Source organism: Pelophylax lessonae (assembly GCF_965119305.1).
Source record: "Pelophylax lessonae genome assembly, chromosome: 3".
Classification (NCBI taxonomy): Eukaryota; Metazoa; Chordata; class Amphibia; order Anura; family Ranidae; genus Pelophylax; species Pelophylax lessonae.
This window is the reverse complement of record NC_138770.1, coordinates 580222966-580511323: the sequence shown is the minus strand read 5'-3', so window position 1 is coordinate 580511323 and position 288358 is coordinate 580222966. Positions and strand designations below refer to the sequence as shown.

At 43.0% G+C, this 288358-nt stretch overlaps 1 protein-coding gene across 5 annotated transcripts; it reads left to right on the top strand.

Moving 5' to 3' along the window:
• Positions 1–69883: 69883 nt before the first annotated feature.
• Positions 69884–196112, top strand: SERTAD2 (SERTA domain containing 2). 5 transcript variants are annotated; one of them, XR_014225016.1, is made up of 3 exons: positions 69884–70205; positions 124556–124653; positions 124841–124936. XR_014225016.1 is itself a non-coding variant. In XM_082249580.1 (3 exons), the coding sequence occupies exons 2-3, from the start codon at positions 193805–193807 to the stop codon at positions 195355–195357; spliced, it is 957 nt and encodes a 318-aa protein (XP_082105706.1). In that variant the 5' UTR covers positions 69884–70205; positions 193735–193804; the 3' UTR covers positions 195358–196112. The 5 variants fall into 5 exon arrangements, 4 of the variants coding, with proteins under 4 accessions (XP_082105706.1, XP_082105708.1, XP_082105707.1 ...); XM_082249580.1 differs by lacking the exons at positions 124556–124653; positions 124841–124936 and adding exons at positions 193735–193815; positions 194412–196112; XM_082249582.1 differs by lacking the exon at positions 124841–124936 and adding an exon at positions 194412–196112.
• Positions 196113–288358: the final 92246 nt, after the last annotated feature.

Below are 288358 nucleotides of genomic sequence, written 5' to 3'. Positions count from 1 at the left end.
TCTCTTCTCAGTAACAATACCTCCTGCTGCGCTGAAGGTCCTTTCTGACAGCACACTTGAAGCGGGGCAGGCCAGAAGTTCAATGGCAAACTGGGATAGCTCAGGCCACAGGTCAAGCCTGCACACCCAGTAGTCAAGGGGTTCATCGCTCCTCAGAGTGTCGATATCTGCAGTTAAGGCAAGGTAGTCTGCTACCTGTCGGTCGAGTCGTTCTCTGAGGGTGGACCCCGAAGGGCTGTGGCGATGCATAGGACTAAAAAAGCTCCGCATGTCCTCCATCAACAAGACGTCTGTAAAGCGTCCTGTCCTTGCCGGCGTGGTTGTGGTGGTAGGAGGAGGATTACTTTCACCTCTTCCCCTGTTGGATTCCCGTTGTGCTGTGACATCACCCTTATACGCTGTGTAGAGCATAGTTTTTAACTTATTTTGTAGCTGCTGCATCCTTTGCGACTGCCGGTAATTGGGTAACATGTCACAGACTTTCTGCTTATACCGGGGGTCTAGTAGCGTGGCCACCCAGTACAGGTCGTTCTCCTTCAGCCTTTTTATACGAGGGTCTCTCAACAGGCATGACAGCATGAAAGACCCCATTTGCACAAGGTTGGATGCCGAGCTACTCATGTCCAATTCCTCGTCCTCACTGATGTCATTGAAGGTGTGTTCTTCCCCCCAGCCACGTACAACACCACGGGTACCAGATAGGTGACAACGAGCACCCTGGGATGCCTGCTGTGGTTGGTGTTCCTCCTCCTCAAAGCCACATTCCTCCTCTGACTCCTCTTCCTCACACTCCTCTTCCAGTGTTGCCGCAGGTCCAGCAATCGATGGTAAGGCTGTTTCTGGTGGTGGTGATGGTGACCACAACTCTTCCTCTTCCTCTTCACGCTCATCTACGGCCTGATCCAGCACTCTTCGCAGGGCACGCTCCAGGAAAAAAACATATGGGATGATGTCGCTGATGGTGCCTTCAGTGCGACTCACTAGGTTTGTCACCTCCTCAAAAGGACGCATGAGCCTACAGGCATTGCGCATGAGCGTCCAGTAGCGTGGCAAAAAAATACCCAGCTCCGCAGAGGCTGTCCTAGCACCCCGGTCATACAAATACTCGTTGACCGCTTTTTCTTGTTGGAGCAGGCGGTCGAACATTAGCAGTGTTGAATTCCAACGTGTCGGGCTGTCGCAAATCAAGCGCCTCACTGGCATGTTGTTTCGCCGCTGAATATCTGCAAAGTGCGCCATGGCCGTGTAGGAACGCCTGAAATGGCCACACACCTTCCTGGCCTGCTTGAGGACGTCCTGTAAGCCTGGGTACTTCTGCACAAAACGTTGCACAATCAGATTCAACACATGTGCCATGCACGGCACATGTGTCAACTTGCCCAAATTCAATGCCGCCAACAAATTGCTCCCGTTGTCACACACCACTTTGCCGATCTCCAGTTGGTGCGGGGTCAGCCACTGATCCACCTGTGCATTCAGGGCGGACAGTAGTGCTGGTCCGGTGTGACTCTCTGCTTTCAGGCAAGTCAACCCCAAGACAGCGTGACACTGTCGTATCCGGCATGTGGAATAGCCCCTGGGGAGCTGGGGGGGTGCAGTTGGTGTGGAGCAAGACGCAACAGCAGAAGAGGACTCAGCCGAGGAGGTTAGCAAAGAGGATGGAGTAGGAGGAGTAGAGGAGGTGGCAGCAGGCCTGCCTGCAAGTCGTGGCGGTGTCACCAACTCCTCTGCAGCAGAGCCACGCATTCCATGCTTGGCAGCCGCCAGCAGGTTTACCCAATGCGCAGTGTACGTTATATACCTGCCCTGACCGTGCTTTGCAGACCAGCTATCAGTGGTCAGATGGACCCTTGCCCCAACACTGTGTGCCAGACGTGACATGATTTCCTTTTCCACAATAGAGTACAGGTTGGGGATTGCCTTTTGTGAAAAATAATTTCGGCCGGGTACCTTCCACTGCGGTGTCCCAATAGCGACAAATTTTTTGAAGGCCTCAGACTCCACCAGCTTGTATGGTAAAAGCTGGCGGGCTAAGAGTTCCGACAAGCCAGCTGTCAGACGCCGGGCAAGGGGGTGACTCTGCGAGATTGGCTTTTTGCGCTCAAACATTTCCTTCACAGACACCTGACTGTGGGCAGGTGACGAGCAGGAACTGCTGAAGGTGAGAGGCGGAGGGGCGGGTTGTTGATAGGGGGCATGGAGGACAGCAGTGGTTGACGTGGCTGAAGATGCTGGACCAGGAGGAGGATGGTGGCTTTCAGTTTGTGTGCTGCTTTTACTCATGTGTTGATCCCATAGGCGTTTGTGATGTGAGATCATGTGCCTTCGCAAAGCAGTTGTACCTAGGTGGGTGTTGGACTTCCCACGACTCAGTTTCTTTTGGCACAGGTTACAAATGGCATCGCTGATATCAGAGGCAGACACACAAAAAAAATGCCACACTGCTGAGCTTTGCAAGGACGGCATTCTGGTGGTGGCAACAGCTTGCGTTGATTGGCGTGCTGTCTGGCTGACCCCGGGTGCCGAATCTACATGCTGTCTGACTGCGCCACTAGCTCCTTGCGATGACCTCCTCCCCCTGCTTCCAACTCGTCTCCTCCTCCTCTCTGTCTCCCCATCTGAACTTTCCCCCTCTTCTTCTGCTCTTCGAGCAGGCACCCAGGTGACATCCACAGACACATCGTCATCATCAGCCGCTTCACTTGACAACTCAGCAAAGGCAGCAGCAGCAGGTACAACATCATCATCATCACAATGTACGTCCATGTGTATAATGCTGCCTGACTGAGACATATCCCCGTTATCTACATCCTCTGGCACTAATAGTTGCGCATCACTTATTTCTTCCAACTGATGTGAAAATAACTCCTCTGACGGATCAAGTGAAGCGGCTGTGGTGCTAGTGTTGGTGGTGGTGCCGGCGGGCTGGCGAGTGGTAAATTGAGAGGTGCCCGAAGCTGAGCTGGAGGAGGATGGTGCATTAAGGTTCCGAGCGGAAGCTGTAGACGATTGGGTGTCCTGTGTAAGCCAGTCAACTATGGCCTCAGAATTTTTTGAGTTCAGGGTCTGTGGTGGCCTCTGAACACTGGGCATTATTCTAGGGCCTAAGGAAATCACAGCACCACGACCACGACGGCCCTTGCGGGGTGGCCTGCCTCTGCCTGTCATTTTTTTTTTAATGTGTTGTTACTGTTGTACTATGAGTGCAAGCTGCTGTGCCACCTTATATATCAGTGGTGGGTGGGCAGTGGCACAGTACACTCTCTGTGGACCTGACAGCAGTCACTGGCACCCAGGCAACTGCAATTTAAAAAATATATATATTTTATTTTACTTTGCAAGCTGCTGTGCCACCTTATATATCAGTGGTGGGTGGGCAGTGGCACAGTACACTCTCTGTGGACCTGACAGCAGTCACTGGCACCCAGACAACTGCAATTTAAAAAATATATATATATTTTTTTACTTTGCAAGCTGCTGTGCCACCTTATATATCAGTGGTGGGTGTGCAGTGGCACAGTACACTCTCTGTGGACCTGACAGCAGTCACTGGCACCCAGGCAACTGCAATTTAAAAAAATATATATATATTTTTTACTTTGCAAGCTGCTGTGCCACCTTATATATCAGTGGTGGGTGGGCAGTGGCACAGTACACTCTCTGTGGACCTGACAGCAGTCACTGGCACCCAGGCAACTGCAATTTAAAAAAATATATATATTTTTTTTACTTTGCAAGCTGCTGTGCCACCTTATATATCAGTGGTGGGTGGGCAGTGGCACAGTACACTCTCTGTGGACCTGACAGCAGTCACTGGCACCCAGGCAACTGCAATTTAAAAAAATATATATTTTTTTTTACTTTGCAAGCTGCCGTGCCACCTTATATATCAGTGGTGGGTGGGCACACAGTGGCACTGCAGTGGGCACAGTACACTCTGTGGACCTGACAGTCACTGGCAGCCCAGGCAACTGCAATAATAAAAAATATTTTTTTTTTCAATTTATTGCAACAAGATGCTGTGCCAACGTATATATATCAGTGGTGGGCAGTGCACTGCAGTGGGTACAGTGCACTCTGTGGACCTGACACAGCACTCACTGCAATTATGACAGAGGAAAAAAAAATATTTTTTAAAATGCCAGGTACTGTGCCTGTGCCACCCGAAATGAGTGTGGTGTGCACACAGTACAGTCTGTGGTAGGTCTGTGGCCTCTCACACACAGCGGGCAGGCAACTGCAGTGTACAATAGATATATATATATATATATATATATATATATATATATATATAAAGAAAAAAATCTATTACCTTACCAGCCCTTGAAAGGGCTTTTGGGGACACTATATATATATATATATGTATATATATAAATAAAAAAATCCTCAATTACCAGCCCTTAAAAGGGCTTTTGGGGACACTAGATAGATATATATATATATGAAGAAACAACTCAATTACCAGCCCTTAAAAGGGCTTTTGGGGACGCTAGGTATATATATATATATATATATATATATATAAAAAAAAAAAAAACACAAATACCAGCCCTTAGAAGGGCTTTTTGGGGTGCTGATATTACAGCAGTAGTGGACCAAGAACACTGCAAGACCAGGAACACTGACTAACTGTCCCTAGCTTAACAGCAGCAGCAGCAGCAGCAGCTCTCCCTACTCTCACTACACACACTGCTTCAGAATGATCTAAGATGGATGCTGCCCTTGCTTATTTATAGGAGGTGGGAGGGTGTGGGAGGGAGGTACGCTGATTGGCTGGAAATGTGTCTGCTGACTGTAAAGTTCAGGGTCAAAGTTTGCCTCAATGATGTCTTATGGGGGGCGGACCGAACATCGCATATGTTCGCCGGCAGCGGCGAACGCGAACATGCTAAGTTCGCCGGCGAACAGTTCTATACATCTCTAAAGCTCAGCCCAGCTTGGCCGTTTGGGCTCCGCCTAGATCAGCCTAGCTCGGGCTCGGGTGGGGGGCACATGCACACAGTGGCAGTGTGGGGTTCTGGGGAGACCAGCCGCACCGGGCGCAAAATCATGGGGGGGCGCATCCCACGGCGTGTCAGCGTTACTGTCCCCCTGCCGGCCCGACACTCTCCTGCGGCACTTTAGATTTAAAAATGGCACCGCCCAGCGCCAACATGTCACCGCGCATGCGCCGCCGGCGGAAATAGCTGAACGTATACGAGCTTTCCTGAAAGGTGGCGGCGAATGCGCAATTTTGTAATTATAAAAAAACCCAGAGCAATAAAGATAAGGAAATCTACAAGATTAGGCAGAAAGAGGCCAAGCAAGTTATAAGAACTTCTAAAGCGCAGGCAGAAGAAAAACTAGCTCAGTCTATGAAAAAGGGGGATAAGACATTCTTCAGATATATAAATGAAAAAAGGAAATTAAAACAAGGAATAACTAAATTAAAAACAAAGGACGGAAGGTATGTAGAAGAGAATAAAGGGCTAGCCGACTGCCTTAATGAATACTTCTGTTCAGTTTTTACAGAAGAAAAAGAAGGAGAAGGACCTCCACTTGAAAGGATGACTAATGAATCGTTTGATGCATGTGTCTTTACAGAGGAAGACGTTCTAAGATTGCTGTCTAAAGTGAAGACAAATAAGTCACAGGGTCCTGATGAGATACACCCAAAATTATTAAAAGAGCTTAGTGGTGAGCTGGCAAAACCATTAACAGATTTATTTAACCAATCATTAGCAACAGGAGTCGTCCCGGAAGATTGGAAATTGGCAAATGTCGTGCCCATTCACAAGAAAGGTAGTAGGGAGGAATCGAGCAACTATAGACCAGTGAGTCTGACATCAATAGTAGGCAAATTAATGGAAACCCTATTAAAGGATAGGATTGTGGAACATCTTAAATCCCATGGATTGCAAGATGAAAAACAACATGGGTTTACTTCAGGGAGATCATGTCAAACAAATCTTATAGACTTTTTTGACTGGGTGACTAAAATAATAGACGGTGGAGGTGCAGTAGACATTGCATATCTAGATTTTAGTAAGGCTTTTGACACTGTCCCACATAGAAGACTTATCAATAAACTGCAGTCATTGAGCATGGACTCCCATATTGTTGAGTGGATTAGGCAGTGGCTGAGTGACAGACAACAGAGGGTTGTAGTCAATGGAGAACATTCAGAACAAGGTCATGTTACCAGTGGGGTACCTCAGGGATCTGTACTGGGACCAATTTTGTTTAATATCTTCATAAGTGATATTGCAAAAGGCCTCGATGGTAAGGTTTGTCTTTTTGCTGATGACACAAAGATATGTAACAGGGTTGATGTTCCTGGAGGGAAACGCCAAATGGAAAAGGATTTAGGAAAACTAGAAAAATGGTCAGAACTCTGGCAACTGAAATTTAATGTGGATAAGTGCAAGATAATGCACCTGGGACGTAAAAACCCAAGGGCAGAATATAGAATATTTGACACAGTCCTGACCTCAGTATCTGAGGAAAGGGATTTAGGAGTAATTATTTCAGAAGACTTAAAGGTGGGAAGACAATGTAATAGAGCAGCACGAAATGCCAGCAGAATGCTTGGATGTATAGGGAGAGGTATAAGCAGTAGAAAGAGAGAAGTGCTTATGCCGCTGTACAGAACACTGGTGAGACCTCACTTGGAGTATTGTGCGCAGTACTGGAGGCCATATCTCCAGAAGGATATAGATACTCTAGAGAGAGTTCAGAGAAGAGCTACTAAACTAGTACATGGATTGCAGGAAAAAACTTATCAGGAAAGGTTAAAGGACCTTAACATGTATAGCTTGGAAGAAAGAAGAGACAGAGGGGATATGATAGAAACTTTTAAATACATAAAGGGAATCAACTCGGTAAAGGAGGAGAGCATATTTAAAAGAAGAAAAACTACCACAAGAGGACACAGTTTTAAATTAGAGGGGCAAGGGTTTAAAAGTAATATGAGGAAGTATTACTTTACTGAGAGAGTAGTGGATGCATGGAATAACCTTCCTGCAGAAGTGGTAGCTGCAAATACAGTGAAGGAGTTTAAGCATGCATGGGATAGGCATAAGGCTATCCTTCATATAAGATAGGGCCAGGGACTATTCATAGGATTCAGATATATTGGGCAGACTAGATGGGCCAAATGGTTCTTATCTGCCGACACATTCTATGTTTCTATGTTTCTATGACGCGTTGGCACCATTTTTAAATCTAAGGTGCCTCACGAACAGGTAAGTGAGACTCCCCCCACAGTAGGACAGAGGGTGATGTAGGGGAAATCAGTGTAGGGGGAGTCAGTGTAGGGGTGTCAGTGTGGGGGGGGGGTCAGTGTAGGGGTTTCAGTGTGGGTGGGGGTCAGTGTAGGGGTGTCAGTGTGTGTGGGGGGGGGTCAGTGTAGGGGGGTCAGTGTAGGTGTCAGTGTAGGGGGGTCAGTGTAGGTGTCAGTGTGGGGGTTCAGTGTAGGGGAGTCAGTGTAGGTGTCAGTGTGGGGGGGGGTCAGTGTAGGGGGGGTCAGTGTAGGTGTCAGTGTGGGGGGGTCAGTGTAGGTATCAGTGTGGGGGGGGGGTCAGTGTAGGTGTCAATGTGGGGGGGTCAGCGTAGGTGTCAGTGTGAGGGGGTCAGTGTAGGTGTCAATGAATGGGGGTCAGTGTAGGGGGCGTCAGTGTAGGTGTCAGTGTAGGAGGGGCCAGTGAAGGGAGGTCAGTATAGGTGTCAGTGTATGAGGTGTCAGTGTAGGGGGGTCAATGTAGGTGTCAATGAAGGGGGGTCAGTGTAGGTGTTAGTGTAGGGGGGTCAGTGTAGGTGTTAGTGTAGGGGGTCAGTGTAGGAGGTGTCAGTTTAGGGGGGTCAGTGTAGGGGTCAGTGTAGGGGGGTTAGTGTAGGTTTCAGTGAAGGGGTCAGTGTAGGTGTCAATGAAGGGGGGTCAGTGTAGGTGTCAGTGAAGGGGGGTCAGTGAATGGGGGTCAGTGTAGGTGTCAGGGAAGGTGTCAATGTGGGGGTGATCAGTGTAGGTGTCAGTGAAGGGGTCAGTGTAGGGGGGTCAGTGTAGGTGTCAATGTGAGGGGAGGTCAGTGGAGGGGGTCAGTGTAGGTGTCAATGTAGGGGGGTCAGTGTAAGGGTTCAATGAAGGGAGGTCAGTGTGGGGGGGTAGTGTAGGTGTCAATGAAGGGGTCAGTGTAGGTGTCAGTGAAGGGGGATCAATGTAGGTGTCAGTAAAGGGGTCAGTGTAGGTGTCAATGTGGGGGGGGGGTCAGTGTAGGGGGATCAGTGTATGGGTGTCGATGTAGGGGGGTCAGTGTAAGGGTTCAGTGAAGGGGGGGCAGTGTAGGTGTCAGTGTAGAGGGGTCATTGTAGGGGGGGTCAGTGTAGGTGTCAATGTGAGGGGGGGGTCAGTGTAGGTGTCAGTGAAGGGGTCAATGTAGGGGGGGTCAATGTATGGGGGGTCATTGTAGGAGTCAATGTGTAGGGGGGGTCAGTGAAGGGGTCAGTGAAGGGGTCAGTATAGGTGTCAGTGTAGGGGGGTCAGTGTAAGTGTCAGTGTAGGGGGAGTCAGTGTACATAGTTACAGTTAGTGAGGTTGAAAAAAGACATCAGTGTAGGGGGGTCAATGTAGGGGGGGGGGCCAGTCTAGGGGTCAGTGTAGAGGTCAGTGAAGGTGTCGGTGTAGGGGTCAGTGTGGTGTCAGTGAAGGGGGGTCAGTGAAGGAGGGGCAGGGAAGAAGGGTCACTGTATGGGGGGCCAGTGTATGTGTCACTGTAGAGGGGTCAGCATAGGTGTCAGTGAAGGGGTCAGTCTAGGGGGTTCAGTCTAGGGGGGTCAGTGAAGGGGGGTCAGTGAAGGAGAGGCAGGGATAAAGGGTCAGTGAAGGGGGGCCAGTGTAGGTGTCACTGTAGGGGGGTCAGTGTAGGTGTCAGTGAAGGGGTCAGTGTAGGTGTCAATGAAGGGGTCAGTGTAGGGGGGGTCAGTGAAGGTGTCAGGTAGGTCAGTGTAGGAATCAGGAATGTCAGTGTAGTGGTCAGTGTAGTAATAAGGTAAGTCAGTGTAGTGATCAGGTCGGTTAGTGCAGGAATCCGGTAGGTCAGTGTAGTGGTCAGGTAGGTCTATGTAGTGGTGAGGTAGGTGTCAGTACAGTAATCAGGTAGGTTAGTGTAGGAATCAGGTAGGTCTCTGTAGTGGTCAGATAGGTCTCTGTAGGTGTCAGTATAGTGATCAGGTAGGTTAGTGCAGAAAACAGGTAGGTCTGTGTTGTGGTCAGTGTAATTGTCAGGTAGGTTTGTACAGTGGTTAGGTAGGTCTGTGTAGTGGTCAGGTAGGTCTGTGTAGGTGTCAGTATAGAAATTAGGTAGGTCAGTGTAGTGATCAGGTTGGTTAGTGGAGGAATAAGGTAGGTCATTGTAGGAATAAGATAGGTCAGTGTAGGTGTCTGTGTAGTGGTCAGGTAGGTCTGTGTAGTGGTCAGGTAGGTCTGTGTAGGTTTCAGTATAGTAATCAGGTAGGTCAGTGTAGGAGTAGGGTAGGTCTGTGTAGTGGGCAGCTAGGTCAGTGTAGGTGTCAGTGTAGTGGTCTGTGTAGTGGTCTAGTAGATTTGTGTAGGGGGAGCAAATTACTTACCTTGCCCCAGGCGCTGACAACCCACGCTACGCCACTGCATGCACATGACATCATGGTGCCATCCTGAATGCAGTGGGCACGCCCCCCAGAGACACAGGTGAACAGTGCGGCTAAACTGTGAGCGGAGAAGTGCAGGGATCTACCAGGACGGGACACAACAGGACTGAAGGTGATTATCACCCCCATCTTCTCTGTACACAAGTCCTCCTCATCGCTCTGTGCTGTCAGCTGTGTCCTCAATCTCTGACCATCTCTATTATGTCCACAATCTCTGACCCCATCCAGTGCCATCTTAACCACTTAAGCCCCGGAGGATTTGGCTGCTCAAAGACCAGGGCCTATTTTGCGATTCGGCACTGCGTGACTTTAACGGACAATTGCGCGGTCGTTCGATGCTGTACCCAAATTAAATTGACATAATTCTTTTTCCCACAAACAGAGCTTTCTTTTGGTGGTATTTGATCACCTGTTCAATTTTTACTTTTTGCGCTATAAACAAAAAAAGAGCGACAATTTTGAAAAAAAAGCCGCCTGTCACTCGCGCTGGGATGGCAGTGAACAAGCGGGGGTGGGAGCGCTCGCCCCCTATTGGCTCGTGGGCGAGTGACGTACCCATACGTCACTTTGCCCAGGGGGCTGACCGCCGCAGTATATGTACTTGCGGCGGTCGGCAAGTGGTTAAGAGCATTAAGGGGCCCCGGGCAATGCAGTGCACTGGGGCCCCACCTACACAATCACCCAAGAGGAAAAAAAATAGAAATGATCGATAAGGCGATGTTTATTGATACAACAGTGCCAGGCTAATGACAGCTTCCAAGTTGGGCGGCTGGGTCTGGTGAACACACACACACGGATGGGAGTCAGACTCGACTTTCCTGTGTTCCTGTGGAGGCGGACAGGCATTCCTGCAGTTGTGGGCTCCCCCTCCACGGCCCAAGTGGCCTGACAGCAGCATAGGGCCGACAGGAGTTTGCCACCCGCTAAGTTCGGTGGCGGGATGCACACAGGAATCGGGACTAATGCTTGGTTGGGGCTGGGTCCCTGGAAAGGTGGGGCCCCCCGAGCAAGTGGGGCCCCTGGGCAACTTCCCAGGGTGCCCATTCGGTAAGATGGCCCTGACCCCATCCCTTATGGTACATCTGCAGTCTCCTGTACTATGTCCGCACAGTCTCTGACCATCTCTTGTACCATGTCCGCACAGTCTCTGACTGTCTCTAGTACCATTTCTTCACATTCACTGACCGCCTCTTGTACCATTTCCGCACACTCTCTGACCGTCTCCTGTACCATGTTCACACAGACTCCGACTGTCTCTTGTACCATGTCCTGCTATCCGCTCCACATTTTTATACTCCAGCTAGGCCATGCCTACCAATGAATGCCCCACCCCTAATTAAAAAATACTACGCCTACAGACAAAAAAGTGTCCCTAAAGGTTTTTTGAGAATGTTGGCAACTATGCAATAAAAATATAACTACTGCAATCAAACTGACTGCTATGATGATATCTCCACATTACTTGTTATACAACCTTGCCCATTGTACTTTATGCCATGGCTGGAAAAATACACTCAGGTTTTGGGATTCAGTAACTTTAAGGGAGATATAAAAAAAAAAACATTTTCTACCATTGACATCAGCTGCAAATTGGAAACAATGTAAAATACTAATTAAAATTTAGAGTGAAACTTCATCCAAAAGGGGAAGTTCTACCTATTCACCTCATCTCCCTTCTCCTCTGCCACATTTGGCACTTAGTTTTTTTGGGGCGATTGGGTACCTGGGTACTTCTGCCAAGATCGCTGTTGAATGGAAGTTCACCCCCCCCCCCCCCCCCTTTGACCACAGCCTTCTGGGACATATCACATTTCGTACAAGACTGTGGGACCATTCACAGTGTGGCTCGCGCATGCACAGTGGGAAGCTGGCTGTTAAGCTAAGATGCCGACGCCTGGACCCGAAGCCCAATGAAGAATCAGTTTGGGTGAGGACAGCGCAGGATCCCTGCCAGGTAAGTGTCCTTATATTTAAAGTCAGTAGCTACAGTATTTGCAGCTGCTGACTTTTAATTTTTGGGCGGAGACTGAAGCTCCTTTAAGTGTTTTGATTCTGAATCCTGATTGAAGGGTCTGTCTCCCTAAAGTTGGCCAAACAATGATAGTTTATTTTTCATTCAGCCTGAAGGCTACAGATTCCTTCATCCACGCTGACAAATTCCCCCTGCCAAGCTATTGTATTCTGACCACCAGGGGTGGCTTTCAGAATACCAAACAACAGCTGTATCTGATTAGATGCAATTTTCTGCCCAGCTCCTTTGATTTTTCAATTGAAGGATGTTGGCTGGGAGGGGGCCTACAATGCCACCCACTAAATTAATTGTGGCCCGTTCTTGAAGAATTTTAACGGTGTATAGTTGGCTAAAGAGTTACAATTAGGAGGGTTCTTCCAACATAGGCATCTGTTCCCTTATTTGGATGATATTCTTGCCCACTTTGGGGATATTTCCACTTTTACTCTTGCAATATCCATATTTGAACCCAATCTATAATTTAAAACATTGTTGTTGATTTGCTAAAAGCAAATAATGAAATAAAATCCTGAAATAATATCAATCTATCTATTTCAACAAAAACAATGTGCAGTAAAAAAAAATAAAACATACATGCAGCAGAGAAAGTGTACCAACATACAATACTGCTGGTAAAGTCCAAATGATAAATGTCTATTTGGGAAATTGTCTTCATACATCAAACAATATATTAAAGTGCTTCAAAAAATCTTCTTATGGTTCTCCATATACAAAAGTGCTTCAATGCAATTCCTATGTGCATATATAAAGTGCCTCCGTGCAGTTTATCAGCTTTCCGTGTTTCATACATCACTCTGTGTCTTGAAACACTCACCAGATCTCTTAAGGCCAGTACAAACAATAGGAACATTGGAAGTTGTTGGAAGTGGTGCATCTGTAGCATCTGGAAGTGGTGCATCTGCAGCAATACTGACATTTCTAAGTCCCGGTTCACATTTGTGCGATGCGGGAATACATGCATTACAATATTATCTAACCAGGATTGGTATTCGGTCGTTTCATCTGAAACTGTACAAACTTTGTCTGCAAGATATAGATCATTGATCCTTGATGCCTATCCTGATAACATCATCGATCATGACCTATATATGTTCCTTAACCGCTTCCATACAGAGCAGTTAGACCCCCTTCCTGCCCAGACCAATTTTCAGCTTTCAGCACTCTCACACTTTGAATGACAATTGCTCAGTCATGCTACACTGTAACCAAACAAAATTTTTATCATTTTTTTCACACAAATAGAGCTTTCTTTTGGTGGTATTTGATCACAACTGGGGTTTTTTTTCGTGATATAAGCAAAAAAAGAGCAAAAATTTTGGAAAAAAAACACTTTTTTTTAGTTTCTATTATAAAATGTTGCAAAAAATTATTTTTTCTTCATACATTTGGGCCAAAATTTATACTTCTACATATCTCTGGTAAAATTAACCCAAATTAGTGTATATTATTTAGTCTGTGTGAAAGTTATTGAGTCTAGAAGCTATGGTACCAATTAAAAAAAATGAAAATTGATCACACCAGATGTACTGATGGCCTATCTCCTTTCTTGAGGCCCTGAAATGTCAGGATAGTACAAATACCCCCCAAATGACCCATTTTTGTAAAGTAGACAGTCCAAGGTATTTAGTAAGAGGCATGGTGAGTTTTTTGAAGTTATAATTTTTTCCCACAATTCTTGGAAAAATGAAGAAAAAATTATTTTTTTCTTTTTTTTCCAAAAACGTTGTCAATTTATAAGCTATTTCTAACACATAGCATGTACACAGCAAAAATGACACCCCAAAATGCATTCTGCTACTCCTTCTGAATATGCTGATACCACATGTGTGAGACTTTTACATAGCCTGGCCACAAAAAGAGACTCCACTCCTTAACCGCTTCCATACAGAGCAGTTAGACCCCCTTCCTGCCCAGACCAATTTTCAGCTTTCAGCACTCTCACACTTTGAATGACAATTGCTCAGTCATGCTACACTGTAACCAAACAAAATTTTTATCATTTTTTTCACACAAATAGAGCTTTCTTTTGGTGGTATTTGATCACAACTGGGGTTTTTTTTCATGATATAAGCAAAAAAAGAGCAAAAATTTTGGAAAAAAAACACTTTTTTTTAGTTTCTATTATAAAATGTTGCAAAAAATTATTTTTTCTTCATACATTTGGGCCAAAATTTATACTTCTACATATCTCTGGTAAAATTAACCCAAATTAGTGTATATTATTTAGTCTGTGTGAAAGTTATTGAGTCTAGAAGCTATGGTACCAATTAAAAAAAATGAAAATTGATCACACCAGATGTACTGATGGCCTATCTCCTTTCTTGAGGCCCTGAAATGTCAGGATAGTACAAATACCCCCCAAATGACCCCTTTTTGTAAAGTAGACAGTCCAAGGTATTTAGTAAGAGGCATGGTGAGTTTTTTGAAGTTATAATTTTTTCCCACAATTCTTGGAAAAATGAAGAAAAAATTTTTTTTTTCTTTTTTTTCCAAAAACGTTGTCAATTTATAAGCTATTTCTAACACATAGCATGTACACAGCAAAAATGACACCCCAAAATGCATTCTGCTACTCCTTCTGAATATGCTGATACCACATGTGTGAGACTTTTACATAGCCTGGCCACAAAAAGAGACTCCACGTCCAAGTAGCACCATAAGGCGTTTTAGGAGCATAAATACACATAAAACTTTCTCACTACCTATCACACTTTTCAAGGCCCTAGAGCACCAATACAATGGAAAAGTCCACAAAATGACCCCATTTTGGAAAGCAAACACTCCAACGTATATTCTATGAGGCATTATGAGTCCTTTGAACATGTCATTTTTTTCCACAAGTTTTTGGAAAATGTGGGAAAAAAATAAAAACTTTTTTTTTTACACAAAGTTGTCAATTTATAGGATATTCCTAACACATAGCATGTACATAGCAAAAATGACACCCCAAAATACATTCTGCCACTCCTCCTGAGTATGGCAATACCACATGTGTGAGACTTTTTCACAGCCTAGCCATATAGAGGGGCCCAACATCCAAGGAGCATCATCATGCCTCCTAGCCACTTGCCTAGGCCTATTTTTGACATTTGGTGTTTACAAGCTAAAATCAGTTGTTTTGCTAGAAAACTACTTAAAACCCCAAAACATTATATATTTTTTTTAGCAGAGACCCTAGAGAATAAAATGGAGATTATTGCAATATTTTTTATCACACCGTATTTGCGCAGCGGTCTTCCAAACGCAATTTTTTTGGAAAAAATTCACTTTTTTGAATAGAAAAATAAGAAACCAGTAAAGTTAGCCCAATTTTTTTCCATAATGTGAAAGATAATGTTACGCCGAGTAAATAGATGCCCAACATGTCATGCTTCAAAATTGCGCACGCTCACAGAATGGTGACAAACTTTGGTACTTAAAGATCCCCATAGGCGACACTTTAAAAGTTTCTACAGGTTGCTATCTTAGAGTTACAGAGGAGGTCTAGGGCTCAAATTATTGCTCTTGCTCTAACGATCGTGACGATACCTCACATGTGTAGTTTGAACACTGTTTACATATGTGGGCGGGGTTTCCGTATGTGTTCGCTTCTGCGCGTGAGCTCACGGGGACAGGGCGCTTTAATTTTTTTTTTTTTTACTTTTTATTTTATTTATTATTTTTTATTTTTACACTGTTTTTTTAAAAAAAATTGATCATTTTTATTTCTATTACAAGAAATGTAAACATTACTTGTAATAGAAAAAGGCGCGACAGGACCTCTTTTTTGTGAGATCTGGGGTCAAAAAGTCATGAAAAAAAAAAAAGGGACCTTTAAACTGGTTGCTAGGAAACGACGTTTGCCGTAGCTCCGGTCCTCCAAGACCATAGAGTCGAGTGAGGGCAAGCTTGCCCTCACTCGACATCCTGTCTGTGAGGATCCGGGACCGGATAGTTTTCCCCGCTGCCGGCGGGTCCGGTAAGCGGGGAAAAGGACCAGAATGCGGCGGGAGGGGGGGCACCTCTTCCGCCACCCCGGAAGGGTCATCCCGCGGCGAATCCGCCGCTGGGACCACCCTTATCGGAAAGCCAACCGTCCACCGTTTAAAAAAATACCAGGGTTATGGCAGCTATCTGCTGCCATAACACCGGTATTTAGGTTTAAACAGAGGACGTATATAAACCTTTTTGGACTTAGACATGGTGGCTGTATGAAGGGTGACAGGTACTCGGGTACTTTGCTGGGCAGGTGACAGGTACTCTGATACTGATGAGCAAGTGGCAGGTACTCGAGTACTCCGATAGGCAGGTGACAGGTACTCGGGTACTCTTATGGGCAGGTGACAGGCAGGTGATAGGTACTGATGAGTAGTACTGATACTGATAGGTGATACTGATACCGTACTGATGGGTACGGATGATCAGTACTGATACTGATAGGTGATAGGTACTGATGGGTACTGATGAGTACTGATGATTAGTGATGGGTACTGATGAGCAGGTGGCAAGTACTCGGGTACTTCAGGTGTCAGGTACTCTGATGAGCAGGTGGAAGGTACTCGGGTACTCTGATGGGTAGGTGACAGGTACTCGGGTACTCTGATGGGTAGGTGACAGGTACTCGGGTACTCCGATGATGGGTACTCGGGTACTCCGGTGATGGGTACTCAAAGTACCAGAGTACCTGTCATCAGAGTACCCGAGTACCTGTCATCAGAGTACCCGAGTACACGTCATCTGAGTACCCGAGTACCTGTCATCAGAGTACCCGAGTACCTGTCATCAGAGTACCCCAGTACCTGTCATCAGAGTACCCGAGTACCCATCATCAGAGTACCTGTCATCAGAGTACCCGAGTACCTGTCATCAGAGTACCCGAGTACCTGTCACCGGCCCATCAGAGTACCCGAGTACCTGTCATCAGAGTACCCGAGTACCTGTCATCAGAGTACCCGAGTACCTGTCACCAGCCCATCAGAGTACCCGAGTACCTGTCATCGGCCCATCAGAGTACCCGAGTACCTGTCATCAGAGTACCTGATGGGCTGCTGACAGGTACTCGGGTACTTTGATGGGCTAGTGACAGGTACTTTGATGGGCTAGTGACAGGTGCTTTTTATTGGGGGGGGGCAATCAGTGTGGTTGGGGTGCACTGTACTTGGTAACTAGCTGTTACCACAATCTCCTCCTCACACAGGATCAGTGTGTGAGGAGGAGAACACGGTGACAGCTAGTTACCTGTTCTCTGTTGACATTTGTGACCGGCTGTGATTGGACACAGCCGGTCACGTGGTAAAGAGCCAATTTTATTGGCTCTTTACCTAGATCGGGGATGGGCTCTGTCCTAGGGACGAGCCTCGTCCCCGATCGCCGCGCTGCGCGCTCCCGGGGGCGCGCAGTAGCGGCGAGACCGGGCGGACGTCATATGACGGCCTCCCGGATCGAGAAAGGATTCCTGCCGATGTCATTTTATAATGGCGCGGTAGGGAAGGGGTTAAAGTCAAATGACCTGTCATCCCTACGTTTTACGCACTCCCTAAAGTGCATAAGAGCTTAAACCCCCCCTGGGCACCCGATTGTCTCTGGCGATGGCACTAAGCCAGCTAGTAGATATGTCGACAGCCATCTCAAGCCATTGGTCCTTGGCTTACCCTTGTATCTTAAAGATACTTTGGAGCTGCTACGGTTAGTGGTGCCCACCGATGCCCTCTTGGTGGCCATTGACATAGAGGCCTTGTATTCTAGCATACCCCAAGCAAAAGGGATTGAAGTGGTGTCTATGTTCTTACATGAACAGGAGCGATCCAAATGGCCTCTAGCCGATTTTTTGATCCTCTTATTGCTTATTGGACCACATTTTGCGGTCCAATGTGTTTATATTCAAGGATACTACCTACCTCCAGGTACAGGGCATGGTCATGGGGACATGCTGTGCTCCGTCATATGCGACCCTGTACCTGGGGGGATGGGAAAGATCCCTGTTTAATTATGATGCCTTGTCAACGTACCTGCGCCACATTCTCCTTTTGCGCAGGTGCATTGACGATGTATTCATCATTTGGACTGGTAGCGACATTGAACTACACCAGTTTATGGATGTATTGGCGGTTAACACTTTTAACCTCAAGTTTACTATGCAGTACAACACCAAGAGTCTTCCCTTTCTTGATACGAAATTATTTTTGGGCCCAGACTGCATTCTCCATACTACGTTATATAGTAAAGAGACTGCGGGAAATACCATCTTACACTACACTAGTAGTCACCCTCGCACTCTCGTACAAAGTATTCCCTATAGCCAATACCTCAGGATTAGGAGGAATTGTGCTAGACAGGAAGACTTTGAGGCAAAGGCAGCTGCCCTGAGGGACAGGCTAATGATTAGGGGATATAGCAAAAACATCTTGAAGAAGGCCTATCAGACGGCCAAGGCACGTATGAGAGATGAGTTGATTTTTAATTTTAACAAGAAGGGGAAACAGGCCGATAAGATGGTCACCACTTTCAATACCCACCATCAGCAAGTTAGGTCTATTCTGTTAAGTAACTGGCATTTTCTTACCTATGATCGGACGGTGTCCAAATACGTCCATCATCGGCCGGAGATTGTCTATAAGAAATCAAAATCTATAAGGGATCTTGTGGTACAGAGTCACTATCAGTGGCATGATGGGAGGGAAATCCAGGCACCATGGGGGACCTACCATTGCGGACATTGTGATCAATGCCCCTGGGTCCGTGAGGGAGCAACCCTTTTGCTTCCGGGTGGAATGACTCACAGACTCAGGGGGTATGCTGATTGCCAAACTGTAGGGTTTGTGTACATTGCCCTATGCATATGTGGCTCCTTTTACGTGGGCAAAACGAAAAGGACATTCTCACGTCGCATTAAGGATCATTTATATTACATCAAGGCTTGATCTTCACTCCAATTTGTAAACATGTAGGGGCTTGCCATAGCTATGATACAAATGTTATTGGATTTTCTGTGCTAGAAGTCATCCCCCAGAGTCCACGTGGAGGGGATTTTAACAACAAGATATTAAGACAGGAGGTTAAATGGATTTATAACCTACAAGCCACCTCCCCACCAGGCCTAAACTCGACGATCTCTTACCAACCTTATCTTACTTAACCTATCCATATAATTAGTGGGAATATTATATTATTTATATATTTAATTTATTTTTATTTTTTTTGTGATTTAGCAATTGTAGTAAATCTGTGCAATATATGCAAATAAGAAAATGACTCTATGTAATTGTAGATATTTTGATAAAAAGATGATCTGTAGAAAAGGTTATGTTGTAGGCATATCATTGGTCTATACAGTATGCTTATATGTTGATACTCTATACAGGGTCTGTGTGTGGGGATGTACGTTGGGTACTGTTGTGGAGATCCTTTGTGATCTTTGCAATATGGGTGGTGTTTGGGCGCCCAGCCGGGAGTGTTTGTTTCCTTTTTCCTCTCCCGACCCAGCCCCTAGACCAGGGTTTGGGGTGGACGGAGGTGAGATATGCATGTCGCGCTGGCTGTGGCACAGGCTCCGTCTCATGGCGCTCGCGCCAGAAGTGACGGACGGGAAGTTCTCAATCCGTCCCTTCCGGTGGAGTCCTATATATGATGGAGGCGGCTGCCTTCTGTTCGATGAAGTACCATCTTTTGGGTCAAAAGGAATGTCTATATGTTGAGGTGAGTCGAGCCGCAAGCTGATTATTGGCATACATCCTTAAACATTTGCAAACTCCTTTGGTATTTGGTGGAAGTCTGGCTTTTAGGAACAAATGGAGCTGGTTTATCTTCTCCCTGATCTTCCATTTCCTCTGAAATCAGTTGGGATTTTGGTTTATAATATCTGTCTCCTTATCCTTGGTGGTGGTGGCTTTCTTACACCGTATCCTATACTATGTATGAAGGGTAACTCAGCCATTTCAGATGCCCCCTCCCACCCTCCCCTTTTTCTTTTTTTCTTTTTCTCTTCCTCCTTTTTCTTTACACCAAAGGGTTTTCCATTTGATCTCAGGCACCAAATTTTAGATTGTATGTTTGGAACTTGCGTACTTATATGCATTTTATGAACTTTTTATATACATTAATATCATATATTTTCTACATCCTGCCATCATATTGCTTGGTCTCCATAACTGGTGGTTTTCTCCCCCCCCCCCCCTTTCTGGCTGAACCAAAACTCTTTCACCTGGAATTATATGACTCAGCACCTTCCAGGAGAGGTACCTCAGGACTGGGTGCTGGAGAATTCTTTTTCAAGTTGCCACCATTGGCAGCATACCTATAGGGCGCCTTACATCCTGACCCTTTATGCATATTGTTCCTTATACCTGTGGTGAGCATTAACATGTATTAGTTTGAAAACAATCAATTGAATTTATATGTGGAAATGTTGATGTATTATAATTGTTTCTCCTTTTTTATAAAGTCTGCCAGGGATTTAAAGGGTCTCTGAGGAAGCACTTTTGAACATTTAGTCCAGCGAAACGCGTCAAACCCATGCCATCCTGGCTGTGACTACTAACAGGCCATTTTCTTCTATGGGCCAGAAACTTCTCTCTTGGTAGATATGATCAGTGGTTGTCATATTTATGTATTCAAAGCTGTGCTATGATTTAATGAATTATTAATAAAATTAATTTTTTATATATTATTTATTTTCTTGGCTACTAATGCTTGCCATTGCACTATCCACACCCCTTAAAATCCCACATTTTTATTAGGTGGGGTGAGGCCCTTTTAGTCTGATTGACTTTGGGATCAGCCCACACTTGTGTTTTTTTAGTGCTCTCTGTTCCTGGGATGTGGGTGTGGCTTAGTGAAATCCTTCCTCAACACCCAATTTATTTATTTTCTATATATTTTCGGTAGAGTTACTATTTAACCTTCCAGTAAGATTTAAAACTGTTGTATATAACCTGATGTGTTCTACAAATTTGTTATTAAATAAATGCACTAAGGCCCTTTTCACATGTTTGCATGTGCGTTTGCTTGTGCACCTCGCAGGTGGAGCCGCCTATTCATTTCAAAGGGCTGCCCTACCCACAAGAAACACAGGGAAAGAAGTCCCCAAACTGTTTTTGAAATCACGCCATGGTTAACAATGCACCGGGTGCCATTAAAAATGAATGGCACCCCGAACGTCTGCTAAAGCACAGCGCATTTCTCTGCGGGTCAGGAACGTGTGTTTTTTCGCATGCTTTCCCTACCCGCACAGATTTGAACCTAGCCTAATATCTCTACATGAATCTAATAGCAAGTGGGATTTTTCAGTGTATAGCATATATGATAATAATCAAAATGAATAGGCAAATCGTTTTTAAACACAGGGTCACTGTTTCCATCAGGATGAACAACCTACAGTGGTATAGATGGAGAGGGATCACAATATAGTAGTAAATTGCAACTGTTGCTCTTTGCTTAGAGATGGTTAGAATGTGAAAGAATAAATGTGTTTTTATGTATTGGTATAGGGGGCAACCTAAATTCCTTCTCTATAAATATTAGAGTTGATATATTTCATTTTTGATTATCATATTGTATGGACATAAAAATCACACTTTTCCAAATTTCTGTTTAACTTTTCCTGAACTCTAAGTTCTCTAAAAAATGAGGATTTCCTCTCATTTGGATCTCCGTGATTAAAATATGAAGATTTTCTAGTGCATTGACTCTGAGTTTAAACTCCCTGTTAAATTGTTTATTTCTGCTCCTCAAAGTTACTAAAGACATTCTTAAAAATATAGTTTCCATATTTGCCAAGGTCCATAAAGACATGGATGAGCCTAGTCCAACATCAGTGCCTGACCTCACAAATGCACCTCTGGAAGAATGGCCATTCCCATTGACATGCTCCTAAACCTTGTGGACAGCTTTCCCAGAAGAGTTGAAGCTGTTATAGCTGCACAGGGTGGGCCAACTCAATATTGAACCCTATGGACTAAGACTGGGATGCCATTAAAGTTCATGTGCGTGTAAAGGCAGGCGTCCCTATACTTTTGGTAATATAGTGTAAATGCATAACCTCTTTCTAGAAACAGCCCGCTGCTTGCATCAGAACTTAATACTCTTGGGACAAAGTGCTGTGATGTTTATAGGAAGCTATGTACAGCACTCTGCTGGCCCCTCACCCCAAACATGATCTGCCTGCCAGTCCACTGACACATTTCACGGCTCGGCTGGCCCCCTCTGTCTGCTCATTGGCTCAATGGCTGTGATTGACAGCAACGGAAGCCAATGGCTCCTGCTGCTGCCTCAGCCAATGAGGAGTGAGAGTCCCCAGAGAGCCGAGTGCTGGATCGCGATGGGACTCAGGTAAGTATTGGGGGAGGGGGGCTGGAGGGCTGCTGCACAGAGAAGGTTTTTTTTTTACCTTCATGCATAAAATTAATGAAGTTAAAAAAAAAACCTTAACCCTTTAGAACCACTTTAAAGTTGGTAGTACAGCAGCAGCTATTTTTCACATTTGGCTGAATCTTTGTAAAAATGTTTTGGGAAAATCTTGTTTATGTTGAAAATTTGTGAAACTTTTTTTTTTAATTTTCCAGTGAGAACACTATTTCTAGTGACCTTGGGGACAACCAGGGGTTTTTTTCATTTTTTATATCATACATGAGGAATGTATTAACCTATACTACTCTTTGGTCAGTATGGATATACCTATGTACTATGTAAAATGTGCATAGCCCTGTACCTATGGCATATGCCAATGTGCTAATGCCAATTAGTTTGTTTATTGTTCTTTACATTTCTTTCTCTGTAGACTTGTTTTTATGATTGTGAACAAGCTTTCTGAACATTCAAAACCTTTGCTGATCCTGAAGAAGCGGCATATTCGCGAATCGCATAGACCTTATTTGAAGGACACAGATTGCTTGTCTCTGTGATGTATCTAACGATAGTAATGGTTTCTATATGGTTTTAAATTGTATTTAATAACATTTTGTTTTGTTTTTTTTAATCAACTTGTATGTTTTATGTAATCACAAATAAGTGACATTAGGAGGTATATTTAAGTCCCAAAGCTTCCCTTACCTTCCCTTTACCAAACCTTAGGTTTCGTTTACACCTGTGAAAAGCAATCCACTGTGAAATGCTTTTTCAGACAGCTCTACAGGTGTGGCTGAAAGGCATTCAGGACATATTGCCAGCTCCTGAATTTTTTGACACTGTGCTGTAACTGAGAGTCTAACATTTGGCTTCTGGCTGTGGCATAGCCCCATTAACTTAACAGGGGATATCATTTTTGCCGTTTTTATTAGGTCGATTTCAATGAACAAACCTCCATTACTTAGAAATCAGAGCAGTTTGCAACTGTGTGGGTGAAACATTACACTTACAGTATTTTGTAGCGCTCTCCTAACTAGGTGCTAGGTTAGATAAATATAATTACCAGCTAACTGTGATTATATTGGTCTGTTTTGTGTTTCACTGGCTGGAGAGTTGACTGTTTCCACCTGTCTGTCTGGAATGGTTCTGGAAGATAGTGGGCTGGTAGAGTCAAATCAGCAGGTGAACATTTATGTAGCCGTGGTCAATTCCTGGGTACAGGTGCCCGGATGGTGGCTGGGAGGGAGCGTAAATACTCTGAGACTGAGAGCAGAGGAGGTGATCCTGGCCTGAAGGGCTGCTGCCCTCCTGTCAGGGTGCCAGGAAACCAGACCACACAAAGATAAAGTAAAATAAAGTGATTTATTTATGCAACAATAATAATCACACAGCAAGAGAGAGGAGAAAAATCAAGAACAGCCGGGGTCAAGTTCAGAAGCGGGTAGTCATCCAAGCCGGGATCGAGTCCAGGAACAGGTAGTCATCCAAGCCAAGATAGAGTCCAGAAGCGGGAAGTTTGCCGAAGCCGGGTCATTGTCTGATGCGGTGTTGTCTGATGATGCGGAATCCAGAGCCAAGTCATGCACGCAGAAACCACAGAGACCAGAGGACTGCTAGAAGTGATGCACCTTGGAGCACAAACGCAAGGGCAAGGTCTGAAAGCCATCAGGTGATATATATAGTCAGGTATGCAACATCATCACTGAGCTATGCCCAGGCAGCAGACACATGATGATGCAAACAGAGTTTATAAAAGACAGCAGTCTGCACGTGTTCAATATGGCTGCCAACAGGAAGGCAAGGTAAGACCTTGACACCTCCCAAGCAAGCCTGCCATGTATCACCAAGGCTAGTTGGGGGACCTGTTCTGTTGAAAGCTCCTGGAACTAACTAATGGACTTTCGTCTAAAGGATCTGGTCTGGTATCACTGGAGAGGTGTCTGCAAGATATTGGAAGATGGTGTCCAATTATCCAAGGACATTAGTGAGTACAGCCTGGACTGGGAGATCCCTGAGACTGTGAGCTGCTGTTATCCCTTGGGTGCAAAAGTAAGTTTGATGAAAGGGGACACTTTGCCTGGTGTCCTGGCATAGCTAAGTTCACTATTGGCTTGTGATAGGACTCTGCTCAGAATAATATGAAGAAGATTAGTGTCCTCAGTTTGCTACTTACTGCTTAGTTACTGGAGTATCCCACAGTTACCCTATTATCCAAGTTCAGAATTCTCCAATAAAGCATCAGAAAAGCATGACCCTAGACTGTTCATTGAGCCAAAGGAGTGACTGTGATTGTGGGATTGATTTACTATAGCTAGAGAGTGCAAAATCTGGTGCAGCTGTGCATGATAGCCAATCAGGTTCTAACTTCAGCTTGTTCAATTAAAGCGGTAGTATCCCGCTTTTTGACACTTTTACCTACAGGTAAGCCTATAATAAGGCTTACCTGCAGGTACAATTAATATCTCCTAAACTGGCACGGTTTAGGAGATATTTGCAGTGCATGCAGCCGCTCATTCGAGCGGCGCATGCGCTCTGAAGGTCCGGGGGACCTTCAGTTTTCCTAGCCGGCAGCTTGCCGGAAAATCGCATGCGCGCGGGAGTGACATCATCACGGCTCCGGCCAATCACGGCGCCGGAGCCGCCGAACCCGGAAGAGACGCCGAGGGATCATGGCAGCGCCCGCAGCAATGTCCGAGGGTCCGTGTCGGGGCTTCGTTCTAAGGTAAGTAATGCATAATGAGCTAGTATGCGATGCATACTAGCTCATTATGGCTTTGTCTTGCAGGTTTTTTTTTTTTTTTTTTTTTTTCGGGTTTACAACCGCTTTAAGCTCAAAAAAAAAAAAAAACTGGAAACTGATTGGTTTCTATGCAGAGCTGCACCAGATTTTGCACTCTCCAGTTTTAGTAAATCAACCCCTGTGTGCCTGGTTGCGGGTTCAACAATGGGAAAATACCCTAAGGACCTTAAACTGCGGGGCTGAGTGCTACAATTATAACAAAATACTGTACTTTACATTTGGCAAATGTTTTGCTTACAGCGGGCTGCTACCTATTTTCTGCGTCAGATTGTTGAACCATTTTTCCACATGTACTGACAGAATGTACGCAAAAATATTGAATTTCACTTGGAATCCTCAAAACTATGCATTGCATCTATATAAAAAAAAAAATGTTGTATTGTTAGTTTTGTATGTCCTGTGAAAGATGTGAAAAACTTTATATAAATATTATTTTTTAAAAATACAATAAAATCCTTATTAATACATTCAAAAAATATGTCTAAATGTAAAATGAAAGAAAAAAAAAACTCAAAGAAAAACAAAAGATACACAAACATGTAAACAAGTAACATTTTATTAAAACTTTTTCTAAATTACTCATGTAGCATTATACTATACTGATGCCTCTTGTGGGTACGGAAACCAGGACCGGGACATGGGAATGTAGGCTACACACTTGACCCCTTCTAATATACCCATGAAAAAATACCAACACAAGAAATGGTAATACAATGGCTGCGGCACCTTTATTGGTATGTAAATAATTCATCAATACATTTTTTATTAAAATCAAAAATAAACAGATATTAAAATCTAAATATACATATCTCTCACTCAGTCATAGAACTTGAGCGAATATCCTCCAATAAATCGATTCATCCAAGTCCCCCCTTGATTCAAGGGTGACATAACCACATAACAGGTGCTGCAACAGGGTGGGGGGGAGGAGAGCTCGCCAAGCCGTTCCAGGTCAACTGTGAAGGGAGCTTTCACGCAACTCTTTATATAGCCCTTCTTCCAAGTGCAGGGAACCTTCCAGAGAGGCACGTGTTTCCCGCCCAACTTAAACGCACGTGTTTCCCGCCTCACTTCATGTGACAAGCCTCTAAAGCTTAAAGCTACAGTAACCTATAAATTAAATTTTTTTAAATTGAAAACAGACTGTGGCCGCCACAATCCCATGTAGTGGGCCCTTATCTATGTAGTGAGTGGAGAGGTAAATTGGCGCTGCCAGATGTAATGTCACAATCAGTAAAATTAGTAAATCAGGTGCGGTATGTCATATAAAAATTGAATACAATAAAGCAATGGCTAAAACCAGTATATGGTGCAATGTAAAAATACACAGTAATAAATATTGATAAATAAACCGGACCTGGTGACATTGTTCCTTAGGGTTCTAGGTCCGGTTGGGTGGGACTCTCATTCCCATACTACATCTAAACACGGATATATACATCATCTTTATTATACTAAGTTGTGCCACCTTCCTACCATATGACATACCGTTGTATAAAGGAGATACAATAAGACACGTGGCCACTCACTAAAACTTGAGGAAAGGCGGTTCAACCTTAAAGTGCGTAAGGGGTTCTTCACTGTAAGAACGGTAAGGATGTGGAATTCTCTTCCACAAGCAGTGGTATCAGCAGGGAGCATTGATAGTTTCAAAAAACTATTAGATGGACACCTTAAAGACCACAACATACAGGGGTATACAATGTACGGTTAAAAGCAAACACACACACACATCATAGGTTGAACTGGATGGACTGATGTCTTTTTTCAACCTCACTAACTATGTAACTATGTAACTATGTAACTATGTAACTATGTAACCTGTGATGCTTAGAACACTTCCTGAATCTCCTGATAATTCTTATTGTCTGTCTGTTATTGTCCGATTCATCTGTTGCTCTTACTATATGATTGTGTACTTGCATTGGTACCTGTTGAATTTTTTCAATTTTCTGTTTTACCTGTTTTGTCTATATTTTTTTCATGCAAAACTCAATAAAAATGTATTGAATGAAAAAAAAAATATTGATAAATAAACAAATGCACAGTAATAATATGGTGAATAAGTGCAAAATAGTGACAGTGACCGTATAAATTATGAATAAAGTCTAATATATAATATAAAATATAGTATAAGGTGACCATATAAATATATAGGTGAGTATTATATAAAGATCAAGCGGTAAAAATATAATTAGAAATATTGTGACCAGAAATAAACGTGAAAACACTAGCCAATTTGCCAGGTGTAGCCAATTTGAATCGGCAGGAATTTAAATAATTGTAACGTGATCTGAGAGGAGAAAATTAAAGCGGAGTTCCACCCAAAAGTGTAACTTCCGCTTTAGGGAGTCCTGACCCCCCGACATGCCACATTTGGCATGTAATTTTTTGGGGGGGGGAGCGGGTACCTAGTTATGACAGGTACCCGCTCCCACTTCCGCTCGGAGCGCCGCGGCGCCCTGAGCGGAAGTTCTCCTCTCCCCCTCCCTCCCTGCAATCTTCTGGGACACGTCAGAGGTCCCAGAAGATTGCCGGCCAATCACGGCGCGCAGCGCGACTCGCGCATGCGCAGTGGGTACCCGGCTGTGAAGCCGCAAACTGTAACAGCCGGGTGCCCACAGCAGTGATGCCGGCGCCGAGGGAGAGGATCGAGGCTTCCGGCGGCCGCATCGCTGGACCGTTGGACAGGTGAGTAAATGGCTGGAACTCCGCTTTAAATCTCAGATATACTAAATCTGTGTAATAAGTGAATGAGTGAAAAAATAGTGAGCTAAATATTATATATAACATGTAGTATATATAATTTAAATAAGAATAATGCCATAAAAAAGTTCATGAAAAATAGTAAATGTAAAAAACATCCTATTAAAATTGTGAAAGTTCATAAACGGGTGAATAAAACGTCAGGGGGATTGAAAAAGGTGAATCCCGAGGTGGTCCAAAGAACGCGGGTGCTGAGTGAGGAAACCAGTGCTCCCCTCTTTATAACGTCCCGCACTCACCAGAGGGCGGCACCCCTGCAGGGGTAACCAGCATATAAGGTATTAGAATAGGCCCCTCAGCCAGGCAGGTCCCGCACTCCACTCTCGTCAAGGTTAAACACGATTACACTCTCCCATAGGTGTATACATATATTGTGGACGATATATCCTCATATACATAGTGCATCCATCAACAGTATGGGCAGATTCCAGACAATGCAAGGAAGGAAAACTCCATATAGTGAAGTACTGTATATTTGTTTATTAATAAAAATTCAATGTACAAAACAAAGTAAAAAAACAAAGTACTCACATTTTAAATCAATGGACTGTGCATAGCCCTTAGCTATGCCCACTCGCCAAGGGGTGGGCAGGAGGGGGTGGCTGCCCTGGGCGCATCAATTTTTCTGGGGGTAGCATCCCCTAAGCTTGCACATAATGAAGGCGGATGGGGGCGCAGTTTGACTTCTTTGCCCTGGGCGCTGGATGACCTTGTCCCAGGACTGATGGAAATCAAAGGATATGGGTATGAAACGGGACCTTTGAATAAAGAGTTTTCTGCATTAGTGAAACTGAAATCAATTTGATGCCTCAGATGACTTGCAAGTTTCATTTTTAGTAACTTGACTTCAGATCAATGTTTTGACCATACAAAACAACAGCAGAAATCTGACTAGTTGTAGCTAGCTTGTGTATTGGTGATTTGCCATTTTTATATAAATAAATGTGATAAAATCTTTTTAAATGTCTTTAATTGTTTTATCTAGCTATCTATATGTAAGGTAAAACCAAGCTACTGAAAAAAGATCAAGTCATAGTAATACCTAATAGGACTGGTGATGGTGAGGATTATGACGGACTGGTGATGGTGAGGATTACGATGGACTGGTGATGGTGAGGATTATGACGGACTGGTGATGGTGAGGATTACGATGGACTGGTGATGGTGAGGGTCTGGGGACAATTTAGGCAACTTGTTGGGGGTCTTTAATCGTAAAATGATTAAGAAGTCCTTCAGCTTTGACATGTGTGGGGTAACCTAATGTTTTACAGGATAGTGCAATGATGTATGCAAGTAGTGGATATGTGTATTATCTGTCTAAAGATGTGTTATTTGTGTGTTTATTTGTTTTTTTTTTGTTTGTTTTTTTTAAATTACATTTTGTTATTGCTACAAGAAGACTGACAGGACTCATATGATGGTACACAGATGGGGACAGGTCTCATGTGGGAGGTTGGACTACAGAATAGTGGAGCCCACTTTAACTCCAGAAGATTTTACCTCCTTCACGACTAAACCATTTTGTGCTATTTAGCACAATGCTAATTTAACCATTTACCGACCACCCCACGACAATTTACGTCGGCAGTCAGCCCCTCACAGGCAAAGCGACGTAGGGCTACGTCGCTAGCATGTGAGGGTCTAGGGAGCGAGCGTGCGCCGCCGGAGGTGCGCTCCTGCTCATTCACGGACCCCCCCGCGCGTGTGACTTGCGATCTTCCGTTACACCGGAAGAAAGGCAGGCGGCTAATGTAAACAAAGCCGCCTGTCATTCTTCCCTGTGCAAGAATGGAGATCAAATGGTTCTGCTATGTAGGATCATTGATCTCTGTTCTTACACTTGTAGCCACAGCCAATCACAGTTAGAAACACGCCCCTAGGGACACACTTAACCCCTCCCTCTCCAATAAAGTTAACTCCTTCACTGCCAGTGTCATTTTTACAGTAACAGTGCATATGTATAGCACTGATTACTGCAGTAATGTCACTGGTAACCCCAAAAGTGTCAAAAATGTCAGTCAAGGGTCCGATCTGTCCGCCGCAATGTCGCAGTCCCGCAAAAAAAATCGCAGATCACCGCCATTACTCGTTGAAAAAAAACCAACAAAAATGACAAAAATCTTTCCCTTAGTAAACGCAATAACTTTTGCGCAAACCAATCAAAATACGCTTTTTGCAATTTTTTTTACCAAACATAGGTAGCATAAAACAAATTGGCCTAGAATGTTAAAAAATTTAGATTTTTACATTTTTTTGGGGGGGAATTTCATATAAAAAAATGTGAAAAATATTGTTATTTTTGCAAAATTTACGCTATTTTTTTGTTTATAGCGCATGATCAAAAAATCGCACAGGTGATTAAATACCACCAAAAGAAAGCTCTGTTTGTGGGAAAAAAAGGATGTCAAATTTGTTTAGGTACAGCGTCGCACGACCGCGCAATTGTCCATTAAAATCACGCAGTGCCGAATCGCAAAATAGGCCCTGGTCAGGAAGGGGGTAAAATCTTCTGGGGCTTAAGTGGTTAAAGATGAAGTCAACTTTGCCTCTTATTTTTTTATTTTTCCTGTCCTGCAAAGTAAAGGCATAATGTGCTAGTATGCACCACATACTAGCATATTATGTGAAGCTTACCTGCAAAGGAAGCCCTCATTGTCACCGCTGGAGGCCACATCCATCTGCGCACATCTTCCTTCTGGACGGCAGAGTCCGGCTGTGTGACTGGCCAGGGCCGCGTGATGTCGCGCACACGCATGCGCTCGGGAGCTGCCGGTCACGGCACAGGGCTTTGAAGAAATGACACGGGTGGCCGTTTCTTCAGAGCGCATGTGCCGATTATGTCATCGGCAGCATATAAAGCAAAAATCTTCTAAGCGGTGCACGTTTAGGAGATATTTACAGTTCCTATAGGTAAGCCTTATTATAGACTTACCTATAGGTACAAACAATTCATGGAAGTTTACTTCCTCTTTAACTGCAAATTGCTCGGTCATGCAACACTGTACTCAAATTAAATTTATATAGTTTTTTTTTTACAGAAATACAGCTTTCTTTAGGTGGTATTTGATCACCAATGGATTTTTTATTTTTTTATTATATAAACTAAAAAAGACCAAACATTTTGAAAAACAAAACAATATTTTCTACTTTCTGTTATAAAACATATCCAATAAAATCAAATTTCCTCATAAATCTGGTCAGAATGTATCTTGCTACATGTCTTTGGTTAAAGACACTATACTATTGGGGACTCTAGTATAGCTCTGCCCGTGACCAGGATACTGATCCAGACAGACACTATACTAGTAAGGCTCCATTTACACGGGACGCTAAAAAAGTCCCTTGAAATGCTGGAATTTTTAAGACGTTTAAAACGTCCGTTGTGTCGCGTTTGCACCCGCGTTTAGTGGGCATTTGCGGGCGTTTGCGTTTAAAACCGTTCCTAGAGGTAAAAAAAATCATTCCCCTTTAAAATGGAAAAACGCGAGCGATAAACGCGGGTCATCGCGTTCGGTCGCGTTTTTGCGTTTGAAACGCCGGGTTACACACTTTCAAACGCAAATAATTGCTTTCCAAAAAACGTCCCTGAACTCAACTGCCTGCAAATGACTGTAAACGACCCAGTGTACATGGACAGATAAGATAACATAGAGGTGGGTTCAGGGGCTTCTGAACAAAACGCCCAACTGCTCCTAAACGGTTGTTTACAAGTTGCAGTGTACATGGACCCTAACGGTGGTGAAAGTGTGGCAGACAATCAGAGACTGGCAATAACTGAGACTAGGCTGGAAGGGACATTAACTGAATTTAAAGCGGAACTTCCCTCTGTCAATCAACATTGATTATTTTTAATCCTCATGCTGCTAACATTAGTAAATCGATAGGAAAGTATATCACATTTACTTCTTTTAAACTTTTTATTTTACATTTCTTCAGTTACATCCTGGTTTCTGGCCTAGGCAAATGTTATTATTGAAGAAGTCACGTGAGCGATCGTGACGTAACGCGTAGGGCATAGCACCGGAAGTGACGTTACGGGACACGGAAGTAAGTCCCGCAGCATATTACAAAACGGCTAAGAACGGCAATTTTAAATGTGAGTTTATTACTATTGTTTTTCTGAATAAATTTGGATGAAAAAATACTACACTATATTGGCCCCTTATTTTGAGATCTGAGGCATTACCAGAGGGCCCCCGGCTTGATCCAGCTAAAGAGGAGTGTACCAGCATTTAACCCACCATACACATCCAGAGAAGGAGAGGTGGAGAGATCGGATCTTCTATAGATCTAAAGGCGTATTACTTGATAATTTGAGGTGAGCATTTAGCACACCCATAGGTGAAGAGCACCAAAGAGCACTTTTTGTAACCACATGGTGTAAAGGTGGAAGAATTGTCATTGTGACACCTAGAAGAGGAAGATCAGCGTTCCCTGTTTCCTCTGTTGTTTTGGGACACTTGAGCACTTCATGATATAATTTGGCACCTTATCTTATATTGTGAATACACTGAGAGAATACCTTGGTTTATATCTGCACATAACACTTTTATTGGCACATATCATCTTTTGTAATATATTGAACACATTAATATTGTACACATTAAGCACCTTGATATGTAAACATTTTATATATATATACCTTTTATATAATTTTTTTATTGATTTATGCACATGAATTTTATCAACACCTATTTATTTATTAATATTGTACACAATTTATGTACCTATTAGAACACTTATATGCTTATAATCATATGAAATAAGTTTTATCTGGTTTATAAAGATACACAGCATATCCTACATCATCATATATTAGTAACTGGTTTATTTATTGAGTTCAGATTTTGATAATACACATGGAAGATTAACACCATTATTCATTGCACATTTATTTTATATAACATTTTTTTACTCAATGATTATCACATAGGTAAATGTACATTTTTTAGACACCCCCTGAAGTGCGGTTCTTCTCCCCAAATACGGTAAATAGCGTTTTTGATTGTTGGTACTCAGATACAGTGAAGATCTGCTTTAACTGACACTGTCTGACATCACTATTGACCCTAATACAGTGATCATAATTCTGTACGCTGTCACTGTACTAATTACACGGGCTGGGTGACAAGTGATCAGGATGGCAATCAAGGGGTTAACTGTGTGCCTAACAAGTGCATCTGTGCCGATTTTACTCACAGACTGGCTGTTTTTTTTTTTTTATTTCAGCTCTGAACGGTGAGTGAAATCAGAGAGAAGAACCAGCCAGATGTGTGTTCTGTGTTTACAAACACACACAAATCCCTGTGATGTGGTTGGCCACAGCCATCAGCAAGTACACAGCCAAAATAATTGGCTGCAAGCCTGCTGTCAAACTCATGCTGTGTCCAACCACAGCACGAGAAATAGAAAGAGGCACACGCGTGACAGTAAACTACAATGTTTGATGCGGAGGAACAACAAAGCCATCAGCCAGCAGTATATGTTAAACTGCTGGTCGGCAAGTGGTTTAGGTTTTAGAGATTATGAATGACTTCTGCAGTTTTAACAGAAAAAACCCTATCATTGTCATCATAACATATATGCCATTCCACTGGCTACCAAGGACACTGGCCTGTCAAATTGTTAAAAATGTAAAATAAAATTGTAAATTGAGAGGCAACTTCCCTGTGTAAGATTTCTTATTTTGATGGACAAAATGTTACATAAAGCTTTAGGTCTTGACCTAGAAGTAAACTTGTCTTAGTAGTCATGACATAATCCAGCCTATTCACAGTATGTGACTTGATTCACCAGTGATTGCTTCCCCTTTGTTGGCAGGTGCAGTTAGCTTGCCTGACACTAGAGGGCTCTGTACTCATTATAGTATGGCAAGTGGAAAGTTGTAATTAGGTGTTAGCTTCCCTTTAGAGAAATCCCTCCTCTAATGATGTAATGGGTGGAGTTAGTGCCACTGCTCATATAAGTGGCAATGGTGGGTGGAGTTCAGGGTAGATGAAGCATGGGAGCTCTCAAGATATAGTCTCCATCAGTACTAATCTAACAGATACCTTGCAGGGCTAAATTCCCCTAATCCTCTTCTGCATGTAATGCAGAGTGGTGCTTAAGACCTTGGAGGCCTGGACAGAGTCCTCTGATGTCAGTAATGGTGAATCCTGGAAATATGCATGCTATATGGGTGCATGCCCGGCTGGGCAGAGCTCAAGAAGGGACATTGGGAATAGAATGGTGTACTAAAGAAAACACTTTTATCCCCCCTGACCCTCATCTGTGGGTCCTGTGACTTAGTGATGGAAGCTTAATACTGTGGAATTAGTATACTTGGGGAGGTGGTCCCAATTCCGCGGTGCTCCCAAGGAGAGGATTGGGGGAGTAGAGGTAATATGGCTTAAAAGTTGTGTACTGTGATAACTGCTACAGAATGTATAACCTTGCATGTGGCATTCCATGCCAAAGATTATGTTAATATGTAGATGTGCCATGTCCCAAAGAATTACAGTTAAGTATGGAAAATGCATTTGTTTGTGGACATTTCTTTTTTTCTCAGATATTAAAATTTTGCTTAATCTACAACAGTAAAATCAGTCTGCAAATGAAGTAAAGCATGCTTGTTATACTCACGGTGGAACCTAAGGAGTTAATCCTCTGCATTGTGTAAAAAGGCTGTTTGATCCTGTCTTCTCTGATGCTCCTCTTCTTCCACAGTCCCCAATCCATCTCTTGATAAAACAGAGCCTTTGGAGTCACTCTGCACATGCTCAGTTTGGTGTGTATTGCGTGAGAGTTTTTTTTTTTTCTTGGGAAGGTGCATGTGGTCAGCACAGGGCCAATCAGCACTGTCCAGACAGAGGGTCAGCTGTAACCTGCAGCCTCATAGGACAATCGGAGTAGAATTAAAACTTCTCCTACAAGCTTAAACCAGTGTTCAGCTGGACACTGATAGAAGTCACAAGACTGTTATATACTGCTAATGAGAAAAGTATTTAGTAGTTTATATTTACTAAAATAATTGCATTTTGATGCTCTGTGTACTGTGGGAGACCTGGTACAGTGAATGCAGGGTCCTGGGTTTATTTTACAAAGAAAGGGATCTATAATTTTTATTATAGGTGTATTTAAAATCATAGAGACAGAATATCAACCAAAAATCCAGAAAAAACACATGATACAAATGTTATAAATTGAGTTGCAGTTCAGTGGGTAAAATAAGTATTTGATCCCCAAGCAAAAAATGACTTAGTACTTGGTGGAGAAACCCATGTTGGCAAGCACAGAGGTAAGACATTTCTTGTAGTTGGTGACCAGGTTTGCACACATCTCAGAAGGGATTTTGGTCCAATCTTCTTTACAGGTCTTCTATAAATCCTGTTGCTTGGCAACTCTAAGTTTCAGCTCTCTCCATACATTTTCTATAGGAATAAGGTCTGTAGACTGGCTAGGCCCCTCCATGACCTCAATGTGCTTCTTCTTGAGCCGCTCCTTTGTTGCCTTGGCAGTATGTTTTGGGTCATTGTCATGCTGGAGGACCCATCCACGACCCATCTTCAGTGTTCTGACTGATCTTACAATACATGGCCCCATCGATTGCCCCTCAATGCGGCAAAGTCAGCCTTTACCTTTAGCAGAGAAACAGCCCCAAAGCATAATGTTTCCACCTCCATATTTGTCTGTAGGGATGGTGTTTTTGGGGTCATATTCAGCATTTTTCTTCCTCAAAACACGGAGAGTCGAGTTAATGCCAAAGAGCTCAATTTTGGTCTCATTTCGACCACAGCACTTTCTCCTAATACTTTAAAAAAAAGTATTTTCCCCATTGTAAGACATTAGAGCATGTATTGGCAGCTGTACTCATCAGCTGAACTGTACACATTTGCATGACTCAATTTGCACAAGCAGACAGGTACAGTTTACTGGAGTAGAGCCACAACTGTGACAGATGCTGTAGTTATGGCACTGACAATGTTAAGGAATGCACATAACTGTAAAAACTGGTACACATAAAGTAATAGATGTTTTTCACAAACTGTGAACAAACACAGAAGAAAGGCGTCATTAACATTTATGTCGTTTTCTACGGCATGTTAAGGCACATCAAAGGACACAGAAATGAATTTCTTTCATTATTTTATTACTTTTATCACTTCACTACCTTAGGAGCAAAATGGTGCTGGCTTCTGCACCCCTGTAAAATTTCAAGTACGTTCACAGGGTCAGTAGTGGACGTGCTCGGTGACCCATCCCTTGTATTTAACAGTGTAAATGTGCTGTCCCCTCAAAATAACTCAACACACAGCCATTAATGTCTAAACCGCTGGCAACATAAGTGAGTATACTCCTAAGTGACAATGTCCAAATTGGACCCAATTAGCCATTTTCCCTCCCCGGTGTCATGTAACTTGCCACTGTTACAAGATCTCAGGTATGAATGGGGAGCAGGTGTGTTAAATTTGGGGTTATCGCTCTCACTCTCTCATACTGGTCACTGGAAGTTCAACATGGCATCTTATGGCAACTCTCTGAGGATCTGAAAAAATAATTGTTGCTATACATTAAGATGGCCTAGGCTATAAGAAGATTGCCAAGACCCTGAAACTGAGCTGCAGCACGGTAGCCAAGACCATACAGCGATTTAACAGGACAGGTTCCACTCAGAACAGGCCTCGCCATGGTCGACCAAAGGAGTTGAGTGCACTTGCTCAGCAAGATATCCAGAGGTTGTCTTTGGGAAATAGACACATGAGTGCTGCATTCCAATAGACTTGCATAGGTATGGAAATCCTACTTGAAGCAAGCAAAAGCTCAACTGCTGCGTTGGTGAAGTCTAAAGAGGAAGGTATGTGGTTTGCGGATGACAGGGGGGGTCTTAAGCAGGAGGGGTGTGGCCCTGGCAGGAAGGGGTGGGTCATGTTTAAATTAGGGGGGTGCACGAGTTTAGTCAGGCCTAGGACAGCACAAAACCTAAATACACCACTGGCTGCCAGCATCGCTCTGGAGAGGTTGAAGGGGTGGGGTGTCAGCCTGTCAGTGCTCAGACCATAGACCACACACTACATCAAATTTGTCTTCATGGCTGTCGTCCCAGAAGGAAGCCTCTTCTAAAGATGATGCACAAGAAAGCCTGCAAACAGTTTGCTGAAGACAAGCAGACTAAGGACATGGATTACTGGAACCATATCCTGTGGTCTGATGAAACCAAGAAAAATGTATTTGGTTCAGATGGTGTCAAGCGTGTGTGAAGGTAACCAGGTGAGGAGTACAAAGACAAGTGTGTCTTGCCTACAGTCAAGCATGGTGGTAGGAGTGTCATGGTCTGGGGCTGAATAAGTACTGCCGGCACTGGGAAGCTACAGTTCATTGAGGGAACCATGAATGCCAACATGTACTGTGACATACTGAATCAAAGCATGATCCCCTCCCTTCAGAGACTGGGCCGCAGGGAAGTATTCCAACATTTATGTTTTTTGGTGATTCACCATATTTTTATGCCAATCACAACCATTTTGCTCTGTTCTTTTATTATCACGTTTAAGAATCTTTTTGATTTTTGCACAGCAGCACTTTGAGTTGCACTTTAGCACCTACCATAGCGCAGCACCAATTTCCATATCACATACTGAAGCAGAGCATGATCCTCTCCCTTCAGAGACTGGGCTGCAGGGCAGTTTTCAAACATGATAACGACCTCAAACACACCTCCAAGACAACCACTGTATTGCTAAAGAAGCTGAGGGTAAAGGTGATGGACTGGCCAAACATGTCTCCAGACCTAAACCCTATTGGGCATCTGTGGGGCATCCTCAAACTGAAGGTGGAGAAGCGCAATGTCTCTAACATCCACCAGCTCCGTCATGTCCTCATGGAGAAGTCAAGGAGGACTCCAGTGGCAACCTGTGAAGCTCTGGTGAACTCCATGCCCAAGAGGGTTAGGGCAGTGCTGGAAATGTACACTGTTATACAAGCTGTCTCACTACTTTACATTGTAGAAAAGTGTAATTTCTTCAGTGTTGTCACATGAAAAGATATAATAAAATATTTACAAAAATGTGAGGGGTGTACTCACTTTTGTAAGATACTTTATATATATATATACTGTATATATAAATAATTAGTCAAATTAGTAAAAATAGCTCCCATGGTACAACAAATTCCAAATAAAACCATCGTCTCCCTTGGAGAGCTCTCCTAAATATGGTCGCACAGTGCTACCACCAAAGGCAGGATTTCATTTTTTTTGTTGTCTATTACAAAGTCAGGCCCATTTATCAGGACAGCTTAAAAAGAGGGATAACATGAAGTTCTGAGCCACAGTTCTTTATTGTGAGGCCTAAGAGTAATTACTGGTATAAGCACCTTGATAACTGAGAGGTATGAAGGATTATTATATGCTGAAGGCACAGCTTGTATCTAGACTTAACATTACATGCTAGTCAACCTATTTATTTTCTATAATTCTTTGGATGTAGAGATCCTGCTATACTGGGGTGTGCACCTTTGCCTTTTCTTGTCCTTAGCGGAGGATGTCTGTCCCTCTAGAATTCTAGGCTGACATCACCTGGGACACTGTTGCTGGTGAAACAGCAAGTTTAGCTGGCTTGGTCACCAAATACCTTAGAACACTGAATGCAGGCTACAGTTAGGTACAGATGTATGAAATATACATTATAGGACGCAGGCTTTTCCCAGTTCACTAGGTTGTATGTTCAATTCATCTATACTGTAGCATGTATCAGTCATCATAGACATATGTAGTGTCTAACCCATTGTGAATGTTAATCAACCATAATGTTAATACAAACCCAACCACTAAACTAGAAAACATTTTTGATTGTTAGCCTGTATGTAGCTTCCTAAAGATACTAAATAAATATTGCTATGTTTGCTAAGATATTATATGATAATAATTTAATCCTAGGGGGTGATCTAATCTTCTCTTTGTGGTTGAGGAGGAATTTGTTTCTTCTATGTGGATAAAAGTTGATGCAAAGGTTCTGTCTCCCGTTCTTCTCAACCAAAACTATTTATTATATACAGAGTTGTATAAAGTACTTAAAACCCATACTTGAGTAAAAGTACAAGTGCTCAATCAAAAAGTGACTTGAGTAGAAGTGGAAGTGCTCGATCAAAAAGTGACTTGAGTAGAAGTACTAAAGTATTCAACATTTTTTGTACTTAAGAATTGCAAGTAGTTTTTTAAAAAAAAATGTGCTACTCAAGTACTGAAAGTAAAAGTACAAGTAGTTTTAAATAAAAAATTGCTACTTAAGTACTGAAAGTAAAAGTACAAGTACTGTGTTATGTAGTTATTAAAGAAAGAAGTCAAACGTTTGAACATCATATTGTTTTTTATTATTTCAAATGCAGCTTTTATTTATACATACATTAGCATTTATTTTCGTATGCGCTGATAATACACATGTTTTGAGCTTCATGAAACCTGCTATCTACTGTTCTGGCAGTGGTAATTTTTATAATTGTAACGAGTAACTATGCAGCACAAAAAAAAAAATATTGGAGTAGAAGTATTGAAATCATTGAAAAAATGTAGTGAAGTAAAAGTGGAAGTAGGAGAAAAAATTCTACTCTAGGAAAGTACAGATACCGCCTTTCAGTACTTAAGTACAGTAGTGAAGTAGTTCTACTCAGTTACTATACATCTCTGATTATATAGGCCTTCTCATGACTTAAAGTGTATGTTACTCTAAATATTTTTTTTTCCTATGTGTGTGCTCACATACACAATATTACCAGAAGAATTGGGATGCCTGCCTTTACACACACGTAAACTTTATTGGCATCCCAGTCTTAGTTCATAGGGTTCAATATTGAGTTGGCCCACCCTTTGCAGCTATAACAGCTTCAACTCTTCTGGGAAGGCTGCCCACAAGGTTTAGGAGTGTGTCTATGGGAATGTTTGACCATTCTTCCAGAAGCGCATTTGTGAGGTCAAGCACTGATGTGGATGAGAAGGCCTGGCTCGCAGTCTCCGCTCAAATTCATCCCAAATGTGTTCTATCGGGTTGAGGACAGGCCAGTCAAGTTCCTCCACCCCAAACTTGCTCACCCATGTCTTTATGGACCTTGCTTTGTGCACTGGTTATGTTGGAACAGGATGGGGCTATCCCCATACTGTTCCCACAAAGTTGGGAGCCTGAAATTGTCCAAAATGTCTTGGTATGCTGACGCCTTAAGCGTTCCCTTCACTGTGGGGTTGTTTTTCAGGGGTGAAAAACAACCCCACACCATAATCCCACCTCTACCAAATGATTTGGACCAGTGCGCAAAGCAAGGTCTATAAAGAGTTGAAGCTCTTATAGCTGCAAAGGGTGGGCCAACTCAATATTGAACCCTACGGACTAAGACTGGGATGCCATTAAAGTTAATGTGCGTGTTAAAGCAGGCAACCCAAAACTTTTTGGTAATATAGTGTATATGTATTTTAAAAATCATAGCCTCTATTATTTTCATGTACTGTTCATGTACTTCTTTCATCTAAAGTACCTGCTTGATTCTGCCAGTCACCTTTCTACCTTGTTCCAAACTGACCACACAAAGCACAGTAGTTGATCTGTGTTAGCATGGTCAGTTTTAATCCTTTCGCTGGGCACTCCGAGAAACAAGGCACTGTGCCGACACACAGCATGCCTGTATCGAATAGTTAGTTCAGCCTCCACATCCCCTGGCCAATCACAGCCTGCCTTTGGCACAAAACACCTCCCAATCACAGCTTGGCTTATGAACACAGCCCCTGCAATTTGCATCTTGCCTCAGGCTGAACACTCTGAGGAATACAGGCTCATTGCCATATACCTGGTTTTAGAACCTGTCATAATAAGAGAGGCCTTTCTTACAGCACTTGATCAGGGACCACTGGTAGTGAGACGTTGGCCGCAAGAGCGCGTTGAGGTATGAGTTCCTGTACGATGTCCATCAGACTGTGCAGGTAAATGGCTGGTACTTTGCCTGGAACTGATTAAATGGCCAGAACAGTAGGTGGCAGCAGGTGCAGCAAACCCCGAACTTTGCAGGCTAGCAATTACTCGGCTGGCAGGTGACCATCTGCAGGTGCAGGACAGGCTGGTGGGCACCAGCTGGCAGATAACAGGAAGCGACCAAGTATGAAGAGTGCTGGTCAGGTGATGCTGAGCAGACAGATAAGACAAGGTGTGGGGTCAGGTGAGCCGGGTTGGTAACAGAGAGTCATGGACAGCAGGCAGGGGAATGGTCAAGGCACAGGCCAAGGTCAGTATCACTAGATTTGGCAGATGAGCAGAAGAGCAGAGCATGGTTCAAAGACAAGCCGAGGTCAGGGCAGGAGGCGTTGAAGCATGGCCAAGACATGCCGGGTCAATCACAGAAGTCAAGTACAGGAACTGGCACATGAACACATGAAACATTGTAGATCAGACAGCAACGGATTAGTACAGCTGCTGCACCTAAATAGTCCATTAATAGTCCAGTATTAGCAGTGGGTGTGCAGGCGCATGCGCATGTGTGAGTACAAATGCGCACGGCTGTGCCTAGAAAAACAAGTACCTGCACGCTTGCGCATCTGTATGCTCCTCGTAACTTCATTTGTTCTATGGCTAGTATTTCCCTGACACACACTGTGGGGTTGATTTACTAAAACTGGAGAGTGCAACATTTGGTGTAGCTGTGCATTGTAGCCAATCAGCTTCTAACTTCAGCTTGTTCAGTTAAGCTTTGACAAAAATTCTGGAAGATGATTGGGGTTTCCTGAAGAGCTGCATCAGATTTTACACTCTCCAGTTTTAGCAAGTTCACCCCTATATGTCTGCCAGCGTCCCGTAATTCTGCCTCCATCAGGAAGAAGAGATGCATAATCACATGACAGAATTTTTTAACCTTGCAAAAAATGTATAAAAAAAAAATTTCTAGGACTAAGCAAAATCAGTTATGGTGCCTGCATAATTTTTGTATTAGAAAGTGTTTCTAACATTCACAACTATTTTTACCACTTCCTGCCTAGCCAAGGTACATATACGGCCGGGCGGGTGCTCTCCAGTGTCAAGAAGACGTCCAGTGGCATGATCCTGTGCTCAGTACTGGTTCGCTGTGATTGGCCCAGGCACCATGTGATCGCTGTGATTGGTCACAGCGAGCACATGCTAACAGGTAAACACAACTGTGATGAATAGTTTTCAATCATGACAGATTTCTATTGTGATCAATGTGATTGGCCAGAGTGATCACATAGTACAGAGCCATTCACAGCAGCCCTGTACCATGTGATAGCTGTAGCCATTCACAGCAATCACAATAGTAAGCAAGTTGTCATGAATGAAAGCCATTCAAAGGAGTTAAAACTATTGCTTTTACAGTGATCATCACTAGTATAAAAAAAAATCCAGATCACCTTTCAAGAGTAGTACAGTGTCACTATGGTGACACTGTACTACTCTTGTGACAGTGTTTTTTTGTTTTTTTTTAGCACGGTCACCAGTCAGTGTCCCTAATCACAGCCACCCACTCACAGTGTCCCTAATCACTGCCACACCAGTCGCAGTGTCTTTGACTACCGCTATACCATTCATATTGTCCCTAATCACCACCACACAAATGACAGTATCCCTGATCACTGTAAAAGCAATTACAGTGTCCCTGATTACTACTACTGCAGTTACAGTGTCATTGATCACCGCCACACCTGTTAGAATATGGCTGATCACCATTTGCCTGTTTATTGGCCACATTTCTGCCTGTTGCCTGGACCGATCCTTTGTCCTAATGCTGACCATGTCTCTGCCTGCATCTAAACTGACCCATCTGCATGTCCAACTGACTATGTTCCTGCAAGACACCAGTCCCTGCAATCTCCTGTGGGCAACTGCACTCCTGAAACTTAATGTACTCTTTTGTTCTTCCTTTCTTTAGCCTCCTATGCTTCTTGGACAGTGAACGTGATATTCCTGGGGGCAGCCACATATCAGTAGGCTACGCTTGCTTGGCCTATAGAAACTTGGACTGCTATAGGTGATGGTACATTAAGCTATATTCCCTAACCACTCACATAGAGGCAACCATTAAAGTACATTGGTTTTGATACAGTTGGTTGATTTGTGTAATACACAAGATATTGTAACTCTACTGTCTTCCCTCATGTTGTAAAGCATTACGCAAACTGTTTGCGCCGTATAAATGCTGTATAATAATAATAATAATATAATGTTTGGTACATAATCAGTCCAGGCACTGAAAAAATGTCACAAGTGTTATATCACCATACTCATTAGCAACTCAACTCATTGGGTTGTAATTTGTAATGTAATAAGTATGCCCACACTGTATGTGATAAATAGATTATTAAATTGACAGCTTTGTATAAAAAAAAAATAATTTCACTTTTATACAGCATTTTCCAAAAACTTGTAAAGAAAAAAGTCTTCAAAAGACTCACCATGCCTATTAGAAAATACCTTGGGGTGTTTGCTTTCCAAAACAGTTTCCACTGTCCTGGTGAGGCCTTTAAACTGTGATAGGAAGTCCGGAAATTAGATGCATAAATTAAGGGCATTATAAATTTTCCTTGAATTTTGGGCCCCTCTCTGTGGTTCATCTGTGAAAAGTCTCACACATGTGAAATCCCCATACTCGGAGGTGTAGCATAATACGTTTTGGTGTGTAATTCAAAGTATGCCTGTGATGTGTGTTAAAAATATCTTACGAATTGAGGGGCGTGGCCAGAAAGTGATTGAGGACAGACGTGCGGGACCTCAGCTCCGATCCTGCCGACATCCTGCAACACCATCTGGGCTCCTTTTCTAGCCCTTTTTTGGCTATACACTCTGTGCTGAATTCCCCGAGGCAGAATCCTTCATCCCCAGGGCTTCGGATGTCTCAGAGTTCCCAAACTACTGCTCCCTGCCCCTCTCCTCCCGCAGCCATCTTGGACAAAAGGCCTCTGACCATGTCGGATGCGACACAGACACCTTCCTCGTGATCCGGCAGTTGCTGGTCCCACAGGTGCAGAAATCCTGCAGGCAGCAATCAATGCCTCTAAGGAAGAACTCATGGCCAAAATAGATGTGCTGGCCACAGATGTCAGCCTGATTCGACATGACCTCAACAAATTCAGCTCCCGCATCTCTTAAGCAGAGGATCGTATTGTACTGAACTTCATGCCCTACAGCTTCAGGTGAGAGTCCTTCAAGAAAAGGCTGTTGACATCAAAAACCACTTCCGCCGCAACAATGTGCGGATCCTGGGCCTCCCTGAGCGTGCGCAGGGTTTGTGGCCGGCTGAGTTTGCAGAAGCTTTCCTTACAAAAATTCTTGACCTGCGTGATCTTCCACCTACTTTTTACTTTGGCTGCTGAACTATCGAGACCACACCAGAGTCCAGGTGGCTGCAAGAAATAAACTGGATCTCCAATTTGAGAATTCCAAGATTCTCCTCTTCTCTGATTATTCCCCAGAAAACCAGCAGTGCCAAAGATTGTTTACAGATGTTCGTAGATGCCTCGGGGAGAAAAGCATCAGATTCAGCCTGTTATACCCTAGTAAGCTTCGAGTCGTGGATGGTGAACGTGTGCGGTTCTTTGAGTCACCTGAAGCTGCTTCCACTTGGCTAGATACTCATTGAGCCTTGAATTGCCTACATTGTTTTGTGATGTCCTGATGACACTTTAACTGCTCCTGCCTTAAGTTTACTAGCTGCCTAATATTACCTCTTTTTTTTTAAGGAGCATACCCTTCTGTTGCCCTGTGAGGGGCATCCTCAGAGGCTTATGATTCCTGATTCTCTCTTGCATGTGTTCAATTATGAGGGCCCAAACCTTGTTCATCCATATCCTGACATGAAGAGAGCCTCCTCATCGGAGCTTGGCAAAGTACCACCTAGCAAACTACCGTAATATTTTATCTCCCATTTTTCATCGTCTGAGACAGTGCAGACGTTTCCCCTGTTTATCTCTGATCAACGGATTTGGTTGCTTGCGCCTTGGCCCTTCTTCCACCTCCCCCACTGGACATAGTGTATTTATTATAACCAGTAAATTACCTGTCTTAGTTATGGGAATAAGGTCTCTACCTGTCTTCTTCTCATTGGAAGACGCTCAGGTATGGACAGGGTTGGCGCTAGAGTGCCAAAATTGTTCTGGGTTTTTCGTTGTTTTTCTTTTTATTAATTTTTTTTCTCTTTGAACATTGCCCTTATATTGATATGTCAGTAGCTCACATCTATCTTGCTGCCTTTCAGATGCTCTCCAGTCCCTAGTACACCGGTTCCTCCCATAAATTATTACCTAATTTATCATGGCCCCACACACCTTGAAGAAGTTAAAATTATACAGTAGAATGTTAGAGGCTTAAACTCAAAATTCAAAAGGGCACTGCTATTTTAATATGTTAAACTCCAAGCCCCCCATGTAATCCTACTTCAGGAAACGCATCTTACAGACAGCAAAATTATGGCCTTGAAGAGACCCTCAATTCAGAGGGCCTTCCACGCTGCGATTTCAAATTACGCTAGAGGGGTTTCAGTCCTTATTAATAAAACACTACCATGTATTATTGAACAGGTATACACAGATCTCTATGGGAAATATGTAAGTGTAGTGATGCCATTATGGCAACAAAAATATGTGATAATTACTTTATATATTCTCCCTCCTTTTTCGTCTAAACTTCTATATATCGTTCTGGAGAGGATTTTCCCCATTGTCCAGCTAAAATATTATTTATGGGTGATTTCAATTCCACTCTATCCCCTGCTCGAGTCAGACCCACCCCAGTTAAGCATTTCTCAAGGGACCTGTCCAACTGGGAGCTGGCAGCTGGCCTAACTGAAGCATGGAGGTGGAAATACCCCACAGATAGAGCATACTCCTGCTTCTCTTCATCACTCAAAACTTCTTCCTGTATTGATTTGGCCTTTGCCAATCCTTCCCTCTTGGCAGATGGTATGGAAACAAATTATCTCGAGATATAGAATGGGGTGCTTTTAAGACCTTCACGAGAGGCTATTCCATTTCTTCCATAGCTGCTGTCAAACAGGACCAAGCCTCAGAGGTGAGATCCATACAGGACAAGGTGCTTGAATGAACATGCTTTTATAATGCTAACCCTACCACTGACAACTCTGGAATCGGCAAAAAGAGAGCTGCACTTACATCTGGCTAAAGTAACCAAATTAAATCTTTTTAAATGTAAGCAAACATTGTTTGAGCAGGGGGACAAAAATGGATGCTTTTTAGCACTTTAGTCTCAGCAGGACACACTCTCTACTCTGATTCCAGAGATTAAATCCCATTCTGGTAGTGTGCTCACCTCACCAGAGGACATCTTAGAAGAATTCAGACTGTACTATGCTAAATTGTATTCCTCCTCCCTGTCTACTATAGTTGACCAATCTGGAATGTCGCTTCTATTGGGAAATGTTGCCCTTGGTTGGCTTTCTGATGAGGAGCGATCCATTTTATGGCACCCAATCTACCTGGACTAGGTTCAGGCGGTTATACAGTCCTTCTCAAATGGTAAGGCACCTGGACCTGATGGTCTACCAGTAGAGTCCTTTAAGGCCAATGGGGATCTCCTTGCTCCACTTTTGGCGTCCCTTTTTACACAATGTCTAGCTGAGGATAACCCCCCCCCCCCCCCATCTATGAGTGAAGCCCAGGTGGTTCTTATTTATAAACCTCCTAAGAATCCCACAGCTTACGCCTCCTAGAGGCCGATAGCCATACTAAATTGTGACCTCAAAATTCTTACCAAGTTGCTCACTTGTAGGTTGAACACTCTCCTACATTCGGTAATAGACACAGACAAAGCTGGGTTTATGGCACATAGGGCCACAGATGTCAATTTAAGGATGTTGTTTACGAATATCCCAGCACCTCACTCAAACCTGGGCTCTAGGGTGGTTGCCTCTCTAGACATAAAAAAGGCTTTCGACACCGTTGAGTGGCTCCATTTGTGGGAGGTGTTGAGGAGGATGGGGTTCCCCATGCTTTTTATTCGCCGGTTACAAACGATTTATCAAAGCCTTAAAGCCGTAATTAGGTTGGGTAGAGACCTGTCAGCTAAATTTGCATTGTACAGAGGTACCCAGCAGGGCTGCTCTCTCTTGCCTGCCCTTTTTTCAATCGCAATGGAGCCAGTGGCTGAGGCCCTACCGGTATCTCCACTTATTTGCGGTTTGAAGATTGCATGGCTGGAGGAGAGGCTGGCTCTGTACGTGGATGATTTGCTACTGTTTCTAAACGATGCAGGTCCATCCTTGGAGGGGGCGCTTCAGACTCTGGAAGCATTCTCTTCCACTACTGGATTGAAAGGTAATTGGTCTAAATCCTTGCTCTTTCCGACCCGGAAAATCTGTTCCTCCGACTTTGCAGCTGCAGTGGGTAGAGGAATTTAAATATTTGGGTTTGGTAGTATCTAGGTGTGCTGCAGAATATGTTAGGCTCAATCTTCTCCCAGTATACCAGGATACAAAAGTTCAGTTGAAAGCATGGGAAAATTTACCCTTGTCCCTCCTGGGGCATGTAAACTTGTTAAAATGAAGATACTCCCCAAATTCAATTACCTGTTTAGACACTCGCCCCAATGGATTCCAAAATCTTTTTTTATGCAGCTAAGCCAACTCTTCTCTTCCTTCTTGTGGGGATCCCGCCCACCACGATATAAATTGACGGCTTTGATGAGACCGACCTCCGGGGGGGCTTAGCATGTCAAATTGCTATAGATATTATTTGGCATCTGTCATGGTCTTACCTTCTTGCTGTTCTCCTTCGTTTGACATGTGCTGGCGGCCATCTTGGTTTCTGGGTTTCTTGTAGCCTCCCACCCTGCTGCTCCTCCTTCCCACTGGGAGGAGCTGGATACCTAGCTCATATATATAGGAGGTCTGTGGCTTCAGTTCCCTGCTTGGTCCTCCTGTGTTCACATGCTACTAAGACTGCTGCTACTTCTGGTTCCTGTTCCTGGCTTCGTCTGACTACCCTGCTGGTTCCTGATCCTGGCTTCGTCTGACTACCCTGCTGGTTCCTGATCCTGGCTTCGTCTGACTACCCTGCTGGTTCCTGATCCTGGCTTCGTCTGACTACCCTGCTGGTTCCTGACCCCTGGCTTCGCTAAGACTCTGCATCGGTTTCGCCATCCGTTTGGACTTTTGCTTTATAGCTTGTTTTTCAATAAAGCTTTCTTATTTTCACTTATCTGTTGTTGTACGTCTGGTTCATGGTTCCGTAACATTAGGACCAAGCCATGAATTCTGACGGTACAGGGCCATCCTCGCTACCCACGCTGGTTGCCAGACTTGATCAGCAGGATCACCTGTTGGGTCGGTTCGCCGTGGCGTTGCAAACCCTGCTTGAACGCACGGTACCACAGGCCACGAATTCTGATGGTGCAGGGCCATCCTCACTACCCACGCTGGTTGCCAGACTTGATCAGCAGGATCACCTGTTGGGTCAGTTCGCCGTGGCGTTGCAAACCCTGCTTGAACGCACGGTTCATTTCGCTCCCGTTGCCGATGGGTCGGTTGTCGCTCCTGGGTCCGCTCCTACTGCCGCTCCGGTTGTTGCGCCAGAGTCTACCCCGACACCTGTTGTTGCGCCTGCGGTGTTTCGGGGTATGTCCGGTTCTGCCCCCCTTCCACAGCGCTTTGGGGGAGAGCCAACTCAGTGCCGAGGTTTCCTTAACCAGGTGGGCATTTATTTCGAGTTGCTGCCACATGCCTTTCCTACTGAGAGATCAAAGGTGGGCTTCTTAATCTCGCTGCTCTCGGACAAGGCCTTGGCCTGGGCCAGCCCTTTATGGGAGAACAACAATCCGGTGGTTGCCGAGTTTTCCGGTTTTGTTGCTTCTCTTCGGAAGGTATTCGATGTGCCGGCTCGTGCTGCCTCTGCTGCGAAGCTCCTTATGTCCATCAGACAGGGTTCACGATCCGTAGCTAAATACGCCATTGAGTTTCGTACCCTGGCAGCAGAGGTGGGCTGGAATAATGAGGCTCTGGTCGCTGCTTTCTCTCATGGTCTCTCGGATGCCTTGAAGGATGAGGTTGCAGCTAAGGACCTACCAGTGGAGTTCGAGTCTCTTATTTCTTTCCTGATTTTGATTGACACCAGACTCAGGGAGAGACCTTCCTTTAAGGAGAGTCTGCGGAGGCCTCCTAACAGATTGGCGCCTACCTTTGTTGTCCCACCCGTGCCTCCCTCTCCTCCCACGCCTCCTGGGGATGACTTGTCTGGGGGTGAACCCATGCAGCTGGGGTTTGCTCGCCTGTCCGAGGGGGAGAGGGTACTCCGGAGACGCGAGGGCCGATGCATGTACTGTGGTCTCGGTGGGCATTTTCGGTTGGCATGTCCGAACCGTCCAGGGAAACGCTCGCACCTGAGATCCTGTCAGGGGCAGATCTTGGGTGGAGTCTCCTCGTCCCCGGTTTCCCGTGTTGACAAACCACTGATCACTGTTGTCCTTTCCTGGGTCGGGGGCTCGGTGACGACCCAGGCGTTGGTGGACTCTGGTGCTGGTGGTTTGTTCATTGATAGTGTGTTCGCTGCCGCCAATTCCATTCCTCTGCAGGCTCGAGGTTCTCCTCTGGCTCTTGAGGCGATAGACGGCAGACCCCTTCTGCCGCCACACGTGACTCATGAGACCCTTCCAGTGGGGTTAGCCATTGGTGCCGTCCACAGAGAGTCGGTCTGCTTCCAGGTTATTTCGTCTCCACACTACTCGGTGGTCTTGGGGTACCCCTGGCTCCAGAAGCATAATCCGATTTTCGATTGGAGATCGGCCGAGATCCTCTCGTGGTCACCGCAGTGTGGGGCTAGTTGCATCCATGGGCCTGTCAAGTTGCTGTGTACTTCCTCGGACTCTCTGTTGCCCCCTGAATACGAGGAGTACCGGGATGTATTCGATAAGGTGCGCGCGGTTGCCCTACCTCCGCACCGCCCATACGATTGTGCCATCGAGTTACAATCGGGTGCCGTTCCTCCTCGTGGCAAAGTCTATCCACTGTCGGTAGCAGAGAATGAGGCCATGGAGGAGTACGTGAGGGAGGCGCTTTCACGTGGACACATTCGCAAATCCTCGTCCCCGGCAGGGGCTGGATTTTTCTTTGTGAAAAAGAAGGGCGGTGAGTTGAGGCCTTGCATCGATTACAGGGGTCTCAATCGCATCACGATCAAGAACGCTTACCCGATACCCTTGATTTCCGAGCTGTTCGATCGCCTTAAAGGGGCCACGGTCTTTACCAAACTCAACCTGAGGACGGCATATAACCTCGTAAGGATCAAGGCGGGCGATGAGTGGAAGACCGCGTTTAACACCAGGACCGGTCATTATGAATCCTTGGTTATGCCCTTTGGGCTGTGCAATGCGCCCGCAGTCTTTCAGGAATTCATCAACGATGTTTTCCGTGACCTGTTGCAGCAGCGTGTGGTGGTCTACCTGGATGACATCTTGGTATATTCTGAGTCCATGGAGACCCACATTCTGGATGTCAAACGAGTGTTGCAACGGTTACGAGAGAACAAGCTGTTCGGTAAGCTTGAGAAATGCGAATTTCACCGATCCCAGGTAACCTTCTTAGGTTACATCATTTCCGCTGAGGGGTTCTCCATGGATCCTGAGAAGGTTTCGGCTGTCTTACAGTGACCCCAGCCCAGTGGTCTTCGCTCCCTGCAGCGCTTTTTGGGCTTCGCCAATTATTATCGGAAGTTCATCAGGGACTTTTCCATGCTAGCCAAGCCTCTCACGGATCTGACCAGGAAGGGCAGTAATTCCCAGGTCTGGCCGCCCGAGGCCATCCGAGCTTTTGAGGCTCTAAAGTCCGCCTTTGTGTCGGCTCCGATTCTGTCGCATCCCAACCCTGGGTTGCCCTTTGTCCTCGAGGTGGACGCGTCTGAGACGGGAGTAGGCGCCCTTCTGTCTCAGCGTAGAACACCAGAGGGTCCTCTGCTTCCTTGTGGGTTTTACTCCCGGAAACTGTCTTCCGCGGAGTGCAACTACCAGATTGGTGACAGGGGGTTATTGGCCATCGTGCAGGCTCTGAAAGAATAGAGGCACTTGCTCGAGGGTTCGGTGGTTCCGGTCCTCATCCTGACGGACCACAAGAATCTGACCTACCTCTCTGAGGCCAAGAGATTGACACCACGTCAGGCCAGATGGGCTCTGTTCTTGTCACATTTTAATTACGTGGTCTCCTACCTACCCGGTTCCAAGAACATCAGGGCTGATGCCTTATCACGGCAGTACTCCGACCTGTCCAGGGAGGAGTCGATTCCGACTTCGGTCATACCTCCGAATCAGATCCTGGCTGCCATTCGCACCAGCCTGACCTCTCCCCTGGGTGAGCAGATTTTGGCGGCTCAATCTGGTGCTCCCTCTGGGAGACCCAACGGCAGATGTTTTGTGCCTGAGGAGTTGCGCACTCGGTTGTTGCGAACCTACCATAACTCCAAGACCGCGGGGCATCCTGGAAAGAATCAGCTGTCCTGGGCTGTTTCACGTCTGTTCTGGTGGCCTTCCCTACGTTCCGACATCGCCGCATATGTAGCGGCATGCTCCGTTTGTGCCCAGAGTAAGTCCCCTCGGCACCTTCCGTTGGGCCTTCTGCAACCCTTAGCCACCGGGGAGCGCCCATGGTCACACCTGGGGATGGATTTCATTGTGGACCTCCCTGCATCCCGAGGCCATACGGTCATTCTCATGATTGTGGATCGGTTTTCCAAAATGTGTCACTGTGTTCCTCTCAAGAAGTTACCCTCTGCACAGGAGTTGGCCACGATTTTTGCCAGGGAGGTCTTCCGGTTGCACGGTTTGCCCAAGGAGATTGTGTCGGATCGGGGGAGTCAGTTTGTGTCCAGGTTCTGGCACGCCTTTTGCTCCCAGTTGGGGATTCATCTCTCCTTCTCCTTGGCCTACCACCCTCAGTCCAATGGGGCCGCAGAACGTTCCAATCAGGCCTTGGAGCAATTCCTTCGTTGCTATGTCTCCGATCACCAAGACAATTGGGTTGACCTCCTGCCTTGGGCTGAGTTTGCCAGGAACACGGCGGTGAACTCTTCCTCTGGGACGTCTCCCTTCATGGCCAACTATGGGTTCCAACCTGCCGTGTTACCGGAGGTATTCTCTCCCCAGGATATTCCGGCTGTGGAGGATCACCTTTCCGTCCTACGTGCTTCTTGGGTACAGATCCAGAAGTCCCTTGAGGTCTCTGCGCAGCGCCAGAGACTCCAGGCTGATCGCAGACGAGCGCCTGCTCCTTCCTACCAGGCCGGAGACCGTGTATGGTTGTCCACCCGCAACCTCAACCTTCGAGTGCCCACTCCCAAGCTGGCGCCTCGCTTTGTTGGTCCCTTCCGAGTGCTTCGCAGGGTAAACCCGGTAGCCTATGCCCTTGCGCTTCCTCCTGGCATGCGGATCTCCAACGTGTTTCATGTCTCCCTGTTGAAGCCTCTGGTGTGTAATCGTTTCACTTCCTCGGTTCCTCGGCCTCGTCCGGTCCGAGTGGGCAATCGTGAGGAGTATGAGGTGAGCAATATCCTGGACTCACGCCTGGTCCGCGGTCGGGTGCAGTTTTTGGTTCATTGGCGTGGTTATGGTCCAGAGGAGCGTTCCTGGGTTCCCTCCGCAGATGTTCATGCTCCTGCCTTGCTCCGAGCCTTCCACGCACGCTTCCCTCAGAAACCGTTCTTTACTCCGCGGAGGAGGGGCCCTTGAGGGGGAGGTACTGTCATGGTCTTACCTTCTTGCTGTTCTCCTTCGTTTGACATGTGCTGGCGGCCATCTTGGTTTCTGGGTTTCTTGTAGCCTCCCACCCTGCGGCTCCTCCTTCCCACTGGGAGGAGCTGGATACCTAGCTCATATATATAGGAGGTCTGTGGCTTCAGTTCCCTGCTTGGTCCTCCTGTGTTCACATGCTACTAAGACTGCTGCTACTTCTGGTTCCTGTTCCTGGCTTCGTCTGACTACCCTGCTGGTTCCTGATCCTGGCTTCGTCTGACTACCCTGCTGGTTCCTGATCCTGGCTTCGTCTGACTACCCTGCTGGTTCCTGACCCCTGGCTTCGCTAAGACTCTGCATCGGTTTCGCCATCCGTTTGGACTTTTGCTTTATAGCTTGTTTTTCAATAAAGCTTTCTTATTTTCACTTATCTGTTGTTGTACGTCTGGTTCATGGTTCCGTGACAGCATCACAGCTGGTGACTAGGAATGAACATAAGTTTGACTCGAACATCAGCTGTTCGTGTGTTCGCAGCACTCGGCGGGAAATTCGCCCACCGATGAGCACCCCATAATACACTGCGCTGTTGCAGTGCATTGATTGCTGATGATTGGCTGAATCATGCACCTGACCTGTATGCTTTGGCCAATCACAGCACAATGTCCTCTCAGAGCCATGATTGGTCAAAGGCAGGGTGCCTTTAGCAAATCATGGCTCAGGGGCTAAGTCCACGCCCCACAATATATAAGGCTACGTATAGTGTGTGACAATAGAGATTAGGCAGGTAGTTAGCGGATAGTGTGTTGAGTTAGTTTAGTGCAGTCAGGGTAGTGTACAGGCATACTCCACTTTTAAAATTTAAAGATATGTTGTAGTCCTGGGTCCCCTCTCGGTGCTCCCCAATTTTGTGTCCCTGTCACTTATAGGAGCAGTGCCATGTCAAGCAGACCAAGATTTCCTATAGACGCCAATGTTAAAGACAGGGAGCAGTGCTATGCCAAGCTGACCAATATTTCCCATAGATGTCAATGAGCACTGGAAGCTGAAAATTGGTCTAGGCAGGAAGGGGGTGAAAGTGCCCTGTATTTAAGTGGCTAAGCGGAACCCTATGACAGAATACAAAAAAAAAGCATCGCCCCCCCCCCCCCAATCTATACCAGACCCTTTGGGTCTGGTATATATTTTAAGGGGAAATCCATACCAAAACTTAAAGAAAAAAATGGCGTGGGGTCCCCCTTAAAATCTATACCAGACCCTTATCCGAGCATTCAGCCTGGCAGGACAGGATAGGGGGGGACGAGTGAGCACCCCCCTCCTGAACCATACCAGGCCACATACCAGGGAGGGTGCTTTGGGGTGCCCCCTAAAACACCTTGTCCCCATGTTGAAGGGGACAAGGGCCTCTTCCCGACAACCCTGGGCTGTGGTTGTGGGGGACTGCGGGTAGGGGGCTTATCGGAATCTGGAAGCCCCCTTTAACAAGGGGGCCCCTAGATCCCGGCCGCCTCCCCCCCATGTGAATGGGTATCGGAGGATAAATAGTACCCCTACCCATTCACCAAAAAAGTGTAAAAAAATAGTAAAAACCACAGAACACAGTTTTTGGCAAGTCCTTTATTAAAAAAAAAAGTGTCGTCAGAAGGGGCGGTGCCACCGCGTGACGTCACCGGGTGGCCCCATACCTTGCCTATAAAAGAGCTGTCAAAGCTGAAGAGCATGCATACGGTGGGTAGCCTCTGAGCCTCTGAGCATCTGAGGCAAATCGTTTATTCATTTTTTCTATTTTTCAGGTGCGGCGTGCGTCGTGATTGACGAAGGATTTATATTGAGGGACACAATTTTGTTTTCTTTTTAATAAAGGACTTGTCAAAAACTATGATTTGTGGTTTTTATTTTTTTACAATTTTTGATGAATGGGTAGGGGTACGATGTACCCGGGCCGATACGGATTCACATGGGGGGGGCAGGATATGGGGTCCCTCTTGTTAAAGGGGGCTTCCAGATTCTGATAAGCCCCCAACCACAGCCCAGGGTTGTCTGGAAGAGGCCCTTGTCCCCATCAACATGGCGGGTGAAAAAAAAAAGGGGAGGGGGGGTGGAATAGAAAAGGGAAAAGACAGGAAAAGGAGGTTAAAGAGTCCTCTAACAGTATGTGTTAAAAACAGGAGTTGCAGGTAACAGGGTGCCTTGCCGGGGCCTGCAGCTTATGCATGTATTTGCAAATGTGTGCAACTAAACCCCTGTTTTTAACGCATAATTCGGTTGGTCGCAGGCTGACTGGTAAGTTGTGACTGGAAATTCTCTGGCTTTTTTGACATGCGTTTGCCCTTCCAGTGCTCCTTGCTGTTAAGACCAGTAATAGGTGGAGGAGGTGACCGCTGTTTGGTACTTTCCAAAAGAGATAATTTGGGGAGGATTTGTCATTTTAGTGCCTGAAGAAATGAGTTTAATCAATTTTCAAATACATATGCCATAGTTTGTACACTCTATAACTTTCCCACAGACTAAATAATATACACTGATTTGGGTTATTTTTACCAGAAAAATGTAGCAAAATATATTTTGGCCAAAACAAAGTAAAAAAAAAAGCTAGTGGTGATTAAATATCCCCAAATGAAAGCTCTACCTGTCTCAAAAAAATAATAAATGAAATGTCATTTGTGTACAGTGTTGTATCACTGAGTAATTGTCATTTAAAATATGACAGCGCTGAAAACTTAAAAATGGCCTGGGCAGGAAGGGGGGGGAAAGTGTCTGGTATTGAGGTCATCAAAAGTCAAGTTCACTAACAATTTAACTCAAAACTTTCTAACATAATATGGGAAATATAGTTTCCCGCACTGAAGCTGTAGTGCTTTGTAGCTCTTCAAATATCTGATTTAACCCTTTTGCTGCCAGCGTCGTTTTTGCATTTTTTACACGCATGTTTGACAAAATTTAGGCTTAAAATAAGCTGGAATGATATGCAGAATCCTGAGATTTTATTTTTTGATGGGTAAGGACTGGAAGCCCTGTGGTTATTTTAAGATATATGTCTTGATTACTATCTTGTTACATGGATGACCCTTTTGTGGTGGAATACTACAGTTGTACTATTTTGGTTTTAATCCCTCTTCGTTGACACTGGGCTTACATGTCTTTTGGACTGCTTTTTGGCCATATGGATTGCCTTACCTGAGAGGAGGTGGCTCCATCCTGTTTTCTTCAGATGCATCCTCATGGAAAATACATTTTATGTTGTAAATTCCAGTAAATTATACCATTTGGTGCCTTTCTACAAAGACCATGTGTGGGTTCCAATGTACTGATTCCCTCCCTGGTCCTGAGAAGGGTTCACGAAATGCGTTGAGTCTACATGTGAATTATATTTGGAATCTATACATGTTGTGAACCCCTAAGGGGAGAGTATTTTAATATGGTCTGTAAATGTTTTGAATGGAAATAAATAAAAATGTTTTTATAATACTTAGTTGTTCTATATATATATATATATATATGTATGTCCACAGAAAATCCATGACTACAGATTTTTCTTTTTGTATTTATAGGCCTAAAGATTACTTAAAACCCTACAAACATTATGTATTTTCTGAAGGCAGAGATGAAGGAGAACAAAATGGTGGTATTTAACATTTTTTATGTCACGCAACATTAATGCAGCAGTGTATCAAACTTAAAATTTTAGTAAAAAAAGACACAACAGCTAATTTTAAGGTACACAGATGCTCTATATTACCCAATTTTTATTTTTATTTTTTTTGGAAAAAAAATCAAAGATGAGGTTGCGCCAAGTGAAGAGGTACCCAATATATCAAACCTTAAAATTGTGTGCGCCTAAAAAATGGAGACAAACTTCGGTACCTTTCATTTTTAATAGGTGATGCTTTTAAAGCCCCTATGGGTCATTTAGTGTTATCTATAAATAATAACCCTTGAAACATTACTATAACTCCAGCATGTGCAGCGATATATAATATTTGTGACGCAATTAATGTTTTTGTAATTTGGCACCCTGGGGGAAGAGACTGTTCCCAGGGTATGTTGGTTTGTAAGATTTACATACACTCTCACCTGCTGTAGCAGCCAGGGCTGTGTGTAACCCCAAAAGAGGTAAACAGTAACTCCACGTTTATTCAGAATAAAGCAATCCCCTCTGGGTGATCATCATACATTACAGGGATTTTAACAAGCTTTATAACAAATTCCTACCTTTTTTTTTTCTCTGAAGGAATAAATGTTTGTTTCATCATGTCCTTGGCGACTAAATCTGAATGGGAGGGCCTGGTTAATTATAATCACCTGGTGCACTCTAAGTGTTTTAAAAAGAAACGCTGCAGTGTCTCTATTCCTTTAGAAGTATTTACCCTTGGGGGATATCTCACCAAAACTGAAATTCCTTTTGCATGGGGTTCCTAAAATTTCACTGGTATCTAAGTGCAAATTTCTAGGAAAATCAGTAAGCCAATCACACAAGTCAAAAATGATATATCTCTGGGGTTGTTCTATACACCAACAAAATCTCTGTGGCGCAAATCCGCTTCCGAAGCTATGGAAGACAGACCACTGGCGGAAGGAGTGCTGACAACACCTCCACCTATAACAGGTACATGGTACCAACAGGCTGCTGTAAAACTTCCGCTACCCCAGGTAACCACTTGTGTCTTCACACCACTCCAATTCCACACCAATGCCTTCATACCCCAATGTGTTTAAGACCCTCTCGGTAGACTATATGTGTGCCAGGCATTTATACCCCTTTCAGTACCTTCAAACCAGACAAGGACAATGTTTCACAAAGCTTTCCTTGGAAAAGTGCAAAAAAAACAATTACAAAGTCCAACGTTCCAAGACATATTTCTTCCCTACTTCTCTAATCCTAACTTCAAGCTGTATGCTTCCCTGGCATACCTGCAAAGGTAGTGTCCGTGTAATACAAAGTCCATCACATGCATTCTTCCAGTGGCTGGTGTCTTTGGGATGTACCCAAGGTTCTGATGACTTTACATCCAGGTAGTGATGATCTACTCGCAGGTGTTGTTCTCCATCTCACTCTGTTACGAGCATCAGCCTGCTCTACTAGGGCCCCTCCTTAGGTTTTCACTAGGCCTCTTTCGGGACACTTGTACAGGAATACTGACCCATATTTACATCACATAATTGGTGGGCTGGGCCCAGAGAAGAACCTGACAAAAGATCAAAGAACCAGGAAAGGCATCAACTCATTCCCTCCCATCCAGGACAGCAACTGACTGGCTATTATCAGTGCGCTTACAAGCATTTTTCGAAGTGACCATCACACTAATGTATCATGAGATTTAGCTAGAGCATACCTTCCAACTTTTTGAGATGGGAACGAGGGACACCTATTAGCAAAAGTATGTAGGCATAAGACACACCCCCACCATTCCCCCTTAAAGGAGAATTATACACAAAAAAGAAGTGGTTAAACCCACAAGTGCTTTTTTTATCACTACTATTCCTTTTTCTTGGCTTCTGACATTTACAAATGCAGCAGTTTTAGAAATTGGATGAAAGGTTCCGCACTGGGAAACAAGTTTTGAAAGATAGAAATGTCAATTTTTTATACAACTATATAGATTGGACCAAATGGAGGAACACGCGTGGAGGAAAGAGGGACAGAGGGAATTTGTTCCAAATCAGGGACAGTCCCTTGAAATCAGGGGCAGTTGGGAGCTATGCTATAGTCATTTTTAGCAGGGGTTCCCTGAGACCAGAAAGTTGTTTCAAGGGTTCCTCTGTGTTGAAAAGGTTGAGAAAGTCTGCTCTAACAGAATATTTTAAAAAATAAAACAAAGTTCTATCTATCTATGGCCAGCTTTATAGAAGGCTATTTCAGAATACTTCAAAGTTTTGCTCTTAGCCATTCTTGGGTGCTTTTAACTGTGTTTTTTGGGTCATTATCCTGTTGGAAGACCCATAACCTGCAACAGAAACAGAGTTTTAAGATATTAGGCAGTACAATTTTTTCCAGAATTCCTTGATATTTTTTAGTTTTTTTTTTGTGCCTTGCACAGATTCAAGGTGCATCTGTCAGACACAGCGAAGCAGTCTCAAAATATAACAAGCCTGGTCTATGTTTGACAGTAGGTATGGTGTTCCTTTCTTTGAAAGATTTTTTTTTGTTGGTTTGTGAACATACAGTAGAGCTGAGGTGGCATTCAAAAAAGCTCCAGTTTTGTCTTATCTATTCAAAGCACTTTCTTCTAGAAGCATTGTGGCTTGTCGACATGTATTTTCCGAATTCCAGTCTGGCTTTTTTAGGGTTTTTCTTTTTACAGTGGAGTCCTCCAGGGTCTTCTTCACTCAAAAAAAATGGCGTGATCAGACACTGATGTACCTTGACCTTGAAGTTCAGCTTCTATCTCTTTGAAAGTTTTCCATAGCTGTTTGTCTACTATTCACATTATCCATCCTTCTGTTCAATCTAGGATTGATTTTCCTCTTGTGGCCATATCCAAAGGGGTTGGCTATACTCCCATGGACCTTAAACTTTCTAGTAATATTTTATAGCTGTAGTCACAGGAACATCAAGTTGCTTGGAGATGGTCTTGGATGGTCTTATAGCCTTTACAGTGAATCCGGAAAGTATTCACAGCGCTTCACTTTTTCCACATTTTGTTATGTTACAGCCTTATTCCAAAATGGATTAAATTCATTGTTTTTCTCAAAATTCTACAAACAATACCCCATAGTAACAACACGAAAGGAGTTTGTTGGAAATCTTTGCAAATATATTAAAAATAAAAAACAAAACAAAAATCCCATGTACATAAGTATTCACAGCCTTTATGCAATACATTGTTGAAGCACCTTTGGCACCAATTACAGCTTCAAGTCTTTTTAAGTATGATGCTACAATCTTGGCACACCTATTTTTGGGCAGTTTCTTCCATTCTCCTTAGAGGACCTCTCAAGCACCATCAGGTTGGTTGGGGAGCGTCAGGGCACAGCCTTTTCAGATCTTTCCAGAGATGTTCAATCGGGTTCAGGTCTGGACTCTGGTTGGGCCACTCAAGGACATTCACAGAGTTGTTCTGTAGCCACTCCTTTGTTATCTTGACTGTATGCTTAGGGTCATTGTCCTGTTGGAAGATAAACCTTTGCCGCAGTATGAGATCCAGAGCGCTCTGGAGCAGGTTTTCATACGGGATGTCACTGTACATTGCTGCGTTCATCTTTCCCTCGATCCTGACTAGTCTCCAAGTTCCTGCCGCTGAAAAACATCCCCACAGCATGATGCTGCCACCACCTTGTTTCACCGTAGGGATGGTATTGGCCAAGTGATGAGCAGTGCCCGGTTTCCTCCAAACATTGCGCTTGCCATTCAGGCGAAAGAGTTAAATCTTTGTTTCATCAGACCAGAGAATTTTGTTAGTTATGGTTTGAGAGTCCTTCAGATGCCTTTTGGCCAACTCCAGATGGGCTGTCATGTGCCTTTCACTGAGGAGTGTCTTCCGTCTGGCCACTCTTCCATAGAGGCCTGATTGAAGGAGTGCTGCAGAGATGGTTGTTCTTCTGGAAGGTTCTCCTCTCTCCACAGAGAAATCCTGGAGCTCTGCCAGAGTGACCATCGGGTTCTTGGTCACCTCCCTGACTAAGGCCCTTCTCCCCTGATCGCTCAGTTTGGCCGGCCCACTCTTGAAAGATTGAAAGAGTCCTGGTGGTTTCAAACTTCTTCCATTTACGTATGATGGAGACCACTGTGCTCATTGGGACCTTCATTGCTGCAGAAATATTTCTGTACCATTCCCCAGATCTGTGCCTCCATACAACCCTGTCTCGGAGGTCTACAGACAATTCCTTGGACTTCATGGCTTCGTATGTGCTCTGACCTGCACTGTTACCTGTGGGACCTTATGTAGACAGGTGTGTGCCTTTCCAAATCATATCCAATCAACTGACTTGACCACAGGTGGACTCCAATAAAGTTGTATGAACATCTCAATGATGATCAGTGGAAACAGGATGCACCTGAGCTCATATTTGAGTGTCATGGCAAAGGCTTTGAATACTTATTTACATGGGAATTTTTGTTTTTTATTTTGTAACAAATTTGCAAAGATTTTAAACAAACTTCTGTTATGTTGTCACTATAGGGTATTGTTTGTAGTGTTTTGAGGAAAAGAATGAATTTAATCTATTTTGGAATTAGGCTGTAACATAATTAAATGTGGAAAAAGTGAAGCGCGGTGAATACTTTCCGGATTCACTGTATGTATATAAATATATATATATATTTTTTTATTTCAGGTACTTATATAGCGCTGTCAATTTACGCAGTGCTTTACATATACATTGCACATTCACATCAGTCCCTGCCCTCAAGGAGCTTACAATCTAAGGTATATATATATATATATATATATTATTATTATTATACAGGATTTATACAGCGCCAACAGTTTGCGCAGCGCTTAACAAAATGAAGGCAGACATTACAGTTACAATACAATTTGGAACAAAAGGAAACAGAGGGCCCTGCTCGTTAGAGCTTACAATCTAAAAGGGAGAGTCAATTGATACAAAAGGCAATAGCTGTGGGGGATGAGCTGATGGAGAAAGTGAAACAGTGATATTAGTTAGTAGCCGGGTAGGCTTCTTGAAAGAGAAGGGTTTTCAGGGATCGCCTAAAGATGGATAGATTAGGAGACAGTCGGACAGATTGGGGTAGAGAGTTCCAAAGAATGGGAGAAGCTCTGGAGAAATCCTGGAGGCGAGCATGGGAAGAGTTGACAAGGGAGCTAGAGAGCAGGAGGTCTTTGGAGGACCGAAGAGAGCGGCTTGGTTGATATTTTGAGATCAGGTTAGTGATGTAGCTGGGGGCAGAGTTGTGGATGGCTTTGTAAACTATTGTTAGCACTTTGAATTTTATTCATTGTATCTCACAAAAGTGAGTACACCCCTCACATTTTTGTCAATATTTTATTATATCTTTACATGTGACAACACTAAAGAAATTACACTTTGCTACAATGTAAAGTCGTGAGTGTACAGCTTGTATAACAGTGTAATTTTGCTGTCCCCTCAAAATAACTCAACACACAGCAATTAATGTCTAAACTGCTGGCAACAAAAGTGAGTACACCCATAAGTGAAAATGTCCAAATTGGGCCCAAAGTGTCAATATTTTGTGTGACCACCATTCATTTCCAGCACTACCTTAACCGTCTTGGGCATGGAGTTCACCAGAGCTTCACAGGTTGCCACTGGAGTCCTCTTCCACTCCTCCATGACGAAATCACAGAGCTGGTGGATGTTAGAGACCTTGCGCTCCTCCACCTTCCGTTTGAGGATGCCCCACAGATGCTCAATAGGGTTTAGGTCTGGAGACATGCTTGGCCAGTCCATCGCCTTTATCCTCAGCTTCTTTAGCAAAACAGTGGTTGTATTGGAGGTGTGTTTGGGGTCGTTATCATGTTGGAATTCTGCCCTGTGGCCCAGTCTCCCAAGGGAAGGGATCATGCTTGGCTTCAGTATGTCACAGTACATGTTGGCATTCATGGTTCCCTCAATGAACTGTAGCTCCCCAGTTTCGGCAGCACTCATGCAGCCCCAGACCATAACACTCCCACCACCATGCTTGACTGTAGGCAAGACACATTTGTCTTTGTACTCCTCACCTGGTTGCCACCACACACGCTTGACACCATCTGAACCAAATAAGTTTATGTTGGTCTCATCAGACCACCGGACATGGTTCCAGGAATCCATGTACTTAGTCTGCTTGTCTTCAGCAAACTGTTTGCGGGCTTTCTTGTGCATCACCTTTAGAAAAGGCTTCCTTCTAGGATGACAGCCATGCAGACCAATTTGATGCAGTGTGCGGTGTATGGTCTGAGCACTGACAGGCTGACCCCCCCACCCCTTCAACCTCTACAGCAATGCTGGCAGCACTCATATGTCTATTTCCAAAAGACAACCTCGGGATATGATGCTGAGCACGTGCACTCATCTTCTTCGGTCAACCATGGTGAGGCCTGTTCTGAGTGGAACCTGTCCTGTTAAACTGCTGTATGGTCTTGGCCACCGTGCTGCAGCTCAGTCTCAGGGTCTTGGCAATCTTCTTATAGCCTAGGCCATCTTTATGTAGAGCAACAATTCTTTTTTCAGATCCTCAGAGATTTTTTTTGCCATGAGGTGCCATGTTGAAATTCCAGAGACCAGTATGAGAGAGTGAGAGTGACAGCACCACATTTAACACACCTGCTCCCCATTCACACCTGAGACCTTGTAACACTAATGAGTCACATGACACCGGGGAGGGAAAATGGCTAATTGGGCCCAATTTGCACATTTTCACTTAGTGGTGTATTCACTTTTGTTGCCAGCGGCGGTTTAGACATTAATAGCTGTGTGTTGAGTTATTTTGAGGGGACAGCAAATTTACACTGTTATGCAAGCTGTACACTCACTACTTTACATTGTAGCAAAGTGTCATTTCTTCAGTGTTGTCACATGAAAAGATATAATATAATATTTACAAAAATGTGAGGGGTGTACTCACTTTTGTATATATATATATATATATATATATATATTATTTTATTTTTGTTCTTTATCAGACATCTCCCTTTTGCTTTCTATGATCCACGTTCCGTGTTGGTGCACACGATGATACCAAAGAGCAGAGTAAAATTACTTTTCTCCATTTTATTAGACTGACTGATTACATGATTGAAGATGTGTAATATTCATAATATCTTTGTTGAATAAGCAACAATGTATCTTTTTCTATACTTTCTTTGATTTACAAAGGCATGCAGATTTACAGTATATGAGATGACTTTTATTTTCGTCACTTTGTTTTTGTTTAGGTGGTTGTAAGGATTTACGTAACTTCAATTATTGTTTTTCGCATACACCTAATTTTGGAGAATAGGCTTAATTTACAAAGCTAACACACTAGGATAAAGATCCCTATTTAAAAAAATGGCAGTTATTTTTAGTGGAGTACAGAGAGATTCGAAAATTTCAGTCAATGGCAAAAACAAAGAACCGTATATTTTTGTGAAAGTTTATTGATGTTGTGTTTGTGTGTGGGGATAATGATTTGAATGTATTTTATTTTTAAGTATTGTTTTTATAAACATTAGTACAACTTTTATAGAATATACATGAGCACAGCTGGCACTGTATTCATTTAAAGGTCATATGCCTTTAAATACTGTACATGGTTAGAGGGAATTCCTTTGCAAATTTTAAAGTTTGTATTATGGAATAGTAAAATTGGCTTGGCCATCTGAGGTGTATAAAAGGGCCAGCAGACCACAGTAATGAAAATGTTGAGCTAAACCTAGACTTATAGTTTTTTTAATGCTTATACTTAGCTGCATGGGTTGCTATGCTGGTAATTGTGACTTTTATCACTCTCCCGCAACCATATTCCCCAATACTTTGCATATTTACATCATGGAGGACCCACTGGACTCTGTAATATCTCCATTGGGCAGATTTGGAAATCCTGGGATATCCAGCCCCCAGAGTCTCCAACGTATACACACATCCAGAAACATGGCCCTCGCACTGTTGTACACCTAAAGCAGTAGAATACACTGCTGGGTAACTTGTACCTATAGGTAAGCTTATCATAAAGCTTACTTGTAATTACAAGGAATATCTCCTAAATGGGCAACGTTTAGGAGATATTCACCATTTCTGTAGCTGGTGATGTCACCAACGCATGTGCTGTGATCTTGGCTCCCGTACGCATGCGCGGGGATGACATCATCGTGGCTTAGCCATTCAAACAGCCGAAGCCCACGAACCTGAAAGGAAGAGCAGATGAAGATGGAAACCCTGTCAGTGGTAACAACAACCTGCTGGAGGGCCTCATTTTAAGTATGTTTTTGATTCTTCCCTTAACTTGAAGGGGGAAGTTTGTTTTCTTTTCTTCAGATTTTACTACTGCTTTAAGTACACTTACATTAGTTGCAGTATGTTGTAGTTAAAGTATAGATTTTAGGTGCACTATGTTGCAGATACAGGGCGTATTTTTTGTAGTACATTGTGGGTGCAGTGTGCATTTTAGGTGCAGTATGTTGTAGATGTGGTGTGCATTTTAGGTGCAGTATGTTGTAGATGTGGTGTGCATTGTGGGAGAATTTTTTTCTCCTACTTCCACTTTTACTTCACTACATTTTTTCGATGATTTCAATGCTTCTACTCCGATATTTTTTTTTTGTGCTGCATAGTTACTCGTTACAATTATAAAAATTACCACTGCCAGAACAGTAGATGGCAGGTTTCGTGAAGCTCAAAACATGTGTATTATCAGCGCATACGAAAATAAATGCTACTGTATGTACAAATAAAAGCTGCATTTGAAATAATAAAAAACAATATGATGTTCAAACTTTTGACTTCTTTCTTTAATAACTACATAACACAGTACTTGTTCTTTTGCTTTCAGTACTTGAGTAGCAATTTTTTTTTCAAAACTACTGGTACTTTTACTTTCAGTACTTGAGTAGCAAAATTTAAAAAAAAAAACTACTTGCAATACTTAAGTACAAAAAATGTTGAATACTTTAGTACTTCTACTCAAGTCACTTTTTGATCGAGCACTTGTACTTTTACACAAGTATGGGTTTTGAGTACTTTATACAACTCTGGTTGTAGGTGTGGTGTGCATTTTAGGTGCAGTATGTTGTAGGTGTGGAGTGCATTTTAGGTGCAGTATGTTGTAGGTGTGGAGTGCATTTTAGGTGCAGTATGTTGTAGGTGCAATGTGCATTTTAGGTGCTGTATGTTCTAGGTGTGGTGTACATTTTAGGTGCAGTATGTTGTAGATGTGGAGTGTATTTTAGGTGCAGAATGTTGTAGGTGTGGTGTGCATTTTAGGTGCAGTATGTTGTAGATGTGGGGTGTATTTTAGGTGCAGTATGTTGTAGATGTGGGGTGTATTTTAGGTGCAGTATGTTGTAGATGTGGGGTGTATTTTAGGTGCAGTATGTTGTAGATGTGGAGTGTATTTTAGGTGCAGAATGTTGTAGGTGTGGTGTGCATTTTAGGTGCAGTATGTTGTAGATGTGGGGTGTATTTTAGGTGCAGTATGTTGTAGATGTGGGGTGTATTTTAGGTGCAGTATGTTGTAGATGTGGGGTTTATTTTAGGTGCAGTATGTTGTAGATGTGGGGTGTATTTTAGATGCAGTATGTTGTAGATGTGGAGTGTATTTTAGGTGCAGAATGTTGTAGGTGTGGTGTGCATTTTAGGTGCAGTATGTTGTAGATGTGGTGTGCATTTTAGGTGCAGTATGTTGTGTGTGGTGTGCATTTTAGTTGCAGTATGTTGTAGGTGTGGTGTGCATTTTAGTTTCAGTTTGTTGCAGGTGCGGAGCACATGTAAGGTGCAATACATTGTAGGTGTGGTGCATGGGCGTCCGCAGAACCTTTTTCAGGGGGGGGCATCATTTTAAGGTCACCCATGCTCCGCCCCTTTTTAACAATGTCAAGAAGGGGCAGGGCTTAGTCATAATACTTATTTTGTGTGTTTATTTTTAAAGGGCAAACGGGAGAATTTATTTTTAAAGCATTTGTTAACCTAAAAAAAGAATGATCCTGTTCCCTTAAATCGTGTTATACAGCACAGTGCTTATGCTGTGTAATTCGGCCTTCCGTATCACCTAAAATACCTGGCTGATCCTGCCTGGCTATGTCCTCCCCTCTGTAAACTGATCACGGTATACCATGGCTGCTGAACCCTGACACTGTGGTCAGTTTACGTGCCTCCGTCATACGCGGCTCACCTGTTCTCCTCTCTCCCCCCTCCCTTCCCGCCTGTCTGCTCCTGTGTCAGTGCCCCTCCTGCTTCTGTAGTTTCATTTAAAGTTTTATATCCTGTCTACAGTCTGTTTACTAATCCTGTGTGCCCCTGTGTCTGTGTTTTATAAAAAAATAAGCCACTCTTTACAAGTTTTCAGAGTGCCAAACGCTGCTCATGTGACCCGCCGCCTCTTTCCCTCCCTTCCTCCTCCCCTCCCAACTGAGGAGAGTGAAGAATCCTCAGCGCTGCCCACTGCAGGCAGCTGTCGGACAGGAAGAGGAGAGAGCCGACAGGTCACGTGAACGGTGTTCGGCGCTCTGAAACTAGAAAAGAACGCCTTATTTTTTTAAAACACAGACACAGGGGCACACAGGATTATTAAACAGACCAGACAGAATGGTATAAAGTGGCTTAACAACCACTTTAAAGGGGAAATTGAGATTCCAGGGGGGGGGGGGCATTTGCCCCCCCCTTGCCCCTACCTGCGGATGCCCATGGTGTGGTGTGTGTTTTAGTTGCAGTATGTTGTAGGTGTGGTGAGGTTTTTAGTTGCAGTATTTATAGGAGTTGTGTGGTTTTAGTTGCAGTATATTGTGGGTGTGGTGAACATTTTGGTAGATTGTAGGTGTGGTCTGGTTATAGTTGCAGTATGTTGTAGGTGTGGTCTGATTTTAGTTGTAGTATGTTGTAGGTGTGGTGTGGTTTTAGCTGAAGTATTTGTAGACATCTGTTTTAGGTGCAGTGTGTTGTAGGTGTGGTCTGGTTTTAGGTGCAGTGTGTTGTAGGTGTGGTCTGGTTATAGTTGCAGTATGTTGTAGGTGTGGTATGTGTTTTAGGTGCAGTACAATGTAGGTGTGGTCTGATCAGGGCTGCTGTTAGAAATCGCGGGTCCCCATACAGACTACCTGGCAGGGCCCCCCCAAGAAAATATTAAAGATATATTTAGCTAAAATTACAACAAAATCACTATTAGCAGACACAAATATAACATAACTCGCATAATTCCTGCTAAATCTAAAAAAAAAAAAACTATGTTAAATAAAAAAGAAGATGAGATGAGAAAAATATACAGGCTGGGCAGTTGGAGCTCAGTGATCAGAGAGACAGAGAGAGAAACAACGTTATAATTTACAAATAAACTCCTGAGCAGAGATAAGTGCTGGGAGGGGGGGCCACACAAGGGAGGGGGATTAGTGAGGGACGACTGTCTCTTTCTCATTAGATAAAAGCTGATAGCAGGGAGAGGGACAGATCAGATTCAGGTGCTGGAGGAAGATTTCTGTATTTGTTGTCCATCACTAATCCCTCTCTCTGTGTGGGCCCCCCTGTGTGCTCGGGCCCCCTACAACAGGGCTGGTGGTCCCCCCTATCAGCGGGCCTGGGTCTGATTATAGTTGCAGTATGTTGTAGGTGTGGTAAGTGTTCTAGGTACGGTACATTGTAGCTTTGGAGTGCACAGTATGCTGTAGGCGTGGTGTGGTTTTAGCTGAAGTATTCGTAGGTTTTAGTTGTAGTACAGTATGTTGTAGGTGTGGTGTGGTTTTAGCTGCAGTATTTTTAGACCTCTGTTTTAGGTGCAGTACAATGTAGGTGTGGTCTGGTTTTAGTTGCAGTATGTTGTAGGTGTAGTATGTGTTCTAGGTGCGGTACATTGTAGCTTTGGAGTGCATTTAGTTACAGTATGTTGTAGGGGTGGTGTGGTTTTTGCTGCAATATTTGTAGACCTCTGTTTTAGGTGCAGTATGATGTAGGTGTGGTCTGGGTTTAGTTGCAGTATGTTGTAGGTGTGGGATGTGTTTTAGGTGCAGTACAATGTAGGCGTGGTCTGGTTATAGTTGCAGTATGTTATAGGTGTGGTACGTGTTCTAGGTGCAGTACATTGTAGGTTTGGAGTGCATTTAGTTACAGTATGTTGTAGGGGTGGTGTGGTTTTAGGTTGGATTTACACTAGCTGCGGCTGCGGTTTACAGCAGGGGGCCCGGTGTGTCCCTGTTCTCCATTTCAGGTGCAAATCAGGACCGAATTTATTGCTGACTTCACACCTGCAACAGACCAGAAGACGCACAGGACCCTTTTCCAGTGCAGACCCCGGCCGCCCCAGAGATGTGTGAACCGGCCCCCCTGAGAGCCAGTCACACTTTCCTGTCATGTGAATTGGATGCAGTGAAACCCACATCCAATTGGCATCAGTGTGAACCCAGCCTCCGCTGCAGCATTTTGTAGGCATGTGTTTTAGGTACACTACATTGTAGGTGTGGAGTGCATTTAGGTGCAGTTCAGTGAAGGGGGGGGGGGGTTGTGTTTTAGAGTTTTAGATCTAGAATGTTATAGGTGTAGTATACGTTTTAGGTGCAGTACACTATACATGTGGTGTGTGTTTTTTAGAGGCAGTACATTGCAGGTGTGATGTGTGGTTTAGGTTCACTATGCAGAAAGAAACCTCCTAAAACTATAATAAAGGACTTTAATGGTATCTTAAAAAGGTTTTAAGGTACCGTTAAAGTCCTTTATTATAGTTTTAGGAGGTTTATTTTTGCATATACAATCAGGATGTGGTACCTGGACGCTATATGTCCAAAAAGGGAGCTTTAATAGCACCCTCTCCCTATTTCTTTGCTGTTATTTAGGTTCACTATGTTGTAGGTGTGATATTCATTTTAGGTGCATTTTTCAATTCTTATGGAATACGCATTTCGCTTTAAAGGTGCAGCAAGCAGAATAGGTGGGAATTAACTCTAATTCTATTTACAACACAAAAAAGCCTATAATATTAAAGATGTGTTATCGAAACTTTACAATGCTTGGACTATAAAGGGGTTTAAAACAACAAAATGTACTCAAACTCATTATAAAATTAGACAGACACCTACACACACACACATAAATAAATATATACAGCATACATTAATCAGCAGAATACAGATGAAAAGTACTTACACATATCGTACCAACATATAATATAATCAATTGTTTTCTTAATTTAAAAACGAAAAAAGTCTGTAAGTGCCATATAAAGTTTGTGGCATTATTCTGGACAATTATTTGATATGAACTTGCACTCCCAGTACCAGAAGAGAACCCCAAGCAGCAGCCGTGAGTCATACGAGGTCACGCACCCCAATACCCTAAACCATCCGGCCTCCCTAAATATTTCTAGGGATCCCCCACCTAGACCTCTTTCGTTCAGACCCACCTTTCACAGCCCTGCCAGGAGACAACGGTCCCATTAAAACGGATGTGTCACCCTAGTTGTTGCCTTGACAGTGATGGGGTATAACGAGGACATTGCATTCTGCACCTAGCGAATATTATCAGGCTGAGACCTCGCCGTTCCTTCACTGTTCTTAAAATAACGAGTAGTTGATGAGAACTTGAGCAAAAAAAAAATCTACCTCTCCAGCATTTTTTTTTTGAAATGTAGGATTGTGCTTCACCCTCCCCTCCAACATTGCACCAGATCAGGGAGAGTGAGATTTGACAGGTCAGCATGGGGAGTGTGTGTGCACCTCTAGATGCAGCACTGGGCCACCCGCGCACACACACACACACACACACACACACACACACACACACACACACACACACACACATTGCCTTGCAGCAGATTTGCATTAACATTTCTTCATCTCTTGGGACAAAGACACATGTAAGTGATATGTGAGAGGCCTCCTTGCCATTGGCCAGTCCCCTCCAAGTGGGGCATGTGCTATAGCTTGCTGCCTGTACTCTCTAGTCTGCAGATCAGAGGCTGGGAGGAGGAGGAGGAGGAGGAGGAGGAGGAGGGGGAGGGGGAAGGGTAGAAAGCACAGAAGGAGGGAGGGAGGGAGAGGAGAGACACACAGCCAGAGGAGGGAGTTCTGCCAGGGACAGAGGAGGAGCATTTTGACGTGAGCTCCAGGGCAAGGAGCTTGCAAGAGCTTTACTTCACGTCATATTGTTTCATGGCAAGTGCTGGGATCGCAGGCAAGCCTAGCAGCCAGTGGCTTTCTCCTGCTGTCTCCCCTCCTCCTCCTCCTCCTCCTCCATTGTAGAATGCACCGAGCCTGCAGCCAGCCATAGGCACCAGAAATTGTGCAGACATATGGATCTGCTGCATGACTAGGGGACAGGACAGGGGGCACCATCCTGATGCTTTAGACCTCAGGTGACACTGCATGTGGTGAGTACAACTTCTTCCCTTTTTATTGATACATTGGATCTTTATAGATTTGCCAACTCTCCTATCGTTATGTCAAAGTTCCATCACTTCCAAGTGACAGCTCCAATCATCCCATTCTGCTGTCAAAAAGATTGTCAATTGTGTTTACCAAACAATTTCTCTGTGTTTAGCAAATAGTTTACTGTATTTGATTGTGTTTACAAAACAAGGATCTCTTCTAGTGTGGGTGATCTATGAGGATCTTTAATACGGTGGGTGATCTATGAGGATCTCTAATACTGTGGGTGATCTATGAGGATCTTTAATACGGTGGGTGATCTATGAGGATCTCTAATACTGTGGGTGATCTATTAGGATGTTTAATACGGTGGGTGATCTATGAGGATCTCTAATACTGTGGGTGATCTATTAGGATCTGTAATACGGTGGGTGATCTATGAGGATCTCTAATACTGTGGATGATCTATTAGGATATCTATTACTGTGGGTGATCTAATAGGATATCTTCTTGTGTGGGTGATCTATTACGATCTCTTCTAGTGTGGGTGATCTATTACGATCTCTTCTAGTGTGGGTGATCTATTAGGATCTCTTCTAGTGTGGGTGATCTATTACGATCTCTTCTAGTGTGGGTGATCTATTACGATCTCTTCTAGTGTGGGTGATCTATTACGATCTCTTCTAGTGTGGGTGATCTATTACGATCTCTTCTAGTGTGGGTGATCTATTACGATCTCTTCTAGTGTGGGTGATCTATTACGATCTCTTCTAGTGTGGGTGATCACCTAGAGTGCACTACTGTCACTGTTGGTGTTTTTTTGTTTTAGTAGTAGAGATGATCACAGAGTGCGTTACTGTCACTGTTGGTGCTGCCTTCTTTTTCTTTATCACATAAAGTAAGCTACAGTCACTGTTGGTGCTACATTCTTTTATTTATTTATTTTTTACATAGAGTGCACTACAGTCACTGTTGCTGCTACATTGTTACATTCTTTAATTTTTATCACATAGTGTGTTTACAGTCACTGTTGCTGCTACATTGCTACATTCTTTTATTTTTATCACATAGTGTGTTTTACAGTCACTGTTGCTGCTACATTCTTTTTTTTTAGTAGTAGAGATAATCACAGAGTGCGTTACTGTCACTGTTGGTGCTACCTTCCTTTTTTTTTTTTTTATAGTAATGATTACAGAGTGCATTACTGTCACTGTTGGTGCTACCTTCTTTTTCTTTATCACATAAAGTGCACTACAGTCACTGTTGGTGCTACATTCTTTTATTTTTATCACCTTGATTGTGTTACAGTCACTGTTGGAGCTACATTCTTTTATTTTATTTTATTTTTTATCACTAAGAGTGCACTACAGTCACTGTTGGAGCTACATTCTTTTATTTTATTTTATTTTTTTATCACATAGAGTGCACTACAGTCACTGTTGGTGCTACATTCTTTTATTTTTATCACATAGAGTGCGTTACTGTCACCGTTGGGGCTACATTCTGTTATTTATTACCATATAGAGTGCAATACAGTCATTGTTGCTGCAAAATTCTTTATTTTTTTATCACATTGAGTGTCACTGTTGGTGCTACACTTTTTTTCTATAGTTGACAGACAGGAAGATGTCAGATGACACAACTTGTGTTGCTTAGGTCAGGTTGATGCCCCCCACCCCCCCTTACTTTCCCTGTGCTGTCCCATGTTACTTTCAGCACTTCGTCTGGACTTTGAGGACCCTGACAGATTGTAGTTGATAGGATCCAGCTTCTGTTTGCTGTAGTAACAGGAATGCTGTGTTACCACTAGGAAAACTTACTTTCAGTTTGGGACTTGGACATTTAAAATAGAAAAAAAAAAAAAAAACTTGCTTTGTTGATGGGTGTTTGGGAGAGTTCAGAGAGGGACAGATGGGGCCACTTTTGTTCCTGTGCTGGGAGGTGGAGGGGGGGGGGGGTGTCATTTGGCCTTTCAATGTGTTCAAGTCATTCTGACAGTTAATGCAGTCTTTTTTTTTTTTATGTTGAGATCCTACTTTACAGCTAGGCAGGATCACAAGGGTTAATATCTCTTTAACCATCCACCTTCGTAGGCTGATGCTGGATTGTATATGCTGTATATGTTATATATATATATATTTTTTATATTATTGATTGTTTTTTAGTATTTTCTTTTCCTTTTTTTTTTTTTTTTTTTCTCTTTGCTATCAGATGAGGAAATGCAAGGTTTGTAAATACAGTAAAAGTCTGTCTTCTGCAGGGATTGTGTTTCTGGTTTGGCGTTGGAAGGCTGTGGCGGACGAGCCCTGGGTATCTGCAGCTGTAGACAGATGGCCAGCAATCCACAATGTGTTCCTGGACCTTTGTCTCCAGTAAAGATTCTCTAGACAATTGCAAGCGGCAAGGCTTCCACGGCACCACTCAGCTGTGCTGCCTGCTCCCTTTTACCTTCTTGTCTTCCCATATTCTTTCATGTAGTCACTGTAGGTCCATATTGGTGTGTTTTTTTTTTTTTTTTGTTTTTTTTTGTCTTTTTTTTTTAGGCTGCCCAACACCCCTGTGGCTCCCTGTAAGAGGACGGGGACAGGTGGGAATGTTTGAATTGACAGCTTTGCTCTTTCCTTTTTTTATTTTCTCAGGCTTGTTCCATTTACTCACAGTTTTCGTAATAATAAAATAACATTTGTGACTGTATACATTTGTATTCACTTCTTTCAGCGTTTTTACAAGGAAAAATTAGAATTTTTTTTTTCCATCCCAGAGCAAAACTTTGTTGGCTCATTACTCCGCTACAGTGCTAGGAAAATCTACTAAAAGTTGTTCGCAATGCAAGAGAATTTTCCCTTACGTTAGTGAATGTGGTGAAAATTTGCTTTGTAAAGAAATACCCAATTGGGTTTAAAGAAAAAAAACAAAAAAAAAAAATAATAACCAGCATTTGTGCTTGCACGTGATTGGATGATGAAAGTCAGCACAACATTCACTAAACTAATGGAAAATGTCCTTGCAAAGTGCAATTTTCCTTTGCAAAGTGAACAGCCTATTTGCCTTTAATAAATCAAACCCCACAGGCTCAGCTGCTCACTAAACATTTTTAATCTCTTTAAGGCCTGTTCACATTTGCCTATGCGTGTGCGGCAAAGTGCATTTATTTACTGCAGGAAAGTGCGATTTGCATAGAAAGTCTGTTAGCTATAAGAGAGCCTATTCATATCAATGCGCTGCAGTGCAGCATGTTTGGAAAAATTCCTGCATGGCATGCAGCATATTTTTTATTCAATAATGGGCATTAAACTGACCCATCAAAAAATGTGCAAAAAAAAAAAAACCCCACAGGAATCACAATTTTTGGCACCTTGTAGTTGCAACTGTATCATGTAAATTTCTAGTCTTGCATAATGCATGAGGACAAATGCACAATATTACGCCCAGCAATGCAGATCAACACACGTGAACATGCATGCAGCAGCACATACTACGGCCTTGTGTTACTGCATTCATGCAGCCATGGGTGGGCAAGTACCATCAATTTAAATATGTAAAACATTTGTCTATCAGCATGCACATTTTTATTTTTTATTTAAATGAGAAGCCATATCCAGATATAGAAAGAAAAAATCAAATAAAAATCTGTTTCAATTTTTATAATTATACTCAGGGGCTTTTATTTCAAGAGTTACTCCACTCCTATAGAGTCGGGTGTCGGGCGCTTCCTAACTCTTGGAGATTCCAGCACCAAGACCTCTCCCAACTTGGCTGCAGGGTTTCTACTTACCTTGGAGTCAAATGCCTTCTGTTACCACAGGAATATTACTAGTCCTCTTGTTTTCTCTATTTAAATAAATTAAAAGTTCTGCAGGAAAACTAGGACCCTCTTATAAGTGCTGCAGAAGGTGTGCAGACTTGGAAGTTAAAAGCTGGGATTTTTACATTTGAGTCCCAGTGCAAGTAAATCCATGAAGGGTTTGTGTGTATGTAAACATTTTAAAAATACAGTTTTAATTTTTTTTAGGTAAATATTGTATATGAATGTTTCATGCTTACAATTGCAGCCAGCAGATGGCGTCACAGCTCCTTTTCGTTTGTTTACCAGGCAAGCCTTGCCTTCTTTGTAGAAAAGTCTGCAGAGCTCAATAGCTAAAGCTTAAATTTGCACACTGAACCTGGTGATTCGAGCACTGACTCATACTGACTTGCTCCTGCTTTCTTTAAATAGCCTATGGTGATTCAGTTAGAGAATGATGGCATGAAAGCAAACCACTTTGCTGTACTTTCGTGTTAGAAAACACATAATATGTTTTTCCACCAGTGTTATGAGTGCAGGTGTCATGTTTACTGTTGCCAGGCTGTGGACATTTAATTATTTACATGATCCTAAAGTGTGTGTAAATCCCAACAATGAGCTTATCTTATTTACTTCCTTTTGGTCTGTTAAATATAACATTGGAAGCATTTTGTTATAACTGTTTGATAGGTGCTCAATAAAAAAAAATAAAAAAACCTGTTAATCTCATCAGAAATTTAGAGCTGTCCTGTGTCCTCTCCACACTTCCTGTTTTTTTTTTATAAAGAGCCCTTCTAGTTTTTATCTTGGGCTAAAGAACGATTAACCTCTATGTTATGAAGATCTGAGAGTAGGAGTGGTTGATTCGTTTAGAAAAATACGCTGGGCAGGGCTGACACCACTCAGTCCACAAAAATCCTGTACTACAGCATCCTTTTGCAAGAATCAGGATCCTGAAGCTCAGTGATGTCAATGGCAGGACGTGGGGAAACCCAGGATTAAAGTGGACCTTCAGTCATTTTTTTACCTTTCCATCTATTAAATTCTCTGCCCTTGTTGTTTTAACTTTGGATAGTAATTTTTTTTTCTGCCAGTAAATACCTTATACAGCCAACTTCCTTATTCTTGTCTGGTAATTTGCCTAGGCTAATGACATCATGTACAGCTCTCTCACTCTCGTGACAGATGCGAGCAATGGAGGAGGGATGAGTCAAAGGAAAGCCAATGAGAGCTGCAGAGCTGGAGGGGGCTGGACGAGGGTGGAGATAAGAGGAGACTGCAGAGATTCATGAGGAGAAATGTGCAGGCAAGCAGTGGTTTGAGCGTGTCTGTCTGTATATACAGTATCTCACAAAAGTGAATACACATCACATTTTTGTGAATATTTTATTATATCTTTTTACGTGACAACACTGAAGAAATTACACTTTGCTACAATGAACAGTAGTGAGTGTACAGCTTGTATAACAGTGCTGTCCCCTCAAAATAACTCAACACACAGCTATTAATGGCTAAACTGCTGGCAACAAAAGTGAGTACACGCAAAAGTGAAAATGTCCAAATTGGGCCCAATTCGCCTTTTTTCCCTGCCTGGTGTCATGTGACTCGTTAGTGTTACAAGGTCTCAGGTGTGAATGGTGAGCAGGTGCGTTAAATTTGGTGTTATCGCTCTCACTCTCTCATACTGGTCACTGGAAGTTCAACATGGCACCTCATAGCAAAGAACTCTCTGAGGATCTGAAAAAAAGAATTGTTGCTCTACATAAAGATGGCCTAGGCTATAGGAAGATTGCCAATACCCTGAAACTGAGCTACAGCACGGTGGCCAAGACCATACAGTGGTTTTACAGGACAGGTTCCACTCAGAACAGGCTTCACCATGGTCTACCAAAGGGGTGGAGTGCATGTGCCCAGCGTTATATCCAGAGGTTGTCTTTGGGAAATAGACATATGAGTGCTGCCAGCATTGCTGCAGAGGTTGAAGGGGTGGGGGGTCAGCCTGTCAGTGCTCAGACCATTCACTGCATCAAATTGGTCTGCATGGCTGTTGTGCCAGAAGGAAGCCTCTTCTAAAGATGATCCACAAGAAAGCCCGGAAACAGTTTGCTGAAGACAAGCAAATTAAGGACATGGATTACAGGAAACATGTCCTGTGGTCTGATGAGACCAAGAAAAACTTATTTGATTCAGATGGTGTCAAGCGTGTGTGGCGGCAAGGTGAGTAATGCAAAGACAAGTTTGTGTTGCCTACAGTCAAGCATGGTGGTGGGAGTGTCATGGTCTGGGGCTGCATGAGTGCTGCCAGCACTGGGGAGCTACAGTTCATTGAGGGAACCATGAATGCCAGCATGTACTGTGACATACTGAAGCAGAGCATGATCCCCTCTCTTTGGAGACTGGGCCGCAGGGCAGTATTCCAACATGATAACGACCCCAAACACACCTCCAAGATCACCACTGCATTGCTAAAGAAGCTGAGGGTAAAGGCGATGGACTGGCCAAACATGTCTCCAGACCTAAACCCTATTGAGCATCTGTGGGGTATTCTAAAACTGAAGGTGGAGGAGCGCAAGGTCTCTTAACATTTTGACTTAGGGGTGTACTCACTTTTGTTGCCAGCGGTTTAGACAATAATGGCTGTGTGTTGAGTTATTTTGCGGGGACAGCAAATTTACACTGTTATACAAGCTGTACACTCACTACTTTACATTGTAGCAAAAGTGTCATTTCTTCAGTGTTGTCACATAAAAAGCTATAATAATATATTTACAAAAATTTGAGGGGTGTACTCACTTTTGTGAGATACTGTATATGTGTGTGTCTGTGTGTATATAAGTATATATATATATATATGTATATATATGTGTGTGTGTGTGTGTGTGTATATATATATATATAATGTGTGTGTGTGTGTGTGTATATATATATATATATATATATATATATATATATATATATATATATGTGTGTATGTGTGTATATATATGTATGTGTGTGTGTGTGTGTGTGTGTGTGTAAATAGTGTAAATATGTGTGCGTGTGTGTCTGTGTAAATCCAGGAAGTGAACAGTCAGCAGCTTCAGGTGCCCACAGTTAAAATGGACTTACTGGAGGGAGATTCCTGCAGCATATTTGGTAAGCACAGAATCACAGTATATATATATATATATATATATATATATATATATATATATATATATATATATATATATATATATATATATATATATATAATATGCAAAGTGGTTGGAGGGAAGCTTCAGAATGGCAAAGATGTTTTTATTACAAATTATGTGGGCAGACTGCAGTTCCTCTTTAAGGTGAGTATTTTAATGCATTTTCTTGCGTATTTATTTATTTATTTCATTTATAGTCCTGTAATGTAGTGTTTTGTCCACAGGGGGTGGGGGCAACCACATAGTATGTGAACTTTGCATTTTAGTGCAATGTACGCTTTAGGAGCATAGTGCATTTATGGCAGATCAACAGGTATTTTACTCTACTTGCAGGATTTTTAAAAGATAAAACACTTTGAGATAGGCATACATTGCAGAGATGTACTGCCTATGTGTTTTTTCAAATTTAATTTTAGCTTGACTTGCGCTTTAACAAACTGTTTATCTCTAAAACAAGACCCTACTGACCTATGTATATGTAGGCACTGTGGAGCAATCAATCTTCAGAAGCAAGGAAGTCTTTCAATTTGGACTGCTCAGCAGCTCAGCCCACCCTGCTTCTCCTGCCAGAGATCTTGTCCTGTGTTACTTTAGAGATTACAAGGGTGGAAGGCAGCTGAGTCACTGCTGGGAAGGCAAGCTGAACTGCATAGAAAATGACTTAAAGCAGAGCTCCACCCAAAAGGTTGTTTGCTCCCCACCAAAAAATTAAAAGTCAGCAGCTACAAATACTGTAGCTGCTGACTTTAAATATTAGGACACTTACCTGTCCAGCGATCCCGCAATGACAGCACCCCAGCAGATTTTTAAATCGGCTCCCGGGTGCTGCCGCCCCCATTTCATGTTCCCTACTGCGCATGCGCTTTGTGAATGGCCTGGTGGTGGGGGAAAGAGGAGGGGATCGGCCCCCTTCGCCTTCCCCCACCACCAAGCCATTCACAAAGTGCATGCGCAGTAGGGAACATGGAATGGCGGCGTATATGGAATGGCGGCAGCAGCACCCGAGAACCAATTAAAAAATCTGCTGGGGTGCCGTCATTGCGGGATCGCTGGACAGGTAAGTGTCCTAGTATTAAAAGTCAGCAGCTACAGTATTTGTAGCTGCTGACTTTTAATTTTTTGGTGGGGGGGGGGGCTTCAGCTCCTCTTTACACAATTTTAGTGCTTCTGGCGTGAACTTTGAGAGTTAATTGCTCCACAGTGCCTGCATATTCAGAGGTCAGTAACCCATTTACCACTTACAGTGTCAAGACTATGTAAATATTTGAATGTTCATAGACTGCTTAGACGACTTCTAAAATAACTTGTCTGAGAAGGCCTAGAGTTTTTTGAAAGGATAAGGAACTGAGATCTTGTGACTTTCATGTGGAAAAAAGAGAAGAATTGTGTCAAAGGGTTAGTCCACCCAGTTCAGTTTTGGATGGCAGTATCCACTTAGGCCCCATTCACACTTGTAAACCCAAAAGAAGATTAACTAAATGTGTCAGAAGCTGGCAAAGGAACCGCATTGAAGAAGTGGTGAGTATAGTACCACTTTAAGACCCCATTCACACTTTTAAACCCAAAAGATTAACCAAATGTGTCGGAAGCTGGCGAGGGACCTTATTGAAGAAGTGGTGAGTATAGTTCCACTTTAAGACCCCATAAACATTTGTAAACCCAAAAGAAGATTAACCAAATGTGTCGGAAGCTGGCGAGGGACCTTATTGAAGAAGTGGTGAGTATAGTACCACTTTAAGACCCCATAAACATTTGTAAACCCAAAAGAAGATTAACCAAATGTGTCAGAAGCTGGAGAGGGACTGCATTGAAGTAGTGGTGAGTATAGCACCACTTTAAGACCCCATTCACACTTGTAAACCCAAAAGAAGATTAACCAAATGTGTCGGAAGCTGGCAAGGGACTACATTGAAGAAGTGGTGAGTATAGTACCACTTTAAGACCCCATAAACATTTGTAAACCCAAAAGAAGATTAACCAAATGTGTCGGAAGCTGGCAAGGGACTACATTGAAGAAGTGGTGAGTATAGTACCACTTTAAGACCCCATAAACATTTGTAAACCCAAAAGAAGATTAACCAAATGTGTCAGAAGCTGGCGAAGGACCGCATTGAAGAAGTGGTGAGTAAAGTACCACTTTAAGACCCCATTCACACTTGTAAACCCAAAAGAAGATTAACCAAATGTGTCGGAAGATGGCGAGGGACCGCATTGAAGTAGTGGTGAGTATAGCACCACTTTAAGACCCCATTCACACTTGTGAATGGGGCTGTTAGCATCTACATGTGGGAAACCCAGTGGGATTTCCCAGTTATTAGCTGCGGTGCAGACTGAAGCACCACTGAATGCAATGGGAGGCTAACAGCTCCTGCAGCTAATCGCAGATGCTGGCGTGTAATAATGGAGAGATTACCTGCAAATGATTAGCCCTGGATCCGGACAGACTGCATTCAGGACTGATCATTCATAGGTCATCGCAGCTTGAGCGATTACATGTGAGCAGCTGCAATTAGCTGCAGGAACTGTTCGCATTCCACTGCTTTCAAGCTAATTGCTGGGAACTCCTGATTGGTCTCCTGATGTAATCGCTAATGGCCCCATTCACAGTTTTGAGCTATACTCCCCTCAATTTCAGCAACGCGGTTCCTCGCTGGTCACTGACCCATTCAGCCAGTCTTCTTTTGTGTTACTGTCTTTGGCCTGCTTGATTGGCTGAGATAACATCATTACCAAGTATACATGGGAGTTCAGTCATTTCGGCAGATGCAGAAATTGTACTCGGAGCTGTGTATGCACAACTCAGTGTACAATACGAATGGGGCTGGGACAAGGGGTCGGCAGGAAGGACAGGTGCCCTGGGCACAGCGGAGCAAGGAGGGCAGAGAACAGACACAGGGCAGTATAAACCTATTCTATGGCATGCATTAAAGAGTGGGGCAGGGGTACAGTTCCGCATCCTTGCAATGGGCGTTAGACAAACCTGTCCCAGTACTGAGAATGAACAAGCAGGTAAGAATACTTTTATGCATTAAACCTGTTTGCAAATTTAATTATGCGACTAAAATTCCACTTTTAACATGATCTCAGTCCTGTACTAAATATTAAAAATTATTATTTTATTTATCTCCTTTGGGGAAAAAAATGGCCTTCATGTTTTGAGGTTTGTCCTTTTCATGCATTGGCATGGAGTCCATTTGTTTACCAGCCAGATCGGCAAAATGTTGGCAAGTTGGTAGCCATTAAAACCAGAAGTTTTTACTGTGTGGTTGCATGTTTTATCTTTTTTGTAACATTCAAGAAGACTAGCTTGCTGAACCTTGTTAGGAAGATTTTTCCATCATGCAGATGAATATTCAGCTATTCCATGTTTGTGTCCTGTGGAAAAAGTTGGACAGCACTTCAAAAACAGCTCCGTATAAAATGAAACATTTCTATATTTTATTAATCACTTAACTGGAGAACAAGAAAAGTCAAAACTCTGACAAGCAATGCCTATATTATACATACTGGTGTAAAAAGACAATGCCTTGCACAGCTCCAGCTTCCATGGATTGTCTAATTATCCCAAGAATGGAGTATCTCCTGCGCTGTTGATCTGTAATATAGTTCTACTTCTCTGTGAGTTTACTATTGATATGCTATGTATATTATTTGTATTATACGTATTGCAGAGTAGATGGAAGCAAAAGCATTTTTAAAGCAATCTTTAAAACCTGACCTGCAACAGTGGTTAAGGCTTCATGCACACTGGGACTTTTATAAACACTTTTCTCCTGGCAGGAAAAAAGCTTGGATGTTTATTTATCTTAATGGCCAAAATATTAATTTATTCTGCCCATTGAAATAAAAAATGCTTGGGAATACAAAAAAAAAGAAAAACGCTCAAGCGCTAAACACGTTCGTTTAGCACTTAGGTGTGTTAGGATGCACTTACTTGAGTTCATACAAGTGTTTTGGCATTTTTTCTGCCAAAATGCTCCTCTCTTGAATGCACCAGTGATTTATTTATTTTTCTGCCTCTAAACTCCAGTATATACCGTATTTTCCGGCGTATAAGACGACCCCCCTATTACATGATCTACCGGTAATACTTATACTTAGGTTACCTTAGAGATATTATACTCGGCGTATAAGACGACCTCCCATTTTTGGGGGATTTTTTGAGGTTCAAAAGTAGTCTTATACGCCAGAAAATACAGTATTTATGTGTGCATGGACATGCAGCCTAACCTAAAGCGGCGTTTAGCGGCAGAAATAAAAAAAGTCAAACACCCGTAAGGCTCAATGCACCCTAGCTTAAAGTGATTGTAAAGTCTCATTGTTTTTAAAAAAAACAACAAACATGTTATACTTCTCTGCTCTGTTGCACAGAGCAGCCCAGATCCTCCTCTTCTCGGGTCCCTCTGTGCAGCTCCTGGCCCCTCCCTCCTATCGAGTGCCCCCACTGCAAGCAGCTTGCTATGGGGGCTCCCATGCTGAACTGCAGCTCTGTGTGTCCATTCAGACATGGTGCTGCCATTTGGTCCCACCCCCTCTCTCTCCTGATTGGCTGACTCACTTTGATTGACAGCCGCGGGAGCCAATGGTTCCACTGCTGTGTCTCAGCCAATCATGAGGGAGAGTCCCAGCTGGCCGAGGGACTCGTGGACATTGCTGGACAGAGATCGGGTTCAGGTAAGTATAAGGGGGTTAGGGGGTGTTGGAGTGACTGCTACACACAGAAGGTTTTTTATCTTAATGCTTTCAATGCATGAAGATAAAAAACCTTCCGACTTTACAACTCCTTTAAAAAGCACTCCCAGCAGCAGCTTTTGAGCATTTTTTTCTGCTTCAAGAAGCAAATAGTGTTATCCTATGTGTCCATGCACACTATTTTAGTCTAGAGGGGTTTTTGAAGCTTTTTCGGGAGCGATTTGGCAGCAGAAAAAAAGCTAAAATCCTGCTAAAAACTGGCACAAAAACGCTATTTTGAGCATTTTTTTATCCAGCATTTTTTTTTAGCTTATAGTGTGCATGGAGCCTTGAGGCTATATCATGTTGGTGATGGCCTGTTATGGTTAAGGTTTTTTTTTTTTTTTTTTTTATCAATAATTTTTATTAAAGGTTTTCATGAGAAATTGACAAACAGAGATTTCAAAGGTACAGAAAAGAGTACCGTCAACATAAGCATAACAGCTTCAAGTATCCTACTACAATTACAATGCATAAATGTTGAAGAAGAAAGTTCTGGTAGTATAGGCAGTCTTTGCATTACATATGCCATACATCGTGAAAATGGTTAAGGTTTATATAGCAAAAAAATGCTTGTCTGTCTTGCATTTTGATTAAAGTGGAGCTCCACCCAAAAGGGGAAGCTATATCTTATCTGCCTCCTTCCCCCCTCGGGTACCACATTTGGCACCTTTCAGAGTACCTGGTTTTGACAGGTTTAGCCCCCCTCCTTCCTCCGGTGCCAGGCCATTCACAAAGCGTTGCGTGCTTCGCGTCTTCGCATTAGGGCTGTGGAGCCGTAAGGCTTCACTGCCGGCTTCCCATACAAACAATGGCGGTGGGAGCACCTAAGAGCGATGGAAAAAATTGGCTGGGGTGAAGATACCACTGGATTCCTGGACAGGTAAGTGTCCTAATATTAAAAGTCAGCAGCTACAGTATTTGTTTTTCTGAAGGAGCCTGGAGCTCCTCTTTAAGAAGGTAAAGCTGGCCATACACTAGTAGCTTTTTGAATAAACATTTGTACGAACATTCTTATCAGTACATTCAATGACTTGACAGGTGTCATTTGACCATACTTCAAAAATTGTCTGCTTTTAACATTTGATTTTGGAGTGAATGGTCTGTCCCAAATTAAATCACGTTAATTGTTAAAAATTCCATTATTTGAGATTTATTTTCCATCCTGCTCTTTTAAATTTTTTTGTTGCACCTTAAAAAAAAGGAACGTCAGTTTGGCCCCACTAATGGTTCAAAAATTGGACAAACGTTCCTAAAATGAAAAATTTTACTGGTGTGTGGCCAGGTTTAGAATCAGCCATTTGTAAATGATATCCAGACTCCTTTCTGCATTTATAATAAACAGACCTACCAAGATTTTTTATTTCTTGCCTGAAATAGATAAAACTGTAAAGTAATTGGACAGTTATATGGACAACACTACAGGTGTTCCAGATGTGCATATACTTTAGTCCAGTATCGATTTGCATGAAAACAAAGAGCTTCAACAGTCATGGGTTACAGGCGTTGTCAGTCATATTATCACATGACTACAGAGGCCAATGTATCCACATCTATACATAAATAGTGGCAGCCAGTGGTGTATTTTGGTTTTGTGCTGCCCTAGGCAAGACTTGCCCCCCCCCCCCCTCCTCTTATGTAAATTTGCCCCACTCCTTTTTTAATGGATGTGACTCCCTCCAAAATCGAAGAACTACAAGTCCCAGTGTGAACTACTGAGATCTCACGAAAGGGGGGGGTGAGAGGGGGTGGGAGAGAGAGAGAGGGGGTGGGTGAGGGAGGGAGAGAAAGGGGGGATGAGAGAGAGAGGGGGGTGGGTGAGGGAGGGAGAGAGAGGGACGGAGGGAGAGAGAGAGGGGGGTGATGAAAGAGAGAGAGAGGGGGGGAATCAAAGAGCGAGAGAGAGAGATAGGGGGATGAGAGAGAGAGGATGAGAGAAAGAGGGGGTGAGAGAGAGAGAGAGGAGGGTGAGAGAGGGGGATGAGAGAGAGAGGGGGGTGAGAGAGAGAGTGAAGGGGTGAGAGAGAGAGGGGGGATGGGAGAGAGAGAGAGGGGGGATAGGTGAGAGAGAGAGGGGGGATGGGTGAGAGAGAGAGAGGGGGGGATGGGTGAGAGAGAGAGAGAGAGGGGAGGGGTAGGGGAGAGAGAGATGGGGGGGGGGGTGGGTGAGAGAGGGAGAGAGAGATGGCTCTAGCAACCAGTGGCCAAAAGAATCTCAGGTGGAGGGGGGCGGCTTTTTTGCTGCCCCCGGGCAAAGTGACGCCCTAGGCCTGGGCCGTGTTGGCCTAGGCCAAAATACAGCACTGGTGGCAGCAGTGTGTGATTGTGAGCAATCAGTCCAGGCTCCATGACACCTTAGGGTTGATTTACTAAAACTTGAGAGTGCAAAGTCTACTGCAGCTCTGCATGGCAGCCAATCAGCTTCTAAATTCAGCTTGTTCAATGAAGATTTGACAAAAATCCTAGAAGCTGTTTGGTTTCTATGCAGAGCTGCACCAGATTTTGCCCTCTCCAGTTTTATTTAATCAACCTCCTTGTATCTTACATAGTTTTTTTTTGGTTGCTGGCATTGTCACTAAAATAGCCATGTAGCTTCAGCTTTTTGGATGTGCACCAAAACATAGAGTCAGGTATTACTTTTAGCTATATAATTTATTAATAATTAAGTATATCGGTAATGTTGTTTTTATTGATGCGGTTTTTGGATACTGCAGTAGAGTGGTTGCCATCCTTTCGGACCTTTTGGCCCACTAAACTCACAATTTTTAATGCTGCGGACCACTAACATGATTTTTACATGCCTTATACACATAATGAAAAAAAGGGGGGTATGTAGAGGGGATATAGATCCTCTCAAGATGGTTGCAATTACTTGGCTCACAAATTTCTGAGGTGCATATATAAACTTTATTGGTGATTTCAAAATTTACAAAAAACAATATTAATGATATATACAATTGACAGTAGAGAAAGATGACTCAATATAATCATCTATATAAAAACATTGCTCTCTGGACCAAATAAGGCGGGGCAGCTAGTGGAAGCAAAATTCCCCACCGTGCCTTGCCCACCCTCAAAAATAGTGGTGGTTGGGAGTAGAAACTCCGATGGGACAATGTATCACTTTCAATATAAGATATATTTCTTATAGAACCATATGTAGCCTATGGAGGTGAATCACTTAGAAATGAAAGATAAATATATACACTTCTTTCAAAACATGCATGTAAATATCAAGTTTCAGTACGTGCAGAGTATACAAGTGATATAGCCATAGGGCTTCTCCCGACTCACAAGTAACTAGGATGGAGGTTATCAATCACAATATGTCTCTTCAAAGTGGGGTGAAAAAATAATGCCCCTATATGGAGTAAATTCAATGATCAAAAAAAGAAAAAAAAAGAAGATTTATTCTTCTAATGATATTTCAGATCTGTGCGTTGGAGCTCATATTGTGAGGATTGACAGCGCTGTGGAGTAGTCTTAATCCTATCTTTGGGAGTGCAACACTATGCAGCAAGTGGTATTAGTGTAGAATCTATGCGGAGGGGGGAGGAAAAGTGGGGGGGGGGGAAAGGGGTGGAGGAAAATTGCCAGATCCAGTTGATCCTGATTGTGGAAGGAGGGGGGTAGAAATGATTTCCTTTTCTTGTATTTTGTGCTTGTGGTTTAGAGGGTAGTATCTGTATTTAGTTCGCCGGCAATGGGGGCTCTTGGTTGCCAACACACACACTGTTCGATTTTGTGCCTTACAATCGGGCATAGCCCAGAAGATACCCATCACATACACACGTGTCCAGGTCTCGGGTACCAAGAGCCCCCATTGCCGGCGAACTAAATACAGATACTACCCTCTAAACCACAAGCACAAAATACAAGAAAAGGAAATCATTTCTACCCCCCTCCTTCCACAATCAGGATCAACTGGATCTGGCAATTTTCCTCCACCCCTTCCCCCCCCCCCCACTTTTCCTCCCCCCTCCGCATAGATTCTACACTAATACCACTTGCTGCATAGTGTTGCACTCCCAAAGATAGGATTAAGACTACTCCACAGCGCTGTCAATTCTCACAATATGAGCTCCAACGCACAGATCTGAAATATCATTAGAAGAATAAATCTTCTTTTTTTCTTTTTTTGATCATTGAATTTACTCCATATAGGGGCATTATTTTTTCACCCCACTTTGAAGAGACATATTGTGACCTTGATAACCTCCATCCTAGTTACTTGTGAGTCGGGAGAAGCCCTATGGTTATATCACTTGTATACTCTGCACGTACTGAAACTTGATATTTACATGCATGTTTTGAAAGAAGTGTATATATTTATCTTTCATTTCTAAGTGATTCACCTCCATAGGCTACATATGGTTCTATAAGAAATATATCTTATATTGAAAGTGATACATTGTCCCATCGGAGTTTCTACTCCCAACCACCACTATCTTTGAGGGTGGGCAAGGCACGGTGGGGAATTTTGCTTCCACTAGCTGCCCCACCTTATTTGGTCCAGAGAGCAATGTTTTTATATAGATGATTATATTGAGTCATCTTTCTCTACTGTCAATTGTATATATCATTAATATTGTTTTTTGTAAATTTTGAAATCACCAATAAAGTTTATATATGCACCTCAGAAATTTGTGAGCCAAGTAATTGCAACCATCTTGAGAGGATCTATATCCCCTCTACATACCCCCCTTTTTTTCACCCATAGCAATATTACAGTTGCCTGTGGTTCCTGGTACTAAACATACCAACAAACTGAGATATCATATCCAAATGGATCCGATACCGTGATCACACCTACTCCCTGGTATTTTATTTTTTTGTCTCGATTATACACATAATGCTCCCAGTGCCCTGGCTCTCTGCCCTCAAGTATTGAAAATAAAAATAATAGTTATAAGTGTTTGTCATTGCAAAAAAAATATATATATTTCTCATTACCCAGTATTTAACAAAGCTACAAGTACAAAAAAATGCATGTTGATCCTGCCAGAAATCCAGCAAGCAGTGATATCAGCCTTGTCCAGTTCACTTCTGTGGATTACAGAACACCTTACCCTAATGTAATGGAGATGAGTAGAGGGCACTTGGTGTGTTTTCTTTCGTTTTTTTTAGATTAAAGCGGAGTTCCGGCCTCAAATACCTTTTTTAACTAAAAATACCCCTATAATACTAATCCATTGCCCTTTATAGAACCGCTATTCTTATACTTACAAGGCATACAGTATTGGATTTTAGTCAAAATCTTACTTTTAAAAACACTGTCTGGGCGCGGCCATCTTAGACGTGGGCATCTGAAGCCGCAGTGTAATCTGCTGTGTCCTTCTTCCTGATTCCAGGGAATGTTCTGGGAGTTCTTCCTGATTCCAGCCTCCTGGGAGTGATGACAAACAGCTCCCAGGATGCAATGCAAAGGCGGAAGTGATGTCGGTGGCCGTGGCCACAGAGGGGGGAGAAGGAGGAAGTACAATCAAAAATGCCCTGAAAATAAGGTAAGGGACCCCCGAAAAAAATTGAAAATGCCCAATTGTTGATCAGCGAGCACTCCAGGAATCACTAAAGTTGCAAAATAGGCCGGAACTCCACTTTAAATTAAAATTGTTCAAATTGTTACTCCCTTTTCTCAATGAACCAACAGAGACTTGCCTAAGGCCTGATTCAAAATTGCAGGTTTCACCAACGCATGACGGCATAGGGCAGCTGATTCATTTTAAATGGGCTTCCCTACATATGACAAACACGCCAAAAAAGCTCCTGCACCTTTATTGGGCACAGAGCTTGGCACGCTTTTTACAGCACATTTAAGCACTTTTGTTGCATGCAAAAGCATGGATTTGCTGGCTGTGTTTGGAGTGCTATTAATTAGTACTGCAAGTGAGATGTGCGTTCTTCATGGGTTCTGGGAAAACAAGTGGAAATGCGTGTTTTTTCGCACGTTCCCGGAATCCACAGAAGTGAATGCAGTCTTAAGCTGAAGCCTAGAACCGTGCCATCTATTTCTAAGAATTAAATAATTGCCTTATTTTTAGAGTTGGTCTAAAAGGATGTAAAAAAGACTGGTTGATCTATAAGAGGAATTGATAATTTAACATCAGAAAAGAGGAAGGCTCTACAGGAATGAAAATCAGCCCCCGGAGTAGTAATTAAAACAAAAACAGAAGGGGCAATGTGGAGTTACTCTCTGAGGAACTTTACTTGTACAAATATATATTTCATTAAGAGACCAGCTCACTTATCAGAAGTTGGGCCATAATTCTTTTCCGGGAATGATACTTTGAATTTTAAATTGCAATTGAGAAGAGAAACAGGCCTTAGCCAATATCTACTACTACTATCTACTATATTTGCGGGTGGACCAGTATGTCTTTCTCACATTCTATATCTTTTAGAAAATTCACAGGACTAGTACTAAGCTACTGGGCAGGCCAGTTGTGCAAGCAAATTAAACTTTTGGAAGGGTATGAAACAACTTCCTAATATATTGATCAAGGATTCGAATAGGAATTCAAGAAATGTCAAACTGACTGTAAGAAAATTACACATTTTGACCTAAAGCCCCGTACACACGTACCGATCGTCGGCCGACCGATCAGCCGTCTTTTGTCCAGGGCTGTCTGTTGAAAACTGCAAAAGACTGCACACGAATTTTGTCGGCCAACAACAGCCGACTGCAGAAGTGATGTCATGTGATGGTTAACTTTCCTTGTCTTTTTTCTTTTCTGAGCATGCCCAGTCTTGCAAATCTGCTGTCTGTCGGCCGAAATCTGTACTGACTGGCGAACAATCGGCCGTTCTGGTGTCGGCCTACAAAAATTTTAATGCTTGCACGACAGATTCTGTTCGGCCAAAAGTGCGCTGTCGGCTGTCGGAAGCATCATACCAACAAGCCTACAATCGGCCGATCGGTCGTCGGCCGAATCTTTACGGCTGACAATCGGTACGTGTGTACGGGCCTTAAAGCTCTCTATTGTTTGGAGGATAGATTTCCATAGGAAGGAGACTGCGGCCAACATATTGTCACATTGCTCAAATCACCATGCAGGGACCTTATTAACCGCCTTAGCGGTATCCCCGAGCGTGACTCGGGGTAGGAATTTTCTGCTATTAGCGGTATCCCCGAGTCACGCTCGGGGTCAATGGGCAGAGCGTGCAGACAGCGCAGCGGAGCTTCTCTTACCTTATCCTGGCGATCCAGCGATGAGCTCTCATTGCTGTGACCGCCAGCCGAGATCTCCGCCGCTCGTCTGTCGGTAGGAGGACTTCCTAGTTCCGTTCCCTGCAGCAGCAATGCTGCATGGGAGCGGAACTAGGGAGGGAAATTAAAAAAAAAAAAAAAAAACGTTGCACAAAACACATAACACATTTCATATTATATATATGCATATATATATATATATATATATATATATACATATATATATATACACATATATATATATATATATATATATATATATACCTATATACACACACACACACATATATATATATATACACACACATATATATATATATATATATATATATATATATATATATATATATATATACACACATATATATATAATATATAACGCATGAATTATAATCTAATCAATAATATAATTTTATTATATATATATTATATATTAAATAATAAAATAATATTATTGATTCGATTATAATTCATGCGTTTGTGTTTCAAATTTATCACATCTGGGATAGAGACTTGTTTTGGTCAGGTTTAAGTCAGTAATTACTAAGAATTGTAGGCCTATAATACATAACGCCAAATTTCCATGAAAAGAATTGTACCGCTTTTGGAACAGAATTCCTGACAGAATCATACCGCCAGGGAGGTTAAATGGGATTCCAACAGGGCAATTTTTTGAGGATCCATTGAAATTATTTCCCAAAAGGTGGAATTACAAAAATGAAATTGAGGCTAAACAAATGTATCAGTGACTTAGAAAGAGGGCATAATCTTATTTATGCATCCGTAGGAGTTGAGTGAAGGCAAACAACTTTGAACGTATAGATCATTTGGTTTCTGGACAGTCAGGAAGGAAACTGGTCCAATGTACACTATATTACCAAAAGTAATGGGACGCCTGCCTTTACACACACATGAACTTTAATGACATCCCAGTCTTAGTCCGTACGGTTCCATATTGAATTGGCCCATCCTTTGCAGCTTTATCAGATTCAACTCTTCTGGGAAGGCTGTCCACAAAGTTTAGGAGTGTGTCTATGGGACTGTTTGACCATTTCTTTCATTCTTTCAAAAGCGCATTTGTGAGGTCAGGCACTGATATGGACAAGAAGGCCTGGCTCGCAGTCTGCGCTCTAATTCACCCCAAAGGTGTTCTATCGGGTTTAGGTCAGGACTCTGTACAGGACAATCAAGTTCCTCTACCACAAACTTGCTTGTCCATGTCTTTATGGACCTTGCTTTGTGCACTGTTCCAAATCATTTGGTAGAGAGGGGATTTTGGTGTGGGGTTGTTTTTCAGGAGTTGGTCATGGCCCCTTAGTTCCAGTGAAGGGAACCCTTAAGGCGGCAGCATACCAATACATTTTGGACAATTTCATGCTTCCAACTTTGGGGGAACAGTTTGGGCTTGGCCCTTCCTGTTCCTAAAAAATGATTGCACACCAGTGCACAAAGGTCCATAAAGACATGGATTACCAAGTTTGGGGCAGAGGAACTTGACCTGCAAAGAGACCTGACCTCAACCTGATGGAACATCTTTGGGATGAGTTAGAGCGGGGACTGTGAGCGGAGCCTTCTCATACTGAATCTGTTACAGGTTCTTTGTGATCTTTTTACTCCACCTGACCACCAAGCCTGGGACACTGTCCACCCCTACTGATTCTACTCCCAAAGTCTGGACTCCTGGAGGACAGTACACTGGCCCTTGTTTAGAAAGTTTGGAGACTCCTGCTCTAGTTCATTCAGAATTTGTTATACCAGTATCAAGTACTTGGCAATATCCATAGGCATGTCCCTTTTGTGGGTCCTGTCAGATTTACCCCTATGTTAGGAGAACAAAAATAACTTAATATTTCTGATGGATCACAAAAGTTTGGGATTAATGCCTTTTTTAAATTGCTCATTTGGAAGCGTGATTTACCACCTTTAATATCCATTCAAGATGTTCTATACGGGACAAACTAAATGTATCGGAATAGGTGAATAACCACTAAAAATAAGGACATTTCTTTGGCCTTACATTTTCAGACCTTATATTTCAGGCACGTTCCTGTGTGATTCAGTGCTTTATGCTGCAGCAACTGTTAATAAACGGTGGCAACTATGGAGATACTTTGCACTAATTTTAAATGAGACAACATTGCTACCATTATTATTCTGTTCCTGATAACTTGGTGAACTTAACAGGGCTTAATATGGCAGAAACATGTGCACTATACCTGGCCATCATGGAGTCTCTGTCAGGAATAGACACATATCCAAGATCTATACATCTACTCATGCAGGCTGTTAAATCTAAATCTTTATACAGTGTATGGAATTTAGTGATGGCACATTTTTTATGGGTGACTTCAGTGAACATGATATTACATTGCTCTGTTTTACTATTTTGCTTTTAGTCCAGACTAGGGGATATTTGTGACAATGTTGAAATTTAAAAAAATTGGTCAAGGGTATATAGGTGTAATGCAAGGGCCAGTTAATAAACAAAGGGCCAGTTTATTGTCCTACAGACTTTAGAGGGCCGGACTGTGGAGCGGAAATTTTCCTGGCATCAGTGAGAGTAACATCACCACATTTGGTATTAGAGGGGGGACTAAGTGGGTGAAATGGTTTTGCATTATTGATGTCAGTTGGCAGAATAGTATCTCATATCAGTGGGGGGAAGAGTGCCCCAAGGGCCAAATAAAAGCTAGCAGAGGGCTGCATCTGACCCCCGGGCCACAGTTTGGAGGCTACTAGTGTAATATTTGAAATGTTTGTATTTTTTAAAGAAATCAGCGATAGTTTTTTTTTTTTCTTGTACCTATACAGCATACAGCCTATAGTTTATGGTACAATTGTAAAGGTGAACTAACACTGGACACCCTCCCACCCGTCAATGTGCTGGTGCTGACCAATCAGAATCCATCTGGTCTGTCCTGAAGCACTGACGTAAAAGAGGGAGAAGAGTCGGGATTTCAAATACCCAGTCCTCCGGAGTGGCTGCGGGGGTGCTGACAGCTTGGCAACCCCAGGGGTAGGTACAGCAGGGACTGGTTAGTTCCCTTTTACATTTTTTCTGCAAAGATGAACTTTGACTACATTTGGCACCTCTCTAGGTAGCAGTTGCTTTGCAAATTAGGAAAGCAGTCTAGGATGACAATGCTTTTGGAATCAGTAGATGAAGTATATATAATAGGTGAGCGTTGTCCCCCTAGGACTAGGAAAAGAAGCAAGTTATTGTCAGGATCGCCAGATGAAAATAAAGGGGGGCATGAAAAAAATAAAAATAAATGCTGCCACCTTGTTTAAGGAATAGTAATATATACAATACACTACAATACATTTTTGTTCTTGGTTTAGAAACACTAATCCATAGAGTGTTGATTTTTTCTGCTTATGTAATGCGGAGGTCGGTAGTAATGTGGCCCCTTGCTTGCTTATCCTTCTCATTTGGCACTATAAGAAGTCTGTTGTCTGTTTTATATTGACACTAATGTACAGAAAAGTTCCGGTGAGGCTTTGTACAAAGCCATGTTATCTTATGTATCTTCTCAAGTCATCATTGCACACAGCGGTAGCTTAGAATTTAATGTTTATTTCCTCAGCTAGAACCTCCAGAAATTGGATCACCTCTTATTTCAGTTTTACACACAGAGTTTCTGTGTTACTATAAAAAGATCCAGAAGCCCCTAAAAATGGTTTATGTTGATTCCGGTTATGGAAAATAGTTGCAGTCACATTCTTAGACAGGACATATACACCATACTTAGCAGTACTTCTGCTGGAATAGTAAAGTGCTCCTTAGTTAAAGGTGAATATGTAGGACCACACTGAACGGCGTTGTTCTTATTCTTACCTTGCTGGAGAAATGAATACATGTCGTATGAGCTGCGTCCCGGGGGAAGCTGTAGTAAAACAGGACTGGTGAGAAATAGCACAGTTATGCTGTACTTTGGGTTAAGTGGAATATCTGCTGATTTTCATGTCATCACTGGCATGTGTCTTGGCAGAGGACTGTTTAGTCTGTGTGGCGTTGCCAAGATTTCATAAATGGAGTGACGTCACCGCTTTTTTTTTCTTATTTCTTTTTTTTAAAGAATATTATGTCACATGAGTCTTCTCTGGACAGAGTTCACATGCATACTGTAACCTGCAGATATGAAATACATGATGCACATGTTTATAGTTCTTTGAAATCAGTAGCATTCTATGTTAAGAGGCATGAAAAATTGGTTTAGTAAACATGCCATTGTTTGAACAAGGCCTTAATGGAGAAGTATGGGGATATGAAACAAGCCTCCATACATTCCTCTATGCTGCAGCATCGGTGTGATGCTGCAGCTGTCCCGCATCCGCTCTAAGACCAAGAACTAAGTGATCACATGACTGCTAATCGGTCTGCTTGGAGTGGTGACTGTCAGTCACTACTCTCCGCTCTGCTCCTCCAGTGCTCACTGGACCGCCGGGCTTGGGAAGGAGCAGCTGGCTCCAACTCTCAGCCAATCAAGCAATAACTCAGGCAGCCTGGTTGATTCCGACAGTATTGTTTGGACCCCTCCAGAGTAGCGATCGACCAATATTATTTTTTTATTCCCGATACCAATACCGATATTTTGGTCATCGCATATCGGTATCGGCCGACATTGGCCAATATTTTTGGACATTAAAAAAAATTAGTTTTTATTATTTTTTTATTTTTTTGACAGGTACTCTTGTGGAGGGATCTGGGGGTCTAAAATACCCAAACCCCTCCTCTGCACTTAAAAGCATTCACAATTCCAAGGTTGGCTGTTTTGAATGCTGTAATTTTTTTGAATTTGGCGCTGAGTACCCAAAAGTGATGTCATGACTTTCGGGTGTTTACATGGAGACACCCGATCAGAGCCGAATGCGGCTTTGATCGGGTCTTCTCTTCGGCAGCCGTGCAGGCTGGTTGCCCGGATCTCCTGGTGCGACAGGAGACCCAGGCGAGCCGCAGAAGGCGGCCCCTCCCGCTCCTTGTAATGACAGGCGAGTGGCTTCTCAGCCGCATCAGTTGTCATTACAAGACAGCCGACTGTACACCGGCTATGGACGCTTGTACAGGGGTAATGCCTCTAGCTGCAGGCATCACTCCGGTACAAGTACTTTCCCGAAATATCGGCAATATCGGTAACCTCAGGGGCCAATTCCGATATATCGGGGAAAGTGCATATCGGCCCCCGATATATCGGCTTTGCTGATAATCGGTCAATCAATACTCCAGAGCCTAGAGCCACTTTACCTTGTCAGCAAAAACCGGGTAATAGTCTACTATCAGCTGACTCTGGGTTACAAGAGAACAAAAGTAAGGCCAACCATACACGGGGGGGGGGGGGATTTCTTTTTTGCAACCACCGGTTGCAGGAAAGAGATTTCCTCGATTCCCCCATCAACACAGACAATGTTGATATGGGAGATTCCCTCCTGCCAGGCCATTGTCTTCTCCCGGTTGGGGGTGGGGGAAGGCTGGAGAAGCCGTCCTGGTCGGGAGAAGACAATGATTATCGCCAGCTGCTTATGATAATCGTAACAGAATCCATCAGGCTGGTTGTACCCAAGTTGATCGATCAATCAACTTGGTACATTCAGCCTGCCAACTAATTGTTCAAATCTCTGGCGGTTCCTGCTGAACCAGCCAAGATTCGAACTGTGTATGGCTGGCCACAGTGTACTCCTGGCTGCCAAACATGTGTGTCCCAACACATAGTCAAGGCAATTAGCCTTAAGTCTTACAGTAAGTGTTCAGTTCACTCCATTGTGCTGCAGTGGTGTAAATAGAACTTTTTTTCAGCGCATCTTGTTACAACGCAGTGCACCACATTGCAGCCCGCTCTGGTGAATAAAGATGAATGAAATGTCAAAAGTAAACATTGGCAAGCATCATTTATGACATCACCTCTTCTCCCTACACAGTGGATGACAGTGGCTGTAGTAGAAGTCAGCCACTTGTGTGAATGGAACTTTGGGTTTACATGAACTTTAAAGTTGACCTGTCACCTTTTGTTGATCCATTCACTTGCAGTAGCTTTTGGAGAGGCTCATTATTTCCAGATATGGAGAAACTCGTGACTTTCTTCCTGCAATGCATTGCTCGCCATCTGAGTAGCATTCCAGAGGATAGGATAATCCATTGGCATGAAAATGTTCTATTTCAGCTGACTCAGGGAATGGCGTCTACCCTTCTGAATGGCTGTGATTGGTGTTATTGCAAATATCATACACAGGAGAATACACCAGCAGTCTCCCTTGCAGAAGTATTAGTCTTATTTTATACTAGGGAGTTCTCCCTGTTGAAATATTCAAGATGCATAGACATCCAGGGACTTATTCCTGGTTCTGCCTAAATATCCCATGAATATTACCAGCCTAAACATCACTTTTGGGTGTACTGACCCTTTTAACAAAATTAGAGCCAAGTCACGTCTACAGCCATAATCAGTGCTAGGTCCAGGGTGGCCACCACATTAGTATCACTTATGCCAGGCAGTGGGCATAATTCATGACTAGGTATTAGACAAAGGCAGAACTGCAGTGTTTTAAAACAAAGATCACTGATGTGGCTTCCAGATTATCAGAAAGGCTGTCTTCTGAAATCCTTTTGGCTAAGTATGTATAGGAAATTGCAATTTATTGAAACACAAGCTTGCTAGTGACAAAGACACCTCCAGTTCAGCAACATAAAGCTTGTCTGCCTTTATCATTAAGGATATTAATAGTGCTTTGGCTATGGGGCTGACATTGTATGAGGGATTTAAATAATGGCTGCAGTGATTTCTTTGCAGTCGTCTGTGTGTGCTGGACACAAGAGGAGATGGCTCCAGTTGCAACAGCACTTGGCTGTAAAGGAAGAATAGCAGAGAAAACTGGCTGATTACCGAGTCCAAAGATCGCAGGCTGCACTGCTTCTATAGCTAGAAGGAAAGAGCAAGGTCCATTTATATGTAGACAAGCCGGCTGCAGTTTGTACAGTATGCTGGTAGCGTATTGAGCTTGGCTTCCAGTCCTTGTGTAACTCATTAGCTGCTAGAAGATCTAGCTTCACCTATTAACAACTGCTGCTGCAAAAGCATAGAGCAAAGAATAGAATTCAACATGTTGTCCATAACATAATCAGATGTAGGCTTTTTCATTTTAAAATTTTTCCAGGATCAGATTTAAATTGAGCTTATACATGAATACATAGAAAAGACATGACGTTTAAAGTTTAGAGCCCCATAGCAAGCAAACAGATTCCCATTTCTCAAGATAGTTAAAGATAAATGTTGATTGGCAACTATGGGCACACTTTGCTTTGTGAAAGAAAAACTTTAGACCCGTATTTAAGCAGAAAAGACCTTGGAGTGATGCAGGTTTTCTCATAATTTGCACCCATTTCAATTTTATTTTTTCCCTGTGCTGTTTGAAATACGTTAGATTGAAAGGAAACCGGTCACAAGAAATATGGGGCCTGCCATTGCTGTTCAATTTTTGTAATTTGTTAGTGGCAAGGCTTTGAAATCAGAACTTTTGGTCCACTTGGGCTTGGATAATGTTGATGTTATTGGGTTGTTAGAACAGCCAGCCAGCTAGTAATTTCAGAATGAGGTCCACCAAAGCAGTGACCATATCTCTCTCATGATAGGAAACCACAAAAAGCAGCAGTGACTTAGCAACATTTAATACCGTCATGTACACTATTATGTGTCCTGCCCTTTAGTAGACAATTTGCACCAGATGCGCTGAGTTGCGCTGGAAAGTCTTGGCCAACACATGCCAAAAAGCCTTGTTCCCTATCATGGCAGATCTCACCACCCTGCTGTGGCAAACAAATAAAAAAGGTGACAATGCATCTATGTCTCTACACTGTACACCTGGGGTAGTGCACACTGCATCTGCACCTCTGCGCCTCTGCATTGTACACCAGGGGTAGTGAACACTGCATCTGCGCCTCTGCATTGTACAACAGTGGTAGTGCATGCTGCATCTGCGCCTCTACATTGTACACCAGGGTTAGTGCACACTGCAACTGTGCTTCTACAATGTACACCAGGGGTAGTGCACGCTGCATCTGTGTTTCTGCATTGTACACCAGGGGTAGTGCTAACTGCATCTGTGCTTCTGCATTGTACACCAGGGTTAGTGCACGCTGCATCTGAGCCTCTGCATTGTACACCAGGGGTAGTGCACGCTGCAACTGTGCTTCTACAATGTACAACAGGGGTAGTGCACGCTGCATCTGTGCTTCTGCATTGTACACCAGGGGTAGTGCACGCTGCATCTTTGCTTCTGCATTGTACACCAGGGGTAGTGCGCGCTGCATCTGTGCTTCTGCATTGTACACCAGGGGTAGTGCACGCTGCATCTGTGCTTCTGCATTGTACCTGAGGGTAGTGCACGCTGCATCTGCACCTCTGCATTCTACACCAGGGGTAGTGCACGCTGCATCTGCACCTCTGCATTGTACACCAGGGGTAGTGCACCCTGCATCTGCGCTTCTGCATTGTACATCAGGGGTAGTGCACGCTGCATCTGCACTTCTGCATTGTACACCAGGGTTAGTGCATGCTGAATCTGCACCTCTGCATTGTACACCAGGGTAGTGCACGCTGCATCTGTGCTTCTGCATTGTACACCAGGGGTAGTGCACACTGCATCTGTGCTTCTGCATTGTACCCAAGGATAGTGTATGCTGCATCTGCACCTCTGCATTCTACACCAGGGGTAGTGCACGCTGCATCTGCACCTCTGCATTGTACACCAGGTGTAGTGCACCCTGCATCTGCGCTTCTGCATTGTACATCAGGGGTAGTGCAGGCTGCATCTGCACTTCTGCATTGTACACCAGGTGTAGTGCACCCTGCATCTGCGCTTCTGCATTGTACATCAGGGGTAGTGCACGCTGCATCTGCACCTCTGCATTGTACACCAGGGTTAGTGCATGCTGAATCTGCACCTCTGCATTGTACACCAGGGTAGTGCATGCTGAATCTGCACCTCTGCATTGTACACCAGGGTAGTGCATGCTGAATCTGCACCTCTGCATTGTACTCCAGGGTAGTGCATGCTGAATCTGCACCTCTGCATTGTACTCCAGGGTAGTGCACGCTGAATCTGCACCTCTGCATTGTACACCAGGGTAGTGCATGCTGAATCTGCACCTCTGCATTGTACACCAGGGTAGTGCATGCTGAATCTGCACCTCTGCATTGTACACCAGGGTAGTGCACGCTGCATCTGTGCTTCTGCATTGTACACCAGGGGTAGTGCACACTGCATCTGTGCTTCTGCATTGTACCCAAGGATAGTGTATGCTGCATCTGCACCTCTGCATTCTACACCAGGGGTAGTGCACGCTGCATCTGCACCTCTGCATTGTACACCAGGTGTAGTGCACCCTGCATCTGCGCTTCTGCATTGTACATCAGGGGTAGTGCAGGCTGCATCTGCACTTCTGCATTGTACACCAGGTGTAGTGCACCCTGCATCTGCGCTTCTGCATTGTACATCAGGGGTAGTGCACGCTGCATCTGCACCTCTGCATTGTACACCAGGGTTAGTGCATGCTGAATCTGCACCTCTGCATTGTACACCAGGGTAGTGCATGCTGAATCTGCACCTCTGCATTGTACACCAGGGTAGTGCATGCTGAATCTGCACCTCTGCATTGTACTCCAGGGTAGTGCATGCTGAATCTGCACCTCTGCATTGTACTCCAGGGTAGTGCACGCTGAATCTGCACCTCTGCATTGTACACCAGGGTAGTGCATGCTGAATCTGCACCTCTGCATTGTACACCAGGGTAGTGCATGCTGAATCTGCACCTCTGCATTGTACTCCAGGTTAGTGCACGCTGAATCTGCACCTCTGCATTGTACACCAGGGTAGTGCATGCTGAATCTGCACCTCTGCATTGTACACCAGGGTAGTGCACGCTGAATCTGCACCTCTGTGTTGTACTCCAGGGTAGTGCACGCTGAATCTGCACCTCTGCATTGTACACCAGGGTAGTGCATGCTGAATCTGCACCTTTGCATTGTACACCAGGGTAGTGCATGCTGAATCTGCACCTCTGCATTGTACACCAGGGTAGTGCATGCTGAATCTGCACCTTTGCATTGTACTCCAGGGTAGTGCATGCTGAATCTGCACCTCTGCGTTGCACTCCAGGGTAGTGCATGCTGAATCTGCACCTTTGCATTGTACTCCAGGGTTGTGCACGCTGAATCTGCACCTCTGCATTGTACACCAGGGTAGTGCACGCTGAATCTGCACCTCTGCATTGTACACCAGGGTAGTGCATGCTGAATCTGCACCTCTGCATTGTACACAAGGGAAGTACACGCTGCATCTGCGCCTCTGCAATTTACACCAGGGGTAGTGCACGCTGCATATGCGCTTCTGCATTGTACACCAACAGTGGTGCATGCTGCTGGTGTGAACAAACCCTTACCACACAGTCCAATCAGAGTTAGGCTGCTTTCACACTGAGGAATCTTTCAAGCACTTTTGTGTTAAAAAAGCACCTGAAAAGCTCAAGAAAAATGATTTCCTTTTAAAATCAATGAATGTCTTCACACTGCGGCAGTGCACTTGCGTTGCAGTGTAAAAATTCCTGCTTGCAGCATTTTTGGAGCATGTTTGGGGATTTAATAAAACTGCACCAAAAACGAACCTTCCAATTTGAAAGCAATTGAAGATGCGGCAAATACACAACTGCGTTGTGTTTTTGATGCAGTTTTGGAGTCACGTGTCCTTTAAAAACCGCACCGAAAGTGTGGTAAAATCTAGGCAAAATTGCTGCAAAAACGCATCAGTGTGAAAGCAGTCTTAGTGCAGGGAAATGCATCCCAATAGATCTATATTGATTGGTTTGTGCAAAAGTTATCGCGTCTACAAACTATGGGAAATATTTATGTAGTTTTTATTTATTTATCTATTTATTTTTTTACTAGTAATGGCGGCGATCAGCGATTTTTAGCGAGACTGCAACATTGGGGCAGACAGATCGGACACCTAACTGACACTTTTGAGGAGACCAGTGACATTACTGCAGTAATGGGGAGTGATCGCGGGTGCCTGGCGGACAGCGCGTCCGCTGGATTAGCTAATTGGCTCCCTCCGTAGCCAATTGGCGCATGCGCATGCCTCTGACGGCGCGCTTAGGCCCACTATCTGCTACATGAAGCGACGTGCAGGTATGTTGTTTCGCGTAGCAGAGCCGACCTGCCACAGTAAAACTACGGCGGCTGGTCGGCAAGTGGTAAAGCACTGCAAAAAAAAATAAAAAGATTCTCCATCGCATATTAGCACATTATGACAGACTTACCTTAAAACGAAGCCCTCCAGCGGCCCGCTGTCACCTCTAACAGGGCTTACATCTTCACCCGATCTTCCTTCAAGGTTTATGGGCCCTGGCCGTTAGATTGGCCGAGCCGCAATGACATCACTCCCGCACATGCGCACAGGAGTCATGGCTGTGGCACTGTGCTCTGAAAGACCAGCATACTCAGTACTCCTTCCCTTCAGAGTGTGGTGCGCATGGGCCTGTGACGTCACCGGCTGCAGAAATAGTGAACATGCACTGTTTAGGAGATATTCCTTATACCTACATTTACCCTTTATTATAACCTTACCTGTAAGTACAAGTCACTAAGCAGTGTGTACTACCCCTTTAATTGTAACATTACAGCAGGAATAGCAACACTGAATCCTAGGAGACATGCTTTTTTATTCTGGGTCAGGCCTGCTGAGCGACAACATGTTGTAAACTTAAAGCGGAGCTCCAGTCACCATAATCAGTTTTTATCTAAAAGCACCCCCATGATTGGCACAGGTTGCACATTACTATCTGGATACTGTTGCAAATGTAACTATGTGTGTTTTTTTTTTTTAATCTGTAAAAAATGACCTGATCTCGGAAGCAGGCAGGTGCCATCGCAGTTCTGGGCATCTGAAGCCCTCTCGTGTCTATTTCCGGGACCCAGCATGCACCTCCCGATCTCGCGCTTGCGCAGTGATGACACTGCGCGGCGCCGTTTTCTGTTTGCAGATTGCAGGTTGCCACAGCGATGGCGGTGGCAGCCAAGGATGCCGCCCTGTTGTAATGGCAACCTGTCAATCAAATGAGAATCAGGCGATTCCCTTGGACTTCTGGGATCGATGACGCTGATATCCCAGGAGTCCAATGATGACGACATCGCCTAGGCGGCTGGGACCGGAAGTGCCACTGACACATTTAAAATAAAGATATTTATAAAATAATTAAAAAAAAAATGAATTTTCTTTTAGGGCTGCACTGCGGGTGGGCATGTGAGTAAAAGAAACTTGCAAACATGGGTGGAACTCCATTTTAAAGTGGTCAGTACTTAAAACTGATCATGGTGCACATGGACCTGGCAGTTAAATGGGCTTGGAAAGAATACAAGTGTTGTAAAAAATAAAAGTGTTTTTTCAGAGGAAAGGTTTATTGAAGTCAGGAATATTTAACAGATAATTTAGTTAACTTTTTATCTAAATGCTTTTTGTGCAGCCTACATGCAGGGGCACGACTGTAGGTGGGGACACCCTAAAACTTGGGCCTTTCCTTTTGAAGCACCTTTTTCTTTTTTTTTTTTTTTCTTTTTTTATTCGACAGACCGATACTTTAGCCAAGTCATAGGTGATTCATTTGATTGAGAATAAATGATTCATTGGCAGTCATCTGTTTTTCGTGGTAGAGAAGCACCCTTACGTTTCACTGAGATCGAAGGCTGAAAATTGTAGTTTTTCTGTTGCTCGGTGTTGAAACCGCAGCCTACAGTGTTCACATTCCATGATTGCACTGGCAATAGGCAGCAAGCAAGCCAGCTCGGGGAGGAGGGCTGTTTCTTCTCCTCCTGACAGAGTACAGCATGTTCTCTGACTGCCGTCTGCTGCTAGACGCAAAGTTTTCAGGGAGATTAGGGACACCCTGAAATAGAACCAGATCGCAGATTTCATGTGCGTTTGTCTTCTTGGGATCTATAGTGTAATGTCCATTGGTGTGTTCAGGTGAATACATTACAAAGTAGGGGGGTTGTAGGGTTTTCCAGGGATCCTGGGATCAGGGATCAGGATTTTAGTGTAATACTGTATGCTGTAACAGATTTATAAACATTGTTTATGGCAGACAGGTAGCAGCTGGTGACAGCTATGTAAATATGTCCGAAAATTATTTTTCAACTCTTTTTCTAAAAGAAACTAAAAAGAGTTATGTTTATCATCACCGTTTTTGAATGTAATATTCTTAAATATGCCATTGCAATGCTTGTACACCCTGGCATTTGAGGTTCAAGATGACATTTGAGATGCGTTTGCCATGCATTCACACTGACTTGATGGAGCATTAGGAGCAAGCAAAAATTTCATTTGAGAAATTCACTTTCCACCATCCCAAACGTCCTCCTCCCTCCACAACATCAAAAACTGCCCCCTTCTATTATGTATCATGGTCGACCCACCCTTCACCACCATACCCCCCTTGGTGAGCATGACTTAAGCCGACCATAGGCAGATCAAAATTTGGCAGGTTTAGCATGGACCGACTGAATTTCAATCCATATATAAGCAGGCTGGTTCTACAAAAGTCAATCTATCGATCAACTTCAGTACAACCAGCCTGTCTGGGTTTTTTTCATGGTTGAAGAAAAGAAAATTGCATAATCTATGATTAGCCTTAAAGCCTCCTACTGCAGCTTTGTGGGATACGCCATAATTTCTCCAAGGAGGCTTCCCCACAGCACCAGAATTTGGTGCTGCGTCATCAGGGGGCTGGCGGCTACCCAGCCCTGGAAGAGACAACCGGCTCCCGAAGGTAAAGTAAGCAAAGATGGCAGGGCTGGATGACAGGCAGTGGAAGAAGGCTTTTTTTTTAGGAAAAATACGCTCACAAAAAGGCCATCAAAGGTAAGTGGCGTATTATAGATTAATTTATTGGGAATAGGTGGGAATATAATGAATCATTTAATTCCAGTTTACAAATCATGCCTTGTCGAAGTACTTCTCGACAAAATTATTGCAAAATTTGTGGTGGGCTCAGATAGACATCAGTGCTAGATGAAGTCTGTATTATCACTTATAACTTCTGATTCATAGACATTCGGATGATATTAATGGCTGTTCTAGGGATTTAGCTGGTAGGAAAGACAGTAAAACATTAACAGGAGCTCGGGAAAACACATTTAGGCTCTATAGACACTGAGCAGATCCCTTGGCAGAAAACAAAACGCTCATATAGAGTGTTTTTGTACACAGTTTAGGCAAGTTTAGGAGTGTTTAGTGTTTTTTCTGACAGAAAGCTCTAATCAAAAACGTAAACCTAAGGCTCCATTCACACTACCATGGCACGACTTGTGCGCGACTTCGGGGGCGACCTGTGAAGCCCCGTGCACCGCGACTTCGGCGCGACTTGCACGGACTTCACATAATGGAAGTCAATGCAAGTCGCCTCCAGGTCGCCCCGAAGTAGTACAGGACCCTTTTTCTAAGTCGGAGTGACTTGTGTCGCTCCTATTAGAACGGGTCCTGTAGCACTGCATGGACCACGAGGGACCGTGACTTGTCAGGCTGACAAGTCGCCTGACAAGTCGCGGTAGTGTGAATGGAGCCTAAAGGTTTTTTTTTCTGCCCCTAAACACTGAGCCTAAATAATGCCTCTAATGGCATGGACACATAGGATTGAGCTGCTTCTACAGGCATAACACAAAACTCCTGTAGAAGAAGCAATCTTTTTCAAGCCCAGTGTGCATGGACCCTTAAACTTCTGCCTATGCTTGGGAATGGGGCTGTCCACATCCTAGAGCAAGGATTTTCAACAAGAGTTCCATGGAACCCTAGCATTCCCCTATAGGCTGCTGAGGGTTCCTTGAACAAAGAGCAATTTCTGCCTCTCAGATAAGTTCCCCACAGACACCATTGATCTTTTTAACTATCTTTAAGGCGGTAATTCTTCCCAAAGACCAAAAATGTAAGGAGCATTCTTCCCAGTGACCATCTTACTAGTGTATCATGAGTTATAGATATAGTAATTTTTAGCTTGGGTTCCCTGAGCCTGGAAAGTTATTGCAAGGGTTCCTCTGTGTTGAAAAGGTTGAGAAAGGCTAACCTAGGGTTTGTGCTAGAGTGCGTTCAACGGTTACCTCTCAAATCCCCACGTGCCGCAGTTTGGGGTGTGATCACACAGGGTTCAGGGAAAGGCATCTTCCAAGGACAACCTTATAACCGCACTGAAATGGCACATTGAACAGAACTGCAGTTTTTAGCACAAAACTATGAAGAGGCGTTAAAGGTTCCTAACAATTAGGTCCAGTTCATGCGATTCAAGGAGTTTCCTGAATGAATGTTCAACATCAAGATTCCCATAAAATAAAACCTCAAGCTTTTTTAGTACACACCAATGCAGCATTTGGTGTGAACTGAAACAATAGGAGATCAGGTAGATTGCCTTGTTTATGTGTTGTGACTGCATTGAGCAGCACTGCTTAAGGGTCCTCTCACACGGGCTTTCCGCCCGGCGGACTTAGTTTTGCTCAATGGGGATCGATCCACCGATCCCCGCTGAGTAGGGGGATGACAGGTCCGTCTCCGCTTACTTTACAGAGACACACCTGTCAGATTCCCGCTCTCCTCTATGGGAGATCGGATGAAAACGGACCGCCTGTCTGTTTTCATCCGATCCTTTCTGATCCAATACTCCAGACAGATGGAAAATAGAGTTTCCATCCATCTGGATTTCACAGACAGGATCAGATCTGATAGCAGCGGGTGTCAATGGAGGTGTCACCGCTGACATCCGCTGCTCCAGAGGTACATGGAGCATCCAATCAGGTCCACCTGAAAAAACTGGCAGTTTGGAAAGCCCGTGTGAAAGGGGCCTAGGGGGTGGTTCACACCAGATGTGGTGGGACTGCGTTAGGCGGTTATTCCTGTGCAGTCCCACAGCATTGACAAGTGAAAATGCCTTGTCTTCTATGTGTCCGGTTCACTCCACTGCATTGTGGTGGTGTGCAGGCACTGTGTACTGAAAAAAAATATTCCATGCAGTACTTTTTTCTTTTTTTAGCACAGCGTGGTGCAAGACAATCCACTGCCTTACACCACACAGCCAGTAATGAAACTTTGAGATGTCTGTGGGACGTTTTGTTCAAAAAAAGAAAAGAAAAGGCGAGCACAGCGCATATTCACGGCACTGATCTCACCGCACACCAGCCGCAAAAGCTGCAGTGTCAATCAGCCCTAAAGCTGGCCAATGTGGCTGCATATTTGCCAACTGCCCTGTTTTTGCCGGGACAGTCCCAGCAAATAGGAGCCTGTCCCGGGTAATTTACATTGTCCCTTGCACTTAATTTATGTTTACATATTACATTTTTTCTATGGTCACACCTGAGCACATTTGACACTTTAGAATTGCGGGCAATTGTGATGAGAATTTTACACTTTAGGCAGAAGTAGTGCAGCTGAATGGGAGAATTATTCCAACTCTGCTACTTTGGCCTTAAGTTTGAAATTCCCTTTTCAATTTCCTGTAAATCTCTCTTTATTGAGTGGACCCTATAATCTGATGATAAGTAGGCAGAGATTAATTATGCTGAGTGGGCGGAGCTTCAGGGAGATGGGTGTGGTAAATAATTAAAGCGGAGTTCCAGCCTAAACACACACTCACCTGTCCAACGGTCCAGCGATGCGGCCGCCCGAAGCCTCACTCTTCTCCCTCTCTGCTCTGCGGCGCCGGCATCACTGGTGTGGGCATCCGGCTGTGACAGTTTGCGGCTTCACAGCCGGGTACGCACTGCGCATGCGCGAGTTTCCCTACGCGTCGTGATTGGCCAGCAATCTTCTGGGACCTCTGACATGTCCCAGAAGATTGCAGGGAAGGAGGGAGAGAGGAGAACTTCCGCTCAGGGCGCCGCGGCGCTCCGAACGGAATTGGGAGCGGGTACCTGTCAAAACTAGGTACCCGCCCCCCCCCCCCAAAAAAAAATGACATGCCAAATGTGGCATGTCAGGGGGTTAGAACTACCTAAACCGGAAGTTCCACTCTTGGGTGGAACTCTGCTTTAATAGCTGTGCTGCAAAGTGTCCCTGGAAATTTTTTTCAAATGTTGGCAACTATGTGGCTGTTGTGAACAAGATTTAGAGCTGAACTCAACTTTATGTGTAAGGGCCCTTTCACACACGGAGTCCGTCAGGCGGACTCCGTTTTTCTCAGCGGGGGATCGATTCGCCGATCCCCCGCTGAGCAGGAGGATGACAGCTGTGTCTCCACGCTGTGTGCAGAGACAGAGCTGTCAGGTCCCCATTCTTCTCTATGGGGGAATCAGATGGGAACGGACCGTCTGTCCATTCTCATCCGATCCGATCTGCTGGACGGATGGAAAATAGAGTTTCCATCCGTCCAGATTTGATGGATCGGATGTCAGCGGACATGTCTCCGCTGACATCCGATGCCCCATAGAGATGCATGGGGTGACCGTTCAGATCCGCCAAAAAAACTGACAGGCGGATCTGAACGGTCCGCCTGTGTGAAAGTGGCCTTATGGTACTTGCACATGTCACCGATGTATGAACATCAGATTAGTGGCAGAAAATGTCTACATAAAAACATGAGGAGGGGCTGTATAATAAACATGTGTAACGTGCATAAAAAATTCTTCTTGCTTTTTCTTTTTTTTTCAATCAATACATTTTTATTTGTTTCATCAAAAAAGACAATAACAACGAAGTTACATCAACTGGATGTAGAATACAAGGGTAGAAACAGGGTAGTGGAGCTTCATTTCAAAGATTGTCATTAAAATATTACAATAGTAGATGGCAATAGTAAATATATAAGCAAGAGAGAACATATACATAGGAGAAAATATATATTTAATGGTGGAACTATGGTTCAAACTTCCAAATGGGAAGAGAAGGGAAGGGGTAGCTCCTGCCCACCCGGCCCAGAGCCCCAAGGGGAACAATGTCGCCGAGTCGGGTGGTGAAGCCACCCCCCCTGCATGGGCAGCATTGTACAAAACTTAGTCATTTATTGAGTAAGAAATTGCTAAATAATTACTGTGGTCTATAGGGCCACGCCATTCTTGCTTTTTCTGTTGTGTCGAATGTGCGTATTATCTTCTAGATTGTAAGCTCTAACGAGCAGGGCCCTCCAATTCCTCCTGTATTGACTTGTATTGTAACTGTATTGTCTTCCTTCACATTGTAAAGCGCTGCGCAAACTGTCGGCGCTATATAAATCCTGTATAATAATGTATGATAATTTGTGAAAATCCTGTCCAGCAATGCAGTTTTCTTTTCACTGATATTCAGCGCAAGTTTACACGCCTGTGTGTACAGGCCAATAAAAAATGTATTAAATTATTGAGGATTTTTTGATCTGAGGCATCTCTATAAAGTTGCAGGCAGTTGTCGGTGAGTTGTGATCAGCAACATGCTTAGTTATTTGACTCCTAATATTTTCCACTGTGTGTGTGCTGTGTGAAGCTTGGCTGGCTGCAGCGCTGTAGGAACGCCCATGACTGATGGTAACCTATGCAGATGACTGGGGGTGGATGCTGCAAGAACTGCGAAGGCCACCTCTTTCTCTATGTCTCTCCCCCCCTCTCGGTATCTTCTTTTTTTTTTTTCTCTCCCTCTCTAAAGTGCGACACAAACTTGCCACAGCAGGTCTGACTAGTTTTAATTGCCTTCAGGGAGCTGCGTATAGCACTGCTAGACTAAAGTATACATACCTGTTTCATAGCTGTGCGGAAAACTGTTTCAAAATGTATGGAACAAATGAATGAAAAGTTTATTAGGAAGGTTGAGTGTCCACAAAGGCCGGATGCTAGCTCCCATCTGGTGTAGAATAGATCCCCCCTTGGGCTGTGCCCCCAACGCTGTGCTGGACAGGAGATTCTCGTCTGGGGATTTGATGAAAGCAGTTATGGATCGGTGAAGAGTGCGGCCTTTGTGCACTTTTAAATAATGCGATATGCTGCAGACGTACAGAGAAAGCTGCAAGTGGTGCTGATGCTATGGGCAAATAGCTAAAAACATGGAAGCTGTTGTACCTGCCAAAGGATTTGGAATTCTACACAGCCGTTCCTGAGATTTACACAGCCCGGCCAGACAGCAGCCTATTGAGCTGACTTACTTTATTATAATTAAAGCGACTATGCCAGGAAATCTAAGTGTATCAAAAAGTATGCCCTGTAAGGGCCAGTTCACACCAGAATGTTCTGTGCACGTTTCCCACACTGCATCTAAAAAGCACTGCACTTGCGATCTGTGGGGGTAGTCAGTACAATTCTAACTACATCCCAAATGTAGGTCGCAAAATCTGGGCTTTTGTTGTCATTGGACCGCATGTTACAGTAGTACCATGTGATCCAGATGCTCTGCATTTAAAATAGTGCATGCACTACCTTTGCTGCAGTCCAGCGCATTCAAATGAATGGGCTGAAATCGCACCGCACCTGGATCGCATATGAAATGCACAGGAACGCAAAGCACATTACTGTGCAATTTATGGCGTGAACCTGCCCTAAAAACAAAATAAATATGTTTCCCATGCCACCAAACACTGCTCCAATTCTCTAGGGCAGGGATCCTCAAACTACAGCCCTCCAGATGTTGTGGAACTACACGTCCCATGAGGCATTGTAAAACTCTGACATTCACAGACATGACTAGGCATGATGGGAATTGTAGTTCCTAAACACCTGGAGGGCCATAGTTTGAAGATCCCTGCTCTAGGGAGTGTTGAGCCACTTGGTCTCCAATATGTTTCCAAAGGTTCCTCCTGCTGAGCGATGCGTCATTACTGGTGCCTGCACATCCAATCAGTTCTTTTCAATGTGCAGGGACCCCCGAATCCAAGACCAGTCTGCTATGTAACTATTGACCCAGAGTTTGACTCTTCCTCCTCCTGCCTGCCTCTTGAAACGTATTCCCACCTTTGCAGTCAGGTTTGAGAAACCTCCACCAAGTCTCCATTCACACTGGTACGACTTGGTCAGCCTGACAAGTCACGCACCGTCGCGTCCCATAGTTTAGTACAGGATCGGCTCTAATAGGAGCGACACAAGTCGCTCCGACTTAGAAAAAGGGTCCTGTACTACATACGGGGTGACCTGGAGCGACTTGCATAGTAAATAATTCATTTTATGAAGTCCGTGCAAGTTGCGCCGAAGTCGCGCTGCACGCGACTTCACAGGTCGCCCCCTAAGTCGGATCCAACCTAGTGTGAACGGAGTCTAAAGGTTTATGTGTTCCCATTTATACAGCATACCAAAAAAAATCTTAACTTTCTAGTGTTTTTTTGTTTATACATAGGACTCTATAGGTAGCTTGATATTGTTCAAGAAGAGGAAAGTTATGAAGGATTTTTAGGCAAGGAAAAGGCAAGTAAAAGGATAAGCAGCCATTTTTAATTTTCTTTAAGTTATTCTATATGAATAGGATCATGTGACAAATATAATGTTACAAATATATTACAAATATAATGCCTGTTCGTTTTTCAGGTGGACCTGTTTGGACCCTCCAGTATCCTATGGAGAGGTGGATGTCGGCTGACACCCGCCGCCTTCCGATCCGATCCTGTCCACTAGAAACAGATGGATGGTGGCCCTATTACACATCCGTCTTACCGATCGGATGCCATCGGATGAAATGGACAGGCAGTCCATTTCCAACTGATTGCTCCATAGAGGAGACCAGGACTACGTCTGTGTCTGCTCTGCAAAGCAGATCGGAGCAGACACGGACCTGTCATCCACTTGCTCTTAGAGATCCCCCACTGAGCAAGCGGATCCGGCTTCACAGAGGTGCCTGTGTGAAAAGAGCCTATGCGTTTTTCCAATTTGGTTGAAAAAGTGGAAATACACTTTTGGTCTTGGGCCCATTTCACACTGGTGCACTTTTGCTGCACTTTTCCAGGGTGATAAAAGTGCATGGAAACTATTCCCCATTAAATCCTATGTAACTGTTAACACTGCAGGTGTCCTGCACTTTACAAATATTCATACATGCTGCATCTTGGGTGCAGTTTTTTTAAAGGAGCACCAAAAAGTCACCTTCCATTGTAAGTCAATGGAAACACATCAAAAGTGCATCAGTGAGAAAGGTCCCTTACCATTGGCCATTCAGATTTCCCATCACTGCGATGGGCCAGTGTGCAAGGCTTAAGCTGATCATAGATGGATGAAAATTCAGCCAGTTCTGCCGGGATCGGACAAATTTTAATCCATCTATGGTCATTCCCGTTCTTGAAAAGTCAATCTAATGACTGACGTCTTATGAATAGGATTGTTGGACAGTAGAGAAGTCCCTGCTGTCAGAATACTAGGGCACAGTGGGGAAGATTCCTCGCATGTGTGGATGGGGGAATCTGTTAAGTTTTTTCGATCAACCCGTTGACTGATTGAACAAATTTGACCCTTTGTATGGCCAATTTTTCGAAGCAGGAAGGGAATTGTCAAAAATAAGTTGACTTGTTATGCCAGAGTGGCTTTGGATTTTGAGTTTTTTGGATAGGAAGGGTCACCTGGGAGTACCCTTTGCTCTAAGGCCTCATTGCCCATCTCTCAGAGACATCTTTCCTCCTGGCAGCAGCAGAAAAAAACGCTTGTAAAAGCATTTAAACGCATCTAGACACATTTAGGCAAGTCAAGTGCTTGAGCCATTGACATGAATGTACACTCAAGTGTTTTACGTGCTTAGCATTAACATGCGTTTACACGCATCAAGCGTTTTTTCTGCCATAAAACTGCTGCTCTGGGATGCGCTGGCAGCATGTTTATTTCTGCCTCTAATGCCCCTGCCTGCAAAATGCCTCTAAATGCCTGTGTGTGCATAGAGAAAAAGGGGTTGATTTAAAGGCAAAAGACTGGGCACTTTGCAAAGTGCAGTCTCTTCAGAGCTTAGTAAATGAGGTAAAGCATCACATGCAAGAAAAATAAAGACCATTTTTGCTTGCACATGATTGGATGATGGAAGTCAGCAGAGCTTCTGCTCATTTACTGAGCTCTTGGGCAACTGCTCTTGCAGAGTGCACAGTCTATTTGCCTTTAGTAAATCAACCCCATAGGCTAATATGCAGCAGTGTTTAGAGGGAGGGAAAAAAATGCCAGGCGCCCCTAACAGCAGCATCAAAAACGTCTTATACGTCTTATATACGTCAAAAAAATATTTTTTTTTTGCATATAATGAACGTGTGTCTGGGTACTTTGTCACACAGCTGTAACTGGATTTTAAAGCATAAATTTAGGGTTTTTTTTCATTAGCACAAGGGATGATACTTACACTGAACGAGAAGCATCACTTGTGCTGGTGGCTGATCTCTCCTTTCATTCCTCTGCCCCCACCATACCCCTGCAATGGTCATTTTTTGATGCTACAGGGGTTAATACGAGCAGTTGGTTCTGTCACAGATGCTCATCAAATGTGCTGACTGTGCTGTCCCTTGTGTTGATTACAATTCTTATAGCTTTCGTTTTTTTTTTTTTTTTGGAATGTAATATAGCAAGTGATATGCTTTTTCCCCCCTTAGATTCATTGATATCCTCATCCCTATTAATGACAATCATATTAAATAAAAATGTGCATTTTGTGTTAAACATTGCACCGTGGAAGCATATGCAAATTAAAATGTAATGGTCTTTTTGTATGTCTACCATAAAAAATGTTCCATCCAAATGCCGCATCTTTTATTCACTCTCCTAGACACAGGTGAAATGATTAAAATACAGTAAATGTTAAAGTAAAATCTGGATATTTTCAAATAAAGGTTTAATGAGGTGTCAATCCCGGTTCATTGCCTAATTTGCCCCTATGGGTATTATTATATCAGTAAAATAATACAGAAGCTAAATAGAGGAATACAAACAGAATCATATTACCAGGAGGGTGTGAAAAAAATGATTTTAATGAATGCCGCACAACAAGGTCTATTCTGCGCTCACAGGGTCTGGATGTAGACAGGCATGGTATTGTGGTGGCATTTTGTCTGCTTTCATGCCGCCAATGCAGTTTTGGGGGCTCTATAGACCCCAGCATTTCATGCAACAGTCCGTTCAATGTGATGAAAAAAACAAGCTGAGAAAACAGAGAGAACTGAAAAGGAACATATCGTGTTCAAAAAAATCTTGTTTTTTTTTTTTTTTAAAGTCAGGTAAATATTACCCTGTTGCCACCCGTGTAACACATATGTGCGGCAGCAAAAGGGTGGGCTTTGAGCCCACATGACCCACATATGCATCACTGAGTGGGACATGTGTCTTTGCTGAGAGTGCACTCTCATCTGCTCGGTAGTTGGCAGGACTGGCTCTTGATTGGCTGTCACAATGGTCACATGGTTGCCAATCCTTTGTGCCCCATGGGTGTTCAGAACCCTTTAAAGCAGGTACCCTCAAACTACGGCCCTCCAGCTGTTGCAGAACTATACATCCCATGAGACATTGTAAAACTCTGACATTCACAGACATGACTAGGCATGATGGGAATTGTAGTTCTTGAACAACTGGAGGGCCATGGTTTGAAGACCCCTGCGTTAAAGGGACTCTGGGATAGGTGGAAGAGGTAAATATTAATATTATGTTGCCATCCACCAGGTGGCGATCTGGTCTTCTTTTAACGTCATTGGTTTAATTACTTTTCAGCTGTGCAGAAAAAAAAAACAGCTCGGAAGGAGATTTCTATCAAAGGGCAATGCAAATTAGGCAGTGCTACTGGTCTGTGTGTCTAGCTAACCCGGAGTGCTCTGTGAAAGACTATGTCATGTATATAGTACTTATCTGTAAAAAAAAAAAAAGCAATGTAAAATCCTAAAACAAAAAACTAAAATGGCCTTAAAGTGGATGTAAACCCCATTCATGAAATCTGACGTATGCACATATATCTGCACTGTTTACTTATCTTTCTCCAAAGCTCTAAGTGCCATGACTTTCTGCTGCTTCGTTCCTCTGTTATCAGCATGATGACTTGTGAAAAGTTCTTCGACACAGGAGATAAAAGCAGCTGGAAATTTGTCTCAGGGAGGGAACTTAGAGACAGATAAGCAGAGAGCTGGTCTATTCACAGCACAGCTCTGCAAGTTTCTTTGTTCCTCTGCATATGTGGAATGGAGGTGTGTGCCTTTCCTCCAATCAGCTCACACACAGTGTATGCCCAGACTCCCCTCCCACTGCTGAAACAGGATGAAAAATTTCTAACACGATGTGCACATTCTAAAGAGTCTAGAAACTGAAGACTGCAGAGATACATGTAAAACTTATGTAGGGACATTAGTTTAATCTCTGTGTATCATCTGAGGCTGTTCACTTCATTGGGTATATGTGGGGGTTCACATCCACTTTAGGACTATACCAATTTCTGTTCAAGTCTACTCTTTGACACCTACTGTTTGTGGGTACTCTGCAGAATTAATATCTATAACAATGGTCTTTAAACTTTCTAAACAAAGGGTCAGTTTGCTATCCTTCAGACATCAGGGGGGCTGAAGTGGCCAGTGGGAGTAGAAAATGAATCAGTGTCAGCGGGAGAAAAACATTTTTCAGTGCCTGTAGTCAGTAGAAAGAGGTATAGTGCCCCATCATTGGTATTAGTGGGGGAATAGTTCCTCATCTTTGGTAATAGTGCCCCATCATTGGTATTAGTGGTAGAATAGTGCCCCATCATTGGTAATAGTGCATCATCATTGGTATTAGTGGAGGAATAGTGCCCCATCATTGGTATTAGTGGTGGAATAGTGCCCCATCATTTGTAATAGTACCCCATCATTGGTATTAGTGGTGGAATAGTGCCCCATCATCGGTAATAGTGCCCCATCATTGGTATTAGTGGTGAAATAGTGCCCCATCATCGATAATAGTGCCCCATCATTGGTATTAGTGGTGGAATAGTGCCCCATCATTGGTAATAGTGCCCCATCGTTGGTATTAGTGGTGGAATAGTGCCCCATCATCGGTAATAGTGCCACATCATTGGTATTAGTTGTGGAATAGTGCCCCATCATTGGTCATAGTGCCCCATCATTGGTCATAGTGCCCCATCTTTGGTATTAGTGATGGAATAGTGCCTCACCATTGGTGTCAGTGGAATTAAAAATGCCCCATTGTTGGTCTAAGTAAGACGAATGGTTCCACACTGTTGGTGTCAGTGGAAGAAATGGTGCCTCCTTGTTATTGTCAGTGGGAGGAATAGTGCCCCAAGGGCCAGATAATGGCAAACAAAGGGCCACATTCGGCCCACAGTTTGGAGACCACTAATTTATAAGAAAAAACCCTATGTCTAGGTTCACACTTGCACATATGCATTATTGTGCTCCTATTGAAGTCTCTTGGGCCAAAAATGCAAAAAAACAAGCCCTTGCACCTTTTTCCAAGTCGCACAGAAACACATTGCATGGGTGTGAGTGGTCCCTACAGGCAATAAATGGATTCCCCTTGTCTTGAATTGTCACAGGATTACCAGAGTGGCAGGTTGCACAGGTGTAATCAAGGACTAATAATTTGCAAGGTCACCCTGAGCACGTAAAGATTTTGAATTTACAACCCTACACCCTCACATAGAACACCATGAGAGCACATACAGAAATACTTCACATTTCAATGTGATCACATTTCAATGTGATCAAATAAAACCTTTTGGAATGCATCCATCCATTTATTTTTTGTGATGCAAGGTGTGTTGGTGTTTTATTGATCGGGTCAGTCTGTGTCTCTAACCATATGAGGGACGTTGCAGAGTCTGATTCTATCATGGTTGAATACAATGAAGAGGATCTTTGAAGCATAGCACAGTAGATCCAGGCCTGCACATTGCTCACATATTAGATCCGTCGATTGCTTTCAGCTCATCTGCCACACAAGTGGAGAGCAGTAAGCAGTGTGTTTGGGATCTAATGGTAATGAGTTCTGTGATCTATTCTTCTGTCGTAGCAGGAAATCTCTTTCTAATCCTTCATTTACTGGTGTTCTTCTCTGGAAGTGTACATTGCTCTCCTTCTAGTAAACTGTCACCCTTCTGCCTGCATTGTGTCCTGCATACTGTCATTGCTCTCCTTCTAGTAAACTGTCACCCTTCTGCCTCCATTGTTTCCGGCATACTGTACTTGCATATGATGTCTGCACAGATTTTTCTAATTGTACAGCAGTGGAACATGTTGGCACTTAATAAATTCTGGATAATAATAGTCCCTCACATGAAACTGGGTGTGTTGCTTCCACTTCTATGAACGTTTAAAGGAAAAATATATTCTACCAACAAATAACTGTATACTTTCACTTTATCATTTTTTTTGTGTATTTTATTCGGCCAGTTCCTTTCCATAATTTCAGAGATTTTGAGTAACAGTCTCTTCTCTTTTGACTTGTAAGCTGCAGGCGCATGTTGTAGGTCATAAATCAGTTCATAGCAGGTGTATAGGCTTTCCGTAGTGATGGGGAAAGAGCAGTGCTGGACTTAAAGTGTTACTAAACCCAGGAGCCTGCATTCACTAGATCTGGTCTCCCACAGTACACAGAACATGGAAATGCAATTATTTTAGTAAATATAAACTGCTAAATACCTTTTCTCAACAGCAGTATATAGTAGTGATCGACCAATATCGTTTTTTCGTTGCTGATACCGATATTTTGGCCATTGAATACCGATATTGGCCGATATTTTCGTACATTTAAAAAACATTTTTTTATTTATTTTTAGCACTTGACAGGTACTGTAGTGGAGGAATATGGGGGTCTAAAAGACCCCAAACCCCTCCTCTGCAAGCATTCAAAATGCCAAGTTTGGCTGTTTTGAATGATGTCATGACATCACTTCCGGGTTTTTTACATGGAGACCCGATCAGAGCCGAATGCAGCTTCGATGGGGTCTTCGGTGGCCGTGCAGGCTGGTTGCCCGTGTCTCCCGGTGGTACGGGAGACCCTGACGAGCTGCGGAAGGGGGCGGGGGACGTCCCTCCCGCCCCTTGTAATGACAGCCGAGCGGCTTCTCAGCCACATCGGTTGTAATTACAAGACAGCCGACCGTCGACTGTGGACACCGGTACCGGGGTGATGCCTCTAGATGCAGGCATCACTCCGGTACAAGCACTTTCCTGAAATATCTGTAATATCGGTAACCACAGGGGCCAATTCCGATATATCGGGGAAAGTGCATATTGGCCCTTGATACATTGGCTTTGCCGATAATCAGTCGATCCCTAGTATATAGCAGTCTTTAGCATGTCTGGTTAAAGCTTGTAGGAGGAGTTTTCATTTTCCCCTGATTGTCCTATAACAGTGATGGCGATCCTTGGCACCCCAGATGTTTTGGAACTACATTTCCCATGATGCACAACAACACTGCAGAGTGCATGAGCATCAAGAGAAATGAAGTTCCAAAACATCTGGGGTGCCAAGGTTCGCCATCACTCTCCCATAAAAATGCATGACCCCTGACCCTCTGTCTGGATTGGCCCTGTGCTGATCACATGTACTCTCCCATGAAAAAAAAAAAACTCTAGCAATTCACACCAAACTGAGCATGTGCAGCTTGTCCCCTAGTTCTGTAAATATCAGAAGGTATATTGGAGATAGTGGAAGAAGGAGAGGACCAGAGAAGACAGGATCAAACAGCCTTTTTTACACAATGCAGATGATTATCCCCTTAGGTTCCACAGTGAGTATAACAAGCATTTACTGCATATACAGACTGATTGTACTGTTGTGGGTTTAGTAACACTCCAACAGCATTGTGAAAAGATAGACAAAATCTCCTACGCTCGACAGAGATGTGGTGGCAGTGGGTTTCTAGGGCTCCGGGTAAAAGAACAGACCTTGCTGCCCATCTGGGGTCAGGGGAAACCCGATGGAAACACTGTATAAAGAACAAGAAGAGGGCGCACCAACATGCTGTATTACCCAAATGGAGTTTAATAAAATGAAATAAGAAGAAATATACTCACAAACATAAAAATGTTAAAAAGCATATCGATCCACAATGGACCCAAAGTGACCAGGTCATCAGGACAGTGTCCAGCACGCCAGAGGACCTTTAAAAACTGACGCGTTTCGAGGGGAGATTCCCCTCTTCTTCAGAGCCCCTTCAACAGCATTGTGTGTGTAATGGCTAGTTTGTTAGAGATAAAGATCTGTGAACCACAGGGGTGTTGCTGGGTAGGAAAAAGACCAGGGGCTTCGGCCCGAAGGTTAATTTGATCCCACGACTTCCCCTTCTGACATGAGAAGGGGGTGTGAAGATCAGCGCCAGGGAGCTATGCCCAGCGCTGGATTAAAGGTGAGTGTAACACCAATTAGAGCATTTTTATGGGGCGAATAGTGGTATTTCACAGTATTCACTATAACAGTTGCAGTATTATCCATCAGTTTATCAGTTTATGGTTGAACAAGTCCTGTACGAATATTTACTTATACCGGCTTACCTGTAAGGATAGCATAGATAGCGGCGGCCCACCAATACCATTAATGTTTAGTTATATACCTAGGTGGGGGCGCTTCAATTTATTTTATTCACTGTTGGTCCAGATGTAAACCATTCTTAAAATGCAATATGTTGAACTTTGTAAATAGCGGCATTTTAATACAGAGCTGCAGTTTGACCCCCCTGATTATAGTACAGTTCCTTCTTAGGCTGTTTTCATACTGAGGAATTTTTCAAGCGCTTTTGCGTTAAAAAAAAAAAGCACCTGAAAAGCTAAAAAAAATGCTTCTCTTTAAAAACAATAAATGTGTTCTCACTGAGGTTGTGCGCTTCCATTGCAGTGATAAAAATCCTGCTTGCAGCATTTTTAGAGCATGTTTTTGTTTGGGGAGTTAAAAAAACACATTAAACCTTCCTATTGAAAGCAATGGAAAACATAGCAAAAATGCAGTAAATCTGCAGCAAGAACGCACCCGCCATGGGTTTTTGGTGCAGTCTTTGAGTCACGTGTCCTTTAACCAGTTCCCGACCGCCTGCCGCCGATTTACTGCGACAGGCAGCTGCTCCTGCACGAACTGACGTAGCACCCGCACCTGCAGCTAGGGAGCGAGCGCTCCCACTCGGCAGCGGGGGCTCCAATGCCTTGGGGCCGGCGGCTCCGATTGCCGCCGGGCATCCGCGATCGTTCCCCACTGAGAGAGAAGGACGGTCAGCTATTGTAAACACAGCTGACCGTTTTTCTCTCTGGAATGATCACAGAGCGCCTGTGATCCTTCTATATAGGATCACAGGTCTCTGTGATCATTTCAAAAGCCCATCCCCCATACAGTTAGAAACACTCCCCTATAATTACATTTAACTCCTTAATCACCCACTGTGTTACTGTTAACCCCTTCCCGCCCAGTGTCATTATTACAGTAACAGTGCATATTTTTAGCACTGATTACTGTAGTAATGTCACTGGTACCCCGAAAAGTGTCAAAAATGTCAGTTAGGGGTCCGATCTGTCCGCCACATTGTCGAAGTCCCGCTAAAAATCTCTGCCATTACTAGAAAAAAAAACAATAAAAATTGCATAAATCTTTCCCGTAAGGGAAGTAGACGTGATAACTTTTGCGCAAACCAATCAAAATACGCTTATTGCGATTTTTTTTTTTACCAAAAATATGTAACAGAAAATAAATTGGCCTAAAATGTTAAAAAAAAATATTTTTTTAATTATTTTTATGGGGGAATGTCAAATAGCAGAATGTGGAAAATGTTGTTTTTTTTTTTTTTAAGAATTGTCGCTCTTTTTTTGTTTATAGCGCAATAAATAAAAATTGCAGAGGTGATCAAATACCACCAAAAGAAGGCTCTGTTTGTGGGGAAAAAAGGACATCAATTTTATTTAGGTACAGCGTTGCATGAAAGCGCAATTGTCTGTTAAAATAACGCAGTGCTGAATCGCAAAAAATTGCCTGGTCATTAAGGGGGCAAATCCTTCCGGTCCAGAAGTGGTTAAGAACCGCACTGCGAAAGCTGTAAAAATCGCATATGCTTTTTTGATGCGTTTTTGCAGTGGATCAGTGTGAAAAGTAGACTTAAAGCAAAACCAAACTGTTTAATGTTATACCAAACCCCATGAAATTACAGATACAACATCCAAACCTTAGGATAATGCCCCCAGCAGTATCTGCAATGTGTGCTTTGTAGTGGTCCTAATGCTGGTGTAACCCTGGAGGAGGTGTTTTAGTCTTTTTTCCCAGTTGTACTTCAAACATTCCCTTTTCACCGACCGAGCAGTCCCTGATTTTGAGTCTCTGGCTCTTTGTCCTGGGCTTCAGAGGCCCTGTTGCTGGAAGTCACGACTGTATTGCTGCTGAAAAATGTTTATGGAGGATTGTGAGAGCAGAATAAGAAACTGCTGGCAGAAGTCTGATAGTGATTGCATACCATATGTCTCTATACAGCTCCATTAAAGGCAACGTGCTGAGAGAAATGCAAGCATTCAGTGCTGATTTCTCCTTCTGAAAATGCTAGCTGCCTGGCAGTCATGCTGATCTGGGGAAGAATTATGCAGATCTGGGGTTATGCCTTCACTTGTTGCGTGATTATTATTATTATTATTATTATTATACATGATTTATATAGCGCCAACAGTTTGCGCAGCGCTTTACAATGTGAAGGAAGACAATACAGTTACAATACATTTCAAAACAGGAGGAACTAGAGGGCCCTGCTTGTTAGAGCTTACAATCTAGAAGGGAGGGTCAAGTGGAACAAAAGGCAATAACCGTGGGGGATGGGTTGATGGAGAAAATGGAGGTGCTTTTGTTAGGGGTTGGTAGGATAGGCTTCTCTGAAAAGGAGGGTTTTTAAAGATCGCCTAAAAGCTAATAGAGTAGCAGATAATCGGACAGATAAGGGTAAGGAGTTCCATAGGATTGGAGAGGCTCTGGAAAAGTCCTGGAGGCGAGCATGGGAGGAGGTGACGAGGGGGCTAGAGAGCAGGAGGTTGTGAGAGGAACGAAGAGAGCGATTCGGTTGGTATTTTGAGACGAGGCTGGTGATGTAGCTGGGGGCTAAGCTGTTGATGGCTTTGTAAGATGTTGTTAGTATTTTGAGTTTAATTCGTTGGGTGATTGGAAGCCAGTGGAGGGCTTGACAGAGAGGAGCAGCGGACACTGAGCGATTGGTGAAGTGGATGAGTCTGGCGGCAGCATTCATGATGGATTGAAGGGGGGATAGCCTGTGTAGAGGTAAGCCAATGAGAAGGGAATTGCAGTAGTCGAGGCGCGAGATGACCAGGGAGTGAACTAGGAGTTTTGTTGTGTCTTTGGTTAGAAAGGGGCGTATTTTGGAGATGTTGCGGAGGCTGAGGCGGCAAGATTTGGACAGTGATTGGATGTGGGGTTTGAAGGAGAGTTCAGAGTCCAGGACAACACCTAAGACCTTGGCATGCAGGGATGGGCTGATAGTAATGCCATCGATATTAACGGAGAAATCAGGGGAAGGGGAAGGGGCACGTGGTGGAGGAAGAATGATAAGCTCGGTTTTGGATGGATTTGGATGGTGATTGTTCCAGGTCAATGACTGAGAATGTACTGAAGTGAAAGAAAATTAGGAAATGAGTATTATTAGGAGGTGGTCAGCGGTTGGCTCTTCGCGCGGGGTTCCTATACGCACTCACCTGAGAGCTAGGGCTGGAAGATGTCACTTTGTATGGCTGGTCTGCAAAATACAGTTATGATTGCTTTGACTAACTTTATCAAGTGTATTTTCAAATATACAAATGGCAAAAAAAACACTGCGCTAGGATAGAAAATTTGCCAGCACTAAGAGCAAAGATACACACTCCAAAATAATATACAGACAAAAAGTGCAGCGCTTGAAATACAATAGACATTCATATGAAAAAAAGTTTTGCTGAAAAAAGTCCAAAGTATGTAAAATGCCGGATCTAAAGGAGTAGTCACAACATGGAGACAACCACCGGTATTGACAGATGTAAATAGTTGCAGACAGGGCTTTTTATAGAATAGGTGCAGGAACTCCCCCCCTTCTGAGTCACCCATCCTTTCTGCTCCCTACCCACTCTGAGCACTGTCCATTGGTTCCACCTCCTATCTACCTCCCAGTACTGCCCCTTTTAGATAATACAGAACCAAGTATAATTTTGTGCTACTAGGTGATTTGCACAGAATTTAATGATAACAAGAAAGACAGTAAAATAGATCCCCTTCAGTAAGCAACAACAGACTCTATCCCAGCAACAGTAGACCCCCCAGCAACAATAGACCACTCCCCCGCAACAATAGATTCCCCAAACAGCAATGGACTTCCCCACCAACAACAATGGATCCCTTACAACAAAATACCACCCTAGCAACAATAGACCCCCAGCAGCAACACCAGATCTCTCAGCAGCCAGCATCAATAGACCCTCCAGGAGCCAGAAACAATAGACCTCCTTCTTAGCAGTAGATCTCCCCTAGCAACAATTGCCCCCCCCCCACCCACAGCAACAATTGACCCCCTCATCAGCAACAATTAACCTACCCGGCAACAATATACCTCAATGCAAAAATAGATCTCCCAGCAGCCAGTATCAATAGACCCTCCAGCACACCCAAGCACTCATTGCCATTACATACATTTATTGCTGGAGGTGCCGGAACTGCGTTCCCCCACGTTCCCGCTGAAAAAAGGCCCTGGTTGCAGAAATAAAGGGTTCTGTGGGGGTGCGATTCTCTAAGTAGCCTGAGGTTAAACAGTTTGCCAACATCCCTTGTAATTGTATTCTAAGGATTTTTTGGGGCCTCAACCCAAGCGAAAGTCGGACTTTATGGGCAAAAAATTAGTTATACAAGTTGTGATAAAATATATTTTATTCAAAAAATTATTATAGATTCAAAGTACACAGGAGAAATTGTACATACTGGGCTAGGAGCCCATGGAGGTGAGGATGGTGAGAAAGGGAGAAGATGTGACATAATGTGAAATGGTGACTTTTGATGTTATTTTTTTGCTATCCATGTCAAATCCAGAGTCTTTTCAAGCATGGATAGCAGAAAAATAACATCAAAAGTCACCATTTCACATTATGTCACATCTTTTCCCTTTCTCACCATCCTCACGTCCATGGGCTCCTTGCCCAGTATGTACAATTTCTCCTGTGTACTTTGAATCTATAATCATTTTTTGAATAAAATATGTTTTATCACAACTTGCATAAATCATTTTTTGCCCATAAAGTCCCACTTTCGCTTGGGTTGAGGCCCCAAAAAATCCTTAGAATGCAGAAATAAAGGGTGACGGGAAAGTAGTTACTTCACACCCAAGGTGAGTAATTAAATCTGCTTACCAGATTAAATGACCACTAAATTATAGGTGGTCTGATTGAGCATAGAAACATTAGACCTCTTTTGGATCATAGGGGATGAAAGCCACTCAGATGATACAGCCGATTCCCAAAAGATAAAAAACACAAGGCGCTCCCATAGTGCAATAAAAGATATTACTTTTAATGGTATATAAATAAATGCATTTACAGGCTCCAAGAATTAAGACAGCATGTAAAAACAAATGTTGCGGCGTTCCTGCGGGCTATCTCCTGTGCTTATGGCTCCAACAGAGAACCAGCCAATCTGGTATGGATTGCGTGGTGACGTCGCCATCGTAGACGCCGCCCTACGTGTTTCGTCATAGATAGCGTCTTCTGGGGATAGGTCTGTATTTTTAAATATAGCACATAACATTTCAAAATTAGTTCAAAAGCAAGGAGCTCGGGAGTGCGCTGTGTACAGAGTGCAGGGTTCAGGAGTGCGTTGTGTACAGAGTGCAGGGTTCAGGAGTGCGTTGTGTACAGAGTGCAGGGTTCAGGAGTGCGCTGTGTACAGAGTGCAGGGTTCAGGAGTGCGCTGTGTACAGAGTGCAGGGTTCAGGAGTGCGTTGTGTACAGAGTGCAGGGTTCAGGAGTGCGTTGTGTACAGAGTGCAGGGTTCAGGAGTGCACTGTGTACAGAGTGCAGGGTTCAGGAGTGCGCTGTGTACAGAGTGCAGGGTCCAGGAGTGCGCTGTGTACAGAGTGCAGGGTTCAGGAGTGTGTTGTGTACAGAGTGCAGGTTCAGGAGTGTGCTGTGTACAGAGTGCAGGGTTCAGGAGTGCGTTGTGTACAGAGTGCAGGGTTCAGGAGTGTGCTGTGTACAGAGTGCAGGGTTCAGGAGTGCGCTGTGCACGAAGTGCAAGATTCAGGAGTGTGTTAAGTTCAGGGGTGTGCTGTGTACAAAATGCAGGGTTTAGGGGCGCTATGCAGTGTGCAACCCCAATCCTCCTCCCTGAAGCTTCCTTGCATATCTCTCTCCTACCTTGCCTGGCTGGAGCTGGAGCTGGTGGAATGGTGTTCTGCCATGTTCCAGCTGCAAAACTGTGTGCGAGGGCCACATACCAAGGCCTGGAGGGCCAGATTCGGCCAGTGGGCCTTATGTTTGACATATGTGATATAGAGTAATACATTAATGTCACATTACAAAAAATATGCACTACAGTGTTCACCATGAGCGTGGTTATAGATATCAGACTGTCTTTAACGGGCCCAGGCCTTCAAGAGCAATTCTAAAGACTTATATGGTGTTGTTGGATCCCCTTTTTTTTCTAATACTTCAGTGACTTTTTGCTAATGAGTCTTTATCTCTGAGTCATACTGAATCAGAGCTCTGAAAAATATCATTAGTCATGTTTTCCATTAAGCAAAACTTTAAAATGCTGAATGCACAGCTAACCAGTGAGCAAAAAAAAAAAAAAAAACAAAGTTGTACCAATCAACCTGAAACAGGAATTTTAGACATCAACCATTTGTCTTCAGTTGGCAGCACGGCCTTGCTCATTTCATCAGCAATAACTGATGCAGTACATGAAGAAAATATATATTTAACACAATTTTAGACTTGTTAGTTAATGTGAAATGTGTGTATTCACGGTATTCATTTTGTGCATGATTGTATATTTTTTCTGCAATCCTCTACAAGGAGAAGTTTAGCAGTGCGCTGAATATCCCCACTATTTGTATTAGAGGATGGGTGTGAGTGTGCAGATATTATATTTAAAGTAGAACTCCAGCCAAAACATTTTTCTTGTTTTTGATAGTGTGGGAAAGCCATGACCCATGTCAGGTTTTTTTTTTGCTGTTCATTTGGGGAAATCCTCCCTCATTATTTCAATTGCTGATCTCTAGCCCTGGGACAAAATGTGACCAGAAACCTAAACTTAAAGTAGTCACCAGAAAAGGAGTGACATGAATATCTTCTAAAAGGGTCACCTGTACTGGTGACAACTGTCAAATGTAGGGTCTTCCCTTGCTTTGGGGAGGTTTCTAATGAATTCTTGCCTTTGTCTTGTGGACAAGAAGTAAAGAGAAATCTTCCTATAGAGGATGCAGGTGGCAATACAAAGTTTCGAACAAAAAAAAAAGTCTTGGCTGGAGTTCTACTTTAAATATTTGAATTGGTACTTGGTACTGTAGTGCTATTTAATGGTCCTCCTGAGAGCTACAGATTGCTGTTTTATATCGCAGAACAATGTTTCACACCCTGAAGTATCGGATGCTGAAGATTCTTCAACGCGCATAGTTCTTTAGGTGTGCGAACACTGGCAGCACAGGCGGCGGGACAGGTATTCTTTTCTTTACAGAGACCCCTTTTTTTAAAAGTCTTAATTAAAAAAAATGTAAATACAATTATATTGTTTAAACTTTGATATGCATTTTACCCCCACCAATATAAACTATTTTAATCCATTTCCAGTATTTTTTCTATTGACTTTACTGTATAAATTTTTTTTTGCTTTTTTTACCCTTCAGACAGGATGAACAATGGTTGGTCCAAGTGGAAAATTCTGTTCACTAGTGTTCTAAAAGCAAAGTAACATAAATATGTAGCCATGAGAACTGTAGCAGGCATTCTAATCTTGCAGGTATAAGATTTCATGGAAAATCCTCTTTATAATTGCCGTTTTGAACAATGCGCAGTACACCAGTTTTGCACACAAATATAAAATACTCAGTCTCCTTCCCTAGTTTGCAAGAACTTTGTACTAATCTGCCAATTCCTCCACAAGCCAAATAAAAGTAGGAAATATCAATAGTTCTTTTCTTCTTTAAGTCTTTTTCTTGAAGGCTTGAACAAGGCAACATTTGTATTTTGGGTTCGGCTGCATGTGTATCTTGGAGATGGCTAGCCCTCTGCTGGGGCGACTGCCTTCACACATTGGGAATATGGATCTATAATGTGAGCCAGAATGCATTTTATTTATCAGTGACCTTTTGTTACCTGATCACATGATCGAAATTCACTATATCTGGTCTCCCACAGTACACAGAAGATGGAAATGCAGTTATTTTAGTAAAAAATAAACTGCTAAATACCTTTTATCATCAGCAGTATATAGCAGTCTTGTGATTTCTTTGAGTGTATGGTTAAAGCTTGTAGGAGGAGTTTTCTTTCTGCACTGACTGTCCCATTAGGATGCAGGACCCCTGACTCTCTGTCTGGAGAATGCTGATTGGCTCTGTGCTGATCACATGCAACCTCCCAATAAAAAAAAACTCTCTAGCAATACACACCAAACTCTTCAGAAAGCACAAATCTTTAGTGGTTGTTGAGTTTAGCCAGCGATAAATTGTTAGGATTGTGGACAGGTGACTATAAGATGGCAGGGGGCTAGAAGCAGGAAAACAACCGTAAAAATGAATGTGACTCAAATAAGAGTTAGGCGTGTCTAATAAACATTACACATTCCTCCGTGCACCAAACCAGACACCTACATCTTTAGAACTGACAGCATTCTTGATCTGCGTGTTTACTACTGAATATTTGTGAGAATATTCACACTCTGTGACAGTTGCTGGTCACCAGAAGAACAGAGCGCTGTGGGTTCTAGCACATTTTTTGGACAAAGCAGAGTCTTTATTATATACTTTAATTCCCAGTGGTAGGATGTACGTATGATAAATTTGTGCCAAGGCCCGGTGTTCCGTGAAAAAACCATACCCGTGAAAATTCCCTACCCTCGTCACTTCCGGTGCACCTACATCATTGAACAGCTGAGCAGCTTACTAGTGCGCATGCTCAGAGCTCCGGGTAGTGTTTTGTAACATTACACCGCATCAGCTGTTGCCGCTGCAACATGAAATCATCTCCGCTCCTACCCCTGTGACTTCCCTGATCTCGGCTACTAAATGTAAAAGCGGCGGCGGCTCTATGAAAATATAAATCACGGAGCCGAGATCTCCGAGATTTATATTTTCATACACCCGCCACTTTTACGTTTAGTAGCCGAGATCAGGAAAGTCACAGGGGTAGGAGCGGAGATGATTCCATGTTGCAGCGGAGATGTTTTAATGTAACCGCGGCAACAGCTGATGCGGTGTAACTTTACAACACACTACCCTGAAAATTCCCTACACTCCGCAGCTTCGAGCAAATGAGGAGGTTAGGGAATTTTCACGAGGTAGGGTTTTTTAACAGTACACCGGGAGCACAGGGCAGATATCCACATAGGAACATACAGACATCACAAGGTCAGCAGCTAAAAATACTGTAGCTGCAGACCTTTAATATTACGACACTTACCTGTTCTGTAATCCAGCGATGTCGGTACCCCAGCTGATGTTGCCATCGGCTCCCAGGTGCTGCCACCGCCATTGCCCGTAAGAGGGTAGCACGCTGCGCTTTGTGAATGGCCCAACGGCGGGGGAAGGAGTGGGGTTGAACTTTCGGGGAACCTCACCGCATCTCGCCGCAGTCAAGTCTCTCGGAAGTGGGGACGGGTACCTGTCAAAAACAGGTACCCCCCCCCCCATGCCAAATGTGGCACCAGAGGGAGGGAGGAAGCAGATAAGCGGAGCTCCCACTTTTGGGTGGAACTCCACTCTAAAAACACACAAAGACTGTATTTCTAATGTGTAATCATAGGGCACCTCCAAATAATACATATCAATTAGTATCTCACCCACGCCTCTTCATATTTCATTACCATGCTTTATTCAATAAAATGGTTTAAGAGAAAGTTTTGTAAAGATAGCATAATATAGGTTTTTAAAATCTGTGACCTTTGAAATTTGTAACCTACACAGCATGTATTGTGATTGTACATGTGGTCATGATGCCACATAGTAACCTTGTAATTGATGTTGTCAGCGGAATAAAATAATGTCATGAATAATGAGCGTGTTATTTTGGTGGAGCTCTTAGTGTGCATGCTCGTGTACAGTCAAGTAGAAGGCATTTAAAGCAACATCACCTGTTCTACAGGAAGTGATTGTTAATACATTGGGATTAAAAATAGCCGGGCAGCAACGTTTAATTATAGGTTTGTTTTCTTGTTCTTGTATTTTCACGAAGCTTATATATGATTTAGGTCCATATTGGCTGGTTTATTTAAACAAAGATATACAAATGCAATGTGTATGTGCTTATTTTAATATCTGCGTTTAGGGATAATATAATCAATAAATGACTTGTCAATCCTGGAGTGTGATTATATGGACAGTATCGGGTACAGTAGAGTAGGGATCTCTAAACTTTGGCTCAAATCCCACTCCCTGCAAGATTTTATCCGGTGTAACCTTAGAAAACCATACCCCGTGAGAAATCCATACCCACGTCACTTCCTGTGAGGAACAGCTGAGCAGTGCGCATGCTCACAGCCCCGGATACGTCATTGAACAGCTGAGGAGCTGACAAGTGCGCATTCACGGAGGGTATGGACTTTTCACGGTAGTGTGTGTAACGTTACACTTGCGGCGGTTACATTAAAACAGCTGGGCTGCAATATGAGTCATCTCCGCTCCTATCCCTGTCACTTCCCTGTTCTCGGCTAGTAAATGTAAAAGCGGCGGCGGGTGTATGAAATCTAAATGACGGAGATCTCGGCTCCGTGATCCGCTTTTATATTTATTAGCCGAGATCAGGGAAGTGACAGGGATAGGAGCGGAGATGACTCATGTTGCAGACGAGCTGTTTTAATGTAACCGCCGCAAGTGTAACGTTACACACACTACCGGGAAAAATCCATACCCTCCGTGCATGCGCACTTGTCAGGACCTCAGCTGTTCAATGACGTAGGTGCTGACGTAGGTGCACCGGAAGTGACGAGGGTATGGATTTTTTACGGGTATGGTTTTTTCACGGAACACCGGTCCTCTGAAGTAAGAGGTCACTCTGATGGGGACCATGGGGGATTCCAGTGTAAGAGGGACTTTGATGGGGACTCTGATGTAAGAGGGTTCTGATAGGGACTCTGGTTACTGAAGTTTTTTCTCTGTTTTTCTAAATCAAGGGTATCCAAAGGTTTTAAACAAAGGACCAGTTTATTGTCCTTCAGATGTTAGGGGGGCTGAACTGTGGCGAGTGGAAGTGGGAATTTACCTGGCATTACTGAGATTAAACATCACCACATTTGGGAATTGGGGGAGGACTAGTGTCCCATCATTGGTAACATTGAGAGGACTAGTGCCCCATCATTGGTAACTTTGGAAGGACTAGTGCCCCATCATTAGTAACATTGGGAGGACTAGTGCCCCATCATTGGTACCATTGGAAGGACTAGTGCCCCATCATTAGTAACATTGGGAGGAATAGTGCCCCATTCATGGTAACATTGGGAGGAATAGTGCCCCATCATTGGTACCTGGCATTACTGAGATTAAACATCACCACATTTGGGAATTGGGGGAGGACTAGTGTCCCATCATTGGTAACATTGAGAGGACTAGTGCCCCATCATTGGTAACTTTGGAAGGACTAGTGCCCCATCATTAGTAACATTGGGAGGACTAGTAAGGACTAGTGCCCCATCATTAGTAACATTGGGAGGAATAGTGCCCCATTCATGGTAACATTGGGAGGAATAGTGCCCCATCATTGGTAACTTTGGAAGGACTAGTGCCCCATCATTAGTAACATTGGGAGGAATAGTGCCCCATTCATGGTAACATTGGGAGGACTAGTACCCCATCATTGGTAACATTGGAAGGACTAGTGCCCCATCATTAGTAACATTGGGAGGAATAGTGCCCCATTCATGGTAACATTGGGAGGAATAGTGCCCCATCATTGGTAACATTGGGAGGACTTGTGCCCCATCATTAGTAACATTGGGAGGAATAGTGCCCCATTCATGATAACATTGGGAGGAATAGTGTTCCATCATTGGTAACATTGGGAGGACTTGTGCCCCATCATTAGTAACATTGGGAGGAATAGTGCCCCATTCATGGTAACATTGGGAGGAATAGTGCTCCATCATTGGTAACATTGGGAGGACTTGTGCCCCATCATTAGTTACATTGGGAGGAATAGTGCCCCATTCATGGTAATATTGGGAGGAATAGTGCTCCATCATTGGTAATATTGGGAGGACTAGTGCCCCATCATTAGTAACATTGGGAGGAATAGTGCCCCATTCTTGGTAACACTGGGAGGAATATTGCCCCATTGTTGGTAACATTGGGAAGAATAGTGCCCCATTGTTGATAACATTAGGAGGAATAGTGCGCCAAGGGCCAGATAAAGGCAAGCAAAGGGCCGCATCCAGCCCCTGGGCTGCAGTTTTGAGACCACTGTTCTAACTCTTAACATGTGGATTAGTGAAAAAACAAATTCAAGTTAACATAATAATTCACTTAAAATGGACATTTTTTACCTTAATGCATTCTCTGCATGTCAAGTGTATTGCCCCCCACCTCCCTTTATACTTACCTGAGTCTGTGCCCATCTGCAGCCAGCCAGCCTGTATCTCTCTCCCTCTTCACACAGGCTCAGAGGAAGCAGCAGTTAATCAAATCCTGCGAGGAGAGAGTGGGGGGGGGGCAGGGCGAAGCTGCTCTATGTGTGTCTATAAACACACACAGCCCAGCTCAGGAGCAAGCCTACATGAGCACCCCCACAGGAAGTGGCTTCCTAAGGTGGCGCAGGAAGAAGAGGAGAAGCCTTAAGCACCAATGGGGGGCCCCAGAAAAGGAGGATCAGGGCCACTGTGTAAGTATAACATGTTTTTTTTTTCTAGGAAGGCTTTACAATTACTTTAAATTTTATTAATTTTAAAAAACAGATTTTTTTCAGCCTGTGAATACTTGTAAAACATAAAAATGTGGCCCTCATACTGAAAAGTTTGGGGACCCCTGCAGTAGAGCAACACTGGGTAAGGTGAAAGGCAAGCGCTAGCTGTACTGAGAATATGGAGTCAGATGGGTCAAATCATTTAAACCATTTGACAGCAATGATGATGTGTCCATCCAACTGTTATGCAATCACACAGGCTGTCTGAGCCCAAACTGTTTTCCTTCTCTGAACTGAATGTTGCATCAGCTGCTGTTTGTGTTCAGGTTAGGTGACCACTCTGTAGGCACTTCAGTGCTGGACTGTCAGGGGGAAATCAATGATCAGACCTGGTTTTCTTTTTTTCTTTTACCTGGTCAGTCACTATTAACCTAGATAAACTTTGGCTTTGCAGGTGCCAAATAAATATGAAATTATAGTCCAATATTGACATTTTTGGCTGATGACAAGTGACTATGTACCTTAAAGTTCAATAGAATTTATAGGTCTAGTTCAAATATATGCAAATCGGATGCAGTTCAATAACATGAGACCTGGACCGGCTTACAATGGTGCTGGTTCACACATGTCCAGGGCGGCTGCAGTCTGTTTTTGGAAAGAGTCCTGTGCGATTTTAAGTACGGTTCAGTTGTGAATTCACATAAAAGTTTGCACCTGAATTGCACCTGAATCGGTGAATAAAGCTGCACCGGACTCTTTTTTAAAACTGACTGCAAACAGCAGCCGAACATGTGTGAACCTAGACTTAGTGTAAAATTGCTAAATACATTCCAAGTGCATCAAAACAAAAGCTGTGCAAAGCCTGGCAGTTCTCATTAAAAATCAGCCACGGCTTAAGGAAACGTCTTTGACCGATTTACCCCAGCAGCATAGCACACCGGGGATAATTAAACATTAGTGTATCACATTGAACTGAGGAAGTGGTCATTTAAAGCCAAGAAACGCGTTTTAAACTCAATTGAGTTTTTGACCAGGTGAGCTGGATGACATCTAAAAAAGGCCGTTGAAGGTTCAGTTGGCAGAGATGCCCAAAGTCAAGTGTTTAAAAAAAGGATTGGAGTTGTTTGGTGTATTGTATTCATTGTAAAATAGACCAGATAACCCAATCCTTTTTTAGGCACTTGACAACGGGAACGACTGCCAATTGAACCACCAACAGCCTTTTTTTATGTTTTCCAACCCATCTGATTTAAAACTCGCCTGAGAACCCCGCAGAGGAACCAGGACTGGAAACCCCCCTGGCATCGAGAGTGAACTTACTTATATTCTCCATCTGTGCTCATGGAAGGTTGTGTGTTCGTATTCCATGGGGTACGGCAACCTCTACAGATGTATCATAAGTTACTGCCTTTTTGGTTTTATGGTGAAACCATGTTGAGGAAATCGTTGTATTTGAGTCATTCACTATATTCATAAAGGGTCTCCCGCGTCACTATTTTCTTTATTGGTGAACATTCCAAGTTGCCCCAAAGGGCCTTTGCTCTCTATGGTAAAGCAGAGGTCTGACATGCCCCCTCCAGTTAACATGATGCATGAGCTTTAATGATTGCAGAACTATATCTTTGACTCATTGGGGGGGGGGGGGGGCGAACCTATGCAGTGAGACCACTGATTTTGCACAGGGAGCAAGGGTGTTCTATCAAGTGTGTGCTGGGTGGTGCTGACAGGGACAGCCATAGCTCAAATTGCAGGCTAATTCGGCATGAATCAGCCAAAATTCCAGCTGTGTATGACAGTCTTTAGTTTTTTGGAACTTCTTAGGCCTTTTACTTGACAGCCAATCCACATAGTCATGCTGCTGTCCTAGAGATTTCATGTCTTGGTTAGATAGTATGCATCTTCAGATTTGCCATATTGCGATTTTGTTTTCCCACTGTAATACTGTGTTGCTTTTGCATTCTTTTCAAGTGGGATTGATTTACTGGGTTACTTCTAGTGTTAGGCCAGGGTTAGGTACAGTATATAACTGCAATCAAGTGTTCAGCTAATGTCTTCCTTTGGCCTCATTCACAGCAGGTTGCAGTGTGCGACTGGCTTTTGAAAAGAAATTCTATGTGCAGCAGATGGGATCCATATTGTTTGAGAACAGTAACGAGCACCTTCGGACATATACTCCTCTGCCCTGGGGGAGCATGGCAAACTAAAGGTCACTTTTTCAGCAGATGGGAGTGAAAAGGGCCCAAGGATTAGAAATACAAAATCCTTCATAAACCTCTCGTAGACCAAGGAACTTTGGCACTTTAGGAACAAGCAGTTAGTGGATCTCACACCCTGGTGTAGTAGGGTTTGAAATTTATTATGGACATACATTTGGCTCCAGACTCTGGGTAATGTATTAAACAGCTGTGCACACCTAGCTGGAGTCCTGAGTCAGGCTACTGTTTGCATAGAAATTCTCCCAGCTCGTCATAGAGCTTCCTTCCTCTTTCGCCCACTTTCCTCTGTCTCCTTCTCCTGTTCAGAATACTCTGTTGTGTGATTGGGTATAACCATGCAGAGCTGATCTACAGTTCCGTCTTTCTGTGCTTTTGTGTCATTGTAATCTTTGCTGACAAAAAGAAGACTTTAGATACCTCTGGATGCAAGGCTGTCTTTGCACATCTTTGGATATGTTTAGTTTTACCATGAAGTCTAGTATAGCCCTGTTCAACACAAAATGTGGACGTCTATACTCAGTTGCATAAATCATACTTTGTAAGAGTTGCATAAATCATACTTTATATTTAAAACCTCATTGTGTGTTCTGTCCAGTAAACCAAATTTGGATTATAGCTAAAAAGTCACAGTATTTCATAAATCGGCTACCCCAGGAGGCAGCAGCCCACTTGCTAATAAAACTTTTGAAATGCTCATCAATCATGCATTCACAGAAACAGCATTACCATTCCACAGATCAACAGTTCACAACCATGACACAACACACAATATAAGGCGAGATATTCACATGGTTAACAGGGCTTGTCTCTAAAAATACATCTGTGTTGTATTATCATTAAGTTATATAATGTTATATTGAGTCCATTCCGCGAATATCGGCGAGCAACACTGCTACTAATTTTTGTAATCATTTTTTAACAAAGTAGAATTCTGGGACCTAGTTAGGTCCTGGAGGTAGAAAGCAGATAGAAGGTAGAAATTAATAATAGGAAAAGAGATGAGGGAAATAAAAAAATGGGTGGGGGGTCAAGAAGAGGGGACAAAAGGAGACCCGGATGCCCCTCATGGTATATTGGAGGAGCTCTGTGGAGCAAATTAATGGAAAAACTGCTGAGAGGCTAGCGGGGGGGCTGTTCTTTGTAAATGAAAAAAGGGGTCCAGACTTTCCAATATTTCTCGCCTTTCTCTTTTAGCACCATGGTAAGGTTCTCCATTTGTTGGATTTCAGTTATCCTGGCTAGCCAATGTGATCTGGTTGGAGGGGTGGTACACTTCCACAATGCCAGGATACATGCCTTTGCTGCAGTTTAGAGATGTTTTAGGAGTGAATTTTGGTATTTTGTAATGGGGTATCATGTAAAAAGAAAGTTGTTTTGACAGATTGGGCTACTATTGTTAAAAGTTTGTTTAATTTTGGGCATTCCCAAAATATGTGAAATAGGGTACCCTCAGACTCCAGACAGTGCCAGCAGGCATTTGATACTTGCGAGAACATCCGATGCAGTACTGCCGTTGTTCGATACCACGTAGTAAGAAGACAAAAAATAGGATAGAAGAAAGTGGGGCTTTACGGGCTGGTGGGAGGAGAAGGATCATGACAAAACCAACATATTCAAAAAATACATTTTATTAATTCAAAGTTAAAAACATGAGCTAAAATGCACATGTGGATACAATATATATCAACAATTAAAGTAAATTCATCAGAGTCATTTTAAATAGAAATACAACCCATAAAGGAAAAACCAAAACCGATATGGGAGAGATGGTGGGTCTCAGGTGGAAGGCGGTTAATGTAGGTCCCCAGCAAGCCGACGCGTTTCGCTCATGGCTTCCTCAGGGCCAGAGAGACCATGACAGACCGGTATTTCTATTAATAGAAAAGCCTCAGTTCCGGGCAGGTTATAGCATATCAACGGGGTGTCCCATCTCAGACCAGGGGGGGGGCGCAGAGACCCTCCAATGCCTCCGGCCTTTAATAGACCTTTGTAATGCCTTCCATAGACAAGCCTGCCTGCCTGCCTGCCACGTAGTAAGAAGTTTATTTTTTACTTCTTTGATACCCGCTCACCAGGGATGCCTTATGAACAAAAAGTAAGAAACTGTCCTTCCTGGCTTCAGAAAAAGTGACTTTGACATCCCTTTTGCATAATTGTAAGGAAGAGAGTTTTTGTGGTGCTTCTAGTGTAATCAGTGAAGCATATAAGTGTGACAAAGAGTGTCGCAGCAGTTATCCCGTTAAGCAGATTTGTTCGAATGTGGATGGTTGATCGTACAACAGCAAAAGTAGGTGCTTTCTAAAGAAGAAAAAGATGTATGCTTTCTAAAGTGACTTGGTATACAGCACTATAGATTATTTGAACTGACCTAAATGTCATATTATTATTATAATTATTATTTTTTATCCTTTTTATTTTATTTTTTGCAATTCATAATGATCAAGGTACTCTTTTGCTTTCATTGTTAGTGGTCTCATTTTGACAGCCAGTGGTTGCGCTAATAATGGATGTGGGAGAGGAGTAACAGAGCGTGGCTGGGAGTGTGGGAAGTACCATTACTACAGTGGGGACATTTCTCTGCCTCACTTCTCATAGGTGGCTACCTTCTCTTCCTATGGGTCAGTCTGGCCCGTGGGCGATGAATGCTTATGCCCCGTACACACGTTCCGATTATCGTACAATAATCGTACGACTAAAGTTTCGCAATTGTTGTATGTTACTAAAATCGAAAGCAACTCTGCCTAAATACCATCCGACTTTCTTCGTACGATTCACTGACCAAGTGTATTATTCATAGCTACGTAACGGAAGTGATGTATATACGTCTGACCACTGCGGAATATCTTACTGTTTCCGATCATGCGTGGTATTTGTCGATCGACTTTTAGCGTACGAATACTGTACTGACGAAACGATTATCGTTCGAGAAGATGTCGTACGACAGAAGTTTTCAGGTTTGTCCCTTCGGATTTTGTTGGACCAACTGTCGTGATCGGCTGTCGAAAGCTGTGTACTAACGATCCGATTATCGTGAGACTAGGTCGAAAGCGAGGTTTGTCGTACGATAATCTGAACGTGTGTACGGGGCATTATTCAGCAGTGGAACATGGCCAAGTTTTAAAAATAACAAAACTGATAACCTCCTGGCCTTTTATCTATCTCTAGCTTGCATTATAGTGAATTACAAGATATTTTTAAAGAAGTTTATCTAAAAAACGTAATCTTTAAAGCTCAAATCTAGTTAACCTAAAAAACCCTGCCCCTTGCAGTGGAGCTGCACCCACACGATAATGCTTAACTGCTCATTTATGGCTAGGGGACTTAAAGCCCAACTCTGGGCACATTTCTTTTTTTTCCATGCAGGGGTGCTGCGCCTGCACTGTAAGGGTTAACTGCTCATTTTGTGTAGAGGTGAACGTATACTCACCTGATCCATCGATCCTCCAGAAAACAGTGACCACCACGTCAAGCGGTGGACTGTTCAGGAGGTCTTCATGTCCAGAGCTGGTCTATGGGTGTGATGACGTTAAGAACAGTCCACTGCACAAGACCGCTAGACCCTGGAGGGGCAGGAACCAAAGGGACCAGTCTTGTGCTGGGAAGAATTGAGGATTAGATGAGAATATCTCAGCTCTCTGAACCCCTAGACCAAAACGAGCAGTTAACCCATGTTGTGCTGCCACAGCCCCACTTCATATTAAAGAAAAAAAAATTACCCAGAGTTCAGTTTTAAAAGTGGATTTACTTACCTGATCCTCCACTTACATGGACGCTGCAGCCCCACTGCAAGGGAGGATTTGTAGGTCATTAGATTGTAAGCTCTTCTGAGCAGGGCCCTCTTAATCCTCTTGTATTTTATTGTATTATAACTGTATTGTCTCCCTCTAACATTGTAAAGCGCTGCGTAAACTGCTGGCGCTATAGAAATCCTGAATAATAATAATAATAAAAATAGGTTTCTTGGAGTTCAGCTTTAAAATAATTTCAAAAATATTAAACAACAAACATTTGAAAGCGTGATATCTGAGGTTTTCTTATCTTAAACGCTACAGTAACAATTCAGAATATGCGCTCACTGAAGGTCACTTTAATGGAGTTTCTCTTTAAAGTAAACCTGTATTGAGAAAAGTAAGTGGGCTGCAATAACTGCACTTTTTCCAAATTGCTAGTTGCTGTCAGTCCTTGCTGCATTGAGTCACTGCCACATGACTAAGGCACCCCAGACGTAATCCTCAACCTCATATCCATCAAAAAAACCAACCCCCCACCCCTTTTACCCCAACTGCCTACAGAAAAAATACAAAAACGTAATTGTTGGAGTAAAATTGGCTAATACAATAGCAATAAACATAAGGTTGCTGATCTTTGGAGGCACCAAGTATCAATTATCCACTTAGTATCTGCGTAACTGCTTACATGGTCCCCAGCTGCACCACACCGGCTTGGGGACGACCTCCAAATTTTGCAGATACCTCCCAATTTTTAACCTACCAGTTAACCCACCATTAACTGCCATTCCACAGGTGACTCCATACCTTAGATGGGTCCCTAAACAGATTAGCACAGCAGGTTATTTTTCAAACGCCTCCAAAGAGCCCAACCGCCAACGGGAAGACCACGTACCGATGAACAAATCCAATGTAGGGGCGGGTGAGCGGGAACGATCTTCCTCCACGTGTTCTGCCGACTACTGGGAAGGTGGGAAAAACTCTTCGATGACCCCCCTTACAGCCCCTCCTTCCTGCTGGAACCACAATTATATGAGACCCAGAACAGAATAATTAGTTAACCCTAACACCCCCTGATTGCCCTGTCTGCCCAGTCATGCTAGCCCTACGCTTATTTATTTTATTCTTTTGCTGCAGGCTGTAGTGTACAAGAACACATGTAAGGCCTTCTGACTTTCCTGATGTGCAGACCTGTTCTGGGTCAGTGGCTTGAAGTGCTAAACCAAAGGGTCAGCATAACAGTCAGGCAACTTGTATATTCAGAAGAATGCCAGCAGTGGTAGTGTTCATTTTAATGAATGGTTTTCTTTAAATACAGTATATAGTTTTCATTATCACTGTGTAATAACAGTTACTTGACCTCTTATCCCACTTTCTTCTTTTGCAGCTATTGTGAGAAGGTATTAAACACAATATTCAGATTTTGATCTGTTAGAAAAACGATTAGGAAGCCTGTAGTAATGATGTCATAGTGTCACAGTGAGACTAAGCAAGTGATGACCTCAGATGGCGTCGTATTGCCATTTTAGGCACAAATCATTCAGCTCTAATCATCAGTTTACAAATTTAGCACCTCATTGTTACACAGCGTTGAAAAATATTATTTACCCTGCCTAGATCAGAATGTTGGTCCTGGTTTACAGCCCATATGCATCTCGCTTATCCCCAAAGGTACCTTGTTTTTCCCAACACATTGTAGAATGGGCTTAAGTAAGATGCAAAAATTCCAAATAAGAAGATAAGCACAAAACTGTGCCAAAGCAAACAACCATTCCTGTAGTACATTTCTCCAATTCTACTTACTAGTTAGCCAGAAAAAAAAAAAAAAAATTCTCTGGAAATGAATTTAAGCTTACCACTATTATTTATTCCTTATTAAATTAATTATATTTAAATAACTCTAGTCTGAAAAAAAGAAGTTTTATTATTGAACATTTTTTTTTAAATTTATACAGCTGGTAATATTAAATTACATTTAGGATGCATTCTCATCTGAACAGGTCGTATTCCTGGTGGTTTTGATTTATATATTTTTTTTCAGTTTTCTTCAGGCCCATAACAGGGGTTTTATAGGGGTTTTTGCATCAAGGATTTTTTGTATCATGACTTTGTTTTCCTGGGCAAGGCAAGGAAAAAGAAAGCCGTTCAATAGGAGGAGAAAAGTTACATGTATTGCGCATTTACAGGTGCTCCCATTGAAAGCTATGGGACCACAAACATTTAAACACGCTCAAAAAAAAAAAAAAAGCTCATGTACATTTGTGAGCATAGGCCAAATGAGCATGCAAGTGTGGACAGGAACCATTAGAAAGAATGAGATTCAATATAGTCAGGCCTCGGAAAAGAAGCAGAACAATTTTCAAGTGTAAATGGGGGTTACTAATATAATCCACAGTCTAATATTTAACATACTGTCAGACTTGGTCCCAACCCCTTCTACTCAAATTTTTAATTAGTGACACATACTTGTGTTGGGTGGATTCACCTAACAGTAGAGGCCTACAGGAGGAGGTGGGACCCAACTCTCAACCACAAAGGTTGTTATTGGACCTCAGCAGTTCTCTGTGAATTTTATTAGGGGTAAATGAGGCATACTGGGAGGGGGATCTGTAATCCAGATCTTTTTGTAGCACTTTTAAGGTAAAGAGACAATTCTTTAAAGTGGAACTAAACCCTCCTATCCTTTGCATCCAAAGACACTGCCATCTTAGCCTCAGTTTGATCTGCAGTCGCCATGGTGCTGACAACAAGTCAGCACCACGGCGTCCCTCGTAACATGAATAGTTATGATACCAGTACCAGTATGATAGATACCATTTGATAGCTTGCCAGTTTGGTTTTGTGAAACCATTAAATCTATAGATTTAGTTGCGCTTTAAGGGTAGCATATATGGGCAGTTGAGATCAATATACATTGGCTGGAGATCGGATTTTGCTTTTCCTTCATTCCCTCATGAAAATCAAAGAGAATCTCATGTCTCCATGTACATGAGCCGCTTAGGTGGCTTCTTTACATTGATGCTTAAAATGGTGGTTGCATTGGAACTGGTGTGCACCTTACTTTCTATGTTGCTGCCACATGCATGTTCTATTCCTTACATCATGTTGGAACTGTACTTTTGCATCAAATGTGTAAAGTTATCAAATGTTGCTTGAATCCCATATTCTTTGTAGACATCAGTGTTAATTTTGGCAGCAAATTTCAATTTAGTTTTAGTCTTAGTCTTAGGACTAAAATGGCATTTTAGTTTTAGTCCTATTTTAGTCTTCTGCAAGTGTTTTAGTTTTAGTCGTATTTAGTCAACTAAAACTCCAGTATATTTCAGTCGCCTAAAACGCCCTACATTTTAGTCGACTAAAACTCATTTTAGTCATCTATAATCAAATGGGTGTAGTTCAATTGTAATTTGTAATGCATTATTTAAGCATTTCTCTACAATTTCCAAACTCATTATATACTACTGCTGGTCCTGGTGTGAAAAATCTAATATGTTATTATTTATGCTTTGAGCATGCACCAGTGTTAATTTTTGGCAGCAAATTTCGATTTAGTTTTAGTTATAGTCTTTTGACTAAAATGCCATTTTAGTTTTAGTCGTATTTTAGTCTTAAGACTAAAATGCCATTTTAGTTTTAGTCGTATTTTAGTCATCTGAATTGTGTTAGTCGACGAAAACGTTTTAGTTGGTTTTAGTCGACGATATTAACACTGGTAGACATCATGTAAGAGTGAGGGTAGCATCTGGTTGCTGTTGCTTACAATATTCCTACTTTTTCATGAATCCATTGCAAGAAGTGCACAATACCCTAGTCCTCAACCCTGGCCTACAGGGCCCACCAACAGGCCAGATTTTCAAGATAACTGAAATACATCACAGGTAATATAATTTGCTGCTCAGTGATTGCAGTACTCTAGTCTGCATCTCCCCAAGGTAATACCTAAAATCTGGCCTGTTAGTGGGCCCTGTAGGCCAGGGTTGAGGACCACTGCCCTAGGTGTTTATCTGTTGATCAATTGTTCACCTCTATTGCTGATGGCAAACTTTGAATTTGTAGAATCTATGTCACATATGTACAGCCTAATTCAGGGACTAAAAAGTAAAATTAAAAAACTGAGATGTTTTATCTGCACAGCTGGCCATAGATTGGCAGATGTCTCATCAAGATCGACAGGTGGCAGGATAATTGCCTTTCCTCAGATGTTTTGCTTTGCTGCTGGGAATCACTGTGATGTTCTCCGGGGCTTGGCCTGTGGGTGAATATGGTAGATGCTGAGTCTCTAAAAAAAATTAAATATATTTTAACAAGCTTACAAAGCTTGTAAGCCTTTGTTTAACCTATCTATGGCAAATTTGTATGCCCAGGTCCTTGCCCAGTTTTCATAAGCCACTGAGTGCATCATGTCAAAGAAAGGACTGTTTACAACCAACAACTAAGTATAAGTGATGGCAATACTAAGTATTTGGCAATACTACTGAAAATCCATTGTTATGTTATGCTTCAGCTATCTGAGTTAGTGTACTCGCTAACCGTTGATTTGCTGGTAATAGGAATACATGATGGGTGCTCCACTTTGCACATTGTATGTGTGACCTAAAACCTTTGAGGCAGCTGCCTTTAGTTACAAACTGAGGTAACATAGGCATATGACAGTCCGATGTTGAGGTCAGTAAGCTGTAGAGAGGCCTTATACTTTACGTTCATAGTAGCCTTTGGGATTTAATTGAAATATTATAACATTCCATATTCACCAAGAAAGTTTAAAATCCCTTGTGGAGACTTCTTCTGAGCTGTGGGACCATTTTCCTTTACGATCAGTGGCCTTGTGCTGCTGTGTGGGTGACTGTTAGTAGCCTTCCCATGGCCATAGTCCCATAGGGGTTGATTTACTAAAACTAAAGGGCGTAAAATCTGGTGCAGCTCTGCATAAAAACCAACCGGCTTCCAGGGATTTTGGCAAAGCTTAATGGAACAAGCTGAAGTTAGAACCAGTTTTAGTAAATCAACCCTATAGTATTTTGTACAAAGTAAAAAAGAGTAGATGTTTGGAATAGACTTCAAGTGGAGGTAGTAAGCCAGTCGACAGTAACTGGATTCATTATGCTTGGGAAAAACATAGATCTATATATATATATATATATATATATATATATATATATATATATATATATATATATATATATATATATATATATATATATATGGGACAGACTCGACAAAGTTATTGTAAAATAACTTCTTCTTTTCTATGCTGGAAGTCTTCCCATGTGGGGGTTTCCCACATTCTTAGTAATAACTGTAAATCCCTTTTTAGTTAATAACTATTTCCTTGCACATTAGACGCGTAAGTTCGTTTCAGAATAGCAACAACTTTTCAGTGAAAAAATGTAGTTCATGAGGTTTTAACAGTCCTACACATTTTAAACCACATGTAGCTACCATTTATTTCTTTGTTTAATCGTTTGCCGACCAGCCGCCGTAGATTTACTGTGGCAGGTTGGCTCTGTCCCGCAAAACGACGTACCTTCGCGGGACCGCGCTCGTGCGCCCATTCGCCACAGGGAGAGCTAATCAGCGGGTCCGGCAGCCGCGATTGTCACCGGGCTCCCGCGATCGCTCCACATGAAGACAGAACGGCTGTCAGTTATGAACACAGGGATCCTGTGTTCCTCTTATCTAGGAACACAGGTCTCTGTGTTCATGCAGCAAGTCCATCCCCCCCCACAGTTAGAATGCACCCCCTAGAGACACATTTAACCCTTTGATCGCCCCTGGTGTTAACCCCTTCCCTGCCAGTGCCATTAGTACAGTAACAGTGCATATTTTTAGTGCTGATTACTGTAGTAATGTCACTGGTCCCCCCAAAAGTGTCATTTAGGTGTCTGATCTGTCCGCCGCAATGTTGCAGTCCTGCTAAAATCGCTGATAGGTCGCCATTACTATTAGAAAATAAATAAATAAAAATTACATAAATCTTTCCCCAAGTTTGTAGACGCGATAACTTTTGCGCAAGCCAATCAATATACACTGATTGGGATTTTTTTTGACCAAACATATGTAGCAGAATACAAATTGGCTTTGATTTTAATTTTTTTTTTATTGGGAATGTTTTATAGCAGAAAGTAAAAAAATATTGTTATTTTCAGCCAATATTATTTTTTCAGAATTGTCACTCTTTTTTTGTTTATAGCGAAAAAAAAAAAAAAATCGCACAGGTGATCAAATACCACCAAAAGAAAGCTCTATTTGTGGGGAAAAAAAGGTACCAATTTTATTTGGTACAGCGTCGCACAACCGCGCAATTGTCAGTTAAATTAACGCAGTGCCATATCGCAAAAAATGGCCTGGTCATTAAGGGGGGTAAAACCTTCCGGTCCAGAAGTGGTAAAGTGTATCTAAAGCCTATTTTTTTCTAAAATCTGTTTCTTTTTTCAGTTTTGGACAGAGTATGGAAAGATTACAGCCTCTATCAGCTTTTTTGCTGCTGTTTGCGTAAATTCTAGGAAGAGTCACCTATTCTGATTGTCGTGGTGACAGTCTCACTGGGACTAACAGTGAGGGAATTAAGGGAGACAGGAGATAAGGGAAAATCTGTCTAAACATGCGACATTACATTATGTTCATATTCACTCATCCATTAGAGCATTTGTTTTCTGTAGACAACAAAAATCCTGGTTGATCCTGCTTTTCACTGTCCCTCCCTCCTTGTCTGTGTCCCTGCTGCAGCCTGAAATAGCGTGGATCAACTGTTGACACCTACTAAGCGTGTTTCAGTTTCACTTCCCTTCTAATCTGTTCATTTGCTCCTTTTTCTTATCTGTGCGGCCCATGTGACTATAGATTCACACATGTGGGTGTATACACAGTGGTAAGTGACACTCCACCTCCATCCCTCCTCCTCCTCCACCATGTCTTCATATTGCTAAACACTATGGGGGCAAGATATAAGATTGTGGTTGGTGTTCACCTCCCTGTTAGTCCCAGCACATACACACCATAGACACAGCCTGTGATTGGCAGAACCTCCTCCAGATGTCTTTATGGTGTGAACAAAGTGAAAGCTAGTGTCAGTCAACTTAAACTTCCTCTATACCATGTTATTGTAGAGAAAAAGAAAATTGCGTTGAAATATAGATTTGCATAAATCTTTAAAACACTTTGTTGTTATTAATTATTTATTTGAATTCTCTATCCTGAAAACTTTTTTTTTTTTAATGTCATGTGATTGGCACAGCACCAATCAATGCTGTGCAGATGCAGATTCATACATCAGCAGAGTACTAGAAAGGGAAGGAGAGACCTGGGAAACATATGTGTGTATTCACAGTGGTAAATGACACTCCACCTCCATCCCTCCTCTTCCTCCACCATGTCTTCATATTGCTAAACAATATAGGGGCGAGATATAAGATTGTGGTTGGTGGAGGATTCACCTCCCTGTTAGTCCCAGCACATACACACCATAGACACAGCCTGTGATTGGTAATTAGGGGGGTAAATCCTTTACGGTCCAGAAGTGGTTTTAAAAAACTTGATCTCTTGATCCTGCTAGAAATCCAGTAATCTCTGAACGTTTTGTGCACTCTACTGATCTTCAATCCAAAGGAGTGCTATCATCCCTGCCCCTTTCTCCCCTGTGGGCTAGAGAGAGCTTTTCCATATGTTATGGAAATGGGCAGAGTTCTGTAGTCCAGTAGACGAGAATTGGGAAGGGCTGACAACACTAATTAAGAGTGCAATTGCGTTGTCAGCTCCAACAGGAAGTGAGGAGCTCTGTGGATTGGTTGCTGACAGATCAAGAGGTACTTTTCTCTACTAGCAAAATTTCTATAGAAACAAACATGGGAAAAAAGCATATTGCATGATTTTTTTAAACTGAGAGCTGTGTGTAGCCATCTCAATCTCTCAATAGGGGGATGGTAACAAATTCTGGGGTTAGAATAAAGTTTATCTGCATATAAGCAGCCTTGTCTACTTTAGAAAGAAATTTGTTAATAGGTTTTATTCTGATATCTAAACAGCCCTGTCCTTATTACCTTCTGTATTACCAAAAATAAACACGTTTGTACAGTTTTTCTCCAAGAAAGCTGAATGAAGATGTATTTAAACTTTAATTTACAGATTATTAATGGTGTGTATTTGCATCTTTTCTGTGATGCCGTGTGTGTCAGATTCCAGAACTCTGTAATGTATGCATAGCAATAAACGTGTGCCTTAGGATTAGTGTCTTGTATTGCTTTTGGAAACAAAACCCATCAAAATACTGGATTTTTCCAGCTGGAAAAGATGTTTTCAGCTTATTGAAAGAATTCTACATATATTGCTTCTCTGGTACATTATACAAAGGGCAACTTGTTCCCAAGCCTGGTACATTAATACTGTAGGATATTCTGGACCTGGACAGACATTCTCGTGGCTGTCCTGAAGATGAGGTTACTTGGTTAAAGATCATACTAGATTTTTTAAGAATATAATTGTAGTCGTTGTCTATAAGTTGGGCTTTTATCAGTGCATTACTTAAAGTAAAATTACAGCAAAACTTTTTTTTTTTTAATTTTGGACGGAGTAAGTGAGGGATATAACACTTGCCAGTTTTTCTTGCCATCTGCGTCCCATTGGGGAGGTTTTCCTTTACTTCCTGTCCCATATCCAAAACAGGAAGTGAAAGACAATCCCTCCAAAGGGATGGAATCCCTGGTTGCTACCAGAAGTGGTGTCCCCTTTGGTAGATTTTCCCGAAACTCTTGCTCTGGTGACAACCCAAAATGTAGCATTTTCTTTCACAGTAAATAGAATAAATAGAGAAGGTACATTTTTCTAATGAGGGCACAGACAGCAATAAAAACATGGCAGGTGTTCTAATACCCCTCCACTCTATCCCAAACTAAAAGAAAAGTGTTGTCTTTAGTTATACTTGAATCACTATTTGGGGGGGGGGGATTACAGAGTATAGATCTCATCATTGTAGTTCCCAGTTCTCTTACACTCTTTGTAAAATAAAATAAAAGTTAAATTGTGTAATCCTCTTGCCACAGAAGGTTTGCCAGATTGAAATGTCAAGCTTGAGGATCTCACCACTGGCGTGGCAGAAACACAGAAGAACATGGAGGAATAACCATTCCAGGATTGACTAGGAACTCAAATATTAGTTTTAGGTAAAGTTGCCAGTTAGAGGGAAAGTAAAAATGATATTCAGTTTTCATTTTTTCAATTTTTTTTTTTTTTAATAGAACTTTTAATCAACTTCTGTAAAGTGGGGATAGTCAATCACTATTGCCTCGTTTCCACTGAGCAGTACGGTACGGTTTGGTACGGTACGCAATTTTTGCCGTTTCCATTGTCAAAAGTTGGAAATGGTACCCTAATTCCAAACCGTACCGTACCACTTTTTTGTTACCCTTTTGTTGGGGTACCAAGCAAATTAGTACCATACCAACAGGGTGGAGCAATACTGTTGAGGTACTGTTGAGCTTAGGTACTGTTGGCGGTGGAAACGCAAGCCTGATCAAGGTGTACCGTACCGAACCGTACTGAACTGTACCGAACCGAACCGTACAACTCAGTGGAAACGAGGCAAAATAGAAATTCAGCTGAACTGGCTGAATTTTGATTAGTGTGTGCCAAGCGTAAGCACCTTGGAGGGTCCCTACGTCCTTAATGTCCCCAGGCTTAACCATCTGCCGCACAGCTGCCATAGTTTTACGGCGGCAGGTCGACTCTGTCCCGCGAAACAACGTACCTGTACGTCGCTTTGCAGGACGGCTAGGGCGTCGATTGGCTACTGGGGGAGCCAATCAGCAGGTCCGGCAGCCGCAATGTCCACCAGGCTCCCACAATTGCTCCCCGTGGAGACAGAACGGAGGTCTGTCATTGTAAACACGGCAGACCGCTGTTCTGTCAGTAATGAACACAGGGATCCTGTGTTCCTCTTATTTAGGAACACAGGTCTCCATGTTCATGCAGCAAGCCCATCCCCCACACAGTTAGAATGCACCCCCTAGGGACATATTTAACCCTTTGATCGCCCCTGGTGTTAACCCCTTCCCTGCCAGTGTCATTAGTACAGTAACAGTTCATATTTTTAGCACTGATTACTGTATCAATGTCACTGGTTCCCCCAAAAGTGTAAAAAATGACAGTTAGGTGTCTGAAGAAAGCTGTATCGGCATAGGCCGGTTCAATAGAAGCCGGTCGACATTCAGCCGTGTGAACTGCAGCCGATCCGATGGAAGCCGGCCTTCTGTTGAAGGGGCATGACCCAAAAAGGTCTGCCGATCGGGTCAGCCAGTGGCTGAGAGCTCTGTCCGGAGTGTCCTAACGGGGGGCAGTCCCCCCTGACAGAAGACAATAGCACAGCAGGGGAGATCACTGTAGAACATTGCATAGTTATTACAGTGGCTCCTCCTGAGTTGTCAGTTTTTTTCATTCAGCCCTGCTACTACTAAAACGAATAGTGTGCTCCAGGCTTTAGGCTACATTCACACCTGCAAATTAGCCCTGGTGCAAATTGTAGTGGCAAATTGCATCCAGCAGTGATCACCTCTGGTAATCGCTGGCAGTGCTGAGAGTTTCGAATAGCTGTGACCACCAGGGACCTTTCATTACAGTGTACGGGGTCGGTGGAACATAGCTACTCAGAGCTGCTGCAGGAAACAGAAGATTCCTGCCGCTACAATTGGCACCGTCCGGAATTGCCGGAGTGAATGTAGACCTATAATTCTATGTCTGTCGGCCTGTTTGTTAGATCTTCACTCTGTAGCAGAGTTTGCAGCATCAATCCTTTTCAACTGCTTAGGCTGGTCAAAAAGCGGATCCCACCGCTGGTCGCTGTTGTTCTGACCCTTAGTCACTGCAGGACATTATAGTGGTGTAGGGGTAAGTGGGGAAAACCACAGCTTCCAGCAGGGATATGCTATTCCAGCCTTTCTCAACATTTTTCTTCACAGGGAACCCTTGAAATAATTTTCAGGGCTCAGGGAACCTTTGGTAAGATTAGCCAATCAGGGGATCATTGGGAAAATGCCCTTTACATTGGTGGTGGTAAGTGGGAAGAATGTCCCTCTTACAGGAGTGGCCAGAATGACACCCTTGCAGTCATGCTGCTGCCTCTGTCAAATGGCCTTGGACCTGGAACTATGCAGGCACCATCAGAGGATGCCACTGCTCAGTGAACCACTAGCCACCCCTAGAGGAACCCTAGGGTTCCACAGAACCCTGGGTGAAAATGACTGTTCTATTCCATACACCCAGAATTGTAGAATAGGATCGGTACCAGGTGCTCTGCTGCAGAGGGAAGTTTCAGTAAACCAGCGTCCAGACTAGTAAACATAATGATGTTTCTTTACAAGGTGAGGGCTGTCAGCCAGGGGCATTCCTGGCCCTTTGCACAGGCAGAATTTCAGAATCATTATTTGCATACGAGAGTAAGGCAAGCTTCGCTGTTGGGTTAGAAGAAGGAAAATAGTTATGAATATACTGGTTTACATTATAGAAACATTTCATCAAATACTTTATGCAGAATGATCACATAATAACATTTATAAAATTGCCTTTTAGCTTTTTCAGATTATTGAATTACTTTTTATTGCGTGAACATCAGTTAGAATCTCTGTTTTGTGGTGTGTGGTCACTCCTCCTTTGCAACAAAGTAGTTGGAAGTGATTATGGACATGGTTAAAGGGTATCTAAGCTCAAAAATGTAAAATACCAATTCTTAGATGTAGTAGCTATGTTAAGTTTCTATTTTTATACTATTTGTCCTTTATTTTTATTTGGTGATCTATCAAGTAACACACTTCTTGTCTTAGGGTGGCTACACTCACTCCTTCACTGTATCTGTGGAGGAGCAACAAAGCCACCCTTGGACAGCAGTCAACCCGTGGAGAGGGTAGTTTTAGACGGACTGGTAGATTTAGGTGGACTTTACGTAAGCGACTAACAAATTAAACATAACTCCAGCTAACACATTTTTAAGTGATTACAGAAACATTTTTATATATATATATATATATATATACATTTTTTAATTATGTGGATTAAAGGTAACCATTGTAAACACCCCGTTAAAGCAGAACTAAGGCTAAAATTAAAAACTTACGAGCAGGCAGGCCAAGTCTCTTCTGCAAAAAATAAACTCAAGGCCACATTCACACCTGGGCGATTTTCTGTTGCTTGTAGCTCTAATACACTCATCATTTATTTCAATGGACCTTGTTCACATTGGAGCGTTTAGTCACCTATAGTAAAACGCCTGTCGCTCAAAAATGTACATGAGCTTCTTTGAGGCAGATTGGCCTCATAGATTTCAATGGGAATGCCAGAAAAACGCCTTAACATGAGCGTTTTACGAGTGGCAAACCAGCAGATCTCCACTGCTATTCTCCACCCTCTAGTGCTTTCTATTGGCTAAAATAAAAACACCAAAGCTTGAATGCACATGTAAAATGCTTGTAATACGCTTTTCAAATGCTCGTAATACGCTGGCAAAACTCTCAAATAAAAATGCCTGTAAATTGCTCGGCTCAGGTGTGAACAAAGCCCTTATAATGTACATTGAGATGCGCATGCACAGCTCAGGGTACATTCTCAGAAAGGTGCCTGTGTGGCAGGTTGAATGTACACTTGCATGTGCACGGAAGTTACGTTGCCCTGCTCTGGCTGGTCCCCAGAAGAATCTAGAGAGAAGATGCTGGCAAGGGATTTCACAGACATCAGACTTTTGAAGGGGAGAGGAGTATTGTGGACTTTTATTCCACTTTAAAACTTTGAACCCTTTAATGCCACTTGGTATTTTAAAGGAAGTTCAAAAAAGTAATGGCCAGATCAACAGTCAAATAAAACTGATACAGGAGAGACTCTGAAAAACAAAAGGTGCTGTGTTAGGCTCGGTTCACACCTATGCAGTTTGCTTTTGATCCATTTCTGCAGTGCTTTTTGCTGTGCGTTTTGCCTTTTTGCACACGCAATTTTACCATGATTTTGCTACGATTTGCATTTTTTTATGCTTTTTTGTTTTTGGCCATTTTGTTGTTTGGCATATTACAAAAAGCAAATCTGGTGATATCATGTTAAAAATCGCACTACATGCTTTTCTGCAGCTCCTCCAATGAAGTCTATTAACCACTTCAATACCGGGCACTTTTCCCCCTTCCCGCCCAGGCCAATTTATAGCTTTTAGCGCTGTTGCATTTTGAATGACAATCGCGCAGTCATACAACACTGTACCTAAACCAAGATACAAGATACTGTACCAAGACCGGAGATGCGGTGTGTCAGAGTGACACTCCGCAGCACCGATCGCCGCTCTGCGTGCCCCCAGGGGGCGCGCAGAGCGCATTATCCTGCCGCCGTAATATGACAACGTGTTAGGATAATACAACCACCTTCCCGCCGTCAATTCCCTATAGGGCGGGCGGGAAGTGGTTATACAGAAAAAAGCACCATTTTGCATTTAAAAAAGTCACTGACCCTTTCCAAAAATGCAGTGGCTGAAAAAGCATAGATGTTAACGTGTCTTATAGGAAACCATGTTAAATGAACTGTAGTTTGTTTCTACAAAAAGCCCCAAAAAAACATAGGTGTCTTATGGAAAGAAAAAAAAAAACATAGGCGTGAACCAGGCCCAAATGCTATTGACGGTATAGTTCAGTTTTGAGCTTTCCCATTGTTCCACTTTAAAGTGGAATAAAAGTCTTAGCTCTACTTCAATGGTCCAATGCCCGAAAAGTCCTTCAAAACACAAAAACTCAGATACAAATGGATATGAGCTCTACCCACTCTTATATATTCTAAAATACAAAAACCCAAAGCGCTCTTCGTAATTTAAATCGAAATTGAAGATTGCAAAGTCCTTTACCGACACCTTCTCCCGGCCTCTTCCAGGTGTTGATCTTCGGCCATTTTGATTGACCAGTGCGGGCCGGGCGATATAGGAGTTCAATCATCCCAGCACACAGGCATGGGCAGCTCAGTGTACATTCTACAGAAGACTATGAGCAGGCAGGTTGGTTTATTTTATTTCAGAAGAGACATTGTATGCCTCTTCTGCAATAAAGAGCCTGTCTGCTCGCAGTTTTCTTAATAGGAACTTTAGTTCCACTTTAAGCACTGCTTCTCCTGTCTTAGGCTACGTTCACATGTGGGCATAGCGGATCGCGGGCAGAATCACCGTGATCCGGAAATCATTGCAAATCGCGGGACACCTGTTCGATGCCCGTGATTTGCAATGGCACCCCAAACTCTGAGCGTTGTTGCCGCGATTTCCACCTGCCGAATCGCAGTAACATCGCGCAAACAGAATCGCGGGACGCATGACGCACAAAAGAAGCTCTTGTTCCTTTTTTGGGCGTCATGCGCTCCGCTATTCTGTTTCCGCGATGTTACCGCGATTCGGCAGGCGGAAATCACGGCAACATCGCACAGCATTTGGGGTGCCATTTGCAAATCACGGGCATCGCACAGGCGTCCCACGATTTTCAATGATTTCCGGATCGCGGGCAGAATCACGGTGATTCTGCCCACAATCTGCTACGCCCACATGTGAACGTAGCCTCACTGCAGGAAATGTTACTATTTCTGTCCTATTTACAAGACATTGATGCCACTGGAAGCATTATAATAAGATGCCCCATGACTAAAGGATTTGTCAACTTGGGTCTTTAAGCACTAGAATAAAGATGCAGACTGCATGACATGGGTTTAATATGGCCACAGCAGCCAATTTATTAATCAAAGTATAAATAACATCACATTTACCATAACAATAAGTACAAAATTCAACATTGAACTTTTAACAATGCCCAACAACAAGGGGTCTTTGGGTGTCCTAAAGGCACAATTTTAGCTGTAATTGTTTATGTCCTCAGCTGCGCCCAACCGGCTCGCAGATGTTTCGACCTCACACATACTTCCAATTTTTCCCCCCAGGGGACCTAGCTCCTGGAAGAACGACCACAAACCAAATGAGGAACCCCATACCCTAGATGGGCCCCCACCATTAGGTAAAATGTAAGTAATCACTGAGCTCCCCCCCCTAAAGACCCTCTGACCGGCTAACTGCTGTGACAAAACGCGCAACATACCTACAAAATGTATTCATTTTTATATATATATATAAACTCAATTAGAGTCGAAAACACAAAATTATTCCCACAACCCGTACTCCTCAGCAACCCTTAACATAAGGCCGGGTGGGAGGGAAGTCCTGAATTCTTTGGACTGAACCCAACACCACCTATCTGCATTGCCCCCAACATCTGCTCCCAGCCCATCCAGCCTTTTCCTCCAATCAGGTAAGGACCTACTCCCCTTGTCACCCCTCAGACCTAGCTTCCCTTCCCTGACCCTGTTCTTCCTTAAGTCATGCCACCCCTTCATCCATTTTCTCCTCCAGGCCTCACTTTTTTGCTGTTCAGCTTATTCAGTAACACAGCTGCCACACTTGGTATTTCTATCCATTTTTTAGCTTTTCCATATTTTCAACAAAAAAAAAAAATTTGAATTGAGCAGCTTTTTGGGGACAAAAAAAATTGTCTAGCAACCTGAGAGCGACTCATGTCATTTGTATTCTTTGTTGTCTTACCAGCTACGCCTTACATTCTCATAAACCGTAGGAAGGCCTGTGCTTATCAGTATTTTTCTTCAAAACAGTGCGAGTGAGTGAGTCCTCCTCCTTCCACTAGAGCTTTCCGAGTGCAAAGAGAACGTCAATGTTACAGGTCCCCAGCCTGCACTGCTTAGTGATCATTTACTGTACGGACGCCAGGCTTCTCTTACTGAGAATTACTCCATACCAACCAATGGAGATCATCTCACGTTGGTTGAGAATGCTGCAAATTCATGAGAGCTGAAATGTAGGCAGAACTGCAGCTGTTGTTCTTCGCAGTGCACTAATAGGACCCAGATATGTTAATGGGAAACATGTTTCTTGGATGCTGTGCTAAAACAAGCAGCAATAAAACACCAGCTCCCCATATTTCCATGAAGAGTACACTCAAGGGCGTCTTCTATTGTTCTTATCATTAGGTCATATGGGGAACTCATAGGACCTCTGATGACAAGCTTTAACACTGGGCTCAGGGTCTGTTAGGGCCAAGCCAGGTTTGGGGGCAATCTCAGGGTTAAGCAAGGGGGTAAAGCTCCTCCATTCCATCCAAAACTGAGATGTCAGTGATCATTGAATACAGTTTGCAGGATTTGTTACAGGTCGTCGGTAAAACATTTTTGAGAAAAGCTTGCTTCGAGTTAAGTGTACTTCAACTTCAAATTAAAAAACTTTTTTTTTTTTTTGTGGAGTCATGCAAAGTCTCTTCTTCCAAAAAAGCTGCTTCCCCCTTCTCGCTTTTTCATTTTTTTTTTTTTGTGTATACATTGTACAGCATATGTGCCATGCAGTGTACATTCTGGCCCCTTCACCTATCAGTAAGATGGCAGGAATGGAGTCAGTTGCTAGGGGCAATGGAACTCCTGTGTGCAAATTTTCACTTTTTGTATACAGTAAACCCCCCTCCATTGCAGGGGGTTACGTTCCGGACCCAGCCGCAAAAAGTGAAAATCTGCGAAATAGAAAAACCCTATTAAAATGCATTGTAGGCATGTTTTTTTTACTGTCACTGTACGTGTAAAAGCATTTTAAGGTCTTTAAACACACTTTTAAAACAATAGAAACTCATTTAAACACATAAAAGATACTGAGAGACATAGCAAGACATATGGAAAACACAAAAAGATTTCATTTTTAATGATTTATATAGTAAAATAACATTACAAAAAAAACGCCATATACCAGGATCGCAAAAACGGAACCGCGATGGAGCGGGGGTTTACTGTATCTTTTTTACATCTCAGCACTGCTGACCTCTTGCAGCCTTTTTCAGCCTCAGCATTACTCAGTATTGGCTTCCTGATGGGGACATCATAGCTCCCAACTGTCCCGGATTTCCAGGGAATGTCCCTGATTTCGAGGGAATGTCCCTGATTTCGAGGGACTGTCCCGGATTTGGAACAGAGTCCCTCTGTCCCTCTTTCCTCCTCATTTGTACCTTATTTTGGTCTTATCTATATAATTGTATATAAAATGCACTATTTATCTCTCAAAAAGTGTTTCCCAGTGCTAAACCTTTCATCCAGTTGCTAAATGGCTTCATGTGCAAATTCCAAAAGCCAATATAAAGAAATAGTAGTGGTAAAAAAAAAAAGCAATCGTGGGTTTAACTAATCTTTTTTTTTTGTATGATTCTCCTTTAAGGCCCCTTTCACACATGCGGACCGTTCAGATCCGCCTGTCAGTTTTTTTGGTGGATCTGAACGGATCCCCAATGCATCTCTATGGGGCATCGGATGTCAGTGGAGACATGTCCGCTGACATCTGATCCGATCCGTCAAATCTGGATGGATGGAAATCCTATTTTCCATCTGTCCAGCAGATCGGAGGATCGGATGAGAAGGGACAGGCGGTCCGTTCCCATCCGATTCCCCCATAGAGATGCATGGGGATCTGACAGCTGTGTCTCCGCACACAGCGCAGAGACACAGCTGTCATCCTCCTGCTCAGCGGGGGATCGGCAGTTCGATCCCCCACTGAGAAAAATGAAGAACATTTGACAGACTCCTAGTGTGAAAGAGCCCTAAGGGGGCGTGGCAGGGGGTGTGCCCTATGCCTACACATAGGCGTGCGCACAGGGTGTGCCGGATGTGCCTTGGCACACCCTAATCACCTAGGGCACATTACCATTATCGCTCTGTTTGCCAGTGAGGAGATGGGAAAGATCTCCCTCTGACCTGCTCTGCCATAAGAGAAGTGCCTACGCACTTCTATTTCAGTGCGCCAACAGGGAGAGTAATGTACCTGGGCCATATACATGTAGGCACACACATGCATGTGTATTTAAACTTTGGGGTGCACACCCTAATGCAATAGGCTGCGCACTCCTATGTGCCTACATACGTTTGGTAATAGGTGTCCCTTGTTCCCATCTCAGAAAATTGGGAGGAATGGTGACAACGTTGGGCCAAGCCTGTTCAAGGGGGGGGGGGAGGGGGGGCATCAGCTAGCCTCTTGCTTGTAGTCTCCACCATAGGCATGTGACACAATTGGGAGAAGCTGCTGCCCTATAACAGAAAGTTCCATAAACAAGGAACCTAATAGTAGCGTCACCAGGTTTTATTGTATTTAAGTTATAGATCAAAATAAACTGAAATCAACTTTTTTAAAAGAAGATGTTAAAGCTTAAAGAGGAAGTAAACTCTTCCTGTTTTTTGGGGGGGGGGTTTTCCCCCTGCAAAGTAAATGTGTAATGTGCTTGTATGCATTGCATTCTAGCACATTATGGGACACTTACCTGCAAACGAAGCAAGCGTTGTCCCCGCTGGCGGCCGCATCCATCTTTACCCGTCTTCCTCCAGGTCTGCAGACTCCGGCTGGGCTACTGCCTACTGGCCGAAGCCACGGGACATCACTGCCGCGCATGCACAGGCACGGGCACCCGTTTCTTCAGAGCGAATGCACTGATGACGTCATCGGCTGCATGCAATGTAAATATCTCCTAAACGGTGCAAGTTTAGGAGATATTTACAGTACCTATAGGTAAGCCTAATTAAAGGTGGGTTTACAACCACTTTAAAACATATGATATTTTGGTGATTTGGGTTTAGATCTACTTTAAAGTAATATTCAAGATTCATCAAAAAACAAAAAACAAAACAAGTAACAAAAGTTATACTTACCTGCTCTGTGCAATGGTTTTACTCAGAGCAGCCCTAATCCTCTTTTGCTTGGGTCCCCGGCCAGCGCTCCTCCCCCCTCCCTCCTCCCTACTGACCAGTGCCCTTAATAGCAAGCCGCCTGCTATGGGGGCACCAGTGGATGCACACTCCTGAGCCCCGCTCTATGCTTCCATAAGACACATAGAGCCATGGCTGGGCCCATGCCTCTCTCTCCTGATTGGCTGTGATTTACAGCAAGGGGAGCTAATGGCTCCCACTGCTGTGTCTCAGCCAACGAGAGGAGAGAGACTTGGGAGAGCTGAATCTCTCGTACACATCTCTGGATCGAGAAGGGGCTCAGGTGAGTATTAGGGAGGGCTGTGGGGGGAGCAGCACAGATATGTTTTTTTTTGCTTTCATGCATAGAATGAATGAAGGTAAAAAATCTTCAGCCTTTACAACCACTTTGGTGATTGTCAAGCTTTTTTGCAGGAGTTTTTGCACATGTATCCAGGGCCAGGCATTTCTTTTTTTAAGGTGGGTGAGGAGAGCAGTTTTAGAGAAGCAGAGTTTTTCAGCTGCAAACAAAATACTCAAACACAGATGACAACTTGCAATTACAAGTGACCTGTTGAAGTCCATGTCACAGAGGAAGAGAGATCTTGTGTTTCAGCTAAGCTTTTCCTCTAGTGCATCCACTCCCCCCACACAGTTAGTAAGCACTTCCTGGGGGCACACTTAACCCCTTGTTAACCCCTTACCTGCCAGTGTCTTTTATACAGTAACAGTGCAGTTTTTTTTTTTTTTTTTAGCACTGATCACTGTATTAGTGTCACTGGTCCCCAAAAAGTGTGACTTAGTGTCAGATTTGTTCACCGCAATGTCGCAGTCCCTCTAAAAATCGCTGATTGCCGCCATTACTAGCAAAAACAATTAAAAAATAAAAAGTCCATAAATCTATCCCCCCTTTATTATAGCCTAGACCAGTGATGGCGAACCTTGGCACCCCAGATGTTTTTGAACTACATTTCCCATGATGCTCATGCACTCTGCAGTGTAGTGGAGCATCATGGGAAATGTAGTTCCAAAACATCTGGGGTGCCAAGGTTCGCAATCACTGGCCTACACCATCTATATGTAGAGCAACAATTCTTTTTTTCAGATCCTCAGAGTTCTTTGCCATGAGGTGTCATGTTGAACTTCCAGTGACCGTATGAGAGAGTGAGAGCGATAACACCAAATTTAACACACCTGCTCCTCATTCAGGCTCCATTCACACTGCCGCGACTTGTCAGGTGACTTGTCAGCCTGACATTTTGCGGTCGGTCGCGGTCCATTGACTGCTACAGGACCCGTTCTAATAGGAGCGACACAAGTCGCTCCGACTTAGAAAAAGGGTCCTGTACTATTTCGGGGCGACCTCGGAGCGACTTGCATAGACATTCATTATATGAAGTCGCGCCAAAGTCGCGGTGCACAGGACTTCACAAGGCGCCCCCGAAGTAGTACAGAGTCGTGCCGCTTCAGTGTGAATGCGGTCTTACACCTGAGACATTGTAACACAGACGAGTCACATGACACTGGGGAGGAAAAATGGCTAATTGAGCCCAATTTGGACATTTTCACTTAGGGGTGTACTCACTTTTGTTGCCAGCGGTTTAGACATTAATGGCTGTATGTTGAGTTATTTTGAGGGGACAGCAAATTTACACTGTTATACAAGCTGTACACTCACTACTTTACATTGTAGCAAAGTGTCATTTCTTCAGTGTTGTCACATAAAAAGATATAATAAAATATTTACACAATAACTTTTGTGCAAACCAATCTATATACACTCATTAGGATTTTGTAACCAAAAATATGTAGCAGAATACATGTTGGCCTAAATTGATGAAAAAATTTGATTTTTTAATTTTTTTTTATTGGGTATGTTTTATGGCAGAAGGTAAAAATATTGTTTAGGTGGGGTGGGGTGGCGGTGGGTTCCTGGGTTTTTATCCCCCCCCCCCCTTTTTATTCTCCTCCCCTTCTTCTCCTCCACTGACTTCTGCTTCTCTCTTTTCTTCTTTCCCTCCACTCCTTTACTATCCTTTCCTACTCTGCGGAGCGGCGATATTTCTTTGCCACGATCCTTTAAGTTAAAATGACACGAGGTGACGGTCATACGGATATTTTGTGGATTAGCTCTGAACATATACTATGTCATGTACATTTTCTGAGGAAATCTTTCACTCTGTCTGTGCTAATGGTGTATGTTTTTGTTTCGACTGTACCAGCTTCATGCCTTAACCACTTCAGCCCTGGAAGGTTTTACCCCCTTAATGACCAGGCCATTTTTTTGCGATTCGGCACTGCGTTACTTTAACGGAAAATTGCGCGGTTGTGCGACGCTGTACTCAAATACAATTGATGTCCTTTTTTCCCCACAAATAGAGGTTTCTTCTGGTGGTATTTGATCACCTCTGCTGTATTTAGATTTTGCGCTATAAACAAAAAAAGAGCGACAATTTTGAATAAAAAGGCCATATTTTTTACTTTCTGCTATAAAACATTCCCAATAAAACATTTTTAAAAATTACATTTTTTTATCAGTTTAGGCCAATTTGTATTCTGCTACATATTTTTGGTAAAAAAAAAAAAATCCCAAAAAGCGTATTTTAATTGGTTTGTGCAAAAGTAATAGCGTTTACAAACTACGGGATAGATTTTTGGACTTTTTATTTATTAATTTTTTTTATTAGAAATGGCGGCAATCTGTGAATTATAGCAGGACTGCAACATTGCGGCAGACAGATCGGACCCCTAACTGACATTTTTGACACTTTTTGGGGACCAGTGACACTAATACAGTAATCAGTGCTTAAATAATATGCACTGCTACTGTATAAATGACACTGGCAGGGAAGGGGTTAATACTGGGGGTGATCAAAGGAGTTAAATGTATGCCTAATGTGCTTACTGACTGTGTGCGTGTGTGTATGTGTGTGGGGGGGGGTTCTGTGACAGGCACAGAGAGATCGCAGTTTTTACTGATCTTTCCCTGCCTGTCTGACAGAAGATCCGCCTGCTTTGTTTACATAAGCAGGCGGGTCTTCTCTCGGTTCCTGGGTGATCGCGGGAGGGCAGCGGCAATCGCCTCCTGCTGTGTCTAAACACCGCCGCCGAAACCACACGCACTCCAGTCACGTAGTACTAAGTGACTGGACGCAGCCGAGCTGCCCTGCCGCAGTAATATTACGGTGGGCGGTCAGCAAGTGGTAAATAAAGTTTATATTTTTTTTAAAAATATTGTTTTGTTTTTTTTTCAGGATTGTCACTCCTTTTTGTTTATAGCGCACAAAATAAAAACCGCAGAGGTGATTAAATAGCACCAAAAGAAAGCTTTATTTGTGGGAAAAAAAAGAACATCCAGTTTATTTGGGTTCAGCGTCGCACCCAAATTGTCAGTTAAAGCAACGCAGTGCCGTATCGCAAAAAATGGCCCGGTCATTAAGGGGGTAAAACCTTCCAGAGCTGAAGTGGTTAAAGGAGCCAGTATGTCTCTTTAAAAGCTCATGTCTCGGTGGCGCTCGTATTACGGCGTATTTAGCTGCCTGTTGAGTTTATCGCTCGCCGTGTCACAAAAGTCACCCATGTAGGCAGAGTGGAGTTGTGAGAAAGTCCGTGTGAATAGACTGGCGTGGGTGGCGTGCGGCATACATGGCAGACAAACCCAGTATCTGAACATTAATAAACAGCTAGAGCTGGCTTTGCCCTCTGGGCTCCAAATAGTACAGCATGCAACAAGGGAGAGGAGCAGAGCCCAGCACGAGGATGGAAACAGTAGTATCGGATTACAGCTTCAAAATATCGCTGGAACGCATTAGCTGGCTCTACGCTATTAACTCGCTTTATAATTACATCGCTTATTTGTTAAAGAAGGGCTTGTCTTGCTTTCCAATTAACATGGATGTTACTGCTGGGACTAAGCTACCGAGAAACATGTGGCTCAGTGTTAAACTAAGATAATTAGAGTTAAAAAGTTGTTTATAGGACTTGTAGGAGATAATATTTTTTATGTCACCTATATCGCTCCATTCGTTTCTTGCGTGAGAAAGAAAGTGGGAATCATTTTAATCAAGGCTGTACTCACTGTCCACTTTTGTCTTAACCACTTCAGCCCCGGAAGGTTGTACCCCCCTTAAAGAGAAAGTCAATTTCCATCTTTAAGTTTTACCTATAGGTAAGCCTATATTAACCAATTCTGGACTGGAAGGATTTGCCCCCTTAATGACCAGGCCATTTTTTTGCGATTCGGCACTGCATTACTTTAACGGACAATTGCGCAATCATGTGACATTGTACCTAAATAAAATTGATGTCCTTTTTTTCCCCACTAATAGAGCTTTCTTTTGGTGATATTTGATCACCTGTGCGATTCTTATTTTTTTCGCTATAAACAAAAAATGAGCAACAATTCTGAAAAAAAAAAAAAAAAAACAGTATTTTTCACATTCTGCTATATAACATTCCCCAAAAAAAAATGAAAAAAAATTTTTTTTTCACCCTTTTAGGCCAATTTGTATTCTGCTACAAGTAGTTCATGCACTACTTTGGTCCGACTTTCATGCAACCTGAGGGCCATAGACTTCAGTGTTAACCCTTATCAACAAAAATGTTTTGAATATATTGGACTTTACTTGTACCAGAGAAGGATGACCATACAAAATTATAAAAATACAACAATATTTTAAAAAGAGATTTTTTTGATTAATAAAAACCATAAAAGTACAGTTACAGATATGGTGTTGGCCATACTAATATTCATCACTCATGAACTTTGCGAATGATCCAGGAGGTCTACGCGTTTCGCCTATTAGCTTCCTCAGGGCTCCTTACAAAGAAATGGCACATCACTGAAGGTGGCAGCACTATATATAGTATTTGTATTGCTATTGCATGATACTTGTGGTGTAGCAAATAAAGGATTCCAGTGGAGTAGAAAAATGGTGTGCGTACTTGAATATGGGACTTGTTAGCAGAAACCACTTTATCATAAGAAGTGATGCTGTATCCTGTCCTAGTGATCTTATTCTACATTAGGACCAGACCAAAGAAGTCCGCCTGCCACCACATTGGTTATAAGTTTACTCCTCCCTGGTACAAGTATATGTGTATTACCATAAGGGTTGAAGGATTCTATAGTGATACACATATACATAAATAAGAACAGAGCGCAGAGTTCAGAGGTGCGCTATGTACAGAGCGCCGAGTTCAGAGGTGCACAATATACAGAGCGCCGAGTTCAGAGGTGTTCTATATACAGAGCGCAGTGTTCAGAGGTGCGCTATGTACAGAACGCAGAGTTCAGAGGTGCGCTATGGACTGAGCGCAGAGTTCAGAGTTGCTCTATGTACAGAGCGCAGAGTTCAGAGGTGCGCAATGTACAGAGCGCAGAGTTCAGAGGTGCGCAATGTACAGAGCGCAGAGTTCAGAGGTGCACTATGTACAGAGCGCAGGGTTCAGAGGTGTGCTATGTACAGAGCGCAGAGTTCAGAGGTGCTCTATGTACAGAGTTCAGAGGTGCGCTATGTACAGAGCGCAGAGTTCAGAGGTGCACTATGTACAGAGCGCGGAGTTCAAAGGTGTGCTATGTACAGAGCGCAGAGTTCAGAGTTGTGCTATGTACAGAGTTTAGAGGTGCACTATGTACAGAGCGCAGTGGTTATAGGTTTACTCCTCCCTGGTACAAGTATATGTGTATTACCATAAGGATTGAAGGATCCTATAGTGATACACATATACATGAATAAGAACAGAGCGCAGAATTCAGAGGTGCGCTATGTACAGAGCGCAGAGTTAAAAGGTGCCCCATGTACAGAGCGCCGAGTTCAGAGGTGTTCTATGTACAGAGCGCAGAGTTCAGAGGAGCGCTATGTACAGAACGCAGAGTTCAGGGGTGCGCTATGTACAGAGCGCAGAGTTCAGTGGTACTCTATGTACAGAGCGCAGAGTCCACAGGTGCGCTATGTACAGAGCGCAGAGTTCAGAGGTGCGCTATGTACAGAGCTTAGAGTTCAGAGGTGCACTATGTACAGAGCGCAAAGTTCAGAGGTGCGCTATGTACAGAGCTCAGAGTTCAGAGGTGCACTATGTACAGAGCGCAAAGTTCAGAGGTGTGCTATGTACAGAGCTCAGAGTTCAGAGGTGCTCTATGTACAGAGCTCAGAGTTCAGAGGTGCGCTATGTACAGAGCTCAGAGTTCAGAGGTGCTCTATGTACAGAGCGCAGAGTTCAGAGGTGCGCTATGTACAGAGCTCAGAGTTCAGAGGTACTCTATGTACAGAGCGCAAAGTTCAGAGGTGCGCTATGTACAGAGCTCAGAGTTCAGAGGTACTCTATGTACAGAGCGCAAAGTTCAGAGGTGTGCTATGTACAGAGCTCAGAGTTCAGAGGTGCACTATGTACAGAGCGCAAAGTTCAGAGGTGCTCTATGTACAGAGCTCAGAGTTCAGAGGTGCTCTATGTACAGAGTTCAGAGGTGTGCTATGTACAGAGCGCAGAGTTCAGAGGTGTGCTATGTACAGGGTTCAGAGGTGCGCTATGTACAGAGCGCAGAGTTCAGAGGCGCAGTGTTGATGAGTGAGCTACATACAGAGTGCAGGATTTTGGGGTGTACTCTATGCAGTGTTCAGGGTTCAGCTCTCTTTCACAGGCTGTCCACATCTCACCTTCATCCCTCCCCCTGGGAGCGAAGGCCACATGAAATGGTCTGGCAGGCCGGATTCAGCCTGCTGGCCTTGTGTTCAACACATGTGTCATAGGACATTCTTCATGAAAACCGCTGTCTTGATGTCCATGACCATGTCCCTTTATTTGCTGTAGTTAAATTACCCCTGTTGTGCTCTGCAATTGTAATTTTATAATATTATTAGTATAGATGAGAAGCAAATAGGGCAAGCACATGTCATGGGCAGAGGTTAACAAGGTCCACTATGGCATGTGTAGAGTGCTTTGACTGTAAGTATCTGGAAGACAGTAAAGATTTAAACCAGGGTTTAGAAAGCATAGACGGAGAAGAAATCAAACGAAGAAAGTAAAAAGGGGATGGGTAGGGAAGGGACAGTTTGGGGAGGATTTTCTTGGAGGAACAGATGGAATAAAGAAGGAGGGGGGAGAAAGGGGTCTTGGGTGGATGGGATGGAAACCTGCTCTGCAATGTCCAATACAAATTAGAGGCCTCAACTTATATCCGTTTCAAGGAGTTGTAAAATTCAGCTTGACTAGAAGTTGATGCCATGCCAGCATAGCAGTATAATCAGTGGTGAATGCATACGGTACATCAAGTAGAACAAGCTCTGCCAGAGATCCCAATTTATTCATAAAGAGAGAGGTATTTGTGACTTATATTTGCAAACATATCTGAGTGTCATGGCTCACCAAGGTGTCTCTTGTCAAATGTCCTCCTGCTCTAATCTGTGTGAGCGCCAATAGAAAGCTTGGCTGGAGGCTACCCTGCCTGCAGCCTCCCTTATCTACAATGTTGAAAACAAGACTTCTTGTAGACACTCGATATTATATTCTTCTTACATCCATGGGGTAACCTCAGCCAATCAACCAATCACACGTATTTCCAGGGCACAAACAGGCATTTTGGAAACAAAAAATGTCTGATTGCTATTGATTCCCCTTAGAGGAGCCAGCATCAGGATGGTCTTCGAGCACTTCCCATTGTCGAAGCAGGTCCAATCGTGTGACTAGACCATACCTGCTTAAAGTGGAACTTTATTCAGAAAATTAAGTCCTGCTAGATCACTTCAGGCTGCCCTTTTTTGCAGGTGTAGTTATGTAAGACAGTAAAAATAGGTGTCTATGCTGTTTAAAATTCTGTAATACACTGTCTATCCCTGCTCATGCTCAGTTGCTCTTCATTTTTAGGCACTTGTAGAGGCCAGTCTACTCACAATCCTAAAGCTGTCAGCAGAATTAAACCCTTTTATCATTTCCAGCCAAGGAAGCTGCTTCTATTTGATCTGCAACTGCCATTGTGCTGCACATGTGATCAGTTATGACACCAGCCATTTGATGGTTTGATAGTTTGGTTGAGGAAACAAGAAAACGTGACAGCAATCCCGACATTCCAGGAATTTAACTTTTTTGAAACTGTTAAAAGTGATGGGATTTAATTCCGCTTTATGATTTACTTCTGCCCATGAGCTCTTGGCTTCGGCAAAATGGCAACCTCCAGCAAGCAGAAACAGGAGCAATGCTGGAAGGATATACAGCACACACTCATTTTGGTAGCACAATTATTAATGTGAAATCTATGTTCCTCGGTAAAAGCTCCTATTTTTTATTTTGAATCCATGGTGGTGCTGAAAAACTCAAACAGAAAAACCGTTAAGTGAACAAAAAATGTGCATGTGAAACACACACTAAAAAGTGCACTTAACAGTGTGCTTTGTCCCCCCCCCCCCCCCCCCCAGAAGGGGTAGGACCTCTCCCTGATCCCCCGGGGCGCAAGGTTTCTGACAGGGATATAAAGTATGGCATAATCTGCCTAGCCAGAAGGCCTGGTGGACCCCTCTCCTTGTGGCCAACCGAAGCCAATCACTGAGTACTAGGTCAAGGGGCTCTCCCGAAAAGAGACCAGCCCCCCAGGAACAGGAGAGGAAGGAACCTGAGGGCCACACATCCACCCCCTAGATGTCAGGGTAAGCCCGGTGACTCACACCCTCCATCTTAGTCAGAAAAAAACACACACAAAAGTGAAAACAGTGGCGAAAAATAAATATTCGCCCATGCAATAGTATACTGGCTAGGCCTGGTAACAAAAATTACCCCGGACTTTAGCCATTATGCCTAGCCCTAAAAGGCGCAGTGTGGAAAACATTTTAGTGACCATGACCATGTGCCTTTTCACACTGTGGGGTCCCACATCCAAAAGTCACTAAGAGCACCCCTAGGGCGACCACTCCCAGGAAGCACAGACCCCGCAGACTCTCTGCCTTCTCAGCCCATGGCCAGACAATGTAGATCTGTTCAAACCAGGAGGAACTGGGCCCATCCAGGTTTCCTGGGGGAATTACTCCTTTGCCCCAATAGCCTGTGGGCGCACCTGTTTCTGTTCCAGCCGGTACTAGCCTTCAGAGCCCCCATTTAAACCAGCAGGTATTCTACATAGCAATTACCAGCTATTCAAGCTCCCGGTTAAGCCAGAATGATGGCATAGCACCCCTACTGGACACTGATAAGAACAGATACTACACTTTATCTTAGCCTAAAGGCCAAAAAGCTCCCATATCCTCTCTAGCCTTTATATTATGAATATAATTAACTTTCTGATGTACACCTGCAGCCCAGGGGCCACATGCAGCCCTTTGGCACTTACTGTGTGGCCCTCAGAGCCCCTGCAGATAATAGTCTCTCTTCCTCTTACCTAGGTGCTTAGTCAGGCCAGTGAAAGAAATTGTATTTCACCTACTACTTCTGTTCTATTCATCCCTTTTCTCTTTGTGTTTTCCTCTGATCTTTTAGGGTTTAGGCACCCTGCACTCAAAAAAGCTGCTTCTACAGGCATCTGAGCTTTTTTGAGCTTTTATTTTTCTCTGCCTGGAAACTCCCCTCCATGTTGCGTCTATGCACACTATAGGCGTTTTCAGGATTTTACAGGCATATGAGCTTACAGGCAGAAAAAAAACCCCAAGCCCTTGGGGGGGTTTTTATTTCAGTCCGTAAGTTCATATGCCTGAAATCTCCCATAGTGTGCATGGACATAACATGGAGGGGAGTTTCCAGGCAGAGAAAAATAAAAGCTCAAACGCCTGTAGGAGCAGCTTCTTTGAGCTCCTTTGAGCTGCAGTGTGCATTAGCCCTTAGAATAGATCTTGTGGAGGCACACGTCAATTTTTAGGCTGGGTTCACATGTGCAAATTGGATGCGTTTTAAACCGCATCCAATTTGCATAACATGTGAATGTGACTGGCTCTCAATTAAGTCATTGCACACATGTCCGGGGCAGCTGCGGTGCGGTTTAAAAAAGGGTCCCATGCGTTTTTGGGTCCAGTTCAGGTGAATATTCAGGCAAAAATCGCACCTGAACCTTTGAACAGGAACGCACCAGATCCGAACTGCAAACCGCAGCCACACATATGTGAACCCAGCCTAAGGGGACAGCACAAGTTTGGAAGCCCTGATATAATTGCAATGATCTATAGCAGTCTCATAAAAAGTTTCTCCAGTCTGTGAAGGCCTTCTAAAGTATCTTCCTCGTCTCCAACTACCTATAGGATTATCTCCAACATTGACCATTCCCTATATCTTGTCTATAGTCTATGACAATTGTCTGCTGTATTACATTTACTGAATATTGTCTGCGGCCCTTTGGTGGTGTTAGAGGCTGCTCTGGAGACAAGAAAGTTTACCAACACTGTTGAATAATGCCACCATCTTCCATTGAACTTTGCAAAAGCCAAGCTTGAACTTCTCTGAGGTGAATGAGCCCCTGAGGTAATGTAACCTCTTTATATAACCTCCAGAAAAACATCTAGAATTTTCCAAAAACCTTCCCACTTTACCAGAAGGTGAACCTATCACCTGCCAGGATGCGTAACTCCACCTACTCCAAACTATCTCCAGGTAAAATCCTAGGACCATTTTTCCCGCCCAAATTCTGACTAAACTTATTCCCTATGCCCTGCCACTTATCCCCTGAGGAAAAGGGGGCATATAAAATGCCCCTTTTCCTTTAATTCCCTCTCCCTCGAACAAGGCCATCATGGTAGGTTCACATCTATGCAGGCTGCTTTTGATGCATTTCAGAGCGTTTTGTGTTATTGAACACGCGTTTTTGATACATTTTTTGCTTTTTTTTTTTGCTATCACGAAAGTATGACAGTTCTGTTCATATAATGTGACTTTGATGCTACTTTGATGGGACTTGCGTACCAGAGAGTGTGAATTTGCATCGAAGTTGCACTCTTTGAACAGAACTGTTATACTTTCTTATTAGCATTAAAAAACACAACACTTGCATTTTTGATGCAGGTCTTTTACACGCCAGATGCAATCTGCTGCGGGATAAAAAGACCCTTTCCAAAAAACACACCAGCTCAAAACGCACAGATGTGAATTAGATCCATAGGAAATCACGTTAAATGGACTGTAGTGTGTTTCTGCAAAACGCACTAAAAAACGCATAGGTGTACACCAAGGGTTAAGGTGTCACTCCAAGGATTCCTAAATGATGTGTCTATTCTGCATTATGGACCATCCTTGTAGTAGAGTGTGACGCCATCATTTTGGCTTTGTGGTGGCCAAGGCTGTTGGGAAGAACTGGGGAGTTTCATAGAGAAATCTCCCCACTGACGGCTTTGTCAGAAGTTAGAAGCTGCTACAAAAACAAAAAAAAGCCTGACAATTTTGAAAAAAAAAAAAAAAAACACAATATTTTTTACTTTCTGCTATATAACCTGTCCAATAAAAAAATATAAAAAATAAAATTTCTTCGTAAATTTAGGGCAATTTGTATTGTGTCATATATTTTTGGTAAAAAAAAAATTCAATAAGCATATATTGATTGATATGCGCAAAACTTCTACTTCTTTAACCTCCCTGGCGGTATGATTCTTTTGGATTTTAGGTGCTGAAAGCGGTACCATTATTTTGCATGTAATTCTTGTGAATGAGCAGCCCAAACCAACTGTATACATTTATTATATATATATATATGTATACATATATATATATATATATATATATATATATATATATATATATATATATATATATAATGTATACAGTTGGTTTGGGCTGCTCATTCACAAGAATTCTGTATATATATATATATATATATATATATACTGTGTATATATATATATATATATATATATATATATATATATATATTTACATAAAAAGTACAGCAAAACTGCAGGAAAGGGCACTGGGGGGCAATGTAATGTGATTTTATTTTATTTTGAATGGTATCAGTGTGTTTGGTGTGTTTTTAAATTTGAATTTGCTGCCGGTTCCACCTCCCTGCGAACGTCACGTCACAGGAGACAGAAGCCGGGGCACGGAGAGGATTGGGAGGAAGAACCGCCGATACACACCGCCGGACACATCGCTGAATCCCGGTGACAAGGTAAGTAACCTCTTTTACAGGATCCAGCGATGCTTCTGGCGGTACCCCGAGTGTGGCTCGGGGTTACCGCTTTCGGCTCTGAAATTTAACCCCGAGCCACGCTCGGGAATACCGCTAGGAAGGTTAACATCTACAAACTATGGTATAGTGATTTTTTTTTTTTAAACATTGTTTACTAGCAATGGCAGCGTTTAGCAATTTTTAGCGGGACTGCGACATTGCGATGGACAAATCTGACACTAAAGCCTCGTACACACGCACTGATTGTTGGCCGACCGATCGGCCGACTTTTGTCTAGTGTTGTTGTGTTGGTTGAAATGTGCTCTAGACTGCACACAAATTTTTTCGGCCAACAACAACCAACTTCAGAAGTGATGTCATGTGATGGTTTACTTTCAGTGTGTTTTTTCTTCTCTGAGCATGCCCAGTCTTGCTCATCTGATTTTTGTCGGCCGAAATCTGTACTGACTAATGAACAATCGGCTGTTCTGTTGACGGCCAACAAAAATTTTATAGCATGCACACCAGATTTTGTTTGGCCGAAAAGTCGCAGTCGGTTGTCGGAAGCAACAATCGGTGCATGTGTGGCTTAAGGGGTTGATTTACTAAAACTTGGAGAATGCAAAATCTGGTGCAGCTGTGCTGCTAGCCAATCCGCTTCTAACTTCAGCTTGTTCAATTAAGCTTTGACAATTAATCCTGGAAGCTGATTGGTTTCTATGCAGAGCTTCACCAGATTTTGCACACTCCAGTTTTAGTAAATCAAAGCCTAAGTGACACTTTTTTGGGACCAGCGACACAAATAAAAAAAAAATTATACCGACAGGGAAGGGGTTAACACCAGGGGCAATCAAAGGGTTAAATGCGTTCCCTATAAGTGCTTTCTAACTGTAAGGGGAGTGCTTTGACTAAAGGAAAACAGAGATCCGTGTTTCTGCTTAACAGAGACACGAGATCTCGATTTTTCTCTCTGGCAGTATGGCGGTCTGCCTCGTTTACATAGGCAGACTGCCGTTCGGCCTCTCTATGAACGATTGCCGGGTTCCCGGCGGACATCGCGTCACACGCGCCCCCCAGAGCTGACAAAGAAAGTGGCGTACAGGTATGTGAATTTGCACTTAAGGGGCACCCTGTCACAGTATACTGTATATATGTGGGACGGTCCTTAAGCAGTTAAGGCTCCATTCACACCTGAGAGTATCATTTCAGGCGTTTTTTTGGGCTTTTTCAGACTTTTTTTGGCCATTTTTCAGGCGTTTTTTGCAGGTGTTTGGAGGCAGGCATTGACATCTGACCAAAAACACTTGTAATCTGCCAAAAAAGAAGCTCATGTACTTTTTTGAGCTTCAGGTGTTTTGCTTCAGGTAACAAAATGCTCCTATGTAAACAGGGGCCATTGAAATTAATGGGATTTTGCTTGTTAGGCGTTTTGGAACTGCAGAGATGAGCGTTTTACGAGCTGAAAAATGCTCAGGTGTGAACAGGGCCTTAGAGACTGGATTGTGGGGATCTGTAGTTTGGGGTTACAGCCGTACAAATGAGATTGCTCTGCTTCCTGTTCAGCTGCATACGTGATTGTATGTCCTTCTATAGAACAGCTTGTGCACATTTTATGACACATTCTCTGTGAGCGCGTCTCTTATTCTTCCAGTCAGGTGGAAGTATGCTGCCACTAGAGGGAAAACTGCTTATTGAATGTTCCTTCTCTGAGGACTCAATCATTCATTGCAGCTTTGTGCCGCTCAGATGGCAGATACAGCTGAAATCAAGGAATGTAATGCTGAAATATAGCAGGTGAATTGCTTGCGCCAAAGTGGAGATCGCATACTCCAAATCTTTTTGTTTTTTAATAATGTGTACAAAGGTTGAGAGTGTATAGCAATTAGATTTTTTTTAAATGTGTCATTGTTGATTTATTTAAATGTATATATTTTTTGGATAATAATACTTATTATTGTTTTTATTGCGTCTTTCTTTCAATATTATTATTATATATTAATAATAATAAAAATAATAATAATACAAAAAAATACTAATAATATTTCCAATACAGGCGGCCCCCAGGTTACAAACAAGATAGGTTCTGTAGGTTTTTTCTTAAGTAGAATTTGTATGTAAGTTGGAACAGGTACATTTTAAAGTATAACTCCAACCAAAAAATGACATTTTTAAGTTTTGGATAGCATAGGGGAGGGTTAACATCCCTGTAACATTTTGCTGTCTCTACCCCTGTTCAGAAGATTTCAGCTCACTTTCTGTCCCTATGACAATTGGATTTCGAAAATTTTGGGTTGTCATGGAAACAAGGATTGGTAATAAAGCTTCAGTGGAGACACCTTTTTCCCCATAATAACTCTTACAGGAGTGATTATTTTTCTAATAGGGGTAGATTTCCTCTCACTTCCTGTTGTCTCCCTCCATTTGTAAGTATGAGCCGTATGTTCGGGATAGCCTGTAACAATAACAACAATTATTATTATTAATATTAAAAATCAAAATAATTTTAATTCTAATACCAAAAATTATTATTAGTAGCATATAAATATTATTATTATCATTATTATTATTAACATTATTATTATAGAATAGAAAGAGTATATAACTATTATTGTTATTATTATTATTAGTATTATTAATAATAATACTAATAATAATAATAATAATGATGATAATAATAAAAATAATTACAATAATAGTTATATACTACTTCTATTCTATAATAATAATATTAATACTGATGATAATAATAGTGATGATAATAATACAAATAATAATAATAATGTGTTTTGTGCTGCAACAAATCTGTAGGCTGCCATTGCCAACCTCTCTTTTTGGAAAGGCCTGTTGCCTGGTTGTGAAAATGATGATCTGACTTCAGTACTTTTGGGTCTCAAAACTGGAAAAAAGCCCATCAACCAGGAGTAGTACATGTAGAAGCAAAGAAGAGTGAAGTCAGATGTGAATGTACAATGTATATGTAAAGCGCTGCGTAAAATGACAGCGCTATATAAGTACATGAAATAAAATAAAGACCAAGTGGTCCATTAAGCCTTTTTCATATTTTTTTTTTTGTTGTAGGGGGTTACTTACTTTTTTTTTTTTTTTTTTTTTTTTTTTTTATATATAGAGATCTATGTTCATGTAAAGCATATTTAAATGCACCTACTTTTGATTGACCCGCAACCCCTCCTAGAAGTCTGTTCCGCACATCTGGTAAAATATGATTTTTTTAATGCTGGCCATATACTAGCCGAAAAATCGTTTGAAAATCTGTCATTTGGTCCGTTCGTTCGTTTTTTCGTCCAGTTAATGGGCACAAAATAGAAAACTGATTTGAACTTTTCAGACCTGAAAAATCGAAGGAACAGTTTGGAAAATTCTGCTGAACGAACGATAAATTGAAAGGGTAATGTGTTTCTCGCCCAAACTGTTTGCATAAGGTATATGTGACAAACTGAACGAAAAACGGCTTCATTTATGTCCATTGAACGATTTATCGTTCGAAATTCGGTCATTATATGATGGCACGATCGTCTGCTCTCACGGCCGATTTTTCATTTTTCGGAAATTAATTTGAACGATTTTTCGGCTAGTCTATGGTCAGCTTAGGGCTAGTTTGGTCTTTGCTCCTGCTAGTTGGAGTCATGTCCCATTTACTCTCACTTCGCTTTGCTGAAATTTTGTGCTTTGACCACATGCATTTTGTATCAGTTCTTTTCACCATAGAGCGTTGGTGTTTTGGATTAGTTTGAAGTCCACTTCAACCTACATAGCCAACGTCATGGCTTCAGAGTGTACTTTTCAGTGACATCCCTGGACTGGAGTGATGCAGCCGGTGGCATTGGTTGGAGAAATGTTCCAGCGCTCTTTATGTTTTCTGTACAATTCTTTCTAGAAATGTTGTGCTTTGAAATGATTACTGTTTGAATCGAGATAAGAGCTTTCTGCGCCGGCATTTGTCATAGGAAGTGGTAGTTTGTGGATCTTCTAGTAGAACTAAAAAAATATCAATCTTCGTATGGCCAGGCTTTAAACCCTAAAATTGCACAATATGTTTTCAGCAGCTCTACACAGCAATGGACATCAGAATGATTCTGGAGTCCGAGTACCTTTTCGTGCTTTTACACAAATTGCACTCTGCAAAGAGAAACCCCGTCTTGGAAAATGATGACAATATTAAGGTTTTTTTTTTTCTTTTTGCAAAATCGACCTCTTGCTTGTATGCCCTTATGAATGGGCTCTTGTACTCCCGTTTAAAGAGACAGTACAGCTTTTTAAACAGCTTGGAAACACTTCTTGCAGAAACACAGTATGTTCATTTAGAGGCCTGGAAAAAAAAACGTATTTAAAAATGGCTATTAACAAAAGTAAAGTTCAGTTTGCTTTGGTATTCTAAAGCATTATTTGTAAAAATGACCTGTGTGTGTTTAAAGTGTAAGTAAACACTTCTATCATTTGCAATCAAGGAAGCTGCCATCTTGGCCTCTGTTTGATATTTAACTGCCATGATGCTGCACATGTGATCAATTATGATACCAGCCATTGGATGATTTGACAGTTTGGTTGGGAGCTCATCCAATGTGACAGTTACATTCCTAGCACGTGCCGGAAAGGTAACTGTTTTTTAAACTGTTAAATCTCTAGGTCTACTTCCGCTTTAAGTGTCTTTTTAGATGGGCGTTCCGATCACCTGTCAGTTTTTCAGGCAGATCTGAATGGAAGCTCAAAGTTACGGTATTGACAGGTGGGAAGTGGGTCCATTTACATGGAGGCGGGTCCATTTAATGGAGGTGGGTCCATTTACATTTGACTCCGTCTAGGTCTAAAAAAAAATTAAAAACAAATTTAAAGCGCTCCCATCCCCCTGTACTCATGCGCAAATGTGAACGCGAACGTAGGTCCCACACACAGGGCCGCCATCAGGGGGGACAGCCGATACACATGTAGGGGCCCAGGCGTCCCAAGGGGCCTGGAAGCGGGGGCCCTGGTGTGAGATCACTGTGGGGGGGCGCACTGCCCCCTGCTCGCTGCCCGACGCTTCTTCTAGTTTTGATGTATGGCCGCTCTGTTTGGGATCCCCACCCATATCAGTGGCAGCCTCTTGTTTAGGCGATGTGCGTGTGTGGGAATTCTCCTTGCAAGCACAGTTGAGAGCGGGGCCTGTTGCCATCACAGGCCGGCATCATCCCACTCCCCCCCACCACCACCACTACCACTCATCCCATCCACCACAGCTGCCACTGATCCCATCCAGGGGTAAAACTACAAGGGACACATTTGCAACCAAGCCCCTTGTACACCTGGATGGGGGGGCAGCATATAGAGGAACCAATTACTCCATTTACCTTCTGCAGCCGCTAAATGCTCACTTCTCCCCCTCTCCCTCCCACAGGCATTCAGTAGCCAGTTGGTCAGGCCCAGAGGGGCCCAGGCCTAAAGCTGCGTAAGGGGTCCCAAAATTTCAGATGGCTGCCTAGCCCACACACACACGTAAACAGTGATCGCCCCATACATGTGAGTTATTGCCGCGAGCGTCAGAGTGAGAGCAATAATTCCAGCACCATACCTCCTGTTTTACTCTAAACTATTAACCTGTAAAGGCTATTAAACTATCATCTATGGATAACTTAAGGTACTGTAGTGTGCCGCCATTCCACAGGCGTACGCAAACTTAAAGCGTATTTAAACCCACTTGCCGACCATCCGCCGTAGTTATATGGCGGCAAGTCGGCTCTGTTACGGTCCGGTGGCCGCGATGTCCGCTGGGCACCCGTAATCGCTCCCCATGGAGACAGAAAGGCAGTCTGCCAATGTAAACACTGCAGACCGCTATTCTGTCAGTGATGGACACAGGGATCCTGTGTTCCTCCTATTTAGGAACACAGGTCTCTGTGTTCATCAAATGATCACCGCCATTACTAGTAAAAATAAATAAATAAAAATGACATAAATCTTTCCCATAGTTTGTAGACGTGATAACTTTTGTGCAAACCAATCAATATACACTTATTGGAATTTTTTTTTTTTTTTACCAAAAATATGTAGCAGAACACATATTGGCCTAAAATGATGAAGAATTCGATTTTTTTTTTTTTTATTGGGAATGTTGTATAGCGGAAAGTAAAAAATATTGTTTTTTTTTTTTTTTTCAGAATTGTCGCTCTTTTTTTGTTTATAGCGTAAAAAAAGTAAATTGTAGAGGTGATCATACCACCAAAAGAAAGCTGTATTTGTGAGGAAAAAAAGAACATCAAATTATGTATTTGGGTACAGTGTCGCACGACTGGGCAATTGTCAGTTACAGTGCCATATAGCAAAAAATGGCCTGGTCATTAAATATGGGTGTTATATGCTGTTTGTGTGTGCACTAAAATTCATCAAAGTGCATTTTGCTTTTGATAAACCACATATAAATATTGTGCGTGCTATTATCAGATGTGGTGGCACTGACAATGCTGCCTCTGCAGTTTTGAAACTCCAAGCAGAATTATCAGCCTCTGCCTGAAATGAAGATTAAGAGAGGGGAAGGTGTTCCAGCATTCCGCAGGGAGAACTCAGGCAAGGCTGACAACGCTATCTGGAACTTTAGTGCAACAGAGGCAGCATTGGCAGATCACCATAGAACAGGGGTCTTCAACATTTTCAAAAAAAGGAATAATTATTATTTTTTATTATTATTATTATTGTCTTTCAGACTTTCGGGGAGGCCAGATTGGGGCCAGTGGGGGTAGAAAATGTCCCGTGCCCAGCATCATTGAGAATAAACATGGCCTCAGGCTTGGTAGGAGGAATAGTGCCCTATCATTGGTATTAGTGGGAGGAATAGTGCCCCATCATTGGGATCAGTGGAAGAAACTGTGCCCCATTGTTGGTGTCAGTGGAAGGAATAGTGCTCTATCATTGGTATCAGTAGGAGGAATAGTGCCCCATCGATGGTGTCAGTGGGAGGAATAATGCCCCATTGTTGGTCTCAGTGGGAGGAATAGTGCCCCATCATTGATATTAGTGGGAGGAATAGTGCCCCATCTTTGATATTAGTGGGAGGAATAGTGTCCCATCATTTATATTAGTGGGAGGAATAGTGCCCCATCATTGATATCAGTGGGAGGAATAGTGCCCCATCGATGGTGTCAGTGGGAGGAATAGTGCCCCATTGTTGGTCTCAGTGGGAGGAATAGTGCCTCATCATTGATATTAGTGGGAGGAATAGTGCCCCATCATTGATATTAGTGGGAGGAATAGTGCCCCATCATTGATATTAGTGGGAAGAATAGTGCCCCATCATTGATATTAGTGGGAAGAATAGTGCCCCATCATTGATATTAGTGGGAAGAATAGTGCCCCATCATTGATATTAGTGGGAAGAATAGTGCCCCATCATTGATATTAGTGGGAAGAATAGTGCCCCATCATTGATATTAGTGGGAGGAATAGTGCCCCATCATTGATATTAGTGGGAAGAATAGTGCCCCATCATTGATATTAGTGGGAGAAATAATGCCCCTTCATTAGTCTCAGTGGGAGGAATGGTGCCCCACTGTTGGTGTCAGTGGGAGGAATGGTGCCCCACTGTTGGTGTCAGTGGGAGGAATAGTGCCTCATATCATTAGGAGGAATAGTGCCCCAAAGGTCAGACAAAGACTAGCAAAGGGCTACATCTGGCCCTTGGGCTGCAGCTTGGAGACCACTGCATTAGAAAGTTAAGAGCTCACTAGATTTCTGATCAGATCCTCGGGTGTTTTTCTGTTATTTAAGTAATAAAACGAAGGAAAATACATGCATGTATTTTAGAGGTGAACTTGAGGCTTAGACTGGTCATAGAGAATATAATCGACCTGCCCAAGGTTTTAGTTTTTTATCCTGGCATTGCTTTATTGGACCCTAAAGCCCCGTACACACGATCAGATTATCGAACGATCTGTCGTCTGTTTTTTGTGGCATGCTAGTCTGATGTGGAAAGTGAAGAGGTTATTTTCATACGAATTTTCCCGTACGACAGAATTCTACTTCAGAAGTAATGTCATGTGTTGGATTGCTTTGTATGTGTTCTTTCGTCTCTGAGCATGCCTAGTTTTGCTTTTAAGATTTTTTTCCGTCGAAATCTGTACTAATGAGACGAAAATCGGACGTTGTATTACGGACAACAGAAATTTTATAGCCTGCACATCAGGATTTTGTCAGCCGAAAAGTCGGAGTTGGCTGTCGAAAGCACCATACTAACAATCCAAAAATCGTCAGATCGGTCGTCGGATGAATTTTTCCCTACAGATTTTCTTATCATGTGTACGGGCCTTAAACTGCCCCACCCAACATGACTCTTTTGTGTGGGTGATCTAGGAGCCCTTTTGCTTCACCTGTTTGTAATACTGGATAGTAGTGGTGTTCCCAAACATGGCCACTATAGGCGGCTTGCTCTTTCTTATGTACAGAAAGCCTTATGTAGCGTGTTAGGACTTACAATTTTTAACAACCATCAATCGAATGCAAATTTTCCTTGCAGAGATAGGTATTATCTTGTGTTATCAGGCCAGCATTGGCAGCACACGGATCAGTTTTCACTCGTTGCCTGAAATAGCTCCTTAGACAAATGCAGAGGTACTTCTGACCACTAGAGGGGGTATGCACAAAAGGTGAACACTGATAGTACACACTGCGCACATACTGCACGTCCCTTCCTGTGCCTGTCTTTGTGAATATGTGTGTTGTGTTTTTTTCTCAGTTATAATATTTTCCGGGTTCTGAGTTATAAAATGTGTGTTGCACATAACCAGTAAAGCTTTCATTTTCATTCTCTGATTTGCAGTTAAAAAAAAAAAAAAGTAAATTTAAATCTATATCGTAGCTGGGGGTAACGGCTCCATTTTTCTTTGCACCTGTTTCTCAAACTGGAACATGAATGGAAGTCTTTAATGCTGCAAGCCTGTGCACATGCCTGGAAGTGATTCCAGATTTTAAAGGGGATTTCCACTTTAACTGAAAACCCCTATTTGTTTTGACGTCAGTCTGTAGTAATACAGAGGGATTCCCACTTCTTGCCCCCCCATCCTCTAAAACAAAAGTGTAACAGAAAATGAGACCTGGCCATAGGGATGCAATGTTTGTAACAAAGTGCCCCACTATATCAGATTGCACCTACAGGTAGCACTTTACAACTGGATTTGCAACTTAGCAAATGTAATGGCTAGAATGGTGAATCCCGCACTACAGCACATTTAAAATTTGGCTAATGTCCCATCGCCAGCGGCAGAGTAACACGGGAGAGCCTTCTATGTACCTCTGTGGAATCACTCCCTCGCTGGCACTTAAAGGGGAAGTACATCCTAAGCTCATGTGAACAGGGCTGCCGATAAGGGGGGACCACCAGTCCTCCTGTAGGGAAACCGGGCACACACAGCCACAACAGCATGGGGAATTGGTGCGGTCGGGCAGGGGGGCAATTACATAAGGAAGCCTGCGGCTCTCTGCAGCAGCTGAAAGCCAGTTTCTCCCCCTCCTGGCAGCTTTCAGCTGGTGCGGGGAGAGAGACACAGACATGGGCATCGTTCCTGTAATTGCTTCTCTGACACAGATCCCCCTCCCTATTCTGCCTGTTTCTGATCACCCCCCTCCCCGTGTGCCCCCCTTTCACTGTGCTGCCCCCCCCCCCCCTCCTAGAGCTCTGCAGGCTTCCCTGTCCTGTAAAAAAATAACAAATTTAAAAAAATAATAATAATAATTAAAAATTGTAATAAATAATTAGTAAAATTGCAAAATAAAATAGTGGTTACATTTTTAACATTTTAAAAAACATTATTTATATATTATTTTTTTTTTTTTTAATGTAAAAACAAATAAAAAGGGATAATTCACACAGGTTATCGGATATGTTTGTGTCTGCTAATAATTATATTAGTGTATTTTTAGCACACATATTGTCTTGTTATATTTTGGGGGAAAGGGGGGGCCTGCCAGGTAGGTTACATGGGGGCCCGTGATTTCTACCAGCAGCCCTGCCTGTGGATCACAGGAGTGTGATCAGTTTTCAGCAGAGAGCGGGCAGAAGTCTGCTCTCTGCTGACGTCACAGAGCTCAAGCCTAATCCAACCATAGAGTCGGGATCCATCCACATGCCTGGACCGCCACCTGGCTCAGCCTCTCAGCGAGCCTGAGCTGGCCACTCCCACCCCCTCCACAGCCCAGCGCTCCAGTGAACCCTGGGGGGGGGGGGGAGAGCAAAGAGCTTCTCATTGACAGTCAGCAGCTCTCTGCTCATGGAACTGTGAGAACTGAGCGATCGGCAGTGCTCAGTCGCTCTGTTCTTAGTCTTAGAGATGCCGGGGGACAAATGTAGCATTGGACCAAGGTAAGTAGGAATCTAAAAAAAAAAAAAACATACATCTCTTATAACACTGTCAAATCTCTCTTCCTAGTGAGGGCCAATATGGCTTTGGATTGTGTTGAGAAAACCCCATATAGACAAGGGGAAAACATACAGACTTCATACCAATATTTACTTGGATCTGGGCAACCTCCCTCGTTCGCTCCACTGTGTGGGTGAGGGTGCAGTGAGCAGAGAAAATAGGGGCAGTGCTTGAGCTGTGTGACACAATCCATGTAACATACTGGCCTGCATTTTCCTAGCCTTAAAGTGATTTGTAAACGATCACCTTGTGAAACAACCCATTCAATTTAAAATAGAAATGAAAGGCAAAACATTTTTGTATAGATATAAAAAAAAAATTATAAATACCTTTTTTTCTTTATTTATTTTTTTTATACACGATCACATTCCCTCTGTTCTCAGTTGCATAAGAGCTGGGGGGAGGAGAAGCAGAGCTTCCCAGTGAATGGCTGTGCAGCAGGGGTGTGTCAGGACAAGTCTGATCATTGGAGGAGAGTACACTGAGTTCCCAGCATAGCTAGTAAACTAAATAAAGTGCAGCGCCTATAAAACACACATTTGAAGTGTTGATAGGAAGCCGCTCCCCACTGCAAGAGGGTATTCCACCACCGTGTAGTAAACGAGCTAGGTACTCTTACCGACTGCAGTGGACCCTCAACTTAATGATGAGTCAATCAGGCATGTAAGACAGGAATCAGCTTAAAGGATCATCATCATCCATCGACTCTCCATACCGGACCAGATGTATTGGATCGTATATATAAAAAGATTTCCCCAATTCCTCCACAAGCAGATCATGCAAGGATAAAAAAGGGAATCCAATGGTGCAGTACGTTCCACAAATAGAGTTTTATTAATAAAAGGCAGGTACTCACATAATGCTGGATGAAAAACAGCATGTATAAACAGAGGTGGCCGCGGCGATAGCGTGCTTGCGTCATGTGTTCTGACGCGTTTCGTAATCGTAGAAGTTGTCACGCCCAATCAGCTGTCAGAGCTCTCCTTACTGAGCATTGCAGTGTGTGTCCTCAGCTTCCCTCCCCCTTTTTTCTGAACTCTCAGACAAGCTTAAAATTCAGCAATTTGAATGGATGTAGAGAAAAGAAGACTGCAGATAAAAAGGTACAACTTATGTAGGAGGATTTGTTTCATCTCTGTGTATCACCGTAGGTCATTCACTTAATTGGGTATATATATAGGGGTTTACAACCAATATGAACTAAACCAGCCCAAAGATTATGAAAAAAATCACTTGCTTCCCTATCAATACAGTTAGAGTCGATGGGGGATTCCCTCCCACTGAGCTATTGTGGTCTCCTGGTGGGGAAGGGAGCCATCCCTGCCAGGAGACCACAGTGAATATTGGTAGCGGCTATATCCACCAGCAGTAATCGCAAGTAAAAAAATCTAGCAGATTGGTTGTAGCCAAGTCGATCTGGCCTGTCCATAGATGGATCAGTTCAATCCATTTATGGCCAGCTTCAGGGAGTCTTTAATTTTTGGGAGGTGATTTCTGGATTTCTAGAGATTCCTTTATTCACCTTATGGCACCTGCAGCTGTCAGAACACCCAAACAGTGACTGCATCACATTGGCGGAAGTCGCTAGTCGGTAACATTTTTTCGCCCTGGTTCTAATATTCCTTGATTGAAGCTTGTAGAGTTGGGTGGTGTCAGCAGGGTCTTGGCTCGAAATGTGGCCGATTCACAGTAGATTCAAAGCCATTAGCTGATCTCATATTGTAAGTGCCGGTTTACACTAGGGCGACCTGTGAGGCGACCTGGTCGCCTCACAGGTCGCCGCAGGTCGCCTCCCATAGGGAAGCTGCGGACCCATTCTAATAGGAGCGACACAAGTCGCTCCGACCTAGAAAAAGGGTCCGGAGCTTCTTTGGGGCGACCCGGAGGCGACCGCCATAGACTTCAATGTTATGAAGTCCGTGGCGGCCGCTCCGAGGTCGCGGCGCGCTGCTCGCACCGCGACCTCGGAGGTCGCGGTGCGAAGTAGCGTCGCTGCAATGTGAACCGGCGCTAAAGCGTTGCGCAAACTATTGGCACTATATAAATCCTGTATAATAATAAGAAGAATAAAGGGAAATGATAGACATTTATTTTGTGGGCCAGTGGCAGAAGCTAAATAGAACTATTAAACATACAGGTAAGATTGTCCTCTCTGAATCGGTTCAGATGTCTACCTTTAGGCTGGCCATACATTATACAATTTTAATATTCTACTTCCTTTAGATTTACCTTCAACTACGTAGTGCAAGGGCCTGCCAGATTGCATGCAAATTTAAAGTGTTTGACTTCCTATTATATGGTTTTGGTAAATCTAAAGGAACATTGTATAATAAAACGATATAATTTATGCCCGGCCGTTTTATTGGGCCTATTGTGCATGTAATGGTTGCTAATCCTGGCTATTTGTTATTATTCTGTTTTTGCTGCGGCTGGCCATTGCTAGCAGTGAATGGGGTAAAATGCCGTCTTGTGTCATACAGGAAGTTGTACATTTCCTGCTCTAATCACTCCTCTCCAGCCTTCGACCTCCATACTTCTGACCCTCGGAGACATAGGGGAAATGGCACAGAAGATCCATAGGAACCCTTATATAGTTTAGTAGTAAATCATTCCATCTGCATGCGCCCTGATATTGTGACTCTGCAGATGTTTATTGAGATATATTTCAGAAGGGTGCTGGATCTTTTTTATTGTATGATTACATACATTGGAATGTCTCTGTGCTATATAGCCGTGCATTCCTAAGCAGCCTGTGACTCAGCAGCTGCTGAACATTCACTCACAACGTGTGCACATCTACTCTGCTTTCCTGCATTTTATATGCCTGTTATTTTCTTTGACTATGAGCACAGAGTAGTGTCTGCTTATGTTTATTTTATCCTTCTAATTATTAGGTGGTTTTCTTCATTAGAATTCCCTTTGTTCTTACTGTTTGGGGATTTAAAGCTGTGCTGTAAATAAATTTCCCCTTAGAAAATCCCCTTCTACCCTAAAGTGTATGTTAAAGCCCAACCAGGAAACAAAAAAAAATGATCCCTTGCAGTGGGGCTGTTGCCGCACTTTAAGGGTTAATTGCTTGGTCCAGGGCACATATGTCAAACACAAGGCCCGCGGGCCAAAACCCAGCATGCCAGACCTTTTGATGCGGCCCTCTTACCCAGTTTTACAACCTACGGGTTGCACACTGTGCATAGCGCACCCCCAAACCCTGCACCCCATACGTAGGGCACCCTTAAACTCTGCACTCTGTAAATAGCGCACCCCTGAACTCTTCACTCTGTGCATAGGGCACCCCTGGAACTGCACTCTCTATATAGCGCACCCCTGAACCCTATACTCTGTACATAATGCATCCCTGAACCCTATACTCCGTACATAATGCCCCCTGAACTCTACACTTCGTACATAACACACCCCTGAATCCTGCACTCCATACATAATGCACCCCTGAAGCCTGCACTTCATACATAACGCACCTCTAAACCCTACACTCTGTACATAATGCACCCCTGAATCCTGCACTCTGTCCATAACGCACCCCTGAACTCTGTGCATAACGCACCCCTGAACCCTGCATTCTGTGCATGACGCACCCCTGAACCCTGCACTTTGTGCATAACGTACCTCTGAACCCTGCACTCTGTGCATAGGGCACCCCTGGAACTGCGCTCTACATAGCGCACCCCTGAACCCTGAACTCTGTGCATAAAGCACCCCTAAACTCTGTACTCTGTAAATAGTGCACCCCTAAACCCTGCACTCTGTACAAAAAATACTCCTGAACTCTGCACTCTGTACATAGCGCACCCCTGAACCCTGCACTCTGTACAAAACACACTCCTGAACTCTGCACTCTGTACATAGCACACCCCCTAAACCCTGCACTCTGTACAAAACACACTCTTGAACTCTGAACTCCGTACATAGCACACTCCTGAACTCTGCCCTCTGTATGTAGCATACCCCACTTACAAACAGCCCTTTGAGGGCAACCATACTGCTGATGTGGCCCGAAATGAAACTGAGTTTGACACTCTGGTCTAGGGGAACAAAAAATGATTTACTTTCCCAATTCTTGGCTCTTCCCCACAGTTAGACCAGTCCAGGGGTATAGGGTCCTGACATCACCACAACCAAAGCAGGCTCCATAGCCCTGCATTGGACAAGATAATGGTTAGGGACAGTCCACCATCGGAGCATAGAGGAGCCCCATCTGCCTAAGGAGCCAAAGTAAGTAAGTTACTGCCTAAGTAAAACTGTTTCTCCTCTTCCCCAGACAAATCAAGCTATTAACTCCTGCAGTGCAGGGGCACAGCTCCACTGCAAGGGATAACTCTGAATTGATGGGCTTTAAAGTGTCATTAAACCCTCAACAAATTTATAGCTTACATTGAGTACAATAAAATAAATATTCCCCAGTAAACGACTTGATAAAATTCTTACTTCAGCACTTAATTTACAACTTTCAATGCTGCTGGCTCCTGCTGTCTCTGTGCTGCTTCCCTGAACTTCTGGTCTTCACTGGAAAAAGTTGACAGTGGACAGCGTAGTCCTCAGTCACTCTGTTAGCTGAATTAACCCTATATTTGCCCTACTATCGCTTCGCAATGACGTGGATTGCAAATGGTTGTGGCGCAGCCTCATAAAACTGCATTAGCGATATACTGTAAGTTTTGCTGCGACTTGTGTACAGCCACTCACAACTGTATGTTAATGTTCAGGCTCAGTTGAGGAGTGGTAAAGCTGCAGCTCAACTGCCTGATTTTACTGACCCCCCCCCCCCCCCCCCCCCCAGCCACAGGTTTGAACAAAGCGTGCGTTTTTTTTTTTTCTTTTTTATAAAATGTTACATTTTCAGAAGTGTTGACATTTTGTTACATCTTTATGTTTTAGTTACAACTGGTACTTAGCTGAATTTCTCTAAGGTCGGGGTTAAGGTTTCAGAGAACCGCAAATGCCTTTATAATATGTATAAGGAGTTACTTCTACTGCACTGGCTTAAGGCCCTACTTTTTATTGCAGGACAGCATATTGCTACAACAATTACGCCTGGTAAAACTTAATGAGACACTTAGCATTTATAGTAAAATTAACTACCATCCACATTTTCCGTTAGCTAGAACTCAGAGTCACCCAAACGACAGAAGGGAATTCAATTGTAAGTTTTATCGATGTTTGCTTTCTATCGTGTGTTTCAAATCTGAATTAAAAAAAAAAAAAGTGAAGAATAAGACTCCAGGGCCACATTACCATGTTCCAAGCAGCAAAGGTGAGCTTCACACACAGGCATTTATCTTAGATTCGAGATCCTATAGAGAAAAATCACCTTTGTTTTGTTAGATAATTTCATGTCGTTAACACCTATTTTAATAAAAAGTGTGAATTATTAGAGTGACTCTGTTACTTAAAGTGGAGTTCCGGCCGCGGGGGTGAAATTTAGCTAAAAATACCCCCGGGACAGTCAGGGCTAGTACATTCCACAATGGATAGCCTCTGTACTGTCCCGGGTCGCACTTACCTGCAGGAAGAAATACTTACCTTTAAAATTTCTTCTCCAGCGCTGCCATTTCGGATGTGGGCAGCTGAAGCCAGCGCGTCCTCCTCTGCGTCCTCTTCCGTGTCCTCTTCTCCCAGAATGCGCCTGCACCGGCCCCGCTTGTCACGTCCGGTGCGGGCGCGCGTCATCCCTCCACAGCTTCTGGGCATGCCCAGAAGCTGTTTAGCAGGAAATTAGACGCCTGCACCGGAAGTGACAAGCAGGGCCGGTGCAGGCGCATTGACTCCTGGGAGTGATGACGTTCAGCTCCCAGGAATCAATGCAAAGAGTGACGGCGCGGGCCGTGGCCACAGAGGGAGTATATTTTCTTCAATAACAAGGTAAGTAAACAAAAAAAAAAAATCATAACTATCCATTTGATTTTCAGGTGACCAAGAGCAAGCGGATGGCCCAAAATTAATTATGTCGATTCTGTGGCCGGAACTCCGCTTTAAAGCAGAACTCTCTCTGCAGGAGACAACCTGGCAGGTACATCTTATAGATCCCAGGCCTTGTTCACACCTGAGTGATTTTCGGCTTCAAACTTGAAATGAAAGCTTCATTTCATTGGCCCCTGTTCACATTTGAGCGTTCTGTCACCTGAAGCAAAACGTCTGTTGCTCAAAAAAGTTCATGAGCTTCTTTTTGGCAGATTTCAAGCGTTTTTTTGGCCCTATAGACTTTAACAGAAATGCCTGACTTGAGCATTTTACGAGTGTTTTGTTGCTCGTTTTCTGCTCGAGCAGCAGCTCTCCTCCCCTAATTTTCTCTCCCACTCGCCCCTAGTGCATTGATGGCGAACTTTGGCACCCCAGATGTTTTGGAACTTCGTTTCCCATGATGCTAATGCACTCTGCATTGTAGTTGAGCATCGTGGGAAATGTAGTTCCAAAACATCTGGGGTGCCAAGGTTCGCCATCACTGCCCTAGTTCTTTCTATTGCTAAACAAAAGCGCCTGAAGCTGTAAATGCTTGTAATACGCTTCTAAAACACTTTAAAAAATGCTTGTAAAAAGCTGCAAAAACGCTTTAAATCACCCGAAAAATACCAGTAAATCGCTACGCTCAGGTGTGAATGGAAGTTTGCAGTTCACAGGCAATAAAACTCAGCACCAACTACATCAAAGGCTGGAGCTCTAAAGAGAAGTGCGGGCATAAAAAAAAAAAAATAAACATTCATACTCACCTAGATGGCTGCAGCATTGATCAGATGCTGCCGCTGTCCTCTGCCGACTCTACACCAAGAACTGAGTGATCAAATATTGCCGATGGCTCAGTTCTCAGGTTTTACTGTCAGTCGCCCCTCCAGAGCTCAATGTGAGGCTGGACTGTGGAGGGGGCAGGAGCTGCTGGCCGGTCCAGGCATCTGGGTGAATCCCAACATTATTGCCTGGATCCCTACAGAGCCTGGACTGGCTCTGTGACATCAGTTGATAGCTGGCTTTAGGTCGGCCATACACGGTTCCAATCTCGGCCAGTTCAGCAGGAACAGGCCGAGATTCAAACCATTATTGGGCAGGCAGAATGTACCAAGCTGATCAATCAATCAGCTTGTGATTATCGCCAGCGGCTGCTAAAGTTGCTAGCGATAATCAGTGTCTTCTCCTGGCGGGGACAGCTTCCTCTGCTGGGAGCAGACAATTGCTCGGCAGGAGGGATTCCCCTGTCAACACTGTCTGCATTGATGGGGGAATCGTGCAAATTACTTTCCTGCAACCCGTGGTTGCTGGAAAGATATTTGCACATCTATGGATGGCCTAAGCCCACTGTCCGCTGAATTTGGGTCACAGGAGTGCAGAACTAAATGCCCACCTGTGACCCACAGGATACATAGGGCCAAAAGAGCTTTGACCCTATTTTTTCTTTAAATACCCTTCTGGCCAGGTCTTCCAGGATTTCTTGCAGGATCCCTGCTGGATCTTCCAGGATTTTTGGAGCCTCCAGGACTTCTACAGTTCCCACTGATGACACTCAGGGGTGGATTTGCTAAAGGCAAATAGACTGTGCACTTTGCAAAGTGCCGTTGCACTCTGCAAGAGCAGTTGCTTCAGAGCTTCATAAATGAGCAAAAGCTCAGCTGACTTCCATCATCCAATCATGTGTAAGCAAAAATGCGTTTTTTTTTTTTTGTTTTTTTTTCCTTGCATGTGATTGGGTACTTTTTGCAAAGTGAAGCCTTACCTCATTTACTAAGCTCTAGAGAAACTGCTCTTGCAGAGTGAAACTGCACTTTGCATAGTGCACAGTCTATTTTCATTTAGTAAATCAACCCCTGAGTGTCATTACTGGGAATTGTAGAACCCAGGAAGATGCTGCAGGGATCGACAAGTCACGCACCGTCACGTCCCATAGTGTAGTACAGGACCGGTTCTAATAGGAGCGACACAAGTCGCTCCGACTTAGAAAAAGGGTCCTGTACTACTTCGGGGCGACCTTACATTGTCTATGCACTTGCATAGACATTCATTTTATGAAGACCGTGCAAGTCGTGCCGAAGTCGCGGTGCACGCGACTTCACAGGTCGCCCCCTAAGTCGGATCGCCGTAGTGTGAACCGACGCTACGAAGGCTCGATTTGTGTAAAAAAAATGAAAAAATGTAATTTGCGTACAGTGTTGCATGACCATGCAATTGTCAGTTAAAGTAGACGAATTGCTGAATAGCAAAAAATGGTCTGGTCATGAAGGGGGTAAAAAACACGGGATAATGGGGGGGGGGGGGCAGTGTAATGTTTCTTTGTTTCATGTATCACCACTCACATTTAGACTTTGATCCAGGTTAAAATGTCCTTGGTGGAGAAATGTGATCTGATTTCCTTCCCTTTTTTTATAGATATAAAAAGCAGGCACATAGTTAATTTTTGATACAGTAGACACATTGGAACGGAAATCAGATACACATTTTCCTTACTAGTTTCCCTATCAGCTGCTACAAAGATTTCAGTCATTTCCTAAAGGCAAATTGCTCTCTGGTCATTTCCTGTTCAACTCTGACAAGGAAAAAAACTCCTCTTACAGATTGACTGCCAGGATCCGTATTGCTTATTAGTAGTATTGCACTTCACACTGCTTAAGACGTGTCCTGCAATGTCCAGTGTGAGGCCACTATTTGCGTGAATAACTTTACCATCAAAGAAAATACATTGCAGCTTACCATTCCTGGTGGCTGCATTCGTTTTCTTTTTTGAGATTAAGAACATTATCAGCAAGTACAGTAGATACCTGTTGATCCTGCCAGACATGTAACGACCTTGTCACTTCCTGTGAGCTGAACAGACAGCAGAACAATCCTTTTTTTAATTTTTTATAAACTACCAATCCCATCATCCTCCATGTAATTTAGATGCACAAAGGCAGAGGTGTTTAACCATTTTGCTGCTTGAGCCGTTTTTTTATTTGTTTCATTTGTTTTGCACACATTTTAAAATGTACATTTAACAGCCCATTCACACTGATCTGACTTGGACCGCGACTTGGTCAGCCTGACAAGTCGCGGTCCGTCGCGTCCCATAGTGTAGGACAGGAACGGTTCTAATAGGAGCAACACAAGTCGCTCCGACTTAGAAAAAGGTTCCTGTACTACTTCGGGGTGACCTGGAGCGACTTGCATAGTCATTCATTTTATGAAGTCCGTGCAAGTCGCGCCAATGTCGCGGTGCACGCAACTTCACAGGTAGCCCCGAAGTCGGATCCGACATAGTGTGAACGGAGTCTTAGGCCTGAAGATTATGTAAAACCCCAAAACATTATATATTTTTTAAAAACAGAGTCTGTAGAATAAAATGGGGGCCGTTACAATTTTTTTTGTCAGTTGACATGATAACTATTTATTGAATTTAAATTTTCACTAAAAAATGCACTTAAATTAATTTAATTTTAAATTAATTATTTTAGTACATGCCAATAAAATGGGTTTTTTTTTTTTTTTGGTAAAATATAAAAAATAGAGGTTGCCTCAAGTAATTGGATACAAAATATGTTAATCCATAAAATTGCATTTGCCTATGAAATGCCAAAAATATATGGTACCCAAAACACATACCCTTTCTGTGCTGTACCTTTTCTTGTTTTACAGATTTTTACCTCCTTACCGGTATTCTCGGGGTGAAATTTCAGAGCCATTAGCGGTAACCCAGAGCCACACTCGGGGTACCGCTAGGGAGATCGCTGGATCCTGGAAGAGAGGGTACTCACCTTGTCCCCGGGATCCAGCGATGTATCCCCGCAGTGTGCGGCGGCCGGATCTTCCTCCAGATGCTCTGTGCCCCGGCTTCCATCTCCTGCGATGTGACGCTCGCAGGGGGGTGGAACCGGCGGCAAATTCAAATAGTAAAACACACCAAACACACTGATACATTACAAAATAAAATAAATTCACATTAGTTTGCCCCCCAGTGCACTTTCCTGCAGTTCTACTGTACTTTTTATATATATCTATATATACGTATATCTATATATGTATACACACATATATATATATATATATATATATATGTATATGTATATATATATATATATATATATATATATATATACAGATATATATATATATATATATATATATATATATATACATACATACATACTTATTTATAGTTATTTATTATATTATAATTTATGATTTTGTGTTTCAAACTTTATCATACCCGAGATGTTATAAAGCAGAACGCACAGTAAAAAATAAAATCATATGTAAATAGTTGGTTTGGGCTGCTCATTCTTAAGAATTACATGCAAAATAATGGTACCGCTTTCAGCACCTAAAATCCGAAAGAATCATACCGCCAGGGAGGTAAAGTCAATTATCAAAAAACAAACAAAAAAAAACAAAAAAAAAAAAATGAGTACACAAATTCTTGATAAATTTTGTAGCAGTTAGTCAGTTATTAGACAGTCGCAGTGTTTGTACATAGCAGGTCTACTGTTCAGGTAAATCCAGCTGTTTCATGCTATGGTAGCAGTATTATTGCATTAAAAATTTCCAGCTGTTTCATGCTGATTTTGTGGTGTATTACTACAATGGAAATCTGTGTTGTAGCTTTTAATCATCCGTTATGAGACATTTGTCAAAAGTCACACATAGTAAATGACCAGCTTCTGAAAATATACAGCAGATAAACAATAAAAAGAGGGAACAACTGTACGTGTAAAATAGGGAAATAAACTATGGGTGGTTATTCACATTGGCAGCTGTCTTAATAGAGAACACCACAACATATTAATATATGCAGAGATTTGATTTTATAATGAAGTCTTACAAAACAGTTGACCTTTGAATTTGATAATTATGATTTTGGCTTTACCTTCTGCTTGTTTTATTGGGTGATAATGTACACTTGAGTTACTTTTCTATTCCTTTCATTAGCTAAGACTAAAAGACCAAGTTTAATTTATTTTTACTGTTCCTTTATACTGTTGACACTTTTTATTGCTGATTTAGGCCAGTGTGGACAGCTGTGATCCCAGAAGCTCAGACTCCTCATATATATATAGTACAACAATTTCTCAGCACACTTACTAGCTAGAAAAATAAACAAAATTTGCATTTTTTAGGAGTTTGCAGAGGTTTTAGTTGCGCACATTTGCAAGTAAGGCCCCTCTGTGAAGTGTGGTCCCTAATTCTAATCTATGAGAGCCCTATATCTCAGAGCATATACAGCAATGAGTAAAGTGAGGGCCGGTATGCCTGGAGGTAGTCTGTTTCTCCTTGAATCAGTTGTCATTTTTGTTTGGCTTGCTTGATTTGGCACAAGGACATACTTGAGGTTATTTATAAAAAATAAAAATGTATCGCCATTTGTCCAATGAATCTGCATGTACTTTGTTCTGTGTAAATTGGGCAAACAAATGTTCATTAGAATATTTTTCTTCTAAACGAATGTTCTTTTATTATGGGCAGTAATGGTAAAAAACTGCATTATGGCCACCAGGTGGAGCTGGTTACTTATTTGCCATCTCCTTCTAGAGTTCTATAGAATTGTTTTATCTCCACGTATGTATTTACCCTGCTCCTCAACTCCATCTAGTGGCCATAATGCATTTTTTTTTCTTTTTTGTTACTACTGCCCTCAATTTGAAAAATATTTGTTCAGAAGAGAAAATGAACCAAAGAACACTTGTTTTTACCTGATTGCACAGGATGCATATGCACATGCAGATCTGCTAGATGAAAGGCTATCCGTATTTTCATATCCGTATTTTCATAAAAAGAGGCCTAGGGGTCCCCAGCTGGCATTATGTTGCACAGGCTTTTTAATGTGTCCCCTGCACCTTTGGAGAAAAGAGAAATTGGTTATTTTTAGGAATACTTGTCCTCAGTGTATACCTGCGTAACTGTAAAAATGAAATCTCAATGGGAAGAGGCACAATGGTGTGGGGGGGGGGGGGTACATTGCAGGGCATGGTGGAACTTAAAGGATCGGTTCACTCAAACAGTAATTGTATTGAAAATACAGTTTTAAATTAAATTATATATATTCAGTTCAGACAGCTTGCTGTTAATACAATGTCTCTTCTGCACTATCCTAGAGTGGTCCAGGCTTTAGTAATGGAATTGCCTTCGTGCAAGGTTGGAGCACGGGGGGTCATATAGTGGTTCTGCAATGGGGACACATAGAGGTTGATTTGCTAAACTGGAGAGTGCAAAATCTGGTGCAACTGTACATGGTACCCAATCATCTTCTAACTTCAGCTTATTCAATTAAGCTTGTTCAAAACCTGGAAGCTGATTGGTTACCATGCACAGCTGCTCCACATTTTGCACTCTCAAGTTTTAGTAAATCAACCCCATAGGTTCTGTACAGCCAGATAGGATGGTGTAGCTCCAGAGTTGTGATGCTTGGTAACCTAATTGTAGTCAGGGGTTAAGAAAATGTGTTAATTGTCTGCATATGATAAAGAAACGTACAGCCAACTGTGACTGACGACTGGCTGTGACCTTGATCCAAGACTGTTGTGTCTAATGCAGATATCAGACCACTTTTCTGCTTATAGTTTATGCCACAGACACAATATTTGGTGAATAGCATTTTGTTCTATGTCTTCATTTTTATATTAATGATAATACACAGGCTTATTACAATGTGTAGAAATTGACAAACTGTCCTCAGACACCACCAATTATATTTTACCAGGTCACAGCAAAAAATACTTATCGCTGTTTGTGAATTACAGTATTGGTTACATAGTTACCCTTCAGGGTTGTGAGCAATGAAGAAGGCAGCCTAGCCAATAGCAACTCCTCTAATTTATCCTCCTGCACAGCCCAGCTATCTCTGGTACTAGAGGTTGTGGCTTAAGATTGAATATTGCCACCTGCTGATAAAATATGGTATTGTTGGCCACTTAATCCACGTGCACACCGGCAGAAAAATGCCACTGGAAGAGGCGTTTGGTGTTTTTTTTTTTTTTTTTATTACACCTCCTGAAAGCAGCTTTGGGTTATCTAATGTGAATATGCACGCACGTAAACGCTTCTAAACATCCATGTAAATGTTGTCTAGTGGCTAGAAGAAAATTTATATTTTAGCCAATAAAAGGAGTTTACGCTCCTATGCTATTTAGTTGCAATATGAGTGTAAAATGTGACAATAAAGGCACCTTTTTCTGACAACTTCTGATAGAATATTTGAAGCATTTATTCATACACCCATGATGCAGATGATGATGATGCACATGATGGTGGTGATGATGATGATGATGCACATGATGGTGATGGGGCCTTAGTCAGACACATTGGTGCTATTTGAGCATTGAATATAAGAGGCTTTGCAGATATGGCATATTGAGGGTTTTATTGTTGTTTTGGAAGTAAAGATGTAAGGAAGACCCTTTTATGTGAAGAAGGGTGACGATCAGGCACATTTTGAATGATTATTCACCGTATCATTTTCCAAAGCAGATCGGGTTATCCTGGGGTCATACATCTGCTGGAGAACTACAAGTCCCAGAGGCTGTGAAGGGAGCACAAGTTTTGAGTTTCTGAACTGAGGGGCACTAGCTGCCTGAACCGTTCCTCAAGCATCCACGATACGTCTGCTGTTTCATTTGTGCTAACACAGGGATCATCTCCTATCTAGAGCTAATCCTGATAATTATCAGGGGACTGATGTGACGTGCTGCCACTTTAGGACTTGCACGCTGTAACAGCAATTCCCATAACAGTATGATTTAATGACTGTGCGATTAACCAGTTATCTGCTAAGGCTGGGTAGGCCAGGAATATACAGTCTCTATTTAAAATGTTGACAGTTTGTGGTCCAGTTCTGGTTTTGTCTGTAAAATGTCATTTAAATCTTTGCATTACACTGAAACTTAAAGAGATTCTGACACCTTAACCTCTTCTGGACCGAAAGGTTTTAACCCCTTAATGACCAGGCCATTTTTTGCGATACGGCACTGCGTTAGGTTAACTCACAATTACGCGGTCGTGCAACGCTGTACTCAAATAAAATTGATGTCCTTCTTTTCCCACAAATAGAGCTTTCTTTTGGTGCTATTTGATCACCTGTGCGATTTTTATTTTTTGCGCTATAAACAAAAAAATAGCGACAATTCTGAAAAGAAAAACAATATTTTTCACTTTCTGTTATATAACATTCCCAATAAAAAAAAAAAAAAAAATGTAAAAATCGAATTTTTTCATAATTTGAGGCCAATTTGTATTCTGCCACATATTTTTGGTAAAAAAATCCCAATAAGTGTATATTGATTGGTTTGTGCTAAAGGTATCACGTCTACAAACTAGGGGAAAGATTTATGTCATTTTTATTTATTTTTTTTACTAGTAATGGTGGCAATCAGCGATTTTTAGCGGGATTTTTAGCGGGACCGTGACATCGCGGCGGACAGATCAGACACCTAACTGGCATTTTTGACACTTTTGGGGGGGACCAGTGATATTACCACAGTAATTAGTGCTAAAAATATGAAAATATGCACTGTAACTGTATTAATGACTGGCAGGGAAGGGGTTAATACCAGGGGCAATCAAAGGGTTACATGTGTCCCTAGGGGGTGCTTTCTAACTGTGGGTGGGATGGGCTTTTTGCATGAACACAGAGACCTGTGTTCCTAAATAAGAGGAACACAGGATCCCTGTGTTCATCACTGACAGAACAGCAGTCTGCCATGTTTACAACGCTAGACCGCTGGTCTGCCTCCACAAGGAACGATCGCGGGTGTCCAGCAGCAATCAAAGCCGCTGGACCCGCTGATCGCACGCACGTGCCCCCGCTAGCGGTCCCGCGAAGCAGGTACATCGTTTTGCAGGACAGAGCCGACCTGCCGCAGTAAAACTGTGGTGGGCGGTCGTTAAGTGGTTAAAATTCCCTTCAAGCTCGGTAGAGAAAAGCCAGGGCCCGGTCGCAAGTGTGACCTTTGCGATCCTGGTAGTTTTTTTCATGTATTATTTTTTATTAATTGTATAATTTTTAGGAGCCCCGTTGGGGGCTTTGGTGCGATATCAGGGATCTAAACAGACCTCTGATGTTCCACCTTTGAGACAGAGAAAGAAGACTGAGGACACCCAATCTCTGCAGCCTAAGCTGTAGGGAATGAATGGACAGGAATAGCTCTGTACAGAGCTTCATGTTCATTCACAAACTGAAACATAATGAACACAGTTTACCATGTTTCAGTTTTGAATGGACAGAGTCAGTGATCGATACAGATCACTGACTCTATTTATTCATTCAGACAAGGAAGGGGCAGGTAAATGCCGGCCCCTTCCCCATTCTCCATCCAGGCAGCAACCCTGCACTGTAGCTGGTGGGAGAAAGGGAACCCCGCAGAGCTGGGAGGGATGGGGGACTGTGAGAGAGGACAGGGGCCCGTTGGGAGCATTTAGAAATTGGATGGGAGGGGCAGCAGTGTACAGAAGAACCATTCTTCTCCCTGCTGCACCTGATGAATGCCTGCGGGAGGGAGAGGAGGAGAAGTGGGCATTCAGCGGCTGTAGGAGGGAGGGGATTTGTTTCCATATATAACGCCGCCCCTCCAGTCAAGGTGTACAGGGGGCCATCTGGAGCATGGGGCCAGGTCGCAATTGTGACCCCCGTAGGTACGCCCCTACCTGAGATTCAAATAATTAACAATTTATATAGAAAACATACCTAAACAGATAATGTCAGAATTTTGGCTGAAAAGCCCCTGTTAAGGGTCTGCTTCTAGAGAGTTGTAAAGAACCAGTGGTAGTTCTAAAAACATTTACAGCTGGAGTTCTTGAATAAATACTTACATCTATAAGATTAGTAGTTATTTACAAGAACCTTTAGCTTTTTGTTCTGGGGTTTTGTTGTCTAAGAGAAGTACTTTTAGAAGCTGCCAGTGTACCCCTTGATGTATACCTACGTTTTGATCCTGCCCACAGTTCAGCCTATTTTCAACCACTTTTAGCAAGGTGACAATGCTGTTGGTTCTGCAGTGAAATCACCGAACTGTTGTCACTGCTAATACATTTTGAGCAGTAAGGCCTCTTTCACACGGCCGTTCAGTTTTTTGTTCCGCTCCGGTGCTTTTTTTTTTCACGGAGCGGATGACCCTTGTGTCATCCGCTCCGTATTTCCGCATATCATCCCATCCGTTTGCAGATGATATACGGACATAATGTATGTCTATGGGCATTGCGGGTGTCAGCGGATGACACCGCTGACATCCGATTTTGCATCCATTCCGTTTTTTAAATGGAACAAAAATAGGGTTCTGTTCCGTTCCAAAAAACGGAACAGAACTGCAAGGACGAAAATCGGATGTCAGCGGATGGTCATCCGCTGACATCCGCAATGCCATTGACATGCATTATGTCCGTAAATCATCCGCAAAAAAATAGGATGATATACGGAAATGCGGAACGCCCGTTTGAAAGGGCCCTAATTTTATTTATTTTTTTCTCGTTGAAACCATTAGAAAAAAAATTAGGACATTGTAAGCACCCATGCCAGTTTTATAGTTTTTCCCAACACCTGTAACTGCCACTTTTGCTGGGCAGCCTGGTTTATGGGTATATATGAAGAAAAATATAAAAGGCATGTGAAAAAATGAAATTTATATACTGAATAATGCTATCATTGTAAGTTTTAACCACACACGATTGCCAGAATTTCATTTTTTTTTTTTTTCTTTTTACAATAATGGGCCTGTAAGAAACTAATTAAATTAAGTGAGGTTCTGAGTCTTAAAAAACTGGTTACCTAAGTAGAATTCAGGCACACAGGGCTCTACATAGTACTCTATAAAAGCTTCATATGCAAAGACTGACTTTTACTGGTGAAGTTGAGTGCTGGTCTTTCCATGCACATGCCTCATTATTGGACAGTCTCTAGTACGGGTGAGGGAGGCACAGAAGCCAGAGCTCTGCTTGACTAGGAGATTTTTGGATATTTGAGACCTCTGGGTTTTGGGACTTCTGTGATACTCATGAAGGTATATGCATGAACCTCTATGCATTTTATCAATGTTAGAAACCTGTTGAGTTACTTGAAATCACACTGTCTCAACTGAAATTACAGTCGAGTTTTTATTTGGGCACAGCTACTTTTTACAAATAACTTTGATCATTCTTGTCAGAATCTGTTTAAATTGTGTTTACATATATAAAACATATATAAAACTGTGATATATTCATATATGCCTAAATCCTCTGTAATCATTTTTTTGTTTCTTTAGATATATGTTGGGTAAAGCGGGAAAGCGAAAGTTTGACGAGCATGAAGATGGGCTGGAAAGCAAAGTGGTGTCACCGACAGATGGGCCTTCGAAGGTATCCTACACCTTACAGCGCCAGACTATCTTCAACATTTCCCTTATGAAACTCTACAATCACAGGCCCTTGACTGAGCCAAGCTTGCAGAAAACTGTTTTAATTAATAACATGTTAAGACGGATACAGGAGGAGCTGAAACAAGAAGGCAGCCTGAGGCCTGTATTTATTAGCACTTCACAGTCATCAGACCCTCTTTGTGACACCTTTCAGGAGGCACAGCCTGCTTTCAGCCATCTTGCCTCCCAACCTACCCTACAACCCACTGACTTAATAAACACTACACCACTAGAGTCTTGTCTCACCCCGGCCTCTCTGCTTGAGGAGGACACATTTTGCACTTCCCAAACAGTCCAGCAGAATAGTCCTAGCAGCAAGCTCCCACCACCTTCACCGCTGCCTCCTGTCCAGCCAGTAAAAGACAGTTTCTCCTCAGCCTTGGACGAAATTGAGGAGCTTTGTCCAACATCTACCTCCACAGAGGCAATGGCGGAAGCAGACCTAAAAGATGGAACTGTCACAGCAGGATCTCTTAAGTCTGAGGGAACACAAGAGAACAGAACAAGTGAGCCAAAACTAATGGATTCTCTTCCTGGGAATTTTGAATTAACAACCTCCACCGGCTTTCTTACAGACCTGACCTTAGATGACATCCTTTTTTCTGACATTGACACGTCCATGTACGATTTTGACCCTTGTACATCAAATGCTGGAGCAGCCTCTAAGATGGCACCAGATGAACTCCTTAAAACATTGTCCCCTTATAGCAGCCAACCAGTAACCCCAAATCAGCCTTTTAAGATGGACCTTACAGAACTAGACCATATTATGGAGGTTTTGGTTGGATCCTAAGAGAACATGTCATTGACTCTTTATAATCCTCATCCCTCCCCCACAGATTCACAGCACTGTGCATGAATACTCTTGCCTTTTTTGAAAAACAAAAAAGGATCTTGTTTAAATATTGCATTACGCTGTATCGGAGTGCCTTCTGTATGACTGCTTTGGAGATACTTTATAAGTCGTTCTCCATGGCCGATCATACTACAGTCCACTGAAGATTTCATACAAACTACCGAGTGTCAACTTAGACGCCAGTTTGAGTTGTACATGTATAAGCACAAGAATTGTGTTGGGGAACGCTGTAAATTGCATGTGCATAACTGTCTATTTTTTCAATAAGTTTTATTGCAAGAGGTAAATTTTATTACGTAAGTAATCAGAGCCCCATTTTTTTTTTTTTTTGGCATTTTAGTCCATTTTAGGTTGGGAGAAAAAAAAAATCGGAGGCATTAATTACTGCTTTTCCAGTAAGAATTGCGTATAAATGGCTGCTTAGGTCCCCTTGCCCAAATGTTTTTATATTTTTGTACAGATTCTCTCGTTTATTATATTGATTTTCTATAAAAAGAAAAAAAAAGAAAAAAATTTGCTGGAACAAGTGTTTCGAGCGACTAAGTAATATTTGTTAGAATTTGCATATAAAGATCCTTGCTAATTAAGATGTACAATATTAGCCCAAACTTTCCAGTCCATGTAGGTATTTGGCCACTAAGCTGTATTTTGAGGCAAGGGGGTGGGTTATTTCCCTCTTTAGTTGCAACACATTTTTGTAATTTCCAAAATTTGTTTTGCTGTCTGCAAAAAAAAGTGTTATTTATTTAGTCACCTGGGTATTTATTCTCAACTGTCTGAGCTATCATCCACAATTTTACAGGTATATGGGTGTTAACTGTATTTGTTTCATGATGCCATTAAAGTGTACTGGTCATCAAGTCACAGCACAGATACCCTTTGATAGGGAAAACTAAAAATTTTCTCAGAACACAATCTATTAGTAGGTAGATGAGGTAGGTAGATGCCCCTCTTGTAGCTGAGATGCATTAATGCTGTCTGTGGTTTTACCTAGACTGTGTTTTAATGAATGGTTTACTGTATTTGTGCAATCAGCACAGTTGAGGAACAGGCTTGCCCAAAACTATTATTTCAGACTTTGGCCCAAAAGTAGCAGATTTGCCATCCCTATTTTATCATAGAAAGATTCCTGTAGCAAAACCTCTCTGCTGGTTACTGTCCAATCTACATTTTTCTTAACTTAAACTAGGGAATTGGCAGTATAGGTGCTCTTGCCTATACTAGACCAAATGGCAATCCAGTGTAGACAATTGAGAAACACCTGATAATAAACGACTAATTCGTATAAAAACCCTTAGATGCAAGCAAAATAGAGTTCCTATAACCAAAAAGACTTCCACTACTTTTTAATGGGGTGTTAGTACAGACAGTTTAAAGGTGTAGGTTCCAGATGTATGGGGTCTATACTATACTTGCCAGAGCATTGATATTGGATGTATTAAAGAAAATCTCTGTTTTCCAAGAATACTAGCATCCTAATTGTCTGTCAAAAGAGCACCAGAGGGGTCGGGGCACCCTTTAAGGGTTGAACCATTTGGGTCTAGGACTCTTATTTATATTTAGTAAAAGTAGTTTATTTATAACAGTGTGTTTTCCCTGCTTACTTTTAATTTGTATATGAATACCTCCCAGCTACCTCGTGAATACCAATGATTGTTCACATTGTGCACCCTCACCATCCACTGTCTTCACACTTTATTTCTTTTAAAAACATTACACATTAAGTCTTAATGCCTACAAACAGCTGGCATTATATAATACTTACCTGACCTCCTTCATTTGGACAACATGCTAAGTCAAGGCAGTGGCCACTACCTTTTTCTACCCCTTTAACTGGGTACATATGCAATTTTTGTACCACTCATTTGTTTTAGGATGAGAAATTTGTCTTCTATTCTCACACTAGAAAAGCCTTTATAAAATTAAAAATAGAACAAAATGGGTATACGCGATCAATTCCTTTTTCTTTGTTTTTTTTTTTTTTTTTTTAAATCACTGAGCTGACACTTTTCTCCTTAATCTTGTTTAGAGGAAAATGCAGAACTTTCATGAAAACTGGAGCACAGAAAAGACAAAATGCATGCTTTGTGTTAGATGCTTGCTTTAATGTTCTAAATGGCACTAGAAAATCCAGTTATGATCTGAATGGTTACCTGGCTAAATGGGCATTTTTGCTGTGTACCAGCTTTTATCAAGGTCAGCTAGTGTTTCTTAAAGGTTATCTCCAACCAAAACTGATATGCCACATTTCGGGTTGTTGTTTGCTGAATCAGCCACTGAGTCTTGAAAACTTTGGCTGTGAGATTTCCAACCCAGAGAGCCAGCCTCCACCATTCTCTCAAGTTGTCACGTTAGTTTTACATTCTAAAAATTTAAGTGTGTTGCCTTTGCTTAACCTCTTGTTGAGGCAGAGTAGAGTGGACTCTGGCAAGGCCATCTTGCAATTAGGAGTCCCCAAGAGATAGGAGATGAGAAGGTGGCATGTGATTTGGGGTCTACCTAAAATTAAAAATATCACCTTTGAGTGGATAATGGCTTTTAAGATGTATTGGCCTCCCATGCATAATGAAAGCAGCCAGTGTGAACCAATATTTGGTCTTTCACTAGGAAATACAGTAAATACAACTCCCGTGGGGCCTGATCGGAATGAGAGCCACCAACACTGCCTCATTATTAAAGCCATCTACTAAACGTATCGGGCTTGCTTATCCACTGGCCTCATGACACAAGGATGTCACTTGTTCCTCAAGGAATGAGACTACATTATCTGAAGTACTGCTTAAAATGGCTGTCACTATAAATGCGTGTGAGACCAGTAAATGTTAAAGTAACACACTTTAAATTTGTGTCCATATTTTGGGTGTTTGTGCCTCTTGTGTTTTTGTATTCTCTACAGTATATTTTGTATTGTATATGGAAAGCCTCATTTTCTGGCAGCAAGGTGAAAGCTGTAACAAAGAAATCTGTTTTTTTTTTTTAATCCATGACTGGTTTTCCCAGAATGACATCATCATTTGGCATGTTTGCATCATTATTAATTTTCTATTTATATCATGTACATTAAGGGACATTCACTCTTACCAATACTATGTATTATGTGAAAAAAATATTCTTATTTATGCGCTTCTGTAATTAATCCCTTAATTTTATTGTAAAAGTCCTTTTCTAGCCATTCTTGCTATGTATGTATTTTTTTGAAGAGAACTTGTCAGTTCCATCAGTATGTCAATCTAATAAAATGCCCTCCCTATGTTGTCTGCAGGTACCTCTAGAAATCCTCTCATCGATTTCTCCATATCTTTGACCCTGGGTCTTGCTATACACAGGTCCAATTTGTTGACTGATTCCTGGTTTGGAGCTAAGCCATGTCTAATGCTTAACAACCCAGTGTGAGATCCACTGGCCACTGAGTCAAGGGGCATTGGACTGCTGGATAGCGGGAGTGAGTTTAGACATTGAAAGAAAAGGGCGTAGCTCCACGTCAGGAAGATTTGTCTTATGGATATCATGTATTTGTTATCCAAAATCCATTAGAGGCTTTTTCAGATGTACTTGCAGGTACTAAATGGGGTTTGTGTTTTGGCAGCAGTATTAGATTGAACACACTGGGGTATCTGAGTTGTTTGCTTTATATGAGCAGTGGACTCATTTATAAAGATGTTATTCATGTATAAAAACTGAAAGAATGGGAAGTCAAAGTAGTTCTCTCTGCAGTCAATAAGATTTGAGCGGATTTTTTTTTAATCTACTCCAGGGAAGAAAAGAACCTATTGGTTGTTAATGGCATAAACTCTGTTTTGGGTACAGTTTGAATATATCAAACCCCGAATCTCTAAGAAGTAGTGAAAACGTTATTTTTATATATATACTGTGTATATATATATATATATATATATATATATATACATATATATATATATATATATATATATATATATATATATATATATAGTCATGCAACCAGATGAAATGACCAAATGTTAGAAAAAAACAAAATACCTTACGCATCAATATATTAGACAGTGAACGTTGTGCATGGCAACACTCACCATTCATTTGCCCATACTGAAAAAAAACTTGGCATCAGGTTGCTATTCTTTCCTCAGGCAAATTGGCAGTGGAGGCTCAAAATGATTTGTTCTGTAACTTTGTGAGGAGCTGTTCCTAGATATACCCTTACTATAGGTTACATTACATTTACATTATCAAACCAAAGAATAAGAAAAAGTTCTGTTACATATAGCCTTAGTCTGGTTATTGTTTTGTAACTGGCACTAGAAAAGCAACAGCTGGAATCTGTCCAGTTGTTTGGACAGTGCCATCACTTCTCATTACCTGTGGTTTGTTTACACGAAGTTCCATTTTCTTTAAGTAAATTTCAGCCCTACAGCCAATTACCTTTTCGGAAGGAAAAAAATGGAGAAAAAAATGTATATTCAGTAACTCATTGGATGTGACTGTCCCTGGATTCAGTAGTTTCTAATTCAGTGTAAAGTTAGTATCTTATAAAAGCACCAAAGGCTATGGATGTGCAAGTGCAGCAACCCAGAGAAACCAATCAAATTTTGATTACTGGCATCAGTTTATTTATTTTATTCTTATTGCTTGGTATGGATTGCTACACTTTTCACATCATTGTTCTTTGCAGCGATTTACAGAATAAACTGATTTTCAAAAGAATTCTACAAATGTAAAACATATGGGCCATAGAAGCTTGGCCCGTAGTAGACAACTCGTTGCTGGTGTCAAACCTGTTTGATGCAAATTGGAATCTGACTGACTGCCGTGGGTGATACATTACCTTTTCCATTCTTACAGTTTAATAGGGAACTCCCATAAAAGACCATCTCTCTGATCTGTGGCTTACCTCAGCGCTGAAAAACTGTGTCTTAAATTTTAGATCTTTATGGCACGACTTTGGTTTAAGAGTGAATGTCTTGGTTAAGAAGAAAATCCAGTCCTTACTCCAGCCTCTGTGCAGTATTTCTTTGCTTTCTGTATGGTACTTTTAGCTGTTAACTACAGGTTGCAATCTACTTTTTTTTAATTGTATGGCTTCTTTAGAAATTACTTTTATATTAATTTATTTAAGAAATGTTAAATTATGTTTTTATGTTCTTGGGCAATATAAAGTGGTATCTGCTCACTTCTTGCCGTTGATCAGATTGGGTTTATCTGTAAATGGCACTTTAGAGATGCACCACATGGATTCTCTTTCCAGCAAGGTCCATGTGATGGCTGTAGGCCCTTTGCTTGTGAAGAGCTTCCTGTGTTAAAGTTTGATAATATATATGCACACGGGAAATGTGAATTTATTCAGCTCCATATTACTTTACTAAACAAACGTATAGATTTTTTATTTATTTTATAGCATGTATGTATTAATTATCTAAGGAACATATTTTATGGTGAGAGGTGTTAAATGACAGGCAACACCATGAAAGTGATGATATATGTAAATATATAATGAAGAATATATAATTTATGTTCAAATTATTAGAGCTTTTTTTTTTTTTATATAATTTTTTTAGCTGGTATTGGAGACAGTAGCCATTTTGTATTTGTAATATGAATTGTAGCTCATTCGGGGTCTAAGTGTTTTTTAAATTATAATTTTAGGATTAATCTACTAATTTAATTATTTTCTTTGACATTTATCAAGTAAGTGAATATAGTCTACTGCTGAAAAACTATGAATCTTTAGTTTTAAGAAATCCAATTAACATATGCAACCTACCAACATTGTAAAATGGATGTGAATTTTGAGGGCCTAGCAGATTCTTTCCCATCCACCGAAGTCTAGCACATTGCCATTTACCATCCGTATCCATATTTAGATTTACCGAATTGTTCTTCTCAATGTGTTCAAAACCTTTCCTGCTAACAAAAAGCTGAAACAATCAACCACTTAAACCTGAACTCTAGACTCTAGGCAAACCATTAAATACACAGATGAAATACATATAAGGAAGCCATTTTTTTTTTGTCCATCCAGTTTTAAATTTAATTCAACACTGCAACACAGCTAACACTTACAGAACTTGTTCCCCCAGCCTGTGACAGGATCTCTTTTTTTAGGTCTATTTATCGATATTTACACCAAAGATTTACACATTTTCACATTAGATTCATTCAGAAAATTGTGTAAATTTTGGTTGAACATTGTGTGAACTATGGATGTAAACATTGATTAATGAACCCTTTTATCACTTTGCCCTACTTCCATCAGTTCATTTCCTGTTAGCACATGAGCACTGCTGTTCAGAGACTGCAAGAAGCTGATTCCACTTCAAATTCAGCTGCTTAAACTGCTGCATTGATGCATTAAAAAAAAAAACTAAATCAGTAATATATTAAAGATGAACAGAGATGCGTTAATGTGTGTCATTTAAATCTGTCAGGAGCTCAGCCTCAATAATGGAATGAGAACAGTTTTTAACAAGTATATCCTTGAAATTGTTTTCAAGAGTTAACCTGCTGAAAATAAGGACCAGTGTGAGATAAAACCTGTTTTTTTTGTACATATTTGAGTGTTTTAGGGCAATTTTTATTATTTTCTCCAATAATTTTTCCTATGGGTGTGCCTTTTGAATTTTGCACACATTGTGATGCATTTAACAACAAATTTTTATTTAAAATGTCCTAACCTCACGTAAAGTAGAATTTCAGCAAAACCTTTTTTTGCTGAAGTGGAGGAGGGATGGTCCGTTTTTTTATTTTTTTATTTCTCTCTTGGAGAGCATACCCCAAGGCAGGCAGTGGTTGGGACAGGGAGTAAAGGAGATGCATAAATGGGGATGCATATTTCAATAAAATACTGATAGTTTGTAGAATAAAAAATGAATTAAAGAGGTTGTAAACCCAATTTTTTTTTTCACGCTGAAAGAGAAACACATAATGAGCTAGTATGCATCGCATACTAGCTCATTATGAAATACTTACCTTAGAACGAGCCCCCCGCTGTACCGCCCGCTTACCTCTATGACGGACGACATGTTCAGTCGCCCGTCTTCCGGGATCACGGCATTCGGCCATCTGATTGGCCGGAGCCGCGGTGACGTCACTCCCGCACACGCACGCGGGAGCCAGCGGTCACGGCACTTGCTGCATGTAAGGTAAATATCTCCTAAACGGTGCAAGTGTAGGAGATATTTACAGTACCTATAGGTAAGCCTTATCATAGGCTTACCTATAGGTACAACTTGCAGAGAAGGGTTTACTTCCTCTTTAAAAGCTCTGTCAATGTTTTTTGTCCTAGTGGCCATTGGTGATATCCTCCTGCACTCTCCGTAATGTGGCACATGGGCGAGTAGGACAGGAGATGGGGGGCAACCTAAACAATAAAACCCAGAGAGCAGTAGAAGCCTGAGTAAGATTTTAACCCTTACTTATTGGCTTTAAATTGGCTTAAAGGCTTTAAAACTACATATAAATAGATTTTATATACATTTTTTTTTACTGAGCAGCAATTTAAATAAATGTTAAAAGGTCACAATCCATTTAAGCCTGCATTCACACATATATTTATCCACTTATAAACAATATTAGGCCACTATTGGCTCATTCACACAAGTGTTCCTGTGTGTTTTATTTTTGTTGCAAAACCAAAAAATGCTCTGCTTCATTTTTTTTCCAGTGCACCACAAGGCAACACATGTATTGTGATGCATGCTAAGGGGCAGATGCATTTGTTTACTCAGTGTATGTGTCTTGGGTGTCATTGAAAATGAATAGTAATGCGCATACACTGCGGATTATGGTGCTCAAGAGCGCACACAAGTGTGAATGGGCCTTTAATGTACATACAGTATATTACATTTTCTTATTGCTCCATCCGTGCCGATTTTATTGCACAGAGTACCTAAGTGTATTACTGTGTTTTTTTTACTATAAAAGCTAGAAAATTTTACATTGCTTTATAATTAACAGAGAAAAGGGAATTACAAAATGGCTCCTCTCTAATTCCAAGCATAGTATCATTATAATAACTATTATTATTACTATTTTTTTTTTTTAACTTTGTTTACCTTGTCTACCATTTTCAATTTGTGTGCCACCTATGTAAAGATGGTCATTCATGAGCATTTTAATTCATCAAATAGGTGAAGAACGAAATATTAAAGTGTTGTAATTGCTGAAGTTAATTTTGTTTTCCACATTCATGTGCAATGACGTGACAAGAACTGAGCAGAACCAATCCGCTTTGATTTTGAAGTGATTTGTTTCTCTTAAGTTATTTATACTTTTTTTTTTTCCCTTTTTTTTTCTTTTGTAAATATATTTATTTTATTGTGAAGCTAACATCTGGATTGTAACATGTACAGAATGTATGGTAGGAATGTACTGTGTTTAGGAATGTATGTCCATTTCGGAAGTGGGTGGGAGGCAAAAAAAATGTCCGCCATACCATTTTCATAAATGCACAGTTCACACTATTGTTTGGTGTTCCATTACTCAGAAATAGTCAGATTAACATTCTTGTATTTCCTTCATAATAAAATGGAATAGGGTACCATTATAAATTTATATATTTTGTTTGTTTGGAATTGACAGTTATATGAATTGCATGCCAAGCCCCAACCTGCTGCCTGTGTCCCCATTTCAAATTTTTCCTCAGTTCCTGTCTGATGAAACTGTAGCTAGGAGGACAGGAAGTGAGGGTAAACCTTTCTAACGAAGCCATGAAAACCCATAAAAATCTAAACTTCGTTCTAATTCTTCCTCACTCTAACTAAACAAAAGTTGTTGGCTTGACACTTTAAGAAACCATTTTTACTTAATACTTTTAGCGGCCTATAGAAATATATTTTAGGTTTCTAAATTATGTTTTTCAGCTACTGAGAAATATTTTAAATGCCATTAGCACTGTAGCCATACAACACAATGGCCCTTATTCATCAATGCGTCAGCCAGTAATATTCCCATTTTTATTCTCCCAGTGCAGTGTGGGAGATTGAAAGCAACATTCTGTCGGCAGCACAGAAAAGTTTTTCTTCTACAACTGTAATTTGGCCCAAAGCATGTTCTGGAAAAGCAGGCTAATTCTATGACTTGCATTTACTTTTGCACTTTCATATATCCCACAGTATTTAACAAAAATTCTTTAGAAAAGTAGCTATAGTTATTTTGTTTTACATTTAATGTATTTTTTTTTTTTATGTAGCTGAATTTTTTTTCCCTCACTTAACCCGCAGTCGTACGGGCCATCTTTTTTGCTCACAGAGAAATGAGCCTTTCTGTGGGCTGAACAAATTCATCACCACTTTTCAAGGGAAAAGGTGATTTCACCAAGGCATGCACCACAAAACTCTGGTCTCCATGGTCTGTTTTGGCAAGTGGTACATAGGGACCTTTGTTTGGGTCCTTTAACCGAAGGCTAATGACTGTGTTCCTCACATTGCAAATGAGCCTCACGGTGAAAGTATTATATTTTACATAATATAGTGTTCAGTGTTTTGTCTGGAAAAGGAGTCCAATATGTTTGGGAAAATATTACCTGAGCATTTTGCCTTGTAACGTGGCTTTGCAGTCACAGCTGCACCTTCAATGCTCTTAGCGGGACCCTCATAGGTTCACAGCTGCTTATATAGAAAATGCTGAAACATTTCTCTTTCTAACTGTTTAATGTTAGGTGAATATACGCCACAGAGATCAAATAGCACTGTACCATTATCTATAGGTTGAATACAGTCCAGCACTTCATCACATATGTACTATACATTTACAGTATAGATAATGAATTAGGAAAGTCATTCTCAACCTGGGTTCTGTGGAACCCTAGAGTTCCTCCAGAGGTTGCTAGGGGTTCCTTGATCTGTTTGTGATTGAAATTCCATTTACTGTTGTGTACATAATTCCAGGACCAATACCACTTGGCAAAGACAGTTATCATGACACGGATTATCTTTTTAGCTTAAGGTTGGTAATTTTACCACCATTGTAACAATTGTATTATTTTTATTGACCACCAATGTACGGGGCATTTTTGCCTTTGACACCAATAATTTGGTTTTATTAAGGTTTCCCTAAGACCCTATAAATTTATTTTAGAGGTTCCATTGGGATAAAATGGTTGAGAAGGGCTGAATTAGAATGTGGACCCTTTCCTTACATGGCTAGCCCCTAGGTATGGAGGTTTCTGAAAGAATCTGGTTCTTCCTTTCATTCTCTTGCAGCTGAAATCTGATGTTGCTCTGAGCAATGTGGACACTTTTCTACATGAGGCCATTACACCAGGTATATGTGGTATACACCTGTCAAGGACTTCTCAGTCCCATGGAGTTTGCTGGAATTTGTAGTCATCGCTTGGCTCCATGTGCCATTACCCCACACTGCGTTTTAGTTGCTTGACCCAAACTAGCTTGGCCAAAAGTGTATTCTGAGTAATGGAACACCCAAACTGTCTCAATTTTATGCAAGTTTTCATTATTGTTTATGGGTTTTGACAGAAAACATACAGTTGCTGTGAATTGGGCAATGCATGAAAGTATCATTGTCGAGGCAAAGGCCGCCGTTTCCTCCCACAGACCTTAGTGCTGTGCCTTTTCTATGCAATACGACAGACACGTCTGATATCACATTACTGTATTCACACGAAGGTATGGACTGTAAAGAAAAACAATTGGGCAAATGTACATGGAAATGAGCGGTCTTTTTTGTAGTTTTATATTATACAATAAACATTTAAAAGAAACTTTAGTATCAATGAGTATGTATGTTTTTTTACAATACTTTTTGAAGTTTTCTTGTTTATATGTGAAAGAGGGAAGCCATATTTCTTTATGTCATGTATATGCTGTGCTTCCTGTTTGGAAGCACAGCATAGTAATTATGCTAATAGAGATACAAGATGGCGGCTGGCTGTGCATGGCCATTGAGCGTTAGTTCTTATGAAGGATTATTCTACAGTTTGTTATTATTATTATACAGAATTTATATAGTGCAAACAGTTTGCACAGCGCTTTACAAAATGAGGGCAGACAGTACAGTTACAATACAATTCAATACAGGAGAAATCAGAGGGCGCTGCTCGTTAGAGCTTAAAATCCAGTTTAATTACTTCTTTATACAATGGGGGAGATTTACTAAAACTGGTGCACACCGAATCTAATGCAGCTGTGCATAGTAACCAATCAGCTTTTAGGTTTTATTGTCAGAGCTTAAAAGAGTTGTAAAGTCAGGAAGGTTTTTTATCTTAATTCTTAATTCTTCTGTGTGTAGCAGCCCCCCCCCCCCCAGCACCTCTAATACTTATCTGTGCCCCCTCTCCCTCTCCCTCCTGATTGGCTGAGATACAGCCATGGCGCCATTGGCTCCCGCGGCTGTCAATCAAAGTCAGTGAGCAAATCAGGAGAGAGAGAGGGGGGCGGGCCGAACAGCAGCTCCTTGTCTGAATGGACACACAGGGCTGCAGCTTGGCTCGGGTGCCCCCATAGCAAGCTGCTTGCTGTAGGGGCACTCGAACGGAGGGAGGGGCCAGGAGCAGGAACGAGGGACTCGAGAAGAGGAGGATCCAGGCTGCCCTGTGTAAATCCAACTGCACAGAGAAGGTAAGTATAACATGTTTGTTCTTTTTTTTTTTTTTTATAAAAACAAGACTTTACAATCACTTTAATTGAACAAGCTGAAGTTAGCAGCTGATTGGTTACTATGCACAGCTGCACCAGATTTAGAATATCTGTCTCCAATACATGTACATTCACATGTTTCTGCCTATCAAGGTATTAGCCTCTCCCGGGGGGGGGGGGGGATATAAACTTACATGGGAGGCTATAGTTGTTCATTTAGGCTCCATTTACACTTGTACAACTCCAAAGTCCTGAGACTTTGGAGTGCAACTTTGATGCAACTTTGGATTGGTGTGTGACTTGGATGTGACTTGTTGTCCCTCTGCAAAGTTGGACCCACTGTTGCATGTAAAACATTCAGGTACACACTTCATGCAACTTTTGAGGGTCAACTTTGAAGTCTTTGGCCCTCAAGTTGCATGAAAGTCGGACCAACGTAGTGCACAAACTACTCTGAAGTCACTGTGATTTTAAGTTGCAAATATATGAATGGTTATCACTGGAAAACATGTGTGAATGGGGTGTGACCCCCTATCAGGCTCAGCCAAAGTACCATGAGTCAGTGGAGAAACTACCAGGGTCACAGCAGTCGCACTTGCGACCGGGCCCTGGCGTTCCTTCACTGTGGGGGGGGGCCCAAGACCCGACATCTCCCGCTGTACCTCCAGTTGGCAGCTAACCTTACAGTGGAGGGGGCGATCGGCAGCTCTGTGATGTCTGCTAGATGTTCCTCTGGCTAGCAGTTTACTTCCCCAGTGTCAGTGTATACAGTGGAGAGGGGAGGGGCCTCTGACCCAGGCAGGCACCAGATTGAGTGCACAAGTGAGTCGCTCTGGTTGTACACTCTTACTGATACCTGCCCGGGTAGTGAACTGCTAGCCAGAGGGACATCACAGGGAAACAGTATGTACAAGGGCTGCTGCTTCTAGGCTTCTCTCCTTTAAGGTAAGCCGGCCACATGAGCATGCTGTGTGTCTTACTATAACAATGCCTACCTGTCACACTGGCCCCCCACCTGTCACACTGCCCTCCCATCTGTCACACTGCCCTCCCATCTGTCACACTGCCCTCCCATCTGTCACACTGCCCCCCCACCTGTCACACTGCCCCCTCTTATCACACTGCCCCCCCCACCTGTCACACCACCCCCCACTTGTCACACTGCCCCCCCACCTGTCAGACGGCACCCCTCTTATCATGCCACCCCCCCAGCTGTCACACTGCCCCCTCTTATCACACCGCCCCCCCCACTTGTCACACTGCCCTCCACCTGTCACACTGTCCCCCACCCGTCACATTGCCCCCCCCCCACCTGTCACACTGCCTCCCTCTTATCACACTTCCCCCTCACCTGTCACTCTGCCCCCCACTTGTCACACTGCCCCCCACATCTGTCAGACTGCCCCTCTACTCATGCTGCCCCCCACCTGTCACACTGGCCCCCTCTTATTACACTGCCCTCCACCTGTCACACTGCTCCCCTACCTGTCAGACTGCCCCCCACCTGTCACACTGCCCTCCTATCTGTCACACTGCCCCCTCTTATCACACTGCCCCCCCACCTGTCACACACCGCCCCCCACTTGTCACACTGCCCCCCACCTGTCAGACTGCCCCCCTCTTATCATGCCACCCCCTCAGCTGTCACACTGCCCCCTCTTATCACACCGCCCTTCCCACTTGTCACACTGCCCCCCACCTGTCACACTGCCCCCCACTCATTACATTGCCCCCCCACCTGTCACACTGCCTCCCTCTTATCACACTGCCCCCTCACCTGTCACTCTGCCCCCCCACTTGTCACACTGCCCCCGCATCTGCCAGACTGCCCCTCCTCTACTCACGCCGCCCCCCCACCTGTCACACTGCCCCCTCTTGTCACACTGCCCACACCTGTCACACTGCCCTCCCATCTGTCGCATTGCCCCCCACCTGTCACACTACCTCCCTCTTATCACACTGCTCCCCCACCTGTCACACTGCCCCCTCTTATCACACTGCCCCCCCCATCTGTCACACTGCCCCCCTCTTATCACACACCCTCCCCACCTGTCACACTGCCCCCCACCTATCGCACTGCCCCTCCACCTGTCACACTACCCCCCCTTTTATTACACTGCCCACATCATACTGTACCCCATCACACTGCCCCCTTGTCTCAATACCCCATTGTAATACTGCCCCCCTCTGGTAACACTGCCACTCCATCATTCTGCCCCCTCGTCACACTGCCACCTTCTTTCATATTTACCCTCCTTCTTTCACACTACCCCCGTCATACTGCCCCCTTCTTGTTATACAGCCCCCTCCTTTCACAGTGCACCCTCATTACACTGCCCCTCTCTTATCACACTGCCCCCGTCATATTGCCCCGTCACACTCCCCCATCATACTGCCCCTTCTTGTCATACTGCCCCCTTCTTTCACAGTGCCCCCTCTTATCACACTCCTCCCTCCTGCCATACTTCTCAGATACCCTTCTCCTGTCACACTGCCACCCCCCCACCTGTCACACTGCCACCCCACCTGTCATACTGCCCCCTCCTATCACACTTCCCCCCCATCATACTGCCCCCCTACTGTCACAATACCCCCCTCATACTACTTATACGTCACACTACCACTCCTGTCATACTGCCCCCGCCCTATCATACTACCCCCTTCTTGTTACACAGTGGCTCCCCCCCCCGACGCATTTTTCTTTTCTGTATGGACACAGTGAGTGATCGGTGCCGCACTCACTGTGTCCATTTATAACTGAAGCATAGTAACTGTTTACTATGCTTCAGTTTGTTAATGAATTGGAAGCTCTCTACAGAGTTATTCCTGTCCATTCATTCTGTGCAGCTGATGCTGCAGAGATTGAGGGCCCTAGACTCGGTGGAAAGGGCCCTTGCCAGGGTCGGGGGCCCTTCTTGGTTTCTTGTACTGAGGCCCCGAAGGTTCTAGTTACGCCTCTGCCATAAGTCATAATTTAGGGAGATGTTTCTTCTAAACTGTCGGCAATAAAGTGACACTGTTCTTCTAGAGTTGCCTGCCCACTTGTTTTCTGAAAACATATGGGGTGCTGCTACAGTGAGTGATAACATGAAAGTCTGTGTTCTGCAGGATGCAATGCCTTTTAACTTTTAACAATCAAGAGGGTATTACACAAATTAATATATAATATTATTAAATATAAACAGTATATATAAAATATATACAGATAAATTAAAGAACCCCGGGGTCTGTTTTGGCTATTTTATAAAAACGTTCCTAGTTCATTATTAAATCCAATGCACAGAGCTCAGTAATTTTTGGGCTTTTTATTTTTTGATTCAATATGTTTTGCATAGTAGCTGTGCTCCCATGCTCTGGCTAGCATTACAGCATTCACAGCCAGCTATAGCAGGGCACTGAATTTAGAAAGCTTGCAGCTCTGTGTCATAGGAGCAGCTGCTGGTAACATTGTAACCGTTGCTCAGCACAGGGAACAAATGGCTGGAGATTTGTAGGACACGGATTATGGGAAGAACAATGTGACAGCATCCCTGGAACAGATCACCTGCTCATTCACAAGACCCGGCATCACACTTTCTTTGACATTTCTTAAGTGAGTGCTTGTAGGCAGGAGGTCTTGCATTGTACAAATATAAACTGATTTATGTTATCTGAAAATGTAGTGGTAGATGAATTCATGTGTATTCAGTATAATTTGGCACTCTGTTGTTCCATATGAGAGGTACCTTTCTACTTTACAGTGGATTGCATATATTTCTGAAATACTGTCTGATGTCATTGGCTCCATTGTGCAGAGTAACAAAGAGTACATTGGCAAGGAGCTCATTAATGTATAGAAAAGAAAAAGTAAACATAAAAGGGGATATTTATTGCAAGTTTAAAAAAAAAGCATAGCACTCAGTTTTACCAGCTGGCAAAGCATCTTTCCTAAAGTGATTGTAAAGTCTCTCTTTTTATTTTATTTTTTTTAAATAACAAACATGTTATACTTACCTCCTTTGTGCAGTTGGTTTTACACAGAGTGGCCCGGATCCTCCCCTTCTCAGGTCCCTCCTTGCTGCTCCTGGCCCCTCCCTCCTGTCGAGTGCCCCCACAACAACCAGCTTGCTATGGGGGCACCCGAGCTGAGCTTTAGCTTTGTGTGTCCATTCAGACACGGAGCTACAGTTCAGTCCCACTCCCTCTCTCTCCTGATTGGCTAATGAGCTTTGATTGACAGCCACGGGAGCCAATGGCACCGCATCTCATCCAATCAAGAGGGAGAGTCCCTGAGGGTCGAGGGACTTGGGGGTAGAGATGGGGCTCAGGTAAGAAGTAGCGGGTGCTGGGAAGGCTGCTGCACACAGAAGGCTTTTTATCTTAATGCATAGAATACATTAAGATAAAAAAAAACTTCTGACTTTACAACTCTTTAAAACCCAAAACCAAAAATATAATATATTGCAGCTTACCAATCTTTAGATGTGGTGGTTGCATTGTTTTTTTTTTTTTTTTAGGCTTTTCCCCTCTGTTTTCACCTGGTGATATGGCCAGTAACACACCTCCTGTATTAGAGTGCCTACACTCTGGATAAAGGAGCACAGGGAGCACAGCAGACTCCAGCAGTCTGGGGGAAGGGAAGTGTTAGATGGACTAGCAGATTTAGACTAACAAACATAGAAACATAGAAAAGTAACAGCAGAAATAAAAGTAGTAGTCTATCCAGTGGCGTAGCATGGGTTGTCAGCACACGGGGCAAGGCAAGTAACTTGCGCCCCCTAACCCGACTTTGAGGTCACAAAAGTGTGAAAGGGGCCTTCAGTAATCAAGGTATAGTGTGCCCCCTTTCAATGCAGAGAGACCCACGTGCTCCCTTTCAATGCAGAGAGACCAGCGTGCCCCCTTTCAATGCAGAATGAGCAGCGTGCCCCCTTTCAATGCAGAATGAGCAGCGTGCCCCCCTTCAATGCAGAGAGATCATCGTGCCCCCATCAATGCAGAGTGACCAGCGTGCCCCCTTTCAATGCAGAATGACCAGTGTGCCCCCTTTCAATGCAGAATGACCAGCGTGCACCCTTTCAATGCAGAATGACCAGCGTGCCCCCCTTCAATGCAGAGAGATCAACATGCCCCCTTCAATGCAGAGTGACCAGCGTGCCCCCTTTCAATGCAGAGAGACCAGCGTGCCCCCTTTCAAAGCAGAGAGACCAGCGTGCCCCATTCAATGCAGAGTGACAAGCGTGCCGTGCCCCCCTTCAATGCAGAGAGATCAGCGTTTTCCCTTTCAATGCAGAGAGACCAGCGTGCCCCCTTCAATGCAGAGATACTTACCTGCAGCGGCGGCTTCTCCTCAGTTCCCCGCGTCTCCTTGAGTCCTCCCGCCTCCTCCTTGGCCAATGGCATGTGTTTGCCTTTCGGCCAATCAGGAAGCAGTTCTCGGACCCACTTCCTGATTGGCCAGGAAGAGGATCCGTGCGGCAATAGCAAATTTTTTATTCGCTATTGTCACACAATGGGTGGGCTTTTCGCCCTGGGTCCACCCTTTTTTTAAGCCTATTAGAGCCTCTGGCTCTAATCAGATGATTAAAAAAAAAAAAAACACTCTGTGACAGCGCCAGGCTGCTGACTCACTCGCTGCTAAACTGACTGAGCAGTGAGGAGAGGCAGCATAGGCGGGGCTTGGCTTGCAACGCCACCCCACCCTACACCAATGGACAGGGGAGGCACAGTCCAGCCCCGCCCCGACCCATCATTTTCAGCCATAGGGCGGCCGCGCTGGACATCTTCCAGCCTAAAGATGGAGGCACCTGCAGTGTGTGAACTGTGTATGTCAGAGTCAGACAGACAGAGTGACACTGCAGATGCGCCCCCCCAGATGTTGCGCCCGGTGCGACCGGCCCCCCCTGCACCCTCCATGCTACGCCACTGAGTCTATCGAGTCTGCCTATCTTTTGTTTTGATTTTTTGGGGTTTTTGTTTTTTTTGGGTGTTTTTTGTTAACTTTATTGTCTAAATATGTTTGTCCCAAGCATTTTTGAAGCCATTTAGTGTCTCACTACCTCTGCTGGTAGTTTATTCCAAACATCAGCTACCCTTTGAGTGAAATAATACTTTCTAGGATTTGTTTTGAACTTTCCTCCTGTTAGTTTGAGGCCATGTCCCCGTGTTCTTGATTTTGGTTTCATATTGCAAAAACTGCCCTCCCGAACCTTATTCACCCCCTTGATGTTTTTAATGGTTTCAATTATGTCTCCCCTTTCCCTTTTTTCCTCCAGACTGTACAGAATAAATTCCTGAAGTCGCTCTCGATATATTTTATCCCCCAAACCTTTCACCATTTTTCTTACAAGTCTCTGGACTTGTTCTATCTTATCAATATCTTTTTGTAAGTGAGGTTTCCAGAACTGGACACAGTATTCTAAGTGACTTCTCACTAAAGATCTATAGTATCTCACAAAAGTGAGTACACCCCTAACATTTTTTAAAATATTTTATTATATCTTTTAATGTGACAACACTGAAGAAAGTACGCTGAAGTAGTGCGTGTACAGCTTGTATAACTGTAAATTTGCTGTCCCCTCAAAATAACGCAACACACAGCCATAAATGTCTAAACCGCTGGCAACAAAAGTGAGTACACCCCTAAGTGAAAATGTCCAAATTGGGCCAAAGTGTAAATATTTTGTGTGGTCACCATTATTTTCCAGCACTGCCTTAACCCTCTTGGGCATGGTGTTCACCAGAGCTTCGCAGGTTGTCACTTGAGTTCTCTTCCACACCTCCATGACGACATCACAGAGCTGGTGGATGTTAGAGACCTTGCGCTCCTCCACCTTCCATTTGAGGATGCCCCACAGATGCTCAATAGGGTTTAGGTGTAGAGACATGTTTGGCCAGTCTATCAACTCTACCTTCAGCTTCTTTAGCAAGGCAGTGGTCATCTTGGGGGTGTGTTTGGGGTCGTTATCATGTTGGAATACTGCCCTGCAGCCCAGTCTCCGAAAGGGAGGGGATCATGCTCTGCTTCAGTTTGTCACAGTACTGGCATTCATGGATCCCTCAATAAGCTGTAGCTCCCCAGTGCCAGACCATGACACTCTTACCCCCATGCTCGACTGTAGGCAAAACACACTTTTCTTTGTGCTCCTCACCTGCTTGCCGCCACACACGCTTGACACCATCTGAACCAAATAAGTCTATCTTAGTCTCAGAAGACAGGACATGGTTCCTTAAATCCGTGTCCTTAGTTTGCTTGTCTTCAGCAAACTGTTTGTGGACTTTCTTGTGCATCATCTTTAGAAGAGGCTTCCTTCTTGGAGGACCAATTTGATGCAGTGTGCGGAATATGGTCTGAGCACTGACAGGCTGATCCCCTACCCATTCAAACTCTGCAGAAATGCTGACAGCACTCATACATCTATTTCCCAAAGACAACCTCTGGATATGATGCACTCAACTTCTTTAGTCAACCATGGTGAGGCCTGTTCTGAGTGGAACCTGTCCTGTTTAACTGCTGTATGGTCTTGGCCACCGTGCTGCAGCTCAGTTTCGGGGTCTTGGCAATCTTCTTATAGCCTAGACCATCATGTAGAACAACAATTCCTTTTTTTTTTGATCCTCAGGGAGTTCTTTGCCATGAGGTGCCATGTTGAACTTCCAGTGACCAGTATGAGAGAGTGAGAGCGATAAAACCAAATTTAACTCACCTGCTCTCCATTCACACCTGAGACCTTGTAACACTAAGGAGTCACATGACACCAGGGATGATTGGGCCCAATTTAGACATGTTCACTTAGAGGTTTACTCACTTTTGTTGCCAGTGGTTTAGACATCATTGGCTGTGTGTTGAGTTCTTTTGAGGGGACAGCAAATATACACTGTTATACAAGCTGTACACTCACTACATTACATTGTAGCAAAGTGTCATTTCTTCAGTGTTGTCACATGAAAAGATATAATAAAATATTTACAAACATGTGAAGGGTGTACTCACTTTTGTGAGATACTGTATTTAGGGGAATCAGAACCGCCTTCCTCCTGCTGGGGATCCTTCTAGTGATGCATCCTAGAATTCTATTCGCTTTCCCCACTGTCTGGTCACACTGTTTGCTCATTTTCCAATCATCTGAAATAAGTACCCCCAAATCTTTTTCTTCTGTAGTGCTGACTAATACTGTACCCCCAATGTTGTACTCTCTCAGGGGATTATTTTTCCCTAGATGCAATATTTTACATTTAGAAACATTTAACTGCAGTCTTCACTGCTTTGACCAATCTTCTAACAAGGCTAAATCATGTTCCATGTTACAGACACCTCCAGGGATATTATCTCTACTACACACCTTTGTACCATCAGCAAACAGACATACCTTTCCCAACAAACCTTTAGTTATATTACTTACCTATAGATTAAATAGAACAGGATCCAGTACAGAGCCATGTGGTACACCACTAGTGACTGCTCTCTGTTTTCTGTTTACTCCATTTACAACCACACTCTGGTATCTATCCTTTAGCCAACTGCATATCCACTGAACCACCCAAGGGTTAGGTCCTAGCTTATACAACTTTTGTATTACATCAATTTATGGAACTGTATTAAATGCCTTGCTGAAATCAAGATATGCTATGTCCACAGCACCACCCTGATCCAAAACATTGGTAATGTAGTAAAAAAAATTCAAACAGATTAGTCTGACATGATCTGCCTTTAGTAAAGCCATGCTGATTTGGGTCCATAAAGCTATGTATTTTTAAGTGATCAATGATCCTTCTTTTCAGGAGTGATTCCATTTACTTGACTACAACTGATGTTAATCTCACTGGCCTGTAATTGCCAGCTTCTACCTTGCTGCCCTTCTTGTGGATAGGTACAATATTAGCTGTCCGCCAGTCATGGGGAACTTTTCCTGTTAGAAGATATTGATTAAAAGATTTGTAAATGACAACAGTTCTCTTAGAACTCTGGGAGGAATAATTTCAGGACCCATTGCTTTATTAGGCTTTAAGACTCGGTTCACATTGGTGCGATGCGGGAAACCCTGCAAATACACTGCAGGTTCCCACATCGCACCTGACTCGAAGGCAGTTCACACTGCTGGGAGTGTCCATTCAAAGTTAAGGACACCCCCAGATCAGTTTGCATATCGCAGTGCGAACTGTCAATTTGGACAGGAATCGGATCGCATGAGTGTGATTCTGGTGCAGACCAAAAAAAGGGTCCTGTGCGACTTTGGTCCGAATGCAATGCAAGTTCGGCTATATAATTCGGTGCGAAACACATGCGATGTCTTCCATCGTACCAATGTGAACCGAGCCTAACAGAGCCAGTTGCTCTGCTACCTCTGTCTCCAGAAATCCTAAAAATGAACAATCATTACTAGAACCAATATGATTTCCCACCTAGTTATTGTTATTTATTTCTGAGAAGACTGAACTGAAGTAATTGTTTAAGTGGTTTCCAGGTCTCCATCAACATATGTGTTGTCAGGGCCAGTACTAGACTATTTTACGCCCTAGGCAAGACCAGCTACTTGTGTTCCCCCCAAAAAAGGGAAGGGGTTAAAAACTCCTCTATGTCATACCTAGTAACCCTGATCTGATGGTTCCTCCATGTTATGCTGTCATACCCAGTGACCCCCATATTCCTCCATGTCACACCCGGGAACTTTGATGTTTTTCCATGTCACACCCTGGGACCTCAATATTCCTCCGTGTTATGCTGTCATACCCACTGACCCTGATGTTCCTCCATGTCACACTCAGGGACCCCCGTGTTCCTCAATGTCATGCTGTCATACCCAGTGACCCCAATGTTTCTCTATGTCAGACCCTGATGTTTTACCATGTCACACTTGGGGACCCTGATGTTCCTCCATGTCACACCTGGGGACCCTGATGTTCCTCTGTGTCACACTTGGGGACCCCAATCCCCCATGGCACACCCAGGGACCCCAATTCCTCATGGCACACCTGGTGACCCTGAACCCCTGTTACACCCGGTGACCCCTATCCCCCATGTCACACCTGGTGACTCTGATTCCCCATGGCACACCTGGTGACCCTGATTTCCTTTTAAACCAGGGATGCTCCATGTAACACCCAGGGGCCCAGATCCCCTGTTCTGGGGACACTCACTGGACGGTGTGAAGAGAGTGGCCCGCACTCTGCCCTCCCTCACTGTGATCCTGCTGATTCCTTCTCCCAGGACGCTCCTCTCCTGGACCAAAGTGCTCACCACAGCTCCAACCGGCTCCTGGTGGAGGGAAAAGCAGCAGTCAGAGAGCTCCGCATGTCCTTCATCACCAACCTCCTCAGACCATTCCGGTGCCTCGTCGCTTCTGCCCCAGTAAAGGTTCCGCCCTACAGTGCCGAGCTCTGGCTCAGGTTCAGCTTTCCTCTGCTCCCTGCTTAATACCGACCCAGGGAAATGAACGGCTGCCTACCAACTTAGTGTAGAGAGTCTCTTCCTGCCTGGGGTTAAGGCCGCTCAGCTTCAGCCAAGAGGATCATCATGCAGGCAGCACTCTGGTGGGCTCCCTTCCTGCCTCTTGGGGCCTCTCCAACAGTGGTGGAAAGCCAGGACCTGGTAGTTCTGCCACTGCCCGAGACACCTGGCATCTTCCTCTGTCCCTTCTTCCTCCCCCACCACCACCCCTCCCCTCAGCTGACAATAATCATTCATGATGGAGAGAGAGTGCCGACTCGTGGCTGCGCCCCTAAGTGGCAATGCCCCCTAGGCGGCTGCCTAATTTGCCTAGTGGAAGCATCGGCCCTGTGTGTTGTGCCCAGTTTTCATTTTAATGATCCCATTGTATTTTTTCCTTCTATCACTAATGTACCTAAAAAAAGGTTTTATCTCCTTTCTTAATAGATTTAGCAATTTCCTCCTCTTTCTGTGCTTTGGCAGCACTGATAATGTGTTTGGCCTCCTTTTGTATATTTTTATACTCTTCTCTATCAGCTACAACTCCTGTTTCCTTGAAGCCAAACACCAGCTCACGCTGCAGTTACACAAGCAGGTACAGCAAACAGTTGTTTTTCTTTTGGGATAAAGGTTTAACATAAATAAAAAAAATGTTGATCATTGTAAGCACCCCTGTCAGCAGTAAATGATTTGTCTCAACCTTCTAACTGCTACATTTACATGTACAGCAGACTTAAGTGCAAGATCGGCAGGTAAATATAAAAGAAAGAAAGCCTAAAAAAACAAACAAAAAAAAAACAAACGAATGCGGCCACCACCCCTAAGAATTGGCAAACTGTAGTATAACGGATGTTTGCTTTTGGGTTTAACCACTAGCCCACCGCACTGTAACTGATATACGGCTACAGCACACCTCTCCAGTTCTAGGGCGCGCATTGGGAACTATCTGTGATTGCTGTGACCTCTGGACACAGCGGAACACAGATCGGGGGTAAAGAGTCAATCATAGCTGCCATGTACTGTGTGATCAGCTGTGTCCAATTACAGCTGGTCACATGTAAACAGTTTTGCCGGTAATCGACTCTCCTCAGGAGAGCTGATGTGACAGGGCACAGTAAGTACAGCATTTGCACTGATTATTAGTGCAGCTTATGAGTGCCCATCAATGCAGCCTCATCAGTGCCCATTAGTGTAGGTTATCAGTGCTCATCAGTTGTGTCTCATCCTATCCCCATCAGTGCTTATCACCGCCTCCTCATCAGTTAAGATTCATTAGTGCACATCAGTGCAGCTTCGTCATTGCCCATCAGTGTATTCTCATCAGAGCCCATCAGTGAAGTATAGAATTACTTATTTCCAAATTTCTAACAAAAACTAAGAAAAACTTTTATTTTCAACGTTTTTGATCTTTTTTCATATATTTAGCAATATACCACCAAAAGAAAGCGCTATCTGTCTAAAAAAAATGGTAAAAATACGTATAATTTTGTTATAGTGTTGCATGACCGCGCAGTTGTCATTCAAAGTGTGACAGCACTGAAAGCTAAAATATGGCCTGGGCAGGAAGGGGGTAAAAGTGCCCGGTATTCAGGTGGTTAATACCACTTTAAAGTGTATGTTAATCCTACCAAAGATCTTCTTTTCTTTGGTCCCTTTGGTCTGGTAAAGAAACCTTTGAAATCTTTTGTTATATCTGTTTGATAAGTGCAGAAGCATGCCCCTCTAAGGCCCCATTCACACCTCAGCGTTGTGTAGCTTGAAGCTCAAAGCTCCAAAACTCTGGAGGAGGAAAAAATCAATTATTTTCTATGGAGATGGCTCACATCTCCACTCCAAGTCGCCTGAAGTCAAACGCCTGAAGCTCAAAAACAGTTTTCATTCCCATTTGCCTGTTTTTGCTCGTTTTTTTGCACGATTTTCTGCTCAAATAAAACATTTTAATTTTTACATTTTTATGGTGATCAAATACCACCAAAAGAAAGCTCTATTTGTGGGAAAAAAAGGACATAATTTTTTTTTTTTTGGGGTATAGCGTCACACGACCACGCAATTGTCCGTTAAAGTACCGCAGTGCCGAATCGCAAAATAGGGCCAGGTCATTAAGCAGGAAAATCTTCCGGGGCGGAAGTGATTAAAAAAAAAAAATTTTGAAAAATATAATTAGGGCTCAGTCACACAGGTACTCTGGCTGTGTGAAGGAAGGGTTTGGGCTGGAGCCATCTGTCATTCTTTTTTTTTTTTTAATATTTCTTTATTAAAGTTTTCCAAATACAAAAGTAAAAATGTAATACAATTCATTTCGATTCCAAAAATACAATTTTTCCCAATTGAGCTTCCCCTTATTTCCCTCCCCCCTATTTTTCCTAACTTACCCCCCTCACTATCTTGTTTCTAAGGAAAATCCCTTCTTTCTTTAAACTTTTGCCATGTCTCCCAGATCTCTATCCTACTCTCGTAGTGTTCTTCTCCCCACACACTTAAAGATTCCAACTTTCTCGTTTTCTCCACTCGTAGGAGCCACTCTTTGTATGATGGAGGTTCCTTCTCTTTCCAATTTAGGGGAATTAAGCTTTTTGCTGCATTTAACAGATGAGGAATCAAAGATTTTTTATATTGTTTTATCGACATTTTAGTCCCATGAAATAAACAAACCCAAGGATCTTCCTCAATGTCTATGTTGGTGATTTTTTTAATTGCGGCTAATATTTCCTGCCAATATTTTCAAATTTTTGGGCATTCCCACCAAATATGGGCTATTGTACCCGTTACTTGACATCCCCTCCAACAATATTTTGAATTCTCCGCTTGGTAGATCCCCACTTTATCTGGGGTGTGATACCATCGGGAGACCAGTTTGTAATTAGTTTCTGCCATACTCATGTCTATTGCGGAACTATGTACCAATTTCAAACTTTTTTCCCATTGGAATCCTTCACTATAGGCACCCAGATCCTTTTCCCATTTTTCACCGAATGGAGGCAGTGCCAGCTCCTCTCCTTCGTTAAGAATTTTATAAACATTTGAGATACTGTTTCGTATTTTCTCAGATATACATATCTGTTCAAATGGCAATAGATCATTTATCTCTCTAATCGGCTGAGGTAAAGATTTAACAAAGTGTTTCAACTGGTAGTACCTCCATTCGGTGAGGTTCCAGTCCCTCCTCTTTTTCAAATCTGCAAACATGATAATTTTACCCTGTTTCATGATATCCTTTAACCTTACGTCTCCTCCTCCCATCCATTTTCCATATTCCTTACCCTCTCCTGGTGCAAAAAATTTTGTGTCCTGAAGTGGCATTAGTGGTGAGTTATATTTCCATTTTTCTCTGGTGTGTATTGTATCCCAAATTTTCAATGCCTGTCGTGTGATAGTGTGTGTATTACTATTTCATTTTCTATATTGAGGTGGAATCCATATAATTTTGCCTAAATCTGTGTCGCTCATTGTGTTTTCAATTTTGACCCAATTTTTCTCACTTTCTTTTTTTCCCCATTCCAACACCCGTGTAAGAATTGATGCCTGGTAATATTTTTTAAAATCCGGAAGTGCTAATCCCCCCTCTCCTTTACTTTTGCTTAGTGTTGTGTACTTAATCCTAGGTTTTTTATTTTTCCAAACAAACTTGGTTATTAGTGCTTTTAATGTTTTGAAGAAGGCCTGTGGGATCCGTATTGGTATCATCTGGAATTTATATGATATTTTAGGTAAAATAACCATCTTTATGATATTGATTCTTCCCATCCATGATATGGCTCTTGCTATTAATCTATTTATTTCTGTTTTAATTTCATTTAATAAGGGCAGGAAATTTGTCTTATATAGCTTTTCTGGGTAAGGAGTTAGTTTGATTCCTAGATATTTTAATTCTTCTCTCCTCCATGCAAAAGGGAATTCACTTTCTAACCTGTCCCTCTCCTGTATGCTCATCTTAATACTTAATATCACTGATTTTGTTTGGTTGATTTTAAAATTTGAGAGATCTCCATATTGTTTCAGGTTTTTAATTAAATTGGGCAAGGTGATTCTAGGGTTGGAGATGTAGAGCAGAAGGTCGTCTGCAAACGCTGCGACCTTATGTTCCACTTTCCCCACTTTTATCCCTTTAATATCTGTATATCCTCTTATTGTTGCTAGTAATGGTTCTAAAGAGATCACAGACAACTTTGGAGACAGGGGACATCCCTGTCTCGTTCCGTTGTGCATCTCAAAAGGGTCAGATAGTATCCCATTTATTTTTATTCTTGCGGAGGGTTGTTTATATAATGTCTTAATCCAAGCCATCATTCTAGGCCCAAGACCCAGTTCCTCTAATGTTCTCATTAAAAACTCCCAATCCACCCTGTCAAATGCTTTCTCAGCATCAATTGACAGTATCGCGCTTGGAGTTTTATTTTTAAGCATTTGTTTCATCAGCAGGATTGTTCTAATACCGTTATCTCTGCCTTGCCTTCTTGGTATAAAACCTACCTGGTCACTATGGATCCACTCATTCATCAACCTTTTCATACTTGTTGCTAATATTTTTGTAAATTATTTAGTATTTGCGTTCAGGAGTGATATCGGTCTGTAACTAGAACATAATGTTTGATCTTTTTCTTCTTTTAAAATAACAGTGATGGATGCTAGGAGGGCTTCCTTACTCATATTAAATTTGGTACCCAGTCCATTCATGTACCCCTCAAGCCTTGGGACAAGGAGATCTTTATATTGTTTGTAGTAACCGATGGTGAAACCATCCGGTCCTGGGCTTTTCCCCGCGGTCGTTTCTTTTATAGCTCTAAGTATCTCCTGGTTTGTAATCGGGGCCTCTAGTAATGCTAATTTTTCCTCGTCAATTTTTTGCATTTTTGCATTTTCCAAATATGCTTTGATCTTCCCTTCCCTATCATTTCTATTGTCTTGTTTTTCCTCCCCTTTTACCGCATACAGGTTACTATAGTATTTTTGGAACTCCCGTGCAATTTCGGTAGATGAATGGACTAGATCCCCACCTTTATTTTTAATCTTATCTATGTAATTCCTTGCTTTTTTTTTCTTGATGATTCTTGCCAGATTTTTTCCAATTTTATTTCCTTCCACATATTTCTCTCTTGCCACCCTATTATAGTCTTGTCTGATTTCCTGTTCTAGTAGTTCTTTTAGTTCTTCTTTTTTCCTCTCTAATAGGAGGGTGAGTTCATCCTTATTTGTTTTTTTATGTTCTTGTTCCAAGTCATATACCTCTCTCATCAATCTATCTTTATTTTTAATTCTCTCTCTCTTTCTTTGTACTCCTTTTGATATTAGTATACCCCGCATATGGGCTTTTTGTGCCTCCCATATGATGTTTTTGGGTGTCTCCTCTATGTCATTGTTTTGGAAGTATGACTCCAGTTCTTTCTCAATTTCCTTTCCCCATATTTTATCCTTAATTAGTTCTTCGTTGATTTTCCATATGTTCATTTTAGGTTGTTTTTTTACCCAATTTCATTTTTAATACAATGGGGGAGTGATCTGACCAGGTTCTGATCCCAACCTTCGCCCCGATTACTTTTTCAATCCATCGATGTTCTACCAAGAAATATTCGATTCTTGAATATGTCCCGTGTATGTTTGAATAGTAAGTGTAGTCTCTTTCTTTCGGGTGGAGGATTCTCCATATATCTGCAAATTGATTTTGATATAGTTTTTTCTTAATCTCTTTATTCTGATAATTCGAAATTCTTTGGTGCTGCGCTGTATTATCCATCTTTGGATCTAGGCTCAGGTTGAGATCTCCTGCCAAGATCACCCCTCCTTTTCTAAATTTTATTAATTTCCCCAGGATTTTACCCAGGAAGGACACTTGTCCCTCATTGGGACTATATAGGTTGGCAAATGTAACTTCCTCTTCATTTAACTTTCCCTTCAGAAAGAGGAACCTTCCCTCCGGGTCCACCAGCCTCTCCTCCAGTACAAATCTCGTCCCTCTGGCAAATCCAATTGCTACTCCGCTAGATTTTTTCCTAAATGAATCCGCATAATACCATGTGGGGTGTCTTTGCGAGTAGAACCTGACATTAGTGGAATGCGTTACATGCGTCTCCTGTAGGAATATTACATCTGCATTCAAATAATCAATTTCTCTCATAATTCTCTGTCTCTTAACCGGGGAGTTCATTCCACGTACATTATAAGAAACAAAATTTACATCATCCATCTCTTTGTCTTGGTATTCCTATTTTCCCTTACTTTAATTCTATTCCTTGTCTTTTTCTTCTCCTTACCCCTGGATTTGTTTGGCTGGTGTTCCCGAAGGTCCGGGCTCTCCCTCCTATATGTGGGTTTTTGTTTTTCATGGGAGCTAGGTAAGCGGTCCGCTTTTGTATCATCCTTTTCTTTTTTCCTACTTCTACCCTCCCCCCTACCCTCTCCCTCCCCAACCACCCACCCATTTCCCTCTTCTCCCTCCCCCCATCCCCCAGGCAATCCTTGCCTCCGTGGGCACCTAGTTTCCACTTGCCCCGTAACTAGGCTAGTCGATTTATCCACCCTCCATTTCCATCGACATTCCCCCGGGGTTGAGCTCTGCCCTTGCTCGCCAATCCTTCCCTTCTTCCCTATTCTTGGGGTGAAGGTTAAAATACATCCTATTGCCTCCATGGGGCCGCCCTATTTAAACTCTTCATCTATTGCCCCTTTTCCTCCCCCCTTCCCCCCATTGTCTCATTCCCCGTCATTCAACCGCATCTTCCCCAGTCCGGGCGTCAGTCTTTAATTTTTTCCTTTGCTCTTTTTTTTTTTTTCTCCTTTATCTCTTCTTGCCACTTATTTTCGTCTTCTGAATCCTCATCTGGGGACCCTTGGTATGTCCATCCCGGGATCTCCATTACTGGTATTTTCATAGCTTCACAAAAGGTCAAAGTCTCTTCTGGAAACCTAAGCAGGACCGTTTTTCCATCCTTTCGTGCTCCTAAACCGGGCGGATGACTCCAAAAGTACTGAATATTTTGTTTCTTTAATGCATCTACCACTGGTTTTAAGGTGCGTTTTCTATTAATTGTATCCTGAGAAAGGTCTGGGAAGACTTGTATATCTACATCTTCGTATCTCAATATTGATCTGTCTCTCATCCTTTCCCAGATTTGAGCTCTTACATCATATTTGTGAAATCTCGCTATTACGTCTCTTGATTTATCTTTTGGAGCATTCAGAGGTTTCTGTATTCTATGGACTCTTTCGAATTCTATTTTATCAATAGTTTCCTTCACTATGAGAGGATTGAAGATACTTTCCAACATTTCCTCTAATTTCTCTTCTCTACCCTTTTCCGGTAGCCCTCTAATCCGCAAATTCTTCCTTCTATTTCTATTCTCTTGATCTTCCATCTTATAAGCCATATTCCTCTGTTCTAACTGCATTCTCTTCATTTGATCTTTTAAATTTTTTAGTTTTTTCCCGTGGGAATTAATCTTAATTTCTGTTTCTTCCACTCTGACCAGGGTATGTCCTAAGTCCCTATACAGATTAGACATTTCAGATTTGATTGATCTCTCCAGATTAGAGAACATTTCGATCATTTCTGATTTTGTAGGTGGCTGATCTTTTCTCCTCTGATCTTCTTCCTTTCCTGATTCACAGTCTCCTGAAGTTTGTGTACTCTCCCTAGATAAATCTAGAGTCTCCTCTCCCGGTGACTCCAGGTTTTTTGTACCTTTGGTCTTTTTATTCCCCTCATTGTTTTGTTTAGATTTTACCACTGGTTGACTTTCCACTATTTCAGATTGTCCTTTCCCATCCTGGGTCATATACTTTCTGATAGTCTCGGGACTTGCTGTGGTTTTTGCAGGTTTCTCCGTCCCCTCCTTTGCCTGTTTATTCTTTATTTTTGACATGGTGCCACCTTTTGTATATATTATATAAGGCTAGGCTCAATTCAAGGCCCAAAAAAGAGGGTATAAGAGAGAAAGTAATATGTATATTTTCCAGGGGGATATTTTAACCAAATGAAACTTTCAGGTCCTCTATTCTTTCCTTATTAAAGACAGTGCTCAGGACTCCACGGGATCTTTTTTGGCGACTACCTGTTTCTAACAGATGGTCTCTGTAATACATAGGGGGGGGGGTCCCCAAAATTTTTAAGGGATGTACCTCTTCTAAGATGGAGGGATAGAGTTGTCAACTGGATCCAACTACCTTTGACTAAACTATCCAGGTAGAATTACCTCAGGCATTTCCTTAAAGAGCAGGATTAGATGGTAGTTATAGGTCTCGCCCCTCTCATACAATCTTTCCAGAGATAAGTTATGGAAAACCCCCAGCTCGTAATATGTAGAAATTTACACCAGATGTATATAGTGGGAACCTCCCGGGAGAAGGGGCTTTGGGGGGCCACGGAAATTCCTCTGTGCACTTTCCTTTCTAGTTGGATAATTTAATGGTTCAGGGGGGGTCAACTGAGTTTCTTATTTAAGCCTGAGGCTTCTGAAAAAGTCTTTTCAGAGTGATCTATAGCATAGTCCTTTTTGAAAGATCCCCACACTGAGGTATATCTCCTAGGCCGGCTGATTCTTAAGTCCTTTCCTCCCCTAGGGATCTATGGGGTATCCCCTATTTAAGCGCAAGATCCGGGGGTCCAAGGGAGGTTTCTATCACTAACGTGTTACCGTCTCTTAAATACCTCCCCCCCAAGGTTTATCTTGATAATGATCGCTTGCGGTATCTATTCAATAGAGAATTGGGAGGCTCGCTTATTTACTCCTTTCTCCGCCTGGGGAAGTGCTCTGTCTTTGGGCAAAAAAAACAAACAAAAAGAGAAAGAGAAAACCAGGGGAGCCAGAGGGGTTCCTATCGCAGCGTGGTTGCAGTCTATCAAAAAGCCTCTACACGGATGGTTATCTTGGTAGTGTTCACTTCAATCCGTACTTTCAATATGTATTTAATAAAAAGTTTATGGGCTCACTTATTGAATCCTTTCCCCACTTGGGGAGCCATTACATGCCCTGTCTTTGGACCGAATGGCCAGGGCAGTCTGCAAGGTTTCTATCCCAGCGAGGAACAGTCTAACCGAGCCTTTCCACTCGGAGTTACCTTAGTAATGATCACTTTAAGCAGAGATTGCAGTATAGATTGAATAGAAAAAGAATTTGGGGGCTTTCACCCTCTCACCACTCCTTTGTGACCCGATCTCAGATTGCCTCCTATGCTGTATTTGTAGCTCCTTCGCTGTGTGCCTGAACAAGTATCCGTCTGCTGCTGCGTCTCCCTCCCTCCTCCTCGATGTTACCGAGTCCGCCAACTGCTTCCTCAGTATCCAACTGGGTGCAGTATACTCGTGGGGGATCTCTCTATGCCCGCGGGATCGAGTGGGGTTGAGCCGGACGGACGGTTCAAACAAGCCGCTCACACGCTGCTGCACCCTGGTGGCCGTTCGGGATCTACATCTCCGGAGCAGTCCTTCTTTCCATCGGACACCGCTCTACGGAGGTACCTGCCTCTCGGCAAGGATCGACCGCTACACCGGGTCCTTCGGCAATGTTGCTGGCGGTCGGGTAGGGGTTATGCGGTCCGGTCTAGCTTCACATGGGGGCTGGAGGATCGGGAGCATTCACGAGCATGTCACCAGGTGGCTCCCTTGTCAGCGCTAGCACGCACTCGAATCTGGCGCCATGACCAGGCTCCTCCCCCCTGTGCCATCTGTCATTCTATAGGGATGCAGCGCCTGTATGAACACAGCCGCAGGCCCTAATTTGACAGATGTGCAGGTGAGTGGCCCCCAAATAGTCTGTGTTTGGGTCGTACACCTGCATCCCCACACCTGTCAGATTAGCAGTTCCAGGTGGCTCAGGCCACATAAATGAACCACGGATTCACAGACCACAGCACCCATGAGCCCCAAGACCTCATTCACACACAGAGATTTATCTATCAACTCCGTTTCATCTTTTAGATTTAGCAGGAATTATGTGAGTTATGTTGGATTTGTGTCTGCTAATAATGATTTCATTGTATTTTTATTGAAATATAGCTTTAATATTTTCTTCAAGGAGGGCCCTGTAAGGTAGTCTGTACGGTGCCCCCCGATTTCTATCAGCAGCCCTGATTATACCACCTTCTTTTCAATCCTATAATTCATTAGTCTCTTCCAATAACCTCATTAGCTTTCTGCCTAGTTCATAGCTTATACTCAAACCCATTTTCATGCCCCAGGCACTGGACAATCTACCTATTTTACTTGAATCTAAAATTTTCTGCTAAAATACTAGTTAAATGGATCAGGTCTCGCATATCACAACTAATTCTCTGACAGATCCCTGCTGCATGTGAAAAAAGTCCTAGTGTGCTGGAATGTTAGACTCCACCAAATCACATCGCGGTCCAAGAGGCTGGGGTGACACTAAGACAGAGAAGGAGCACCACGGGAACGGGTGGGAAGGAAAGTGTTCTACAGAGCACCAATGGTATAAAAAAGTTTACCGTATGTGGAAATTGTCCATGCTAACAAAAATTAAAAATTAAAGTGTGCTGCTGGAGACTTCAAACTTAATGAACTTTTCCTGCACCCATTGATGTAAATGGTGGCACCAATCCTGGGGGTTTCTTAGTGCACCCACTAGCACTAGAGCTGGGTTTATTACTGCACTTAATGGCAGTGAATGCTGGGAGTTATTACTGCACTCATTGACACCATTGCTGAGGGTTAATGCTGCACCCACTGACATCAATGCCAAAAGATATTACTGCACTCACTGATACCAATGCTGTGGGTTATTACTACTCTCACCAACACCAGTGTTGGGGATTATTACTGCTGTCACTTGCATTATTACTGGGGGTTAATATTGTATCCATTGACATGAAATCTTTCATATTGCATCCATAAACACCAATGTGGGGATTATTGCATCCACTGACACCAATGCTGGAGGTTTTTATTGCATCTACTGACAGCAATTCTGGGGGTTATTATTGCATCCACTGTCACGAATGCTGATGCCTACTACAATGATAAAGGTTATTGTGGCCGCTGACACCAATGCTGGGGGTTAATATTGCATCCCCTAAAACCAAAGTAAGTGGATATTGCATCCACAGACTCCAAAGCTAGGGAATATTATTGAATCCACAGTCACCAATGCTGGAGGTTATTATTGCATCTACTGACAGCAATGCTAGGGGTTGCAATTGCATCCATTGACAATGATAAATACCTCTTCTGTCCAAAACATAGCAAAGCAATGGGTATAGGGGGGATGAGGATGACAGAGGGTAGGGTGTTAGCAAGGCAGCAGTGAGGTGCCAGGTGTGATGAGGATGAGGATGATAGGGGGTAGGGTGTTAGCAAGGTGGCAGTGGGGTGCCAGGAGGGATGGACATCATAGCTGATTGCTGCATGTGTAATATAGAACAGTGCAGTAGCATGTACAGGAGTGTTATCTCGTTTATAGGAATCACTGTCTCTTGAAATCCACTATAGCCTGTGACCTCATGCTTTTATGGGAGGCAGATCATCCATCAATCAAGATGTGACATCCCATCCACTGAATTCTTTTTTAGTTACTGGACATGGAGGAGGAGGGAGGGACCGGGCTGTCATTAGGGTCTGTATACACGCCCAAATGTGTGATGTCAATACCATGTTATCTTGTCCGATTAAACAGGAAATGTTCTCTCCAGCAATAGAGACCAATCTAAGCATGTGCAGCCTGACTCCATTCACTGTGTCTTATCCTGACTTACGAATGCTGATGCCTATTACAATGATAAAGGTTATTGTGGCTGCTGACACCAATGCTGGGGGTTATTATTGCATCCCCTTACACCAAAGTAGGTGGATTTTGCATCCACAGACCCCAAAGCTGGGGAACAATCCACAATTACCAATGCTGGAGGTTATTATTGCATCTACTGACAGCAATGCTGGGTTTTGCAATTGCATCCATTGACAATGACAAATACCTCTTCTGTCCAAAACATAGCAAAGCAATGGGTATAGGGGGGATGGGGATGACAGGGGTTAGGGTGTTAGCAAGGCAGCAGTGGGGTGCCAGGTATGATGAGGATGATAAGGGGTAGGGTGTTAGCAAGGTGGCAGTGGGGTGCCAGGAGGGATGGACATCATAACTGATTGCTGCATGTGTAATATAGAACAGTGCAGTAGCATGTACAGGAGTGTTATCTCGTTAATGGGAATCACTGTCTCTTGAAATCCACTATAGCCTGTGTCCTCATGCTTTTATGGGAGGCAGATCATCCATCAATCAAGATGTGACATCCCACCCACTGATTTTTTTTTTTAGTTACTGGACAGGGAGGAGGCGGGAGGGACTGGGCTGTCATTAGGGTCTGTATACACGCCCAAATGTGTGATGTCAATACCATGTGACCTTGTTCTCTCCAGAAATACAGACCAATCTGAGCATGTGCAGCCTGACTCCATTCACTGTGTCTTATCCGGACTTGTACAGGGGGGGGGGGATCTGTGCATACACCATCAAACAGCCTTTTTACACAATGCAGAGAATTAACCCCAAAGTTTCCACAGTGAGTATACCAAGCATGCTTTACTGCATATACAGACTGAATTTACTGCTGTGGGTTTAGTAACGCTTTAAGCTTTGACAAAAAAAAAAAAAAAATGGAAGCTGATTGGTTTCTATGCAGAGCTGCACCAGATTTTGCACTCTCCAATTTTAGTAAATCAACCCGATTATGTCAAAAAGTGTCAGATTTTGTAATTTTTTTTTAAATTTATTTAAATGACAAAATTACATTTCATGCATTTCTTTGCACCGCACCTCTGCTGTACTGATTAAAAACTGACAGTGCATGCATCCTTCAGGCAATCTTAAGTCCATTGCAGAAAAATGCATATAGTATGCATTTTTCCACACCACAGAGTTTGACACCCTGGGGCTCTGCTGCAATGTGAACAGGGCACATAGAATACATTTTTTTTCTGTATGCTATTGCAGAGACTTGTGTTTTTCTACTGCAGATAACACAGGTCTCTACACAAGTGTGAAGGAGCCCTTACATTAGTGTTCTTAGCCCCCCTTGACATCCCAGCCCCCCCTTTACATTAATGTCCTAAATCCCACATTGACATCACAGTCCCCCTTGACAACACAGACCCTCCTCTTCACATCACATCCCCTTTTACATAAAAAAAGTGGGTTAAAGCAGAGCTCCATTCCTTTTTTTGTGTTTTTTAAAAGTCAGCATCTACAAAAATTGTAGCTGCAGACTTTTATTAAACACACACTCACCTGTCCCAGAATCCAACAATGTGCTCACCAAGCCCTTCCGTCTTATGGACTTCTCTCCCGGCACTGGCATTTCAGCTGTAGGCACCTGGCTGTGACAGCTTGTGGCTTCACAGCTGGGTGCCCACTGCGCATGTGTTAGCTGCGCTGCACCTCCTGAATGGGCACTGCAGTCTTCGGGGACATGTGATGTGCCCCCAAAGACCGCAGGGAGGGAGGGGGAGAGGAGAACTTTGCCGATTCGAGCGGAAGTGGGAGTGGGTACCTGTCAAAACTGGGCACCCGCTTCGCCAATAAAAAAACATGACATGCCAAATGTGGCAGGGGAGGAGTACTTAAAGCGGAACTTTCCCTTTTGGGTTGAGCTATGCTTTAAATATATTAATATGATGAATGTAACAAGCAATAACATCTTCAGAGCCCATTGAAAGTACCCTCTGGGGGTACCTGCATTAAAGGTTGAGAAGTTGTGATTAAATGGATCTATTATTTGTTTTCTAAACTACACCAGGAAAATAAGTTGAATCTGGTTGCAACAAATCCACCTTGCTCTTTCTTCAAAAGGAGTTGTGTTCTTAAAAGATAAGGGACTCTGTCCACATATAATGAATGACCCACCCACAATGCACAAGCACTTTGACAAACATGTCTATCTCTATCATGTGTTGCATAGCTTCCTATTCACATGACACCGCCATTTGACACATGGCCGGATTACCTCACACTGTCACCAGACGAGGGAGCTTCATCGCAATGCAAACTCACTCATCAGGAAAATAAACTGTGTGTATGTGTATATACTGTATATAAAATATATACATAAAAATGTGCCAGAACTAGATGACAAAGCCATAGCTGACTACAGTGTAAACATTTCCTATGTTCCTACATAGTAAGATTTGTGCTGTCACCACTCCCTCAGTGCTCTGTACTCTGGAATTTTTTCATGTAAAATCCTAATTCGCAGAGACTGACAACAGCTATAGCAATACATAGTAACTGAGTGCTGGTAAAAGTTGTTTTTGTTCACCAAAGACAGTTTGCATTATGATTCTGGAGCACTGTATGTGTGTGTGTGTATGTACAGTGGGTACGGAAAGTATTCAGACCCCCTTAAATTTTTCACTCTTTGTTATATTGCAGCCATTTGCTAAAATCATTTAAGTTCATTCTTCTTCCTCATGAATGTACACATAGCACCCCATACTGACAGAAAAACACAGAATTGTTGACATTGTTGCAGATTTATTAAAAAAGAAAAACTGAAATATCACATGGTCCTAAGTATTCAGACCCTTTGCTCAGTATTTAGTAGAAGCCCCCTTTTGATCTAATACAGCCAGGAGTCTTTTTGGGAAAGATGCAACAAGTCTTTCACACCTGGATTTGGGGATCCTCTGCCATTCCTCCTTGCAGATCCTATCCAGTTCTGTCAGGTTGGATGGTAAACGTTGGAGGACAGCCATTTTTAGGTCTCTCCAGAGATGCTCAATTGGGTTTAAGTCAGGGCTCTGGCTGGGCCATTCAAGAACAGTCACGGAGTTGTTGTGAAGCCACTCCTTCGTTATTTTAGCTGTGTGCTTAGGGTCATTTTCTTGTTGGAAGGTAAACCTTCGGCCCAGGCTGAGGTCCAGAGCACTCTGGAGAAGGTTTTTGTCCAGGATATCCCTGTACTTGGCCGCATTCATCTTTCCCTCGATTGCAACCAGTCATCCTGTCCCTGCAGCTGAAAAAAAAACCCCACAGCATGATGCTGCCACCACCATGCTTCACTGTTGGGACTGTATTGGACAGGTGATGAGCAGTGCCTGGTTTTCTCCACACATACCGCTTAGAATTAAGGCCAAAAAGTTCTATTTTGGTCTCATCAGACCAGAGAATCTTATTTCTCACCATCTTGGAGTCCTTCAGGTGTTTTTTTAGCAAACTCCATGCGGGCTTTCATGTGTCTTACACTGAGGAGAGGCTTCCGTCGGGCCACTCTGCCATAAAGCCCTGACTGGTGGAGGGCTGCAGTGATGGTTGACTTTCTACAACTTTCTCCCATCTCCTGACTGCATCTCTGGAGCTCAGCCACAGTGATCTTTGGGTTCTTCTTTACCTCTCTCACCAAGGCTCTTCTCCCTCGATAGCTCAGTTTGGCCGGACGGCCAGCTCTAGGAAGGGTTCTGGTCGTCCCAAACGTCTTCCATTTGAGGATTATGGAGGCCACTGTGCTCTTAGGAACCTTAAGTGCAGCAGAAATCTTTTTGTAACCTTGGTCAGATCTGTGCCTTGCCACAATTCTGTCTCTGAGCTCTTCAGGCAGTTCCTTTGACCTCGTGATTCTCATTTGCTCTGACATGCATTGTGATCTGGAAGGTCTTATATAGACAGGTGTGTGGCTTTCCTAATCAAGTCCAATCAGTATAATCAAACACAGCTGGACTCAAATGAAGGTGTAGAACCATCTCAAGGATGATCAGAAGAAATGGAAAGCACCTGAGTTAAATATATGAGTGTGACAGCAAAGGGTCTGAATACTTAGGACCATGTGATATTTCAGTTTTTCTTTTTTAATAAATCTGCAACAATGTCAACAATTCTGTGTTTTTCTGTCAGTATGGGGTGCTATGTGTACATTCATGAGGAAGAAGAATGAACTTAAATGATTTTAGCAAATGGCTGCAATATAACAAAGAGTGAAAAATTTAAGGGGGTCTGAATACTTTCCGTACCGACTGTAGGTCACCCATTTATTTTGGCATCTTGTCTCACTGTATGCTAACATCACTTCCTGTTGCTGGCTGTCAACGCTATGCCACTGCCTCACAATCATCAGCAGTGTTGTCAGCCTGTCATGTGTGCGCCTTCAATGGGCTGTTGGACTACCTATCAGCCCAAATAAATGAGCGCACACTATAGGGTTGCCACCTCTTCCCTTTAAACCCCAACACATATGAATTACACAGGTTCTGAGGCTAATTTAATGCAGATAATGCACCAAATGAGTTTAATTACCACCTTAATCAGCCACAGAGCCTGTGCAATTAATATGTGTCCAGGTTTAACCACTTAAGGACCAGGCCTATTTCTGACATTTTTTTTTTACAAGTTAAAAATCAGTATTTTTTGCTAGATAATTTCTTAGAACCCCAAACATTATATATATGTATATATAATTTTTTTTTTTAGCAAATACCCTAGAGAATAAAATACTTTATGTGACACCGTATTTGGAAAAAATACAATTTTGAATGGAAAAAAAAGAAAACAGTAAAGTTAGCCCAATTTTTTTCTGTAAATGTGAAAGATAATGTTATGCCGAGTAAATTAATGTCTAACATGTCATGCTTCAAAATTGTACACGCTCGTGGAATGGCAACAAACTTTGGTACCTAAAAATCTCCATAGTTTTAACAATTTCTACAGGTTACCAGTTTAGAGTAACATAGAAGTTCTAGTGCTAAAATTATTACTCTTGCTCTAATGATCATGGTGATACCTTACTTGTGCGGTTTGAACACTGTTTACACATGTGGGCGCGACTTGCGTATGCGCTCGCTTCTGCCCGCGAGCTCGGAGGGGTGGGGCGATTTATATTTTTTGATCACTTTTATTCATTTTACAAGAAATGTAAACATCCCTTGTAATATAAATAAGCATGTGAGATCTGAGATCTTTAATGTGAGATCTGGGGTCAAAAAAGACCCCAGATCTCATATTTACACTTAAAAGCAATAAAAAAAAGTTTTTTTTTTTTTTTAAATAATAATTTTCCCCATTGAGGCCATTGGGTGGAAGTTATGTTTGACGTCGCTCCGGTCCTCCAAGGGCATAAGGTCGAGTGGGGGCAATCTTGCCCTCACTTGACTCCCTGCCCAGGCCAGCAACATAGGGGATCGGATCGTTTTCCCCGCTACCGATGGCTCCAGTAAGTGGGGAAAACGACTGGGAAGCTAGAGCTTTCTTCTGGTGGTATTTGATCACCTCTGCATGGTTTTTAGTTTTTTTTTTTTGCGCTATAACAGGTGTAGGTACAATGTTAATATCCTAATGTATTATAAAAAATATATAGTATGGGCACCTTCTGGACAATGACCACCAATGTAAGGTGACATTAGATGAACCTTGGGTGTGACCTAGTTCTCAATGTGAGAGGGTTTGTGGAAATTTAATGGGGTGCAGAAGGCCCCTGTATTTACACCACTGGGTAAAAAATAACACATGGCCATCATCACTTTGGATCAGCTGGGGAGAGACTACAGTAAAGAAACACACTGATGAATGTATTAACCCTTCTAAAGTCACACATATATAACACATGATTAACCCAAAAAATGATGTTTGGGATATGTGCCCAAATGATTAGAATACACAATACAGAATCATTGCAATTTTGGTTTAATTTGTAGAAAAATATTATATCTCTGACATTTATCTTGTGTCTGGCAGATATTATAACATTAATGGGTGTCTGGCAGTGATTCCTGCCAGGACACAGCTCCTCTCCCCACAAAATATTCCAGATATTCCTGGCGGATCTGACGGGCTCTTTGTGATGCCAATCCGGAACGTCCAACTTCCATTGAGGTCATGGACTCCACTTGCTCACGGGGTTGTGCCTCTCCACTTGTCCCTGGCATAGCAGGGTCAGTATCCAGTTGCTGCATTACATAGTTGTCAGCATTCCTGCGTAGAAAGTTGTGTAAAATGCAGCAACAGAGGACCACGTGATCTACTTTGTAGAGTGCCAGGTGTATGGACGTCAGGAATATCCGGAACCGGTTGGCCATTATCCCGAAGGCAGTCTCCACAACTCTGCGAGCTCTGGACAACCGGTAGTTGCAGATCTTTTGCCCGGGGGTGAGGTACCTCTGAGGGTAGGGCTTCATAAGATGCTCCCCAAGCACAAAAGCATCATCTGCAACAAAAACGAAGCTCATGCCCTCAATGGTTTGCTCCCTGGATGGCAAGTTCAGAGTGCCGTTATGAAGACGACGAGCGAACTCCGTCTGCTCAATAACTCCCCCATCCGAATTGCGGCCATTTTTGCCAATATCCATAAAGATAAACTCATAGTTAGCATTAACTATGGCTAGCATGACAATACTAAAAAAACCTTTATAATTATAAAAAAAATGAGCCGGATTTCGGAGGGGGGACAATGCGGACATGCTTCCCATCTATAGCACCCCCACAATTGGGAAAATTCCACTTTTCCAGAAATTGAGCAGAAATCTCCAGCCATTGCTCTGTGTTTGAAGGAAACTGTGGGGGGGGAAACAAAAAAACAATATTTAGTGCTTGAGCACATCACATTATTAATTATACACACAGTTGTCTGTTAAATGCTTATGCAACTTTAATAAGATATAAACAACAGGAAGCCAATCGTTTGGATTTGGGTATGTAACATCTACATACATTTATTTTACACTTCCTAATGTTATTATATTGTAACTCACCAGCTAGAGCAGGGATTCTCAAACTACGGACCTCCAGCTGTTGCAGAACTACACATCCCATGAGGCATTGTAAATCTCTGACATTCACAGACATGACTAGGCATGATGGGAATTGTAGTTCCTGAACAACTGGAGGGCCATAGTTTGAAGACCTCTGAGCTAGAGCTTTGGTATATGCTGACTTTTAGATTTAGCATGTGGGTGGGGGGATGGGTAAGTAAAACTATGCATTTATACATCAATAAGGGCTTGTGGTCAGTGAAGGTTTTAACATCATTACATAAACATACACAATCATAGGTGGGAATGGATGGACTGATGTGTTTAAGATAAATCATAAACTAGGTATTAAAACATTGGCCAAGGAATAATTGGTTCAGGGAAAGTCATAAAATGACACAGATTCAATATACTGTTAACAGGCAATGCGTTTAGGGACACATAGGAGAGAATGCTGGGGTGGTTAGTGGGTAATTTTACAAATGGTTAAGATAATATACATCTTTACTACTATGTGCATGCGGAAAGAGGGTAGTTACAAAATAATGGCCTCTGTAAATTGATGTACATCCAAAAACATCATAATTCGGGTGAGATGACTAATACATGTAATGTAATGTAAAAAATTAAACGTACCTTGATATAGTCCTTCTGCAAGACCTTGATGAGAGCAGAGCAGGTCTCAGGGATGATGATACCAAGAGCTTGGGGGGAGATGCCTGTGGTGAGCTTGAGATCCTGCAGGCTTCTCCCTGTTGCAAGATATCTCAAAGTCGCAATTAACCTTTGCTCAGGAGTAATTGCAACCCGCATACACGTATCCTGCTTGATAATATAGAGAGACACCAGGGCAAGAAGACGGTGAAAGATGGGATCCGTCATCCTCAAATAATTCCTGAAGTCATCAGGATTATTTTCCTGGAGCTCCCTCAGCAAGGACATGTGGGAAAATTGATCACGGTTAAGCAATCAATTTTTCGTCCAGGAGGTCCGCTTCTTCTTCCTCTTGCTCATAACTCGCCTCAGAGCCAAAACTCCAACACTAACTACAGCAAGGGTCGAATCCTCGGTCTCCATAATAAATTCTCAAACGATGTCTCGGAAAATAGCGAAATGTCGTCAACCAAACAAATGCTACCGAAATCAGCGCGAGATGCCCAGAAGGGTCACGGCCAAACACTCACTTCCTCTTTTGTAGCGGCGGACGTGCGTCGAACGTGCGTTGAACGTAGTGACGTCATTTTCTGTCGGCTGACAAAAGTTCAGGGCAAGTCTAGAGCACTTTTCAACAGACAACAACAGACACGACAGCCCTGGACAAAAGACGGCCGATCGTTCGGCCGACGATCGGTACGTGTGTACGAGGCATTAGGTGGAAAAAAAAAATGGGGGGGAAATGGGCAGTTCTATCTTCCTTATGGAAAGATTTCCCTACGTGGTTCAACATCAAAAAAAAAAAGGATAAATTTATGTTTGACTTTTTTACTGTTCCGACACCTTATGCTTTCCATAATTGACTCAACATTTGATGAGATGTATCACTGTATGAGCAGATCCGTATTTGCCAATGATGTGTTTCTTGAACTTGCCTGTTTCTACTTTTCAATAAATAAAATATTTTAAAAAAAATCACATTTAGAGCCGGTTCACACTGGGGCAACTTGTCAAGCGACCTGGTCGCCTGACAAGTCGCCGCGGGTCGCCTGCCATAGATTAGCACAGGCCCCGTTCTAATAGGAGCGACACAAGTCGCTCCGACTTAGAAAAAGGGTTCTGAGCTTCTTTGGGGCGACCTGGAGCGACCTGCATTGACTTCAATGATATGAAGTCCGTGCCGGCCGCTCCGAGGTAGCGGTGCGAGCTGCGCACCGCTACTTCACAGGTCGCCCCGGCAAGTCGGGTCGCTGCTATGTGAACCGGCTCTTATTCATCAATTTAGGCCAATATGTATTCTGCTATATATTTTTGGTAAAAAAAAAGACCAATAAGTATATATTGATTGGTTTGCGCAAAAGTTATAGCTTCTACAAACTATTTTATGGAATTTTTATTTATTTTTTTACTAGTAATGGTGGCAATGAGCGGTTTTTTGCAGGACTGCAACATTGCGGCAGACAAATTGGATACCTAACTGACACTTTTGACACTTTTTTGGGGATCAGTGAAACTAATACAGTGATAAGTGCAAAAAAAATGCCTGTGCACGAAATCACGTACAGGTGAGTATCTCTGCATGCCTAAGTGGTTAAACCATTTTCAGCACTGTTGCAATTGCATATCTTGCAAAAGCTTATAGTTACTTGTGGATCAACAAACACCAACTGCTTGCCCTTGACTTGACTTGCTTGACTGTCAATGGCTGCAATAAACAAATACACACATATTCTTCAATCTCTTAAATTTTATGAAAAATACAAGAATTTTACTCAGGCTTAGATAATGGGAATATGTCTTATAGAAAAACTTTACTGAGAGAAATATGGAGCCTACACCACTAAATGTTCGTTCAAAAAATGCTAGCTTATAGGCAGGTGCAGTTTGTCCTCCATCCAATAGGTGGTGCTATCAGGGCCCAGATTCAAACCCAGGTCCTCAGTTGCTTCTGGCAGTGCTTCTTCTTGCTGAGCTATCCAGCAGCTGATATCTATGCATTTTAGCTCTATGTGGTGACCTAGACCTTGTCCAGTTTCCTGTCTAGTTTCTTGCCCAGCCTCCTGTGAACTCTGAATCTTTGGCCACTCCTTTGAACTTCCTATTTAAGCCTGATCTGGAAACTTCCTGATGCCAGATTATTGTGCTTTTGCCAAGATCTAGCTAAGTGTGCTTCATCCTCCCGAATCTTCTACTTGTGTACCGACCTCCAGCTACGTTCCAGGACTACGCCTCTGCCTGCTGCCATTTTGCTTTTCACTGCTTGTGTACCGATCTTTGGCTAAGACTACGACTACTCTTCTGCTTGTTCCCTCACTCCGGCTGATCTCTTGTGTACCAGACCCTGCTTGTTGACCATGGTTGTGCTGCTTCCTGCGACTGGACTCTGAGCCTGACCCAGTAATTGTGACAGGTGCTGTGCTGCTGTACTGATGGAGCAGAACCTCTGAAGGAATCTAGTTCCTTGAGGCTCCATTCACACCTGAGCGTATCGTTTTCAGGAGTTTTTCTGGGCCTTTTTCAGGCGTTTTTTGCAGGTGTTTGGAGGTAGGCATTGACATCTAACAAAAACACTTGTAATCTGCCAAAAAAGAAGCTCATGTACTTTTTGGAGCTTCAGGCATTTTGCCCTTATGTGAAGAGGGGCCATTGTAATGAAAAAATTTTGCTTGTTGGGTATTTTGAGACTTCAGACATGAGCGTTTTACGAGCTGAAAAACGCTCAGGTGTGAGCAGGGTCTGAGAGACTCTGTAGGCGAGGTTGCAGCTGTCTGGTTGGACGCTGCAAGTTCTGGTAAACCCTGGCAGCTGTTTTGGTGGTGGGACTCTATATATTAGGATGCCCTTGCCATATAGGCATGCCTGCAGTCAGTGCCATCCTAATGGCATCATGGACCACTGGGCAAAGACATGCACTGGGGCCCCTTCCAGCCTGCATCAGGTGCCCCCTTAATTCATGTTCTCCTATCACAGTGTCCCCATACAGGAGGGTCCACTATAACCATGTCCCCATACACCAGATTCCCCGATCACTGTGCCCATATACATCAGGTTCCCCATGGAAATGAAGGCGGCTCCTCCTTCCTCTCCTGAGGTGAGTTTGCAGTCTCAGTGCCAGCTCTATTCTGCCCCCCTGCAGGAGGGAGGAGAAAGTTGAATCCTCTTTCCAGCAGAAGCCAGGTGCTGCTTCTTCTGACAGGAGTGACAGTGCACACCCCCAGTCAGGGGCGTAACTACAGGGGTTGCAGGGGTTGCAATCGCAACCGGGCCCCATGCTCCAGGGGGCCTGTGCAGCTCCCCTGTACACCTGGATAGGAGGGGCGGCAGGGGCAGCATGTAGAGAAATCACTGTCCTCCTTTTTCCTTCTGTAGCTGAAGGCCCCAAGATGGAAGGAAAGGGGCCCACTGCAGAATTTGTGAAAGGGTCCCGCTGCGGGACTGTAATAAAGGGCCCTTCAACGTGAGTAAAGGACCCCAGGATCAGTGGAAAGAGCCCCAGGCTTGAAGGGAAGGGCCCCCCGGCCAGGGGTCCGAGGGGGCCTTCATGGTTTCTTGCACCGGGGCCCTGAAGGTTCTAGTTACGCCTCTGCCCCCAGTACATGTCCCTGATCATGGGCCCCCCATGCACCTGGAGCCCTTGGGCAGTGCCCAGGTGTGCCCATTCATTAAGATGGCCCTGCCTTCAATGATTGGTTAGATGGGGGGACAGAGACCTCGACTTGTTAGGGAAAATAACAATGCAGCGAGAGGTTCCTGGTCAAGTAGGGACACATCTGTTATTCTGAAGGCAATGCGGTATCCAAGTCAGTATTCGGAGTCTCCTCAGCAGAGTAGAGTGCCGATATCTTATCTCACTCCTCCAGCAGATGTCGTCTTCTGGTAACCCAGGCCAAGCCTGGAATACTTCCTTACTATAATACTGTGCCATTGCAAAGAAGCTAGGCCTGCTATACAGAGTCTTAATAAGTAATTTGCTACTGCGCTACTGTGCCTTACGGAGTATATTTATCTATTAACCTACAACACGTTGCTATTGGTGACTATACTCTTGCAACTGTATGAACATCTACTGTGTGTTATTCTTATACTGATACCTGAAGCAAACTTACTACATTTAAGCAGGCCATAGATGGATCGAAATTTGGCCTGGTAAATAGGAGCTGGACTAAGTTTGATCCAACTATGGGCAGGCTTGTTGCTGGTTCTATCGATCGACTTCAGTATAACCAGCCTGTGGGGGTTTTTTCTATATGATCACATCCAATGGCTATAGCTGGCAGCAGTATTCATTGTATTCTGACAGCGGGGAAACCCCCCGATATCAGAATACAATAGTGCAGGAAAGGAAATTGCACAATGTATGGTCAGCCTTAAATTACAATATACAAGACTATACTATTCCCTGGACGGTGTGTGTGACTTCTCCCGGTCTGGGTACCACAGCCCCAGGCCCCACCTACAAGCTGCCTATATACATACTGTATAAATATATATACATTTAGGCGTGGGGAAGATGATTTGCTGAAGTTCAATCCGAGCATCAGAATGGGGAAGAAAGGGGATTTAAGGGAATTTGAACGTGGCAAGGTTGTTTAAGCCAGATGGGCTGGACAGAGTATTTCAAAAACTGCTGATCTACTGGGATTTTTGACACACAACCATCTCTAGGGTTTACTGAGAATGGTCAGAAAACATCAGGTGAGCGGCAGTTGTGTGGACAAAAATGCTTTGTTGATGTCAGAGGTCAGAGGAGAATGGGCAGACTAGTTTGAGACGATAGAAAAGCAACAGTAACTCAAAAACCCACTCTTTACAACCAAGGTATGCAGAATACCATCTCTGAGCGCACTGCACATTGAACCTTGAAGCAGATGGACTACAGCAGCAGAAGACCACACCAGGTGATACTCCTGTCAGCTGAGAACAGGAAACTAAGGCTACAATTCACACACCAAAACTGGACAACTAAAGATTGGAAAAAGGTTGCCTGGTCTGCTGAAGCAACCTCTGTTTCCTTTCAGTTGCCCTAAAGTGACCCTCCCCCAGGCCAATTAAAGGAGAACTCTGTTGGCTACCTTACCATCGCTTGAGTAATTTTGTCCCCACAAAGAGACTTCACCTTTATTGTGCACCACCGTATGGGCTCCAACTTGTTGGCAGAAGAGCTTTTCACATACCCATGGCACCTTGGGAAATTCTTGTTTAGATTTCTGAGAGTTGAACCCTATCTCTTCTTACTGAGGGCCACAAGTGAGCTAGTCTTAATCGTGTTCTTTCTTTATCTCTTTTGCTTACTTGGGGAAATTCTCTCGGTTTGGGAGCTAACATTTAATTCTTCAGTTCTGCAGAACTGGTGAGCATGGCTTAAAGTGTAACTGTATTGTGTTATATTGCCTGTACACTGTGGTGTTCTGTCATTTTATAATATTCAGCCAAATGTTTCTTTTGCCTGTTTTTGCCATTTCATTTATATTAATACAGGCCAAACGTTATATCACCAGTGTGTGTTTATCCTTTATTAGTGATAGCCAGGGAGCTACCTGGCTGGGATTTTTTGTAAGCAGGGATAGTATTTTGCCAAGGGTTCAACAGTGTACAGGATACCCAGAATAATCAGTGGCTCCTGAGGAGGTAGTGCTACATTTGTTAAATAATATAAAACCTTGCGCTTAGTTCAGGACAATCAATGACTGCCGCACGTATAGAAATCCTGAATACCAGACCAATACTAAACAAGCATGTCCCTTTAAATAAATAAATCACCTGTGTAAACCTCTTGTTTAAAAAGTGATCAACTGGTGAAAAGAATATTATGTCACATCAAACCAATGCCAACAGTGCCAAAATTAAAATACACTTCTTTTTCTTTGTTTATTATACAGTATATCTCTCTCTCTCTCTCTCTCTCTCTCTCTCTATATATATATATATATATATATATATATATATATATATATATATATATATATATATTGCATTATGGCCACTAGATGGAGCCAACAATCCTAGTAAATAGGTCTCTATTTCCAATGCTCATCAGTCCCATCTAGTGGCCACTTTGTTAATTCACTCTATTCTGTATGTAGAATAACATTCAACCTGGAGAGAAAAATATCCCAATAACATTATTCTTTGCCCCCACAAAACAAGTGTAAATGCAGTTAAACAGGACAAATAGCTCTTCAGAAATAGACCTCTTTGCACTGAATTATGAATTTCCCTATTTGCATACTTGTTCTGGGTCAGTGACTCAGGAAATACTGAAGACGTAGAGTCAGCATAGCAGCCTAAAACAATGACATTTTAGTCCCTGAATGTCATTTAGACCCATCCAGCCACGGCCTTCCATAGACTTTGACAAGCTGCAAGCAGGACAATGCACTTGTCCCTTATGGGTGGGCGCACTAAAACACCAGGAAGTTTATCTGTTAAAAAAAAAACACCAGGAAGTTTATCTGTTAAAAAAAAAACACCAGGAAGTTTATCTGTTAAAAAAACCCACCAGGAAGTTTATCTGTTAAAAAAAAAAAAAAACACCAGGAAGTTTGAACAGCAGCTAGACAACCCAGTTTGAAAGGGGCCTAAGGGGGTTGGGAATGACCTTGCAGGGACACGGTCATTTTGCCCTGCATAGAGGGGCTTATGTATGTTTGTAAAGTCTGAGAGCAAGAACATTTCTCATTTATAGAAACCTATTAACTTCCAACTGTAGTTTATATAGTCAATTGTATGAAATTAAGGATTCTGATTGGTCGCTGTGGGCAACAAAAATGATCATTACCATACTTTCCATACACAAGTCAAAGAACATTAAAGAAAACAGTAAAACAAACAGCCCATTCAAACTGTTCTGAGCATGTTACCATGTTCAGGGCTCATGCTCACTGCCGTAAAAAGGTCCTGTGTAAAAAATGCTCTGTATGTTGCACACAAGTAAAATTTGAACATTTGAATCAATAGGCTGCCCTATGCACGTCGCTGGAAATAAAATAAAAAAAAAAAATGGAAAAGGGGCCTGAAAGTGAAATTGGGGTGTTTACACAAAAACATTGAGGCTCCATTCATATATGCGCATTTCTGAATGCACAGAAAACTGCATAGAAACTGCATGCTTTGCAGTGTATTTTGCAAACACACATCACACTTGCATTGTTGTAAATGTTAATAGCACCCCAAGCGTGGGTAGCAAGCGTGTTTGTGCCTTGTAACAAATGCAATGCACCAAAAAACAAGGTAAAAAAGCACCACGCTCTACTCGAAAAAAAAGTTCTGGAGCTTCTTTGGGCAATTGTCACGCTTAGGACAGCTGATTCAAGTGAATGGCTGCCCTATGCATGATGAGCGAAAAAACTCCAAAATGCCCTCCAAAAAAATGCATGCAGGAATGTAAGTTCCCAATAAGACTGAAAGATGAGTGTCTGGATCCACTCGCTCCTATGTACTTGTATAAAGATGCCCGTACACTGTACAACATACCCCCCAACTTTTTGAAATGGAAACGAGGAACACCAATTAGCAAAAGTATGTAGGCTTAGGACACACCCACTGCCACGCCTCCTAAAAGGAGAATCATACAAAAAATGATTAGTTAATCCCACCAGTGCTTTTTTCTTTTTTTTGCCATTACTATTCCTTTATAATGGCTTTTGAAATTTACAAATGCAGCAATTTAGAAATTAAATCAAAGGTTTAGCACTGGGAAACATTTTTTTTTTTAAAGATAAAATAGTGCATTTTATATACAGCTATAAATAGCAGACAAAAATGAGGGACAAATGAGCAGGACAGAGGAACTTTGTATCAAATTATGAACAGTCCCTCGAAATCCAGGACAGTTGGGAGGTATGTTACAATCTCTGTAAAATTTCCTTTAGATTTACCAGAACTATAGAATGGGAGGACCCACCTGAACAATCCATTAATTGTATCAAATGTGGGAACAACAAAATGTATGATGAAGGTATACTGGACAGCCACTGGAATATCTAGTGAATATTTAAAATGAACAGACACACCAAGAGCAGTTTTGATAAAAAAGCATAAAACAAAACTTTACTGGACATCAAAATACATAAAGCTTCTTACACATAAAAGTTACCATAAACATTACACAAAATACCACGACTTAAACATACGCTCCTAGTCCCAATATCCCAAAATATCAAATAATACTTAGCTCTGGTAGTTGAATGTCAACAGCTGACACTGGATAGCTGGAGAAACAGGACAATAAGAAATCCTGGCTGCATGCTTGGTCTTTCCACAGCTCCAAAAAACAGACTATTCCTCATGCTATGGACTCATTTTATAGTCCTGTATACCACAGGTAGTAATCATTCCTCTTGACCACTCACAGGTAATATTGTAAGTGAGGTCATCAACACATGGTTGCACTTCCCCCCACAACCACATGGTCAATTGGATATGCGGCAGCCATCTTTAAATAAACATCAAAAGCTCACTAAACCACCTGTGGGTGAGAGATATTATTACACAGGTATGGGAACATTTGTCATGAATCAGTTAAAAATATTCACAACTGATACAATCCACCTGTTGATCCCATACATAGGCAATTCATTACAATTCATACATTATTACTTCTCATAGGGGCTTAGCTTTCCTCAATGCCTTTTTCCCCATACACATTACACACATCACACAACTCATAGTTACAAAAATATGCCTAAAACATGCACAAGCTAATTATCTTTAGTATGTACAATGTATATGCAGTAAATATCCTAAACAGTTACTCAACTTCATATTATGGAGATGGACTGCTTTTTCCAAAATACTCAGATCAAGTCTAAAGCAGATATATTGTTCCTTCTGTGTTCCAAAAACAACTCTCCTTTGTCTGAACACATGCTTGTTTCAGAAGTCCTAAATACCACCTTCCCATACTTCTTGTTCCTCTGTTTAGCTCCTAAACCCATCGGACTGGTTTATTTGCATATCAATGGCGGGGGGTTGCCTAGCTTCTTAAAACAGGATCTAACTAACAAAAACATTTGCTATAAAATCATCAAATATCTATAGCAACACGTTCAGTTAGTATCAAATCAGACAGTCCCTTGCACTACATAGATGATGTAGATCTAAAGGCGATTGTACAATCAGATTGTAACGAAAATGGGTGGAAGGTGGTATAGTAATTAGGGAGGTCTGGTCCAGAGTGGTGAGCACGCCCTTTTCACGCCCTCTTCTGTGATACTGCAAGCCAGTGCTTTCTGGGATTCAAAGCTTCCTGGACGTCACATGATCTACCGGAAGTGATGGAAGTAAAAAGCATTTTTCAAACACGGTGTAACGTGAGAAAACCATAACTCGTGAAAATTCCATACCCACGTCACTTCCGGTCAGAAACAGCTGAGCAGCGTAGCAGTGCGCATGCTCACAGCTCCGGTTACGTCATTGAACAGCTGATGAGCTTAGCATTGCGCATGCTCGGAGGGTATGGAATGTTCACGGTAGTGTGTTATAACGTTACACCGCCTCAGCTGTGCGGCGGTTACATTAAGAGCCGGTTCATATAGGCACGACCCGACTTGCCGGGGCGACCTGTGAAGTCGCAGTGCGCAGCTCGCACCGCGACCTCGGAGCGGCTTGCACGGACTTCATATCATTGAAGTCTATGTAGGTCGCTCCAGGTCGCCCCAAAGTAGTACAGGACCCTTTTTCTAAGTCGGAGCGACTTGTGTCGCTCCTATTAGAACGGGTCCTGTGCTAATCTATGGCAGGCGACCCACGGCGACTTGTCAGGCGACCAGGTCGCCTGATAAGTCGCCCCAGTGTGAACCGGCTCTTAAACAGCTCGGCCGCAACATGAGTCATCTCCGCTCCTACCACTGTCACTTCCCTGATCTCGGCTAGTAAATGTAAAAGCGGCGGCGGGTGTATGAAATCTAAATCACGGAGATCTCGGCTCCGTGATCCGCTTTAACATTTAGTAGCCAAGATCAGGGAAGTGACAGGGGTAGGAGCGGAGATGACTCATGTTGCAGCAGAGATGTTTTAATGTGGTGATGCGGTGTAACGTTATAACACACTACCGTGAACATTCCATACCCTCCGAGCATGCGCACTAGTAAGCTCCTCAGCTGTTCACTGACGTAGGTGCTGACGTAGGTGACCGGAAGTGACGAGGGTATGGAATTTTTATGGGTATGGTTTTTTCACGGAACAACAGAACTAAACATATGAAGTTTCAAAGCTGCTATAGATGAGGTAAGTGAGAGATAAGTACATTGGGATGGCTGGGGAAGAAATTACATTACAAAAGGCTTCTATTTATTATGAAAAATGAAATTCTACCTGAAAAGGCGAACTAAGCCTTTAAAATGCGTTTTTCATGGCAATATGCACAAGCCCTTCCTGAAGCTCATTTTAGTCTGTGTTGATGCGCATTGATAGCAGACATGGGAAATGCAAGCTGCATTATACCCCCAATATCCAAAACCTTAATTCCCCAAAGACAACCATATGAAATAATACATACACCATACATTCGATTTGGCAATAAATGGCCTGCGGCACTTTATTTTGGTTTGAAACATAAATAAGTACCATATATCACATTTCATCAATGAAGAATAATTCAGAGTATTAATATCTCAATGCTTAGTTTAGAGATGTGCCGGTTTTCGGAAATGTCTGTGCGTCTTATGGAGCAAATACTGACTAAATCCCTACCGGGTGGTCCGCGTACACTGCCCCCGAGTCTCCCGGCTCAGCTGTCCTTTACTAGAACAGAGCCGCTACTTCCTGTATAGGTTAGGCTCACTCACTGTGACAGGTGTAGCCATACACAGGAAGCAGAGGCTTTGTTCTATACTGCAGTCGCATGCTTCCTCCCGGGCTCAGCCACAGAGTGCCTACAAGCAAATCTCTGCAAGTGCCCACTACTATTACTGTATAGTGTGTGTCTATATATATATATATATATATATATATATATATATATATATATATATACACACACACACACACACAGTATACAGGATATATATATATATATATATATATATACACACAGTGCCTTGCGAAAGTACTCGGCCCCCTTGAACTTTTCGACCTTTTGCCACATTTCAGGCTTTAAACATAAAGATATAAAACCATCCCCACTGTCAAGCATGGTGGTGGCAGCATCATGGTTTGGGCCTGCTTTTCTTCAGCAGGGACAGGGAAGATGGTTAAAATTGATGGGAAGATGGATGGAGCCAAATACAGGAACATTCTGGAAGAAAACCTGATGGAGTCTGCAAAAGACCTGAGACTGGGACAGAGATTTGTCTTCCAACAAGACAATGATCCAAAACATAAAGCAAAATCTACAATGGAATGGTTCACAAATAAACATATCCAGGTGTTAGAATGGCCAAGTCAAAGTCCAGACCTGAATCCAATCGAGAATCTGTGGAAAAAACTGAAAACTGCTGTTCACAAACGCTCTCCATCCAACCTCATTGAGCTTGAGCTGTTTTGCAACATATATGGGCTCCCGGCGCCTGCAGAGCAGGTATTCTTTCATCCCGCCTGTCCTAATTTTGAGGTTAGCATAATCATAAACTGTATATTGATGTAATATGAATGTATCCAAATTACTTGTGATTGTAATTTGTATTTCTATATTTCTCTAGTGCAGTATCTATTTGGTCTTTGTAATGCCCTGATGAAGCAATAAATGTGAAACGCGTCGGCTTACCCAGGGATCATTAGTCTGCATATATTCTGGGATCCGTGGTTGTGGTATTTTGGTACCTATTACAGCTATCATACAACACACGGACCTGTGTATTTTGTTTTTATGCTCTGTATGTATGTCTTGCTGTCATATCCGTTTTTTATCTATCTATCTATCTATCTATCTATCTATCTATCTATCTATCTATCTATCTATCTATCTATCTATCTATCTATCTATCTATCTATATATATATATATATATATATATATATATTGTGACAGGAAGTCAGGTAAATCTGTGGATGTTGTCACAGACAGGAGATACACTTCTGCTTGGGTTAGACAATTCACCAATTACTATAGGGTGTCGGCTGAAAAGGTAGCCAGGACGGCTTAACCACTTTACCACCGGAGGATTTTCCTGCTAAAAGACCAGGGGTTTTTTTTGCGATTTTTTACTGCGTGACTTTAACGGACAATCGCGCGGTCGTGCGACGCTGTACCTAAACGAATTTCACGTCCTTTTTTTCCCACAAACAGAGCTTTCTTTTGGTGGTATTTGATCACCTGTGCGATTTTTTGATCACGCGCTATAAACAAAAAAAGAGCATAATTTTTGCAAAAACAACAATATTTTTCACTTTTTTTTATATGAAATTCCCCCAAAAAAAAATGTAAAAATCAAAATTTTTTAAAATTTTCGGCCAATTTGTTTTACGCTACCTATGTTTGGTAAAAAAAATCGCAAAAAGCGTATTTTGATTGGTTTGCGCAAAAGTTATCGCGTTTACTAACAAAGGGAAAGATTTTTGTCATTTTTGGTGTTTTTTTTTTAACGAGTAATGGCGGCGATCTGCGATTTTTTTTTGCGGTACTGCGACATTGCGGCGGACAGATCGGACCCTTGACTGACATTTTTGACACTTTTGGGGGTACCAGTGACATTACTGCAGTAATCAGTGCTATATATATGCACTGTTACTGCAAAAATGACACTGGCAGGGAAGGGGTTAACAGTATTGGACAGGGAGGGGTTAAGTGTGTCCTAGGGGCGTGTTTCTAACTGTGCAGGGACAGGTCTACTAGTGTAAAAACAAAGATCAACAGTTCTACATAGTAGAACTGTCTGATCTTCACTTTTACACAGGGAGAACTGACAGGCGGCTTGTTTACATAAGCCGCTCTGTCTTTCTCTCGCTGTACCGGCGATCGTAGTGTGACCGGCGGACATCGGGTCCGCCAGTCACACTCCCGCACTCCTCCGTGAACGAGCCGAGGCGGGCGCGCGCCTCAGCGGGCGCGCGCCCGCCCGCTATTGGCTCTGGAAGGAGTGACAGTCGAGCGACGTAGACCTACGTCACTCTGCCTGGCCGGGTAGCCAGGACAGCTTAAGGAAGTTGAAAGGCCTTCAGCTGTTCGGAATAAGGAAGTTAAGGCCTCTATAATTTGTCCAAAGGAAGTCTATTGATTGCTGCCTCCTGACGCTGTGTGAGCTGGGGAGAGGAGGACAGTCAGATGTGTGCCTCCCGATGCTGTGTGAGCATGGGAGAAGGAATGCCCCCTGAAGCTGTGTGAGCATGGGGAAGACCTCCTGAAGCAATGTGCGCTGAGGAGGGTAAAAAGTGTGAAGACTTCTCAAGGTGAGAAAATTATCTATTTCTATGTGAAGAGTGTGAAGAGAAAAACCAATGGATGTTTTCTATGTGAAAGGAAAGTCCAATGAACATGTGCTGTGTGAAGAGAAAAGGGACATTCTCTATGTGAAGAGATAATAAATGGACTATTGATAGTCTGCTGTATGATCAGCCAAGTCTGCCCAACAGTAGGTTGGGGACAGACTTCCTTAGATAGGTTCCTGTGTGTGAGAAGGTAGCCGCCCACAGTGGCAAGGATTTATTTTGTGTTTTATTTTATTTTGGATGTTTTTGACGCTTGCACTTGTGTGAAGAAAATTGCATGAATAAACCAAACTGTTGTTTGCAACCACTTCTCGGCTATCTCCCTGTGTAACGAACCCCCCAAAGGGGTCCTCCACACCCACCACCGAGCTAATCAACCTCACATATGGTGGAGGTATGCATTGGGCAGAAGCAAAGATCCCTGCAAAGAAGTGCATATGTTCTATGAACTTTGTTTTGTGCATGAGATTGCACAATCTGTGTGTGCAGGAGAGAAGATCCTGAAAGAGAGAAAAACTACTTGTTTTAAAGAGACAGTGGTCTCAAAATTTTTTGCTGGACTGTGTAAAATTTATTGTGGAGTTATTGAAGATTGGGCGGTCAAAACGCCTGAAAGATGCAAAGATAGATGAAATGAGAGACCGAATTCTATGGATGGAGGGGATGTTACCGTCTGAACGAGCCCCATCCATGCCTGAGCAGAATCTGCTAAAGAGAAAGGTTGTTGTCCCTAGCAACACTGAGGCAAATGTGGATTTTCAGCGGAGCTTTGCAGCTCAACAAAAGGCTCACCAAGAGAGCATGGCAGGCTGGAAACAGAGACGCCAGCAGCAAATGGAGGTCATCGGTTTGGAGGAAACCGAATATGTGTGCAGGGCTGAGCTGGATGCCTTGCAACGGAAAATGGAAGAAAAGGAACACGCCCTGGAGTTGCTTAGGATGGAGCATAGAAACTTGCAGGCTCAGGTGTTACAGTGGGAAGAATCCACTGCTCTTCTTTTTTCCAAGTTACAAAAACGTAGAGAGACTATAATGGAGAAAGATACCATCCTTATGGAAAAGGAAATTGAAATTCAGACTTTGCAGAAGCAAAGTATGGGTGAAATGTTGGAGTTGCGTAATCAGCTGGAAAAAAGTCTTCAGTCTTTGGAAGCTACAAAAATAGACCTGCAGGATGTGCAGGAACAGAATGTCGCTCTGAAAACGACATTGTCTCTCAGCTACAAAGAGAAAAGTGAGAGAGAGGCTAAATTACTGAGTACTGTGTATGAGCTCACCACTTTGAGCAATGTGGTAAATGAATTGCGTACAGACTGTGAAAGTTGGAAAGATGAAGCCCAACGTGTCCAGCAGTAGTTAAAGGAGAAAGAAGCCTGTGTGGCAGAATTACAGTCTCATTCCCAGAAACTAGCCAATGAGGTGAAGGCTCTTATGCAGGGAAAAGGAGATTCTGAACACAAGTGAAAAAAAGTAGAGGCACAGCTGCAGGAATCGCAAGTCAAGGTGTCAGAAGGTGACCGATTGTGTGCTAAGCTGTCAGAGAAGGCAAACCGACTGCAGGTTGAGTTGGACAATGTCACAAATCAGCTTTCTCAAGCAGACAGCAAATCTAAAGAAATTGCCAAAGATTTCTCTATCTTGGAATCGCAGCTGCAAGACACGCAGGAACTCTTACAGGAAGAGAGGTGTCAAAGGCTGAGTTTTAGCCCAAAACTAAAACAAATGGAAGTTGAGAAAAGTGGCGTCCTGGAACAATTAAAAGAGGAGGAGGAAGCCAAGAAAAACCTATCAGAGCAAGTCGCAACACTGCAAGCTCAGATAGGAGATATGAAAAAACGCATGGAAGAAAGCGTTGGTTCATTAGAGAATGTTGAAGATGTGAAAAAGAAGTTTGATCAGATGCTTGGTGAGGAGAAGACTGTGTCTGCAAAATATGCAGAAGAACGTGACCGTGCAGAAGCGGAGGCACGTGATAAAGCGAGCAAAGCCCTGTTCTTGGCTCACTCCTTGGAGGAAGCTCTAGAGTGTAAGGCTGAACTAGAAAGAGTTAACAAACAGCTGTGTACAGAGATGGAAGATTTGGTCAGCTCCAAGGATGATGTTGTGAAAAGCGTTAAGGAGCTAGAAAAGTCTAAGCGAGCCTTAGAACAGCAAGTAGAAGAGATGAAGATTCAGTTGGAAGAACTTGAAGAGGATCTTTCCCAAAGAGGGGATAGTGTGCCTGATGCAGTTTATAAAAGGATCAGTGTTTTGGGGTCTGTCCTGAGTGAGCATCAGAAATTTGATGACATATTGTTTGAAGCACCCCTCTGGATTAAACAGTTCCTTCAAAAACTTCAAGCACTGGAAAATGTATCATTAGAAACAAGCAAACACCACCTAGTGGAGAAAACTAAGGCTGTTGGTGAAAACGTGAAGCAAATGAATAAGTGCCTTTCCAGGAAAATTTCCAAAATGGAACTGGTGAAAGACAGGTGGCAGAAGTTTGATCGTGATCTTGAGATACATTCCATGTGGAGTTCAGATAAAGAAAAGGAACTAGGTGACCTTGAGCGGTCAAATAGCTCAGCAGATATGCAATTCAACCAAATCAAGGAAATACTAAAGGAGCTACAAGGGAAAAGTAGTGCAATAGCAGAAAGTGCATTGAAGAAACCTGTAATAGACTGTGTTGTTGCCTTTGACCCATATGATGGTGGAAGGAAAGTTGATAAAGTACAGACATTTCTTGGAACAAAGCCAAGTGAAGCAGAGGTTCTCAAAGTTTTGTGGAAATCATTTATTGATTGCAGAGAGAGGCGGCTCAAGAATGTTGAAGACCTTAAGACTAGCACAATTGAGTTGCCTATGGATCACGGTCCTCCATGGCGGATAGGACAGACGGTTATGCAGAACAAACTTGAGAAGGAGCGAAATGATGCTAAAAATGCAGTAGAGGAATGTGTATATGAGATGAGGGACAAGTTGTCTGACATTTATGAGAAATCTGTCAATGAAGATGACAGAAACAGTTTCATCCTGAAGCTTGAAGATACAGAGAATTGGCTATATGAAGAAGGAGAGGATCAGCCAAAACAAGTGTGTATAGACAAGCTAACAGACTTAAAGAAAGAGCCACCCCTACAAGCATTTCAACAAAGTTTTGCAGTTGTTAATGAACTGGGGAGGGAAGATACTAGGAGGCTTATCAGTGAGAGTCAAGAGCAGTGCCTGACACATGCGTGCCTGGAAATCTGTGTCCCAACCCTAGGGTTGAAACAAGAGGGGGGGGGGGTATGTGACAGGAAGTCAGGTAAATCTGTGGATGTTGTCACAGACAGGAGATACACTTCTGCTTGGGTTAGACAATTCACCAATTACTATAGGGTGTTGGCTGAAAAGGTAGCCAGGACGGCTTAAGGAAGTTGAAAGGCCTTCAGCTGTTCGGAATGAGGAAGTTGAGGCCTCTATAATTTGTCCAAAGGAAGTCTATTGATTGCTGCCTCCTGACGCTGTGTGAGCAGGTGAGAGGAGGACAGTCAGATGTGTGCCTCCCGACGCTGTGTGAGCATGGGAGAAGGAATGCCCCCTGAAGCTGTGTGCGCTGAGGAGGGTAAAAAGTGTGAAGACTTCTCAAGGTGAGAAAATTAACTATTTCTATGTGAAGAGTGTGAAGAGAAAAACCAATGGATGTTTTCTATGTGAAAGGAAAGTCCAATGAACATGTGCTGTGTGAAGAGAAAAGGGACATTCTCTATGTGAAGAGATAATAAATGGACTATTGATAGTCTGCTGTATGATCAGCCAAGTCTGCCCAACAGTAGGTTGGGGACAGACTTCCTTAGATAGGTTCCTGTGTGTGAGAAGGTAGCCGCCCACAGTGGCAAGGATTTATTTTGTGTTTTATTTTATTTTGGATGTTTTTGACGCTTGCACTTGTGTGAAGAAAATTGCATGAATAAACCAAACTGTTGTTTGCAACCACTTCTCGGCTATCTCCCTGTGTAACGAACCCCCCAAAGGGGTCATCCACACCCACCACCGAGCTAATCAACCTCACATATGGTGGAGGTATGCATTGGGCAGAAGCAAAGATCCCTGCAAAGAAGTGCATATGTTCTATGAACTTTGTTTTGTGCATGAGATTGCACAATCTGTGTGTGCAGGAGAGAAGATCCTGAAAGAGAGAAAAACTACTTGTTTTAAAGAGACAGTGGTCTCAAAATTTTTTGCTGGACTGTGTAAAATTTATTGTGGAGTTATTGAAGATTGGGCGGTCAAAACGCCTGAAAGATGCAAAGATAGATGAAATGAGAGACCGAATTCTATGGATGGAGGGGATGTTACCGTCTGAACGAGCCCCATCCATGCCTGAGCAGAATCTGCTAAAGAGAAAGGTTGTTGTCCCTAGCAACACTGAGGCAAATGTGGATTTTCAGCGGAGCTTTGCAGCTCAACAAAAGGCTCACCAAGAGAGCATGGCAGGCTGGAAACAGAGACGCCAGCAGCAAATGGAGGTCATCGGTTTGGAGGAAACCGAATATGTGTGCAGGGCTGAGCTGGATGCCTTGCAACGGAAAATGGAAGAAAAGGAACACGCCCTGGAGTTGCTTAGGATGGAGCATAGAAACTTGCAGGCTCAGGTGTTACAGTGGGAAGAATCCACTGCTCTTCTTTTTTCCAAGTTACAAAAACGTAGAGAGACTATAATGGAGAAAGATACCATCCTTATGGAAAAGGAAATTGAAATTCAGACTTTGCAGAAGCAAAGTATGGGTGAAATGTTGGAGTTGCGTAATCAGCTGGAAAAAAGTCTTCAGTCTTTGGAAGCTACAAAAATAGACCTGCAGGATGTGCAGGAACAGAATGTCGCTCTGAAAACGACATTGTCTCTCAGCTACAAAGAGAAAAGTGAGAGAGAGGCTAAATTACTGAGTACTGTGTATGAGCTCACCACTTTGAGCAATGTGGTAAATGAATTGCGTACAGACTGTGAAAGTTGGAAAGATGAAGCCCAACGTGTCCAGCAGCAGTTAAAGGAGAAAGAAGCCTGTGTGGCAGAATTACAGTCTCATTCCCAGAAACTAGCCAATGAGGTGAAGGCTCTTATGCAGGGAAAAGGAGATTCTGAACACAAGTGAAAAAAAGTAGAGGCACAGCTGCAGGAATCGCAAGTCAAGGTGTCAGAAGGTGACCGATTGTGTGCTAAGCTGTCAGAGAAGGCAAACCGACTGCAGGTTGAGTTGGACAATGTCACAAATCAGCTTTCTCAAGCAGACAGCAAATCTAAAGAAATTGCCAAAGATTTCTCTATCTTGGAATCGCAGCTGCAAGACACGCAGGAACTCTTACAGGAAGAGAGGTGTCAAAGGCTGAGTTTTAGCCCAAAACTAAAACAAATGGAAGTTGAGAAAAGTGGCGTCCTGGAACAATTAAAAGAGGAGGAGGAAGCCAAGAAAAACCTATCAGAGCAAGTCGCAACACTGCAAGCTCAGATAGGAGATATGAAAAAACGCATGGAAGAAAGCGTTGGTTCATTAGAGAATGTTGAAGATGTGAAAAAGAAGTTTGATCAGATGCTTGGTGAGGAGAAGACTGTGTCTGCAAAATATGCAGAAGAACGCGACCGTGCAGAAGCGGAGGCACGTGATAAAGCGAGCAAAGCCCTGTTCTTGGCTCACTCCTTGGAGGAAGCTCTAGAGTGTAAGGCTGAACTAGAAAGAGTTAACAAACAGCTGTGTACAGAGATGGAAGATTTGGTCAGCTCCAAGGATGATGTTGTGAAAAGCGTTAAGGAGCTAGAAAAGTCTAAGCGAGCCTTAGAACAGCAAGTAGAAGAGATGAAGATTCAGTTGGAAGAACTTGAAGAGGATCTTTCCCAAAGAGGGGATAGTGTGCCTGATGCAGTTTATAAAAGGATCAGTGTTTTGGGGTCTGTCCTGAGTGAGCATCAGAAATTTGATGACATATTGTTTGAAGCACCCCTCTGGATTAAACAGTTCCTTCAAAAACTTCAAGCACTGGAAAATGTATCATTAGAAACAAGCAAACACCACCTAGTGGAGAAAACTAAGGCTGTTGGTGAAAACGTGAAGCAAATGAATAAGTGCCTTTCCAGGAAAATTTCCAAAATGGAACTGGTGAAAGACAGGTGGCAGAAGTTTGATCGTGATCTTGAGATACATTCCATGTGGAGTTCAGATAAAGAAAAGGAACTAGGTGACCTTGAGCGGTCAAATAGCTCAGCAGATATGCAATTCAACCAAATCAAGGAAATACTAAAGGAGCTACAAGGGAAAAGTAGTGCAATAGCAGAAAGTGCATTGAAGAAACCTGTAATAGACTGTGTTGTTGCCTTTGACCCATATGATGGTGGAAGGAAAGTTGATAAAGTACAGACATTTCTTGGAACAAAGCCAAGTGAAGCAGAGGTTCTCAAAGTTTTGTGGAAATCATTTATTGATTGCAGAGAGAGGCGGCTCAAGAATGTTGAAGACCTTAAGACTAGCACAATTGAGTTGCCTATGGATCACGGTCCTCCATGGCGGATAGGACAGACGGTTATGCAGAACAAACTTGAGAAGGAGCGAAATGATGCTAAAAATGCAGTAGAGGAATGTGTATATGAGATGAGGGACAAGTTGTCTGACATTTATGAGAAATCTGTCAATGAAGATGACAGAAACAGTTTCATCCTGAAGCTTGAAGATACAGAGAATTGGCTATATGAAGAAGGAGAGGATCAGCCAAAACAAGTGTGTATAGACAAGCTAACGGACTTAAAGAAAGAGCCACCCCTACAAGCATTTCAACAAAGTTTTGCAGTTGTTAATGAACTGGGGAGGGAAGATACTAGGAGGCTTATCAGTGAGAGTCAAGAGCAGTGCCTGACACATGCGTGCCTGGAAATCTGTGTCCCAACCCTAGGGTTGAAACAAGAGGGGGGGGGGGGGGGGTATGTGACAGGAAGTCAGGTAAATCTGTGGATGTTGTCACAGACAGGAGATACACTTCTGCTTGGGTTAGACAATTCACCAATTACTATAGGGTGTTGGCTGAAAAGGTAGCCAGGACGGCTTAAGGAAGTTGAAAGGCCTTCAGCTGTTCGGAATGAGGAAGTTAAGGCCTCTATAATTTGTCCAAAGGAAGTCTATTGATTGCTGCCTCCTGACGCTGTGTGAGCAGGTGAGAGGAGGACAGTCAGATGTGTGCCTCCCGACGCTGTGTGAGCATGGGAGAAGGAATGCCCCCTGAAGCTGTGTGCGCTGAGGAGGGTAAAAAGTATGAAGACTTCTCAAGGTGAGAAAATTAACTATTTCTATGTGAAGAGTGTGAAGAGAAAAACCAATGGATGTTTTCTATGTGAAAGGAAAGTCCAATGAACATGTGCTGTGTGAAGAGAAAAGGGACATTCTCTATGTGAAGAGATAATAAATGGACTATTGATAGTCTGCTGTATGATCAGCCAAGTCTGCCCAACAGTAGGTTGGGGACAGACTTCCTTAGATAGGTTCCTGTGTGTGAGAAGGTAGCCGCCCACAGTGGCAAGGATTTATTTTGTGTTTTATTTTATTTTGGATGTTTTTGACGCTTGCACTTGTGTGAAGAAAGTTGCATGAATAAACCAAACTGTTGTTTGCAACCACTTCTCGGCTATCTCCCTGTGTAATGAACCCCCCAAAGGGGTCATCCACACCCACCACCGAGCTAGTCCCCTCACAATATATATATATATATGTGTATATATACAGTATATTCTTCTTCATCATGCCTTGTCTCTTTCTTCATGCCATGGCCTCCTTCTTCATGCCATGCGGCATGGCATTAAGAAGGAGGCAAGGCATGAAGAAGGAGGCAAGGCATGAGGAAGGAGGCAAGGCACGAAGAAGGAGGCAAGGCACGAAGAAGGAGGCATGGCATGATGCCCCCTTAATGACCAGGCCATCGAATTGGAGCCGAGCGCCAGGACCAGTCACCAGGTAGGCCAGACACTGCTTGATGGCTTATTTTACATGTACGTGGGTTGGCAACCCACATTTGCACAGGCATAGCAGCCCATTGATTTGAATGGGCTGCTATGCGTGCATTTTCGTCTGAAAAAAGGTGTATGCAGAATTTAAAAAAATGCAGTGGCCTTGAAATCCATCCTGCTTTTGTACCATGTGACTTACCTGCAGTTCCTGCACACACAAACTGTGTTTTTAAATGCTGGGCCCACGTATATAAAAATGCAGAAAGCTTGCCAGAGCAGGAACTGCAGGTAAGTCGCATGGTGCAAAAGCAGGATGGATTTCAAGGCCACTGCATTTTTTTAATTGCTGCATGCACCTTTTCTCTGCAGAAAACGAGGGCATAGCAGCCCATTCAAATCAATCAGCTGCTATGCCTATGCAAATGTGGGCCGCCAACCTGCATACATGTGAGCCAGGCTTAAAGCAATAGTAAGTAATTTATAAATAAAAACACCGTTCCTCCTGCAGATTTAACTACTTCTAGACCGCAAGGATTTGCCCCCCTTAATGACCAGGCCATCGGATCAAGGCAACTTGAAATCATATAATCATATAATTGAATACTGTGATAATACCGTATACCGTGGCAAAACCTTAATCAATTAATTGCAGCATGGAAATCTTATACCGTCACATGCCTAGCTTAGTTATAAAAACTCAAGCAAACAACATATTTAAATGTAAACCAGAATACCCCCCCTCCCCGAATTTCGATGGTGACAAAACCAAAAAAAGTTCTCACGAAGGGTGGAAGGGTGGGTAGCTCTCTTGCTGTGGTGATCCCAAAAAGAAGACAGACCTGCGCCGGGTCCCTTATATAATGTGCCCCACACCATCTGGCAGGTTCCATTCCTTTTGATTGGCCGACTAGAACTGTACAGCCAGGAGTGTGAAATTCATAAAGAAACAGTGCACCATTTTTTATTGTTACAAGCATGTGAAATCAAACAGACCCTATTAGGTGAAATAGACATATGACAAAGAGGGAAGGAAGGGGGGAAGGCAGCCGCAGGCCCATGCAAGGGTGTCCAAACAAATTGGGCCCACTTGAGCATTCAACATTTTGTAAGACATCCCAATAATTTGTAAAAGCTCCTACATGCATGTCAACATGGTAAACAATGCACCTAACCCTTCTACACACCACAATACATCCACGTGGGTACACATCGCTGTGTGTTGTATTGGCAATAGAAAAGGTCAGATACATTTTGTGCAGGGAATAGTATGAGTGGGCCCTATGTGATTAGAGTAGCACGACAAATGTTCCCTCCTGGCCTCCTATAGAACATAGTCATGGCTGCACAAGTAAAATTTATATTTCATTTCATGACCTTTAAGTAGAGTGAAAAAAATATCTATTTTTAGATACATTTCATCAGAAACAGGAAACAGGGCAGAGAAAATAGACAAGACGAACTTTCATTTTCACTAAAGTACAAAATTCTGACCTGTTCAGCATTGCTTGTTGTTATCTAATGCATCAATATGTAGCTGTATTCATCTCTGCTGTACACTGCTGAAACCGATCAGAGAAACCTTGCATTGTTAGAGGAAGGTCATTGCTTTAACAGGGCTGATGTAAGCATATTTATTTACTTTAAAGTGGAAGTACTTTTTAACCAAACATTTTAGTTTTAGATGGAGTGGAGATGGGTCAGAATCTCTGCTTCACTTCAACTGTACTGTGTCACCATTACGGTGGACTAATCTAATTTTGTGCCCCTTTGACAGTGGTTAGCAAGACAGGATCTCCAGGGAAATCTCCCCTCTGGGGCCAGATAGCAATAAAAACCCAACAAAGATTCTAGTTCAGTGGTTCTTAACCCCCTGGCCATGGCTTTCCTACTCCTTGGCCTCTAGCCAGCTACAGATCCCTTGACCTCTCACAGTGTTTCCCAGCTCCCATAGTGGCCTCCAACCTCCCATAGTGGCCCACAGTGCCCACAGGCCCCCTGAGAGCCCCCCAAACTCCTTCAGTGTCGCCAAGCATTCCTCATTGCCCCCAAGTTTGTTGTAGAGCTTCCAGGCCCCCACAGTGTCTCCAGCCCCCTCCAGAAACCTCATCCACTACAGGGCCACCAAGTCTGCTGCAACCTCCTGGCTGATGTCAGAGGGGAATCTTGGCCCCTCCGGCTGCTGCTCTTAGATTGGGGGAGGAGAGTGGTCGGAGGTCACGTGACCATCCAGAAACAATCTGAAATAGGGTATTTACAGGCACAATCTTATACAGACCCACTATTGGTTGTCTAGGTTGCCCAAGGATGTCCTGGGTCTTTTTGGATCTCTCAAATAAGGTATTTACAGGCACAGTTTTATACACTGTGTAAGATGGTTTAGTAGAACAGCTGGCAGTAATTTTTATTTGACTTTACAACCACTTTAAGTTACATATGTGCATTAAATGTTGTCCTATATGCCATATGTAATATAAAGGTATATGACACCCATACCCATGCCAATTACTGGGAAGCCCTGGGCACCTTCGCAGGCTATAAATAATTTGTCATAGCTACATCTAATACATGGTACCATCATAAATAACATGTCTTTGCCCATTTTTATCGGTGCATTATGTTGACTGCACAGATAGGGCTTATTTACATGGGATTGCAGACCACCTACGCAACCCAAACACCAACATGTAAAGGAAATAAGTAAATAAAAAAAAACAAGACAGAAAATAGTGGAAAATGTTACACAGCGGCATGTTATTGTCGTTCAAAGCAAATGCAGTCAGGTTCATAAATATTGGGACATCGACACAATTCAAATCTTTTTGGCTCTATACACCACCACAATGGACTTGAAATGAAACAAACAAGATGTGCTTTAACTGTAGACTTCCAGCTTTAATTTGAGGGCATTTACATCCAAATCAGGTGAAAGGTGTAAGAATTACAACAGTTTGTATATGTGCCTCCCACTTTTTTAAGGGACCAAAAGTAATGGGACAATTGGCTGCTCAGCTGTTCCATGGCCAGGTGTGTGTTATTCCCTCATTATCCCATTTACAAGGAGCAGATAAAAGGTTCAGAGTTCATTTCAAGTGTGCTATTTGCATTTGGAATCTGTTGCTGTCAACTCTCAATATGAGGGGGTGCTCTGTGATCACTGAGTCCTTGGGACTCGGCTGATCACAGATCGGGATAAAGGTCCAAACACAGTGGGCTCTTTACCACGTGATCAGCTGTCAGCATGAAGAACAGAAGAAAGCTGTTAACTGGCTTCTGTTAGAGGGACATCAGTCCCCTTGGTGCCCACCAGTGCTGCTAATCAGTGCCCATCAGTGCCACCTATCAGTGCCCATCAGTGCTGCCAATAAGTGCCTCATCATCAGTGTCACCTATCAGTGCTGCCTATCAGTGTGGCCTACCAGTGCCCATCAGTGCCACCTATCAGTCTCCATCAGTGCCATCTATCAGTGCCATCTTGCCATGCTGCCTATCAATGTCCGTCAGTACCATCTATTAGTGTCCATTAGTGCCATCTATCAGTGCTCATCAGTGCCACCCATCATTGCAGCCTCATCAGTGCCTCCTGATCAGTGCCCACCAGTGCCCATCAATGCCACCTCATCAGTGCCCATCAGTGCAGCCTATCAGTGCCAATCAGTGAAGGAGAAAAACCTACTTTCAACATTTTATACCAAAATATGAAAAACTTTTTGTTTGTTTGTTTTTTTCAAAGCAAAAAATAAAAAACACAGTGGTGATTAAATACCACCATAGGAAAACTCTATTTGTGTGAAAAAAAAATTATAAAAATTGAATGCAGGTACAGCATTACATGACTGCGCAATTATCTTTTAAAAATGTGAGAGTGCTGAAAGTTGAAAATTGGCCTGGGCAGGAAGGGGGTATAAGAGCCCAGGGGCAAGTGGTTAAAGGAAAACAGATCACAGAAATGGATTAATTATTTAATTGCACTAGGACATTATTCCTTAGCAACAGTATATACAGTATATCAGTTATTTGACTATATTTATGCACTTGAGATTAATGGTATATGTATCAATGTTATGTTTGATTTGTTCATTATAATATATGGTTTTTTAAAGTGCACTTTTCACATTTACAATATTCACATATGGGCTGCGCAATATCATCTATATTTAAACGATATATCTAGTATGTACGTGTGAACACATTAGGTGTTGCAGCAACCATTTTTTGCATCATTATTGATTATCCAAACAACCATTTAGAATCGTCAATAACACTGCAATTTTGAGTTATACCTGAAAATAAACCCGAAATGGCAGACAAGTCCTAAAGGCAGAGACAGCCGTACTGAGTGCAGAGGTAGCAAGGAATGATCAAGTTCACAAGCAGGTTGTGCATGACAAAGCAATAAAAGCAAAAGCAATAAAAGGGCCACACACATTAGAGGCAAGGCGCGTCATGATTTTCTGGTCCAGATTAGCGACCAATCAGTTTTTATAATAATTCTAATTTTTATAAAATAATGCAATGCTCTGCTGTAAAAAGGAGCTCCCATTCTGTGCTATGAAACTGTGCAGCCACTGGCCAATTTTTATGCACCTATACCTGGCTTTAGCACTAATTTTTTTCGGCGTTTATGTCTGTTTCGGGTGCTGCTTTTGCCGGTCAAGCACTCCTATTCTTCTCATGACATGTGCACTTTAAATCTCAAGACATCAGTACCATAATAAAGGGACAGAATTGTGAGTTCAGATAATGGAATACCTCCAGAAAGAATAAGCTCCACGTAGATTCCACCAGGGAGGGTACATAGGGAAACATTAAACACCCAAAATATTTAACCCCTACAAACTGAATACCTAAAGATATGTAATAAGAATAAATATCTCAGAAATAGTGATCAAGGTTTCACACTAAAAGCTGTTCTATATGGTTATCTCTATATGAATGGATTATGTTGATCTCAATTTCTAAAATATAGTGTAGAATTTCAAGATGCTTAATATTCTGCACCTCTACAAGTGCCATTTTTAAGGATGCATTTAATAAAATACAGGATCAGGATTTTGAAAATTCTCACAAATATTTGGTTACCATGGAAACATTAAGTTCTGTATTTACAAAACTGTCTTGCATTAGCAGACACCTTCCAGCAGTGGATAGCTTGCAATTCATTCACAAGCTGAAGCTCTGCTTTGGAAATCATCATGTAATGGTAAAAGCATACATCAGTTTCAACATTCTCTGCATCCATTATATTGTAAACATTATTTCTTTAATAGATGATCAGATGATCTAGATGGGCCAAAAATTGTTATGCATGTCATGAAATTCACAGAACAATATGCCAAAAATCAGCATTCCTCCTAACAATTAAAAAACATACCATATCTGGTAGAGGTTCTAACTATCCTATTGTATAGAGCAATGGTCTCCAAATCTTCCTAACAAAGGGCCAGACTTTATGGGGGGGGGGGGGGGGGGTTGTGGCCATTGGAAGCAGAAATGATCCTATCGTCATTGGTAGTAAACAATGCACTTTTGGTATTAGAGGGAGGAATAGTGTCCATCATTGGTGTCAGTGGAAATAATAGTGCCCCGTTGTTGGTGTCAGTGTGAGGAATAGTGCCCCATTGTTGGTATCAGTGGGTATAATAATGCCTCATTGTTGGTGTCAGTTTGAGGAATAGTGCCCCATTGTTGGTGTCAGTGGGATTAATAGTGCCCTATCCTTGGTGTCAGTGGGAATATTAGTGCCCCATTGTGGTTGTCAGTTTGAGGAATAGTGCCCCATTGTTAGAGTCTGTTTAAGGAATAGTGCCCCATTGTTAGAGTCTGTTTGAGGAATAGTGCCCCATTGTTAACGTCAGTTTGAGGAATAGTGCCCCATTGTTAGAGTCAGTTTGAGGAATAGTGCCCCAATGTTAGCGTCAGTTTAAGGAATAGTGCCCCATTGTTAGAGTCAGTTTGAGGAATAGTGCCCCAATGTTAGCGTCAGTTTGAGGAATAGTGCCCCATTGTTAGTGTCAGTTTGAGGAATAGTGCCCCAGGGGGCGTGGCCGGCTACCGATGTGAGAGCAGCGCGGCTCCGGAGCTCTCTTCTGCTTGCCCTGATCCTTACTAGATCCTGGTGGACCCCGGTCCCATACTCACCTCGCAAGGACATATATGCACTCTTGGTCCCTCGGTGCATCGGCGGACATGGTGAAGATCGGTCATCCCGGTCTGGAGGCACCTGGATTTCACCAGCCGGCCTTCCCGCTTGCGCTGTCCCAAGATGGCGCCGGCCCGCCACGGAGCTCGAGCCATCCAGCTGCGGCTGCACGATCCTCGCAGACGTCTGCCTTCCTCTCCCAGAATGGTGCTGCAGGGAATGGTGTCTCTTCTGGATCCTCTTCTTCCGAGCTGCAGGAGGCCGTGAGTACCTTTATCCCTCCTCCCCTGGGCTCCCCTGCTGCTTCAGAGCTGGATGTGGCTGTGGATAGGCCTGAACCCACCCTTACTGCTATCATGGACGCCATCCATCACTGTCAGGCCTCTCTCACTACACAGATAGCATTAGTGACCTGGAGGATGCCCACCGCCCCTTGCAAGCCACTGTGACCGATTTACAGAGGGGTCAGGCGGCCACGACTGACAAGATCACTGATATGGAGGATCGCCTCCGACGCAATAACCTGCGCTTTCTGGGGTTCCCTGAGGGACCGGAGGGAAAGACCCCTGAATCCTTTATGGAGAAATGGCTTCTTGACACCTTTGGGAAGGGGTTTTTTTCTCCTTTATTTGCCATTGAGCGGGCTCACAGGGTGCCACTACGCCCCCTGCCACCAGGGGCGCCACCTCATCCTCTTCTCATCAAGCTTTTACATTTTCGTGACAGGGAGGCTGTGCTTCGGGCCTCCAGGGATTAAGGTTGTGTCTTCTATAACAGCGATGTCATCACCATCTTCCCTGACTTTTCTGCAGCTACTCAGAAGCAGAGGGCCTCCTTTATGGCAGTTAAAAGGCGGCTGCGGGATTTACAGTTGCCATATAGTATGCTTTATCCTGCCTGCCTGCGGATCATTTTTCAAGGCAAGGCTCACTCCTTTCAGGATCCTCGGGAAGCTGCACAGTGGGTGGACTTCTTGGGCCGTGGGTCTCCTTTCCCGTCAAGATCGTAGATCTTCGCCTAGATGAATTACTTTTTGTTTGGTGACCATGCTACTGGGCCCTGGGCTTGTCCCAGGGCGTTCTTCTGACCCCCTCTTGCTAATCTTTTTGGACGGATGAGTATCCTTTTGTTTGGGGGTCGGGACCTTTTTTCAGTATTTCTTCCTGACGGATGGGCATTTTTGGGATGGGGGCTCCCCCCTTATCCCCTTTCTTTATTGTTATCTTCTTTTGTCTGCTACAGGACGAGCAGAACCACGTTTCCCTGCATTTGACTTTTTTGTTGTTATGGGATGCAAAGCTCTTAACTGTTGGGGCCTGAGAGCCGGGTGGGCTAGGGTGTGTGTGGGGGGGGGGGGGGGGGGTTGTTGCCTGCAGGGCTTCAGGGGTTTTCTTTTTCTTTTGGTTTTTTTTTTGCACTACTATGTCTTCCAGGACTTGCACATTATGCCTTTTTTTTTATTTTTGATGTCCTGTTTCTTTCTCTTGTCATACAGCCCTTTATTTTGCTGCTGTGGTTATCATTATGTCTCATGCATATTGCCTCTTCTGGGTTTCTCCTAGCTGATCGTTCTGCTTTGGCGCTCCGGGGTTGCCTCTCTTCTGGCTGACCTTCGGGGTGCCAACGTTGATTTTCCCTAAGCTTTTATGTCTACTCTTCGTATAGTCTCATCGAACGTCAGGGGGCTTAACTCTAGGGTGAAGCATTCTTTGGTGTTTGAATATTTAAAATGACATAGTCCACACATTGTCTTGTTGCAGGAGACGCACCTCCAGGGGTCCAGGGTTATGGCCCTGAAAAGGGCGCATGTGACATATGCACTGCACTCTACGTACTCCTCCTATGCCCGTGGCACGTCCATTTTGATTGCCAAATCCGCCCCTGTTACTATTAAGCAACTCAAAACAGACCCTTCGGGGTGCTTTATCATCCTGATTTTTGAATTTCTAGGCAAACCTTATACTTTGGTGAATGTCTATGTCCCTCCGCCGTTTACTAAGTCCTTCTTTGACTGAGTTTTGGGTTTGGTTTTGGAAATGGCTGAGGGACCTCTTATTATGGCGGGTGACTTTAATACTGTCTGGAGTTGTCTCTTCCCAACATACCCCCTTACGCTCTTATTTGGATAAACTGGACCTCTTGGACGCCTGGAGGTGGAAACATGGGGGGATTACTGAATACTCTTGTTACTCGAGTTCACACAATACTTTGTCTCGGATTGACCTCTGTTTGCTCTCTCGGGAACTGCTGGGTCTACTTTCGGGGATCAGGTATCTCCCTCGGGCGGTGTCTGACCATTCCCCTCTGTTGGTGGACCTCGCTTTGGGGTCACCTCCTAACTACAAACTTTGGAGGCTGAGCCCCTTGTGGCTGGCGGACCCCGCGGTAACCGATCAGGGACTGACGGAGTTGAATTCCTACTGGGCACTCAATGGACAGGGGGGGTCGGACTTGCTGACTTGGGATGCCTTCAAGGCTACGATGTGGGGCACCTTCTCGTCGGCCATAGGCAATGCTCGGAAGGCCCGACAGACCAAGCTGGTCGACGCCGAACGGGCATTGCATGCGGCTGAATGGTAATATTCCGACGACCCCACCCCACAAAATCACGCCTCCTGGCGGTCGAGAGCCCGTGATTTAGATCTCATTCTTGTCGAGCGCACCCACAAAAAGCTCTTATATCAGAATCAAAGAATTTTTGAACTAGGGGATAAAAACAGTCGCCTTTTGGCCTACCTGGCTAGACCAGATTTTCAGCCTTGTGTCATTCCCCGGGTTACCACTCAAGCCGGTGTCATTGTGGAACAAACTCCTGATATTCTTCATAGCTTTGTTGCTTTTTACTCCTCTTTATATCAAACCCAAGCTCATTATACTATTTTTGAACTTGATGATTTTCTATATGATATTACTTTGCCCGCATTGACGGTCAATCAATCTCGCCTCTTAGATTCACCCTTGACAACGGATGAGATTGACGCGGCCCTGGCTACGTTCGCTCACAATAAGACGCCTGGCTTGGATGGTTTCCCCATTGAATGGTATCTTCATTATAGGGAGTTGTTGGTCCCTCATTTATTGACTGTGTTTACTTGTGCCCTGAAGGAAGGACGTCTGCCGCCCTCTATGAGGGAGGCCCTTATTGTGCTCATCCCGATGCCGCGCAAAGACCCTCTCCTCTGTGAATTGTACCGTCCGATATCGCTTATTAATACGGATGTGAAGATTTTGGCCAAGGTCCTTGCGAGGCGTTTGAATACGGTTGTCACGGACTTGGTAGGGGCGGACCAGTCGGGCTTTATTCCTGGCCGTTCCACCTCAATCAACTTGCGTAGACTCTTTACTAACCTTCAGACGACTCATGCTTTTGTGGGGTCCAGGGTTGTGGTGGCCCTGGACACCCACAAGGCTTTTGACTCCGTGGAATGGCCTTACTTATTGGAGGTATTAGCGAAATTTGGTTTTGGGCCGGGGTTCATTAATTGGGTGAGGCTCCTTTACTATCTCCCTTACGCTCGTATCAGAGTGAATAACTTTGTGTCGGACTCCTTCCCTATCTTCCGGGGTACCAGGCAAGGGTGCCCGCTATCCCCATTATTGTTCGCCCTGGCTATTGAGCCCTTGCCTGCGCAGATCCACCAGTGTACGGATATTGCGGGCTTTGTGGTCAATGGCTTGGAAGAAAAAGTATCCCTATACGCGGATGATATGTTGATCTATTTAGCGGATCCCTATCAATCCCTCCCCACTCTATTAACTATTATCGAACGATTTGGTCACTTTTCTGGTTTCCGGGTGAATTGGAGTAAGTCTACTCTGTTCCCCCTGGATCCCCAGGTCATGCCCCCCTCTCTCGCATCTTGTCCTCTGCAGGTGGTGGATAGGTTTCGATACTTGGGGATTGAGATTCAACTTCCCCTATCTCGTTTCCTTCCAAACAACCTGGATCCCCTGGTCGCTCGTCTCAGGTCCTCTTTGCAACTTTGGTCTAAGCTTCCACTTACAGTCTTAGGTAGGATTAATATCTTTAAAATGATTTTCCTTCCCCGCTTTTTGTACGTGTTGAGTCACTCCCCGATCTATGTCACTAAACGCCGCTTCCAGGTCATTGACTCGCTCCTAACCTCCTTTATCTGGGGGGGGGGGGGGCAGGCGGCGCGTGTCGCCAGGGACACCCTGCAGTTGCCAGTAGTTGCAGGGGGACTCGCAGCGCCCAACCTGCGCCTTTATTATTTAGCATCCCAGTTGGCCCATGCACATTGGTGGTTCCACCCCGAGGACAATCATGCTGCAGCGGCCTTAGAAGCGATTCTTACCTCCTTCGAATCTCTACAAAATTTACTGCACCGTAGATACACCATGGGCAGACCGAATACTGCTATTATTTCTGTCACTCTACGAATTTTTGCAGCTACCACCCTGGGCGACACTGACCCTCCGGGGATGTGTTCCCCCAATGCCCCCCTTTGGCACAATCCTCAGCTGCGGGAGTTTTTTGGTCGGGACGATGGTCTTTTTTGGGCCCGTCTTGGTGTGAAATCCGTTTCCCATTTGTATGTCCGGGGAACCTTTTTTCCCATGTTTTGGGATTGTCTCCCTATCCGTGCCTTTTGGTCGGAGGTCACGGCTTTTATAACTACTATTTCTCAGTTATCTAATGTTTGTAGCCCCCTTCGTTGTCTACTAGGGTATGTGGATGATGAGGATGCACCTGCTCGCACTAAACTGTTTTTACGATTGACTTTCTTTTATGCTAGGAAAGCTATTGCTCTCCGATGGAAGTCTTCCATGCCCCCTGACGTTCCATTTTGGATCTCTATTATTAATCAGGCTCTGCCTTTGTATAAACGGACGTATGAGGCCAGAGGCTGTCCGAAAAAGTTCCGGAAGGTCTGGTCTTTTTGGGTAGACTCAGACCTAACTACCTCCTTGATATCTGATCTTACTTAGGTGATACGCCTTATTTTGTTGTGACTACGGTGATATGCTATCTATGTTAATGCTCTGTCTCCCCTTATCTTCCCCCTTCGGGGGATTTCTACTATGTTCCTTTTGACAAGAAAACTGTATGATGTGTATACTGCTTCTGTTATGGCATTTGATCTGTGGAGAAGCCCCAAGTATTGGGGGTTTCTTCTCTTTTATACTGTATTGATTTTTTTGTTTTGTTGTGTTTTGTTTGTTCAATGAAAAAAAACATTTAAAAAAAAAAAAAGGAATAGTGCCCCAATGGTAGTGTCAGTTTGAGGAATAGTGCCCCAATGTTAGCATCAGTTTGAGGAATAGTGCCCCAATGTTAGCATCAGTTTGAGGAATAGTGCCCCAATGTTAGCATCAGTTTGAGGAATAGTGCCCCATTGTTAGAGTCAGTTTGAGGAATAGTGCCCCAATGTTATCGTCAGTTTGAGGAATAGTGCCCCATTGTTAGAGTCAGTTTGAGGAATAGTGCCCCATTGTTAGAGTCATTTTGAGGAATAGTGCCCCAATGTTATCGTCAGTTTGAGGAATAGTGCCCCATCGTTAGTGTCAGTTTGAGGAATAGTGCCCCATTGTTCGTGTCAGTTTGAAGAATAGTGCCCCATCGTTAGTGTCAGTTTGAGGAATAGTGCCCCATCGTTAGTGTCAGTTTGAGGAATAGTGCCCCATTGTTGATGTCAGTAGCAGGAAGGTTTCCCCACTGTTGGTGTCACTGGGAGGAATAGTGTCTTGTATCAGTGGAAGGAAAAGTGCCCCAAGGGCCGGATAAAGGCAAACAAAGGTCCACATATGACCCCCAGGTTTCAGTTTGGAGAAATATATAGAGGTTATAGAGGAACTGTACTTTTTTTTTTTTTTAACAAACCCCTATAGAGCACTTTTCTACACAATCATCCCTTCTGAGGTTTAAGGCCCTTTTTATACGGGCCAATCCATTTTCACAGATTCCACTGACTCAGCGGGGATCGCTCCATTGATCCCCGCTTAACATGCGGATGACAGGTCCGTCTCTGCCAACTGCAGAGACGGACCTGTCAGAGTCCCGCTCTCCTCTATGGGAGATCGGATGAAAATGGACAGCATGTCCAGATCCCATCCAATCCGACCCACTGGAGGGATGGTGAACGTATCGTCATCCGTCTGTTTTCAGCAGATCTTGTCAGAACGATTGCCAGACAGGTGTCTGCGGACAACGCTTCCCCATAGAGTAGAATGGGTGGTCCAAAAAACAGATAGGCGGACCTGATCAGTTCGATCTTGTGAAAGGTGCCCTAAAAGAGACAGTACAGCTTTTTAAAAAAAATAAATAATCATACTCACATACCTGTAGATGGCTGCAGCACCGATCCCAGCTGCAGCTGTCCCCTGCTGCCTCCAATGCCGAGAAGTGAGCAATCAAAGACCACTGACAGCTCAGTTCTTGGTCTTTTGCCTGCAGAGTGCAGTGATTGTCAGTCACCAGCTGTGTGCTCTGCCCCTCCAGGGCTCACTGGAGCGCTGGGCTGTGGAGGAGATGGGATCGGCTGGCTCAGTCTCCCAGTGGCTCACTGAGATGCTGATCCAGCTGGAAGTCCAAGCATCTGGGTGGGTCTCGACTGCAAATTCGGGATTTTTCCTGAGCCTGGAACGGTTGAGTGCAGCTGACCCTCTGTTAGCTGAAAACAGATTACAGGAGTGCAGAACGAACTATACTCCTGTGATCTATAGGAAAAGTATAGCCAAAATAGCTTTGGCTATACTTCCCCTTTAACCCCTTCACGCCAAGCTCTCTGTGGGAGCCCTGGGCCCCCTAGTAACGATCAAGACCCAAAACTTCTAATTCCAGGTCACCTCGCTCTGATAGCTTCTGATTGGCCATCACAGTAATTAGTCACTATGAAGCCTGCCCCCGTGTTTTCTCTCTCTGTGAATGGAGGAGAGAGAGATACATCGTATGTCTCTCTCCTTGCAGAGAAAAAAAAAAAGTGTGTGAAAAAAAAAATAGTAAAAAAAATAAAATAAAATAAAAAAATAAAAAAAAAATACCTAGATCAAGGTTTACAGGGTCAGCGTTTGGGTCAAGGCCAGGGTCAAAGGTCAGGGTCAGTATATATTGTTTTGGACAGGAACTTTTTTTTAACCTTTGCGCTGCCAGGTTTGTCGTATGTCGTACGAACCTGACAGCGGGGGGTATCACACACAGTCCGGTGGCTGCAGGCACCAGGATTGTGTGTGAAACTGACAGGCAGACTCCTGCCTATCAGGTGACAGCTGCCGCCCAATTGCTCACACACAAGGTACTCAGATGGGATAGAGACAGGTACTCGGGTACTGTGATGGGCTTGAGAAAGGGTACTCGAGTACTGTAACAGGCTTGAGACAGGTACTCGGGTACTGTGATGGGCTTGAGACAGGTACTCGGGTACTCTGATGGGCTGCAGATAGGTACTTGGGTACTGATGGGCTGCAGATAGGTACTCTTGTCTATGCTGGGAACTCAGCCTGCTCTCCTCTAATGATCAAACTTGTCCTAACACCCCCCCCCCCCCACCGCACAACCATTCAGTGAGAAGCTCAGTGTGCTGCTGTTTCTCCTCCCCTAGCTCCTATGCAGTTAAGAACAGTAGGTATGTGATCACTTTTAAAAAAGGGAAAAAAGGTATTGATAGTCCTTTTTTATCTATACACAAATGTACATTTTGCCTTCCTTTCTATTTTAAACTGGATAGGTTGTTTTACAAGGTGATGGTTTACAATCACTTTAACCTCTTGACGCAGTTCTAAAAGCTGGGAGGCAAAGGTGGGCATTTGGGTTATGTGACCACTGTGATTGGCTGTCACAGCGGTCACATGATAGCTCCTGTTTGCCAGTATGCGTTTGGAGCTTACAGATGCCCGCCCGCTACGTTGTTTTAACAGGGCTGCATATAATGGCCGTAATGCCTACCAGCAGAGCGGGCGCATATATGCATATGGTCGGTGTCAAGGGGTTAGGCAAAGATCAGGATGCCTAGGCCAGAACATATTACTACTACTGGTAGTTGGTTGCTATTGGGATTTCTAAAGCAAGATCTGAAAGGGAGCCCATGAGTGAAGAAAATTTGGAGTTGCCTTGGAAATATTTAAAAAAGTCCAGGCTGTAGGCTGGACTTTATAAAAAAAATTAAAGGCAACTTCAACATTTCTGGATTCACAGGCTCCTTTTTATATCTATCTTTAGAAAACCCAAAAGCAAAGATAACTACTAGTAGTACTATGTTCTGTTAGGAATAATATATTCAGAGACTACAGTAAGCTGTAGAGCTCTCACTGCTGCTTGTAATTTATTTGGATCGGCAGTCTTGTGAGTCTGTATTTCAGAACTCGCATGTTGCTGGACACGTGCTAGAAATAGGAACCTGATGGATGCATAGCATGGACCTAGTACATTGTTGGTTTCCACGGCACCCTCTATTTATAGATATTCTTTGGGTAAGTTATGTTGCAGCATTTCTGATGGCTGGTTCTGGTAGATGCAGGGTTTTTTTTTTTTTTTAAATTTGTAAGGCTAAAAATAAATCCAACAACTCAGAATGTGACAGCTGCAGATGATTTAGCACATACATCTCTACAATAGAGCAGGCTTCGTGCAGAACAGTGAAGTCTAGTTTTATTAAAGTAAATCTTTTACAAGATGACATTGCTGCACAGCAGACAGAATCAATATAGAAATGACTTTTTTTTTTTTTTTAATTTTCTCAGAAATCAGAAGTGGTACCTGTTAATTATCAAAATCAATTGTAACTAAGTGGCATACTGCCCACTGCTGGAGATTATCAATCTATTTGTTTGTGCCCACACTGAATTTAGTATTACAAACACTGATCAATTTAGCAAAAATGCGTTCATCTAATTAATGCACATCTGTATGCTCAAGTGCTCATCCTTGGGGAGAGTTATTTTTTTTTAAATGATTAGTAAACCCAAAGCTAATAACGTTATGTGAACGAGTTTTCATTTACTGATGTGAATGGAAAACTTCCCATATCAATGCAGGAAATAAGACACTGCATTTAAATTTTCGGTACAACATTTTATTTTGTATTATTGCCCACCTGTAGGGAAATTACAATTTTTGTGACCAGAGGTCAACGATGGCCAAGTTTGGTTGCTTCAGTATACATCGGTAGGATTTACCATAACTCTACCAAAATCATTTTTACATTGTTTTTTTTTTTGTTTTTTTTGAGACATACAAGACTTTTATTTGCATTTCAGTCTTTTTATTGAATATTCAGCTATACAAATAAGGTTATAATAGTCCTATGCAGACATTTTTAAACATTGTAATAGTCAAGAGTGGTCAATCCCACTATGCCCATATCTAATCATTGCAACTGCCGCTTTGCTTCTTCTGAGGCTTTTATTTTGTACCCTGTTTTAATGAACATTCTGATAAGACCTGACAAAATGATTAAAATCTGAAACATCTCTCACTTATCAGCTCATGATAAACTTTTTTTAAATTAATTACCATAATTTTCACAGGCAGTATATTTACCAGTTTCAGCTTTCAGGCTACTTCTATGAAAGTGCCCCTGTGTGTATCATGTACCTGGGTGTCCTTGAATCGGGAGGTTCCCTGTTCCATAGCTTGCAGCCTTATCTGTTGTGTCACAAAGAAGCTCTGGAGTTTTTGCAGTGATTTTCCAGCCTGATGTTTTACTTTTGGACTCACTAGCTCCACCTGCTGCCAGCTGCAAACAATGTACAATTTAACCAGCTGTGAACAATGTACAATTTAACCAGCTGTGAACAATGTACAATTTACTCAGCCTTCAAAAAGCAGCACTTCCTGTTCCTCAATGCCCGTTTGTTTGGAATATCTTCCTGGGTGTGCTGCTTGCTCTTTGATAGACTTTCGTGTATGAACGTTTGCCTGTATTCTTGACCCCTCTTCAGCCTGCCGAATCTGTACTTCACCGCCAGCTTGTGTATGACTTCTGCCTGCCTGACCATTCTTTGGATTACGTTTGGATACCGCTTTGCCCAATCTGTTGCCGGCCTGATCCCTGACTACGTTTTCGCCTGAATCCTCAGCACTCAAACTCCACTTTGGACTTTACCTAACAGGTACCTAACAGTGTGAGGTACAATGACAGCTGAGCCAATTGTTGTGGACTTTGTTTGTAAACAAAGCCACAAGATTATTATGATTGACTGCCATAGTGATAAAATTGATTGGGAACCATTCTAATTGGTTCCCGGTAATTGAACAAGGCTACTATGTCACCTTGAGAGAGGGACCCTACATGGCCCCAGAATTATGGCTTACATGACTGATTTGACATTGCACTAATAAAAAGTATGAGATTGCAATGGAGTACCGGTGGTAAGGTCTCACTGTTTTACTGTATTTAAGCAGAGCCATCTTCTACTGTCACTATGGGGTTGATTTACTAAAACTGGAGAGTGCAAAATCTGGTGCAGCTGTGCATGGAAACCAATTCACTTCTAACTTCAGCTTGTTTAATTAAGCTTTGACAAAAAAAAATGGAAGCTGATTGTTTTTTATGCAGTGCTGCACCAGATTTTGCACTCTCCAGTTTTAGTAAATCAAACCCTATGATAACCCATCTGTCACCAAGGTCAAACTCTGTAAGGAGTGTATTCCTCATCTTCTGATTTATTGTGTAGCACCCTCCTAGGTAGGTGCTAGGTAAAGCATAGTGTGGCCCTGTCTGCTTATCAGGAGGGTCTGATCTGTTAGTTAGCCTGTCACGTGGTTTCAGGTGTGACCTGTTGAGTCTGGGGAGTCTCCCCACTGTATCCAATGAGAGACCTTGTTGGACAGTGGAGGAAACCTTGCCAATAGCACACCAAGGTTTATGACTGTCCCAGTGGGTGGGCACTGCCGCAATGCATCCTGGGATTGGGAATAAATCCGGAAGGGGCATGTGACAGAGTGTCTTTTGGTGGGAGCAAAGTCCCAGGAGGAGGTGGATGGCTGTCTCTCCTCCTGCTGAAGTGAAGATAGGTGGTCCAGGCAGTCGGCCTAGGGACCAGGGGTTGAGCTGTGCTGCAGAGGATCCAGTATCTGACCAAGTGGAGCTGCTGGCTAGACTACTTCTGGAAAAACAGTGTAGTGAGTACTTAAGCATCTGCCCAGGGGTCGGCCTGTGGAGAGGGGACCACTCCAGCGGGGTCAAGGGGATCAAGGAGCCAGCTAAACCAGAATGATACAGTAAAGGGGGTGCCAAGGTGTCAAGTCCTGAAGATTATGGGGTAAAGGGGGTATTAGGAAGGGCCCTGAAGTCTCAGAAATACAGTCTACCTTAAAGATTAACTACCTCAGGAACCTTTAAGGACTGTTTTACAGGCAAATTGAATCAGCGGCCTAGCCATGACTAGCTCAACATAGCGTTAACCAGCGTTAACCAGCAATTTTTTCCAGATCATCCCTGCCTATTGTGCATAGATCAGTTCAGTTGGAGTATCTCACTCATCCCTTCTCCTATCCAAGTTCATAATAAAACATAAAAACCAAAGAAACTGGACTGGCCCTTGTCTGAGGTAAAAACACTTGGAAATATGTCAGAATGCTCTGCTGTTGCTAATGGTAACCCAGGGGAACCCGCACTCAGCAGCTCCCATGGGAGTAGTGCTAAAATTGCATAGTATGAGTGCAATTCATATTGCACATTTGACTGGGGGGGGGGTCCAACTCATTTCCTTACTTTAGTGAGAAGTGTTACTATGATCTGTGTCCCCATTGCAGAGATTTTCCTTCATCTTCTTTCGGGACACAAATGTATATGAAACCCTCCAGTGGGGACATAGACTGCAACATAACACTTCTTAAATTTAAGAAGGGTTAGAACCTCTGTCATATTATAATTACGGTTTGTGTCTTCCTGTTTTGGTGACAACTGCTTCTTGCATTTCTTGTTCTGCTGTCACAGACTGTGAAATGGACAGGAAGTGAGGTAAAATTCCCCTAACAGGATCATGAACAGCAATAAAGAAAACTGACAGAGGTTCTAACCACACAATTTAAAACTGAATAAAAATAAATAAATAAACAGAATTTGGGCTTTAAATAACAAGAAATGTCTCTTAGCCCTAAAATGTTTCCTTGAGCACAAGCTCTTGATTTTTTTTTTAATTTGTTACATGGAAAAAGAATCAAGTGAGACAAGAAATCCTGTCACTTGCGAGTTGCCACCAGTGAGTGTATTGGCCTGTCATGGGCCTTAAAGTGGAACCACAGCTAAACAGCATATTGCACACTCAAAATACATTGAAGTGCATCTATTTTTCTTCTGTCCAGCCATGCCTCTGATTCACACAACCGTCCTACCCTACAGAGTGCCCCCCCTTTATTTACCTTGCATGAACCGCATATTTGAGATCTCCCCAAAGTGGCTCTATGATATTAAGGTCAGGAGACTGATGGCCACTCTAGAACCTTCACCTTTTTCTGCTGTAACCACTGGGGGTCAACTTGGCTTTGTGCTTAGTGTCATTGTCGTGCTGGAAAGTTCAACAGCATCCCATGTGCAGCTTTCATGCAGAAGAATGCTAATTGTCTTCCAGCATTTTCTGATAATATGCTGCATTCATCTTTATTTTAATTTTCACAAGATTCCCTATGCCTTTAGAGCTCACACACCCCCAAAATATCAGTAAGCCACCACCATGCTTCACAGTGGGGATAATAATCTTGTCGCTCTAGGCCTTGTTGACCCCTCTCCAAACATTGCTCTTATGGTTGTGACTATAAAGCTCAATTTTGGTGTCAGAAAAATTTTATATTGCTAAATAAAAGTTGCGCTCGACTAAAGAACACTTGTGCAAAATAAAGACCTTACGATCAAGGCAAAAATAAGGTGCCTATTATAGTACATAGATAAATAATTAACAGAAAGTAAATAAATTATGTACAATTATAAATTAATGATGAGGTGAACTAAACATATATAGTGCCAATTAAATATATAAATGAATAAATAGTCCATAGTAATAAATGTCCAATAGAAAAAGTAGATATGATAATGGCAATAATATCAGCACTTGAAAGGTTATAAACACCTCCACCAAATATACAGGAACACCTGGTGTGCACTCAAGGCTTACCGGATGGAGTGGACCCCTTAAGTTATAGGCAGATTCAGGACATCAGAGATATAAACACCCAATACCAGGACAGGCAACACTTCCAATATACTCCAAACGGGTCCTCCTTTAAGCTCACTGAAGCTGGGGATGGACTCCCATAAAACGTACCCTGCTCTGGCATCCCGTGCCAGTCACTAAGCATCCCCAGCGTCTCTCTCCCTGGCTCACACCCGCAGTTGCCCGTCACACCTCCGGAGCAGGGTACATTTTATGGGAGTCCATCCCCAGCTTCAGTGAGCTTAAAGGAGGACCTGTTGGAGTATATTGGAAGTGTTGCCTGTCCTGGTATCGGGTGTTTATATCTCTGGTGTCCTGAATCTGCCTATATTGACCCCCTGTAACTTAAGGGGTCCACTCCATACGGTAAGCCTTGAGTGCACACCAGGTGTTCCTGTATATTTGGTGGAGGTGTTTACAACCTTTCAAGTGCTGATATTATTGCCATCATCATATTTACTTTTTCTATTGGACATTCATTATTACGGACTATTTATTAATTTATATATTTAATTGGCACTATATATGTTTAGTTCACCTCGTCATTAATTTATAATTGTACAGAGTTTATTTACTTTCTGTTAATTATTTATCTATGCACTATAATATGCACCTTATTTTTGCCTTGATTGTAAGGTCTTTATTTTGCACAAGTTTTTTTTAGACGAGCGCAACTTTTATTTAGCAATATTTAATTTTTCTCACATCTCACAAATTTACGTGTTTGTTGCGGCTCCTACTAAGGAGTTAATCCTGCACTTTTTATTTAATATATTTTTTATATATTTCTATACACATATTCATCACTTCCTTTGCGCGGGTTTTTGTTGGTTTGAACACCACAACATTTTTTTCAATTTTGGTGTCGTCACTCCAGATTACAGTGTGCCTGAAGCTGTGAGGCGTGCCAAGGCATTGTGGGGCATATTTTTTGTTCTTTTTGTGCCATTGGCACGGCAAGGGCTTTTTTCTGGCAACTCGACCATGCAGCTCATTTTTGGTCAAGTTCTATTGTATTGTGCTCCTTGAAATAACCACGCTGTCTTTTTCTAGAGCAGCCTGTATCTCGCCTGAGGTTACCTGGGGCTTTTTCTTTGTATTCTGAAGAATTCTACTGGCAGTTGTGGCTGTAATCTTTCTTGGTCTACTTGACCTTAGCTTGGTATCAAGACATCGCCAAATTTTCCACTTCTTAATAAGTGATTGAACACTACTGACTGGCATATTCAAGGCTTTGGATATCTGTTTATATCCTTTTTCATCTTTATAAAGTTCCACTACTTTGTTAGACAGGTCTTTTGACAGTTCTTTTCTGCTCCCCATTTTATGCATTAAGATTAAAAAGCCTTCTGTGTGCAGCAGCCCCCCTCATACTTACCTGAGCCCCCATCTCTATCCAGCGATGTTGGAGGAGTGTTTCAGATGCCTGGGACTCCCCTCCTCATTGGCTAAGACAGCGCGTGGCACAATAGGCTCTCACTGCTGTCAATCAAAGTCAGTCAGTATGCCACATATATACTGCAGCAGACTGGCTCAGCTGCACGAATCGACGTATGGGTACGTTGGTTCGCGGGAGTGGTGCTAGGGGGCGAGTGCGCACCACCGGTGGCGTGCTCCCGCCCCCACTAGGCAGCGGGATGCCAATCCACAGGACAGGTGGCCGCGATTGCGGCCGGGCATCCGCGATCGCTCCCCGCTGAGAGATAAGGACGGCCAACCATTCTTCTCTCTGAAATGATCACAGAGGGCCTGTGATCCTTCTATATAGGATCACAGGTCTCTATGATCATTTCACAAGTCCCTACCCCCACAGTTAGAAAGCACTCCCCTAGGCTCACAATTAACCCTTTAATCACCCCTAGGTTAACCCCTTCACTGCCAGTGTCACTATTACAGCAAAAGTGCATACTGTATTTTTAGCACTGATTACTGTAGTAATGTCACTGGTCCCCCCAAAAGTGTAAAAAATATCAGTTAGAGGTGCGGGAGTGGTGCTAAGGGGTGAGTGAGCACCACCGGTGGCGTGCTCCCGCCCCCACTAGGCAGCGGGATGCCAATCCACAGGACCGGTAGCCGCGATCGCGGCCGGGCATCCGTGATCGCTCTCTGCTGAGAGATAAGGACGGTCAGCTGTGTTTACAGCAACAGTGTATCCTGTATTTTTAGCACTGATTACTGTAGTAATGTCACTGGTCCCTCCAAAAGTGTAAAAAATATCAGTTAGAGGTCCGATCTGTCAGTCGCAATATCTCAGTCCTGCTAAAAATCGCAGTTTGCCGCCATTAGTAATAAAAAAAAATAAAAATGACATAAATCTTTCCCCTAGTTTGTAGACGCGATTACTTTTGCGCAAACCATTTAAAATACGCTTATTGCAATTTTTTTTTTTTTTACCAAAAATATGTAGCAGAATACAAATTGGCCTAAAAGGATGAAAAATGTTGATTTTTACATTTTGGGGGGGGGGGGGGTGTTATATAGCAGAATGTGAAAAATATTGTTTGTTTTTTTTCAGAATTGTCGCTCTTTTTTTGTTTATCGCGCAAAAAATAAAAATTGCACAGGTGATCAAATACCACCAAGAGAAAGCTCTATTTGTGGGAAAAAATACATCAATTTTATTACAGTAGAGTGTTGCTTGACTGCGCAATTGTCAGTTAAAGTAACGCAGTGCTGAATTACAAAAAACAGCCTGGTCATTATGGGGGCAAATCCTTCCAGTCCAGAACTGGTTAAGGGGGCACTCAACAGGGGGGAGGGGCCAAGAGCACAGAAGAGGGACCAGAGAAGAGGAGGACCCAACCACCGCACAGGTCAGGAAAGCATACCATGTTTGTTATTTTTTTTTTAAAAAATAGACTTTGCAATCACTTTAATTTTCCTTTTTATCGGTGTGCATCACCTTGTGTGTCTGTACCAAGGCCAAACATTCCAGGGTATGTAAACTTTTGATCAGGGCAGTTTGGGTGACTTCTGATATCATTATAATTTAAAATGATGCCAAGCAACTATGTGATAATAAATGGCTTCATATAATCTCTAGCTCTAAATAAAAGACAGTTTTTGGCATGATCAGTCATATTTTCTATATCAATGCCAAAATGTCAGAGTTTGCAAAGTTTTGAGCATAACTGTATTTCTTGCATGTCAATAGCATGCTGTCTTTTTTCCAGCCAGCAGGTAGCGCTCTAGTCTCCTTTTCACATATTCAGCTATTTTTAGCTGTGCCGAGTCATCACACAGCAGTATTACCTCCGTTCTGGGGTTCAGTAGGGGGGTTTAATTTAGAAAAAGGGAACTTCAAAAGCAAACTTAATTTGCTGCACAACTTATTTTGCTAACTCATATTCCTTTGGGAATATTGTGTTATGTATTCAACATTTATTTTTTAAATAATAATTCTAGAAATAAAAACAGTTCTAAAACAACAGTTAGAAAATTATTTCTAAACGTAAAAAAAAAAAAGATTTAAAACCATTCTAGTTTATTTATTATAAGCATGTAAATAGAGGTGACAATTTATGCATCGCTTTATATATTGTATATTCACATCAGTCCCTACCCTCAAGGAACTTACAGTCTTTGGCCCCTTTCACACAGGCGATCCGATCTGCCTGTCAGTTTTTCAGGCGGACCTGATCAGATCCTCAATGCATCCCTATGGGATGACATCTCCGCTGACACCCGCTGCTATCCGAGTCCGATCCTGTCCGTGAAAGCCGGACGGATGGAAACCCTATTTTCCATCCATCTGCAGGATCGGATCGAAAGAGAACGGACAGGCGGTCCGTTCTCATCCGATCTCCCCATAGAGGACAGCGGGGATCTCACAGCTCTGTCTCTGCATACAGAGCGGAGACGGAGCTGTCATCCGCCTGCTCAGCGGGGATCGGCGGATCGATCCCCCGCTGAGCAGAATGGGCTCTGTTGGGCGCACCGCCCATGTGAAAGAGCCCTAAGGTACCTATCTAACACACACATACATACAAGGGCCATAGTGGACAAGGGGTAATTCACCTCTCAGCATACCTTTGGAGGACAGGAGGAAACCAAAGTACCTGGAGGAAACCCATGCAAGCAAAGGGAAATCATGCAAGCTCCATGCAGATAGTATCCTGGCTAGAATTCAAACAGAGGACCCCAGTGCTGCAAGGCAGGAGTGCTAACCATTAACCTTCTTAGCGGTATTCCCGAGCGTGGCTCGGGGTTAGATTTCAGAGCCAAATGCGGTAACCCCGAGCCACACTCGGGGTTACCGCCAGAAGCATCGCTGGATCCTGTAAGCAGGGTTACTTACCTTGTCACCGGGATCCAGCGATGTGTCCCGGTGGTGTCTTGCGGCGGATCTTCCTCCTGATCGTCTCCGTGCCCCGGCTTCCGTCTCCTGTGACGTGACGTTCGCAGGGGGGTGTAACCGGCGGCAAATTCAAATGTAAAACACACCAAACACACTGATACAATGCAAAATAAAAAAAAAATCACTTTAGTTTGCCCCCAGTGCCCTTTCCTGCAGTTTTACTGTACTTTTTATGTATATATATATATATATATATACATATACCTATATATATATATATATATATATATATGTAATTCTTGTGAATGAGCAGCCCAAACCAACTGTATACATTTATTTTATATATATATATATATATATATATATCTATGTATATGTATACATATAGTATATATATATATATATATAATATATATATATATATATATATAATATATGTATACATATACATATATATATATATATATATATATATATATATAATGTATACAGTTGGTTTGGGCTGCTCATTCACAAGAATTACATGCAAAATAATGGTACCGCTTTCAGCACCTAAAATCCAAAAGAATCATACCGCCAGGGAGGTTAAACCACAGTAATCTAAATCTGACCCGGTGTCTGGGGACTCCCCTTGCACACAACAAATGACTCTACAGTAATATATATGGCCACAGGGTTTCTCTAAAAAGCTAATATAGTTAATCACTCTGGAAATGTACTATTGATTTTTGTATTTTGTTGAATTTGTATTTATTATTGACATAAAACAATAATTCTATCTATATATACTGTAGGTACTGCCCTAATAAACTGCACTAGACCTCCCAGTCTCATTGCAGTACCATTGCAATCTAGTTATTGTCCTGCCTGAACAGTCAGTCTCATTATCTCTGGCTTGTTAACATCTGTTCAATTCACCGAATCCTCCCTCCCTCCCTGCTTGCCTCAAGTATTATGGGAGTTATAAACACTCACACACAGATAGAATCAATCTTCTTCCTCTCAAATTATCACAGGGAGCCCCTGCTGGTTAGAGGCTCAGATCTGTATCACTCCGCTGTATTGTCGTTAACTGAAATCTTCTCTTGTGTATCCTGTTTTTCCAAGAAAAACACTAGATGGAGGGCTACGGATTTAACATAGGAAGTCACAGCCAAAACAAACTCCTTGTGGCGGCCTTTCTTCTGATTTAAACATAACTGCTAACATCTAAACAGTTTCAAGGGACACTACTGTGACGATTCTCAGCATAACTGCGATGCAAGCAGATAGCATTACCAGTGTTTGGATCATAACAAATGTAGACTGGAAAATGTAAGAAAAAGAGAAGAAGAACAGCACAAGTAATGATTATGTGAAAAGAGCAGTAACCCTTATCAATTTAATTTCATTTAATTAGATAAGTAATTTGAAATTAGAATGGATGCTATAGGATTTCATTGTGGGCTTTCCCTTACTGCATAGAGTGGGTATGGGGTGAAAGGGCTTCTGGGCACTCTTTCAGGCCATTGGTTTGGGGGGGAACTCTTGTTGCGCTCACTAAGGCCCCTTTCACACATACGGTCCGTTCAGTTCAGTCACGTCAAAATGTATCGGTTTTTCATCCGTTTTTTTTACACCCACTACCAATGAAAAAAAGGATGAAAAACAAACCGATTGTCCGTTTACATCTGTTTTTCGTCTGATCCGTTTTTTTTTTTTGACGATGAAAAATAGGGCATTGATCCGTTCCAAAAAATGGACATTGATGGAAGCGGATGAAAACGGATGTTAACGGATGATCATCCGTTGTCATCCGTTTTTTTTAATAAACTTTATTAAAAAAGTATAACGGTACATAAAGAATGCATGAAAACATAACAACATTTTTGCGAAGCCACATCCATGATGCCTTAGTACAGTATGGATGTACAAAGGATGAAAAGGTACATGAAACCGCACCATTATTCTAGTTGATCATCCGTTTTTACATAGAGATGCATTGATGTCCGTTTTTCATCCGATGGATGAAAAACGGACAAACGGACCATAAGTGTGAAAGGGGCCTTAGAACCTTATCAGGGATGGTGAGGAATAGTACGTTCTTTCTCTGTGAGGGCCCCTTCTTTCCTTGGACAACTTCTTGGGTGCAACCTTTTCCTCCAGTTTAGGCTGAGAGGAGTGCTCCACCTTTATGGTGGAATTTATGATAAGGATCATCGATAAGTGGGAAGAATTGGGCAGGAAAAGTCCCCCCTCTATTTATCTGACTATGTCATGGCAAATACCTTGATTCAGGAGAAAGAGGAAGGAAGGGAAGAAATGGTAGTAAAGGCCCGTACACACGATAAGAAAATCTGTAGGGAAAATTCGTCCGACGACCGATCTGTCGATTTTCGGATTGTTAGTATGGTGCTTTTGACAGCCGATTCCGACTTTTCAGCTGACAAAATCCTGGTGTGCAGGCTATATAATTTTTGTCGTCCGTCAAAACCAAGTCCGATTTTCGTCTCATTAGTACAGATTTAGACGGAAAAAAAACTTAAGAGCAAGACTGGGCATGCTCAGAGACGAAAGAACACATACAAAGCAATCCAACACATGATATCACTTCTGAAGTAGAATTCTGTCATACGGGAAAATTCGTATGAAAATAACCTCTTCACTTTCCGCATCAGACTAGCATGCCACAAAAAACGGACGACAGATCGTTCGGTAATCTGATCGTGTGTACGGGGCTTTAGGCCCTCTTCAGAATCTGAGAATTCCATGCAGGAGGGGACTTTGCTGACTATTATCTCCCCTCCAAATCCAGGGTTACCATTTCTGTCCTGGTATACGAGGTGTGCACCTGGACCTTGGAGCTGGAGCCGCTGATGTCGATGTGCCCGAAGGTCACCGGTATGGGTCCAAAGAAGGCTACCAAGCCACCTTCTTTATGAATTCTATGGCTGGGGAAGACTTATATTGTGACTAACCACACCTTAAAAAAGTTTACCTAGCCTCCAAGCAGTTATTCAACAATATCCGAAGAGGGACGGCTACAGATTCAAAATAAAAAGTCACAGCCAAAGAAAATTCCTTATGGCAGCCCTTTTTCTGTTTCAAGCATACCTGCTAACATCTAAACCATGGGTGTCCAACCTTTTGGCTTCTCTGGGCCACATTGGGTGTAGAGAAATTTTCTCGGGCCGCCTATATAAAATATATACTCTAGTTAAGGTATATAAGTAATAAAACACTGCCGTGCCCTTCCCGCTCTGCTACCCCCCCCCCCCCCAGCACTAATTTAACACAACTAGTGGATGATCCCCTCCGAGGCAGGCTCTGCCTACAGTTAGTTGGAAGCCTCTGTGGCCGTGCCCCCGACTCGCCTTCTTTCCTCCCCAGCAAAAAAAAAAAAAATTGTCAGGGGGCAGTGGGCCGCATTGCCTGCGGTTCCGGGCCGCAGGTTGGACATGCCTGATCTAAACAGTGCTTCAATGGACATGTGACAATCCTTGCCATACCAGCATTACAAAGCAAGTAGATAGCATTGCCAGTGTTTAAATCATAACAAAAGGAAAAAAAGAGAAGAGAAAAGCGCAAAGTAATGATGATGTGACTGAAGTGCAGTAACCCCTATTCATTTAATTCAATTTAATTAAATTATATACGTTGAAATATTATTGGTTGTCATAAGTTTTCACCCTCTACATGTTTGTCTGATTATTGTTTAAAACAGAAAGCACAATAAACAATTTGATCTGCAAGACTATTCTCTAACCAGTCTGTTGGTTGCTATGACCAAATCCCATGTCTGGGGAGCACGGTCAATTTAAAATAAATAATATAAGGCTTATATACCTTAAGCAACACCTACTGTAGATAACAATTAGTCTACAGATGATGACATACAACTGAATTTTAGCATCGATTAGATTTGTACATAAATTGATCAATACACTAAAACTGCAGAGAGAAGAGAGTCCCGGCCAAGGGAAGAGCTTTCTCTAAACACCTCAGCGGATTGATAGTTTGTTTTTTTAGAGATTGTAATGCTTGTGTAATGTATGTACACAAGATTTTAACAGAGTTTGCTGTAAGTTTGCATTACTTTTATGTAATTGAAAGGTTTTTAGCTAGACCAAACATTTCAGAGCCTAGTGGCCATTACCTATGTGGCGTACTGCCATGTAAGTAAAACCTATGTTGAGCCCAGAGCAACTGCCAGTCTGTAAATTGGGGAAGCCATAGGTTACGTTTGGATTTTAGGTGAGACAACTGTGCTTGTTTAGAAGTAGTTGGGTATGTTTGGAAGGCCTGGGATACTAGGAGGAAGTAAGCCCCAAGTTTTTCAATGCAGGCATCCATTTGCCTCTTGTTGAGAGGCTATTTGAATTATGTTATCATACGGTTGTGCTGTATACTGCGCCAACCCTAAATATACAGCAGCCAATGACAATTTGTGAAGACAATGGAAAAGCAAAAATTTGCAGCGCTGTTATAAAGTGCAATGGTGCTAATGCATATAATTATATGCTAACCAAAAAATAAAGTGCATGAACTATGTGCAAAATCACTTAATTACGGTGCTAAAATGTGCAACTTGTAAAGTATCTAAACACTTCAATACATAAAGTGCAAAATTGCATAAGAACCGCAAAATTACTGCAGTACTAGGCAATAAAATGCAACATTAGATATGGACCACAAAATCATAAAACATGTATATAAAGATATATATAAGTGCATAAGTGATAAAGTGGCTGATGCTGTTAACCACTTAAGCCCCAGAAGATTTTACCCCCTTCCTGACGAGGGCCTATTTTGCGATTCGGCACTGCGTGACTTTAACGGACAATTGCGCGGTCGTGCGACGCTGTACCTAAATGAATTTGACGTCCTTTTTTCCCACAAACAGAGCTTTCTTTTGGTGGTATTTGATCACCTGTGCAATTTTTTGATCATGCGCTATAAACAAAAAAAGAGCGTCAATTTTGCAAAAATAACAATATTTTTCACATTTTTTTATATGAAATTCCCCCCAAAAAAATGTAAAGATCAAAATTTTTTAACATTTTTGGCCAATTTGTTTTATGCTACATATGTTTGGTAAAAAAAATCGCAAAAAGCGTATTTTGATTGGTTTGCGCAAAATTTATCGCGTTTACTAACAAAGGGAAAGATTTTTGTCATTTTTGTTGTTTTTTTTTTAAGGAGTAATGGCGGCAATCTGCGATTTTTTTTTTTTTGCGGGACTGCGACATTGCGGCGGACAGATCGGACCCTTGACTGACATTTTTGGGGTTACCAGTGACATTACTGCAGTAATCAGTGCTATACATATGCACTGTTACTGCAAAAATTACACTGGCAGTGAAGGAGTTAACTGTATTGGAGAGGGAGGGGTTAAGTGTGTCCTAGGGTGTTTCTAACTGTGATTGGCTGTGGCTACTAGTGTAAGAACAGAGATCAACGGTCCTACATAGTAGAACCGTCTGATCTCCATTCTTACACAGGGAAGAATAACAGGCGGCTTTGTTTACATCAGCCGCCTGCCTTTCTTCCGGTGTAACGGACGATCGCAAGTGCCTGGCGGACATCGGGTCCGCCGTCACACGCGCGGGGGGGTCCGTGACCGCGCGGAGAGCGCGCGCTCGCTCCCTAGAGCCTCACAGGCTAGTGACGTAGTACTACGTCGCTTTGCCTGTGAGGGGCTGACCGCCACAGTAAATAGTCGTGCGGCAGTCGGCAAGCGGTTAATATGAAATGCTCATCATAGCATAAAGTCCACAAATTTCTCCATAGATGTGCAAAGGTGCTGATAAGTCTTCTATTGTGAATTCAGGTACTTGACCACCACCAACAGGACAACTGTAATGAAGGCTTACCAGATGTAGTGGACCCAATACACATTTTGGATCAATCAGGCTTCTAAGGAATAGATGGGCTTTATACCAGTAATATGTCCAAAGATCAATGGCTCAATCCTTCAACGTCATCCACTAATATGGAATACTATAGCCACTAGCAGTAAGAGCAGCAAGAAATCCTCTTCCGGGCGATCAAAAAATAAAAAAGCTCACATAGTGTGTATACTATTACAAATGAGAGGACTGTTCATTCCCGATGAAATACTGAGCCAAGGAAGACTGTAGCAGGCTTGATAAGTAGATTTTAAGTTGTCTCACCTGCTTGTGGTGGTGACAAGGGGACTTGCAACAACACCGAACTGTGGTCAGACCATGAGTTATGGATTATGGAGGCTGAGGAAACCTGTGGGAGGGATGTGTTATGTTATATACGGCCCCTGACATCACCCTAGGGCCGCACATACTGTTCATAATATATAATGCTTGAGAGGACTGTCAGTGACTGCAGACCTAATAGAGGAAATGAGTGTCAGAGTGTGGACATGCTACATTTTTGGCTGGGAATATGCTGCAGAAGATTATTTAAGACTAGGACATGTTAAATGGGGCTAGTAGAGATCAATGCTATTACTCTACTCAATGTTCCTACTAAAAATTGCTGAGATCTGAGGGCTGCACATCAGGGGAGGACTGGGCCAGGGGGGGGGGGGGGGGGAATTGCTCCCTGGGCCACTCTGATGTCCTGTATAAAGACTGCACTGCTTCTGCCACAGACATGCCTAAAGGATTCCTGGTGGAGAGAAGTATAAAGTCCCTGCCGCTGACCTACTGAGTGCGGGTTGAAGACAAGGACAGAGTGCAGGCCTCCCTCCCTAGGATGGTTGGTGTAAACTGTGTCTGAGCAGAGGCCACTTCCATGCCCCACTGGAGACCCTCCTCCCCTT